The sequence below is a fragment of the Nomascus leucogenys genome, chromosome 9 (genome assembly GCF_006542625.1).
Source record: "Nomascus leucogenys isolate Asia chromosome 9, Asia_NLE_v1, whole genome shotgun sequence".
NCBI lineage: Eukaryota > Metazoa > Chordata > Mammalia > Primates > Hylobatidae > Nomascus > Nomascus leucogenys.
The window spans coordinates 108,657,102-108,945,459 of NC_044389.1; the positions used below are offsets into that span (position 1 = coordinate 108,657,102).

Sequence of the window (288,358 nt, forward strand, 5' to 3'; positions counted from 1 at the left end):
GAGAAAAAAAATATATATAAACTCACAAGTTTAAATTTGCTACAGCTAATTACTGAAAAAATCATTTTAATGCTAAATCAGATTTTTAAGGCAGAGATCATACAACGGATAAAAACTCCAAAAATTAGCAAAATCCCTGACACTTGTTAATAAGCCCATTGTCTTTGATAGTGTTGTAATGATGTTTCTATTACACGAAAAGCTTTGTACAAGTTGGAAAAATACTTAAGTGACATTATCAAATGTCTTTTTTTAACCTACATAAAATAGCAACTAAGAAAGCACATCAGAAACATAATAGCCTCAGTTAAAGAGTTGTTTTTGTCTGAAAATGGAAGAAAATCTAACATATTTACCATTTCCCCACAGTTGGCATGTCTCTATCAGTTAGAAAGGAGGACAAAAGTATACAGTGAAATGTGATTTCACTCAGTAGCTTGAAGCAGCCAGCAAAAGAATTTTGATGTTATAGTGTCTCCTTCAAAGGATGCTATGCGAGCAAGTGTTTTCTTCACAAAAAACAAAACCAGTCACTGTTCAAAACCAACATGGCTAGGCTGAAAATTTCAGCAACATCTGTGAATTTCTCTGCAAACTCATCAGCAGGAACAAGTGGTAATTTACCAACCAAATAAGCAAGGTAAATGACTCCGTAGAGAACTCCCTTGTATAGGACGGACTATGGGGGTTGCGGAAATCAGATTGCATTCTAGAGATCCACTACGTAGCACTGTGCCTGTAGTTAACGACACGAAACTGTGCACTTAGAAATTTGTTTTGAGGGTAGATCTCATATTAAACGACCTCCTAAAATATGCTGGAATGATGTCTCTCATCTTTTTTTCTGTTTAAAATTAGGTGTATTATTTACACTGTTTTATTAATTTTACTATTTTTGTCAGTTGTGTTAAGGAATAATTTACCTACAATATAATTCACACATTGTAATTGTACAAGTCAATGGTTTTTTCCAAACATGTATCACGTAACCACTACCCCAATCAAAACATAGAAAACCGGTGGTAGTGGGCTGGGGGGAGGGGTTGGGAGGGGGAGAGGGGCGGGGGAAGACAGGGAGATGTTGGTCAAAGGATACAAAATTTCAGATAGAGGGGAGGACTCCTTCAAGGGATCCATTGTACAACATTGTGACTCTAATTAATAACAATGTATTGTTATTACTTGAAATTGCTAAGAGAGTAGATTTTAAGTGTTCTCGTCACAAATCAACCATAAGTATGTGTGGTAATGCACGTTAGTTAGCTTGATTTAGCCATGCCACAGGGTGCACAAATGTCGAAATATGTTGTATACCATAAATATATACAATTATATTAAAATTAAATGTTAATTAACTTAAATAAATAAATAACTTTTTCAAAAAGATATAAAATATTTTCATCTTGCCAGAAATGTGTCTTATGTCCCTGTGTAGTCAACCTCTGTCCACCACCCTCTGACCCTGGAATCCACTAATCTAATTTTGACCACCACAGATAGGTCCTGCCTGCTCTAGTATTTGAGGCAATGGAATCACAGGGTCTGTGCTCTTCTTCTGAGACCAGCTCCTCTCACTCAGCATCGTGTGGAAGGGGGTCTTCCTCAGCCATTCATTTGCACAAGGTGTCTGCAGCGGCAGCACCAAAGCCACACCCCAGACGAGTAGGAGTTATCCATATGGCACAAGTACCATCTGTGTCAGTTCTTAAAATGTTTCTCCTCTGGCCAAGAGAGGGAGGCAACCACAGTGCTGCTCAGGACACTGAAGGGACCCCTTCCTCCCACCTTGCTGGAACCTCCCAGTAGGAGCCCAGGCCAGCCAGCACCCCGATATTCTGCCCTGTGAAACCTGAAGAAGTCAACTGAGTGAGCCTGGACTTCTGACCTACAGAACTGTGCAGCAATACATTTTGGTCCTGAGCTACTTAGTTTGTAGAGGTTTGTTACAGCACCTGTAGAAAACCAATACAGCTCCCTATCTGGAAGACCGACGACCAGTGAATAAAGAAAGATGACCATTGTGTTATGATTAATGTTCACGGAGGCAATTTGATTCCAACCGTCCGAAAGTGGATATTCCATTTGAGGTAAAGAATTTGCTCTTTGTTTATATTTCTAAATGAATTAAATACTTCTTAAGATGTGAAAGGACTAATTAAATCCATAGCTACCCAATTCTTCTGCATAAGTAAGTGAGTGATTTCATATATCTGTAAATGTATTGTGATTAGTTACATTTAATTCATGCATTCATTTAACAAACGTTGTTTGAACGCCTGCTATGTGCCAAGTACTCTCTAGTTGTTGGGATACAATAATAAGTGATATATGGGGAAAAATCCCTGCTTGCATAGAGTTTCTATTCCAGAAAGGTGAAGCCAACTGGGAAGAGGGATGGGGAGGGAGATAGAGAAGGGGAGCATAGGGTCTAGTGTGTATGTGTAGACAGGCGTTACAGAGGGGCTGAAATTTAAAACAGTGATCAGGGAAGTCATCCTGGAGAAACTGATGTTCAAGCCAAACCTGAAGACTTCTGCCCTGGGCTCCAGCCTGCCGGCATGCTAAGAAGCAAACAGTGGCTGATGCAGCTGGAGCTGGGTGGGGAAGATGAATTAGAGGGGGATCTGGGGCCTGGGGGCTGGGCAGGTCCTGTAGGGAGAAGGAAGCCCTGGGGGCTGGGGCAGAGTGGCAGGTATGACTCTGCTGTTAGGGAGTCTTTCTGGCTGCTTGTGCTGAGGGCAGGCTGCAGTGGAACAAGTATTGGAGGAGTCCTCCTACCCGTCGGGAGTCCTCCCCAGTGCTATCCTGTATTGATACAAATGCATGTTTCACCATGCACATCTGTGCTTGTGTATAAATATGTAAGATAAGATCTTGTCTGGCAGAAAAGAGCTTGATACAGAACAGCTCACTCCTGCTCTCCTGTTCTATGTATGCTGCGGTTCTTCCCTCTAAAACTGAACCTGCAAGTGAAAATGACTTGCATCTGTTTTTACTGATACACTGAAGAGCTCTATTCATATTCTTATTTGATTGTCATCAGTAAAGCAATTAGAAGAAAAAAATCTAAACTACTATGTGTGTATTACTCCGTTAACACAATTTTCTCTTGCAGGTTGAACAGCTGGTTTCTTGAACCAATGTATAACATTGATTGGAGTGATTTCCCACCCCCTCCTGCTAGGTACCCCGGCCATCTGGAAAGAGGACCTTCCCAAGTTCAAACAGCAGGAAAATAGAATTTACTTAAAACTTACTCTGTATCTCTAGTAGTTGTCGATGTTTACGATTTAGAAAATTCAAAGGAGTTTTTATTTTGTGTTTTGCATTTCTTTCTGATTAACCAATTAACTCAGATGTGTGGGCATGTCGTAAACTTAGTTGGTGCTCTCCAAATATTTATTGAAGAATTAGTTAAATTTAGGTATCAGGTAAATTCAACTGATCACAGCAAACTACAGAACCAGTAGCTGAAAATAACTGTGAAGGTAATTGCTACAGAGGAAGAGCTATTTGAACAAGCTTATTTGCTTCAAGGTGGGATCTGAAAAGGCATTCTTGGAGCTACTTGGGTATGAGGAGGACTGCCTGAAAAGACATTTTCTTTAGGGTTCCCAGAATTTGAATTGAAAGAGAAGAGAGAGTCTGCTTGAAGACACAGTGGAAGATTAAAAATATCCCTGGCACTAAAGCCTTCACAGTTCTTCAACCACGACTGCTCTGATTGCAACAACAGATGCCATTGGGCCCCATTTTCATCAACTTTTGAAAATTGCAACAATTAACAGTGTTCTTCTCAAGAGAAAAATCTTCTGACATGGGTTTTCATGTTTAAAGTAAAAAAGGAACACCCCACAAACATTCTTTCTGACCTACACCTTTTCTATTTTCTAGTGGAAATTGTAACCACAGGTTACCATGTTTTCCTTCCTGTGTTTGAAAACCACATGTGTTTTAGTGAAAACATTAAGGTGAGTAATGAAATGGAAGGTTTCAAAGTGCCAGCCACCTGTCACTAGAAATGGAAATATCTCACTTATTCTTTCTACTACAGCAATAAATTAGAGTGAGCAGAAGATGTAATTTTTAGTCAATCCATCTCAGCTGAATACAAATCATGTATCCTGCTGGAGTAAAAATATTATACAAATATTTGTCACTTTATGGATTTGTCAAATGGAAAGAAATGTTATCTCATCCATCACTTTGTTTTACAGCAGAGGAAACTGAGGCCCAGAGAGATGATGGGACTCCCCAAGTCCTCATGGCTTGTCAGTGGTGGAGCCCAGACCTGTCATGATCATGAATCTGGAGTTCTAGGACTCTGAAGTCCACCATCCACCATAGCACACCTGCCCTGCTCCCCTGCTCTCACAGCAGATAACAGCAGAAAAGGGGCAGGGAGGGGCAATACTGAGTGCTTCCTAGGAACTTCCACATTTTATTTCAACTCATTCTCACCTGTGAGTAGATAAATACAAGCAGAGGCATGTTGTACAAACTAGCCAGCACCTACTGTGTGAGCATGTTCTTCAAGTATCAATGGAAGATATTTGTTCTGAGGATTTGTTACCGTTACAGGTGAGGAAGAAGGTGATCATGTTTCTTTAAGGCTGAGAGTCAGAAGCCAAACAAGTTAATATCTACGCTTTTCTAAAAGCATAGCTTGACATGTTCCTCTATTTCTCTGACTTTCTCAGCAACACCAGAAATATCCTTAGGACCATAAGCTAATTGCCAGCCGGCTCACTGGAGGGGATGGTATCTCAGCAGCCACAGGTGTCTGCCAGTGAAAAGCTGAAGGTGCAGCTGGGTGAGGAGAGCAGTCAGGAGCCTGATGTCCATTCCCACCTGTCCATGTGTGGCTTCCTCTGCCTGCCTCACTCTGTCACCCTGTGCCCCTCTCTGCTCTGGGCACAGCTGGCTACTGAGGGATGAGCCCCTCAGGATGCCTCCTCCTTAAATGACTGCTATCCCAGCACTCGATCCTGGATTTAGCAGGTTTACAAACTCAGTTTTGTCTGGGTAATCAGTACATGATGCAAAAACATGCAAGAGACTCATCTGTTATCCGTCACAGAGGGTCTGCGTCAGATCACCAGTATTGTTCAATCAGCTGGGAGGCTAAACCACAGGTCAAAATGGTTCTCTGTGAGAAAAGACAAATATGGTGAAACAATAATCAAGAGGATATTTGTCTCAAACTATCAGAGGTGTATCCTCCAGCAGTTAAGGGATATTTTCAAACTCCTTAAGGAAAGAAGTACAATTAAGTACAATTGAACAATTCAGAAAACAAGATGACAAATTCTTATCATCCAACCCTCTTTTACTTTTCCATAAGTTTTTGGGGTACAGGTGGTATTTGGTTACAGGAGTAAGTTCTTTAATGGTGATTTGTGAGATTTTGGTACACCCATCACCCAAGCAGTATACATTGCACCATATTTCTAGTCTTTATCCCTTGCCCCCACCCACCTTTCCCCCCAAGTCCCCAAAGTCCATTGTATCATTCTTTTGCCTTTGCATCCTTATAGCTTAGCTCCCACATATCAGTGAGAACATACGATGTTTGGTTTTCCATTCCTGAATTACTTCACTTAGAATAATAGTCTCCAGTCTCATCCAGGTCACTGCAAATGCTGTTAATTCATTCCTTTTTATGGCTGAGTAGTCTTCCATCGTATAAATATACCACAGTTTCTTTACCCACCAACCCTCCTTTTAAATATTCTTTGTCAAGCCCCAAGACTTTTAGCCTGAAAATCTTGTCTCTTATTAACTCAAATTAAAATCTCCCAGATGATTATGTTCCCTGTACTTATACTTTATGTCAGTGACATGATGACACTTTCGTCTCACAGATGAGATGCACCACCTCTGAGGGACAGAGTGAGGAAATCCTCACCACTCCTGCTTGTTCTTTGTGCATTCTTGCTGTTGGATTCCATTTAGAAATTGGCACGGACTGCCTTCTGTCCAGGTTGAGAGAAATTCTACTTTTTAAGGGTTTGAGGCATTTAACCACTGACTACAATGTAAAATTCACACTTCACTGAACTTTTTCCTTTATCGAGAATTTTTTAAAGCATTATTATTTGCTCTACGCAAGACGTGGTGCCAGAAAACCAGAGGAGATACCGAAAGAGATATAAAACAAAGTCAACTCTGGGGGGACAGAGATGGGGGTGGAGAGGGAGGAAGCAGGAGAGAGGAAGAGAGAAAGGTGATTGTGAAATCGAGAGGTCAGAGGAAGCCTCACAGAGAAGGAGAGGGCTTGAATCATAGCAGTGAGGATGGGAAAGGACTGGAGACACCATTTTACCTAACACTTCACTCACCAATAAGAAAAAAGGATGCAGAAAGTATGCATGGCTTATTTAAGGTCACACTGTCACTAAGCCTAACTTGTTACCTTACAGAACAGCAGAGAGAGAGGGAGAGAGAATGAACACACTTGTCCCCTGCCCTCCAGTCACTAAGCTCCTGATGAACTCTCAGTCACCTGGGAAACCAACCCCGTTTCTGGCTACATAGAAAGGGCTTTGTAAATACAATAATATTATACTTGATTTTCAAATAATCTTTTTACCGGAGTTGACACACGCAGAAAAGAGTGCAAGTCACAAATGCACAGCTAGATGAACTTTTACAAAGTGGACCTACCTATTACCTACCCTCTACATCGAGTCATAAAAATAGCACCATGAGCCATCCTGGTGCTCCCTCCCTGACACTCCACCACCTGCCTCCCCAGATGCAGTAGCTACTCTCATGACTTTCCATTGCATGAATTCATTTTACCTGTTTTTGGACTTAATGTAAATACAATCATGCCGTATGTCTTTTTTTGGGACCTGGCTTCTTCCACTTGATGTTATGTTTTCAGCATGTGTTCAAGCTGTGGCATGTTTCTACTGATGAAAGTACCACAGCTTTATTGTGCAGTCCCCAGTTGGTGGACGCTTGAGATGTTTCCACTTTGAGATGATTATGAACTGGGCTGCAGTGAACATGTTGTACATGTCTTTTAGCGCATCTGTCTACATTTTTGTAGGTTACGTACCCATGACATGCCTGGGTCACTGGTTTTGCATATGCTCAGCTTTAGTAGGTACTGTTAAACCGTTTTCCAAAGCTGTATGAATTTACATAAGAATTCCACTTCCTCCACTCCCTCCTCGTAATGTACATAATGGACTCACTATGTCCAGGGAGTTACAAAGTAGAACATTGAATTTTTTGAATTTTCTTTCGTAGAAGGAAATAAAAGAAAGAATTTAAGTTGAGAACTACGGGAGAGGTCTTCATTCTATCCAAACGCAATCACAAGGAAAAGAGAAAGCGTGAGTCTGCAAAAGGTAAGTAAATGTAGAGAGGTTTGGGGAAATAGATACAGGTACAAGTGTTTTGTTTTCTAAAAATCTTCTTAGGGCTTTGACTTTATGGAGTGCGCAAAGACTATAACCTCAAGAACTCAGGTTTAAAGAATTTCAGTTCTTCTATTGTTCGGTTTCTTTAGCTCAGGTTTTTACTACGTTCCTAGGAAAGGTGGAAGCTTGGGAGTAAAGCTGTGGTAGCTAAAATGTGTTGCACCAAGCTGAGTTTTATCCAGAAGGCTTTTAAGTTCTTAAACGTTTATTTCTTTTCTAGTTCCCTTGGCAGGGCAAGGGACAGGACAGAAAGGTTCTGGGGAACAACCATCATGTTTTTTGCGCAAAGAAACTTCCACGCTGTGATTAAAATCCAGTCCACATTTCTGCAGCCCTCCCAAATTGATGTAACTCCTAAATTTATGTACCTAATCCAGCAGTTCTGTATCAGTTGCTTCAGACTTGACCTTTTCCTCTTGTTAAAAGTACATGATCCCAGTTATTAAACAAGGAGGTTGTGGTTTTCTTTCACTGTGCAGTGGAAATGCTTTTAGAAGTTGCTTTGGAAGAAAGAAAATTTGAAGTCATTCTTTGGAGTTATAAGGGCAGATTTAAACAGTATCATTACTCATTCTTTGAGGTTTTTTATGTGTGTAGGAATAATATTTGTCCTTCAGGAAAAAGCAAAGTAGCTAGTCCTATTCAGAGCAACCAGAACATTCCAATCAGCTGCCTAAAAATCACATCTGCAATTTTCTAAAAGATAAAACATCAGCAAATCAAGTAAAAACCAAAGAAACAATTTTAAAAACGATGTTGTGCCCTAAACTATAAACTGTATGGTATAGAAAGTTTGGGTTTCAGTCTCAAGATATGTGACCTCAGCCACAAGGAGGATAAAATTCCAGAGTACTGACAGGTATCTTTATATTTTGAGATTAGCAATGATTTCAAATTTCTTTTATAGGCAGTTTTATATTTTTCGAAATATTTATGGTGAATATTTATTACTTCATAATCAGGCAACCAGTAAAAGTTATTTTTAAAATAAAATAATTCAAAAAAATATAGATAAAAGAATATTTGAAAACACCAAAATGTTATCTCTCTTTGGGTGGTGACATTCTGGCTAATCTTTTTTCTTTTCTCTAATTTCTAGTTGTGTGTGTGTGTGTGTGTGTGTGTGTATGCATAACCTTTATCATAAGAAAAATAACAAACATTTCTCAAAACCTACGTGTGGAATATGACCCTGTCTTTTAGCCTTTGCAGCAGGTGGTCAGAATTCTCTAGACAGAGTTCAGCATGGCTCCTAATGAAGCCTGCCTGGATTCTGATCCTGGCTCTGCCACTCACTTGCTTTGTGGTCTTGTGTCAGTTATTTACTTTCTCTGAGCCTCAAGTTCTCATCTGTAATGTGTGCATAATCCCCATATCATAGGATTGCCGTAGGGTTAAATTAGATAGTATATGGAAAATACTGTGATACAAATGCTCTATAATGGGTAGTTATTAGTTCAAATTGCACCATTCTCTTCTTGAGGCTTATAGGGATCAAAGCACTTTAGAGGTTATAGCTAATCAATCTTGCCTATAAAAATGCCAGGATGTGATATGAATATACCCTCCTTTTAGTAATTTTAAAAATCAACACTTTGAGAAGAGTTTGTGAAATAATGCATGATATTTGTAATCTGTGTAGAAAAATAAACACATTTTCTGATTTCAAACACCATGTATCTTTGATCTTCAAACATCATATCTCCATCAAGTTCTCATAAGAGATGTAAAAAGATTAGTTCATTTTTAAAATTATTTTTAATATTAAACAAATATTAAAAACAGAAATGTAAGCTAATAGAAATACACATGTAAGCTATTAAGACTATTCCTTAAATATAAGATATTTTTCTTCAATCATCATAGTGCATTTTATGTAAGTACCAGGCAATCCAGGTGTGGTTTTGTTTGTTTTAATGAGTAAAATGGAGATAGAACATCTGCCTTCTGGGTGGTGTGCTGGACTCCACATGCATGGCTTTCCCTCTCTTATGTGCTGCCTCTACCTAGTGATAGGCAGACAAAAAGGAAAGAAAGAAGTGAAAGGAAAGGAAATGTCAGCTTGGCTCCACTCCCAGCAGATAAGCCAATCCAAGGTGAAAGAAATAACCCATCTCAAGGTTTGCCACTTGGGTCCCAAACAAACATTTTGAGGGTGAGATGCTTGAGTTGAGGGATAAACTGTGACCAAGAAACAAAGCACGTCTGAGTGACTCACACAACAGGCACACGTGGTCAGCCACATTAGGCCACTGTGCTAAGCCACCAAGAAAAAAAAAATCTTTACATTTTTGTTCCACAAAAGTTTTTCTTTAAAAGTGAATGGTCAAAATGATGATGTAACCAAAAAAGCTGGACACAACACAGAGAGTAATGATTTTCAGCGTTTTCCTGGTACCACCAGTATAGGCTTTTTTGAGGGTGTTTGAAATTTTTTTATGCCGGTGAGTATAGGAAATTAGCAGTGAGTACCACTAGAAGCAAATGGTAGTACATCCCCCATCGCTGACAATTAGTACTTTCTTTAATTTGATATTTAGTCTCAGAATTTTATAGCTGGAAGAAACCTGATAGAATATCCTGTGTAGCCCAGCATACTTTCTGTAAAATGAGAAATCCTCTTCCCAATTTGTGTGTGTGTGTGTGTGTGTGTGTGTGTGTGTGTGTGTGTGTGTTAATGGCAGAATAAAGCCAGGCTATGGACAAAGGAGAAGGGAGTGATGAGGGTCAGGTGTGGCATTTGCCTTTTCAAAAAAGAGATTGAGTGACTTACTCTAAAGAAAGTTCCCTTTCAAATCTAAAGCAATTGAATTACGTCAGACTATAAAATTGCAACAATCAAATTTATAAATATGATAGTTTTCATCTTGATTTCTTCCTCCTGGATTTACAGGTGAATTCTGAGATTTATTAATCCTTCCTAGGGACGACTTGCCATTAAAATGTATGGTCTTTTGCATTTTCAGGTTGCTGTTGCTTTTACCCTGGTGGAAGATAATCACTAAAACGTAGTCTCTGTGGATTATCTAATCAATATCTCTTTAATTTCAGACAAAATTTTATACCCACTTGGGCCATAATTATTGTGCTAATATCTCTAGGCTTCCCAAATCCAGGAGAACGGTGTCTGTGGATCTTTAGAAATACTTGGACTGACTAGTTTTATGCTGGTTCTACCCTCAGAATCCAGAAACACACCAGAAGCATATCCTGTTAACTTGTATCTATGTTAAGGCAACATTGAAAATGTAATTATGCACTAACTGATTTAGAAACCGATGTTACAATTAGAGTCTCTGTATTGGTAGTGATGACAACAATAATGACAACAAATTGTACCTATAGAATTTCCAAAGCCATAAATGTTATAATTTGAGTCTCTTTATTGGTAGTGATGACAACAATAATGACAACAAATTGCACCCATAGAATTTCCAAAGCCATAACTAAAACCAGATGGCAAATACTGTTTTTATAACTCCCACCTTTAAAAGAAAAACCAAAGGAACCGTTTCTTGTTTAAATTCATTCTTTTATAGTGTAATAGTAATTGATACCCAGGAAAAAACAATCTACTTTAAATATTCTACACAGTAAGGATTAAATTTCATTTTCCCATGGTTTTATTATTTAGTGGGCATTGTGATACATTCTAATCTACACATTGCCCCTCTATCCATGCCTTGTCTTTTGTCCTCAGAATATCTTATTAATCAGAACTTCCATAAACATACACAATTCTTTGACTGTTTCAAGAGTCAGACTATACTTTCAGCTCTTGTCTTGTTTCTGTGAATATGGTGGCAGAAATCATGGATTTGAGGATCAGTTGGACTGGTGTCAAGCAGTCCCCTACTGTTTATTGGCTGAATGAGCTTAGGAAATCATTTGTTTAACCTTTAAGGCTCAATTGTCTCATCTGTAAAATGAAGAGAATATTATCCATCTCAGGGGATTCATTGTTAGAATCAAATTAAATAATTGTGATAAAGTGTGTAACACTACACCTCGACACAGGTAGTAAATGTATGATAAATATTAACTAATATTCACACATTATCTTTTTCTTAAATGAAGGAATAATACATACTTCCCCTCCCTTGTGTAAGATTTTTTGAAGTAACTTAACATTACAAAGCATGTCTAATAAATATTTTAAATAATGGAACTTTCAAATATATATTATAAACATTTTTCAAACCTTAACCCAGGGTAAGATTTCCATTCACCTTTCACTGGTTTCGAAGAGTTGATATCAGCTTTACTATCAACAGTAATTGAGGTTTATCACTCCCCAAGAGGAGGGTCAGTTTTTGTTTTTGTTTTTTTTTTCAGGGTTTAGAGCTCTTTTCTGGCAATAACAGTTTCTAACTTCTAATTATCCTTTTTCCGGCTTGAAAATCTAAAGTTGGATTGAAGAAGAGAAAAGACAACATCTCCCTTTTTCTTATCCAATCTGTGAATTTAAAATACCTTTTGTTTTTGTTTGTTTGTTTGTGCCTATCAACTTTGACCCATAGCTCCCAGAATGATTTTGATATTTTCTGAATAAATTGACACTACACTTCACACGTCACTCATGTCTTTAGTTAGGGTAGGCCACTGGCCTCTAATTCCATGCTGATTCTTCTAGGGAATCTGGTAAGCCACTCGAAAAACAATTTCTGCCAAACCTTTGGGAAAGTATCAGTGGTTTGGTGGCCAAATTCCTCATCGAATAGTGCAAACTGGTTTCCTCCAAGCTGTGACTTCTGCAGAGACAGAAATGTCATTGTTAAGCAATACCGTCTTCAAATATTCTATGTGTATCATAGCCTACTTCTCCCCGAATACTACCTTTCTCCAAATCAAGACTCAAAATAAGATGTTTCCTTTTTAATTTCTATCCTAAATCCCACATAGAAGGAAGGATGCAAGAGGAGGTCTCCATGGGAGACAGAGTATAAGCACCAACTAGGTCCAAAAGAAAAGCAAAGTCATGTCCTGGGTTCCTTTTTCCAAGTTCCGAGTTGTGGGAAGATGGGTTGCGGCAGCTCCGGGAGCAGGCGCATGGGAGTTCCTCCTTCCTCAGCTCTCAGGAGGGCTGCTGCATCCAAGGCAGGGGTAAGGTGTTTCCGAGATGAAGTGAACTGAATAAGGCGGCTACCCGACAGGCAGTCCTCAGCATTATTCCAGGAAACGTCAGGGCAGAATCTGAAGGAGGAAAAGAAGTACACAGCTGAAAGTTGGGGTGTGTTTAACGTAACGAGTGGAACCTCACCGCCCACGTGTCATCCCCTCCAGGAAATGCCATTTCCTCTTCCAGGAAGCAAAGGTGTGGAGAACTTCTGAGAGCAGCCACATTTATAAAACTAAGAGACAGTGTCTGATAGAAAACAGGAACACCCCGTGGCCTGGGAAAGGAGATGGCATGTGTACAGGATGCTAGAGGTGTCCACTACACCTAATGGATACCCAGAACAGACGTGAATTTTTTGTTTTAGGTGAAATTTTACGATAAAAAAAACCAATTTTTTTAGATATATGATGGATGTTGTTTTAAAAGATCTGATCTTCAGGTTAATGGGTTTCCTATTGTAGGACTATACAATTATAGGACAATTGAGTAGCCAAGAGTCCTCAAAGATCAGTTGTCCAAAAGAGAAAGAAAGAGAAAACTGAGTGCACGATGTAAGAATGGAGAATCGGCTGGGCGCAGTGGCTTATGCCTGTAATCCCAGCACTTAGGGAGGCCGAGGCGGGTGGATCACCTAAGGTCAGGAGTTCGAGACCAGCCTGGCCAACATGGCGAAACCCTGTCTCTACTAAAAATACAAAAATTAACTGAGCATGGTGGCACATGCCTGTAATCCCAGCTACTCAGGAGGCTGAGGCAGGAAGAATCACTTGAACGCAGAAGGCAGAGGCGGAGGTTGCAGTGAGCTGAGATTTACCACTGCACTCCAGCCTGGGTGACAGAACAAGACTCCATCTCCAAAAAAAAAAAAAAAAAAAAAAGGAGAATTAATTATTCAGCAGCTCTTGAGATGGTGGCTCCAGCCTGATCTGGGTTTGAATCTTGGTTCTGGTACTTTATTAATTGTAGGATCTTGAGCGAGGTGCGTAACCTTTCTAAGCCTCGTTACTCTCTTCTGTTAAAGAGAGATGATGATGATGATACATATCACATAAGATTATGAATGTTATATGAGTAGTGCATCTAAAGTCATCACAGGCTGGGCATGGTGGTTCACCCCTATAATCCCAGCATTTTGGGAAGCTGAGGTAGGAGCATCACTTGAGCCCAGGAGTTTACAACCAGCCTGGGCAACATAGTGAGACCCCGTCTCTACAAAAAAATCTATTTAAATATTAGCTTGGGCATGGTGGTGTGTGCCTGTAGTCCCAGCTATTTGGGAGGCTGAGGTGAGAGGATTACTTGAGTCCTGCGGGATCAAGGCTGCAGTGAGCTATGATCATGGCACTGCACTCCAGCCTGGGCAACACAGCAAGATTGTCTCAAAAAGAAAAAAAAAAAAGTCCTTATCATACCTGGTGTATATATGAAACTTTTTCTAAAGCCGCTAACTACTGATTAAATTAACAGGACATATGAGCTTCCTTTCAGTGCCTAATTGTCAATGAGAAACCCAGATATGGAGCGTGAGGAACTTACCATCTTTTAGGCACAGCAGCTGTTTTCAGTTTGCCATTTCTTCTTTGCAGTGTAACAGGATCCACTGAAAAACAATTGGAGAAAGAGCCAGGTGGATGGCTCTCTGAACTAGGGAAGCTTCTGTTTTGTAGTTTGCAGAAAGAATCTGCGTGGGGATCACTGCTTAAGCTTTGCCTCCTTGTTTCCAGACATAGACGCACTTTCCTGCCTAATTTCCATAGCACATACCAAATGAGCGCCTACTACATGCCAGGTTCTGATGATGTCAGAGTGAGCCAGCAATTCCGAGGTACTGGCCACTCTCGAACCTCCTGGCTAGGAGCTTCGAAGAGCTACAGCCTCTGGCCTGAGGGTCACTCCAATGTTTTTAGATATTGACAAATGTGGGGCTAATTTTAATGGAATATAGTTTTATCCTTAAAAGGTGTGTGTGTGTGTGTGTGTGTGTGTGTGTGTGTGTGTGTGTGTGTTGGCTTTATTGGGTTCATATAGATTAGCGGCATCATCATAACTCGCTTCCCAGTGCAGACCTGAGTGATTTAATCAAGTCATGAAACACTTCGGGGCCTCAATTTTTCATCTGTCTTCCCAACCGCTGAGGTCCTTTTTAGTTGACATTCTATATTCCCATGATCAGAAGGCTGCTAATTCAACTTATGGCGTTTGTTAACCTTTTTTTTTTTTTTTTTTTTTTTTTGAGGCAGAGTTTTGCTGTCGCCCAGACTGGGGTGCAGTGGTGCGATCTCGGCTCACTGCAACCTCCTCCTCCCAGGTTCAAACGATTCTCATGCCTCAGCCTTCTGAGTAGCTGGGATTATAGGCACGTGCCACGACACGCAGCTAATTTTTGTACTTTTAGGAGAGACAGGATTTTGCCATGTTGGCCAGGCTGGTCTCAAACTCCCGGCCTCAAGCGATCCACCCACCTCAGCCTCCCAAAGTGCTGGCATTACAGGTGTGAGCTACCGCACCTGGCCTGTTTTGTTTTGTTTTAATCGTTTTTAATGTCTCTCTCAAAACAAGAAAAGAAAAAAGGACAAAAAATTACTGTTTTACTTCTCAGATTAATCTGATCTTAGTACACTACAGAAACAAAAGTCTTAAGCACATTTTAATTATTTGGTGTCATCATTGCAAGGAAACCATTCAGTAAGAGTATTAGTAACCAGACATATAATTTTCTAACCTGAATGAGAAATTAGTTACATGGAGTATAGAAAACACCCCATTTATCCTCATTGTGACCATCATTAGTATTACCCACAAGGCATAAAAAGTCCTAAAATGACACGCACGGTGGCAACATCACCTTTGCAGCTTCAAGCACAGTAAAATTGAAAGCAGTTCCACCTTGGCAATTGTGTACAAAAAGACAATGTGCAGATACAGGAAATCAAAGTCCCAGGTCCGAAGCCACCTAGGAACGATGACCCCAGGACAGAAGTGTGCCCAAACCTCCCGGGGTAGGTCATTTTAAAAGGAACGATGTTTACAAGCCCTTTCTAGCGTGAAAAACAGAGAAAACAGACACAGCTGTTTCCACCCAATCTGCTGGAGCGCCGTTTCGTTTTCAGTTTGGCGAGAGGGAGACATGTGGCCTCTCGCCCCTTTTCCTGACTCTGAGAATGTGGACGGAGCCGGGGCGCTCCTGCTCGGCCTCGCCGCCCTCCCGGAGCTGTCCTGGGCCCTCCGGCCGCCGCCTCCTGCTCCAGTTTGCAGCTGGGCGACAAGTGGCTGGTAAGGAGGCCGGGGGCGGGAGCCTGGGCGCGGGACCGGAGGCGCACGGCGGGGGACCGAGCGCGCGTCCCTGGCTAGAGGTGCCGGGTCCCGGGAGGCCGGGCTGCGGGGAGGCTGGCGAGCGCCCCCTGGCCGGCACCGCCTTCGGGGCGCACCCGCAGTGCGCCGGGCCCGCCAGCCCAGCCAGCCCCGCCAGCCCCACCAGTCCCCGTGCAGTCCCCGTGCAGTTCCCGCGCCACCGGGCAGCAGCGGCGCCGTGCTCGCTCCAGGTAGGGCCCCGCGCGCCGCGCCGCCGCCGGGAGGGAGCGGGCTGGAGGGGCCGAGACCCGTGGCGGGAAGGGCTACCCGGGCCCCTCGGAGAGCCTCGGGGAAGGGGTGAGGGCTGCCGGAGGAGCAGGCGGAGTAGGAAATGGAACCAAGCGGGCGCAAGAGCGCACCGGGAAGAATTTCCCCGCTGGGTGTCCGGGACGCGGGTCGCACGGGATGTGGGATGCTGGCGACCTTAGCCGGGTGGGGGCCGCAGGCCTGGGGGCTCTTCCTGCTTTCTTCTCCCTTTTCCTTCTCACCTGAACGAAAGGGGACCTGCGAGGAGGGAAGAAAGTGGAAAGTTTTTGTATTCTTGGTAAAAAAAAAAAAAAAAAAAAAAAAATGCGTGAGGAAAGGTGTTTTCTGGAGATGGTATGCTGTCCATAGGGGAGCATACCCCGTTTTCTGGGAATGTATGGGAGCACGGACCGGGGTGCCATCGCTCAGGCTTCTAAACAAGCCAAGTTTCTTGTCAAGGGCCTGGGGGAGGGGGAGGCAGGTCTTTGAAAGATACCAAAAAAAAAAAAAAAAAAAAGTCTGGGTGCTCATTCCTGTAGCCTCAAGTGAGGTTATTCCCCAGCTTTGAGGGCCAGGTTAACCAAGCAAAGTTTGTGCAATAAAGTATCTTTGTGGTATTGGATTTTCGAGAGCCACCGTTATCAATGGGAGAGTTGACTGTTGAATGCTACAGGCGTGGGCGCTCCCCAGTGGGCATGCAGAGAGGTCCACGGGCTGGCTGGGTTGGGATACTCCGGTCATTTCTGCAAGGAGAGCGCCACAGAACTGCCTTGTCCCCTGGGCTGTCCTGCCCCTGTGTGGGCTGGACGTGGTGCTAATAAAAGATGATTCAGGAGTGGCACAGGCTGAGGGGGACTAGGCTGGAGAAGGTGGAGGGAAGAGAGAGCACTCCGTGCCCTCTTCCTGTCCGTGGGGAAATGAACCATCTGTGCCTGGTGTCTAAGTCCTTGACGTTCCAGTTGCCCTTTGAGAGCACACCTCAAGCCTGTTGAATTCGTTTAAGAACCACCTACAAGATCGGAGAAGTCCGCCCATGCTTTCTGTCAACTCCGGCCTCTTTGTCCTGTTCTTTTGCCAAAGAAAATTCTAAACCATTGGGATTCGGGAGGCTCCGTGAGAGATGCAGGAAGCCTGAAGTGTCCACTCCGTTGTGCTTTTTCCTTGGTTTGCTCCCTAAAAGCCATGGTCCCCACTGGGCCCTTCCTGCCCGAGGCTGTGTGATAGACAAGCCCGATTCCTAAGGTCCTGGGTCCCCCACCCCACCCCACACCCCGACCTTGTGAATCATCATCTTCATTTTTTCCCTAACTTATCTTTAGTAACGCTTGTGAAATGGCAGGCTTACTGCGGATGCTTAATCTCCTTTAAAAGTGCTGTGTCTAGCGGGAAGAAGGGTGACATTTACTAATATGGTTGCAAATTACTTTTGAAGTTTATGCACAGCTGTTTAAAATCCCTCTGAGATCAGTGCCATTGTTTGATGCAGGTGCCTACCACAGAAGGCTCTTGTTAGTCCCTTCCTCCTGCTGATTGAACACACATATATTTAAAGACGTAGGGTAGGGAGAGCTTCTGAAACCTGCAAAGCCTCAGCTGCACAGCTCCTGCAAGTTAGCGATCCACTCTATCTATTGTTGTTTCTGTCTTCTTGTCTCTCATGAACTTCTGTTTCTGACTTCAAGAGTAACCTGCTGGGCACCATCAGCCTTTGTTTCAGTGACCTGCGATTTTCTTCTACTCTTTAAAAATGTCAGTATCCAGGCAAGACTCTTGTCACCCACCATCCGCATTATCATGTTCATTTCCGCTACCGTCTTGTGCTGTGGTGCCTCGGGATGGCAACTGTTACTTGAGCAAACTTCTACCTCTGTTCTCCTACAGAAATGTCCTCACTGCGTCTGCGCTTACCATACACGGTGCAACTCCTGGAACTTTGATTTGTTTTGCTGTCTCACTTCTCCTTCAGGCATCAAGGGGATGGTGTTTGATTATTCACACCTCAGCTCTTTCTATAATCTCAAAGATCCCTTTCAACAATAATACTCTGTCTCTTGTTAACGCCAGGCATCAGAGGCCCCTTTACATAGCTGGCTTCTCATTGGTCATTTCTATAAAGTATTCTCATTCTAACACATGCTGTCTCTTCTGTGGAAAAGACTAAATTCTTCTCTGCAATGAATTAGATGTTTTAACCAAAATTCCATGTGGACTGGGTCCAGAATTTTCTTTCCCGAGTATGGGCTTGTGGCACAAGTATGTAACTTCGGGGATTCAGAAGTAGACGTACACAGACAAATCGCCTTATAACGTGTTATTTAATTATGGTATATTTGCCTTTCTGGAAATTAGGAATTAGAGTTAGTACTTCCTGTTTTTAATGCATTTGATGTCTTAGAGTTGTTGATTATGTTGTTGCCCCTAAAAATGTTGCTAATGTGATGGTTTGTTACCAAGGTTATATTTGATTTCAGGTGATTTCCTTTTTATGGAGTTCAGTCTTTAATTTTTTTAATTTTTTTAATAATTTGCCTCAAATCATTTAAAATGATATAGTTATATAATGAAAATCCCAGCAATATAGATGTGATTCCGTGTGTGCGTGTGTAATCTGTAATTTAAAATAGGGAAATTAGTATTGTGACGGCATACATAGCATTAAACTCATGCTTGCGTTTCTATGGTTTTAACACTTTAAGCAGCTCATTTCTAAGCAGCTATGTGTTCAGCTCAGCTTTTTCACACCTATTCCAGTTGTTAAGGAAGAAATCATGAGAAACTATAGAAAAATGTGATGTTGAACCAGAGAGATGGATTAAAAGCTGTTTCCTTACAATGGTGAAAATCTTTCATTATTTTAACATGCCAAGCATTTATACATGTCAAATTCTGATTGCTCTGTCATCTAAACACATTCTTGGGGACAAAATGAATATCAGAGTTTTAGAAATTAGAAAAGCTCACTCAAGCCCAGAATCATAGATTTTTGCTCCTGGATTAAATTAGCAAATATTTGGCAGGACATCTTTCTGCAGGTTGCTTTAGGTTGATGTTAGCTTTTGAATTAAGCTAATAGTATTAATTATAATAATAATCAGCATTAACAAAACCAATGAAATATGGTTTTGAGTCATTATTATTTAGAATTTATGTGCTGTATATCATACTCAGAATTTTATTTATATGTTAAGAGGCATTACTACTTCATTTAACCTCCAAAAGCCTTTGTAAATTAGATATTATTATTCTAATTTTTCAGATGAGGAAACTGAGGCTCAAGGGGTAGACCCCTTGTCCAGGTCTTATAACCAGTAAGTGGTAGAGTCAGGTTAGTTGGACCATGCAGATTAGTCTAACCATCAAGCATTTGCTTTAAACCTCAGTCTCAGGTGACCTACCAATTAACTTTTTTATTGTGGTAAAATACACATAACTTAAAATTTAACTTCTTAACTATTTTCTAGTGCACAGTTCAGTGACATTAAGTATATTCACATTGTTGTGCGACCATTGCCATCGTCCGTCCACATAATTCTTCTCATCTCCTAAAACTGAAACTCTGTCTTCTTTGAACATCAGTTCCTCATCCCTCTTTCCCCTCAGCCCCTGGCAGCCACCCTTCCACTTCCTGTCTCTAAGATTTTGACTGCTTTAGGGACCTCACATGAGCAGAAGACCGTATTCATCCTTTTGTAACTGTCTTATTTCACTTAGCGTAGCGTTCTCAAGTTGTATCCATGTGACAGCATTGGACAGGACTTCCTTCCTTTTTAAGTCTGAATAATAGTCCATTTATGGATATACCACATTTTGCTTATCTTTGCATCTGTTGATGGTTGCTTCTATCTTTTGACTATTGTGAATAATGCTGCCATGAAGAGGAATGTGCAAATATCTGTTTGAGGTCCTGCTTTCAATTCTTTGGGGTATGTACCCAGAAGTACAATTGTGGGGTCATAGGGTAATTCTTTGTTTAATTTTTGGAGGAATTGCCATATTGTTTTCCACAGTGGCTGGACCATTTTACATTCCCACCAATGGTAGAAAGGGTCCCAATTATTTCACATTCTCAGCAACGCTGTCTTTTGTTGTTTGTTTTTTGAGATGGAGTCTCGCTCTGTCACCAGGCTGGAGTTCAGTGACACGATCTCAGCTCACTGCAACCTCCACCTCCCAGGTTCAAGCAATTCTCCTGCCTCAGCCTCCCGAGTAGCTGGGACTATAGGCATGTGCCACCACACCCAGCTAACTTTTGTATTTTTAGTAGAGATGGGGTTTCACCATGTTGGCCAGGCTGGTCTCGATCTCTTGACCTCATGATCCACCCACCTTGGCCTCCCAAAGTGCTGGGATTACAGGCATGAGCCTGGGCTTTTTTAAAAATCTTCTTTATAGCAGCCTTTCTAATAGGTGTAAGGTGCTGATCAGTGAAATTTTTGCCCAATCATTGAAGGCCCAATGGCAGGGATCTCTGGGCTGATGCTGCTCTTGAGTTCATTGTTTATTTCCTGTCCCAGCTTGAGCACATACACCTTTTTCTAGTGTAGAATTAATGGAGGAAATACAACTCACAGCACCTGAGGGACTAGGGAAGCCATGGAAAGGACAGTCCCTAAAACATAAACAGAATGTCCCTGTAGGTAGCGTTATCTCCACCTCCATGAGGAACCTTATGATTCAGAAATGAGTAGTTGTTGAGAATAAAGTGAACATGGCATCCGTGTTAATAACCCTGAATGTGTGGGACAGATCCTTTTTAGAAGGTTAGTTACAGATGTAATTATCTTTTGTATGTTATCAGAGCAGGACAAGTTCCCAGGACAGTGGAGAGGATGGAAAGGGAAACTGCTATTGATGAATTCACCAGGCCTTTTTTGCAAGCCTCAGATCACACGCCGTGTTGCAAAACCTGCAGAGAGATGTGGTCAGGCAAATAGGAAATTACAATGAATTGTGATGAATTCGTGAGATATTTGTACTATTATATATCAGTTTATAATATCATGCAACTCTGTTTTATATTTGCTAGTTTCCTTTCTGTCTCTTTTCCTCTAGCATGAAACTCCATGAGGGCTGGCATTGTGTCCCTACATGTGTCCCCAGCCACTCTAACAGGGCCTGACACATACCAAGTTCTGAATAAATATGTGCAATATGATTGTGTAAGTGTTTCAATAGGGGACACACGTGGTGTTATGTGCACAGCTAGATTTGGGGTGTCACAGAGCTAACAGTGACAGCTCAGCTGAGACCTGAAGGGGAAGTGGCAGTGAGCCAGACGGGGGGGTTCTGGGAGGTAGGAACAGTGTTTGTAGAATGGCCCTGCAGCATGTGAGCCTGGAATCCCAGTGCAGTTGAGTCTAAGCCTTGCAGGTGAGTGGAAATGAGCATGGTAAGCATCGCAGCTTCCATTTAAACCTCTGCTCCCCATCCTAATTTGCCATATGACCTTAACCAGTGAACTTCTTGGAGTGTCATTCTCTCCATTTGTAAAATGAAGAAAATTGTGATCTTTGATAGCAGTGATGCTGCGAGAAACGAGCATGTGCCAGTGTGAGCTATTGCTGGGTGGAGCTGAAGGGGTCAGCTGCGCCAGATCACATAGGGCCTGTAAGCAGGTGAACCATATACATTATCCTCCTGATGGGGACTGTTTATAGAGTGAAAGAGCACGTTATTAATCACTAAGCTTGGGTAACAGGTACAAACCCAGATTGTCCTGGGCAGAATGTCCTGTAGAGTTCTCCTGCCTTTAAGTCATACGAAGGAGTTTGATCCTTTTCTAAGAACAGGAGGAACCCTTTAAATGCTTTCTCTACCAATGTATACAAGCGCCATTCAGGTTCTCTCCAGCATTTCAGAGAGTTTTACCTGCCCATGAACTCACAGCACTTGGCTTGCACTGAAAACTCACCTATACCTTTGCAGCTGTCTCCTCACTGGGCACTTAATTCATGAACAACTAGGAGGGAAAGAGGACAAGACAGCCAGGGGTCTGCTCTTTGGCTCTTTGCATTTTTTTTTTTACGGGGTCTTGCTGTGTCGCCCAGGTTGGAGTGCAGTGGCATGATCTCAGCTCACGGCAGCCTCCGCCTCAGGCTCAAGGGTTCCTCTGGCCTCAGCCTCCTGAGTAGCTGGGACTACAGTTGCATGCCACCGTGCCCTGGCTAGTTTGTGCACTTTGTAGAGATGGTGTTTTGTCATGTTGCCCAGGCTGGTCTCTAACTCCTGGCTCAAGTGATCTGCCCGCCTTGGCCTCCCAGATTGCTGAGATTAAAGACATGAGCCACCACACCTGGCCTAGCTAGCTCTTTTCACCTTTAACCGGAGTGTTAGCTGATACCAAGAACACATCTTTTGGGTTTTTCTTTTTTTAACCTTGTAACACCTTAAAGGACTGGGTGCTAAGTGTTAAAAGAAAAAAATTTCAATCTGGTGGTTTAAATATCTGCAGAAGCAGAATCCTTGTCATCCTGAAATTTTTTCCCTGTTGGCAAGAATTCCTGATGAGTGTACAATCTATTGGAAAAATTGAAAAGTAAACAAACTATGGCAATATATTCTAACATGTATTGACTGGTCACTATCGGCCATTTGCTGTGCTAAGCACTATATGTAGATGATTTCTTGAGTGCTTTGAGAACATGCAGAAGGGAACCAAGTCCTGATTCGGAGGTTCAGGAAAGGCTCTCAGAGGACAAGGTATCACGAGTGGGGATGGAAGATGTATGGGAATTAGCCAAAAGGACAGGGGTTCAGAGGTGAGCCAAGTCTGTCCTGAAAGTAAGCAGAAATGTTGTTCTTCTTGTCATTTTGAGAGAAGTTCATCTCAGCTGTGTTCAGCATTTTTCGGGCATAAGCTTCAACATTTTCCATTCTGTTTTCACTGATCTGTTTTAGCTATACAAAAGCAGGCCTTCTACACAGTTTTTCAAACTCCAAGACACAGTCTACTAGTGGGCAATGACATTAATTTTGGGGGTGATAACAAGCATGAAACAGAATAAAACAGAAAATGTTAGGATGCATTTCATGTAGGAAGGGTAATTATTTCATGAAACTTTGTATCATTTGGTTTGGGACACATTAAATCTGTTTCGTACCTAAAAGAAGACATTCATGCGGCCAACAAACGTGGAAAAAAACCCTCAACATCACTGATCATTAGAGAAATGCAAATCAAAACTACTATCAGTTACTATCTCCTGCAAGTCAGAATGGTGATTATTAAAAAATCAAGAAACAACAGGTGCTGGCAAAGTTGCAGAGAAATAGGAACGCTTTTACACTGTTAATGGGAATGTAAATTGGTCCAACCATTGTGGAAGATGGTGTGGCAATTCCTCAAAGATCTAGAACCAAAATACCATTTGACTCAGCACTCCCATTACTGGGCATATATCCAAAGGAATATAAACCATTCTATTATAAAGATACGTGCACACGTATGTTCATTACAGCACTCTTCACAATAGCAAAGACATAGCATCAACCCAAATGCCCACCAATGATAGTCTGGATAAAGAAAATGTGGTACATACACACCATAGAATACTACGCAGCCATAAAAAGGAATGAGATCCTGTCCTTTGCAGGGACATGGATAGAGCTGGAAGCCATTATCCTCAGCAAACTAACACAGGAACAGAAAACTGGACACCTTATGTTCTCACTTATAAGTGGGAGCTGAATAATGAGAACACGTGGACACAGGGAGGGGAACAACACACACTGGGGCCTGTCCGGAGGTGGGATTGGAGGGAGGGAGAGCATTAGGACAAAGAGCTAATGCATGTGGTGCTTAATACCTAGGTGATGGGTTGATGGGTGCAGCAAACCACCATGGCACATGTTTACCTATGTAACAAACCTGCACATCCTGCACATGTACCCCAGAACTTAAAATAAAAATAAAAATTAAAAAAAGAAAATTACATACCTATGGCATTTAGTTTTCTATACCATTCCTTTAAGTCATAGAATGAGATGAGCTTAGAGGCTGGAAAGAAGAGGGAGCGATGGGAAGGCAGTCATTGGTCATGCCCTGTGCCTGGATCCCGGGAATCAGTCATTCAGAAAGCCCCATATGTTGGGTGGATCTCACAGCTTACAGAGAAGCCAGCTGAAGTGTGCAGGTTAAGAAACTTGATCAAGGGTCACACATTAAATTACTAGCGCTGACCCCTGATCTCTTGGCTTCTGATGTGGTATTCTTTCCATGCCTCCGAGGACTGTGTTCCCAAAGTTTGTTAGTTAGGTGGCTGTTTAGGGAACGACCACACCTGGTTCCTGTTTGTTTGTTTCTTGGTTTGTTTGTTTGTTTTTGAGACAGGGTCTTCTGCTGTTGCCCAGATTGGAGTGCTGTGACTCAATCTCGGCTCACTGCAACCTCCGCCTCCCAGGCTCAAGCAATTATTGGGGCTCAGCCTCGAGAGTAGCTAGGACTACAGGCATGCACCACCACACCTGGTTAATTTTTGTGTTTTTAGTAGAGACAGGGTTTCACCATGTTGGCCAGGCTAGACTTGAAATCCTGGCCTCAAGTGATCCGCCTGCCTTGGCCTCCCAAAGTGCTGGGATTACAGGTGTGAGCCACCCCGCCTATCAGGGGAAGGTATTTTCTTAAGCGGAGTATGTAATAACAACAATGTCCCTTGTTTGTTAGGAAGATTGTAAACTTTGAAATATATCCATCAGTTTCATAAAGAGCAAGACAGGTTAGGAAGAAATAGTGTTCATTATACAGACCAGAGATCTTTCAGCTTGACATTGACAAATATAAACTTGGCCACCATCCCTCCACTAAAGCGTTTCCCTTGCTGCTGGGGAAGGACCGCCTGGTGATGTGTGAGATGATGCACTTTCTTTGCCGCCTCTGCGGTTGCTGGGATCACAGCTAAATCCAACTGTCTGCTTTTTCCAGCATCTACACATAGGCTGATGAGTTCTCCTGGAAAACATGCCGCTCTGCAAATTCAGGATGCTGTAACTCTGTGACTTCCCACTTCGTCTAGGATCTCTGTCTTCCCCAGCTCCCAGACTTTTCCCTGGCCAATGATCTTGCTTCCCCCGGCAGCTTCTCCACAGCTGCTCCTGCCTCTGCCGTCCCCTCGTGCTTAGCTCAGCAGCTGTCTTGCCTCCTGCTTCCCTGAGAAAGTGCAAGTTTCCCGAATCAGAACTGCCCCCACCCGGGGATCACAGGGCTGCACACCTCACTTTATCGGAATCCACCCTCTCATCCTTCTTTTCTTTCACAACGAAAGAAACCCCTCAGTTCCAGCCAGGCACAGTGGCTCACATCTGTAATCCCAGCAGTTTGGGAGGCCAAGGTGGGTGAATCACTTAAGGCCAGGAGTTCTAGACCATCCTGGCCAACATGGTGAAACCCTGTCTCTACTAAAAATACAAAAATTAGCCAGGCGTGCTGGTGCATACCTGTAATCCCAGCTACTCAGTAGGCTGAGGCTGGAGAATCGCTTGAACCCAGGAGATGGAGGTTGCAGTGAGCCGAGATTGCCCCACTGCACTCCAGCCTGGGCGACAGAGCAAGAGTCTGTCTCAGAAAAAAAAAAAAGAAGCCCCTCAGTTCCTGTCTGAGGCTCACCTCCCCTGGGGCCCTGGAATCCGTTTCTTTCTTGTTCTTGGGAATCTCAATCTCTTATCTTCTCTGTCACCTGCGTTTTCCTTCTCTCCCTCATTTCTGGCCCCATTCTACCTGTATTAAGTGAGCTTAAATCCCTTCCTTCTGTGTAAAAAAAGAACATATATCCTTTTATACCCTCCTCCAGCTACTTCCTTGTCTCGCTCCTCTTCACAATCAAGCTCCTCAAATCGTTGTCTACACTTGCTGCCACTGCTTCCTCACCCCACATGTCTTGAACTACAGACGCCTGGCCTTGCCTCTTGCACCCCTCAGAAATGATCACCCGCACTCCCCTCCTGGCCGATTCCCATGGAGTTCTACCCCCCTCTTACCTGACTTCCTGCAGCCAGATGTGCTGTGAGCACACATGCATCCTGGGACATTGTCCTTCTGTGTCTCCCATGAGCCCCCTGCCCATGTTTCCTTCCTTTCTCTCTTCTCCTTTGCAAGCCCCTCTTCTTTTATCAACCTGGATATCTGATGTTCCTCAATTTTCCCGCCCTGTGAGCATCCTCATCCCTCATCAGCCTCCATACCTATCTCCTCACTGACCGTGACCCAGCCATGATTGCCCCAGATCCTTGTCGTTCTTCCCCAGATAGTTCCTGGGCACATCTAATGCCTCATGCCCCAAACTGGATACACCACCTTCCCCTTCCTCTTTCAACACATTTTCTCGTCCTGCTCTTTTCTGCAACTGGCATAGACATCACCTGCTGCACGGCCTGAAATCTGTGTGTCTTTCCTTGACTCTGTCTCCCCTATCTCCATAGCTTGCCCCAATCCGATTTATTCACTCACCCCGATTCCTCTGTGTTCCCTCCGGCCTGTCACACTCCCGCCACCTCTGCTGTAATTACAGCCACCACCGTTTCTCTTCTGGGTTGGTGTGGAACCTCCTCCCTAGCCGTGGTCACCATGGGCTGCCCTCTGGAACCCAGCGTGCCACTCCCTGCTCTAAGTTCTCCAAAGGCTACCCAGTGCCCCCGGGATAAAGCCCAGCCTCCCTGATGTGGATTCAAAGGTTCTACTCCTTTCCTCTCCAGCCATCACATCGGGTTCCTCCATGTCCGAGCCTCTTTAAGCTCCTCTGAGGTCCTGGCATCCGCTCGTCTCATGGACGGCTGCTCAATCTCTGAGCTACTTCCTGTACATCTTCAGCACCCAACTCTGGAAAGCTCTTCCTGATCCTCCACGTCAGGACTTGGCTTTCTTCCACATTATACACTCCCTGAGGACAGGATCCACACTCTCTCTTACTCTTTTTGTTGCACTTCTAGCATTTAGCATTGTATCTGACACATAGTAGGTGCTCAGTAAATATTAGTGGGATAAATAAATGAGTCATATATTTTAGAATCTGTAATGCCCAAGGTACTGTGTGCTAAGTGTTAAAGGAAAAGAATCCCAACCTAGTGACTTAAATGTCTGCACAACAGAATTACTATTGTCTTGGAAGGTTTTGCCTGTGGACCTCTGGAGTTATCTAGATAAATTCTACCAGAAATCAGAGCTGAAGGGGGTGGGAAATGTTTAGAATTCCAGGAGGTGACTTGCTGCGAGAAAAAGACTCCATCTCCCCTTGTCTATGGTGTGATTTTTCCCCTTATTATCCCCTAGGCATCCTGCTTTGTGGACCACTGTAATGTCAATAATTAAAAGAAAGATTACGCTGGCCGGGCGCGGTGGCTCACGCCTGTTATCTCAGCACTTTGGGAGGCCGAGGCAGGCGGATCACGAGGTCAGAAATCAAGACCATCCTGGCTAATGCGGTGAAACCCCGTCTCTACTAAAAATACAAAACAGTTAGCTGGGAGTGGTGGCGCATGCCTGTAGTCCCAGCTACTCGGGAGGCTGAGGCAGGAGAATGGCGTGAACCCGGGAGGTGGAGCTTGCAGTGAGCCGAGAATGCACCACTGCATCCAGCCTGGGGGACAGAGCAAGACTCCGTCTCAAGAAAAAAAAAAAAAAAAAGATTAAGAGTGATCAGGAAATAAAAGATAATATTAAAATATTCAAAAATATTCTATAAGCAAAAGAATGAGGCAACAGGTAAACATAAAATGTAGACACACCAAAAATTCATAAGAGATTTTAATAAAGAAAAAATAGTAAAGAATAAAAGATAAAATTTTGTTTAAATTAAATGAAAAAATATTTTAAGGATTCTTCAAAACAAAATCATACTTTATTTTGTTATTTTTGGAGGGATTTTTGTTTTTGTTTTGTTTTTTTTTTCTTTTTTGGAGACAGAGTCTCACTCTCACCCATGCTGGAATGCAGTGGTGTGATCACAGCTCACTGCAACCTCTGCCTCCTGGGTTCAAGCGATTCTCCTGCCTCACCTGAGTAGCTGAGACTATAGGCTCGCACCACCATGCCTGGCTAACTTTTGTATTTTTAGCAGAGACATGTTTTCATCATGTTGGCCAAGCTGGTCTCCAACTCCTGACCTCAAATGATCCCCCAACCCCCCACGCCACCACCAAAGTGCTGGGATCACAGGCATGAGCCACCACGGCTGGCCTACGATCACTTTTAAATGTACTAAAATAGATACGAGTAAGAAAGGTAAAAGACTAAATTCAAGAATTAGGATGATAGAGGTATGCCCAAAACAAAATAAATGAAAGCATTCACAAAAAGGAATGTTTATCTTAAAAGGAAAGAGTAGTAAACTATTTAAGGGACTCACTTAAAGCTAGAATAAACCAACATTATGAAACCAAAGAAAAACATAATCTTTTAAAGAAGATTAGAAATAAATCCCCGCAACAATAAAATAAAATGGGCCCTCACATGTATGGGTTTCTAACAACAGCCAAACCCCGGCTAAAACAATGTTACAGCCAGTACTGAGGTTTCCAGCTTGTACCCCACAAGGCCTTGGTGACCTCAGGGATGTCACAGAGAGAAAACACTGGGACATTTCCCTCCTGGGGAATGTAAGCACAGGGTCAGTTAAGGGTAGAGAAGAGAGCTACACTCATCTTTATCTGCAGAATTTGGGTGACGCATCTTACTGTGCAAGACTTGGCACCTTGTGCATTCTGGCCCCAAATTGCATCTCCATCCATGTGTTCTGCTATCCTTTCAGAAATGGGAAGATATGGTGGGCCCTTTAGGGCCAAGCGCATCCTTGTCTTTGTTCGTGGAGGCCTCTTCTCAAACAGAATCCCTGTATCCTGTTCATGAAACACTATTTGCCCCTACTATATAATTGGCGTTTTTTTAAGTGTCCTATTGTGTTAGACCTTTTCCAAGTCACCTGTGATGTGTGGACTTTCTTTCTGCTTCCTGTGTCTCTGGGGACTTGAGGCTTCTATCCTTCTTATTACTGGAGCTCCCTAATGACATTTTAATTCAATTATTGTCTCTTGAGTAAGCCTGAGAGCATGTGCCGAGTCTTCTCTTTCTCTTTCTCTCTTTCTCTCTTTAACTCTCAGCACAGAGCTCAGACGGAACCTTGGATTGAGGAGGTTCATGAGACCTCCAGTAGCCAGGGAATATATTTTATTTCCCTCCAGTTACCAATATGAAGGTTTCCAAACGTTCATGCCATATTTTAGGCCCTAATCATTAATATTGAGAGCCCTAAGCACTCCGATTTGGGTCCATATCTAAAGGTGAGTTTTAGGGAATCTGACTGAGCAGTGTTCTGGGCCAGCTCCCTAGAAACCCTTGGGCGCACTGACTTCTTCCTGGCCAGTTGTCGCCTGCTTGGTCATCAGTGCGTTCCTCCCCTCCTGAGTTCTCTCCGTCTTCCTGTTCTTCAGTTTTCTTGGAGTAATCGAGGACAGGTGGTCGCTGGCACACAAGGATATTAGGAACCCATGAGGTTATCCCTTGTAGGAGAAAAGACTGGAGAGAGGCCACTGAATCTCGTTGTGTCACTCACCCCACCTAGTCCTGCTCTGCCAGGGTCACGCTCAGCTTCCAGACCCACCCAACGGTGAAGTCGGACTGAAAAATCCCAGAAGCGGGAATTGGGAGACAAGGTTGAGTGGATTAGAGGGAGGTCTAGGATTCCCCCTGATTCGAATATTTTGTAGCTGTTTTGGGGGGCCTTTTGCCATCTACCCATTCCAGCCAGACCAGGATTTCACCTGGATAGCTGGGGTGGGAAAGAAGTGGATACATTTCAAGCTCCTAGGGCTGTAATTAATGTGTCTTCTCACAACCACTGCAGAACAGCCAGTGTAGGTCAGAGAATGGAACCATTGGTGGCACGTATAACCCTTCACCAATAAACTGAAGTGCAGTCCCACACACATGGGAGTCGTTCAGCTACAATTAGCTTTGCTATGGACAGGAGGAATTAAAACTTAATACCATAGCAATAGCAAAACATGATTCTTTCTACAGTGTTAGTGGGGATGGTAACACAAGGAAGGTTATGATAACCAAGTTTCTCTAAAAAGGTCAAATGGATTTCCTCAGTGGGCTGTGTTTCTGGAATATAAGATAATGGTGAATAAGAGAGGAAATCTCTCCTCTAAGAATGGGAACTCTTTAATTCACCTGCATTAGTCATTCAATAAAAATAAATTAGCATACATTTTACTGGGGACATATTTAGAGGGGTAATATGAACAGTAGCCATAAATAACTCTTGCATAGGAAGAATGTGCATTACTCTGCTTTGTAAATATTAGTTTGCAAAAGTAATTGTGGTTTTGCAATTACTTTTGATGAACGTAATTCAGTGGGAAGTAACTTGCATAATTCCAAGTTCTGAAGCAGAGGCAGCTGAAATATTTGCCGTTGCAATGAAAAGGACTTTCCTCCCGGGATTCTTTCCTAGTTCCTGGACAAGGAGATTTGTTAATGTTTATAGTACACTTGAGATCTGCGACTAAAAGTGCTTTAGGAGAGAATAGCATCGCAACAAGAGGAAAGGGCTTTTTGTTTCTTTTTAAAATAAAATAAATGCAATTTCTTTCGCCAAAAAAAAAGGCGAACATTGCTAAGCATAAATTAGCACTTACTTTTAGAAATTAATAAAGTAAAACTCAACCATTAGCAATTTCCCATAGCTAGAGCTGGCAGAGGGAAATGTTAACACATACATCATGTTTGAATTTTATTATTCTCATAGAGAAGAAAACCAGCAAGCAAACCCCTTCTCTTGAGAGAACAGCCTTAAAGTACCCAGAACAGACAGCATATGTATCTATTGAAATAAAATAAAATCAATTTTCTCCAGGAAAATACTATCGATTTTTCTCATGGAAAAAATAGACTAGACCTGTGGGTCTAAATATGTAAACATAAAGAGAGATCACACTATTTATTCAAGTACCGTGCTATCTCAAGACACCCAGCCACGCTGCTAAGAAGGCACATTATAAAGAAGCATCAAACATTCTGCAGTTTCAAAAAGTGAAACGTATATTTGCTTGAATATTCATCTAAACACTACTCATAGGAAAATTCAAACGAAATTCCAGGGAATTTTAATCCACATGCCACATTTTCTGAGTCTTTTGCAAGATAGAATCAGAGGATTACATTTTCTGAAAACCGCTTTTAAAAAGCTTAAGCCCTAATCAGTTAAATGTGACAAAGGCTTGAAATGGGATTTGGTAGCAAGTAATTAAGGATGAAGTACAAGTTGGTATATATTGACAGTGGACCCATGCTATTGTCCTGAAATTGTCAGCAGGGAGTTTATTCTTTATTTGACATTGTTTATTTGACCCAGAGCATTGCTTTGAAGATGTCAATTGCTATGGAACAAACTGCTCCCAGACTTAGTGGCTTAAAAAACAGCACCATTGTATTTGTTCTTGATTCTGTGGGCTAGGGATTTGGGTCAGCCTTGGCTTGGCAGTTTTGGTCTTCACAGCATCCCTAGGGCCCTCTCATAAGGTTGCAGTCAGATCTGAGACGAGATCACTCCCTTATATGGCCCCTGGGTGGATAGAGCTAGGAGGTTGAGATCCCCCACCCCCTGTTTTTCTCCATATGGGGCCCCAAACTAGGAAGTTCCTGCTGCTTTGGTCTTTGGGTGAAAAACAGGTCACAGGCCAGGCAAGATCAAGGAGGGGCAGCAGAGAGCACTCCTAGGCGAGCAGCACAGTGGCATCGCAGAAGGACAGGTGGGAGGGGAAGGGATAGGCTGCAGGAGCTGCCTTTGAAAACGCCATCGAGCAATAGTATTGCAGCCATTTATACCATAATATTTCCTACAGAGGACCTCGTTTAGTTTCCGAGATTGAGCCTCTAGTCTTGCTCTTCACACCGCTGGTACAGGATCTTGCCGAAACGAAAATGATTGCTGCACTCCCCTGCAAAGCTCTTTGGTTACCCCATATCACCTGCAAAATAGAATCCCGAATCTTTGCGGGGCCCACTGGTTCTTCCCAGCCTGTCCCCTGCCTGCCAGACTCAGGTCTCCCTTGGGTCCTTGAGCATCTCATAGCTCCCCAGAAGCCCCTTGCATTTTACAGCTCTGCACCTGATCCCAGGCCTGGGGTGCACTTCCTCATGCTTGAATCATTACTTTGCTAACCCCTGAGATGTCACCTCCCCTGCAAAGGCCCCCACAGGCTGTGTCAAGGTGTCCCTCCTCTGCATGCCCTGGCATGCTGTGCACATGGACAGCTCAGCAGCACTAACACCCCCTTCCTCCCTCCCCAACTGCACTGTGAGCTCCCAAGGGCAGGCTCTGCTTCTCTTTGTCTGTCTAGCCTCTAGCCCTTGGCTTGAGCAGAGTCCCACACATAGCGAGTGCTCAGTAAATTTTGATGGAATGTCAGCTCAGTATAGGTAAATGACAGAGTGGAGGAGTGTCGGAGGGAAAAGACCAGAAAACCGCATACAGGAAGAAGGCGGTGTGATCCCATGGAGAGCTGGAGCCTGGGGAGGCAGGAAGAGGAGGAACAAAGTGGTGGTCTTAGACTGCCAAGTGGAGGCTGAGAGCACTCTAGGTAGACAAGAGACACAAACAAGCATAGAAAGTAAAGCAGAAAATCTGATTCGATGTAAGAGAAATTGAGGCATGTGTCATGGTAAGGGGCTTATAGGAAAGAGGCAGTGACAAGGTAGGAGAGATGGCCCAACATCAGGATGGGCCATGGAGACCTGTCCCCATGGGGACATCCCTGACCTGGACTCAGAAGGCAGGGCACCCAGAATCCCACCCGTGCACCTCCGGACATGCAGTAGAGTTCAGCCGTAGTAGACATGCAGTAGACCTCCTTGTCACCGAGAAGAGGAGGAGAGACACTGGGCAAAGTGAGTTGCTGCTTCCGGGACTCTTGGAACTGTGAGACTCTCACTCTGAAATCCCAGCTGTCACTTACTTCACTTTCGACCGAATATCTTCACTCTTGAGCCAAAGTGATTGCATGCCTTTAAAGTGAAACTGTGTGCTCTGGGATCTAGTTGACAAGGGACAGGGGCTATTTTTTTGTTGGGAGAGGGGAGGTGGCAGCTGAGAGCCAACCAAGGAAGCCCACCTTGAAAGAACCCGTAGCCTTTTTTCAACAAAATAACCAAAAAGTAATCACTACAGAAAATATTTTAGTGCTAAATCTTGGAAGAAAACATGATGAGTGTTCTTTTGACTCTGAGTATGTAATAATTATAACTAACATAGACTGAGCTTTTTCTGTCTGCTAGTAACTTTGCATCCATTAACCCATTTAATCCTATTATGATCCTCGTTTTTCAGACAAGAAAACTGAGGTTAAATAGCTTGTTTAAAGCCACAGAGCTACCATACAGCAGAGCTGGAATTTGAACTCAAGCAGTTTGATGCCACTGTCTGTGTTCTTAATACTCCACGTAGCAAAGCCTGATTTGGGGAATATACCCTTATCTGCTGACTTATGTTTAAAAATACTACCTGACATTGGAGTTAATTCTGAGAAGTGGGCTTTGAGACTTCCTTCTCTCTTTATATCTCAATTACTGTGTGGGGCTATTTCCTTGTTTTGCTGTCCAATATATTACTTATTTTAGTAGTGGAGAGAACACTCACTCTGGTTGAGCATCATCATCAAGCTGGGAGCTCCGCTGAGACCCAGTTGGCCTTGCTGGGCTCTTCTCCAGGCATTCTCTGCTGGGCCCCGCAGCGTGCGTCTCTCTGCTCAAGCATCTGAACGTTCCTCCTGGTGTTTAGAGAGATTTGGAAAAGGCTGAAAAACCGCACAGAACTCCGGAAGTTGTTGTCTTTTCAGGGAAAACTTGTGAGGGAGACAGGAAATGGCCACAGGGGTTTTCTTTGGGGTCCAGCACTGACCGGGGCATTTATGAGGCTCCCCTGCAGGAGAACCACACAGATGAGTTCATAGATAAGGCTGAGTGGGCTTCTCCTTCGTCCTTCCTTACCCACGAGCGTCCACCTCAATCCCTCTCTCTTTCTTTTCCAGTATCTCCAGATGCCAGGTCTGTGGCTCAATGTATTTCCTTCCTACCAGCATTATTTCAAACCGACAATGTTGTAAATTTAAAACTATATTTTAAGTAAACCTTAAAAGCTTATTTTAGAATCCTAATCTGCTTTTTCAGACTTTTGTTCACCTCAGTTGTCCAGCTCCCTTTACTTTTTCCGTGAACTCTCCTCCCTTCTTCCTGCTTTCCTCAACTCTTTCATGCTATGTTTAATAACATGCTAAACACATTAAAAACGGCAAATTCTATCATATCAACATACATGCACACACCCGCACACATATGTACTGACGACCGTCACTTGCAAAGAGCTGTTAAGGAGAAAGTTGGTTTAATTAAAAACCAGCAAGAATGGTGGCCAGATTGACATTCTTGAGTCATAACTTGGAGGTTTGAACTTCAACTTTATGGAGCCGTTCTGAGAATTTGAAAAAGTAATCTTTTCTGTCATACTGTGAGATCTACATAAATTATTTTTTGTCATAGGCCTTTGTAACTTTTTAATTGGCTTTTGAGTCGGTGTGTTTCTGTGTATGTGAATCAATTGTAGGTTCATATCAAATTTCTGATTGTCTCGGATACGTATTGTTTAGTAATATTTGACAGGGTCCTGAAGCACAAGATTCCAAAGAGTTCAAAAAGATACCCTTATTCAAGGAAACATTTCTTTTTTTCTTTTTTCTTTTCTTTTTTTTTTTTTTGAGACAGGGTCTCACTCTGGTTGTCCAGGCTGGAGTGCAGCACAATCTCAGCTCACTGCAGGCTGCACCTCCCAGGCTCAGGCGATCCTCCCACCTCAGCCTCCTGAGTAGCTAGGATTACAGGTGCACACCACCACACCCAGCTAACTTTTTGTATTTTTAGTAGAGACACAGTTTTTCTATGTTGCCCAGGCTAGCCTCAAACCCTTGGACTCAAGCAATCTGCCCATCTTGGCCTCCCAGAGTGCTGGGATTACAGGTATGAGCACCCAGCCTCAAGGAATAATTTTTTAGTCAACAATTTGAAAAGTATAATTTTGTTTGTTTGTTTGTTTGTTTGTTTGTTTGTTTTGAAATGGAGTCTCACTCTGTTGCCCAGGCTGGAGTGCAGTGGTGCAATCTTGGCTCACTGCAAACTCCGCCTCCCAGGTTTATGCCATTCTCCTGCCTCAACCTCCCGAGTAGCTGGGACTACAGGTGCCCGCCACCACGCCCAGATAATTTTTTGTATTTTTAGTGGAGATGGGGTTTCAGTGTGTTAGCCAGGATGGTCTTGATGTCCCGACCTCATGATCTGCCCGCCTCAGCCTCCCAAAGTGCTGGGATTACAGACATGAGACACCGCACCTGGCCTCAAAAGAATAATTTTTAAAATTTCAAGAAACCTATACTTTGTTTTGACTTGGTTTCTAAAATAGAAAATAAAATGGATTATTTACATTTGACCAAATAGACACATTTTCAGAGGCTGAACAATTCACTGAGTATGTAAGCATTAGGCCTGAAAATGAATATGGAGAAAAATTAGAATAGCCACGAAGTGCAGCATAACCGTGAAACACTATCTCGGGGCGGAGACAAAGTCTCCACACTTTCTATGGGTTCATTTTGTCCTGATGGTTCCATGATGCGCTGCCTCTCAGCCACTGTTTGCAGAAGGTTTTTAGATTCAGTGATGGAGGGGAAGAAGAAGCTGTGAAAACCAAAAACAGCACAGAGGGGTTTCTTTATCCTTCGAGTCGGCTTCCCAACAAATCAAGGATGACTGCCTTTAGAATGCCGCTCCTCACCTAATCTCAAAATACTCCAGAAAGTTCTCCCTACACCTTATTCTATCCAGCACCTGAAATGCTGCCAGCTAGGATCTTAAGGGACACAGATCCTCTTAAAAATGCAAGCACTGCTGGTATTCCCTTCACCCATTAGAGTGGCTTAGGCAGTAACAAAGAGAAAATAGATATTTTCAAGGAGAAGGGGAAAGCTGGGTTTTATTCAGTCACTAAATGTTGATTGATCAAACACCTAACATGTCAGGTGTTTTTCTGGGTGTTTAAAATACAGGGGAGAAGAGAGGGAGAAGGTACTGACCCTCGTCAAGCCTATGCCTACTTTTTCTTGGAGTAGAAAGACAATAGCTAAGTAAATAACACACAAATAAGGTAAAGTCAGGCACCTCAAATGCAATGACTTGACCACTGCACATTCTGTGCACATAACAAAATGCCACATGTGCCCCATAAATATGCAAAATATGATATATCAATAAAAACAAACACAAAACTCAAAGAACAATAAATCAAAGATGATGAAGAAGTAAAGAGAATTTCTAGAACCTGGCCTGTTTTTAGATTATTAAATGTTTCCTTTTTTGATGGAGAGTGAAGAAAAATATCTGATATTGTACTTGCTGCCACAAAATCATGGTTAACAAAAAAAGATATAGTCCAGGCACGGTGGCTCACACCTGTAATCTCAGCACTTTGGGAGGCCGAGGCAGGCAGATCACCTGAGGTCAGGAGTTCGAGACCATCCTGGCCAACTTGGCGAAATTCCCATCTCTACTAAAAATATAAAAATTAGCCGGGTGTGGGTGTGGTGATGGATGCCCGCAGTCCCAGCTACTCAGGAGGCTGAGGCAGGAGAATCTCTTGAATCCAGGAGGCGGAAATTGCAGTGAGCCGAAACTGTGCCACTGCACTCCAGCCTGGGTGGCAGAACGAGACTGTCTCAAAAAAAAAAAAAAAAAAAATACAAAGGAGTCATTAGATGATACAGAAAAATGCATGTCCCTCCTTCCCTGGCCCAAACAATGCACAGCTCTTATCTGCCCCAGTCCTCAAGGGCTGGGACCAGGGCTCTTTTATTACCCAGAAGTTCCTTTGCCAGTTCTTTTCCCGGCACTTAGTTGGTGACTAATGAATATTTCTTCCTAGTGAGCGTAGTATAAGATATCTGACTGCGATCATTTATATTCATAATGAGGATACGTAACTTTTCTTTTTAAGCCTGAACTTTTTATTGCCTATTGCTGAAATGTTAGCAGATAGGCCAATGAGTAGAAAGAACCCCAAGAATTGCCTAGTTAATTCCCACTCATGCAGCCCAGGGCCAAGCTCTCACCTCCTGCCCTGCTTTTAACTGCAGCACACGTCACCACTGACGGGACGTGCCTCTCTGCATGTGACCATGCACTTGGGACTCTCTAAATGTCTCACCGGAGAATCAATAGCTCAAGTTCAGCTCTGAATGAAGTTTCTCATCGCCCCCTTCTCTTATACCCTAAGGATAAAGAATGTCTCTGAGAATTTTCCCCAAATCTTTCTAACATAGAGATAAAAATAGTAAAATAAGAAATTAGACCCCTCGACTTCAACTTCAACCCTTATTTCTCTTCCGGCATCACGGTGACCACGTCCTCACAAGTGCAAGAATAGATGACGATATTCCAGCATGCCGTGATTCTCCTAAAAACCTGCTGCTCCTAGGGACTCTGTGGAGTGAGTTTCCTGGACCAAAGTCACTTCTCAGATCTTCGTGTTACGCCCATGATGTTTGCTTGCGAAACCATCAGCTTAAGTTATTTATCCTGTATCTTTTATCTCAGTTTTCTGGTTGCATTTTATCTATGTCATCTTTACTTTAGTTGAGCTAACGCTGTGGTTTTGCAAATTAAATCAGCTGTGGGTTTCTGTATGCAACTCCTCTTTGTGTTTACTAAGCCTTTTTTTAAACAACAAAATAGTACTGTATGTCTGTTTACATCTTTAGTAGTGTGTAAGGGAAGATTGTTTTCCTTAGGTTTCCTTTAAACAATTTCAAGGCTATTCAGAAGAATACATTTTAAGAAACCAAAACATGTTTTTAAAATGCCTTGTTTAATATATATCTTTAGCCACAATTGAATCCCCTTAAAATTTTGAAGTTTGTCTGTGATAAAGAGGTTGTGTGGGTCATGAGTCTGGACTTTATAGTTCAGGCAAAGAGAATCTGCTTCATGTTTCAAAGCAAGGAAGAGATTTTTTTAAAAGACAGCTCGCGTGGCCCACATGGGGGAGGAAAAGGCAACGTGAAAGAGCAAGGGGATAAGTAATTAAACATCTATTGGAATTATGAAATTATTAAGAGAAAATGTCTGAAGTTCCGGAGCTAAAAGGCTGAGGAGCAGTGATGAAATGCAACAAAAATAACCAGAAAAATCCATGGGACTTGTTGCATAGATGGATGGAGGAGATGAAGATGAAGGAGAACTCACAGCTGGTTCCAATACTTCTAGCTTGGAAGACTCAGTAAGTGATAATTCCATTGATCAAGACAGGACAGAGAGGAGAGGCACAGACACTGGAAAAAGTAGAATTCATGTTTGTTTCAGTTGTGTTTGAGGGGCTGGTGGAACATCACCTGGAAAGGTCCAATATGGAGTTGAATATAGGGGACCGAAGCAAGTGAATGCGTAGTTCGAGAAAGATATTCTTTTTGAGGTTACTACTAGGTAGAGGATCATAGGAGTCATCAAAATGGATGAGATTGACCAGAAATGTTGGTTTAAAAAAAAGGGGGAGGAAAGTCAAAATGTATTCCAAAATAGTCAGGTAAAGAAGTGGAACCAACAGAAAAAGCTGAAGAGTGAGCCGAGAGGGAAGGAGAGCAGGAGAGAAGAAGGGCATCGACAGTGTCCTGTGCAGTGTCGAGGAGGAAGACGCAGAAATTGAATTAAAATACACTTGATAGTACAGAGTTATATTTGGTATGGAGGAAGGTCTCTGGAACAAAAGGAAGAAGGTCTGGTTGAGGAGGAAGACCATTTCCAGCTGCAGGATCTGGAAATGACCAAGTCATCAGCGCTCTTGCAGGGAGCAAGATAGATCTACAGAGTGCTGGCCAGAGGAATCCATATGGCGGAGGGCAGAGAAGCGAATGCAAGGGGAGGAAGCAAAGATGGTTCAGGAAGCTGGTTGGTGAAGGAAGGGAGGTAAGGCCATAGCTGCGGGAGAAGCCACGGCAGAAGGTGTTAGAGGATGGAAAACAGGAGGGTGTTTATAAGCGGGAGTGGGAGAGAGGCAGAAATCACAAGAATGGCAAGGGGTTAAAGAAAAGAACAATTCCAAGGGTGTGTACAGGGTTAGGATCATGTATGCATGAGGCATTCAGGGAAGAACAGATGGAGACTGGGGTAAGTTGAACCAGAGCGAAGGAAGTTGAGCCATTTATGTCTTGCAGCTTCCAGTTTTTCCTTAAAATTAACAAGCTCATCTGCCGAGGTAGAGAAGGCGGAGTCACAGTTTTGGAGACATAAGGGGAACAAGTGTGGGACAGCCCGTTTAGTAAATGGGAAAATAAACAGGCCAGGAATAAGATCAAAGATAAAGCCAAGATTGTTGGCAAATTCAGCAATAAATCAAATGCTTACATGCTTCATTGTTTTTTATTGTAGTAAAAATAAACATAACATAAAATTTACAATTTTAACCACTTTAAGTGTAAAGTGCAGTGGCATTAACTAGATTCATGACTGTTTCCAGAATGTTTTCATGACCCAAGCAGAAGCTCTGTACCCAGTAAGCAGTAACGCTCCATTTCCCTCTCCTTTCAGTCCCAGGCCACCCCCTTCTACTCTGTGTCTCTATGAATTTGCCTCTTCCAGGTATCTCATATGATGTGTTGCTTTTTTTTTTTTTTTTCCAAGATGGGGTCTTGCTTTGTTGCCCAGGCTGGAGTGCAGTGGTGCAATTACAGTTCACTGTAGCCTCTAACTCCTGGGCTCAAACATTCCTCACACCTTACCCTCTTGAGTAGCTAGGACTACAAGCATATGCCACTGCACCCAGCTAGTTTCTTTAATTTTTTTGTAGGGATGGGAGTTTTGCTATGTTGCCCAAGCTGGTCTCTAACCCCTGGCCTCAAGTGATCCTCCTATCTCAGCCTTCCAAAGTGCTGGGATTACAGGCATGAGCCCTCATGCCAGACTATTTGTTGCTTTTAAAGCATTAATCATAGGATAAGAAAAAGGAATAAGCTACTTTTCAACTGTATAACACTCTGTAAATGAAGAGGTCATTCCTAAACCATATCCTGGTTTTGTTGTTGTTGTTGTTGTTGTTGTTTTTTGTTTTTTTGAGACAGAGTCTCACTCTGTTACCCAGGCCTCAGTGCAGTGGCACAATCTCGGCTTACTGCAACCTCTGCCTCCTGGGTTCAAGCGATTCTCCTGCATCAGCCTCCCCAGTAGCTGGGATTACAGGCAACCACCACCATCCCAGCTAATTTTTGTTTTTTTAGTGGAGACGTGGTTTCACCATGTTAGTCAGGCTGGTCTTGAACTCCTGATCTCAAGTGATCTGCCCACCTTTGCCTCCCAAAGTTCTGGGATTACAGATGTGAGCTACCGTGCCCACCTGGCCCATACCCTGTTTTTTAAAACCCACCATGTGGTATCCATTTATAAAACCTTACTATTAATACAATGCTATGAAATTGATATAATGCTTTACCCTTAAAGTGATTCAAACCAGCTGAAGCTTTTGAACCTCTCTAAATTCTACTTTGAATTAAATATTTTCTTTATCATATGCATACATAGCAACGAATGTCTTTTTTTCCCCATCCAAATGATAGCACAGAATTGTGAATCTGTTTCTGTTTAGTGTTCTCTTCCAGAGGATTGCATTATTCACTGAATGTCTGTTGTCTGAAATAGAAGTTCCCACAGTAGTTTGTATATGCATCATTTAGGAAGATAAGTGGTTTTTCCTGTTAAGATATGTATACAAATAACCAGTCTGTGTTAATGTTTATTATGGGTGACATGAACAGATCCTTCTCGAGGAGGTTTACATGCGTCACTATAGCATTACATCTTTTTTTTTTTTTCGAACTTTTATTTTAGATACAGGGAGTATATTACATGATACTGAGGTTTGGGGTACGATTGATGCTGTCACCCAGGAACTGAGCATAGTACCCAATAGTTAGTTTTTCAACCCTAGTCCCCCTCCCTCCCACCTTTACTTGTCCCCAGTATCTATCGTTGCCATCTTTGTGTCCACGAGTACCCAATATTTAGCTCCCACTTCTAAGTGAGAACATGCATTATTTGATTTTCTGTTCCTGCATTCACCACTTAGGATCATGGCCTCTAGCTGCATCCACGTTGCTGCAAGGGACATGATTTCATTCTTTTTTGTGGCTGTATAGTATTCCATGGTGTCTATGTACTACATTTTCCTTATGAGCATCAAGGTTGACTCCATGTCTTTGCTGTTGTTAATGGTGTTGCCACGAACATACATATGGGTGTGTCTTTTTGGTAGGATGATTTATTTTCTTTTGAATATATACCCAGTGATGGAATTGCAGGTTCAAATGGTAGTTCGGTTTTAGATTCTTTGTAGATTTAGTAATTTTTAATGGAAATGAATTATCTTCCCAATGAAAGTAAATTCTAATAAAAGACTTATTGAAAGACATGTCTGATATTGGGATCATTTTCCTAACACAGTTTCCATTTTCATTTTCTGTAAAGCCCGCACAAGAGTTGACAGAACTCCTGCAGTGGGGATGAGTGAGCTGTGCCTCTTCCTATAGCAGATGTAGTGGATGTGGCTTACAGATGCCTTTTACATTTCCAGCTGTACATAGAAAATGCCAGAGACCACAGCATTTCCCCAGGCCCTGAAGCTAAGCTGACACCCTCTAAATATTGCCGAACCAAAGTAATAGAAAGGAAAACTATGCTCATATTGTCTCACTTCCCCAAACATGTCTCCCCTAATTCAATTCCAACCACGCTTTAATTCCCAGTTTGGACCCCCATTTTTCTCCTGAAACTACTGCTGGAGAGTTCCCTCTCTTCAGAATTGCAGTTTCTTCTGCAACGTGCATGGACTTTGGTACCAACTGGCCTTGGTTGCTTTGTATATGAGTCCTGTAACCCAAGGAGACTATAATCTTCCTGACAGTCATGGGTTTCAATTCCTAGACTCATGAAATAGTACCATTTTACAGATGAGAACATTAGACCCAGAGAGGTAAAGTAACTTGCCTAAGGTCACACAGCGGAATTCAGCCAACAGTTGGATTAGTCTTTCTTCCCTACTTGAACTACTACTTGAATGAGTGCTCCGAGACTTGATCTCCACGGCACTCTTTTTTTTTTTTTTTTTTTTTTTTTTTTTTTTTTTTTTTTTTTTTTACTGTTTCCACTGCACTTCTTTTGTACCAGAGACCTTTCTCCATACCAAATATAATTCTGTATTATCGATTGTATTTTAATGTATAAAATTATAGTCACATTTCAGGTCCTGCCTCCCACAGATAACCTTGACTAAAGTTTTAGGTGCTCAGAAATAATTTAGTGACACATTTACAGATTTTAAATTTTGGTAAGAAATTTGGCAATAACTACCAAAGTTGAAGATATGTGCATACCACAATTCTGTGGTTCTATTACTTTGCATGTATTCTATAGAAACCCTCAAATATGTTCCCAAGGAGGTATCTACGAGGATGTTCACAGCAGCATGAGCTATAAGAAAGTGGAGGAGAAGGAGGAAGAAGGAAGAAGAAGGAAAAAAAAAGAAAGATGAAACATCAATAGAAGAAAAGATGGATAGCATATTTCTTTCTTCTTCTTCTCTTCTTCTTCTTCTTCTTCTTCTTCTTCTTCTTCTTCTTCTTCTTCTTCTTCTTCTTCTTCTTCTTCTTCTTCTTCTCTTTTTTTGTTTTTTATTTGTTTTTTTGAGACAGGGTCTTGCTATGTCACCCAGGCTGGAGTCCAGTGGCACTATCTCGGCTCTCTGCAACCTCCACCTCCAGGGCTCAGGTGATCCTCCCACCTCAGCCTCCTGACTACCTGGGGCCACAGGAACACACTACCATGCCCAGCTAATTTTTGTATCTTTAGTAGAGGCAGGATTTTGCCATGTTGTCCAGGCTGGTCTGACAGTCCTGAGCTCAAGCAATCTGCCTGCCTCACATGTCTATTTCTGTGGAATCTGCAGCAGTGGTTCTCAAAGTGGGGTCCAGGAGATCATTAAAACCTTTTCAGGGAGTTTGCAAAGTCAAAACTGATTTCACAGTATTACTGTGGTCTATTTTTCCTTTTCACTCTCATTCTGTACCTTGAAGTTTTCCAGAGACTGCATGTTCTGATAGCCACAGGCTAAATGCAGAAACCGTCTTCTATTAAACCAGACATTAAAGAGATCACAAAAGTGTCAGACAGTGCCACTTTTTTCAATGTTTTTTGCTTTGAAAAACATGATTATTTATCATAAAATATGTTGTCTTTGCACATTACATGATAGGTTTTTATTTTTAATTAAAAAATAAATATTTTTTCTCCGTTTTATTTTCTGATGTGGTAAATATTGACAGATATAATTCCTATAAACCAAAGTTCTTTGTTTTTCTCATAATTTTTAAGAGAATAAAATAATTCTCAGACTAAAATGTTTGGTTGGGTGCAGTGACTCACACCTGTGATCCCAGCACTTTGGGAGGCCAAGGCAGGAGGATCACTTGAGGTCAGGAGTTTGAGACCAGCCTGGGCAACCTAGTGAGACCCTGTGTCTACAAAAAATAAAAAAGAAATTAGCTGGATGTAGTGGTGCATGCCTGTAGTCTGACTAGTTGGGAGGCTGAAGGGGAGAATCACTTGAACCCAAGAGGTGGAGGCTGCAGTGAGCTGTGATTACGCCACTGCACTCACTCTAGCCTAGGCAACAGAGCAAGACTCTGTCTAGAAAGAAAAAGAAAAAAAAGACTAACAGGTTTGAGCCCTGCTGTTGTGGACAGTGCAAATGAGTGAACGGAGACTGCACGCACTGAGCATGAAGCTTGGAGGCACAATCGCTGGAGTTGCAGGAGAATATAAACAGTGATTTATATTGTGTTTTAAAACTAGTAAAACATGCTGTATGCAGAATACACGTTTTTAGGACTATACAGGTATATAAAACATGTATAAAAACTTATTTTTAGATTTGTGTATATCTGAAACACTTTATAATACACTTGAAAAACTATAAATAGCTATATAAGCTCAACAACCACAAGAAAAACCATTAGAAAATGAGCAAAAGACTTGAGTAGACATTTCCTCAAAAAAGATATACAGATAGCCAACAAGCATATGAAAAAAAGTTCAATATCAGTGATCATTAGAGAAATGCAAATCAAAACCACAGTGAGATACAATCTCACACCAGTCCGAATGGCTATTACTAAAAAGTCAAAGAATAACAGATGCTGGCAAAGTTGTGGAGAAAATGGAATGCTGATACACTGTCGGTAGGAGTGTAAATCAGTTCAACCATTGTGGGAAGCAGTATGGTGATTCCTCAAAGAGCTAAAAACAGAGCTACCAATACCCAGCAATCCCATTACTGGGTACATACCCCAGGGAATAGAAATCACTATCATAAAGACACATGCCCGTCTGTGTTCACTGCAGCACTAACTGCAATAGCAACGACATGGAATCAACCTAAATGTCCATCAGTGGTAGATAGATAAAGAAAATGTGGGCTGGGCACGGTGGCTCACGCTGTAATCCCAGCACTTTGGGAGGCTGAGGCAGGTGGATCACAAGGTCAGGAGATCGAGACCATCCTGGCTAACACGGTGAAACCCCGTCTCTACTAAAAAATACAAAAAATTAGCCGGGCGTGGTGGCGGGCGCCTGTAGTCTCAGCTACTCGGGAGGCTGAGGCAGGAGAATGGCGTGAACCCGGGAGGCGGAGCTTGCAGTGAGCCAAGATTGCGTCACTGCACTCCAGCCTGGGTGACAGAGTGAGACTCCGTCTCCAAAAAAAAGAAAATTTGGTACATATGCACCATGGAATACTATGCAGACACAAAAGTGAATGAGACTAGGACTTTTGCAGAAACATGGATGGAGCTGGAGGCCATTATCCTTAGCAAACTAACACAGAAACAGAAAACCAAACATCACATGTTCTCACTTATAAGTGGGAGCTAAATGATGAGAACACATGGACACAAAGAGGGGAACAACACACACTGGGGCCTATCAGAGGGTGGAGGGTGACAGTAGAGAGAGGATCAGAAAAAAATAACTATTAGGTACTAGGCTTAGTACCTGGGTGATGAAATAATCTGTACAACAAACTCCCGTGACACAAGTTTATCTATATAACAAACCTGCACATGTACTCCTGAACCTAAAATAAACATTTAAAAAAAAGAGAAGATGCTCAACATTACTAACCTTTAGAAAATACAAATTATAATCCCATTAGAGAAGTGCAAATCAAAGGAGATAATGCCTCGAACCCGTTAGGATGGCTAGTGTCAAAAAACAGAAAATAACAAGTGTTGGTGAAGATAGGGAGAACTGGAGCCTTTTTGCACTGTTGCTGGGAATGTAACATGGTATAACTGCTATGGGAATCAGTACGGTGGTTCCTCAAAAACTTAGAATGACTGCATGATCCAGCAATTCTACCCTGAGTATATATCCAAAGGAATTGAAAGCAGGGTCTTAAAGAGATGTTTACACACCCACATTGATCAGCAGCAGGATTCTCAATAGCCAAGAGGTGGAGACGACCACATATCCATCGACAGATAAATGGATGAACAAAATATGCTATAAACATGCAATGGAGGCTGGGTGCAGTGGTTCATGCCCATAATCCCAGCACTTTGGGAGGCCAAGGCGGGCTGATCACTTGAGGCCAGGGGTTTGAGACCAGCCTGGCCAACATGGCAAACTCCCATCTCTACTAAAAATATAAAAACTAGCCGGGCATGGTGCATGTGCCTGTAATCCCAGCTACTTGGGTGGCTGAGGCATGAGAATAATTTGAACCTGGGAGGTGGAGGCTGCAGAGAGCCGAGGTCACACCGCTGCACTCCAGGCTGGGCGACAGAGTGAGACTCCATCTCGAAAAAAAAGTGCAATGGGATATTAGACTATTAGCCTTAAAAAGGAAAGAAATTCCTTCACATGCTCTAATGTGGATGAACTTTGAGGAAATTATGTTAGGTGAAATAAGCCAGCTACAAAAGAACAGATATTGCATGTTCTACCTATGAGAAGTATCTCAAGTAGTCAAATTCACAGAAATGGGAAGTAGAACGGAGATTGCAGGGCTTGTGGAAAGGGAGAATGGGGAGTTATTGTTTAATGGGTGCAGAATTTCAGACTTGCAAGATGTAAAAGTTCTGGAGATGAATGCCCGACGATGTGAATATACAGAACACTGCTGAACTATACATTGAAAATGATTAAGATGGTGAATTTCAGCCGGGCGCAGTGGCTCACGCCTGTAATCCCAGCACTTTGGGAGGCCGAGGTGGCCAGATTACCAGAGGTCAGGAGTTTGAGACCAGCCTGGCCAACATGGTGAGAACCCTGTCTCTACTAAAAATACAAAAATTAGCCAGGCATGGTGGCAAACACCTGTAATCTCAGCTACTCAGGAGGCTGAGGCAGGAGAATTGCTTGAGCCTGGGAGGTGGAGATTGCAGTGGGCTGAGATCATGCCACTGCACTCCAGCCTGGCCTGGCAGACAGAGTGAGACTCTGTCTCAAAACAAAAAACAAAAAACAAAAAAAGATGGTGAATTTTATGTTACGTGCTTTTTACCATGATAAGAAAAATGAATTTACCATTACTTTTAATGGCAAAATCCGCAAATACTTTTGCACCAACCTAGTAATTGCTGCTGTAACAAACCTTTATATGATGGGGGAATTTTCTGATTCCCTGCCCTCACTCCAGTTACCATAAAAATGAGTTGACTGTTTCTGAATTTCCCAAGTGAGTATCTTGCCCAGACTTCCTGCTTTAGTCCAGTCTTTGATGTTGGCTCATATGAAGCATTCTGCCCTTCCAGAATATCCTGTACTTCCTCCCTATCTATGTAAATTCTACCCAAGGGAACTCTAATGAATCCCATTGCAGGATGCCCAACTCCATACTGCTTTCTGCATGACACAGTCAGGAGCCAATCTAGGGCACTTGGATTCCTCTTGCCTTAAGGACCCAGGACACTTATTTTGTATACAACTAGGTGTCCATTACTCATATGGCCCCATGTACTGCTTCTTAAGTTTTCAGAGCTGTTCCATTGCTCCCATTAGAATGTAAGCCCTTGGAAAACAGAGGTCATAATAACACAACATGGCTTATATGTGCCTGCCTCAGATCTTTGGCATATGGCTGTCACACAATAAGGCTGGTGAATGAATGGATAAATGGATCATGCATGGATGAATGTGGTCTTTCACTGTAGCTGAGCTGGATGCATTAAGAATTAAGTATAACATCTTCTTTGAACTACTGTAGCTTCCACATGGCACCACGCTGAAATTTCCTTTCCTCTTAAACCTCATCTTGCTCTACCCCAAGGGGCACTTCTACTGTAAACCTGGATGGTGCGTGGAGTGAGGCAGTCCTGACTCCCCTACCCTGATCCCACTGGTACCCCATTGTACTGCCTTTTTAAGATGCTTACTATTAATTGATACACAAAAACAGGAGGTAGGTAACAAAAATAATAAACATCAGGGCCTGTACACCGTCATGAGTAACACCTAACATTTGCTGTTAGACATCTCTGAGCTCAGTTCCCCACCGTCCCACTTACTAGCTGTAGGTCCTTGGACAATTCACTTGAACTCTTTTTTTGTTGTTGTGCTAAAACATGCATAACACAAAATGTACCATGTGAACCTTTTTTTTTTTTTTTCCGAGACAGAGTTTTGCTCTGTCACCCAGGGTGGAGTGCAGTGGTGTGATCTCAGCTCACTGCAACCTCCGCCTCCCGGGTTCAAGTGATTCTCCCCACTCAGCCTCCTGAGTAGCTGGGACTATAGGCACATACCACCACACCTGGCTAATTTTTGTATTTTTAGAAGTTTCACCATGTTTGCCAGACTGGTCTCGAACTCCTGACCTTGTGATCCACCCACCTCGGCCTCCCAAAGTGCTGGGATTGCAGGCACGAGCCACCATGCCTGGCCTGAACCAATTTGAAGTGTACAGTTCAGGGACATGAGAACCTTCACAGTATCATAATACAACCATCACCACCACGCATCTCCAGAACCTTTTCATCATCCCAAGCTGAGGCTCTGTCCCCATCAAACATGAATTCCCCATTTCCCCCTCTTCCAAGTGCCCGGGAGCCACCATTCTACTCTCAGTGTCTGTGAATGTGACTCCTCTAGGGACCTCATTTCAGTGGAACTGTTTAACATTTGTCCCTTGGTGTCTGGCTTCTTTCACCGAGCGTAACATCCCCAAGGTTCCTCCATGTTGTAGCAGGTGTCACTACGTCCTTCCTTTTTCGGCCTCAAGAATATTCCAGTTTAACCTTTGAAAGCCTCCATTGCCTCTTCTGTAAAATCAGATCCGTAGGCCATTTTTCAAAGGTTGTTGCAAGGATTTAATAAAATCAGGTAAAGCAACGGACGGTGCCCAGCACAGTGCTTCAAGCCATGATAGAAATTAATTTCACCTCCTTCTCTTCCCTTTCTAAATTATAAGTTTCATGAGGTCCAGGTGCAAGAAAAATGCCTTTCTCATGTCCGTGGTTCCTGAAGTCACACATTTGTGCGTGCTCAGTAATATTATTTTTAACTGAATTGGATAATCTTCTTATTTAGCAAATTAGAGATTAACTCCCAGAGTCCCAGTATTGTAAAAATAATAATGTTTCATTCACATTTTCCCGCTATTTTTCCCCTATTGATTAAAAAAATAAACAGAAAGGAAATAATAGCAGACTTTATCACTCAGGAAAAGAAAAAGTTGACTTAAGACAGTATGGGGCCGGGCGTGGTGTTTCACTCCTGTAATCCCAGCACTTTGGAAGGCCGAGGCAGGCAGAGCACGAGGTCAGGAGTTCGAGACCAGCCTGGGCAATATGGTGAAACAATGTCTCTACTAAAAATATAAAAATTTAGCCAGGTGCGGTGGCACGTGCCTGTTGTCCCAGTTACTCAGGAGGCTGAGGCAGGAGAATCTCTTGAACCCAGGAGGTGGAGGTTGCAGTGAGCCTGGATCATGCCACTGCACTCCAGCCTATGTGATAGAAAGAGACTCCTCAAAAAAAAAAAAAAAAAAAAAAAAAAAAAAGAGTGTGGGGTGGGATCTCCAACTGCTTAGGCAAGAGAGGAGGTTAAACAGTCATCAGACAAATTCAGATTCTAAGGGCAGGTGAATGAATAGAACCAATAAGTGAAGACCCAGTTTCCAGTTATCTCCATTTATCAATGTCCTTGGCCTAAGTCAATTAGAGTTAATCACTGTGGAGTTAATTACAGTGTCTTTCGTTGCCGTTAACAATATATTCTGTGGTCATTGCATTATTAGAATGGGCAAATTGTTTCTTCAGTTGACAGTGTGACCAGGTCATTAAACAGACAAATCTCCCCGATGAAAAACCTTGAGTGATGTTGATTTTGGTGGAAACATAAAGCCATCCACAAACCATCCTTTCCAGGATGGATGTCAGGTGGCGGGAATTAAGCTCAAAACCATGACTCACAAACAGTTTAACTTCTTTTAGGTTGATTTTCCCCATTGGTAAAATTCCCATGAATATTCTACATAACCTTTGATTTTTCCAACATCGTTTTTCCCGAACATCTTTCCTGAGAGCTCTTCAAAAGATGGTAAAGGTACCGTAGTAAGATACATGATGTAATGAACTTGACTTCGCTAAGGGGAAAATGGCCATGGTAGCCTGCTTGGAAGAAATATGCAAACCATCTGAGAAAGAGACAGCTCTCTCAGTGTCGTGGGATTGGAGATCATATCTTTCCTTTTCACAACATGAAGGGCTGGCACCTTCTGCTCTTTCGGTCCTGACAACTGCCTGCTCAGAGCATCAGCCAAACAAGGCCTTGTCATCCCAGCCAGGAAGGATGCGCAGTGCATGGGAGTGGCAGGACATTTGTGGAAGGAGTACGGCCGACTCCCCAGTTTCCTCCAGTCCTTGTCCCCGGGCTGGGGTTCCTTCCAGCACCTGCAGTTCAGCCCTGCTCAGCGTGTTTCTCTGGAAAACAGACCCGTGGGCCTTGTCAGCAACCTGCTGTGTGAATTGGGGTGTGTGTTGGATCATCGAGGACAGTGTTTTAGCATCTGGAGGTGTGTGTTTGCTTTCCTTAGGTAACCACAAAATAGTGGTTAGCTTCTCTCTAATTGATAAGGTGACAGAAGTTGCTGCTGGCATTAGAATGATGCTTGAACTCTTCTTCTGACAATGAATGTGGTTAATTTAGTCATGACAGACACATTTCTGACTTTTTTCTCCCTCCTTTTGCCCCCAACGCCACCTTTCCCCATGGTGTTGTGTTTTTGTTTTTGTTTTTGTTTTCCTGTCTGGAGACTGAAAGAGGCCAGATTGGGCCCAGCTGAAAGCTAGGGGAAGCCTGTGCTGCTCCGCCAGGGCTGAGTATTTTGTTTTCAGCTCCCCGGACTCCACCTGTGTGACTTTTTCTTCCTTTCTTTTTAAAAGTAAACATGGCAGGATGTGTGCTCACCAATTACTGAGCGCACAGAAATACAGGAACTGCTGGGCTAACGAACACGACTTCAAAGGACAGTGGTGAGGAGCCCCTGCCTCTCTGCCAGGCTTGAAAGGGCTGAGCTCTCCGGGGAGGGCAGGGCCCACCGGCAGGGCTCCACCGAAATAGTGACTTCCCAGCCTGTGACTTTCTTAGAGCTCTGAGGAAGGACTCAACGCAGGGAAAGGACACGCTGGCAGTGGGGATTCCCTCTTGCTTTGAGCCCTTCTGAACACAAGCAGAAAAAGAAACCCTTTTATGTGACTTTTTAGTTGAATGTAATAACAGAAACAATGAAAAGAATGTGACCTTGATTTTGCAGCTCGATTTCTCAGGCATATTCCTAACAACACCTAAGAAAGCTAGGATGTAGGCAGCTTTTATCACCTTCGTTCTTTTTAGGTAATGAGTTAGAAGCACAAAGCAGGCAAGAGACCTTGTAACGTCAAATTTAATATTAAGCTGATCTTCTGATGGCCCAGGACATACCCCTGGGTGCTAGAATCTAACACGGAGACATGGATGGTGACGGGTACCTAGTGATCCAGCTGTTGAACTACACACAATTCTGCTGTTGTCCCCAAGGGAGAACTGTTCACTCTGAAGCTGTAGATGCTGTGTTACAGGGTGCGAAAGTCTCTACGGTTCTATCAATGCTGTTGCATTCATGCTTTATTGCTTCTGCCAAAATGCAAGTATTTCAAGGATGAAATTCATGTTCTCCCTCCAGCCCTTGTCTAAAATCCATGCTTAATGAGTATTTACTGTATGCAGGTTATTACTGAAGAGAGGACTTATATGTTCTTCCCATGACGTCAGAATGCTAGGGTATTTCTCCAAGAGAGCAGGCTTCTATCTGCAAATGCATTCACCTGAGCACAGTGGTGAGGCGGCCACTGAGCCTGGCAAGTCAGCACCACTCCAGGTTGTCGGGCCGAAAATAGACTAGAGAGAGTAATCTCTATGCCCTCATTTTATAGGCAAAGAAGCTGAAACCCAAAGAGGGTAAGCAGTTTCCCCATGTTTACTCTGTTCTTCGTTGAGCTTTGTATTGGCTTCGTTGCTCTTAGTGAAAACACGAGGACTGGCCACATTTAGAGCCGGGGTCCACATGTGCATCCCAGGCTCCTGCCTCTGACAGAGTTGAGAAACGTGTTGAGAAGGTGTGGCTGCTTTCCTTGACCTTAAACTTCAATAGCACAGAATTGCTTTGGGCTCAGCATTTTAATCACGTCACGTAAAAATCAGATGCTATCCACAGGGAAGAAAAAAAAATCATTTGAAATGTGCATATGAATATTTATTAGAGAGAGTAAAGAGTAGATATTACTTCATATGGAAACGAGGAGGCTTGGAGGTGGCTTTAATATGCAGCATCAGTAAGAATCAATGCAAAGAGAATGCTGTCTAGCAATTTTAAATGTTCACTCAAAGAGAAATGGGCTTGAATTATAGCAGGAGAATTTCTGTTTAGTTGTTAAGAAAAGATAAAAAGTAATCAGTAGGTCTCAACATGGACTTACTAAGTTCATGCCAGATTCACCTAGTTTCCATTTTTGTAGAGTCACCAGACTAATGAATTATTAGACCAGGAAGAGAACGTGATTTCAATGAGATATTTAACAAAATGGCTCATAACACTCCTGTTAGAAACATGAAAAGTACCTAGTGGGCATCTAGGGGGCAACGATTACTTCAGATCCAGGAAAAGGGGGTCTTTAGGGGCAGGTCATAGAATTTGGTACTGGATTCTGCCCTAGTCGTCAGCATTTCTAGAAATAAATGTCCTTAAGATTTAGAAGTTAGGCCAAATTTATAGCAGACCACACAAAACTCAAAGGGTCAGTAGAATGCAGAATCAAAATGATCACGTAAACTGAAAAGCTAGGCCAACACCAAATTCAGATCTGACTTTGGCAAAAGCCTTTATGCAGATTCAACAGCTTAACTGGTCCAGGGCCAGGTGGGGAAATCATGAGAACATTAGACTCCGGGGTTTTAGTTAATTGACATTTCTATCTGAGTTGGCAGTAGAATGTAGCGTCTGCAAAAGTCAGTTCATTCATGGTCTGCATTCATGGACCTTCAGTGCATCTAGAACTTTTATCTTCTGCTGATCAAATAGTATCTGGAAATACTGATTATTCTGGATATGCATTGTAACGGTATTGAGACTCATAAAAAGATGCTCAACACCCTTCCTCGTTAGGGAAATACAACACACATCAACAAGCTCTGCTTCACACCCATTAGGATGGCTATTAGCAAAAAAAGAGAAGGTGGTGTTGGTGAGGCTGCGGAGATGCGGGACCTTCTTGAATTGCTGGTGGACATGTGAAGTGGTACAGGCTCTGTGGAAAACAGTGCAGTGATTCCTCGAAAAGTTAAACAGAGTTACCACATGATCTAGCAATTCCATTCCTGGGTATTCTCAAAATAATCGAAAATGAGGGCTGAGATACCTGTACACTAAAGTCCATGGCAGCATTATTCACCATGGCCCAAAACTAGAAACAGCGCAAATGTTCATCAGCAGAGGAACAAACAAACAAAATGGGACATATTCATACAATGGAATATCACTCATCCTTAACAAGGCATGAAACTTTCTGACACCTGCTACAACACAGATGAACCTTAAAAACATGATGCTAAGTGAGATGATCCAGATGCAGAGGACAAATATGCTAAGACTGTACTTATATGAGGTTCCTAGAGTAGTCAAATTTATAGCCATAGAAAGTAGATGAGCAGTTATCAGGGGCTGGTGAGTGGGAGGAATGGGGCGTTAGTGTTGAATGGGGACACAGTTTGAGTTTGGGAAGATAAAATAGTTCTGGAGATGGATGGTGGTGATGGTTGCACAACAATGTGAATGTATGAATGTCACTGAACTATACACTTAAAAATGGCTAGCATAATACATTTTATATTGTATGTATTTTACCACAATAAAAAGGTTATTAAACGTAGACTAAGTATCCTGGCAGCAAGAACTAGTACAAAAAGCAAACTGACAAACTTTGTGTGTCTGGGCAGAGTATGATCAAGACCATAGGTCTAGAAACTCTGACAAAGAAAAGATAACTAAAGGAATTTAGTTATCATTTACTGTCAAGAAGAATGGGCAGAAGAGCATGCTGGCCACCCTTAATTAGCTGAAGGGATTTCCTGTGGCAGAGGCATTACATGAATTCCACTTATTCAGAGTAACCATAAGGCAGAATCAGGACCAATGGAAGAAATTATATCCAAGGGGGTAAATTTCAGTGCAGGAAAGGACTTTTAACCAATTAGAACTATATTTTGAAAAGAAGCAGGGGCATTGCTAAATGCACAACTGAGTGTTCACAGTGTACTCAAGAAAGACATTTTATGCAATTTGTGATGCAGAGTGCTGCGCTGATGAGTTCTCTAAAGCAGCGGTCCCCAGCCTTTTCGGCACCAGGGACCAGTTTTGTAGAAGCCTATTTTTCCACGGACTGGGGTGGGGAATGGTTTCAGGATTATTCAAGCACATTTCATTAATTGTCCACTCTATATTATTATTACATTGTAACATATAATGAAATAATTACAACTCACCATCATGTAGAATGAGTGGGAGCCCTGAGCTTGTTTTCCTGCAACTACATGGTCCCATCTGGGGGTGATGGGAGACAGTGACAGATCAGGCATTAGATTCTCATAAGGAGTGTGCAGCCTAGATCCCTCACTTGAGCAGTTCACGATAGGGTTTCTGCTCCTGTGAAACTCTAATGCTGCGGCTGATCTGACAGGAGGCGGGGCTCAGGCAGGAATGGTCACTCACCTGCCACTCACCGCCTGCTGTGCACCCCAGTTCTTAGCAAGCCACGGACCAGCACTGGTCCATGGCCTGGGGGTTGGGAGACCCCTGCTCTAAAGGGTCAACATAGGTAAATTTAGAAAAGTCAGCATCCTCCAAGTTCTCAGATACATTCTCCGATTCACTGATGAGTCCTAAAAATATAGTGAGGCAGAGTGTTAGGGCCAACAGAAAGGAATGTAGGGCTCTGGGGATTACAGTCACCAAGGTTTCTACCCTTGTGCAAGAGAACCATCACTTAATACTTAGTCATGTCATTTTAAATTATTAAAAATAAATTAATTCATCATGCCTGTAATCCCAGCACTTTGGAAGGCTGAGATGGGCAGATTGCCTGAGCTCAGGAGTTTAAGACCAGCCTGGGCAACACGGTGAAACCCCGTCTCTACTAAAATATAAAAAATTAGCTGGGCATGGTGGGGCACACCTGTAGTCCCAGCTACTCAGGAGGCTAAGACAGGAGAATTGCTTGAACCTGGGAGGCAGAGGTTGCAGTGAGCTGAGATTGCACCACTGCACTCCAGCCTGGGTGACAGAGCGAGACTCCATCTCCAAAATAAATAAATGAATAAATAAATTCAAAGTCCTTCATTTCTAGATAGTATGGAAATAGGTAAAAGTCAACAGCCTAAAATCTGAACTAGGAGAATCAGTCTTATTGCCACTCTGACTTTCCAGAGTCCATGACCAGCTGGCACTAGGATGACTCCGGCAGACTTGTGTCACTTTGGTGACATCAGTGTGACGTCAGAGCTGAGCAAGGAAAGGCCCCCGTTATCTTAGTGCCGACTGGATGTTCTGAAGGCAGAGAAGCCAGGGAGGGGGCATCTTGGTTTTAAAAAGCTTTCCCCATGTCCTTCAAACAGAGCCATGCCTATGATAGATTTGAAATGCAGCTTTTGTCGTGACACTTCCCAATGGAATAGCTTCTGTAAAACGTTTCCTGTCTCTCTGCTACGAGGTCATTCCTGTCTGGAATGCCTCCAGTCTGAAACCAGCCTGGCTTCTTTAGCTTCCCCGAGGCCCAGCAAGGAAAGACCTGGAATTGGTTATGAACAGGTTGATCCAGGCTGGCATACCCATCTCCTGACAATGCTGCCTCCAAGCTCGCCCACCTCCAGGCTCCAGTCCTGGCAGTGCTGGGAGTTGGACCACTGGAACTAGCACAGCGGGCCTCCCCTTAGAGCAGGTACTCCTGTTTCTGAGCCTACACAGTGAGGCACGATGAGGGCTGTTTCAGCAGGAACAGAAGGCACATCCTTGGGGAAGCCAGCAGGAGCCTTGGTCCCACTTTCCCTGCTCCTGAAGGCAGTAAGCAAATTCATCCCTGAGAGAGCAATTCCCCTCCCTTCTTCTTTTCCTTCCTGTTTTGCGGGAGGCCAGATGTTCTTTTCATGCCACTTGCCTTTCATTTCCAAAGCATCCCCAGTGAGGAAGCGCTAAGCTGCAGAGGCCTCGGAGGAGGAAGTGCAGGGAAGGGGGGCGCTGTGGAAGAGGAACCAGAAAAGGGAAAAGTTGGCTTGCCCTCCCTAGCTCTGAGTTTGCAAATATCAAAGTCAAAATGTGTGCCTTCTTTTCTTGGAGCAACTGAGATGAAAGTGTCTTTGAGAGCCCCAGAGAAGTGTCAGATGAGTAAGACCTGTCAATCGTCATATCTCTGCAGCAAGGACCAGCGAAGAGAGCTCAGTGGGAGCCAAAGGTCTGCTGACGAAGATCTCACCATAACCAACTCTGCCAGGTGCCATTAAAAATACTCACAGAACAGCACTTAGCTTACAGGAGCTAAAAGACCTGTGCATGCTTTCAGAATAGATCCCGAGAAAGGAAGGGGGCCTGGGCAGTGCAATGTCCTCAGGTTAGCTTCTATGGCACCTGAGTTCCTGTTCCCACAGGGCTGGGACAAGCTGTGCAGCCTTGGGCAAATGTCTTCACCTCTCTGAGCCACTTTCCACATCTGTAAAGTAAGGACAAGAGACCAACTTGGATATGTCACAAGCTGGTGGCATTAAAATGGAGAGATGGAACATGAAAGCACTTTGAATAAACATTGGATTTTGTTAGTCCTCCTCCTCATTTATTTCCTTAAGAGGTAAACTGAGGTATAGATTAACAAAATGGCTTCTTGGTTTTTGTCCTTTTAGAACAAGATGAAATTTTATTTTAGGAAACAAAGTGAGAAATAGAAGAATCTCCAACTCCCCTGCAAGCATTCAACAAATACCCATAGTATAAAACCAACAAGAGGAGTCAAACTGCCTCTTCTGCATCCCCCACCAGCCACACCCCGACACCCCCACTGCGTCCCATCTTTCTGTCCCTGATGCTTGTCAAATTGTTCCATCATCAGCCCCACCAGAGCTCACGCTACTCTGAGCCCCTGGCTTGGGAGAGCGAGAACTGGGATGGGGAAAGGTATTCTTCCGAAGGTACCGTAGGTATTGTTTTGTTTCTGGGAGGGTAGGTGGTGCCTCCAGCCTCTCCTTCCTCTTGCAGCTCGTAAGCAAACACAGATGGAGGAGATGCTCTGGTTGTTTTTAATGCTGCTTTCTCTCCCAGGGTTCTTACCCAGAAAACCTATTGGAATTTCAAATTTTCAAACCTCAGGAAAGTGTTGTGCCCGGAAGATGGTTGATGTTGTTTTGTGCTGTCAGCTGTGGGGCTGGGACAGGACACTGAAGCCCAGTGCCCCATTTGGATACCACTCTTCATCCTATTTTTGCCTGGGAGAAGAACAGGGAGAACTGGCTGGAGGAAGAGGAGAAGGGGAGGGGGAGAAGGAGAAGAGATTTTTAGAGCATAATAATAAAATTGTATTTTACTATTAGAATAATTTTTTATCTTCCAGAACATGTTTTCAGTTATAGCCTTGTCTGCTTCTTACTAAAGTCTTAGAGGTGTGCTATTCATTAGTCTACAATTGCTGCTGTCATGGGGCTCCCAAGTAACAGTGACCGAAAGAAGACAGTGGACGTTTGTCCCACATCAGAGCCCGGGCTCAGGCAGTCAAGGGCATAGCCAAGGTCATTGCCAAGGTCACTGCCAAGGTGATTTGACACCATCACATCCATGTTCCGGCCAGTGGCAAGTGGCTGGGCCCACCCTGGGGGTTATACCCCTCAGCAAAGGGACATTGAAGGAATCTGTGTCTGGGACCACCCAGGCTCAGTGCAGGTGGGGGGTTAGAGTCAAGGGCTGCCTGGACCTTCAAATGCCCTCACTGGTAATCATCAGTTTCACACATTCCTTTTCTTCTCCTCATCCTCCTCATTCCACACACACACACACAAACCTCCCCACTCACACCTGCTTCCCCAGGGCCCCCCTTACTTGCTACTGTCCCCAAGGGTGACCTAGAACTGGGGGCAGGGCCTGACTCCACTGCTCAGTAGGAAGGAAGAGGGCCTGTGATCCCCTGCCACGGCTGCCCTAGGGTGGTGCTCCTAGAACTCCATATGGGAGGCTGGGGGCATTTCCTCATAGATCTATGGCAAATCCACAGCAGTTGGTTTCGTCAGCTTAAAATGAGTGACAGACATACTGACTTTCCAAAGCATAGAACTTATTTGGGAAGAGCAGCGGACTGCAATCGGGATCCGTCTGCTTTGATGGATCGTGGTTGCGTCTAAAGAGGTGCGGCGAGGGGAGACTTCAAAAGACCCAGAGGGGAGGTGGACATGGGCTGTTTTGAAACAGCACTCAGTGCAGGAGGTGGCCTTGGCGCATGGCTGGAGACAGGCGTGTCAGGCCAGCAGCTTGTCTGGAATACTTTGGTTTTGGGGAATTCCTTGCCTACTTCCTTCGTAACCTCCCGGGTCTTTTTACTTGGGGTTTGACATAAGTGACTCCATTTTGATACTGGTAACTTTCACACTTTCATAGCATCATTTGGTACTGAAAAAAATGTATTAATACGTATGTGGATTTAACATCATGGGTAACATTTCTATGGAAACAATGTATATTCCCTGACCTAAACCAATGGAACTTATTAGTAAAGTTATAAATTTTTGCTGTTTCTTAAATTGGGAATCTCCCATTATGAGGATTGGAGGATTCTTGGGAACAGAAACTATGGCTTAGATACCCACAGTACTTTCCACATACGGAACTCCTGATAAGTTGGTATTAGGTGAAAGAGAGTCTTGTTAAATTACCTAATGTTATCAAAACTGGGCATCTGAATGGTGCCAGGTGATACCTGGGACCAGGAGAACAGAGGTCTTGTAGTGGAAAGAAACTCGTGTTAGAGTCAGCAGAAGTGGGCCAGGTTACTTACAAGCTCGGCAGCCTTGGAGAAAGTGTTCATTTCTGTACACATCCATTTTTCCCTTCTTTATAATGGGAACAATTAATCCTACTTCACAAAATTGTTAGGACTTCAAACCGAATAAATATGTGAAAAACATTTTCCCTTTTTGTTATACCGAATTATTTTTTTAAATTTGAATTGCAAATTCCAAAAAGAACTAGTTAAAATCACCTAATATCCAGTATACTAGGAGATAACATTTTGCTCCAAATTTTTTCCCACTGACATAGATTTTTATCTTTTTAATGAGTTTATATTATATATATATATATATACACATATATTTAGTATGTTTCTGTTTAACTTTTAAGTATATTCTGTAAATTTCTTTCTTTCAATAAATAATAAGCCACTGGTTATAAAATACTCCATTATAGTTACATGCCATTATATATTTAAACAATATCTTATTTTTGAATCTTCAGGCTGTTTCTAGTTTTATTATTATTAAACTATGGTGCAATGAACGGTCTTGTAAGTATATTTTCTTACAGTTTCCTTATCACTTTAAAGTCATTTTATACACACTCCTTCTATAAAGCTTGTAGAGGTCTCTTATCCAAATTGCTATGGCGAGATCTGCTTCATAATTCATATTTTATAAAAGTAATACAGTTATATGCTGTATATTACAAAATTTTCCCAAAAAATTTGTACTGGGGAAGGATATTAAGTGTCATGTTCAGTAGAATAAATAGACTATAAAAAACTTCATGTCAGACTTTGGATTTTGCTACAAAATCAGTTTACATCACAGAATAATTTTTTTTCTATTTTTAGAGCTTTTTGGCATTTGGAATCACAGAGAAGGGATTAAAGACCTGGATAATTTACCTGTCTTTTATTTCTAGTAAAATTGAACTTGTTTTATTGGCCCTCGATAACGTTTCTTTTGTAAATTGCCTGTTGTTAGCCTTTGCCCGTTTTTTGATTAGGGGATTTGCCCTTTTTAATTATATTTAAATAATTAAATATTTTGCCACGTATTTTGCAGTTATGTCTCCCAGCTTTACGTGTGTTAATAACACACATGTTTTATGTAAAACAGCTTGGAAATGTTTACCTTTATGGGGCTTGTCTGTACGATCACATCTAAGAAGTCACTCCTAATTCCGAAAGGGCATAATTATTGATCTGTATGACCTAGTACTTTTAGTGGTTTAGCAGTTTTATTTCTGGATGAATGTCTCCAATCTATCTGAATTTAGTATGATATTAGCTTTAACGTAGGTTTTAGCTGGTAGACACAGTCTCATTCATTAAGCAATCTTTCCCTTTCCCGTTGAGTTTAAATACCATCTTCTTTAAACACAAAACTTTTATATGTACTTGGATCCGTTTCTGGACATTCTATTTTGTTCTGGTAACCTGTCCATCTCTTTTGCTGCCTGAACCACATCATTCCCATTATAATATCTTTATTTTAATACCTATTAGGGCTGGGGGAAAGAAGGATGAAGAGACAGAGGGCATTTTTAGGGCAGTGAAACTTCTGTATGAGCCACTGTAATGGTGGATCCATCTCATCATCCATAGAATGTACAGTGTCAAGAGTGAACCCAGGCCAGGCACGGTGGCTCGTGCCTGTAATCCTAGCACTTTGGGAGGCTGAGACGGGTGGATCACCTGAGGTCAGGAGTTCAAGTTTAGCCTGGCCAACATGGTGAAACCCCGTCTCCACTAAAATACAAAAATTAGCCAGGCATGAAGGTGGGTGCCTGTAATCCCAGCTACTCGGGAGGCTGAGACAGGAGAATTGCTTGAACTCGGGAGATGGTGGTTGCAGTGAGCCGAGATTGCGTCACTGCACTCCGGCCTGGGTAGCTGAGTGAGACTCCGTCTCAAAAAAATTAAAAAAAGAGTGAACCTGAGGTTCACTTATGGACTTTGGGTGATAAGAACATGCAAATGTAGACTCCTCCCCAGCTCTGGTGGGGATGTTGATAATGGGAGGAGCTCTGCGTCTGCAGGCACAGGGGTGAAGTGGGAATTCTCTGTACCTTCTTATTTTACTGTGAACCTAAAACTGCTCTAAAAAATAAAACCTATTTTTTAAAAAACAAAAGCTAAACATTGCTTTTGAAGTCATAGAGCTTAGATTAAGGGGGAAATATGAAAAAAATAGAAAATTAGAACATATTGCAATTTAGCAAGTATTGCAGTAAAACAGGATCCACAGAATAGTGCTTCTTTAACTCTGTGGTAAAGGACCAATGAAGAAATAAATTACCATATCTCTTAGATTTAGCAGCCTCTTAGTTATTCTCATCTTTGAAAAGCTATTTATAAACTGTAAAGTGCTCTGTGCCTATTAATTATTTGCCACTAATCTATAATGGACTCCTTTTAAAAATGAAGATAGTTATTCACTCCGTCTACCTGCTACTCTGGAGAATAATGAAATTGCAGTTATAAAATGCTGTCATGTTCTCTGAAGAGATCGGTGTCTTGTAAGAACAGGCTGAAGTACGTTTCAGACAAGACTGGGTGCATTCGGGGTGGGATGACTGTAGACTGAAGCACATTTCAAGTAATGTCTCTCGTCACAAAATAATCTGAATGGCTCAGGACAAATTCACCAAATAAAGTAGAAGCTTGACATTTGCAAGCTATATATCCCATTAACCAAGTACTGTTTTTAAACCAGTTAAGAAGAGTTTTTAAACCAGTTAGGAAACTTCTTAAAGAAGCTAAGCTTTTAATCTCTTCATATTATATGCGTATGATGAATGCAGAAAAGCCCCTTTTAAAGTATGAAGAGTGAGTGGTTCACCCGGCCACTGGCTAATTGAATGCCAGCTACTGCACCGGATGCTGGTACACTGCTCAGAAATCAGTACAAGTCACAAGCATTAAGTCTGACAGGGTCCGACATCTGGCTGTTTAAACAATCCTTCAGCGTGTGTAATATTAACACTCTGTACAGGAGCAAATCCAATCACCTATTCAAATCAGATCCTCACTGAGTGATGCCCAGAGGAGTCAAACACTGGCCCCGCCGGAAGAGGACCGAGGGAGGCGCTGGGAGAACTGGCTCCTAATCCCTTCCTGCTGCTGATTAGGTAGATAGATTTGATCACTCGCCTTAATTTTCTAAGCCTCAGATCTCTCTTCTGTTACATGAAAGGGCAGACCACTGGATCAATAAGGGCACTTTCAGCTTTCAAAACGAAAAAAAAAAAAAGAAACAGATCCACTAACTGATTTATTTCCTACCTTATTATAATGGATTCATCCATTTACTTATTCAAAAGCCTCTTGTTATGAACATCTTACTTGGTCAATTCATGTGCCATGTGTGGTCCCTAAATGAGAAGGAAATATGGGAAAAAGAGAGAGACAGAGTCCCTCAGTCTACCTTCTTCCATCCTCTGGGTGGGGCCAGAATTCACTGAACATGAGGAAGTGATGAGAAGTGGTGAGGAATGGGTTGGGGAGATAGTCTTGGCATTGCCATTTATTTAGAACAGGATTTCTCAACCTCAGCACTATTGGTTTTGGGAGGGCTCTTGGGGGACTAGCCTGTCATCATAGGTTGTTGAGCTGTATCTCTGACCTCACCCTACTAGATGCCAGGAGCACACCCTCCCGCCATTTGTGACAACCAAAAATATCTGTCTCCAGACATTGCCAAACGTCCCCTAGGAGCAACATCACCCTCTGAGAACCACTGATTTAGAACCACCAGGCACTGTGCTGGAGTCTGAGCAAACAGAAACGAGAAAGCTGCAGGCCTGGCCTGGCAGAGCCGACCTCAGGGCAGCTTTGCCAGCTTCATTGTGCATCCGTTCCCTGGCGGCCTTGCTAAAGCTCCATCCTCACCCCAGAGTTTCTCACCCAGCAGCTCTGGGTGGGACTGCAGGATTTGCATTTTTACAGAGGTCTCGAGGATGCTGATGTTGCTGTTTCTCCAGGACCATCTCTGAGAACCATGCGGACTCCACTCTGCTGACAGGTGAGAGTACAGATGTCCTCTTCTCACATCATAAAACAACTTAATAGTTTTTTTAATTCAGAAATTAGGCCCCCAGTGGACACTCAGCCTACAGGAAATCTGAAATGTCACAGTGAGGAAGAAAAACAAATAGAGACTCCCGTAAGCTAGAACAATGCCACTAGGTGGTCAGTTTTATATATTCATTTTGGCTCCTTTCTGAATTAGCAGATGAACGGTCAGTGAAAGGGCTGGCCTAGGACCCTAAGTATTACCTAATTTTAGAGTTTCCACGGATTCTAAACCCCAAACAACTGCAACCAAGTTTTTACGACACTTGCATTTGCAAGCTGGCGGCATTTCTGACTGCAACTGGATGTGAGCAATTCACATTTCCCTAAACGCATACAGCCACCCAGATAGACCCAGCTCTTTCTTTCTGCTCTTTCTTACCCTTCCTCTGGTGCCCTTCCCTAGTCCATCCTGTCCCTTTATTTGCAGCAACCCTCCTGTGACTGTGATAGTCCCTCCTGTGACTTGGAGGGAACTGCACAGGCTTATGATATGCTGAGAAAATTACCCAGATAGGCACAGGTGCCCTGACATCCAGAAGAGAACTTAGGGCATTCCGAGAAACTCCATCTCTGTTGATATCACCCACTTCTTCATTCTTGAAACCATAGCCATGGAGTAGAAAGAAAGATCATTAAGCCCCAGGTACAGACAAAGAGAAACATCTTATTAGTGCTTAAGATAATTAAGCAAGTTGCCAGGAAAGCCTGTCCCTACAGTCATAACACGTCCTTTGCAAGTAGGGACAGGTGGGAGCAGACAGAAACAGTCTACAGCAGACCCGGCACATGGAGGATTCCGTAGAGTATTCTCTATAAAACTGTTAGCTCACTGCGGACTGAGCACTGCTACTTCCGCTTGCTGTATTGATACTACCAAATACTGTATTTTCTTTGAAAAGTGTCACATGCCCGCAGGAGGAAGTGGGGTGTTGTGTCACAGCAGCATAGGAGGACAGGAGTGTTTTTGCTACTGGTGTACCCAAGGGTGACAGCTCACTTTGCCATTTCTTGCTCTGTCTCTGACGCCAAGTTCATGGGAATCAGCCACGTCTCTATTCATGGGATCAGAGGTTAAGAAAGTGGAGCCCAGGATCTCGAAGCCTCCTTCTCTGACCATGCTCTAGGAAGGAGAGGTTTGCTGCATACCTACCCCATAATGTGTTGAGAACATGGACCCTGTCCCATATGCGTATCCAGTGCAGTGCTTTGCAATATAGTAGGCAGATATTCCAAATGCTTAGTGACTAATAGCAAAAAACAAATGTGCGGGTCACTTCATCCCCTTGGCAGTGGTTCAGAGGTGTTCTGGGCCATGTCTGATGACCCATGAAACAAGTTCCCATGGTATTTTCATGAGGGAGAATTTCTAAGGATGTTTTAGAAGAGTGCGCTGTGATCATCATAGCCATCTTTTCCACCAAACACTGTCATACGCATTTTCCACGGATCAATTCATTAAATCATCACAACACAGACATAGACCCAATCCTTCATAGACCCTGATGAAGTGGGTCCATGATACACCTTGTTTTGCAGATATGATAATGTAGTCACAGGGAGATTAAGTCACTTGTCCAAGACTGTACAGCTTGGAAACTGATAGAGCTGGCCTATACTCCATGACACCGACATTTACAAACTGCAAGCTCCTTCATGTGTAAACTCCTCCCTGGGTCTCTGTGCCTTTTTGAACTCTGCCATGCAAAGGTTCGAGAATGGCAGAGCCCCATGCCCAGGGGCTTCAGCTCCCCTTCTCAGTCTAGGCACCCTTTGACCAGAGCACCTGAGTCCCTGGCCCCAACTTGATGCCCCTGTTTTGGGCGGTGTGCTCTTCCTCACTGAGCACCTACATAACGGGAAGAAATGTCAGGAGGTCTGCAAGGGATCCAGCATCTCAGTTAGAGCTGCTGGGTCACAAGATGGTAGAGTCAGAGAGAAGGTTGTCCTTTCAGAGTAAATTTGGACACAAGGAGCAGAGTCCTACATTTCCATTTACTCCTATAGAAGGCAGCGTCTTTGTGTCTAGTGATTATCCTAACCATGGTTAGAAAATGATGCCAGGGAGGCTGAGTTCCTCCCAACTTTATCTGATGAAGTTAGCTTCTTTCTAGACTTTGTCCATAGAAATCCTCATTGATCCCAATCAGCCACTTCTAAAGGCATGAATGGCAGAAGCTTGGAGGGAATTGCACAGGCTTATGACATGCTGAGAAAATTACCCAGATAGGCACAGGCGCCCTGACATCCAGAAGAGAACTTAGGGTATTCCAAGAAACTCCATCTCTGTTTATATCACCCACTTCTTCATTCTTCAAACCATAGCCGTGGAGTAGAAAGAAAGACCATTAAGCCCCAGGTACAGACAAAAAGAAACATCCCATTAGTGCTTAAGATAATTAAGAAGTTGCCAGGAAAGCCTGTCCCTACAATCATAGCAGGTCCTTTGCAAGTAGGGACAGGTGGGAGCAAACAGAAACAGTCTACAGTGAAACCTCCATGCATTCATGTCCTCCCTGACCTAACCTTCAAAGACATTTGCTAACAAGAAATAACGTATTAGTTTGGGTGGAGACACTTAGCCACCAAAGCTGGGTTCAGGTGCTGTTGCTTACTCACTGTGAGTCCTCTGCACAGTTTTGTGGGTTGTGGGAGATCCAACACATAAGCCCTCTTGGCTATGCTTGTGCTTAGAACAAACGGAGTGGCGGATCAGGAGACATGGAGATGGAGAAGCATGTCCACCAGTTATAACAAAGGCCAGATCGATGGAGATGGCTAAAGCGTTCAGGCAAATAAGTTGGTCGTCTCTGTTCACAGCATCCCAGGCGATGCTGGACTGTGGCAGGGACCCTCTCACCCCTGCCAACTGAGGGGGATACGCCCCCCACCCCACCCCAGCCTATGACATGGCCAAGACTAGTGCAGAAATGGTTCTGCAGATCAGCAGATCCTGCAAAATGAGAAGAGGAGGGTGGAGATGGGTGGGAACAGTTTATTCATGTGGAACATGTTAACCAAACAATGAGTGACTGAGGCAAGTTTCTCTCTCAGTTGAGGTTTATTGAGCTAAAGTTTGAGGACACACCCGGGAAAAACACCAGCCCCAGAAGCACCTGTGACCTGTGCTTTCCAAAGAGGGTTTTAGGAACTCAGTGCTTAAGGAGAGGGGGCAAGCAGGAGGGAAGAGGGAGGAGGGAGGCAGGGAGGCTCTAATTAGCGCTTACCAAATCCATGTCTTACATAAGACGAGGTAAATGTGTGAGAACAGGGAGCAGAGGAGCAAATCCATTATGCACCTGCCTCAGAGTCAGGAGAAGAGTGACTGATCTCAGCTGGCCCTTCTTCTGTACCTGGGAAGATGAGCTTGAAATCAACATTGTCAGTTGAGTTTCTAAAACAGAACTCACTTTTAGAAGTTAAGCTTAGGTTGCAGTCCTAGGGTTGCAATCGGCATAGGCCTGTTTTGTAGGGGAATGTGGATCCTGAAGGATTTAGGGGCCAGAAAGGAATTTCCTTGTGAGCAGTGTGTGATGGTGGCCATCTGGGAGAAGCACAGGGCCTTTTGCCATTGTGGGAGCCTGGCTTACATAGAATGCTGTGACACAGGGTTGTGAAGTGACTGCTGTCTCCTGGGGAAAAAGAATGGCACGGTGGCAGGACTCAGCTTCCAGGCTTACCTCTCCCCTTGGCATAACGGGTTTGGGGGGCCTGAGATTTTATTTTCTTTTACAAACTTATCCATCAGATCAATCACTCTTCTTCCTGGGGTGCAGGGATGGGGAATGAGGATAGGTTAGAGGGAGAGGCCCAGACCTGGGCAAGCTTCTCTGTTTGAAAACACAAGGAGGGAAAATATGAGCTTTCTAATAATGACCCTGATTAGAACTGCTCGGTAAGTGATGGGTGCTGTTGTCCTCATAACCAACATCATCATCATTTCAGTTTTTATATCTTTTACTGCCTGCTGTTTTCTAGATATGGAAATTATGTGACCTAGACCTCAAATATCTAGTCCCATGATTCCCAATAAATACCCACTTGCGCAAGAAGTTTCAGCAACTGGCTGCTGAAAATACAACTTTTACATCCTTAGTTCATGTGTCTTAATTCTTGATTCGGAAAAGGTATCAACCGTATTCTCCATATCTCAAAGTTAACGTGTCCAAAACAAAATGTCTCATCTTCTCGCGCCATCTAGTTCTTCCCACAGTGCTCCTATCTTGTGAATGGGGATGGCCTCCTACCATGGGTTGGGGCCCCAAATCTTGAGGCCGCCCTGCTCCTCCTTTTCCCTCCCCTCATCTTCAGTCACTTGGTGCATACCATCAAGAGATCTCGGAATCCCTGCACGCTGCCAGGGTCCTTCTGCTGGTGCCCCCCGACCATCAACTGGAAGAGCGAAGTTGCCCCCAGTAGTCTTTCTTCTTCTGCACGTGCTGCTTACACTCCTCTCAACACAGGGACCAGGCTACCCCCATTCTAGGTGTAAATAAGTCTGCTCTGCACTCAAAGCTGAAGACAGCACGCAGACCCCTCGGGCGGTGTCCTACCTGAACTCCAAGTTCTCACCATGGCCTGTGGACAGCCCCATGGGCACGCCCACCTCGTCGGTCTTCTCTACCCCTTGCCCACTCCATGCAGCCCATCCCCCTTCCCAGAACATGCTTGGCAGCTCCGACCTCACACCCATGTTTCTGCCGGGAACGCTCACCGGCCGTCGTCTGTGTGGCTCACTCTTCCCCTCCTGCAGGTCTTTACTCAACATCATTTCACAGAGACCCTTCGGGACCAGCAAAGCCCTCCCTGCCGCCCCACCCAGCACTCCCCACCTCTCTCCTCTGCTTAGTTTGTTTCATGGAAGTCCCCTGGTGTATTTCATATTATGTTCTTCTGCTTTCTTGTCTGTCTCGTGCATCTGGACCCCTGCACAAAGGATGGGTTTTGTCTCTTTGGCTGCCTGCAGTGTCCTAAGACACTTAGTGCCTAGTAGCTCTAGTAACTGTTTGTTGAATGAATGAAATGAGTGAATGGATGCATAGTCACTATAATCAGAAATCGTGGATACTGTAATCATAGAACATTAGGTCATAAATACCAAGGATCCTGAGGAAGAAGGAGAAAGAATATCTATGATTTGGACAGCCATTTTCCCAATTGTGGAACATTGTTTAGCATTTCAAATAATGAAAATAAACACACATAGAAGGCTATGTGCTGGGTGTTGTTCTGTTTTATACATATTAACTCGTTTAATCTGTGCAATGCACGTAGGAGTTTATGGAGTTTCCTCATACCTTATCTCATTCAGTTCCCAAAATAATACCAGCAGATTGTGGGTGATTACAACATTTTCAAGGATTCTTCCCCAGGGCAGCTGCTTGTGGGAGAGCTGAGGTCTAGAAATGAGGAGTTAGGAGCAGGAAAGGAACCAAGCCTGACCCTACCCCCACCCCAGCATTTTGATTTATGGAGCCCTGGGAGAAGAGTTTCTCCAAAATGATAGTTCATGGCCTCCAGCAGATCCCCCTCGAAGAAACCAACCTGGGAATGATCCTCTGTGTGGAGATCGAGGAGGAAAGAGGCAAGTGAGCCTTTCTTTTCTCCTGCTCGTGGACTTAGAGTAAGAGTGTCTGGGACATCCAGGTATATACTATTTCCATTTTTCCTTTTGACATCTTCGATGATTAAGATACCTGCTAACGATTTGTTCAGAAATCAGAATTAGTTGTAAGGCAGTTGCCTGAACAACTGAAAGCGTAATGACCCCACAGAGAGCACTAAGGCAACATAAAGTATGGCAAGATGGGATTATTAGATTGGTGCCAAAGTAACTGTGGTTTTTGCCAATACTTTTAATGGCAAAGTTTTTAAAAAAAGTATTTTTAGTAGAGGCAGGGTTTAGCCATGTTGATCAGGCTGGTCTTGAACTCCTGACCTCAGGTGATCCGCCTGTCTCGGCCTCCCAGAGTTCTGGGATTACAGGCATGATCCACCACGCCCAGCCTTTTTTTTTTTTCTTTCCATTACTTTTAATGACAAAAACTGCGAATTACTTTCACACCAAATTAATAGAATATTTGATGAGTTTTAATACAATTATTGTTTTTACCGCAATTGACCTTCCCCTACTTTTACCCTCAAAAAAAAAAAAAACTTAATAAATCCATAGTCATTTCAAAAGTGACTTCAATAATTTTAAAGTCGTTAATTGTTGGGACTCTGAAAATGTAGGAATCCTGTTACGCATGACAGATTTCCACAGCAGGCAACTGTCACCTAGCACATGCTTGGTAGTTCAGCTGTAACGTGGGCTAAAAGCTGATGGAAAGCCTAACCCCCTTTTAAACACTATTTCTATGACTGGCTGAACTCCATGGTGGACGGCAAGGCTGTGTCCTCCATCAGTGAGAGCCTGCCTGCTGCAGCCAGGAGTCACCTCACAGGGACTAGAAGCACAGAGGGAGGTGGGCCAGCTGGGGCCCGAGGATCCAGACTTGGTGAGACTCACAGACTTGGCCCACTGTCCTCCTCCCTCCTCACCCACTTTTCTCCCTTCTTCTTCACATCAGTACTGGTGGCAGCACCCTGAGCTGAAGGGGAAAAGTTCATATTCAACATCAGAAGGCATTTTATTTGTATGTCGCTTTGGTGAGAGCTTTGTCCTGTAAGAGGGGACCCTTCCCATGTAGGAGAAAGTCTACCCGTAACTGTCCCCATCTGAGCTATTAATTCTATGGATTCTGGAAGGAGAAAAACAAAAGTGAAAAGTAGGTAAGAAGAAAGCATCAGACATGGGCTTGGAATACGGCTGAAGACGCTAGATCTGGCAGGTGGTAGGATGCTGTGGAAAGGGACTGAAATCTGAGCCCTGAGTTTGAATTCAGGCCCTCCAAGCACTTTGTAACCATAGACAAGTCACCTAACCTTGCTGAGCCCCAGCCATAAAATCTATACATTAATAAGATGGAGATAACTACCGTAGTTGTCCTGTGCACCTGACAGCTACTGGAAGGGTTTATGGAGACAATATAAGTCAAAGTGCCTATGAGAGTTCATTACAATAATTAATGTGATTATTATTTTATTATTAGGTGAGTAACTAGTAATACTCACTCTATCTCATAGGATTTTTTAAGGATCTCATGAAGCATGAGAAAGATTTTGAAAGATGGTAATTGTGCTTGGTTGGAGATGACAGACCTCAGAAACAGAAGGAATGGCATGAACAGAGCCATAGAGACAGATATTCAGGGAGCTTCAGCAAACCGAGAGGAGTCCAGGCAGGCTGGGACTCCACTGAGAGTCGTGCTGTGTGAAGGGGGCAACTTGAACCCAATACACAGAGGCTTTTAAATAACAGGTTAAGAATTAGTCCCAGAACTTCGGGAGGCCTAGGCGGGTGGATCACGAGGTCAGGAGATCGAGACCATCCTGGCTAACACGGTGAAACTCTGACTCTACTAAAAATACAAAAAATTAGCTGGGCGAGGTGGCGGGCGCCTGTAGTCCCAGCTACGCGGGAGGCTGAGGCAGGAGAATGACTTGAACCCCGGGGGGCGGAGCCTGCAGTGAGCCGAGAATGCGCCACTGCACTCCAGCCTGGGTGAAAGAGCGAGACTCCGTCTCAAAAAAAAAAAAAAAAAAAAAAAAGAATTAGGCTTTAACTGAACAAAGACTGGGACAGCTTTCTTAAGTAACAGTGTAACTTGACCAGGGCTATGCCTTAGTGGGACTATCTATTCATGTAACCTATTAAAATTGGTGTCAGAAGATTAATAATGTCATCCCAGGTGTTTTATTTTCTATATTTCAAGGTTTAACTTCAACACTATCGTTGGTTTTTTGGGGAAAGTGCAGAGTGTTGTGAATGTTGGCAGGCAGGAGGGCAGCACTTGGTCTGTCCACGAAGCCTCCTTCATCTCTAGTTCTGACTGAGGGTTGACTGTTAGGCTTGGGTTTCCTTTGTCACTGTATTGTAGGGGTTATTTTAAAATATTATCTTCAATTTATACTTTATTATTATTATCATTATTTTGAAAAGGGTCTTGCTTTGTCCCCCAGGCTGGAGTATAGTGGTGCAATCACAGCTCACTGCAGCCTCGACATCCTGGGCTCAAGTGATCCTTCCACCTCGGCCTCCCGAGTAGCTGGAACTATAGGTGTGTGCCACCATGCCCAGCTAATTAAAAAAAAAAAATTAGAGACAGGGTCTTGCTTTGTTCCTGAGGCTGGTCTCAAACTCCTAGGCTCAAGGGATCCTCCCACCTCAACCTCCCAAAGTGCTGGGATTACAGGCGTGAGCTACTGCGCCTGGCCCATACTTACTATTTTAATTCACTTTTGAGACCATTTTTGTTGGTGAAAGCTAATATTTAACCTCTTTATTATACTACTTAGTAGAAGTCTTAGCAACAAAGCAAAACGCTACCCAACTATGTGATTTTTTTTTACTAGTTATCGTCTTTCTTCTGTGTACATTGTGAAAAGGTCTTTTTTTATATGTTTCTTTTAACAGTAGTCACTTTTACCTAAGAAACCTTTCTATCTCATAAAGAAATGCAAAAGCTATCGGTGTAGTTTAATTTGCCAAAATTTTTCTGAATTGATGTTTACCAAATTTGGCTGAGCAGATGTAATTGGAAACCACTGAATGCTTTGTTTCTCATTCCCAAATTTACTATTGATTAATCTGTGTTCTGTCTTCCATATGTGAGAGGTTTTGATACAAGTGATGACTATTGTTATTTTAATTCTGTAAGAATCTCCCCCAACACTGAGCCATCTCCCACTGAATTATAGTAATACAAATGCTATCCAAACATTTTATTAAATGAAGAAATTTGCTATTTCTTATTTCATTTGCTACTGAGGAAGAGAATTCTTGATATTTTTTTCAATTGATGAGAGTATATTATACTTCCATTGCTTTCTATTTATATAGAATTTGTCCCTATCAGGTTCAGTTATGTGGACATCCTCAGCATCTCTGCAAAAGCATTCTGGGGGTTTGAATTGTGGAGGGTGAATCAGCCTAGCTAAATAGGTGAGTCAGTGTCCAGAGAATCAAAAGACCAGAATTCTCAGTTCAGTACATAATAGCGTGTGACCTAAAGCACTGAGCAATTATACTTGATCATGTACCTGCATCAAAGCTACACACAAAAGACAAATGAGATCACACTTAAAGCTGAAAATAGTGAGCCTGTAAGAGTAAAGATCCTTTGTAGTTTTAAAGTACATATGGGCTGGGCGCGATGGCTCACACCTGTAATCCCAGCACTTTGGGAGGCCAAGGCGGATGGATCACCTGAGATCAGGAGTTCAACACCAGCCTGGCCAGCATGGTGAAACCCAGTCTCTACTAAAAATACAAAACTTAGCCAGGCGTGGTGGCACGCACCTGTAATCCCGCTACTCGGGAGGTTGAGGCAGAAGAATCGCTTGAACCCAGGAGGCAAAGGTTGCAGTGAGCCGAGATCATGCCATTGCACTCCAGCCTGGGCAACAGGGCAAGACTCCGTCTCAAAAAAATAAATAAATAAATAACATCACATAACATCACATAACATAACGTAACATAGTATATATCATGATAGTGTTTTGCAGCTGGGGTAGCAAAACTTGGAAGATTGGATGGACATACCTGATATCCATCATGATAATGGCTGCATCCAGATGAGGACATCAGAGGGTAGTAAGTGCTCTGCAAGAGATAGATGGAGGGTTTTATGCGAGCTCCGTAGCAGAGCGCAGAGGAAGGTCACATAATTTAACCCAGTTATGCTCCTAAAAGACTATTTCTACTTTCCTCCTGCTCTTTTTGGTACACACCAATGAAGTCGAGAAGGCCATTAGAAAATATATCAGAGTTGTAATAATAATAACTAACATTTATTGAGTATTTACTTTGAGCCAGCCCCATTCTAAGCACCTTGTGTGTATTTGCCCATTTAATCCTCATGGCTCTTTGGGATGAGTAATAGTATTATCAGTGATTTCCAAATGAGAAAGCAGGCTTAGAGAGTTTAAATAACTCCAGCAGTTCAGTGTATGAGGGCATCGATCTTTTGCTTACAACAAGTGCTGGGCTGAATCCTTTGCTCTTGACTCCCTCTGTAATTGTCTGTCATTTAATTTGACCATTGTATACTCTTGCAAGTAAAACAAATGCATGAGATGAAGAGATTTGGTAAAATGTTGCTTTTGAAAATGAACTCCCTAAGCAAAAATGCACTGAGTCTCTAGCATATATCAGACAGGGGGATCAGCTCTGGAGGCACATAGATGATGAAGTCATGGCCCCTTCTCTCGGAATTGTTGAGGAAGACAGACGTGAACCCATAAATCCAACTGCACATTCTAGGGAAATATGGCAGCTTGGGCACCAGCACCTGTCTCTTCCCCTGTCCCACAAGCTGACCACATCTCCAAAGGAATGTGATCACAAAGGGAAATTGTTTATCTTCACTGGGGATGAGGGAAGTAAGGCACCCAAATGCACTCGTTCTGAGGAGTTTTTGCTAAATGTATTGCAGATGAGACCAGACAGACTTGTGTAGTTGGAGTCAAACCCCTCTTCTGAGTGTATGTAGCATCTCAAGAATTAAGTAGGCGACATCCTGGTGGGGCTCTACTAAGTCCCCACATTAGAGGGCTGAGAGCTGGGAGCCACAGGATCAACCCCACTCAGACTGTAGAAATGGCAGGTGTGACGCAAATCAATATGACAGGTGCTGTCTAGCAGTGGACTCAGAGAACTGCAGGAGCCGGGGCTGAGAACTTCCCATGGAGAGGTGTTGATGGGAGGGCCCTGGAGGAGGGGAACGAAGGCTTCCAAGAGGAGCTAGAGACTGAGCAGGAACTCGAAAGATGAGGAAGGGGGCGGGGAGGATGGAGTGAAACAGGGAGGCGTTCCAGGGAGGGGATGCAGCTCTCCTAGAAGGCTGAAGCTGTGAAACACATGGCACATTGGAGAAACAGCAGCAGTTTTGCAAGATCCTAAGATCATTCAGGCTGGAGCATGGCGATTTGATGGAGACTGAGAGGTGACCAAGGCTGGACAGAGGAGGCAGGATAAGAAGCTGCTGCGAGTCACAGGAGAGGTGATGCAGAATTGGTGGAGCAGGAGATGAAGCAAGTGGGTCGTGGGGCACAAGGGGAAGGGTAAAGTTGAAGCAGCGGGTGAGGGCTGGGCGTCACGGCACCCAGCACTGAGCTGGCAAAATGAAGGAAGAGGCAAGTTTGAAAGGGAAGGCAGGGAGTTCTGTATGGGACCTGGTGAGTTTGGGGTCCCCTTGGAGATTTCCAGGAGAGAGTTGAATGCATGACTTTATTGCTCAGACAAGGGGTCTATGGGGGGACCTAGCCCCTGCCTTGTTCGGAACAGCCTGGCCAGTCAGTCTTCTTGTGCATAGATTGTCGTCATAAAGTATGAGACTACCATGTGTTACACAGTAGACCACCAGGATGGCTGAACAGTAGAAAAGAACTTTATTGGCAACATCAGTCTGCACACCAGGAAGAGACAGTCTTCGGCATGTACGGAAGGTGCTCTCTCTTCAAGGAGGGAAAGTGCAGGCTGGTTTTATGCCTCCCAGGGTCCATATTACACAGTAGAGTCAGACATATTCAGAAAGCTTTGGGGAAAAATCTATACATATTTATGAGGGGAGTTCAGTGCAGGTGCCAGGGGCAAACATATATCCAACATACATCCCATGTTCACTTTGGTGAACAGTTTTAGCATTAAAATGAAGTGCTAAATTTGGCTCTTTATGTCAAAAGGCAAATTATAGGACACAATGACATTTTGTGTGCAGCACCTGTAAGCTGCTGAAACTGGCTGGGGGTCTGCATTTCCTTATCAGGAAAGAATGCCTGGAAGGCTGGTCCCCTGTCCAATCAGAGTTGCAGGGGTCTGGGTTGTAAATCAGAGTTAGGAAGAGTCTCATACTTCACCTGATTATTCTTATTATTAGGGAGACTAGCAAGGGTGTGGCTTTTCCTGTAGCTGTAGGAATTTAGGAGGTTGTGATGCCAGCCAAGCCCTGAATCCTCGACCCCTGGGTAACTTTTGTTTCTTTAATCTTAGAGTCCATCTTAGTTGATGAAGGGGCAACTCTCTTGGTCTCTCAGATCACACGTGAATGGAGAGTGAAGATGAGACCGACTGAAATTTAGAGTGCACAGAGGACAGATCACACAGCTTAGTCCGAGGCGTGCTATTCCAGCACATATATTTTTGTCTAAGAAACTCTCCTTTCTGCTTAACACCCAGGGAAATCCCCTTCCCCCTACTGTCTGCTCCGAACACCAAAAGGCAACCCACGAAAATCTTTTATGTTAATTTCTTTCTTGTGTATTCATTACACATCTTCTTGGTTCTTGGTTCTTAATATAGATGGATAGATACACATATTTTTACATCCACACATATACATACATATACACACACATATATACTTACATATACACACATGTGTATAGCTGTTAAATGTGGTAACTTACATACCCAGCAGCATTGTGTGAAAGTGTATGATTCATTTTTTCCTTACCAACATTAAGTAATAGCATTTCAAAAATATTTGATAATTGCATGGGCAAAAACATATTATTGTTTTTATTATATATTTTTCTTCTCTTTTTTTTAAGACAGAGTCTTGCTCTGTTGCCTAGGCTGGACTGCAATGGCATGATCTTGGCTCTCTGCAACCTCTGCAGGGAGCCAAGCGATTCCCCTGCCTCAGCCTCCAGAGTCGCTGGGATTACAGATGCCCCCCACCATGCCCGGCTAATTTCTGCATTTTTGTAGAGAGGGGGTTTCACCATGTTGGCCAGGATGGTCTCGAACTCCTGACCTCAAGTGATCCACTCACCTTGGCTTCCCAAAGTCCTGGGATTACAGGCTTGAGCCACCATGCCCAGACTATTTTATTATATATTTTAAATATTATAATTCTTTTTACGGCTTAAATTAGGACTTAAAATGTTAATTTATCCTCAAATAAAATGCATTACTAATTTCTAATGTTATTTTATTCTCAGCTGTGTTTGCCTAACTGCAAATATTCAAAAGAGCTTAAATACCACAGAACCAAAGCTATTTTAATTTTTTTAAAGATCTGATCATTTCCCTTTAGTAATTTGAGGCTACTTTTGATTACTTTAAGATTTTAATTTAATATGCAGCTTTTTCATCTATATTCTTTTTACTTTATCTCTATAATCTCTGTATTTATAACACATGCCTTAAAATACCAATTGAATATATCTCTTTTCTTTTGGTTTTTGAATTATCATACAGTAAAATTGACTTTTGACTTGGTGTAGTTCTGTGAATTTAAGTCTAGACTTCTGTGACCACTCGAACAATCAAGCCGGAGAACAGTTCTGTCTTTCCCCAAAATTTGCTCATGCTGCTCCTCCCTGCTGCAACTCCTGGCAACCACTGATGTTTTTCTTCATATAGTTTTGTCTTTTCAAGAATGGTACATGCAATTACATAGTATCTTATTCTGCATGTCTTAAATTGCTCATCGGCTGAACATTTTTCCACAATTAGTTGCAACTATGATTTTTGTATCCTGTATAGCTTGTGCCTTTGCAGTTTATTTTCTTGGGTCATAAACAGTGCTTTTCTTACAAATTTGTATACCCATATTATGTAAGAATGGCGTTAGACACGCCGAAGACTGTCTCTTCCTGGTGTGCAGACTGATATTGCCAATAAAGTTCTTTTCTACTGTTCAGCCATCCTGGTGGTCTATTGTGTAACACATGGGAGTTTCTTAGACAAAACACATGAGAGTTTCTTAGACAAAAATATATGTGCTGAAATAGCATGCCTCGGACTAAGCTACACTAACCAAAGCTATTTCCCTGGGTAGGTCTTTACTGTTAAGTTTGGTTATTTTCTTTTTTTTCTTTTTTTTTTTTTTTTGAGACGGAGTCTCGCTGTGTCACCCAGGCTGGAGCGCAGTGGCGCAATCTCGGCTCACTGCAAGCTCCGCCTCCCGAGTTCACACCATTCTCCTGCCTCAGCCTCCCGAGTAGCTGGGACTACAGGTGCCCACCACCACGTCCGGCTAATTTTTTGTATTTTTAGTAGAGACGGGGTTTCACTGTGTTAGCCAGGATGGTCTCGATCTCCTGACCTCATGATCCACCCGCCTCTGCCTCCCAAAGTGCTGGGATTACAGGCGTGAGCCACCGTGCCCGGCCTGCTTATTTTCTTTAAATGTGTAAGACCTTACCAATAGGAATAACACTTGATAAATAATATTGTAATACTCTGGTGATCCAGTCTGATGCAGTATTCCTAAATCTGGGAAAGGTTGTAAAAAGAAAAAAAAAAAGATGCTATCTTAAAGATGCATTTTTTTCTGGTGTGTAGAAGTTGGAAACAGACTAAATATGTAGCTACAGACTTTAGTAATGCAGATCGTAGAACTACTGTCAGTAGGATGCCATGCAAGAATGAAAAGGAAGCCTGAGAAAATGTCAGAGAAACTTGAATAAAATGTTATAGTAAAATGTTAACTTAAAAAGCCAAATATAATTCCACAGGATGATCATAGTACGTAAGAAAAAAAAACACAAAACTTGCTAATTTAAAAGGACTAGAGAAAATAGATCAAAATAGTAAGTGTTCTTGGTGGAAATCTGGAGAGACTTTATACTAACTTTGTGTGTCTTCTTTATTTTTCATCATGATCACCTAAAAAGCACTCTGAACTACACAGAGAAAAGCACTCTGTAGTTTAGGTGTAAAATGCTGCCATCTGCCTGAAAAACTCACACCTGAGCTTGCAGTTCTGTTGAATGATGTGTGAAGATTACCACACAAATACCTATTCTGTCTTCTAGATGTCAAGTGTATGTCAGGTCGTGTCTGACATACATTTCTAAAGGTCTGCGACCAGACCTTTAGAAAGAGGGATACTGACTTGGCTGTCAAACGGAACACACATGTATTGGACAAATCGTCAAAATGCTTAGAAGTAACAGAATAGTGCAAGTGAATCTGGTGAAATGGCCGTTTAATCTGCATTGCTTATTAAGTAAGAAATCATTGTCTAGGCAAGACCTTCAGGAGGAGAGAGGGTTTTGCCCCAACTCTCTTCCTTGCTGTAGTGGAAGCCCTGGTCACTCTGGAGGTTTCTATCTCTTCCTGAGACAGCATTTCCCAGACGCCTGCTGGGCTGCTGTTGCCTGATTAGAAACTCACCCTGGGAATAGCAGGGTGACGCCAGAAAAGGCCAGGTGCTTTAACTCAGGCTTTGTGAGTCAGTGATCCCTCTGGACTCAAACAGAATTAAGGAAATCTTCAAGAAGTCCCGACAGGGCAAAAACTCCTGTAACTGGAGATTATTCTCAGTGATTTTTCCTGATTTGTGGAGAAATGAAATTTTGTCTAAAAGACCCAAGTGGCCCAGGAAAGAAGGGATTCTCAAAGAAACTCTCTCTGGAGAACTCACAGCTGTTAGCCCCGCTCCTGCCTGGGAATTCTAAACTCACAGGGCAAAGGGGGCCCCGTAAAGACAAATTTGTAAGTCATCTACCTGCTAATTCAGCAACGTGACAGATACGGAACCCAGCAAATCGTGATGTTTACCCAACCGTCTCCTTTAGATAAACCTTCCAAACTCTGCAGGAAATTAGGACTTCATTAATATCTGTGAAATTAGCAATGTCTGTCAAAAGCTCCTAATTTGTCTCTTTTGTAGAGTCAAAGAACACTGGCATTTAGCATACTGGAGATCCCTTTTGGCTTAGCTAGATGAGGTATTACAGGCCCAAGATCTCCAGGTATGTTACTGATTCTCCTTCCAGGTCTTTATTATTTCAAATAGTTTTCTTTCTTTATACAAAGGCAGAAAAGACAACCAACGCTTTGTTTCTTATCTTTGGCTTACTTATGAAAGCTTAGAAAAAATTATAAGTATAAAATTGTCAAAAAGAGAGATGGAGCAAGGAAGTAACTTTTTCACTGAATATCAGATGATAGTTTCAGATTAATGGGACCTCAGAAAAGTAGGTAATAAAGAAGAGGTATCTAGTTCACATAAGTGGCCAGAACACTCGATAATGGAACAATAGATGAAGAATTAGACTAGATTCCTGGATTTGTAGCTAACGCTTTGATAACTATCATCTAAGCCTCTTGGAGAGCATAATTACTGATTTTTGGGCTTTTATGAAGTATTTTGTTCATCCTTATATGAGAAAGCCCTATTTTATAGTAGTCAATTAGTTTGGAGTTTTCTATGTGGTTTGTGATGTTCAAAGGCTTAGAGTGTATGTGTGTGTGTGTGTGTGTGTGTGTGTGTAACTGTGAAGAAAGCAGACCTTTCTGAAAATGTCCAAGGTAAATAAGGATCAGCTGCTGAATGCCTTGGGCCAATCCCATTACACACATAAATAGACCATGTAAGAATTTTGCGGTGTCATATTTAACTAGTGTGACTAAAATAGACTCGCTCTATATAAACTCATTTTCTGATTACTGTGTGCTGTTTCCTGGGCACCTACTTGAATAACAGAAGACATAAAATGTTGGAAAACTTTTGCCTCACTCTCCAACCATTGGGCCTAACTCCATTAGGTTGAGTGGAATTAACTCTCGAGTTACTTCTCACTAGCGAGGTTGAGTGAGTTCTGGAAAGTCTCTCCCCTCGGCAAGTCGGTGTGTGGTTTTGGGTGAGTCCAGCAGTGTCCTCTGCAGAAGGGGAAGTGAAAACATTTGTTCAGAGGGATAGTGGACCTATGTGAGGTTCTGGCTGTCCATGATAAAGCACTAGTTAAGTAGACATGGGGCACCAAACATAATATCTTTTATAGCCCCCAAAACAGTTTGTCTTCTGTCTTTTTCCAGGGCGCAACCATGTCGCCATTTCTTCGGATTGGCTTGTCCAACTTTGACTGCGGGTCCTGCCAGTCTTGTCAGGGCGAGGCTGTTAACCCTTACTGTGCTGTGCTCGTCAAAGAGTATGTCGAATCAGGTAAGCTTGAGTGGGTTTTCAAGGCGGGGGAGGAGGAGGAGAATCCTGCTATGAACTATCTATGAAGCAAGGTCTTCCAGGACATTTGACATCATCTGGTGGAACCAAATCCTACTATGTAGGACACTGATGCCCAGCAAAGCCAAGGACTTCCTCATGGACACACATTTCGTGATGGACTCTAAACCAGGACCCGATGGCCTACCGGTGGCTCTGCTGCACTGTATCATTTTTCCAACATATACAAAGGGAAAGAGAAAGCTGGGCTGAGGAAATTACGTAAGGAGTTAATAGGAAGGAACTCTAATGAGCTGAAGTAGAACATGGGCCTATGTGGTTAAGCCTGGTTACTTTAAATAAGTCTAGGTAGATTAAGACTGCATAATCTTCCAACCAACTCTAAAGATTGCTTACTGCTGCTTTGGCAAAGCTTCAGTGGATATTACAAAGCATCTATAATTAGCCATTAGAATCCAAATTTCAGAAAACGTACTTTTGCACTCACTAAGGTCTTGGCCAAATGAAAGAATAGTGACATTTCATCAAGTTTAAATATTTGCAGGCAGCTCAAGGTGAGGGGGAAAGTCGGACAGCCACCCAGCGTCCCGTTTGTGGGTTCAGAATGTTCCGTTCCAACAGTCTTATGTGTAGGGAATCTCTCTGTGGTCACGTCGGCTGGCTTCCACTCTCCGAGATCCTCACCTCTACATTGTAATTTTGCCATGGATTTCCAAAGGAAAAGTAGGAGGGAGTTTAGATCCCACAACTCTCCTGACTGCACACCTTTTCTTGTTTCCCTACGTGCATTTTGATTTTAGCGGACACTTTGTAGGGAATGATAATGACGATGGATGCAGGCTTGCAGTAACTATGGAAGCCATCACAGTTCACTTACACAAAAGTGTTTACGGAGAGACCACTGCAAGAGTGCTGGGGCCAGAGCATAGAGGGAAAAAAAGTCAACCAAATAAGCTGAAGGAACTCAGGAAGACTGCCTTCCCTTTAGAGCATCTATTCTTGCAGAAGAAAGTGGCAATAAACAAAAATACAAATGGCAGGTAATGAAGGAACAAAAAGCAGTGTAAAGAAGAGAGGAACTGGGGGCAGAGATGTGTGTTATTTTATATAGGGTTGTCCTGCAAAGGCCTGTGAGCAGGGACATTTGCAGATGCAAGAAGAAACTAACTCAGACTTTGAGAACCTCCTGCCAGATACTCAGAGTTCAGATTTTGGGGTTCCCAAACCTACTATTTTGCATTCCCCACCAAAAGCCTTTTTGCTTCACAGCTGACTTTGTCCTTCCAGCCACTCTGAACACATCAAAGCCAGAGAGACTGTCTGAATCATCTTGATTTCCTTTTTGCCCAGAGTTCTCTCCTGTTTAGTTAAAAGTGTGAATGCCACTTGCTCCCAACCTAAAACCTTTCAAATGTCACAGACATCTTTGAAGTGTAAAATGTCTGAGTTTTTCAAAGCTGCCTTTGACTTAATGGGTCTCCTGGATCCAGTTCTCTTTACCATCTCAGGTCTCCCTGACATTTGCCTCCTGAGAGTCTTTTTTTTTTTTTTTTTTTTTTTTTTTTTTGCTTTTGGCCTTGCCTTTGAACTTGGTCTAATCAGCCATGTGGATCGAGAGTTCTTGTCAGAAAAGAAGGAAACTGGTTTTCCTAAATATTAGCCTGTGGAGTTGGAGGGAGTTTAGAGATATTTGCTTTTGATTTTATTTTGGGTTTGTTCTGAAAAGAAATCACTCTGAATATTATCATTCAGTATTTACTTCTACAGAATTTAAACACATTTCAGTTCTTGGGGTGTAAGGCTGCGTTTTCCACAATGAGCCAACAGAACAAGGACAAACAGGCCACGGGGCTGTGGGGCTGTGAGTCATTAAAACGGTAACACTCTAGATAGATAGGGTCCTCTGTTTAGGTGAATACAAACGTGGTGAATGAAAATGTAAAAAGTGCCTTGCTTTGGGGATTTTTGCCCCTTCTCAGAGGATTTTTGGCCCTTTTCTCCAGGCACAGAGAATGGTTACCGTCAAAAGGAATTATCCAGAAGGGAAGCTTCAGGTCTGTGGAAGTAAAATGTTACCGTGATCATTAATATTACCATTGGTTTCTAAAAAGCCCAATCTCCAGTCCAATTTCTTTTTAACCAACCCACAAAACATGTCCCCTTTCTATTCCACCTTTAGTAGTCTCATGGTTTATATCTTTCCTAGCCAAGTTTATCTAACATTTGAGTTTCAAGCTTATTCAACTCCTTGTATACCCCCGAAATAAATATTAATTTAACAAATGCTAAATGCCTGCTCTGTTTAGCTTTGTGTGTTGGACAGAAGGGGCCCTCGAAAGTTAGAAAGGCTTTATTTCCTGGCTTTAAGCGGATTTTTCCCCTTTTGCTTAACTGACATCTCTGAATTGCTAAATCTGCCACTTAATGTGCTTATATCACAAGAAACAAACACTCAAATGCAGGTTTCTGCTTCTGAGATGATTAAAGAATAAATACCAGAGAAAATCCAATGTGCGTGAAAGACAAGGAAAAACTTCTTAATTAGTAAACTCTTTGCCAATCACAGAGCGGCTTTAGGGAGGTTTCCCCTAAACTGACCTTCCTATCTGCAGATTCGTTACTATTTCCAGGGCTCCTGCCTGCCTGCCTCTCCTCACTTGCAGGCTTGCAGTCGGCTTCAGCCTCGCTGGCTCCACGGGTAAAGATCAGCACCACCTCTCTGACTTGCTCATCAGCTTTTGCTGAGGGTGCGTGGTACATGTAAAATGTATCTTCACCCAAGAATTAGAGAAGGAAATAATGGCTCATTATGTTTTAAAGATCATTGTCTCTTACTGTATTTATGTCAAATGGAAAAAAATGTAAATATTTCTTAAAGGAGCATTCATTATATGCTGAAATTATGCCACTATGTCTTTCAGATGAACACACAGTAGTTTTGTATTGACTATGTTTAACCTGGGGCCAGTGAGGTTTATCACTGTTGAATAGGAAAATAACATTTTGAAACCAACCCAATAGTCCCATAGATGGTTGTTTTTGGCTAATTATAGAAATTGACCCTTCTGATCTTAAAGTTTGGAACTTACATTTGTTTTATCTGAGTTTCTTCCTCAAGAAAGGATCCCCACACCTCTCAAAAAAAATATTAAAGAACTGAAACTCACCAGATCATGGCATCCGGAGACTGAAGCGCCAGGCCACTGGTTCATCATGATTGCTTCCTTACCCCTCCCGAGTTCCTGTTTTCTCACACAAAGTTACATTTCTTCCCTGCTATATAAATCCCTAGTTTTAGTTGGTCACGGAGATGGACTTCAGACTGAGCTCTCACCTCCTCGGCTGCAGCACCCAACTAAAGCCTTCTTCTCTGGCAATTCTCGTCATCTCAGTCATTGGCTTTCTGTGTGGTGAGCAGCAGAACCTAGAACGCCTGGTGTTTCGGTAACAATTTCCACTCCAAGGCATTAGCAGATTGTTGTCTGAATTATCAACATTGGACTTATAAGGTTCAATGCATCACCTTGCATCTGGACCTGGGGACTGTCTCATTCTGTCCCGTATTGTCTCTGATTGTTTATGTGCTACTTTTGTCTTCACAACAGAATTCTATATCCCAGAGAACAGAGGGAGCAGGTGCTACTGTTGAGTTGAACTGAATTATTTTCCAGGCCTGGCTGAAGGAGTAATGAGACCTTACATTTCTGTTCCTAGAGAATGGGCAGATGTATATCCAGAAAAAGCCTACCATGTACCCACCCTGGGACAGCACTTTTGATGCCCATATCAACAAGGGAAGAGTCATGCAGATCATTGTGAAAGGCAAAAACGTGGACCTCATCTCTGAAACCACCGTGGAGCTCTACTCGCTGGCTGAGAGGTGCAGGAAGAACAACGGGAAGACAGAAATATGGGTAACGTTGTGTAAAGTGTATGCACCTAAGGGATAAGCGTGATGGTAGCAGATGACTGGCTCAGAACTCCCATGTCAATCTGAGGGTGTGATTACACTGGCCTCGGGTCACTAGGCTCCCCACCACTTCCTTACTGGTGATTTGATAATGGCAATGGTTATTCTTTATTGGCTGTAGAACACATTGACATCTTCAGATCTCTTTGATGCCTACATCAAATAGATGTAGAAAGTCTCTTAGACTATGATAAATTATTGTTTATTTAAAACTGTTAAAGCAGGCTTGGAATATCTCAAATTCCCCTTAAGTGGGGGAAGAGTTTTTGTCTATCAATCCAGTTGTCAGTTTCATTCACTTTTTCAGTTTTGGGAAGAGTATTTGTATATAAAACTTAATCAAGATTTATCAAACAACAACTCTAATACTTTTTAACTTAGAAATTACTTGTTTAACCCAATAGACTCAGAACACGTTGAGATATCAAAATCTTAATTTTATTAAACTTCATCAATACACTTTTAAAGTAAGTAAAAAGCTATCAGAATGTGAGAGGATAGAACACAGATCCATTTAATGTTTGGTCTTCTCTCTCCATACTTTGACAATTCCTACAATTTTTTTCGGCTGTAATGAACTTAGCTTACTTTGACTAAGATGTGCATCATACACAATTCATCTTAGCACACCAAGTTGTTAAAAACCTGGATTATGGTAGTAAGTATTTAGAAATGTTAAAAGGAAGAGTAAAATAATCAAAGCATTAAAAAAATTCCAATGAAAATTTCTGGGGCACAAAATAAAAGAAAACATATCCGTAAGAAACTGCTTTTACATGATCTGAAATCCAGAAAATGTTTTCAAATGTTTATATCATCTGTGCCAAAGGAGAGAATCCTGACTTTCTGCTTCTTACTTTCTATAACTCAGATTTTTAAAAATCCACCCAAAAGATTTTAAGCTCAGATTTTAAGAAATCCACCCAAAAGATTTTCAAGAACTCAGATTTTAAGAAGTCCACCCAAAAGATTTTCAAGAACTCAGATTTTAAGAAATCCTCCCAGAAGATTTGCAAGTCACAGGTTTCAAATGGGAATGATACAAGCCTAAAAACTAGGTTTTGTGTCAGTTTTGTATTTTTGACCTAAAAAAATTAATGCTTCTTAAGAAAGTATAAAAATATTTGCTTGTATCACTAAAGTAATCTTTAGAGACAAATATATGCCAAGATTTTTTTTAAAAGGTGCTCATGCCCGTGCTTAGATATGTCCAGGTAATTTAGTTGGGCAGTATCTACTCAGCACCTGTGTGTTGGCTTGGGAAGAGGGTTCCTGGGGCTGGGTGTGGTGGCTCACGCCTGTAATCCCAGCACTTTGGGAGGCCAAGGTGAGCAGTTCACCTGAGATCAGGAGTTCAAGACCAGCCTGGCCAACATGGTGATACCCTGTCTCTACTAAAAATATAAAAATTAGCCGGGCGTGGTGGCAGGTGCCTGTAATCCCAGCTACTTGGGAGGCTGAGGCAGGAGAATCACTTGAACCCTGGAAGCAGAGGTTGCAGTGAGCCTAATTATTTTATTAGGTAGAAGCAGGAATGGGAGAAACTGAGGAAGACCAGTTTATTTGGTCTACCTAATTTTTTTTTAAAGAGTCATCAATTCCCCAATTTTAAAAATACGATTCTATTCATGTTTCCTTCTCAATTAATGAAAGGATAAGTCAGGGGGTGAGTATCTTTTTGTTAAGTAGTCTTCACTGATATGCAGGTTTTGCTGTTCTATTTGTATCTCTTCAAGTTGCATATGATTTCTTGCCTAGGATTTTGCTGATTTCATTCTTAACAGACTTTTCTTTGCATTCTAGGATTATTTAGACATAAGCACATGGTGACATTCAGATGCTCATTTAATCAACTAGCACATTTTTTGCACTTTTAAGCTTTGGTGCGTTTTTTGTTTTGTTTTTTATTTTTTTGCCAAGGTTATTTCTTCATTTACTTTTATCTTAAGGGCCAACAGGTTGTTGGGACTTATATTTTCCCTTACTTCTGTTGGAATCTGCTTTTCCAACACTAATTTCTCTAAAGAAAATGATTCTCTCAAATTTGCCTTTCATGTTTCTCAACGCCATATTGAGAGACACCTTTTGTTTTTCCAAGGTTGTGACTATTTTCATGGCTGTCTCCCATTCACTCCCCAAAATGTGCTGGAATGTGGCTTTCTATGGGTGCTGTTTTTCCAGTAGCTAATTGGTTTAATTTCTTCCATCACTACTAAGTACTGAATATTGCCAACTTTGTGGTCACCTGGTGCCAATTTTCACTATGCCATTTGGAAATCGGCCCCTCACCATAGCTCTTCCATCTCCATTTTTGCCTCCCTCTTTACTCCTTATTCCACAAGCCAGAGAACAATGGTGCATACATGCCATGTGAAAAGCACTTTTCTTTTTCATTAATCTGTTGAAACTCATATGAAAATTTATAGTTGTCACAGCAATGCAAGCTTATTTTATCATAAACTTCTCATGGCAGTAATGCTGTGACATAGGCATTGCTATTATGTCTATTTTTCAGAGATTTCCCAAGACTTAGTGACTCACACAAGGTCACATAATCAGAAAATTATTTAGCCACGATTCAAATTCAATCCTGAGTTCCACAGGACATTACTTGCTATTTCTTAGTTATGCCAGCTCACCTGGATAACCCACGGACATAACGACCAATAATGACCTTCAGGTCATCTTCTTTCTTATTCTTTTTGGTCTGTTAATGGCATAGTGGGATGGTTTAATAGATTAACAACAGTGCTCAGCTTGTCTTGGACTTGGATTTGTCCTTTCTTCTCCTTATGTCACTTTATGGGAGATCCTACATCATCCCTTAAAATGACACTTTGTTCCGCCCTCTTCTGCATAATAATACAGTACTGAAGTATATATTTATATACATTTATAAATTCCTTCCCAGATCAGTGTAATTAGAATTTTCTTTAGTGGACCATCCAAGACTTTCCTAAAAATACAATCTCTCTTTGTAAAAGAGAAAAGCCATCCCCATTGAATGCCCTGATTAACCTAGACATGCATCCCAGGTAGAAAGGAAGACGGGGCCTGGAGGCAGCCTTAAAGAGGCAGGATTTATCTTTCCCTCCAAAAGAAGAGCTTTTTCCCCAAGGAAGCCAGTCCCAGTGCCTGTGATTCTTTTGTCATGATGAAGATCTGGATCTGCCCTGTGACAGTTCTTCAGATAAGCAGCATCACAGGGCAAGAAAACCAAATAGAATCTGTTTTAGGATTTTATTTCTTCCTTATGTAAGTTGTTATCTCCAAATAAAATTAATGAATTGCTGGGATGTTTTAAGAAAAGAAAGGCGACTGTCACGGTTGCTACAGTCGTCTGATGACAATGAGTGTGAGTACAGTGGAGAGTAACAATGATTGTATTCTGTGTTGGAAATCTCCTGCCATCGTCAGTAGCCAGTGATGTCATTGAACTCAGGGCTTGTTTCACATTCTGACTGATGTTTCTCTCCTTCTCTCAACCAGTTAGAGCTGAAACCTCAAGGCCGAATGCTAATGAATGCAAGATACTTTCTGGAAATGAGTGGCAAGTGACATTTCTGTTTCCTGTTTGGGGGTGAGGAGGGCATGGCCTTCTCCTCAAATGCAGCTTATTTTACCTTTGCAATTACTGTAGAAAAGAATCAGGAGAAAAGAGAAGCACAAAATTGTTTTAAAATTCTCAGAGGTGCTCAGGCATGACTTTAAAAGACACTATCTGGGCCAGAAAAATGTAGAAATATAAAACATTTACAGCACTTGTTTTTAAGTGATGTGAATCCATATGCCCAAAGCTTTATACTCTGTCTTTATTTTAGTTTGGGAATTCAGTCTAAATACAAAGGACTGTTGATATGTGGTTATGTGTGTACACATTGTCTATGTTTAAATGATGTGCTCTAACAAGCTACCATATTATCAGTAGAATACAAAATAAGAAGTCAATAAATATATTCCATAAAATTAGTAACAAAAAGCTGATACTTGAAATTAGTCACCTCAAGTCCTTTTAGGAACAAGAAAAGGTGAGAAAACGCATTGCTAAAGGGTTTTGGTTCCATGTTACATGTGGACTTTGGCCACAGAAGTGAAATTTGCCAGTACAATGTGCTGAGACAGGCTGTCAAGGCTGTGTATGTGAATCAAATCCCTCTACTTATAAAATGCTAAGCCACAGCATGGACGTGTAAACTTACCGATGGTAAACTCACTTCATTTTTTCCTAAATTAATTTTACTACCAAAAAGAAGCAAGTTTAACTTTATACACTTATGGTGCTTTCTGAGTTTTGGCTTACCATATATAATTCCTCAGGGTCTAAATTCAAACAAATACATCAGAGAAAACAATATTATGAAATAATCATAGAAAACTTGAACACTCACTAGATATTTGATGATATTGAGGCATGGTGATTCATCTTTTAGGTGTGATAATAATATTGCAGTTATGTTTCTTTAAAGGCATGCTAATCTTTTACATATATATGCTGAAATATTTTAGTTAATATGATACCATGGCTTTGCTTCAAAATAATCCAATGGCATGGGGTGTAGAATGGACAGGGTATATTGAAAGAGAGAGGCCATCAATTAATAATTGCTGAAACTGAATGATTGATACATGGAAATTGATTATAGTATTTGCTCAACTTTTATGTATATTTGAAATTTTCCATAATAAAATATTTTTAAAAGAAAGAATTACTGAGAAGGGAAAAATGTACTCTGAAATTTTATTTCTTTTTCCTCTTGGAAGGTGTAGATATATAGTACCCATAGTACAACTTTTGACTTGGCTGAGACAGAGTGATTGCAGGATATCTGAATAACCAGATTTGCATAAAATGTGAAAGTGCTGACCTAAATAATAGTATCAATGATGTTTAATTCCTTGAATAAGAGAAATACATTCCTCCCATTAGTCTAAAGCATGACCCAGTGTAAATTGAAAAGGTCCTGTCTGGGCATGGTGGCTCATGCCTGGAATCCCAGTACTTCGGGAGGCCGAGGCGGGCAGATCACTTGAGCTCAGGAGTTCCAGACCAGCCTGGGCAACATGGCAAAACCCATTCCCTACCAAAAATACAAAAATCAGCCAGAGTTGGTGGTGCGTGCCTGTAGTCCCAGCTACTTGTGAGGCTGAGGTGGGAGGATCGCTTAAGCCCAGGTTGTTGAGGTTGCAGTGAGCAGTGATTTCACCACTGCACTGCAGTGTGGATGATAGAGTGAAAGAAAGAAAGAAAAAGGAAAGGAAAGGGAAGGAAGGAAGAAAGAAAAGAAAAGAAAGAAAGAGAGGGAGAGGAAGGAAGGAAGGAAGGGGAAGGGAAAGGGAAAGAGAAAGAGAAAGAAAGAAAAAGAAAGAAAAAGAAAGAAAGAAAGAAAGGAAAGAAAGAAAGAAAAGGAAGGAAGAGGGAGGGAAGGAAGGAAGAAGAAAAAGCGTCCTTCAAAAGAAAGGAAGGAAGGAAGAAAAAGAGAAAGAAAGAAAAAGAAAGAAAGAAAGAGAAAGAAAGAAAGAGAGAGAGAAGGAAAGAAAAAGCGTCCTTCATCAGAATGCAAGTATTTTTGGTAAATGATTTTAAGATCCCTGCTTTGAAAAACAATTCCATGGATAGTCCTCCTATTCCTGTGGAACTTAAATATTTTATTAGAATGAGAGAGCAAATTCAGTTGGGCAAGAACAATGATATTCCATAAACAATAATGACATAAGCCTAGGAAATTTTTTTTTTTTTTTTTTTTTTTTTTTTTGAGAAGGAGTCTCGCTCTGTCACCCAGGCTGGAGCACAGTGGCGCGATCTCAGCTCACTGCAAGCTCCGCCTCCCGGGTTCACGCCATTCTCCTGCCTCAGCCTCTCCCAGTAGCTGGGACTACAGGCGCCCGCCACCACGCCCGGCTAATTTTTTTGTATTTTTAGTAGAGACGGGGTTTCACTGTGGTCAGAAATGTTTTAAGAATAAAGCTTTGGCCGGGCGCAGTGGCTCACACCTGTAATCCCAGCACTTTGGGAGGCCGAGGTGGGTGGATCCGAGGTCAGGAGACCGAGACCATCCTGGCTAACATGGTGGAACCCCATCTCTACTAAAAATACAAAAAATTAGCCAGGTGTGGTGGCGGGTGCCTGTAGTCTCAGCTACTCGGGAGGCTGAAGCAGGAGAATGGTGTGAACCCGGGAGGCAGAGCTTGCAGTGAGCTGAGATTGCACCACTGCACTCCAGCCTGGGAGACAGAGTGAGACTCCATCTCAAAAAAAAAAAAAAAGAATAAATCTTTGTAATATTTAAAACTTTTTATATCTAGATCCAAATTGACACTCCATCTCTAAATTTATATATGTCAGAAAAAATCTAATTTTAAAAACCAAAGTTATGGAATAACCTAACTAGAAAATTCCTTGTTGATGACAAGAAGGAGAGCGTTCTTTTAAGAACGCTCATTATTGGTATAAGAAATCGTCTTCTGAAGGATTCAGAAAAGCAAAACGTGTTCTTCTACTCAGGGAACATGTACCCAGATTGAAGAGGTGGTACAGATTAGACAATTAGATAAAATTATAACCTAAACCACACAAATACTGATTAACCAAGAGACCAGTGTGTGTTGCTTTCATTTCAGTAAGTTCCACAGTGTGGGCATTAAAGGTTAGCAAGAGTTGAGTTTTCTAAAGAAGAGGAATGGCCTTGCAAGGAGGAAAAAGTGAAGGCTTGAGCAAGAATATGCCATGGGTGAGGGCTGTGGGGAGAACAGCCTAGGTAGACCAGCAGGCTCCTGCTGAAACCAGAATGAAGAGTCAGAGACAGATGTTGGAGGGCAAGAGGAGTGCATAGTCTTGGGTCGTGCTTTGAACTAATGGGAAGAATATACTTACTCTTACTCAAGGAATTACACAGTATTGGTCTACAAAATTTCACTTATGTTATGGAGAGGTGATAAAAATCTGTTCTAGGGGTGTAGCTACGGGAATAAAATAAAAGGAACAGTCTAAAAGAAAATACTGTTGTAGAAAGATTTCATGGTAGAGTAGATGAATTATCTACAGAATGCCTGTTAAGTGTATATAGTTGAGATGCTTTATAATTCTTTAAAAATTAGGCTGGGAGCAATGGCTAATGCCTATAATCCCAGCACTTTGGGAGGCCAAGGCAAGAGGATCACTTGAATCCAGGAGTTTGAGACCAGCCTGGGCAATGTAGAGTGACCCCATCTCTACAAGAAAATTTAAAAATTGCCTGGGTATGGTGGCACATGCCTGTAGTCCCACCTAATTGGGAGGCTGAGGCAGGAGGATCACTTGAGCCCGTGACTTCAAAGATACAGCGAGCCAAGATAGTGCCACTGCACTCCAGCCTGGGCAACAGAACAAGACCCTGTCTCCAAATAATAATAATAATAAATAATCCTTAAAAATGTAAGTTGAATGAAGGGAAAAAATGTTGAGAATATCTCTTAAAATAGCTAGACTGGGAAAATGGTAGGAGTCGCAGAAGTGGGAGATATGGAAAGAGGAGGAAAATGATTGGGGGATAAGAAATTCAAATTTGGATAACACTTGAGATAATACCATGTCTTCCGTGTTTCTCTTCCATGGAAGCCTCACCTCCTCTACATCACCAGGAAGTAAATGGCTCAGCTCTCCATAACAGACTACTTTGTTCTTTCTCTTTGAAATCCGCTTGTTTGGGGTTTTTGAGCGGGAATCATTTTTTTCTCTTCTTCCTCTGTTCTCCTGTTATTACTCTTGTAACTTCAGAATTCCCCATGGTTGTCTCATGCCCCCCCACCCCTACCTTTCTATTTCACACCTTCCTGTGCTTCTCTATCCATTCAGTAACCAACCTTCAACCCACATATCATCACTCAGAATTCTCCACCTCCAGGGACTCACACTCAGAACTTGCTTTTCCAGAGCTCATCTTCCTCCCCCTGTCAATAATGCCCTTATTCTCAGACAATAAGTACTAGCCTTTAGTCCAGTTTCTCTTTTACCCCATTTATTAGCCCACTTTCTGCCATTAACTCTACGTAGCCTGGCTCACATGGTAAGTTTTTGTCAGCACTCTGCTCTCATTAGTTCCCTCTTTGCCATGGGTAGTCTGATCTCCAAACCTTGCATTCTCCCCTCTCATTCTCCCCGGCTTTGCTAGAAAAAGTCATACAGCTAAGTGTGTTACAAAGAGATGGTATTAGATGACATTCCTATGGTTCAGACTCTATGTTTGGCTTCTTAGCAGACCCTTCCAACCAGATTTCCTGTACTTATACATTTTAAAGGGTCAAATTAAACTAAGTATCCAAAATTACATTTACCACATTCACAAGTAACCTATTTCGTTTGTAACTTACTATCGTACTTAATTATATAATAACTCACTCCACAAAACCTGGAAGTAATTTTTATAGCCTCCTTTTCTTTCAACTTCCATATGAATGCATCAGTCAATCATTTGTGTTCAGGTTGTCTAGTCAATATTTTTTCCATTTCATTATCTAATTACATCCTTACTACCTCCTGCCATATCCCATCCATTCTTCTATGGTGGTCCTAGAAGTAACGATGCCAAGCTCCAATCTGACCATATCAAGCCTCTGCCCCTGCTGCAGTGTTCCAGCATCTGCAAATTGTCTGCAGGAAAGTGTTCAAACTGATCTCACACCTACACATCTTCTGGAAGTGACTGCTGATAGTTTCTGCCTTACCCTCTGCACTCTGGCAATGCCCAGCTAGTGCTGGACCCCCACCCACACCCTGAGGAACCTTAGCTCTGTAGCTTTGCTCATTCCCTTCCACCCAGAGAGAGCACCTTTGGCTTTTCCCCACCATACCTTCTCCCACACATTAGTAGGAGTTATCTGTCCTTCAGAATTCAGCAAAGAAACATTTCTGCCAGGACCTTTCTTTTCCAACTTCCCTTTTTCTCTCCTTTACCTACCTCCACCTGCCTTAGCTGATATAGTTTCCTCATTTCCATGGTCCCATAGCATCCTGTGAATACCTCTGTTCTGACACATCAATTTTCTTTCCCTCCGGACTCTTAACTCCTTGCAGGGCAGCCACCGTCAAAACACATCTCATTAATTCCTTTAACTTTGGTGCCAGGTTTCAGGTGAGGCATGCAGGAAGTACACAATGAATGCCTGTCGAACTGTTCAGCTGGACTCACCTTGGCACTTAGAAATCTCCTTCATTTCCTTTTGATTCCCACACAATGGCTATTCCTACCATTCCCATCCTCCTTGGTTTCTGGGGATGCCTCAATCTTCTGTGATTCTGGGAGGTTGACCTTGCCTCCAATATAATTGGTAGAGACCCCATCTTCTTTTTTTTAATTTTTTTTATTTTATGTTTTTTTTTCTTGAGACAGAGTTTTGCTCTTGTCACCCAGGTTGGAGTGCAATGGTGCTATGTTGGCTCCCCGCAACCTCCACCTCCCAAGTTCAAGCGATTCTCCTGCCTCAGCCTCCTGAGTATCTGGGATTACAAGCATGTGCCACCATGCCCAGCTAATTTTCTATTTTTTTTTTTAGTAGAGACGGGGTTTCACCATGTTGGTCAGGCTGGTCTTGAACTCCCAACCTCAGGTGATCTGCCTGCCTCAGCCTCCCAAAGTGCTGGGATTACAGGTATGAGCCACCATGCCCAGCCGAGACCCTGTCTTCTGTTTGTCTCTGCACTTTAGGATGTAGTTGCTTCCTCCTGCCTTCTCCTGCTCCTCTGCCTCAGAGATAGCTGCTCCCTTTCGTGGTTGCACACCTCTCATCCCAGCAGTCCTGCTGTATCAATAAACTTTACCTCTGACATCCTCAGCTCTTCCTTCTCTCTGCAGTTTCTTCCTCATTCCCAAGACATACTGCATTATCCATCTTCCCCAATCTTGAACACCATCTCTTCTTTTTTTTTCCACCTTTTTACCTCCATGAGTTTTTTTTTTTCTTTCCCTAACACATTCCTTTAAAAAGTAGTTTATATTTATCAGTTTCTTTTTCTTCCCTTCTACTTCTATTCTTAGACCCTAAGACTCTGGGTCTCCAAGATTATGAGTTCTCAAAAGCGGTTCCTGCTTCTAACCCTTCAATTTCCTTGATATCTCTCTATCATACAATGCTGAAAACTTTATTTCTTTTCAGCTTGCCTGATGTGATATTGTCCAAGTTTTCCTCTTAATTTTTCAGCTGCCTCTTCTTGGTCTCTTTTGCCATTTCTTTTCCTACCTCCTAAAAAATATGGTTACACATATCTCGGAGCCTGTTCCACACCATCATATATTGCCTCTTAAAGTTGGCTGTTCCGTGCCTGTGCCACGTCTCCCTGGCTCGACTGTTAGCCATGCAAGGGTGAGGAATAATATGTTTCTTCAGCACACTCAGCAAGGCAGTTTACTCACAGCTGCTCAGGAAACTTGTAATTTGATTGACTACAAACAAGTGATAGGTTAGACCACATAAATAGATTAGAATCCATTAGTATAAAAGAAAAAAAATTGCGAAAACCAATGAGCTCATTCAAACCAGTAAATAGAGAAATAAATATAGTCAATACAAAAAGAATTAAAGAATTCTATGTTTTTACATTTACTGTTTTATAATGATTGAAATAGAGGATAAAGAAAATCACAGAAAATAACAGGGTATAAATTCATTTCTAGAAATTCCTGATATTTTAAAAAATTATAATACTATAGTCTAATGTATAAATTATATATAACTATATATTTATAGTTTATAAAATATAAACTATATGTAGACATATGTATATAAACATATATGAATAGATATATGTATAAAATATGTTTAATATATATGATTTTTACAGTAAAAACCTGTAGAGCATCCCCAGAATAATTCACTTTCATTCCCTGCATTTAAAAGTATATTTATACTTATTTTGATTTTATTTTATTGCATCTGGACCGAAATAGAAACAAGTCACATGTTATAAACAAATTACTTACTGTACTAGTCACAAGTTGTAAATAGATTTGGACATTTAGACCAGAACTTGTGGAAGAAGGTGATTAACTCAGTGATCCTTAATTTAACCCCTCATTTACCAGGCCAAATCTATTATTTCCAGCCTAATTCCAGGTAAAAAGACCAAAATTACCTACTCTTAAAGTATTAGGCAAAGTATTATGTCCCATCTGTGGAACTGTTAGAGGGTTACTGGAAATGCTTTTTGTCTGGAAGTTGGGGTTGCCATAAAACAGATCTGTGGACACTACAGAAAAGACTTGAGTCCTACAATGTGTCCTGGGATGTGACTGGATTCCTGGGGGAGGTTTCTACCTACACAGCTCCTCCTTTGTCTACCTAGAGTGTTTCTAGTCTAGCCACTGTTAGGGATTGGACAATAAGGTACCTTGGAAGATAATTTGCCCCAAATGCATTATCAGGCTACTGCCACTGCTTAGCCAGAATAGAAGAAATTTAGTTTGAATATTATTAACTCATTATGAAATATGATGAACCTGCTATGTAGACTAAACTTCAGTGTTCTGTATTGGTAACAAAATAGAAGAAGTAATCCAAGAGTCTTCAAGCTATTACAAAATTATAACTGTAGGATTTAAATTCATTATCCTTATTTATTTATTCACATATATCTTTGTGTATCATTTTTGTTGCAGCAGTGGTTATTTTTATTTCTTTACTGTTCCCTGTGTTATTCTCTCTCACCTGCTGGTGTGTCCACTGTGCTGTTTAACCATGACTGTCTTCCAATTTGGTGTTTCATGAGGACCTGGGCTTCAGCAAGGGCATCATGAGCATTCTCATAATTTGATTATATTAGTTTTTCAACCCTTTGGAAAGATGTCATCCAGGTATAGGCCACTGTAAACAGTGACTGTCCAAAGCACTTTCACCAATATTCATGAGCCCAGGGTAAAATGAATAGATTGAATCTGATGGTGTGATGCTGATGACTAGGTCATGCACAGGATTACCTAGACACTAAAAAAATGCCGTGAGCTATTAATTTTCTGGCCTTTTTCACATTGGTAAATATGGTTGGTAGCTGGTGTGTCTGATCACTATGGACATCAGGAACCAGGACACAATGTCCCAAAGTTCCTTTCCCCTCACACAAAATCCTGGTCAGCTCCCCCCCAGTCTACTCCAGCATGTCTCCAACAACCTGCTGTAAAGCATCCTGGCACCTCTGAAATGCTGTTCCCAAGATGCTGTCAGTAACCATGTGATTCTCTAGAATTACAGACAGGAAAGCCTTTGCCACTTCCTGCCTTTTCTGACTGAGTCATCATTGACAGTGACAAAGACAGGTTGATAGATACCTTCAAAGTTCTAATCTCTGGTTTCGAAACTTGAAGAGGATATATCGCTCAGCCCAGCCAAAGAGGAGCGAAGGATTGAGCCAGCAATCCAACACTGTTTTCACCCTCTAACAATATGCCCTATGATGAATCTGTGTTGTAGAATTTGAGGAAAGATGCTTAGTCTGGTACGCACCATAATGAGTACCTGGAATGTTACAGCAGGTACTCAGTGCTCGTCCTCCTCCATCCCTTGCCCATCTCCCTCCCTTCCTGACCCAGCTTGGAATAGGAGTCGCCCTGTTGCAGAACTTCACTTTCTTCCCCTTTCTCTTCCTGTAGACACAAAGGACATGAGTGAATTTGAGACGGAAGGCTTCTTTGCTTTGCATCAGCGCCGGGGTGCCATCAAGCAGGCAAAGGTCCACCACGTCAAGTGCCACGAGTTCACCGCCACCTTCTTCCCACAGCCCACATTTTGCTCTGTCTGCCACGAGTTTGTCTGGTACAGTAACTTGGCATCTCCCTCCAAGCTTCGGGTTATGCATTTTGTTGCATCTTCTTAATCCCCTAAGCTGGCATGCTCCACCATGGGGGGTGTGCTGGAGTAAGTGCTACCTCAGCATTGTCAGGGACCTTGCCTGAACTGAGAAGTTTCAAATGGTGTGATCCAATAAAAGAGGTGCATGAGGAAGCCAGGTCTAGTCAGGAAAAATGCCCATGGGATTTTAGTTTCTGCCTCAATTTGGGGGCTATTGGGGGTAAGTGGGAAGGAACAGAAGTGAAAGGTATCTTTATTACAAGCAGTTTTCCAGTTTTATAGTCAAAATTTCCCCCACCTAATGGCCCAACCCTGCTGGTGCTACTTTTTGCAACAGGCAGCACTTTGCCATTGTAGCTAATGGTTTAAATGTTTATGAGGCTCTTGGGTGTCTTAACAGCCATCAAACAGATCAGTTTAAACCTCAGTAACCACATAGCAAAGGCTATGACAGAGTGGAGACTTGAAATGACTCCTGTTTCTGGCTCTCAGCATCCTAGCCTATTAAGGGATGCTCTTCCCTTTAGGCTACTGCAGAAACTGTTAAAGCACAGCTCCCGTGTAACCAGGGTATCCACATGCCAGATCAACTTGGCGGGTTTTCATCAACCTGCTTTCGTCTAAGCACAAAACCTCCTTTCTCTCTAATCATGGATGTCACTCAGGAATCGGTCCTGCATGTGAGACTTTGTTGGTTGCAAATATTCTCAGATGCTCAGAAAGAGGAAATAAAATGTTACAGATATCTTTGTTCGTCTGTAGTGAGCTCAGCAAGGCCATGAATTTTTAAATCTAGCACAGGGAAATGTGCTACAAAGAGTCTGTGATGCATGCATTTTCATTCATGCGTTTTAATCTCTATATGTTTGTTTGGAAAGTACAACGATGAAAAAGAAATCAGCCAGTTCTCATTTATTTAATTATCAAACTTTTTAAAAGGCAGCTTCAAATGAAAAACACTCTGTTAACACTCTTGGCAAATGATACAACAGGGCTGCTGATCAGAAACTGCTCTGTGATCTTAGGGGGTTATGAGATCTCATTCACCTCTTAAACGCTGTTGGTGCTGATGTTGATGCCAACATTGAAATAAATCAGTGTGTGCTTTATTACAGGGGCCTGAACAAACAGGGCTACCAGTGCCGACGTAAGTAAGAGGGTTTCGGTTGTATTACCATCATTCTTTTTATTTAGTTATTCCTTAGGCTATGAAAATCTTAAGCTGCAATTTTTTTTCTTTTCAGAATGCAATGCAGCAATTCACAAGAAGTGTATTGATAAAGTTATAGCAAAGTGCACAGGATCAGCTATCAATAGTCGAGAAACCATGGTGAGTATTTACACTCCTCTTTGACGTGCAGTGATTTTTTTTTTTTCTTTTTCGGAGTCTCGCTCTGTCGCCCAGGCTAGAGTGCAGTGGCGCGAGCTTGGCTCACTGACGTGCAGTGATTTTTATCAGAACGTTAAATGTTACAGCCCACGAATTCTTCAGAATAATGCCAGAACTTGAATCCTTCCATTTATCAGTGAACATCTATCTCCCCAAAACTCTTTCCTCTTCAATAATGATTCTTACCGAATTACCCAACAGAGGATGAATTAGAAATTAGCCAGGCCTGGTGGCATATGCCTGTAATCCCAGCTATTCAGGAGGTTGAGGCAGGAGAATCTCTTGAATTCGGGAGGCAGAGGTTGCAGTGAACCAGGACCATGCCACTGCACTCCAGTCTGGGCAACAGAGTGAGACTCCGTCTCAAAAAGAAAAGAAAAAAAAAAAAAGAAATCTGCACTTGTACCTCCTAAATATACACAAATTATATACAGGAAGAATTTTCATTGCTCTACTTTTCCAGAAAAATGGCATAGAAAGTGGCCAGAAAGCATAGTTTAATTATATGAGAACAATCCTTGTAGCTAGAAGTGACAGTAAAAGAGTAAATAAAGGCAAATGATGATAAGATACAGCAACATGGCATTTACAAGGTTAGAGATAATAACAGAGGCATAATTTTATGTTGAGAAGCAAATATTTCTTTTAGAATAAACTTTGAGGTATAATCTGAAGACAAATTATATTTTACCTAATGGAGGGGGGAACTGGGCTAGCATGTGGGCAGCCTATCATTATGAATTTTAAATTTTTTAAAATTTATATGTATTTAGGAGGTACAAGTGCAGATTTATTTTTTTTCAATTTTTTTTTTTTTTTTTTTTGGAGATGGAATCTTACTCTGTCACCTAGGCTGGAGTGCAGTGGTGTGATCTTGATTCACTGCAACCTCCGCCTTCCAGGATCAAGATATTCCCCTGCCTCAGCCTCCTAAGTAGCTGGGATTACAGGCATACGCCACCACGCCTGGCTAATTATTATATTTTTAGTAGAGATGGGGTTTCGCCATGTTGGCCAGGCTGTTCTCGAACTCCTGACCTCAGGTGATTCACCTGTCTCGGCCTTCCAAAGTGCTGGGATTATAGGCATGAGCCACCACACCCGGCCTACAAGTGCAGATTTCTTCTATGCCTAAGTTACCTAGTGGGGAAGTCTGGGCTTCTAGTGAACCCACCATCCGAAGAGTGAATATTACACCCAACAGGTAATTTTCAATCCTCTCTCCCTCCCATCCTGCCACCTGTGGTCTCCAATGTCTATTACTCCACTCTGTCAGTCATTATGAAATCTTTTGACTTCCTTCTCCCACCCTTTCCTTCTTCATTCCACACATCCTCACTGGGTATCCAATTCATGGAAGATACTGTGTTCTTCCAATGACAGCAAAACACAAAACGGACGTGGTCCTGCAAAGTTGGAGAAACAGATAATAAACAAACAGCTCTGTATGGCTTCGATTTATATTAAGTGCTACAAAGATCGTGAACAAGGTGCAAGGATGGAAAGTAAGCAGGTGGCCTACTGAGACTCTGTGGTCCGGGAATCTCCCCAACAGAGGGAACATTGAAACTGACAGCTGAAGAGTGACAGAGCTGGTTACGGGAAGAGCAGGAGGAAGGAAGCTCCTTACAGGCTGGAAGACCCTGCTGAGGGAGAGTCCAACGTGTTCCAGGAACTGAAATGGGACCGGTGTGGTGAGAGCTGCAAGGGCTGTGGAGACTGGAAGCCCACACTGGGGAATGCACCAAGGCCTGGGTCATGCAGGGTTTCTTTGGAGCCTGGAAAAATGATTGTATTTTGTGCAACTTGTAGTAGAAAGCCCACTTTCGGATGCTGTAGTAGAAATAGTGCGTTGACATGTGTAAGTAAAACCAGAGGAGACGGAAGGAATCCCCCAGGCGGGGAGGTTGGTGGTTTATACCAGTGAGACATCAGCAGAGATGGAGCAAAGGGGGCAGGTTCTCAGGTGATTTTGACGTTAGAAATGACTGGATTTGCCAAAAGATTAGATGAAAGAGGTGGATATGAGGATGATGCCCCAGGTTCTGGCTTCTGCCTGAGGCTGAGAAGTGTGGTAGATAACAGAGCCATGACGGAGTGAAGAAGACTGGAAGGAGAGATGAATTTTTCCAGTTTGGACACGTTGAGTTGGAGATGTGGACATCCAAGTTGAAGCATCAAATAGACAATTTCACATGAGCTTGGAATTCCTCTGGGACAAGGGCCCAACCCTATAAATTTGACAGTGACCATCATATAGGTAGATTTTAAAGTTGCTGAAGAGATTGCCTAGTGAGGAAATAGAGAAGGTTCAGGACTGACTACAAAGGAATCTAAAATGAGATGTTAGGGAGAAGATAAAGAATAGACATTGAGAACCTGGGCTCAGAGAGCACTGCACCTACACCCAGAGTCTATGAAGTTACGGAAACCAGAAGGAGAAGAGGTGGGTTGTGTTCTGTGCAGTTGAGGTGTTGAAACTGAGGCCCATGTGCAGATCTTCACAGGCTTTAATCAGAGAAATGTCAGGGGCATCTTGGAGGCGTTAGTCTGATCGACCTGCCTGAAGGGTGACTGAGGTGATGACATGAAAACAACCTGTGAGCTAATATTATGAAGAAGGTGAACCGTGAAGGAGATGATGGACAGAGAACAGTGGCTGGGAAATGAGACCCCAAGGATGGAAAGTGCTCCCGTGGCCAGGGAGAGATGGATAAAGCTGGAGAGACAGATAAACAAAACAGTCAAGTCTGTTGGCAGGAAGCAAAGAGGGCCCGAGCTCTGGTGGAGACTGGCCCCTGGCGCTTCCATAGTTTAACCGGAAGGGAGTAGGGCAAGACAGTTGCTGATGGGGATAGGTGTGCAGCTTTGGTGGTGGGCACACAAAGGCGCTACCCTTAGACTGCATGTGTCCCCCGTGGAGTTTGACGGCTGGAGGAAGGAAAAGAGAAAGCAACAAGTGCCTTCGAGGAAAAAGGAAGATCTGTGAGATAATTATCTTAGAGAAAGCAAAGTGACTCGTGAAAAGCAGTCAGACTGGAGCAGAGCTGAAAGTCCATTTGCATTTGACGGAGTCAGCCTGCACAGGACTGTGATTTTCTCCAACAAAGGGGCAGGTTCAGAGAAGGCGAAGTGGCTGGGTTTTTCCAGAGTAGAATTTCTTCTCACATTTAGAAGCAGACGGGGATAAACTTGTGCTAACTGGTGATTCTGCTAAGACTCAAAGAGGTTAAAGTAGTTTGTTCATGTTTGATCACCTGTAAGTGGCAGAGCTGGTACTAAAATTAAGATCCCAATCTCTCAGACCATGTTTTTGCTTGCTCAAATCAAATTTTCACCTCCCAGACTTCTTCCTTTACTTGATGCCTTCAGCTTTTCTAGAAAAAAATGCAAATCTCTGAATCACTGTTAACCTCCATGACTAATAAAGTCCCTGGTACAAAGTCTTGAGAAACTGTCAGCTACATAAATAAACGTCTGTGCTATTATCTTCTCCCAGGCTATTTTGATTTCTTGTTCACTCAAGGGGACATCATCTTTGGGATTCTTTTGTTCCTCTACCCCTGGAGCAGTATGGTCCGATAGAAATAAATAGAATGAGGGCTACGTGTGTGTGATTTGACATTTCCAAGTAGCCCACATTAAATAAAGGAAAAAGCAATCGGTGAAATTAATTTTAATAATACATTTTATTTAATCCAATCTGTTCAAATATCATTTCAACAAAATTCAACATTTGAAAATTCAGATATCTTAAGTAATTTTTTTATACAAAAGTCTTCAAACTCCAGGGTGTATTATTTTACATGTCCAGCACGTCTCAACTCTAACTCACCACCTTTCAAGTGTTCGCCAGCCCCATGTAGCTCACTGGTTTTCATACTGGAAAGCATGTACACAGCGTCTTAATCAGCCATAGTTTCTTGAGCCATTTGCCCCTGCGTTCAAGATTCGAAGTGGTCCTCTTCCAGCCTGGACCTTGACCTATTAATTGTCCACATTTAAACTGTGGAATATAAGTGAGTCCTGAAAATTATTTTTCTCTTGGTTGAAAATGGCTACAGTAAGTGCTGAGCAATTTTTAATCAATTCTACACAGCCATTCTAAAGAACCAATGCTGACCAGTACCCCTGGCGGGAAGGTTAGATCTATTGCTGTGCTGATGAATAAGGCATCTTTGCTATGCACCTTCCCAAAGGAACTGTTGAACTGGAAACTTCTGCAGAGATTATAAACCTTTAGAAAATAAAGCATTTTATCCTGCACAAGAATATTGACATTCTCACCAGGAATCCAACTATCCGTGTGTTTTGTTGTTGTTCATGCAATAAGTTTGATTTAAACTCTGGAAAAGTGTTTTTTAAAAAAATTCTGTGTCGATCACTAGCATCCCTCTCCCACTCCCCTCTCCCCATCCTGCTAAGCCTTCACATTTATTTTGAGACAGAAAAGAGAATGGCTGGGCTCTGATTCTGACTGCCAAGCTTATAGATATCCCAGCTCTAGAGCTGCGTGTCCTGGGCAAGTTTCTTACCTTCTCTGTGCTTCATCTCCTCATCTGTCAAAGAAGGATAGTAATAGAATGGGGTATTCTGAGGATTACGTAAGATACCACCTGTGTAATAGATGATGCATGTGACGTATTTGTTAACCACACCTGGCAGGAACTGCTCCCTCCTCTTGCCACCTCGGTTCATGAATAATAGGTGTGAAAATGCTTCTCACATTAGGCAGTAATACTGATAAACCCATAGAAATGTTTCCTTTAAAGAAGGCATTTTTTTTTTTTTTTTTTTTTTTACATCTTCCAAAGGTTAAAAGCGCTAGTTCTGGACTGAAAGAGAAAAGGAAATATTTATACTAAAATAGGAAGGGAAGCTTCATCTATTTAAATGGGAGCAGTGTTTCCTTAACGCTTTTTTAAATAACCCTCATGCAGTCTTCCTGAGCTTTTAGCCTGTCTGTGTGAATGCCTCAGATTTCAGCTGTCTGCAAGGTGCTTGCTACATGTGGAAGGCAAGCATGGCCCCTCACTTACAGTTGCTGAGGGCTGCCTGCCTTCTTCAGGCATGACTGTAGGGCTTGACAAGTGACAATGATGGTTTAAAATGCACACAATGCTAGTGTTTTCATTATGATCTCTGTTAGTTATGCTAAGGTATCTGCAAAAACATCCAAAGTCGGGGCCCCAGGGACACACACATGATTTCACCTTCTGCCTTTCTTTCAGTTCCACAAGGAGAGATTCAAAATTGACATGCCGCACAGATTTAAAGTCTACAATTACAAGAGCCCGACCTTCTGTGAACACTGTGGGACCCTGCTGTGGGGACTGGCACGGCAAGGGCTCAAGTGTGATGGTGAGTCCAGTAGGGGATGAGCATGGCCCGACGTGGACCCCCTAGGGGATGGAACGAGGCTTTCTGAGGAACTGGAGGGAGGATGTAGGGGGTACAACTTCCACACCCAGCCCAGACAAGTCATGATCATAAGTGTGGTCTTCTGGGGCAATAAGCCACTACATTCCTTTCCTTGAACCCTGCAGCACCCACATCCCCACATCCCAGAAAAGAGCACAGCAGTTCAGGTTCAAGGTCAAACTCCTAGCTCCATCACCTTCTGCCGTACCATAGCTCTGGGGGAAGTGAAGACAGTGTTTCTCCTCTCACTGGTCTTTCTACTACTAGTTTCCTCAGTGGGCTGTGGGCTGCCCCTTCCTAATCCCAACAGGTCTAGCTGTGTGGTACCCTAACCCTTCTCCTTTGCACCAGCCAGTAAGATTCTTTCTGTCATCTCATCAAGGAGCAAGCCCAGCACATTCATTCGGCTGACACATGGTCCTGAACAGAACTTCTGTAACATTAGCTTGAGCATCCATCCCTAAACCGTTGCTGTGAACTCCAAGTGCCCAGTAAGAGGCCGGCCCGGTTCTGACCGCCATTGCCTGTTTTCTGGTCTTTCCTCCAAGGCTGGGATCGCAGCAGAGCCTAACCTGCCATTCATTATTGATGGAGTTTCTCAGGCCTACCATCAAAAAAGAAAACGAGGCAGGGCTTTGTTGCTGTACAACTCCCAGTTGCTAAGGCGATAACGTTTAGAAGCTGAGATGCTGTTACACTAGGATTAAGGACTAGAGAAGAAAAAAAAAAAAACCCACAAGAACTGACAAGGCACTCTGCTTTCTGGTTGGAGAGAGACGCCGGCAGAGCCCAGAGAACAGAGCCACAAAAAGAGAACCACCTGTTGCATACAGACAGTTTCTTATTTTTTTCTTCTTATTTTACTTTTTTTCTGAGACAGGGTCTCACTTTGTTGCCCAGACTGGAGACTGGACTGCAGCGGCTCGATCGCAGCTCACTGCAGCCTTGACTTCATGGACTCAAGCAATCCTCCCACCTCAGCCTCTCAAGTAGCTGGTACCACGGGCATGTGCTACCATGCCTATTTTTTTTTTTTAAGAGATAGGGTCTCGCTATGTTGCCCAAGCGGTCTCAAACTCCTGGGTTCAAGCGATCTTGTCTCCTCAGCCTCCAAAAGTGCTGGGATTACAGGAGTGAGTCACCATGCCCGGTGAGCACAGACCTTTTCTTATGATGAAGTATTAAATATATAAGCCATTTTATTTTTTCTTGGCAGCCCTATTTTGATCAGTGCTACTGACTCATGTATGTCCTCTCTTTTGAGTAATGAGGTACGTGATGGAAGGCGGCACAGCATCTTCCGCATTCTCCCCTTCTTCATCCCAGTCGTGTTCACGTGTCTGGTGGAACCCAGAGCGACCTCTCAGTGGAGGCAGGAGGGGTTAGGTTTTCAAATCATTACCTAAAGCAGACATCACAGGAGGCCAACATTAGCCTCCAGAATCCGCTCCTGGTCCCCAAAGGATACTGATGTGCTTTTCTCTACATACCTGTTCAAGAAGACATGGATAGGCAGGGTATTCCTAAGAGTTCATCAGGAGTTCAGAGGCAAACATAGTGTCCCGGCATCCTGTATCCTGACCGTATCCACAGAAACAGGAATAAAGAAATTCTCGCCTCTTGGTTCTCCTGTGATGGTCTCAGGTCGGGTTCTCTGTCCTGGGAGCCCGAGAATCCACTCACAAGAATAGCTGGTCCCAGCAGCGCCGCAGCACAGCTTAGAACTTCCCGCGGGCTCCTGGGCGTCATTTCGCGGCTGTTGTGCCTGCTTTGTTTCATTTCTTTCCTCGAATATTCTTTCCTTTCCGCTCCATTCTGCTCCCCAATCTCTCCTACCACCTTCATTTCAAGTGCTCCCCTCCCCCTTTTCTTTTGTCCCCTCTCTTCTCCCTCCCCTGCCCTGGTTTGTTTTCCATTCTTGCTTCCGACACCCCCGGGTCCCTGCCCCTCCACTGTGCTCAACCTGCGTGCTCTGCGCGCCCCGCCTGCCCCGCTCGCCCGCATGCCCGCGTCCTCCTCTCTCTCGACTCTTCTCGCCCTCTTCTCCGGCTGTCTTCCCTCCCTCTCTGCCTGCCTTTCATCCTGCCTCCTTACAAGCCATCTTCTTAAGTAGGGCCTCCTTTAGCCTTTTACCCTGCCTTCTTTCTCTCCCCACAATAATTCCCAAGAAAACAGTCATCCAAAGGGACTCTTTGCCCTCCAAGAAACTGAGTTACGGCCTGATAGGTTAGTAACAAAGACTCAGGACCTTGTGGTGGAGATGGTGGTGGCCTTTCTTCACGGTCATGCAAGTCACAGAGAAGCCTAGATGTGGCTACAGTTTTAAGGAGCAAAGTAAAACTCCATCCCCCTATGTTCAATCCTAGCTGACAGCCTCACTTGGTGTTACGGTGATGCCTAAGAAAAGGGAGCTGGGGCTACCCAACTTAAAACCTAATACCTTCTAAAGAGGGCGAATGTGAGTTATGCAAGTTATGCCGACAATGTGGAATTTGGAGCACAATCATGAAAAAAAAATCCTTTCTATAGTAAAGATTTTAGGCCGGGCATGGTAACAGACCTGTAATCCCAGCACTTTGGGAGGCCAGTGTGGAAGGATGGCTTGAGCCCAGGAGTTTGAGACCAGCCTGGGCAACAAAGTGAGAACCCCATCTCTACGAAAAATCAAAAAATTAGTTGGGTGTAGTGGTGTGCACACCTGTGGTCTCAGCTACACAAGAGGCTGAGGCAGGAGGATGGCTTGAACCCAGGGGGTTGAGGCTGCAGCGAGCTACGATCGCACCACTGCACTCCAGCCTGGGCAACAGAGCAAGACCCTGTCTCAACAACAACAACAAAACAACAACAAACATTTTAAATACGCAGAAAAGATTTTGCTTCAGGTGAATTTTTCTGGCTCTTATCTATGCCTATATACTAGGTCTAGTAATGGTTAATAGTCGACCGGGCGAGGTGGCTCACACCTGTAATCTCAGCACTTTGGGAGACCGAGGTGGGCAGATCACTTGAGGTCAGAAGTTGGAGACCAGCCTGGCCAACATGGCAAAGCCGTGTCTCTACTAAAAATACAAAAATTAGCGGGGCGTGATGGTGGGCACTTGTAATCCCAGCTACTCGGGAGGCTGAGGCAGGAGAATCACTTGAATCCAGGAGGCCGAGGTGGCAGTGAGCCAAAATCGTGCCACTGCACTCCAGCCTGGGTGACAGAGCGAGACTCCATGTCAAGAAAAAAAAAAGTAATAGTTATTTACATAGAAAATTCTGCTTTATTTTATTTTATTATTGAACTATTTGAAGAAGAGTGGACCAGTGAAAACTACAGGTGAGGGTTGCCCAAATTTCACCTAAATAGTTTAATATCTGCATCTATGCAATAAATGATGAAGATGAAAAGGAACTTGTATTTGTTAAGCACCTACTCGATGCCAGTCATTGTGCTAAGCTTCTTTGCATACATGTGTGCAAATCAGCAGATAAGATTAAGGCTGCATGATTTCATAGCACCTAGTGCCTGCTTCTATTACAACACCCTCTACTCACAGACTCTGTCAGCTGGAGTTCGGAAATCTTGATGTCTGATTTTTCTGTATTTTAATGGTGATGTTTCTTTTTTGTTGTTGTTGTTGAGACAGAGTCTCGCTCTGTCTCCCAGGCTGGAGTACAGTGGCACGATCTCAGCACACTGCAACCTCCGCCTCCCAAGTTGAAGTGATTCTTCTGCCTCAGCCTCCCGAGTAGCTAGGATTACAGATGTGCACCACCACACCCGCCTAATTTTTTTTATTATTATTTTTAGTAGAGATGAGGTTTCATCATGTTGGCCAGGCTGGTCTCAAACTCCTGACCTCAGGTGATCTGCCCGCCTCGGCCTCCCAAAGGGCTGGGATTACAGGTGTGAGCCACTGCACCTGGCCTTTAATGGTGATGTTTCATAAGCAAAACTTGAATTTCTAAAACTAATAATTGTCTTTACACAGTCACATGGGCACATGCTCTCCAGTCCAAGAGGGATCTATTGGTCACTGGCAGCGGAAGTTAGATTTTATGCTACTGTTTTCAGGATTAATGAATCAGAATACTCACCCTGAATCGTAGGATCCCCAAGCTAGAATCCTGTATAGATCATGAGTTCTGTGCTGGGGATCCTTAATTGGGAGCCCCCAGAGCGTGCATGACTTGCCCAAGGTCACACAGTGTCCATGCTGTGCAAGCTGCCACCAGCACCCCATTTTCCACCCACCTGACAGGTGCTCAAGTATTTCCCTCTCCTCTTTTTCTTTAACATCTCATGTGGCTTATAAAGATGAAAGAAAAGTTTGGTTCTTTTTCTTTGAGTTACCTTTTATAACTAGGTTGTAGATGTGAATTTAAGCCATCAATTCATGCGTGCAAGAAATATCACTTTCTTTATGACTTTGAGATCCACTTAATTAAGATTCTCATCTAGTAATTCTTGGGGCCCTCTACCCTTCCCATAATCACAAGAGGTTTTGAGGAGGCATGGGTACAGGGGCCTGGAGACTGGGGAATGTGCTCTAACACCTGGTTGCTGTTGGCGTCCTCATCTAAGCCCACACTGGTGAAGCCTGTGGCTTTCTGTTTCCACACCATGTGTAGAGTTTTGTGATTTTTTTTTCAAAGCTGAGGCCCTCATGCCTGGTCCAGTCTTGCTAGGTGTGTTCTGCCGTGACCTCTCCTGGCATTGCTAGCCTCCTCCTACTCCATCCCTTCCCACATATACGCTCCAGCTTCACCATCTGATATCCATCTGCAGGCTGAGGCTGCCTCCTGGGCTTCAACCTAAAGGCTGGGGGAAGCTCTTCATGGCCCAGGTGGGAAAGGGGATGTTTTGGACCCAGACTGGAGTGGGCAGGAACATTCTTCTGATGCAGGGCAGGTGAGCCCCAAAGTGGGGCTTAGCCCAGGAGAGTTCTTGGCTTCACCCAGGAAGAATTCAAGGGCCGGCTGTTGGTAAAAGAAAACAGCTTCATTGGCCAATGGTATTACGGTTCTGTTGGTGTTACAGCTCCATGACTGCTCCTGCAGAGCAGGGCTACCCCAGAGGCAGAGAGTAGCAGCTCAGGGCAGTGCTGCAATCCTATTTATACCCACTTTTAACTACATGCAAATTAAGTTCCTAGAAAAAGGGTGGTAACGTCTGAGTGTTGCCATGGCAACAGTAAACTGACATGGCACGCAGGTGGGCATCTTCTGGAAAGCTCCTTCTGCCCTGTCCCTGTTTTAGCTAGTCTTCAATTTGGTCTGGTGTCTGAACCCCACCTCCAGAGTTGAGTCCCACCTCCTACCTCACTTCCCTTCCAGCACGAGGGATCACTACTAGGGAGAGCCAGGGTCAACTTCCTCCCAGCCATGGCACCTTAGGCTTTCCTCCGTATCCACAAGGCTCTGTCTTACCTCCAGAGAGATTTGCTTAGCACCAGGGAGTTCTTCCACTCTTGCTCACTATCTGCCTTCTTCCTTCCAGCATGTGGCATGAATGTGCATCACAGATGCCAGACAAAGGTGGCCAACCTTTGTGGCATAAACCAGAAGCTAATGGCTGAAGCGCTGGCCATGATTGAGAGCACTCAACAGGTAGGAGCATGTGCCGTGGACACGTTCCCGCCATGGCTGCTCAGCAAGGATGTCCATGCCTTCCTGCTGCTTCACCTGTGGCAGCCCTATGGGAAATGCTAGGATGTATTTCTGAGCACCGGCCTTGCCCTTGGCTTTCATATCCATGCCCATACCCCCCATCTTTGAGATATTTATTTAATGCATTTGTGTTATGCAGATCTTTATAAAATCTTAAATTCTTCATGGCATGAGCATTGTAGAAACAAATACATTCATTAAAGTTATTGAAGATTGATTGACAGCTTTATGTGAATATATTTGGGTTATAGAATAGCCTGGGGGAAAACACTTCTGTATGAGCATCATCCCAAGAGTCCTCATGGAACACCAAGTCCAGGGCAACTTTTGCCCTGCTGTTTACTGCCTTGGCATTAGCTGAATTCCTAGATCCAAGGATAAACCCTCTTTAAGACTTGGCATTGCCTGTATCAGCTGTTTTCCCATCCATTAACCACCTGTCCTTATTTGTGATGGAATGACGTAGACAGCATGAGAGAATCCTGTCAGCCCCAGAAAAGTGTGAAGAAGGCAAACGTGTTCTGCTAATGCATAAAATACAGTAGACAGACTCTCCCAGAATATGGGGTTCCAAAAGAACGTTGAGGAAAAGGAGAGCTTTCGTGACCCTATGCATTTAAAAATTTTAAATGGCCTTTGTCCCCATGGTTAGCAGGCTGAGCTGTTCCATCAATGGTGGGTAGGTAGGTGGTCTGACTCTTTGTTTGTCATCTAGGCTCGCTGCTTAAGAGATACTGAACAGATCTTCAGAGAAGGTCCAGTTGAAATTGGTCTCCCATGCTCCATCAAAAATGAAGCAAGGCCGCCATGTTTACCGACACCGGGAAAAAGAGGTAGCTGTCCTGGTCAGCAGTCTAATCAATGTCAGTCATTAATCTCAATTAACCCTAACCTGATGCCCTTGGATTTAAGTTATCAGCTTACTTGGTCTGATAGGTGATCCACCTCCAGCTACCAGTTAAGAGGCTCCCACTTCTTAGAAAAGAAACCAAAACCTTTTACCTTTGTAAAAGGCAGGAGGTGGGGGTTAGAAAATGGGGTAGGTCTGGAGGGAACAACCACAAGAGTTTTTCTTAGAGTTTCAGCGTGTTACATTCTATCAGTGTCAAATGGTTTTACAGAAATAAATCTGTCTTAAAATTTGATGCAGGGAAGGCCACAGAAGACATTCTTACTCTGCATCTTTGAGACTTAAATTTAAGGGTAGGAAAGAGAAGGACTCAAAGCCACTTTCGTGACACTATGGCAGTTTTTCCAGCCTACTGTTTGAAAGCAGTTCATGAGTGGATATGACCCCATGTTTCTGAGACCTGAGTCGTTTCAGCATACGTTCTAAAAGACTTAATGTCCTTGGAAGAGTATGAAAGATAAACCTAGGGATTTAAAAATATAGAGATTATTGTAGGCAGGGAAAATTCCTAAAAAGTTCTCTTATGTTTTCTCTGACTTCAAATCAACTTAAAAATGTAAAAGAAAGGTTTGGGTTACATTTAGGAAGGGTTGCCAGGCAGTCAAGGAGACCACGTCTTAGCAATGACCAACAGAGGCAGCATCTTTTTTTTTTTTTTTTTCTTTTTTGAAGACAGAGTCTTGCTCTGTGGCCCAGGCTGGAGTGCAGTGGCACAATCTCAGCTCACTGCAACCTCCGCCTCCTGGGTTCAAGGGATTGTCCTGCCTCAGCTTCCCTAGTACCTGGGACTACAGGCTCACGCAACCACACCCAGCTAATTCTTTGTATTTTAGTAGAGATGGGGTTTCACCATGTCGCCCAGGCTGGCCTCAAATGCCTGAGCTCAGGCAATCTGCCCACCTCGGCCTCCCGAGGTTGTCAGATTACATGTGTGAGCCACCACACCCGGCCAACATAGGTAGCATCTTGACTTGAATTCTGGGATGAATAACGCAGTTCAGATCTTTAAAAATCTGCTAGATTTCATTTCCTCTCTCTCTCATGCTGTAAATTGTAGAAATTGATGCCACTGTGTTTGTGAGCCATGCAAACAATTGAAAATCATTTTTTTCCTAAAATTTGGTTAAAATCCCTAGATGTCCTTGATGTGGCATTATTAACAGTGCTTGTGTATTTTGCATATATGGTCTTTTACTGATTGGAATGTGTTTCTTAAATTGAACTATTTCCCAATCTATTGAAGAAAGAGATATAGTCCACACTCCAAAATCCAAATGCCAGACTCACAGACAGGGGGTGCTGCCCTCACAGACAGATGGAGAGGTATTAAAGCTGCCTGAACTGCAGGAAACCCTCTAAACACCCCCAATTACTATGATGGAGCCTCAGCATGGGAAGTAGAAGAGAAAGCATGTGCTCTCAGTAACTAGAATGACTTCCATTACTCTATGTTCATTTTTAACCACCAGCTTGCCATTTTCAGAGCCTCAGGGCATTTCCTGGGAGACACCATTGGATGAGGTGGATAAAATGTGTCATCTTCCAGAACCTGAACTGAACATAGAAAGACCATCTCTGCAGATGAAACTAAAAATCGAGGATTTTATCTTGCACAAAATGTTGGGGAAAGGAAGTTTTGGCAAGGTAAGCTACTGCACGGGAGAATGCTATGGCCCAACTCCAGGAACTGATGAGCCAAGTTCCTGGTCAAAGAAACTAAACTTGCAGTCACAGGACTGCATGTGAGTGTCAGAGCTTTCCTGAGGAGGCTCTGAATAAATAGGGACCCCGAAGACTCTAGGCCCATAGTGGCCTCAGCTTTCTGGAAACCTGTGTCTCCAAAGCTACTTTGCTTGGAGAGTGTAATTCTCACACACCTATGAGTTTGATGTCTTTGGGCACCAAAGAAATAAGAAGGTGCCTCAGCCACTTCCTGTTTCACAAGGTGTTTGCATTTGTTTCATTTTGTTTTTTCTTCTTTTGCTTCATTCTCAAGCCTGGAGTATTGTTTTAGTTTGTATGTGATTTTTTTCTCTCTCTATTAAATATCTTCTGGCTTGTATAAGCTTCCTTGGGGTGTGATAGGGCTCAGCTCTGTGTCCCCACCCAAATCTCACCTTGAATTATAATAATCCTCAGGTGTCATGGGAGGGACCCGGTGGAAGGTGATCAAATCGTGGGGATGGGTTTTCCCGTGCTGTTCCCATGATAGTAAGTCTCATGAGATCTGATGATTTTATAAAGGAGAGTTTCCCTGCACATGCCCTCTTGCCTGCCACCATGTAAGACATCCCTTTGCTCTTCCTTTGTCTTCCACCATCATTGTGAGGCCTCCACAGCCGTGTGGAACCGAGTCCATTAAACCTCTTTCCTGTATAAATTATCCAGTCTCGGGCATGTCTTTATTAGCAGCGTGATAACAGACTAATACAGGCTGCTATAACAAAGTCTCGCATACTGGCTGGCCTAAACAGCAGAAATTCATGTTCTCACAGGTCTGGAGGATGGAAGTTCACCATCAAGGTGTTGTCTGGGTTGTTTCTTCCCAGGCTGCTCTCCTTGCTCTTAATGGTCGCCCTCTCTCCGTGCCTTCATATCATCTTCCTGCTGTGCATGTCTGCATCTAAGTGTTCTCCTTTTTTGAGATGGAGTCTCACTATGTTGCCCAGGCTGGTCTTGACCTCCCGAACTCAAGTGATCCTCCTGTCTCAGCTCCCTAGTAGCTGGGATTACAGTTGTGCCACCACACTCTGCTTAAATTTTCTCTTCTTATGAAAACACCAGTCATATTGGATTAGGACCTGCCTTAATAATCTCATTTAACCTTAATTACCTCTTTGAAGGTCCTGTCTCCAAATACAGTCACATTCCGAGGTCCTGAGGACTGGGACTTCAGCATTGACACAATTCAGCCCATAAGAAAACTGTAGCTTGAGAGTCCTGGAAAAAAAATTGTGGAGAAAGTCCCTCCTCTAAATTCTTCCTGCCATACATGCAGGTTGGGCGTTGTCTCCATCACTCATAGATGACAAGGAGAGGAAAGAGGGAAAGGAGGACAAGCAAAAAAAGGGGGTAGGTGAGAAGAAGGAAGAAGAGATAATTTAAGAAATTATAACCAACTATCAGTAACTGCGGAAAATTTTCAAGCTAGTGATTTAAGGAGGGATGATATGGCATATAGGCTTTTAGGTAATTTTTGATGTTAAGGATATCTCATGTATTAATGGGGCTACTATTTGTTTAACATTCTTGGATGGGACTCCCAGGAAAATTTTAATCAGAGATGACTGTTCCATGAATCTGTGCAGCCAAAGGCAGCATTATACACCACACCTGCTCACCAGACTTTGGTAGGATGTCTTACCCAGTTTATTTAATATTAAACAAACTAAATGCAACTGAGCGGTTGCCACAGCTGAATAATATTGTGCTCCATTTGGGGTTTGGATTTAAATACTGATGCCTTGCCTTTCAGCAAAATCTACTCTGTACAGCTCATGGTAGCTGATATTCATGAATTCTTTTTGTTCATTTCCACAATAATATGAACCACAGTAGGCTCATTTGGTGCTAATCTAAGCGTAATAGACAATTTTACAGCCAGTCTTCATTAGAATTTAGCAGCAATTAATGTGCAATTATAACCTGTTACCAAAAATTGAAAGCACATCATATAGATGGAAATCATCTTTTCAGCTTCTTAGTTTATGTCCGGTTTTAGGATGTTTTACTGAAAGAAGCAATTACTAAAAGAGTACTTTTAATTGTTAATGAAATGTTTATCTTTCTTTGTTCCCATGTGGATTTCCACATTTGAATAAGGTTAATAAGACAGACGATAAGTTAAACCTACAAGCCTTAGTTAGTATCCCAAGGCACAGCTGGGAGCCCCAGGTTTCCCCCACTCTATGTCCAAAACTGTCTACTTCTTTTCATCAGGACCCTGGGTCCCTACACACGGAGACGAGAGGAGAGGGAGATAGTAAAGCAAGATAGGATGGGTATGTTTGTCTTTCTCACAACACTGAGAATACTCCAAAACTTGTCTTTTCTCTGTCTTCTGGCTTTATATGGAAAGTATGTTTCCTCACCAAGACCTCTATACCCTTGTTCTCAAACAACTTTTAAGCCTAAGAAAACAAATTGCGTGTTCTCTGGGGATGTGAGCATCATTCATTTGCCTGAATTCCCATCTAAGTTTCATCCATTCCCTTCTATCAAGTCAGCCACCATCAAGCCACGAACCTGCACCATCGCGTTTTAAACTTAGACACTCGCATGTTCAGGGCTGTTGTCACATCATTGACTTCAGCCTTTCCCAAAAGTCAATAACAGAAACAAATGACTGAATTTTAATAACTGTGATTCAGAGATCGTTTTAGAGTCTACTTCCCCAGGTGTCGTCTTACCTGACTGTCACTACAGTCCTGTAAGTCAGAGAATGCAGTAATTGGAAACTGAAGTCCAGAGGGGCTAATTCATCTGCCCACATTTCCACAGCTAGTAAATGTGTGAAATAAAACTAGAGCTAGAATTTTCTGTATCCAAATGCCATGCCCTTACCATTGCCAACAGTGTGTCGCTGCATCATTTGCAAAAACTAAAATTGTTGAAACCCTCCATCATATGCCACCTGGTGTCCTTTGATATAAGAGCCACAAAATCAAGTGGGAAAAGTAAATTTTGGAGTTAAATCTTCCCTCATAGCTCCAAGAATCTGAGCAAGTTATTCTTTGAACTCAGTGTTTGTTGTTGGTGTTGTTAACTTCTGTCTTGCAGAGTGTGATGAGCTAAGAATTAAATTAGATAATACAATTAGGTCATAAGTGTAAAGTAGGTAGCAGGGTGTATGACACACAGTAGGTGCTAAAATGTTTCATTCGCATTTTCGTGTCCTTTGATATGAGAGCCACGAAATCAAGTGGGAAAGTAAACTTCGGAGTTAAATCTTTCCCTAGTGGCTTGAAGAATCTGAGCAAGTTATTCTTTGAGCCCAGTGTCAGTCACATTTTAGGACCTACTATGTGCCATACATTCTGCTACGAATAATTCATTGCTGTGTTGTCAGAGAAAATGGTGTTTACTTATTTATTTTTTTTTTCTTTTGAGACAGAGTCTCACTCTGTCACCCAGGCTGGAGTGCAGTGGTGTGATCTCGGCTCACCACAACCTCCGCCTCCCAGGTTCAAGCGATTCCCTCACCTCAGCCTACTGAGTAGCTGGGACTACAGGCACCCACCACCGTGCCCAGCTAATTTTTCTACTTGTTTTTTTTTTTTTTTTTTTTTTTTTTAGTCGAGACGTTTCACCATGTTGGCCAGACTGGTCTCAAACTCCTCACCTCAGATGATCTGCCCGCCTCGGCCTCCCAAATTGCTGGGATTACAGGCGTGAGCCACTGTGCCTGGATGGTGTTTATTTTTTAAGTACACAAGGAGAACTATATCCCTCCATTCTTCTTTTGGCCTGGAAAAACTGGGTAAAACATAAAGCTAGGATTTATGTGCACTTGCGGTGATGTTTCAAGTACAATTTCTCCTCTCCACACTCTTCTTTCTTCACTGTGCACTTATCTCTGGATTTTTATTATACCCTCACTCAGATCCCTGAGCAGGCAGGGCACACTTTTCAAAACCCATTCAATTGCTTAATAATTTTGTGAAACCCTTGGAAAGAGTACGAAGATAGTATGAAACAGTGATGTCATGTCCGAAACCAGTGAAGTGCTCCATTTTGTCTCAGGAATGGCCTATGCAGGATGGATGGGGGTTGGAGAAGGAACCCCTTTTCCCACCCAACACAGGTTTCTCTCAGGACTCTGTCTCTTTTTTAAGAAGTGGAAATCCAAATTCTAAAATAAAGTTACTTCTTCCATTTCCTTCTAGGTCTTCCTGGCAGAATTCAAGAAAACCAATCAATTTTTCGCAATAAAGGCCTTAAAGAAAGATGTGGTCTTGATGGACGATGATGTTGAGTGCACGATGGTAGAGAAGAGAGTTCTTTCCTTGGCCTGGGAGCATCCGTTTCTGACGCACATGTTTTGTACGTTCCAGACCAAGGTATGGCTTCTGCTCCAACAACCCTACCTCCCCTCTGACCTGTCTCAGCGTGGTACCTCCAATGGCGCCCTCGTTAGGAGATGCGGGTCATTGCCTCCATATTTATCTTACGTTTCGGTGTGCCTGCCATCCATCCAAACACGTTTCATCCCTTCTACACACCATGGAAGTATTACTTACAATGTTTTAATGTCATCAGTTGGGAAAGATCTTTACTTCTAGATTTGTTTGTCTGTTTTCCTGTTTTTTAGAATTTGGTTTCATTTAGCATAACAACCAGGCTTCTCAGCAGTCCGTGACTTGGGGGAAAACGTGACAAGTGTTTGTTCATCTACCCTGCATGTATTTGAAGAGATAAAAGTTGGAAAATAGATCGAAACGCACATACACTATTATTTTTCTCTTCAAGGCTGGCAGAAAAAGCAGCCTTAGAATGGGCTCATCAGTGAGCAAGCCGCTGAGCTGGGAGGCGGAGGTTGGATGCCTCTGAATTCCCGCTCGGCATTGGGACTCTTTCCTGATGCTGAATTTGCCAGAAGGCTGTGCTGTTCTGGGAGGACTTGCATCCTGGTCTCCTTTTTCCTTAAAAAAAAAATTGTCCTTTTCTTTCCTGACTCAAAATTATTCGGGATCATTGTAGAAAATTTTTATAAACTCAAAGAAGAAAATCACTTATAATCCCACCACTTAGATATACTTACCATTAATACTTTGAAGTTTCTCCTTCTATAGATTCTCTCTGCCGTGGACTTTTAAAAACAAAAATAGCAACCCACTGTAAATACCTACTGCTCTGTACTCTCCGTTTGTTACACTCTATTTTGTACATTTTCTTACATCTTTGGATATTCTACAACGTGATTTAACTAGAACATCTCTAATTTTTTGTTCTGATTTAAATAACACTAAAATGAACATCTTCAAAGATTAGTTTTCACGCACATGCATTATGATTCTTCTCACCTGGTTTGTCTCCTCTCTGCCACCCCATCCCGGCTGTCCACCACCTGCACTAATTAGCAGCCCCAAGTGGGACCATATGACTAAGGGCCAAAGAACACAAGGGGTGGAGGCTTTCCCATTTTCTGTTTTCTTTTTTTTTCTTTGTTTGTTTGTTTGTTTGTTTGAGATGGAGTCTCACTCTGTCACCAGGCTGGAGTGCAATGGTGCGATAGCTCACTGCAACCTCCGCCTCCCGGGTTCAAGCGATTCTCCTGCCTCAGCCTCCTGAGTAGCTGGGGTTACAGGTGTGCACCACCACCCTCAGCTAATTTTTGTATTTTTAGTAGAGACAGGGCTTCACCATGTTGGCCAGGCTGGTCTCAAACTCCTGACCTCAGGTGATCCACCCCCCTTGGCTTCCCAAAGTGCTAGGCTTACAGGCGTGAGCCAACACACCCAGCCCTTTTTCCATTTTCTATCTCAAGCCGTGACAACTGGAGAGTGAATGAGGGAAAATTTCTAAGGTGACTTGAGCCATGGGAAGAATTAATGAGGGAACCAGGGAATGAATGAGGAAAGTGGATGGCAACTGGGGCATCCATCACCACCTCTGCAGTTCCCAGTAGATTCTCAGCATATGTGCAATAACCAAATCAATGAATAAATGCACTTACCTAAGATAAAGAGAAGCCAGACCATGGCAAAGCACTTACTGAGCATATGCTGTGCTCAAAGCACTGTGGAGGATACAGAAGTATATAATACAGCTCCCGACCTTGAGAACTTCACACTCTAATAAGAGTCAAGGCTGCATTTCTAACAGTATGAGTAATATTAGAACAGAAGGCAGATGCAAAGTACCAGAGCTGAGAGAAAGTAGAAATGGGAATTTGAATGGGCAGAAAGGGCCTTGGGCATGAAAGGTGTGGCTGCAGGAGAGGAAGTAGAAAGGAGTGAGGTGTCCTGGTCAGTTGTTTAGGAGAATGCAGGCCGACTGCCTACTGCAAGAGCAGGCTGGAACTTCCCATGATGAAGGCTAGAGAGATTTTGTACTAGAAACTCCCTCCTGGAGATGATAAATACCCATTGGCCTGGGAGGGTGAAGGTATGTCACCTGCAGGCAAAGGAACAAACTCTGCCACCCTCTGCATGCTGTTGTCTAGATTTTCTGCACACCCTGGGGCTCCCTGTAATCTTTTCCCTTTGCAGTATTTTGGGGCTTGTAGCAAACTGCTAAACACACTTTTTCTTTTTTGCCATAAATAAAGGTTTTTATTGTAAAGCTTTCATAATAGTGAAAAATTGGAAACAACACAAATACCCAATGATAGATTTATTGAATAAATTATGGTCAGAGAAAATAATACTATATAACCATTTTAAATGATGATATAAATGCTTAAATATTAATACAGAATGATGTTTATGAAATCATAAGTGAGAATATACAATATTTCCTTTTAAGCAAGAACATATGCATGTATAAGCATGAAAAATAATGAAAAACTGACAGTTGTTAATTGTGAGGCAGGATTATAAATGATTTTATTTTTATTATATTTTTCTGTGTATGTTACTATAAACACACTTTAGACTGGGCTTCTGGGCACTTAGCAGTTGTGCTTTTCTTGGTGCCTTTTCCCCATTTTTTTTTATTTTGCACGTATGACAGTTTTCATGTCTTATGGGGAAGGCTATTGGGAATCTCACTTTGTAGAAGATAGGTATGCTCCCCTCTCTTGCCTGTCCATCACAGCTTCAGGCAGCATTTGTTTCTGTTCCACTTATGAGAGATCTCCTTAACCCATTTATGCCTGAGGTTGCAACTTTTTGAATTTTGAAATCAGAACTTGGCGATGACCTTGAGCAGTAGGATATAAATAACTCCCACATGCTTAGCGTTCCATTATTGGAACGCTAGGCATAAATGAGTTCCATGCAGCTGGGATGCTTTACCAAGACCTCAGCAACAAGTGCATCGACAGCGTTGGTGCTGGGAGAGAAAAAAACTTCAGCAGAGAATGTGCACATGAAATCTAAATCTGACTGGCTCAAGACTCAGATCTCCAGGGAATGAGTCCCTTTAGAAAGAGAGGAAAGAAAGAAAGGAAGAAGCTTGAATCACCTTTTCCAACACCCCGAGGTTTTTTTGTTTTTTTTTTTTTTTTTTTGTTTGTTTTGAGACAGAGTCTCACTCTGTCGCCCAGGCTGGAGTGCAGTGGCGCGATCTCAGCTCACTGCAAGCTCCGCCTCCCGGGTTCACGCCATTCTCCCGCCTCAGCCTCCCGAGTAGCTGGGACTACAGGCGCCCACCACCACGCCCGGCTAATTTTTTGTATTTTTAGTAGAAACGGGGTTTCACCGGGTTAGCCAGGATGGTCTCGATCTCCTGACCTTGTGATCCACCCGCCTCGGCCTCCCAAAGTGCTGGGATTACAGGCGTGAGCCACCGTGCCCAGCCGAGTTGTTGTTTTTGAGACGTCTTAATTTATTATTCAAACCTTGCTTGTCAAAGTAACTGATTAAATACCACAAGTGAATGCAAAAGGCAACAATTGATATGTGATATGGATAATGCTTTGTTCTGGGAACATGTTGGGAATGACCTTTCTTGAGAGGACAATTATCTGTGTGTACTAGTGAAGACATCAGATGACATAAATTAACTATGTACTTCTCCAGGGCATTGTTATTTTTTAAAGGAAGTTATTCATCTGCTCTCTGCCTCCAAAGAGCGCACCTGTTGAATACCAGATTATTCAGGAGATTCTGAGAACAGGTATTCACTTGTTATTAATCAGGGGCATTTGGATTATATTGTTAAAAGTTTTTAAAGTTTATAGATGGGGATATATCACCTATGTAAGGGTGAAAATATGATAAAGCCATTTAGGAAGCTACAAAATGTGAAAATTCCTGTGGACTTGGATTCTGAAGTTCAAGCCCAGCTCTGCCATTTATCAATAGGGCTCTGAGGCACCCACTTTACCCCTGCCCAGAACAGAGAGTAAGAGTTACAGGCAGAGGGGCTGGGAGCTGTAAACCCAGGGGCCCTAATGAGATGGCACTGTCTGGGGACATAGACATGCAGAATAATCCATGGAATCTGAACCTGAATCTGAATGAGGCTCAAATCAAAAGAATCTTCAAAATTAATTTTCTGTGTGCTAGATCAAGATGACTTTGTGCGTCATCCAGGCTCTGGCATAAATTACTGGCTCAGGGTCTAACGTAGATCAGCATTCTGAGAGCCTGCTGTCTTGGCAAGAGGGAAGAAGGGCTAGCTCTTCTTTCTTTTACTTTTTTTCTAACATTTCTTTGTTATTAATATTTACATTTTCTGTCTTACATGAAAGTCTGCAGGGCTTGAAATTGCACGATCCCTTCTCAGTACCCCCTTCAGTGTGGATGCCAGCCAACTTTTGCACTACTAGATTTCCAACTTAGATTTTTAATAGTTTCCATTACTTACATTTTAAAAAGTAAAAAAAATAGGAAAATCCACAATAAAATTTGTCTACAAGAAGAGTTGTCATGTCTTTTAACTATATCCACCTACAAGTAGATTTAAAACAATTAGAAAAAATAACAGTAAAACTTTAAAACACTCACAGAGAAAAAATAAACACTGAAAAAAACAATTCCCCTCTTTTTAATTATGCTGCAGTAAAAGAAAGATTAATAACTCAAGTATCCAAAGTTTCTGTGTTCTATCTCTGATAAAACTGTGGAAAAATAAGAGGATTTATTTCCAAAGTTTGTTTGGAAAGGAAAGATGCATCTAACACAATAAGGATGCTAATTCTTTTTAATTTCAAGGAAATAACTTTCCCTTAAAAATTAAAAGTGAACTAAGGTCTACCTTCCTCTGTGTCTCCTTTGAATTCTGAAAGGCTGATCTGTATTCTGACATTTAAGAAGCGTTACTATTTCACACCTAAGTAGCTCTAGATCCTATAGGAACATCTCTGTCTCTGGGTCGTTCCCTCAGGTTGGATTTGAGGGCAGGCCGCTGTGGTTTTGCAGGCCTCTGAAGAGTGGCCTCCCAGGGTGATGCCAGGAGGCAGAACGCTAGTGTTCCTGGATTCACATCACTGCCCGTGACTCCCACACTCCCAATATGCACCAGTTAAACATTCTTGGTCAATATCACTTTGAAATTTTTCTTTTATGAAAAAGAAAACTGAGTTTCACTTTCTATTCATAGAACACAGAAAGCTCTACTTCCGGTTATGGCTGCAGAGCGTGAGTGTGTGAGTTACTTTGAACAAGTCACCTAACATTTCTTTGTGACACTGCTTCTCCTTTCTTGCTTCCCAAAGGATAATGTAAAAAAGAATAATAATAGCAATAATAGCACTTGCAGAGAAGTTTGGATCTTTTTTGGAGAAAGTACCATACTAAATACAAGATATTATTATCATTTAAAATTAAAAAGAAAAACTCCTTCAACTTGACAGTTTTTAAAAAGTATGTCATCCTGGTATTTCCATAGTTTTAAGGCAAAATCCATCTAAGAAAGTTTTTAATTTCAAGCATTTTATTCAGAAACTGCTTCATCTGAAGCTCTCAAAGATGCTTCAATCCAGGAACCCTTCAGTTGAGCTAGGAGCCCTGGAAATTATCACAATTGTAGCAAAGAAAAGAAAACCCACGGAAACCACATCCTCCAAAAGACGTGTCCCTGCACTAAGACAAGAATTAACTTTTCATGCTGCCCCCATCTGTAGCGACAGAGAAGCCTCTTTTCTTTAACGTCCTCTGGCGGCGTTCTGATCCTGAGAACGCTTACACGTTGTTATTTCAGAAACTGGGGGTCATTTAGACATTCTGCAGGTTCCCCTGCTATGTAACCAAACTGTGATTTGGCAAATGATAGATTTTACAGCAAATTTACCAAAATGAGTCGATATACAGCTGTCAACCTGAAATAATCAGAAAGGCCAGAATCTAATTTAAAGAGCGTTTATTCAAAGTTTGAGGATGGCGCACCTGGAAACACCCCAAAAGAATGGAGTCAGAGTTGTAAAGGAGGGAACCTTAGGGTTTCCATAGGTAAGAGACGGAGGCATTTTTAGCAGGATTACATTTTTCATACAAGGCTGGTGCATGGTTCCAGGAGCTTGGTTACAGGCAGTGTTTCTTTTTGGGAAAGGGACATTTAACATCTTTTACAGAGTGTGCTATAGTCATGGGTTTTCTGTCATCTGGTCTAAGGAAAATAGGACAAAAAAAGGAGAAGGTAATCTTTAACAAGTTTCATTAATTAAGAAGGCAGGAGGCGGCCAGGCACGGTGGCTCAGGCCTGTAATCCCAGCACTTTGGAGGCTGAAGCGGGTGGATCACCTGGAGTCAGGAGTTTGAGACCAGCCTGGCCAACATGGCGAAACCCTGTCTCCACTAAAAATACAAAAATTAGCCAGGCGGGGTGGTGGGCACCTATAATCCCAGCTACTCACGAGGCTGAGGCAGGATAATCACTTGAACCCAGGGGGTGGAGGTTGCAGTGAGCTGAGATCATGCCACTGCACTCCAACATGGGTGAAAGAGTGAAACTCCGTCTCAAAAAAAAAGAGAAAAAAAGAAGTCAGGAAGTGTTTGCCCCTAACGTTGTTTAATTCTCTCTAGTCATTGCACAGAACAAGAGAAAAAAGAAAGCAAGTTAATCTATAATCTGAGAAACAGAAGTTGTAACCATATGTGACTCAGATCACAGTCACGTCTCTCTCAAGGCGTAAAACGCATTTTAGGAATTCCAACAGCTTTTAAATGTTATTTATTTTCACACAGTAATTTATGGGAAATTAATGTTGCATTCTCAATGTTTCTTTAAGGTTTTCTCATCCAAATACACGGGAAATAATGGGCAATGAGTGAACACATATTCAGGAATTCTTGGACTAAAAGAACAAGACACTCAGTGCATCTGAAATGCTGCATCTTTCCTACATGCCTGCTTTTTTTTTTTTTTTTTTTGAGATGGAGTCTCGCTCTGTCACCCAGGCTGGAGTGCAGTAGCACGATCTCAGCTCACTGCAAGCTCTGCCTCCCGGGTTCACGCCATTCTCCTGCCTCAGCTTCCCAAGTAGCTGGGACTACAGGCGCCCGCCACTATGCCTGGCTAATTTTTTGTATATTTAGTAGAGACGGGGTTTCACCGTGTTAGCCAGGATGGTCTCGATCTCCTGACCTTGTGATCCACCCGCCTCGGCCTCTCAAAGTGCTGGGATTACAGGCGTGAGCCATTGTGCCCGGCCCCTACATGCCCGCTTTTTAAGCTCACAGATCTGTTCTCATCTTGATGTGACTCTGTAATATTCTTCCAGGCTCATGGCCCATATTATCTGCCCATTCCTTTGTCAGCCATTCTCACATAGTCTCAAAAGTATTGTCACCAGCTTCCCAGAAGACATGAGCATTTGACATCTCCTTCAAGAGAGTGCTGCAGGAAAGTGCGTGTCCTCTGTGAAGTTACTAACCCTCCTTTGTTTTTTGTTGTTGTTGTTTCATTGCTGTTTTTGTTTGTTTTGAGAAGGAGTCTCACTCTGTCGCCCAGACCAGAGTACAGTGGAACGATCTCTGCTCACTGCAACCTCCATCTCCTGGGTTCAAGTGATCCTCCTGCCTCAGCCTCCCAAGTAGCTGGAATTACAAGCATGCGCCACCACGCCCAGCTAATATTTTTTTCTTGGTATTTTAGTAGAGATGGGGTTTCACCATGTTGGCCAGGCTGGTCTCAAACTCCTGACCTCAAGTGATCCGCCCACCTCAGCCTCCCAAAGTGCTGGGATCATGGGCATGAGCCACCACGCCCAGCCTACTCTCCCTCCTTTGAAACCTTGCTGAAAAACTACCTACTCTATAAATCACTCTCAGATACACTAAATCCTACTTGTCATTCAGACGCTCAGGCTTCTCGGCTTATGTGACCCAGAAAGATGATTTTGCTCCTGTACTGCTGGGTGTCTTCTGTGACTTCTGTCATATGTTCTGTTTAAATAATACTCTCTCTATGTAAATAATACATTCCTTGATACCAAGATGCATGTTTCGCTCTTTTCTTTTGTTTCATTTGCCCCTAGAATGCTAGATAACATTCAGGGGCTTGGCACAGGGGGAATGGAAGAGAAAAAGAAAGATAAATGGTCTGACCGTAGATTACACTGGCTGACTCAGGTGCCAGGAAGGCTGGTCCCGAATAGAACTGCAGAGGAGAAGTCTTCTTTGACAAAGCCTCTTCCCATCCCTCTCTGACCTCCTGTTTCATTATTTTCCACTTCATCCCAGAGTTCACATGATCTTGTAACCTCTATAACTATCAGGTCTCTGCCTTGATTTTTTTCATTTTATTTTATTATTATTATACTTTAAGTTTTAGGGTACATGTGCACAATGTGCAGGTTTGTTACATACGTATACATGTGCCATGTTGGTGTGCTGCACCCATTAACTCGTCATTTAGCATTAAGTATATCTCCTAATGCTATCCCTCCCCCTTCTCCCCACCCCACAACAGTCCCCAGAGTGTGATGTTCCCCTTCCTGTGTCCATGTGTTCTCGTTGTTCAATTCCCACCTATGAGTGAGAATATGCGGTGTTTGGTTTTTTGTCCTTGCGATACTTTGCTGAGAATGATGATTTCCAGTTTCATCCATGTCCCTACAAAGGACATGAACTCATCATTTTTTATGGCTTCATAGTATTCCATAGTGTATACGTGCCACATTTTCTTAATCCAGTCCATCGTTGTTGGACATTTGGGTTGGTTCCAACTCTTTGCTATTGTGAATAGTGCCGCAATAAACATACGTGTGCATGTGTCTTTATAGCAGCATGATTTATACTCCTTTGGGTATATACCCAGTAATGGGATGGCTGGGTCAAATGGTATTTCTAGTTCTAGATCCCTGAGGAATCCCCACACTGACTTCCACAATGGTTGAACTAGTTTACAGTCCCACCAACAGTGTAAAAATGTTCCTATTTCTCCACATCCTCTTCAGCACCTGTTGTTTCCTGACTTTTTAATGATGGCCATTCTAACTGGTGTGAGATGGTATCTCACTGTGGTTTTGATTTGCATTTCTCTGATGGCTAGTGATGATGAGCATTTCTTCATGTGTTTTCTGGCTGCATAAATGTCTTCTTTTGAGAAGTGTCTGTTCATATCCTTCGCCGACTTTCTGATGGGGTTGTTTGTTTTTTTCTTGTAAATTTGTTTGAGTTCATTGTAGATTCTGGATATTAGCCCTTTGTCAGATGAGTAGGTTGGAAAATTTTCTCCCATTTTGTAGGTTGCCTCTTCACTCTGATGGTAGTTTCTTTTGCTGTGCAGAAGCTCTTTGGTTTAATTAGATCCTATTTGTCAATTTTGGCTTTTGTTGCCATTGCTTTTGGTGTTTTAGACATGAAGTCCTTGCCCATGCCTATGTCCTGAATGGTATTGCCTAGGTTTTCTTCTAGGGATTTTATGGTTTTAGGTCTAACATGTAAGTCTTTAATCCATCTTGAATTAATTTTTGTATAAGGTGTAAGGAAGGGATCCAGTTTCAGCTTTCTATATATGGCTAGCCAGTTTTCCCAGCACCATTTATTAAATAGGGAATCCTTTCCCCATTGCTTGTTTTTGTCAGGTTTGTCAAAGATCAGATAGTTGTAGATATGCAGCATTATTTCTGAGGGCTCTGTTCTATTTCATTGATCTATATCTCTGTTTTGGTACCAGTACCATGCTGTTTTGGTTACTGTAGCCTTGTAGTATAGTTTGAAGTCAGGTAGCATGATGCCTCCAGCTTTGTTCTTTTGGCTTAGGATTGACTTGGCGATGCGGGCCCTTTTGTGGTTCCATATGAACTTCAAAGTAGTTTTTTCCAATTCTGTGAAGAAAGTCATTGGTAGCTTGATGGGGATGGCATTGAATCTATAAATTACCTTGGGCAGTATGGCCATTTTCATGATATTGATTCTTCCAACCCATGAGCATGGAATGTTCTTCCATTTGTTTGTATCCTCTTTTATTTCATTGAGCAGTGGTTTGTAGTTCTCCTTGAAAAGGTCCTTCACATCCCTTGTAAGTTGGATTCCTAGGTATTTTATTCTCTTTGAAGCAGTTGTGAATGGGAGTTCACTCATGATTTGGCCCTCTGTTTGTCTGTTATTGGTGTATAAGAATGCTTGTGATTTTTGTACATTGTACATTTTACATTGATGTTGTATCCTGAGACTTTGCTGAAGTTGCTTATCAGCTTAAGGAGATTTTGGGCTGAGACAATGGGGTTTTCTAGATATACAATCATGTCATCTGCAAACAGGGACAATTTGACTTCCTCTTTTCCTAATTGAATACTCTTCATTTCCTTCTCCTGCCTAATTGCCCTGGCCAGATCTTCCAGCACTATGTTGAATAGGAGTGGTGAGAGAGGGAATCCCTGTCTTGTGCCCGTTTTCAAAGGGAATGCCTCCAGTTTTTACCCATTCAGTATGATATTGGCTGTGGGTTTGTCATGGATAGCTCTTATTATTTTGAGATACGTCCCATCAATACCTAATTTATTGAGAGTTTTTAGCATGAAGGGTTGTTGAATTTTGCCTTTTCTGCATCTATTGAGATAATCGTGTGGTTTTTGTCTTTGGTTCTGTTTATATGCTGGATTACATTTATTGATTTGCGTATGTTGAACCGGCCTTGCATCCCAGGGATGAAGCCCACTTGATCATGGTAGATAAGCTTTTTGATCTGCTGCTGGATTCGGTTTGCCAGTATTTTATTGAGGATTTTTGCATCAATGTTCATCAAGGATATTGGTCTAAAATTCTCTTTTTTGGTTGTGTCTCTGCCAGGCTTTGGTATCAGGATGAGGCTGGCCTCATAAAACGAGTGAGGGAGGACTCCCTCTTTTTCTATTGATTGGAATAGTTTCAGAAGGAATGGTACCAGCTCCTCCTTGTACCTCTAGTCGAATTCGGCTGTGAATCCATCAGGTCCTGGACTCTTTTTGGTTGGTAAGCTATTGATTATTGTCACCATTTCAGAGCCTGTTATTGGTCTATTCAGAGATTCAACTTCTTCCTGGTTTAGTCTTGGGAGGGTGTATGTGTCGAGGAATTTATCCATTTCTTCTAGATTTTCTAGTTTATTTGCGTAGAGGTGTTTGTAGTATTCTCTGATGGTAGTTTGTATTTCTGTGGGATCGGTGGTGATATCCCCTTTAGCATTGTTTATTGCGTCTATTTGATTCTTCTCTCTTTTCTTCTTTATTAGTCTTGCTAGCAGTCTATCAATTTTGTTGATCTTTTCAAAAAACCAGCTCCTAGATTCATTAATTTTTTGAAGGGTTTTTTGTGTCTCTATTTCCTTCAGTTCTTGCCTTCTGCTAGCTTTTGAATGTGTTTGCTCTTGCTTTTCTAGTTCTTTTAATTGTGATGTTAGGGTGTCAATTTTGGATCTTTCCTGCTTTCTCTTGTGGGCATTTACTGCTATAAATTTCCGTCTACACACTGCTTTGAATGTGTTCCAGAGATTCTGGTATGTTGTGTCTTTGTTCTCGTTGGTTTCAAAGAACATCTTTATTTCTGCCTTCATTTCATTATGTACCCAAGTAGTCATTCAGGAGCAGGTTGTTCAGTTTCCATGTAGTTGAGCAGTTTTGAGTGAGTTTCTTAATCCTGAGTTCTAGTTTGATTGCACTGTGGTCTGAGAGACAGTTTGTTATAATTTCTGTTCTTTTACATTTGCTGAGGAGTGCTTTACTTCCAACTATGTGGTCAATTTTGGAATAGGTGTGGTGTGGTGCTGAAAAAACTGTATATTGTATTGATTTGGGGTGGAGAGTTCTGTAGATGTCTATTAGGTCTGCTTGGTGCAGAGCTGAGTTCAATTCCTGAGTATCCTTGTTAACTTTCTGTCTCATTGATCTGTCTAATGTTGACAGTGGGGTGTTAAAGTCTCCCATTATTATTGTGTGGGAATCTAAGTCTCTTCGTAGGTCACTCAGGACTTGATTTATGAATCTGGGTGCTCCTGTGTTGGGTGCATATATATTTAGGATAGTTAGCTCTTCTCGTTGAATTGATACCTTCACCATTATGTAATGGCCTTCTTTGTCTCTTTTGATCTTTGTTGATTTAAAGTCTGTTTTATCAGAGATTAGGATTGCAACCCCTGCCTTTGTTTTCCATTTGCTTGGTAGATCTTCCTCCATCCCTTTATTTTGAGCCTATGTGTGTCTCTGCACATGAGATGGGTTTCCTGAATACAGCACACTGATGGGTCTTGACTCTTTATCCAATTTGCCAGTCTGTGTCTTTTAATTGGAGCATTTAGCCCATTTACATTTAAAGTTAATATTGTTATGTGTGAATTTGATCCTGTCATTATGATGTTAGATGGTTATTTTGCTCATTAGTTGATGCAATTTCTTCCTAGCCTCGATGGTCTTTACAATTTGGCATGTTTTTGCAGTGGCTGGTACCAGTTGTTCCTTTCCATGTTTAGTGTTTCCTTCAGGAGCTCTTTTAGGGCAGGCCTGGTGGTGACAAAATCTCTCAGCGTTTGCTTGTCTGTAAAGTATTTTATTTCTCCTTCACTTATGAAGCTTAGTTTGGCTGGATATGAAATTCTGGGTTGAACATTCTTTTCTGATTTTTAGAGTTTCCAGTTTTTCTGCTCTGTTTTTTTCCCATCTTTGTGGTTTTATCTACCTTTGGTCTTTGATGATGGTGACGTACAGATGCTTTTTTGGTGTGGATGTCCTTTCTGTTTGTTAGTTTTCCTTCTAACAGACAGGACCCTCAGCTGCAGGTCTGTTGGAGTTTGCTAGAGGTCCACTCCAGACCCTGTTTGCCTGGGTATCAGCAGCGGTGGCTGCAGAACAGCGGTGGCTGTAGAATAGCGGTGGCTGTAGAACAGCGGATTTTTCATGAACCGCAAATGCTGCTGCCTGATCGTTCCTCTGGAAGTTTTGTCTCAGAGGAGTACCCAGCTGTGTGAGGTGTCAGTCTGCCCCTACTGGGGGTTGCCTCCCAGTTAGGCTGCTCAGGGGTCAGGGACCCACTTGAGCAGGCAGTCTGCCCATTCTCAGATCTCCAGCTGCGTGCTGGGAGAACCACTACTCTCTTCAAAGCTGTCAGACAGGGACATTTAAGTCTGCAGAGGTTACTGCTGTCTTTTTGTTTGTCTGTGCCCTGCCCCCAGAGGTTGAGCCTACAGTGGTGGGCAGGCCTCCCTGAGCTGTGGTGGGCTCCACCCAGTTCCAGCTTCCTGGCTGCTTTGTTTACCTAAGCAAGCCCGGGCAATGGCAGGCACCCCTCCCCCAGCCTCGCTGCCACCTTGCAGTTTGATTTCAGACTGCTGTGCTAGCAGTCAGTGAGACTCCGTGGGCATAGGACCCTCTGAGCCAGGTGCGGGATATAATCTCCTGGTGTGCCATTTTTTAAGCCCGTTGGAAAAGCGCAGTATAAGGGTGGGAGTGACCCGATTTTCCAGGTGCCATCTGTCACCCCTTTCTTTGACTAGGAAAGGGAATTCCCTGACCCCTTGCACTTCCCAAGTGAGGCAATGCCTCGCCCTCCTTCGACTCAGGCACGATGTGCTTCACCCACTGTCCTGCACCCACTGTCTGGCACTCCCTAGTGAGATGAACCAGGTACCTCAGATGGAAATGCAGAAATCACCCATCTTCTGCGTCGCTCACGCTGGGAGCTGTAGACCGGAGCTGTTTCTATTGGGCCGTCTTGGCTCCACCCCCCGATTATTATTATTTTTTTTTGAGACAGTCTAGCTCTGTTGCCCAGGTGGCTGAATGCAACTTCCACCTCCTGAGTTCAAGTGATTCTCCTGTCTCAGCCTTCCAAGTAGCTGGGGTTACAGGTGTGTGCCACCATGCCTGGCTAATTTTTGTATTTTTAGTAGAGATGGGATTTCACCATATTGGCCAGGCTGGTCTTGAACTCCTGACCTCTAGTGATCCACCCACCTCAGCCTCCCAAAATGCTGGGATTATAGGTGTGAGCCACCATGCTTGGCCTCTGCCTTGATCCTTGATCATAAAATCATTCTTGTCCATCTCCTTGTCTCTCCGCCTTAAAACTTCTGTCACTTCAGGATCCTCTTCTCCAGCACCAGTCTTAGAGAAAATATCTGATAAATAGCATAGAGCAGTTTAATATGTGCTGTTCCTAGCAACGATTTCTTCATAAAGTGGGGCAGAGTGGAGGTTCCTTATTAGACCCAACATTATGTTGTATTTGAGGTGATTACAGTTCCCATCCTGAGGAGGTGACACTCGTGGGACTCTTCAGGGGAAACTGTGGGAATATATGAGCGTCAGAATCAACCTACTGCAGAGATTCGAGTGCCAAACCACAGAAAAGCTCTCTATTGCAAAGCAGGAGGAAGAGCAGGGGGGAAAGGTGATAGGGAGGATCCCTCGGGGTGGTAAGAAGAGGAACAGAGGCGTTAGGAGTATCGGAAGACAGGAGAGGAAAGTATTTCAAGTGAGAAAGGATCATATATTTAATGTGGTGAAGAGTTGACAATCAAAAACTGAGTGTGGAATGTGTTATGGAGGAGGAACAGACAATAAAGTGTGAAGGAGTGAGTGGTGGATGGGCAGATTCAGTGGTGATACAGAAATCTTCCCAAAAGAGTTTTCAGAAGATGGAAGCTCATTATGACTGCAGAGTGTAAGGGATGAGAATCATGGGAAATGCTTGAGCCAGAGATGGAGAAACCAGACAAGAGGGAGGCTATTCAGATTGTAGCCTTTTCAGATAGGCTTCTTTCACTTAAGAATATGCATGAGAACTCATTTTTCATTGCTCAGTAATATTCCATTGTATGGATGTACCACCATTTATCCATTCACCTGTTGAGATGCATCTTGGTTGCTCAGAATAACTAACAACTAATGATTTGTTACGTTCTTTTGTTTTCCTTATAATGACAGACTCTGTGGATCAAGAATTTTAGAGCAGGGAGGGGTGGTAGAGGTTATCAGGTCAGATCCCCTCATTTTGCAGCAAAGGGAATGGAGCTCCAGAGAAGATAAGCCTAGCTGGTCACAGGAGAGTGCTCTTTTCTGTGGTCAACCCAAAATTATTAGTAAAGTTGAGACTTCAAGATACCTCAACACAAATCCAACTCCCACCTTATTTAATTGGAAAATTATTCATTCCATGTCCTAAACCTTAGACCCAAGCAAGAGGGGTTCTGCGCAGCCTTTCATTTAGAATCCTCCCTTTGGCCTTTCTCATACCACACTCCTTCCTGTGAAGCCAAGAGGTCATCTCTGTTCCTAAACCACTCCCCAGGACCTCAGAATTCCATAACTAAACAGCCTCAAGCCTGTGTAGACATCTCCCTAGGTTCTGTCCTTGAAAAGGGCAGGAGGGGACTTTCCCAATATGGCCAATTAACTGGTGCAGAATTTCGAGGGATCCTGAATTTGTCACTGGCCTTCTTGGTCATTATGCAGTTATATTTCCCAAGAGACAGAGAACATATAGGAATGTAGAGCATATTTAATTGAATTGTTGGTGAGCTTGAATAATAACACTTAAACCTGGGGACCCACGGTGTGGGGCCTCCCTCTGCACACTTGCTCCAAATCTTGCAAAGGTTGGGGCTGTCCTTGTTCTGATTATAATGCAACTTGATGCTTTTCTTCCCTGTGTGATAAAATAATAACAATGTATGTGATAAAGTTAATACATAAGGAGTTCTTACTATATGCCAGGCACAGGGCTGAATACTTTATATGAATTCTTTCATTTAATTTTAAATATGAACGATAGCTCCCCTTTCTTCTTCAGAGCAGAATTCCCGACTCTTTCCATTGGCTGTCATAGGAGATGTCCCAAAGTAAAGTTGAATTCTATCTCTGGTTTCCATCTTGTTATACTATAGTCTTCACTGTTATAACATTTGTTACATGTGCTTAACATATGATACTTTGAAAGGTGTGATGGTAAATTTAGATGTTTTGTCATAAATATTTTGATCTTAATTTTATTTATTTTGCAGAGATTGCAAATATTCTCTTGTGTAAAATTTATTATGTTGGTTTACTAGCCTTCGAAGAAAAAAGATACCTCAGAAAAATGACTATAATTATTCTTTTCCTTCTTTTCCCATCTTATTTTTCTGGAGAGGGAGTCTATAAATCTGACCTTATTTGCATGATATTTGCCAAGTTCTCAGGGCATTTACAAAATTAACTGTTATTAGTTTGATAAAAATCATTAATTTCTTTAATGCTATAAACCTGTAATTCATCCTATAATATATGCACATTTGCCAGCCGTTTCCTTGTTTACTCAATATTTGACTAGCTGCATTGAATAGTCTTCACAACTAAACACTTTTCCATTCTCTTTATTCTTGTTCTCTCATTTGAAAAATATAATCACTGTAAGAAGAAAGCAGTGTAGAAGCTAGGTTGTATTAAATAACTTTTGAGGCCACTTTTACAATTCACCCTTTACTAATTCTAGAATATTCACAAAATGTCCTATTCCTCCCTTTAAAGAACTATCTTGTGTTTTAAATAGTGATATATTTTGACAGCTCTAGGACCCTTAACTCCTCCAAATGATATTCGTGTATGCAAACACAGTCCTATGAGAATTATACAACTGATTTTGTTAAATCTATCACTTCGGTCTTGTATTTAATCATCATTTTTTTTAAGACAGGGTCTCACTCTGTTACCCAGGCTGGCTTTGGACTCTTAGGCTCAAGTGGTCCTCCTGCCTCACCTTCATGAATAGCTGAGATTGCAGGCATGCACCTCTGCACCCAACTTAAATACCATTTCTTTAAAACATCAATAACACAAACATAAAAGAGTCATACAGCTTTGACTACCCACCTATCTACAGAACGTCAACATTGTTTATTGCCTTCAGTTGTCTGGAAATCACAACAAAGCTGTAGGTAATGGTGACTCTCTCATTTTCATGGACAGGGTTCATTTTTCAGAGGAGGAAACCAAGGACCTGTGATGGTGGCATGTACCTGATCACACAGCTGATTAGCGACAGTCTCATTTCTCACAGACTAGAATTTCCATTCGACAGATGCTTTGCCAGGAGTTGTTGACAGTCGGCAAGACTGGGATGCGTTTGACATGTCCCATCCCCCAATGGCATCACAGCTTCAGTTCTCACCCACCAGAAAGATCATTTGCCTCGGTTAATGTATTACCCACCATAAAGACGTGAGGTCTAGACTAGTAAGTGCCATTTACAATTAACCCAACACAGGCCACATTCTCTCCCTCCCTCCCCACCATCTCTCTCTCTCTCTCTCTCCTCTCTCTCTCTCTCTCTCTGTCAGCCTGCTTTGTATCGTCTCTCAGCAGGTGGCCAGAACCTAAAGGGCAGCCCAGGAGGGAATCTAATTCTGTTTTCTTCTTTCTTTCGAGAGCCATCAGCCAGAGAACTATTCATTTGCTTCCTTTGGGAAGTATTTGCTGGTTTTTGGATTGGTTTTGGTTTTCTTTCCTGGCTTTTAAATTGTTTCCTAGAAGGACAGCTGCCATCAGTTATCAATTTCCCACTGAGGGTCAGTGCAGAGCTTCATTTCCACACACACTAATTTGTTTAATACCCACAGCAACCCTAGGAGGCAGGAATATTATTACCCCATTTCACAAATAAAATGAAGCTCAGGAGAGGTTAAGTCAAGTCTCCAGAGTTACAAATAGAGGGGCTTTGAACCCAGAGCTGAGTAAGGATGAAGCCCACCTTCTTCGCAATTACTCTGAGTCTCATTCTTCTTTGTCTGTTCCTGTCTACGCCAGCCCAGAGTCTTTCCAGCAGCAGACACTTCTTTTTGCTTGCAGCTCTGCAGAGGTTCTAGTCAGCTGTGGGTTGCCTTCAACTCTGGGCACTCCTTCCCCAGCTGTTTATGAAAGTTTGAGCCTATCATATTTGTATTTACCTTTTATGATGGGATTTTGGATTCAGCTTTTAAAAGGCTTATCTATCCCTCAAAATGTGATCCTCAAAATCCAAACCTCAGGACCGTGTAGTTTGTATGTGCATGCATTTGTGCTAATTTTATCACAGAGCCATCTCTGCGGCCCAAAGTGGGCCCAGGATATCACGGATGACTCGATTCCCAGGCTTTCCAAACAGAGGAGCATCCTCTAGAGAGACAGCAGGTCCTCCAGGCCGGATCACACAAGCTGGACTTCCAGGCATGGACTGTCCCTGCTCCCCTTCAAGAAGCCCACGTTTGACCAGGCATTCATCCAAGCCAGAGGGTTGAACTGATGCAAAATGCCATCACAAAGGACAAAAAACAGTCACTGCAATTTTCCCATGCTGTGGCTTAATATAAAGATGAGAACCAGAACAGATATTTGACAGATTTATTGTGGAGCCTGCAGTTCTCTTGGGAGGGTTAAATGTGGGGCATCCAACATACTGTAAACCTCCATTGCTGTTAATTAATAATCACTAGCAACGTAGTCTTCTTCTCACCCTCATGGTAGTAAACACTGACTGTGCCCTGTGATCTCCTTAGACTTTAGTGGCCAATTCAACCCCCCCAGTGCTCACCACTAGTGTGGCGTCTCATTCAGACCTGAGAACAGGTGAGAAGGTGTGTGGAATGCATGGGGTTGGGGCTGAACTGTTGCCTCCAGTCCCCTCCCACCACTTTCTCCACATCTAACTAAATTGACTGCTAAATTCTGAAATATCAGCCTTTCTAGGAATCTGTAAGCATCCAAACACTTAGAAGAAACCATTCACTCAAGCACTGTTGGAAATGGTTTCGCTTTACACTTTCATACGCTTTGCTCTCATGAGTACTTAAAAGAAGATTCCACCTTTGTGGCGTGTATAGGGCCATTACAGTTTGAGTGAAAAGGTGAGGTTAGAACAGAAGCTTTCTATGGTGCTGAAAAGAGCAAGAGGTAGCGTGAGAAAGCAGGTGTGTGCAGGCAAAGCCAATGACGACTCTCAAATTGGGTTTGAAATCTGTGTTAAGTCATGATTTATGTCAGCTGAAAATTTGGGCCTGTCCAGAAAAGGGTGGGCTTCACTTAAAGATATATGGAATTAGTAAATCAGATTGGAAACTAACATTGAAAAAAGATGGATGCTTACCTTGACCTGGATTATTGAGATAATTGCCACAATACTTGGTTTCCCCATTCTGTGTTGCCCAGGTGAGCAGTCTCACTGTCAGACCAGAACAATGTTCTACCATTACCTCCTATGCTCCATGGCCTCTGTTGGGTTCACATCAAAATGTAAAGGTTAATTGTTAAGAAACCACCCAGGTGAGACTTTCAGATGCAAATTCATGCCCAGATGCACCAAAGTTCCCCACACTTTATGGATTACTGATTCTGTGATGCATTACAACCCTTCAAAAATCAGGTTTCTCAAAAAAAACATTGTCTCACATCATTGAGGAGCTGAGGCTGGTTACAATCCTGGCCGCCTCTGATATGCCCACCACAGCCTGAAGACCACCCAGCCCTGCTTCTGACTGTGGCCACTCAAGGGCTCCAGCTCTACTGACATACATCGTGTCCTCTGCCAGAAGAACTCTGTCATAAACTGTGGCTTGCCTCTGCCATGAGTTAAGTCAGGACTGGAGAAAAATAAGGTTAAACTTGATTGCAAGCTTCAAGGAGGAATGACTGACATGCCCTGCCCACTCCCCACCATGCCGTGCCCATAGAATATGCTCAGTAGCTAATTACTGAGTGTTGAATGAACGAATGTTTTCAAGCTCCACCCTTGGAGTCAGAGACCAAAACACATTCTCCTTATCACCCTGCACCCTGTCACTTTCGATAAGTATATGATCAGCACAGGCTAAGTGGCCCTAAGTGCCTGGCACCATCCCATTGTCTGGCCAGCAGGTCAACTGGACTCTCCCTTGTGCCCCAGCTCATCTGCTGGGTTGTAACACGCAAGCATCTAGATGTCACACGGCATCCCACCTAGATTCCCCAGGCTTCCTGGGGCTCAAAAACATAGATTGTTTAAATGATTTTGACAGTCTTCTGATAAGTGATTTCACAACAGAATTGGTTCCCCTGAAATGATCTAATCCATTTAAAAAGTAGTCCTCCTTGTTGTATTTTCTCTAAAGAGCTAAAAATTGGAACTGTGACTCAGAATGGTGGCTCACACCTGTAATCCCAGCACTTTGGGAGGCCAAGGTGGGCGGATCACCTGAGGTCAAGAGTTGGAGACCAGCCTGGCTAACATGGCGAAACCCTGTCTCTGTTAAAAATACAAAAATTAGCTGGGCATGGTGGTGCATGCCTGTAGTCCCAGCTACCAGGGAGGCTGAAGGGGGAGAATCACTTGAAGCCAGGAGACGGAGGTTGCAGTGAGCCGAGATCGCGCCACTGCACTCCAGCCTGGGAGACAGAGTGAGACCCTGTCTCGGACAAAATAAATAAATAAAAATGAAATGAAATAAAAGTTGGAATTGTTTTGTTTTTCCACAGGAAAACCTCTTTTTTGTGATGGAGTACCTCAACGGAGGAGACTTAATGTACCACATCCAAAGCTGCCACAAGTTTGACCTTTCCAGAGCGACGTAAGAGGCTTTAAAGGGTTTGGGGGTTTTCCACTGTTCTTGTTAGTTCTCGCTTGGTTTTTTTTTCTTTTTTCCCACCTGGCATGCCTGAATCCCAGGGCCAGGTAAACCCTCGGGAATACATCAAGCAGGGCAACAGTTTTCCCAGGTTGTGAAACTGACATTTGTGTCAGTTTGGTTTCATTTCTCTGTGATTTAAAACTAACTACTTGGTTTTAAGGAACCATCCCGATTCATCAGGCTTCTAACTAACCTGAGCACAGAAGCAAATATGTGCCCTTTGGAAAGGAAGCAGTGAAATGGACTGCGGACCTCAAGGGTGGTCCCCAGGGATGGAGCTTGTAGCTGAGGCCTCTCATGGAAAGCCTGATGTGGAGGCATAAAGCTTTAGGAAGCAGGAAGAGGAACTTAGTCCATCTGAGAACAAAGCTTCACCTTCCTAGTGCCAGGCAGCCTGAGACACATGGAGATGGGCAGGCTGTGGGTACCTGGTGGGACCGCCCCTCCTGCCCATGCTGTTCCCCTTGAGTCCTACTTCCTGCTCCCCGTGACATGCAAGTAAAAGGAAGTTCTGCCACTGGGCACCTTGGAAGATGATGAGTACATGCTAGCTTCCTTTGCTCGCGTTCAATAATCCCTCCCTCCCATCTGCACGAACACGTTGAGTGGTTTAGGTTGAAGTGGGTTGAGAAATGGATTTGGTCCGCCAGCTCCTATAAAAACCCTGGCTGGAATGGCTGTTTATCACATCTAGTGGGTAGCACTCTGCTGAGCTCATTGCCTCTGGGAAACCTCAGCAATGCACCCAAAGGTAATTTTACTGGATTTCTGCAGCAGAGAAATCATCGGGCATTTTTCATGCTAGAAAGGATTCACTTAATCCACTGTCGTCTCCAGCCAGCCCGGACCCACGCTATCCATCCTGTCCTAAATGCCTTCCAGGAAGGAGAATTTTGCATTCTTCCACAAGATCCAGCAAACTTCCCTTCCAGGAAGCTGTCTCATATCCGACCTTAATCCCACCAGTGATGGGGTAAACTCATTTCCTTTAACCTTGTCACCATTGAAGATGAAGTGTAACTTATCTTGCATCTGCTAATATCCTCTTTTCCACCTCATGGGCTGTAAGTGTTGCCCAGGCTAAAGGCTCTCAGTTCGAAAATAAACCAGCCAGTTCTATTCAGAATGGTGCATACAGGTCTATGGGTGCCAACCAGAGTTTAGAACAAAGGGAGAAATTATTTGCCTATTATCTATACCATTACTTTTTTTTTTTTTTTTTTTTTTTGAGTCAGAGTCTTGCTCTGTCGCCCAGGCTGGAGTGCAGTGGTGTGATCTCAGCTCACTGCAACCTCTGCCTCCCAGGTTCAAGTGATTATCAAGCCTCAGCTTCCTGGGTAGATGGGGCTACAGGCGCCCAACACCACGCCCTGCTGATTTTTGTGTTTTTACTAGAGACGGTGTTTCACCATGTTGCCCACGCTGGTCTGGAACTCCTCATCTCAAGTGATCCACCTGCTTGGGCCTCCCAAAGTGCTAGGATTACAGGCGTGAGCCACCGTACCTGGCCTATACTATTACTTTTAATGTCTGTGTATGTTTTATTAGCAATAGCAAAAACAAAAAAATGACAATGTGAGCATTATTGTTTAAAATATAAGAACAAGTACTAGATACAGGCAGGACTCACTTAAGATGCCAGCTCTGTTTTATGCTGTTAGGACTGAGGCTGGAGGTGTCTGAGCCTCCACTTTCTTATGTGTAGAATGAATGGACAACATCTTCCTTGTTAGGATTCAACAGAGTTATGTGTGTATGCCATTTAGCCCTACACAGCATGTCAGAAAAAGGTCAGTCTGGGTTTGGGATTTTATTTTGTTCCGTGACTACATTCATGTTGAACCTTGGTTCTCTTTCCCCCAGGTTTTATGCCGCTGAAATCATTCTTGGTCTGCAATTCCTTCATTCCAAAGGAATAGTCTACAGGTAAATTTTGCTTTGTGGAAACAAATGCTAAGATATCGGCTTTCCTGGCTCAGTTAATTTAATCATTGCATCGAGTGCTGCGAGACAGCCCATGTGATTTCGTGGGAGGAAGCTCCACACATAGGTCTCCTGCCCACAGTGATTACACGGATGATGACTTACAACCAAGGAAGACATTCCAGTCTCAAAAGCAGGAAAGTGCTGAGCCCATTCTGTCCTTTACGCTGGTTCTCACTTGAATTCCTTCTTTCACCTTCCTTCTCCCATTTTCACTGCCCTATTTTCTCTTTCTTAGCTTATCTTATGGTTTCTTTCTCTTTTGTCCCCTTCATACCTCTTATTTTTGCTTGTCTTTGCTTTGAGCCACCTAGAAATGCTTATGGAATTTTCTCCTTCTCTGCTGTATGACATCATTTCACATTCTTCTGTCCAAGCTCTTAGATTGATGCAATTGTACCTCAATCTCCTCACTTCCTTTCTCAAAATGTAGTTGACATTTATTTAACATACAAATCTTTACAAACTTACTATCAGGTTTCCAACTCACTGCAGATTAGGAGGAAGAATAGAAAGGAAGAAAAAGAAAGGATCTAGTGAGGAGGATGGCTGAGCTGCTGGAGACCAGATAATTAGTATTGAAGCTTTGGTGCTTACCGAGTGCAGAATTCACTTAACGGGGAAGGACCTCTCCATTTTCTGAGGGTGCAGTCAAGTGAGGGTTGCCCTATTTGGAGCCACAGAACTAAAGGCTTAGGGGAGGATTGAGAAGTAAGTATTCTTAAGCAGCCTCTTTGAATGTAATTTTTTTGGTCTATCTACAAAATCATAGATTAAGAAGCTGTTTTATACTTTTTTAATATTCAGAAAATTGAGAAGTACTCACCAGAATATTATTTAAAAACCCTTATCAGAATTTTTTTAATTTTTCTTTATATGTGTAAGGCCTGCAATATATCTAAAATATTTCTGTGCCTAGGCACGGACTAAACTGTGTGGGGTGGATGGATAGACGGATGGATGGATAATGGATGGGTGCAGATGGTTGGGTGAATGGATGATGAATGGATGAACAGATATTTGGATGGATGGATGGGTGTGGCTGGTTGAATGGATGGACAAACGATGGATGAATGATGAATGGATGAACAGATGGATGGATGGATGAATGGATGGATGGATGGATAAATGATGGATGAATGATGAATGGATGAACAGATGGATGGATGGATGAATGGATGTATGTGGATGGATGGACGATGGATAAATGATGGATGGATGAGGAATGGATGAACAGATGGATGGATGGATGATGGATGGATGTTGGATGGGTGTGGATGGATGGATGGACAATGGATAGATGAACAGATGGATGGATGGATGGATGGGTGTGGATGGATGGATGGATAAATGATGGATGACGAATGGATGAACAGATGGATGGATGGATGGATAAATGATGGATGACGAATGGATGAACAGATGGATGGATGGATGGATGATGGATGGATGAACAGATGGTTGGATGGATGGATGGGTATGAATGGATGGGTGATGGGTAAATTGAACAGACTAATGGATGAACAGATGGAGCGATGGATGATGGATGAACAGATGGTTGGATGGATAGATGGATGGTGATGGATGGGGAGATAAATAAAGGGGGTGGGCACAGTGGCTCACACCTGTAAATCCCAGCACTTTGGGAGGCCAAGTCAGACGGATCACCTGGGGTTAGGAGTTGGAAACCAGCCTGGCCAACATGACAAAATCCCGTCTCTACTAAAAATACAAAAATTAGCTGGGTGTAGTGGCCCGTGCCTGTAATCCCAGCTACTCTGGAGGCTGAGGCACAAGAATCGTTTGAACCTGTTAGGCGGAGGTTGCAGTGAGCCGAGATCACGCCACTGCACTCCAGCCTGGGCAACAGTGCGACAGTCCATCTCAAAAAATTTAAAAAGTAAAAAAAAAAAAAAATAAATGTGAGGTAAGAATAAAAATTAGGAAGGCTGGGGAAAGAGAGAGAGACAGAGATCTTAGACTGGAAGGGACCCCATGAAACCTAAGCCCACATGCCTTGGTGCATTTTATTTCCCTATGTCACAAAGCTTCTTTCTATCATGTCACCATGTAAATTATTAACACTCAGAACAAAAAAAGCAATAGATGTCCATAAGTGGCTTTACTATCACAACAAGTTGTACCCATTTTCGAGTCTTACCCTGCCCATGCATGGAAGTTATGTTCTTTAAGCCTTCTTAGGCACCAACAGGAAAAAAAAACTGAGTTGATTTTTTGTGCTTATTAGGTTGCAGGAGACCCTTGAAAGTCATCACCAAATAGTTGTAACTGAGGATAGGTCACCAGACAAGTGTGTTGGCTTTAAGACTGGCCTGCTGCATAATAAGAAATAAGTTGCCTTATAATAAGTTGAATAGTAAGAAATTATTCAACTGTCTGTGTGTAATTTGACTTATCTAAACTTTTAATTTGGCAACTGAATTAAAAGGATTCAATTCATTTCTTTCTTTTGACCTCATAGGATAATAACTTTCTGAATTTGTTCACAAAACTGATACATTAGTTTTGAAAAGCTGCCATAAGAAATTACCCCAAATTTGGTGGCTTATTCTAGAAGCTAGACATTTGGAAGCAAGATGTGGTCAGGGCCATGCCCCCACCAAGCCCTCGCTTTGCCAGCCTCTGGTGGCTGCAGGCATTCCTTGGCTTGTGGCTGCATCACCCAGTCTCTGCCTCTGTCTTCCCACGGCCTTCTCTTGGCCTCATCTGTCTTTTCTAAGAACACTTGATGGATTTAGGGCCCACCTCCATAATCAAGGATAATCTCACCTTGGTATCTTTAACTTAATTACATCTGCAAAGACCCTTTTTCCAAATAAGGTCACATCCACAAGGTTCTGGGTGTTAGGACATGAACATACCTAGACATATCTTCTGGGGGCCACCATTCCACCCACACAGCTGGTATCACAGACCATATGTGCTCTGGATGTGCAGGTCTTTGTCAAGCATGGCAGTGGGTACTAAACATAGAGAAGTCCCAAACCCCAGAAACCTGATAAGCCACTTTCTGGGGTTTCTTCAGAGGCAGAATGGATGGATGATGAATGGATGAACAGATGAAAAGACACAAGCTGTACATTCTAAAAATGTCCAAGTGAATGTGATTCCAATTAAAAGTGCAAGTGCTGAAAGGAAAAATATATATCACCAGACTTAAGTAGGGGAGATGGCAAACAAAAATTCTTCTGTGAAGGTAGACTTTTTAGAGGGGAAGAGGCTTTGCAGATGGAAGAAGTGACTCCAGGAAAGGCACAGCAATAGGAAAATAGAGGAATATTCAACAGGTGCATCCAGCTTCAGGGGCAAGGCTGCTGTTAGTCGATGAAAAGCATGAGATGTGGAGAAGCAGGTGTGGTGGCGTCACTCACCATCTGCCAGAGGAACCATAAAATCAACGGCATCTTCAAAGATGTCGTAAGCCCTGGTTTGGGTCAAATGTGAAAACACAGAGCCGGAAAGTATGCAGATGTGGAAAGAAGAATCTAGAACTTCCAATCTTAGAGTATTAGAACTAAGAGGAACCTTAAGATTGTATATTATTGACGATAAAACTGTGCCAAACCCATGTGTTTGAAGCCACTTTCTATGCTTTCACTTGATTATCTCACTGGACGTCACAGGACCCCATGAGACAAGCGAGGCAAGCATCACGGTCCCTGTTCCTTGGATGAGTCTTGGAGGCTCCCAGAGGGGAAATGGTGAGGTGGAGCCAGCCGGCCGTAATGCTGGGATTGGGAAGCCAACTGTGATGCCCGCTCCACCTCTTCCAAATAGAAAAGCTTTGCCTCCGTTGACCTCATGATGGAATGAAAGGGTGCCCCTGGATGTTCTCTTCTGCTTGATGCCGTGATGGCCTGCTTCTCCTCTGACAGATGAAAGCTTGCAGAGACATGAGCGGGCTGTGGACTCTGAAGTTCTCCCCTGGGTCCTCACGCCCCATGGGGTGTAAGCGTGACATGCCTCAGAACACCCTGGGCCTCTGTGTTCTCTGCCCTCTCCAGCTGGCTCCAGGGGTCCTCGCTGATCTTCCTTGGCACTCCTTCCTCACCCCCATGGAGGGCTGGCTTCACATGGCAGCCTTTCAGAACCTTTCCCATATTGACCTAGATCCCTCAGAGCTGGCCAGGCGCAGTGGCTCACGCCTATACTCCCAGCATTTTGATAGTCTGAGGCAGAAGGATTGCTTAATGTCAGGAGTTCATGACCAGCCTTGGCAACATAGTGAGACCTTGTCTCTACAAAAAATTTAAAAAATTAGCCAGGCATGGCGATGGCACACATGTGGTCAAGAGTCTGAGGTGGGAGGATTGCTTGACCTCAAGAGGTTGAGGCTGCAGTGAACTGACATCATGTCACTGCACTCCAGCCTGGATGACGGGGAAAGACCTCATCTCACAGAAAAAAAAAAAAAAAAAAAAAACAAAACTGATATCAAGAGAAGCACCTGAATTATCTTTAAAAAATCAATTTCACAACTACAGAATGAGAAGAAACGGGGATAATGGCACTTCGTATAGGAAATAAAAAAAAAACACCTGAAGGTTTTAGTTTACAATAAACTCAATATTGGGCATTATTGTGATGAAACTATGAAAAATATGGTGCGGGATCTTAGTCCACTGTGGCAAAAGGCAAGAGGATGGTAATGGAGCTCTGGGTGCCACTGTAACCTACACCAATCAGATTGTCTCTCTGGAAGATTCTGGCTTCATTCTTGGCACCATGTTTCAAGAAGAAAACTGACAAATTCAAGACATTTGGAAGGTAGAGGCCAGAATGTTTGCCCTTCATCCGGTTTCTCCCAGCGGCCACATCTTACGCAGCTGTGGTACATGGTCAAAAGGGTGTGAAAACCACGTCATAAGGAGCGAAGTCCCTGATCTTGGTGAGAGAAGAGAAAACTTGATGTCATTTTTTTCAAATATTTGGGGTGTCACACATGATAACAGTAGAAAGCCCCCTTGGACCAATAGGTGACATCACAGGGAAGCAAAGTTCGGTTAATTGTTTTTTAAAAAATTTTATCAGTTACATTTCCCCAAGAATGGAATGGGTTATTTTAAGAGGATACTAGTTCTCCAAGGAAACAGAAATTTGTTGGCATGACATACTGGTGTTGGATGGATTCTGGTTCTCAAGGGATTCAGTATTAGTTAGGAACAAGCTTCATCAACTGGACTTGGAATTAGGTGCAGTACAATTCATTCACAAATGTGTAGAAAATGGCATATAGTAAGTATATTTTTTAGGTTTTCCTCCATCATTACCCTCAGGAAAGTCCTGGGATCAAGGGTCCCCAATGGTTATGGGTGCTCTGTCCTCCTTATACTGAGCTGCACCCTTTGGTAAATCAGAGAAAGAATCCACAGCAGCCAGAGTGCCCTTGCAGAATCTGCTTTGTCTACACCCTACTTGGTGTGCAAATGGATAGATACGTAAGCGCCTCTCGTGAGCCCCTCTCAGGCTGCAATAAGATAAACTCCCTCGCCTCCTATGGAATTTTATGTTAACCAAATTATATTTATTAATGTGAGATTTGCTTCGCTTTTGTTTTTCAGGGACCTGAAGCTAGATAACATCCTGTTAGACAAAGATGGACATATCAAGATCGCAGATTTTGGAATGTGCAAGGAGAACATGCTAGGAGATGCCAAGACGAATACCTTCTGTGGGACACCCGACTACATCGCCCCGGAGGTAGGAATGCAATGACAGGCTGCTCCCACCTCAGCATGCCCTGGCCGCATGCCATTGCTTCTTTCGCCCCTGAAAATCAAAGTTTTGTTTTGTTTATTATTATACTTTAAGTTTTAGGGTACATGTGCACAATGTGCAGGTTTGTTACATATGTATACATGTGCCATGTTGGTGTGCTGCACCCATTAACTCATCATTTAGCTTTAGGTATATCTCCTAATGCTGTCCCTCCCCCACCCCACAACAGTCCCCGGAGTGTGATGTTCCCCTTCCTGTGTCCATGTGTTCTCATTGCTCAATTCCCGCCTATGAGTGAGAACATGTGGTGTTTGGTTTTTTGTCCTTGCAATAGTTTCCTGAGAATGATGATTTCCAGTTTCATCCATGTCCCTACAAAGGACATGAACTCATCATTTTTTATGGCTGCATAGTATTCCATGGTGTATATATGCCACATGTTCTTAATCCAGTCTATTGTTGTTGGACATTTGGGTTGGTTCCAAGTCTTTACTATTGTGAATAGTGCCGCAATAAACATACGTGTGCATGTGTCTTTATAGCAGCATGATTTATACTCCTTTGGGTATATACCCAGTAATGGGATGGCTGGGTCAAATGGTACTTCTAGTTCTAGATCCCTGAGGAATCCCCACACTGACTTTCACAATGGTTGAACTCGTTTACAGTCCCACCAACAGTGTAAAAGTGTTCCTATTTCTCCACATCCTCTCCAGCACCTGTTGTTTCCTGACTTTTTAATGATGGCCATTCTAACTGGTGTGAGATGGTATCTCACTGTGGTTTTGATTTGCATTTCTCTGATGGCCAGTGATGATGAGCATTTTTTCATGTGTTTTTTGGCTGCATAAATGCCTTCTTTTGAGAAGTGTCTGTGCATGTCCTTTGCCCACTTTTTGATGGGGTTGTTTTTTTCTTGTAAATTTGTTTGAGTTCATTGTAGATTCTGGATATTAGCCCTTTGTCAGATGAGTAGGTTCCGAAAATTTTCTCCCATTTTGTGGGTTGCCTGTTCACTCTGATGGTAATTTCTTTTGCTGTGCAGAAGCTCTTTAGTTTAATTAGATCCTGTTTGTCAATTTTGGCTTTTGTTGCCATTGCTTTTGGTGTTTTAGACATGAAGTCCTTGCCCATGCCTATGTCCTCAATGGTAATGCCTAGGTTTTCTTCTAGGGTTTTTATGGTTTTAGGTCTAACATGTAGGTCTTTAATCCATCTTGAATTGATTTTTGTATAAGGTGTAAGGAAGGGATCCAGTTTCAGCTTTCTACATATGGATAGCCAGTTTTCCCAGCACCATTTATTAAATAGGGAATCCTTTCCCCATTTCTTGTTTTTGTCAGGTTTGTCAAAGATCAGATAGTTGTAGATATGCAGCATTATTTCTGAGGGCTCTGTTCTGTTCCATTGGTCTATATCTCTGTTTTGGTACCAGTACCATGCTGTTTTGGTTACTGTAGCCTTGTAGTATAGTTTGAAGTCAGGTAGCATGATGCCTGCAGCTTTGTTCTTTTGGCTTAGGATTGACTTGGCGATGCGGGCTCTTTTTTGGTTCCATATGAACTTTAAAGTAGTTTTTTCCAATTCTGTGAAGAAAGTCATTGGTAGCTTGATGGGGATGGCATTGAATCTATAAATTACCTTGGGCAGTATGGCCATTTTCACGATATTGATTCTTCAACCCATGAGCATGGAATGTTTGTCCATTTGCTTGTATCCTCTTTTATTTCATTGAGCAGTGGTTTGTAGTTCTCCTTGAAGAGGTCCTTCACATCCCTTGTAAGTTGGATTCCTAGGTATTTTATTCTCTTTGAAGCAATTGTGAATGGGAGTTCACTCATGATTTGGCTCTCTGTTTGTCTGTTATTGGTATATAAGAATGCTTGTGATTTTTGTACATTGATTTTGTATCCTGAGACTTTGCTGAAGTTGCTTATCAGCTTAAGGAGATTTTGGGCTGAGACAATGGGGTTTTCTAGATATACAATCATGTCATCTGCAAACAGGGACAATTTGACTTCCTCTTTTCCTAATTGAATACCCTTTATTTCCTTCTCCTGCCTAATTGCCCTGGCCAGAACTTCCAACACTATGTTGAATAGGAGTGGTGAGAGAGGGCATCCCTGTCTTGTGCCAGTTTTCAGAGGGAATGCTTCCAGTTTTTGCCCATTCAGTATGATATTGGCTGTGGGTTTGCCATAGATAGCTCTTATTATTTTGAGATACGTCCCATCAGTACCTAATTTATTGAGAGAGAGTTTTTAGCATGAAGGGTTGTTGAATTTTGTCAAAGGCCTTTTCTGCATCTATTGAGATAATCATGTGGTTTTTGTCTTTGGTTCTGTTTATATGCTGGATTACATTTGTTGATTTGCGTATGTTGAACCAGCCTTGCATCCCAGGGATGAAGCCCACTTGATCATGGTGGATAGGCTTTTTGATGTGCTGCTGGATTCGGTTTGCCAGTATTTTATTGAGGATTTTTGCATCAATGTTCATCAAGGATATTGGTCTGAAATTCTCTTTTTTGGTTATGTCTCTGCCAGGCTTTGGTATCAGGACGATGCTGGCCTCATAAAATGTGTTAGGGAGGATTCCTTCATTTTCTATAGATTGGAATAGTTTCAGAAGGAATGGTACCAGTTCCTCCTTGTACCTCTGGTAGAATTCGGCTGTGAATCCATCAGGTCCTGGACTCTTTTTGGTTGGTAAGCTATTGATTATTGCCACAATTTCAGAGCCTGTTATTGGTCTATTCAGAGATTCAACTTCTTCCTGGTTTAGTCTTGGGAGGGTGTATATGTTGAGGAATTTATCCATTTCTTCTAGATTTTCTAGTTTATTTGCGTAGAGGTGTTTGTAGTATTCTCTGATGGTAGATTGTATTTCTGTGGGATCCGTGGTGATATCCCCTTTTTCATTTTTTATTGCATCTATTTGATTCTTCTCTCTTTTCTTCTTTGTTAGTCTTGCTAGTAGTCTATCAATTTTGTTGATCTTTTCAAAAAACCAGCTCCTGGATTCATTAATTTTTTGAAGGGTTTTTTGTGTCTCTGTTTCCTTCAGTTTTGCTCTGATTTTAGTTATTTCTAGACTTCTGCTAGCTTTTGAATGTGTTTGCTCTTGCTTTTCTAGTTCTTTTAATTGTGATGTTAGGGTGTCAATTTTGGATCTTTCCTGCTTTCTCTTGTGGGCATTTACTGCTATAAATTTCCCTCTACACACTGCTTTGAATGTGTCCCAGAGATTCTGGTATGTTGTGTCTTTGTTCTCGTTGGTTTCAAAGAACATCTTTATTTCTGCCTTCATTTCTTTATGTACCCAGTAGTCATTCAGGAGCAGGTTGTTCAGTTTCCATGTAGTTGAGCGGTTTTGAGTGAGTTTCTTAATCCTGAGTTCTAGTTTGATTGCACTGTGGTCTGAGAGACAGTTTGTTATAATTTCTGTTCTTTTACATTTGCTGAGGAGAGCTTTACTTCCAACTATGTGGTCAATTTTGGAATAGGTGTGGTGTGGTGCTGAAAAAAATATATATTCTGTTGATTTGGGGTGGAGAGTTCTGTAGATGTCTATTAGGTCTGCTTGGTGCAGAGCTGAGTTCAATTCCTGGGTATCCTTGTTACCTTTCTGTCTCATTGATCTGTCTAATGTTGACAGTGGGCTGTTAAAATCTCCCATTATTATTGTGTGGGAGTCTAAGTCTCTTTGTAGGTCACTCAGGACTTGTTTTATGAATCTGGGTGCTCCTGTATTGGGTGCATATATATTTAGGATAGTTAGCTCTTCTTGTTGAATTGATCCCTTTACCATTATGTAATGGCCTTCTTTGTCTCTTTTGATCTTGGTTGGTTTAAAGTCTGTTTTATCAGAGACTAGGATTGCAACCCCTGCCTTTTTTTGTTTTCCATTAGCTTGGGAGATCTTCCTCCATCCCTTTATTTGGAGCCTATTTGTGTCTCTGCACGTGAGATGGGTTTCCTGAATACAGCACACAGATGGGTCTTGACTCTTTATCCAATTTGCCAGTCTGTGTCTTTTAATTGGAGCATTTAGTCCATTTACATTTAAAGTTAATATTGTTATGTGGGAATTTGATCCTGTCATTATGGTTATTTTGCTCGTTATTTAGCTGGTTATTTTGCTCGTTAGTTGATGCAGTTTCTTCCTAGCCTCGATGGTCTTTACAATTTGGAATTATTTTGCCATGGCTGGTACCAGTTGTTCCTTTCCATGTTTAGTATTTCCTTCAGGAGCTCTTTTAGGGCAGGCCTGGTGGTGACAAAATCTCTCAGCATTTGCTGATCTGTAAAGTATTTTATTTCTCCTTCACTTATGAAGCTTAGTTTGGCTGGATATGAAATTCTTGGTTGAAAATTTCTTTAAGAATGTTGAATATTGGCCCCCACTCTCTTCTGGCTTGTAGAGTTTCTGCCGAGAGATCAGCTGTTAGTCTGATGGGCTTCCCTTTGTGGGTAACCCGACCTTTCCCTCTGGCTGCTCTTAACATTTTTTCCTTCATTTCAACTTTGGTGAATCTGACAATTATGTGTCTTGGAGTTGCTCTTCTCGAGGAGTATCTTTGTGGTGTTCTCTGTATTTCCTGAATCTGAATGTTGGCCTGCCTTGCTAGATTGGGGAAGTTCTCCTGGACAATATCCTGCAGAGTGTTTTCCAACTTGGTTCCATTCTCCCTGTCACTTTCAGGTACACCAATCAGACGTAGATTTGGTCTTTTCACATAGTCCCATATTTCTTGGAGGCTTTGTTTGTTTGCCTTTATTCTTTTTTCTCTAGACTTCCCTTCTCGCTTCATTACATTCATTTTATCTTCCATCACTGATACCCTTTCTTCCAGTTGATCACATCGGCTCCTGAGGCTTCTGCAGTCTTCACCTAGTTCTCGAGCCTTGGCTTTCAGCTCCATCAGCTCCTTTAAGCCCTTCTCTGTATTGGTTATTCTAGTTATATATTCATCTAATTCTTTTTCAAAGTTTTTAACTTCTTTGCCTTTGGCTTGAATTTCCTCTTGTAGCTTGGAGTAGTTTGATCGCATGAAGCCTTCTTCTCTGAACTCGTCAAAGTCATTCTCCATCCAGCTTTGTTCCATTGCTGGTGAGGAACTGTGTTCCTTTGGAGGAGGAGAGGTGCTGTGCTTTTTAGAGTTTCCAGTTTTTCTGCTCTGTTTTTTCCTCATCTTTGTGGTTTTATTTATTTTTGGTCTTTGATGATGGTGATGTACAGATGGGTTTTTGGTGTAGCTGTCCTTTCTGTTTGTTAGTTTTCCTTCTAACAGACAGGACCCTCAGTTCAGGTCTGTTGGAGTTTGCTAGAGGTCCACTCCAGACCGTGTTTGCCTGGGTATCAGCAGTGGTGGCTGCAGAACAGCGGATTTTCGTGAACCGCGAATGCTGCTGTCTGATCGTTCCTCTGGAAGTTTTGTCTCAGAGGAGTACCCGGCCATGTCAGGTGTCAGTCTGCCCCTACAGGGGGGTGCCTCCCAGTTAGGCTGCTTAGGGGTCAGGGACCCACTTGAGCAGGCAGTCTGCCCATTCTCAGATCTCCAGCTGCATGCTGGGAGAACCACTACTCTCTTCAAAGCTGTCAGACTGGGACACTTAAGTCTGCAGAGGTTACTGCTGTCTTTTTGTTTGTCTGTGCCCTGCCCCTAGAGGTGGAGCCTACAGAGGCAGGCAGGCCTCCTTGAGCTGTGGTGGGCTCCACCCAGTTTGAGCTTCCTGGCTGCTTTGTTTACCTAATCAAGCCTGGGCAATGGCGGGCGCCTCTCCCCCAGCCTCGCTGCCGCCTCGCAGTTTGATCTCAGACTGCTGTGCTAGCAATCAGCGAGACTCTGTGGGTGAGACTCCAAGCCAGATGCGGGATATAATCTCCTGGTGTGCCGTTTTTTAAGCCCATCGGAAAAGTGCAGTATTAGGGTGGGAGTGGCCCGCTTTCCCAGGTGCTATCTGTCACCCCTTTCTTTGACTAGGAAAGGGAACTCCCTGACCCCTTGTGCTTCCCAAGTGAAGCAATGCCTCGCGGCTTCTTCGGCTCGCACACCGTGCACTGCACCCACCGTCCTGTACCCACTGTCTGGCACTCCCTGGTGAGATGAACCCAGTACCTCAGATGGAAATGCAGAAATCACCCGTCTTCTGGGTCGCTCACACTGGGAGCTGTGGACCGGAGCTGTTCCTATTCGGCCATCTTGGCGCCACAGACAAATCATCTTGACTTTGCTATTTTTCATTGGATCTCACAAGAAGCTTGTAAAAAGCGGGCCAGATATGATTCCCGTTTTTCACAAACAAGAAGGGTTAAAGGGTCCTCCCAAATAAAGGATTAAGCCAGAAGTAGAGTCTGTGATGTTTTATATGGCCAGCAAAACTGTCGTGCTGCTGTTGATGTTGTTCTTCTGTTTGTTTAGTAAGTCTGCCTTAGAGACACTTCACAGCACCCCTGGGCCTCAGTTAGTACTGATCTGTCTCCCAGGAATGGACCCCAGGGTAGCAGAGGGTCAGGGATGGGGTTGCCGTGCACATCAATCTGCTCCATCTAAAAAACCTCACCAACATCAAAACATGTGGCTTTCCTAGAAAATACTGGAATGTCTGGAATTTTTTTTTTTTTTTTTTTTTGAGACAGAGTCTTGCTCTATCACCTAGGCTGGAGTGCAGAGGCATGATCTTGGCTCACTACAGCCTCCACCTCCTGGGTTCAAGCGATTCTCCTGCCTCCACCTCCCGAGTAGCTGGGATTACAGGCATGCGCCACCACACCCAGCTAATTTCTGTGTTTTTAGTAGAGACGGGGTTTCACCATGTTGGCCAGGCTGGTCTCAAACTCCTGACCTCAGGTGATCCACCGGCCTCAGTGGGTGCTCCCAAAGTGCTGGGAGAATGGCTGGAATAGTGGTGTCATTTTCAAGGCCATCAGTGCTGCAATTCTGCCACTCATTCCAAAGGCCCATTAAAGAAGGAAGAGAAAAATTCCATTTCATGTGAGTGGCGCCAACAACAAAATATCTTCTGCGTGTGTGTGTGTGTGTGTGTGTATTTATGTGTGTCTGTTCACAGTTGCACCCAGCTAAGCCCAAACACATTACAAGGTAGAACAGATGTTCATCCCCAAGAGAGTCCAACTGTCTTGCTTTAGAGAGTCCGACTGTCTTGCTTTTAAGTTTAGTGCCTCAATCCTATTATTCCTTCTCCATTTTGTTTTGGCTAATAAAGCAACTTGCCCGCAACTCATCCTTGGAGCAGCAGTCATGAATTGACAAAGATTTTTTTCCCTCTTTTCCATTAAAAAAATTTTGTGTGCCACTATGTCCTAGGGTTTTGTTTTCAGTTGTGGGAAAATACACATAACATGAAATTTACCATCTGAACTATTTTTGTGTACAGTTCAGTAATGTTAAAAATAGTGCCAGGTACGGTTAATCCCAGCACTTTGGAGGCCAAGGCGAGTGGATCACTTGAGGTCAGGAGATCGAGACCAGCCTGATCAACATGGTGAAACCCCGTCTCTACCAAAAATACAAAAATTATCTGGGCATGGTGGTATGCACCTGTAATCCCAGCTACTCAGGAGGCTGAGGCAGGAGAATCGCTTGAACCCAGGAGGCAGAGGTTGCAATGAGCCGAGATTGTGCCACTGCACTCCAGCCTGGGTGACAGAGCGAGACTCCATCTCAAAAATAAATAAAATTAAGTGTATTGTATAGTTGTGCAATCAATCTCCAGAAGGTTTTCATCTTGAAAAACCAAAACTCTGTCCCCATTAAATACTAGCTCCCTATTCCCCCTCCCTACAGCTCCTGGCAGCCACCATTCCACTTCCTGTCTCTAGAATTTAACTATTAGGTTGGTGCAGAAGTAATTACGGTTTTTGTCCCTGAAAGTTAAGGGCAAAAATCTCTGTTAATACTTAAGGTACCTTATGTAAGTGGAGTCATTCAGTATTCGTCTTTCCTTGCCTGGCTTATTTCACTTAGAATAGTGTTATCAAGGTTCACTCATCTAGCATGTGACAGGTTTCCCTTCACCTTTAAGGCTGAATAATATTCCACTTTGTGGATGTATCACATTTTCTTCAACGCCTTCCCTATCCCTCCTCCCTACCCTCTGCCCAGACCCTGGCAACTGCCACTCTCAGCTTCTATGAGTTCACCGTGTTTACGTTTCACATATAAATGAGATCTTGCAGTATTTGTTTTTCTGTGCCTGGCTTGCTTCACTCAATATAATGTTTTCCAGTTTCATCCATGTTGTTGCCAAAGGAGATTTTCTCCTTTTTCAGGGCTGATACTCCCCTGTGTATATATAGCACAGTTTCTGTATCCATTTATCCATTGATGGACACTTAGAGTCCATATCTTGGCTATTGTGAATGACGCTGCAATGAGCAAGCAAGTGCAGCTGTCTCCTCTACATACTGGTTTTATTTCTATTGGTAATTTACCCACCAGCACATTTTCCTTATTTCTTTCATCCATGGGTGGGTCCTACCATGCACCATCTCAGAGAAGCTTAGGCACAGTTTGTTGGGATGTCAGACGCTGAGCAGAATGGCACGTGCCCTCTACCTTCCAATGTCCAAAAAGGAATTCATTGAAAGTCAACATACAAAGGCTTTTTTTGCCAGAAGAGTGGGTTGGTGAAAGGATAGGAATCTTTCAAAATGTTAGGTAGGCTTCCAGACTTTAAATCCTCCTCCCTAACAGATAGACTCGGACCCTGCTATCGAGCTAGCTGTAGGTAGCTCTTAGAGATCTTTCATTTCTAGATGTGAGTGCTTTGGGTTTTTTGTTTTTGAGATGGAGTTTCTTTCTTGTTGCCCAGGCTGGAGTGCATTGGCATGATCTTGGCTCACTACAACTTCTGCCTCCCAGGTTCAAGCAATTCTCCTGCCTCAGCTTCCCGAGTAGCTGGGATTACAAGCACCCACCACCATGCCTGGTTAATTTTTGTATTTTTAGTAGAGATGGGGTTTCACCATGTTGGCCAGGCTGGTCTCAAAGTCCTGACCTCTGGTGATCCACCTGCCTCGGCCTCCCAAAGTGCTGGGATTACAGGGGTGAGCCACTGCACCCGGCATAGATTTGAGCACTTTGCTATCCTAGGTTCTCTTTCCTGGCACAGGACACAATTTGATTCTGCATATCGGTGATTAGAGTTGTGCCCCCTGAACTGAACAGCCATAGATAGCGAGGCTTTAAGGAAGAGAATTGTCCAGATGGCCTCTTTGAATGCCTGATTACTACAGAGAGTTTCTGCAAAGACTCAGGACAGTACAAGTCAGCAAAGCATGTAAGCTTGGTTTCCAGGCTCACACCAGAGCCGCTGAAGAACTTAGACACATACCAGCTCTCTTAGGTCCAATATCTGCCACCTAAGTTCTCATGTCACTGATGGGAAAATAAAAACTAATGGCATAGTTTCATTGTTTCTTTAAAAGCAGAGGAAAAGTACAAATTGAAACTGAAAAGTGTTTACTCAGAATCAAACTCAAAAATTTCAGCATTGTTTAGACACTGCCATCCAGTCATTGGCTTCTCAAGAGATACGTTTCAGGGTGATCTTTGTTGCAACTGCACACCATCCTCGACCATTTACGGAGTGGCCTTGAGACGCTCAGGAAGAGCTGTCACTCCTCAGCCTCATTCCTGTTCATTTTGTGTCTGCCTTTTGGTTGTGCAGATCTTGTTGGGTCAGAAATACAACCACTCTGTGGACTGGTGGTCCTTCGGGGTTCTCCTTTATGAGATGCTGATTGGTCAGTCGCCTTTCCACGGGCAGGACGAGGACGAGCTCTTCCACTCCATCCGCATGGACAATCCCTTTTACCCACGGTGGCTGGAGAAGGAGGCAAAGGACATTCTGGTGAAGGTAAGAAGTAAAGCCAAGAGTGTCTTCCTAAGACGAGCATTAGGTCTTCTGGTCAGTTTTCTGTTCCTCTTAGTTTCCAACTTGCATGTGGCGAACAATGATTATATTGAATTGGGTTTAAATGGGATGTGCACCATCTGTGTTTTAATAGAGGCACCAATATTAGGAGCATTAAATGTCAAAATGAGTGTAAGATAAACCCTCACGTGCATCAGTTATAAAATAAGGGCCCAGGAACCAGTTCCATGACCTTGAATACCCTCACCTGGAGATGTAGTTGGTTCATTAAACAAGCACAGTGTGTGGCTTAAAACTCAATCTTCTAGCTACTTGGGAGGTTGAGGCAGGAGGATTGAAGTTGGAACAATGTATTGAGACCCCTGTCTCCAAAACAATAAAGGAAAAACAAAAGAAAAGAAAGAAAATGGGCATTTAGGCTGGGCACAGTAGCTCACACCTGTAATCCCAGCACTTTGGGAGGCCAAGGTGAGTGGATCACCTGAGGTCGGGAGTTCGAGACCAGCCTGACCAACATGGAGAAACACTGTCTCTACTAAAAATACAAAATTAGCCAGGCATAGTGGCACATGCCTGTGATCCCAGCTACCCAGGAGGCTGAGGCAGGAGAAAATGGGCATTTATGTTATATAGAGGTTTTTTTTTTTAATTCAGTCTTTTATTTCCCACAGTTTTTTTATCAGAAATATTCAGTCCAGTTCATCTTGCCCTGCCTGTGGTTGAAAACTTGGACAGGATGTATGACTTTCTGGCCTGCTCTTAGATAAAAGACAACCTATTGTCACTCATGTTATGAAACATTGTCTCGGTGGGGAAATTAAAACCATCCAGTCCAAGATATTATTCATCACATAATTTTTTTTTTGAGATGGAATCTCACTCCCTCACCCAGGCTGGATGGAGTGCAGTGGCATGATCTCGGCTCACTGCAACCTCCACCTCCCAGGTTAAAGCAATTCTCCTGCCTCAGCCTCCTGAGTAGCTGGGATTACAGGTGCACGACCACACTCAGCTACATTTTTGTATTTTTAGTAGAGACAGGGTTTCCCCGTGTTGGCCAGGCTGGTCTGGAACTTCTGACCTCAAGGGATCTGCCTGCCTCGGCCTCCCAAAGTGCTGGGACTACAGACGTGAGCCACCATGCCCAGCCTCATCGCATAAATTTTAATTTTAAAGCTGGGACTCCTGCTTCCTTTCCTCTGCTCAGAGTTCGTGATCGGCAGCTGCTCACTACTGGAGGAGAGAGTGTTGTCACGCTCTTGTTGACTGTGTTCTTGTTCTCTTCCACTCTAACTCCTGAGTTTCTGCTTCAGACCTTACCAGGTAGAAGCCGAGAGAGGAAGGAGGATGAGCAGAAAGAACAGTTCTTATTCGGCTGACAGCCTCCTACCCCTGAACTGGAGGATGGCTAAAGCTGAGACTTCAATGAGGCACTCTACTAGGTTCTGCAGAAATACTTATCCTTGCAGATGTGTTTGGCTGAAACCCTTGAGATACAGGCATTCAATCCAGTCCCTAGCCTACATACTGTACCAACGCTGATTCTGCAAGACTCTCTCACTGTTGGTTTCCTGCCCAGCAGATTGTCTTGGGCAGTGTACTAGTCTGTTCTCGTGCTGCTGTAAGGACATACCTAATACTGGGTAATTTATAAAGGAAAGAGGTTTAACTGACTCACAGTTCTGCATGGCTGGGGAGGCCTCAGGAAACTTACAATCATGGCAGAAGTAAGTCACCTCTTCACAGGGCAGCAGGAGAGAGAATGAGAGCCAAGTGGGAAAGGGGAAGCCCCTTATGAAACTATACCTCACTATCATGAGAAGAGCATGGGGGGAAACCGCCCCCATGATTCAATCACCTCCCATCGGGTCCCTCCCATGACACACGGGGATTATAGGATTATAATTCAAGATGAGATTCTGGGTGGGGACACAAAGCCAAACCATATCAGCCAGTACAGTTGACCTTTCAACAGCTCAGCAGTTAGAGAAGCCAACCTCCTATGCAATGACAAATATGCATATAGCTTTTGAGTCCCCCAAAACTTAACCACCAATAGCCTACAGTTGACCAGAAGCCTTACCAATAACATAAAGTCAATTAACACAGGTGTTATATGTTATATGTATGATATACTGTATTCTTACAATCTAAGAAGCTAGAGAAAAGAAAATTATATTAAGAAAATTATAAGAAAAATGTGCTTACTATTCATTAAGTGGAAGTGGATCATCATAAAGATCTTCATCCTCGCTGTCTTCATGTTGAGAGGGCTGAGGAAGAGGGGGAGTTGGTCTTGCTGTCTTAGGAGTGGCAGAGGCAAAAGAGGTGGAGGAGGTGGAAGGGAGGCAGGAGAGGCAGGCACACTTGGTGTAAATTTGATTGAAAAAAAATCTACATATTAGTGGACTGGTGCAGTTCAAATCCAGGTTCATCAAGGGTCAATTGTACTTAAAATGCCTACAGACCAGCTCTCCCCAACCTGCCCTATCCACTGTCCACTGGAAATATTGTTGACTTCTTCACTCTAACAAACTCTGAGAGTGCAGGCTATTACCATCTTAGCAGCAATCTCCAGAATTCACCATCAAAACAGAATTCAGCGCCCCATCCGTGGTAGCCCAGGATCCATCGAGAATACAGGCACAGTACCACCAGTGGAAACTGGGCTCTGAGAATCAAAATGCGTGAGCCAGGAGCTCCCAAGGCAAACCCATGTGGAGACACAGGAACACCTGAGAGCCATCATGGAAGATCTGGACTCCAGACAGACTCAGAGGTGGCCTTTTGAGAGGATGCAAAATACTCTCCACGGTGTATGGGCGTAGCAAGATGTAGAATGAAATTAGTCATGTCAATACAACATGCTAAATACATAGAAGAATAATAAAGACCTACATATACTGAGCTACCTCAGCAAATATTTGGGTCAAAGAGACCCATCACTGTAATCAAGAGCCTAGCACATCTCGGCTGGGTGTGGTGGCTCACGCCTGGAACCCTAGCACTTTGAAAGGCTAAGGTGGGAGGATTGCTTGAGCAATCTGAAATTCGAGACCAGCCTGGGCAACATGGCGAGACCCCATCTCTACAAAAAATCTAAAAATTAGCCAGGTGGGGTGGCTGGCACCTATGGTCTCAGCTACTCAGGAGACTGAGATGGGAGGATCACCTGAGCCCACAAGGTGGAGGTTGCAATGAGCCATGATCACACCACTGCACTCCAGCCTAGGTGACAGACCAAGACCCTGTCCCCCCTCAAAAAAAAAAAAAAAAAGAGTCTAGCAAATCTAAAAGAAGTGGACCAAGAATGCAGGTGTTTTGGAAGAAACAAACATTGTTTTGATTTCTGGCATTTCATATGTCAGCTGGTTAAAAACTAATCATCATTTAGAGAAATAATCTTTAGCCTTGTTCCTGCTATATTGAAAATGGGAATAGGATTGGAAGCTATCCATGGGTTCTAAATTAAAAACTAGAAAAATATTAGCAGGCTTATCTTTTTTCACTAATCTACTTTTTTGCTTTTGAAGAAGTACTTAGAATTAAATGTAAAGGGAATACACTTCCACCTCTCTAATAAAATTGACAACCTGTCTTGGGCATTAGAAACTTGGAGGCAACTCCAGGGCTCTCCCTGGAAAATCAAGATCTTGAATCTGAGAAATGCTGACAAAGCCCTCACAGGATCCCCAACCCAAGGGTAAAGGAACAAGGTGTTTAAAAATTTGAGCCACTTCCATTCAGCTTTCACTTTCTGACTGTGATCCAAACAAGCAATAGCTTAGAAAACTCCCTCAACAACCAATTCAAGGCACTTTTAATGACCAAACACAGATAAAATGAAAGCTAATCTCAAAATTAACCAATTTTTTTTAAAAAGGCTGACAACAGTAAAAATAAGTTAGTGGGGGCTGGGCAGGGTGGCTCACGCCTGTAATCCCAGCACTTTGGGAGGCCGAGATGGGCGGATCAGGAGGTCAGGAGATCAGACCATCCTGGCTTACACGGTGAAATCCCGTCTCTACTAAAAATACAAAAAAAATAGCCAGGCATTGTGGCAGGCGTCTGTGGTCCCAGCTACTCCGGAGGCTGAGGCAGGAGAATGGCGTGAACCCGGGAGGCGGAGCTTGTAGTGAGCCGAGGTGGCGCCACTGCACTCCAGCCTGGGCAACAGAGCGAGACTCCATCTCAAAAACAAAACAAAACAAAATTTAAAAAAAAAAATTAGTGGGATCTGGATATTAAGTTTTTTACTTTATATAAAGGCAGGTTCGAACACTGTTACAATTGCTACATTTGTAGCAATAAATGTAGCAATCGTTATAATGAACTCAGTGTGAAATGTGTCAGCTTGGGCTCCGCAACAAGATATTACAGACCGAGTGGGTTAAACAACAGACATTTCTTTCTCACAGTTTTAGAGGCTGGAAGTCCAAGATTAAGGTCCAGCAGTGTCAGTTCCTGATGAGGACTCTCTTCCTGGCTGGTAGACAGCTGCCTTCTTGTTGTGTCCTTATAGAAGAGAGAGAGAGAGAGAAACTCTGGTCTGTCTTTCATATGAGACTTCTAGCCCTGTTGGATCAGGACCTTACCCCATGACCTCATTTAACCTGAATTATCTCCATAAAGGCCTTACCTACAGTTACATCGTGGGTTGGGGTATCAACATGTGTATTTTGAGGGGACGCCATTCAGTCCAAAGCATGAGGCTGCACTGCAAAGCCTGAGCCAGCAAAACCCACTGGAAAAAAGTGAACACAAGGCTTAGTCTGTACAACCTGAGGCGTGAGGGCACCTCCAGACTCAGGGGCTGTCTCCAAGAGAGTCCCAAGGTGGAGGCCCTGGAGGGAGAGTCACAATCCCCCAACACCCCTCATGGCCCATAAATGCCAGCTTCCCCCTGTGCTTCACAAACCCAGCCTGCCCTGAGGATCTGCAATACTTCAGGCCAGGATGGAGAGTGAAGGAGAGGCAGAGGTAACCAGAAGTAATTCCGTGGAGAGAAGCTGGAAGTGATGATTTCCAAGGAGAGAAAGATTGGATGGGAGGAAAGGGTTCCTTCCGGTTGGAGGAGAAAAGGTGAAGAGCCGTGTGCTGGAATCCTACTCAGCAATGAAAAGGAACAAACTATTGATCTATAAAACAAGTCAAGGCATTATGCTGAGTGCAAAAAGCCAGTCTCAAGAGATCACATACTCTCTGAGTCCATTGAAATGGCAACACCATAGAAATGGAAGTCAGATTAGTGGTTGCCTGGGGTTGGGGTGCTGGGGACAGGAGGGTGGGCGTGACTCTCAGGATGCAGCACAGACAGATCTTTGCAGTGATGGAACAGTTCGTATCTTGCTTGGTGTGGAGGTTGCCCATATCTGCACATGTGATAAAATGGCGTAAGTAGTATATACACACATGGTACCAGCGCCAGCTCCTAATCTTATGCTATCATTACGTGAGATGGAACCATTGGAAGAAATAGGGTGAAGGGCACCCAGGACATCTCTGTACTGTCTTAGCAACATCCTGTGAATCTATAATTATTTAAAAACAAAACTAAGGCTAAATGCCTTGCAAACACCAAAATAAAAAGTCATCTGCAGAGTTTCAGTGGCAAGAGAAAGAGTTGCCACAAGAGAAGAAGATAAATGTTGTTGAATAGAGCAGAAACTAGATAATAAAGTTTGAAAAAGAAAACAAGAGGACTGGTGGATGAAAGAGGTTCTTTACTTTTTTAAGACAGAGTCTCGCTCTGTCACCCAGGCTGAAGTGCAATGGCACAATCTCGGCTCACTGCAGCCTATGCTTCCCAGGCTCAAGCGATTCTCCAGCCCTAGCCTTCCATGACGCTGGGACTACAGGTGCGTGCCACCAACACCCAGCTGATTTTTGTATTTTTTGTAGAGACGGGTTTTGCCATGTTCCCCAGGCAGGTCTCAAACTCTGGAGCTCAAAGCAATCCGCCCACCTCAGCCTCCCAAGGTGCTGGGATTACAGGCATGAGCCACCATTCTCAGTCAAAAGAAGTTCTAAATGAAGCTTGCCCAACCCGTGCCCTGCATACAGCCCAGGATGGCTTTGAATGCAGTCCAACACAAATTCCTAAACTTTACGACATTATGACATTTTTTGTGATTTTTTTTTTTTAGCTCATCAGCTATTGTTAGTGCTAGCGTATTTTATGTGTGGCCCAAGACAATTCTTCTTCCAGTGTGGCCCAGGGAAGCCAAAAGATTGGACACTCCTATTCAAAGTTGACATAGAAGAGTTTGGACTTGTTATTTCCCATGTGAGTTAGTAAAACTTCCATGAACTTTCTCTTACACATATTCTTGCAGTTGGGCTGATAAAATTAATTTCCATTATGCAATCTGCTGCCCATAAACTGGCTTGAGCTTTATCTCTATTCCTTCTTTGCTTTGATCCAACAGCCCCCACATTCTTGAGCCCCATTTGTTACAAAAATAAAAGGTAATGCCATTTCTCAGAAATGTCCTCCATGGAATTTGACAAAATGTTATGAAACCCAGAAGTCATAGGTCCTCTGGAAAAGCTGAGGACAGCAGCATTTCGTGGCATCCGTGACAGCAGCAGTGCCAGACTTGTCGCCGTCAGCCCTCCTAGGGCATGGATGCATATCGTGCACTGAACAATTGTGCACTGGGAGAGGCTGTGCTCTGGCGAGAATTCCAGTGGGAACGCTGCTGTCCAGTTGATGATTGCCAAAGGAACACCCTTTACTCCCCGTCTCTACTAAAAGTACAAAAAAATTAGTCTGGAGTGGTGGCGGGTGCCTGTAGTCCCAGCTACTTGGGAGGCTGAGGCAGGAGAATGGCATGAACCCAGGAGACAGAGCTTGCAGTGAGCCGAGATCGTGCCACTGCACTCCAGCCTGGGTGACAGAGCGAGACTCCATCTCAAAAAAAAAAAAAAAGAAACACCCTTTACTTCCTCATTTAGCCACCCAGGATGTTCTGTCCATTTGTTTGAAAATGATGGGAAACTAATGATCTAGAACATAAACATCCCCTCCTTTCATAGAAAGACATATCTGAGGAGGGACTGAAGAGGGAAGGCAGGTTCCAGCACAATCCGTCAGCGCTACTGCTGGCTGTCCTCCACAGCCTGGAGCAGCTTTCTTGCACAGACTGTGCAATAAACTTAAACGACCTTCAACTACATCCTGGCTATTTTTTCCCATCAATGTAAACCTCTGTCCTGACAGCTTTTACGGACAAAATCAAGTCTTCAGGTATTTTATTTCCTCAGTGCAGCTTTCCAGGGGCAGAGCTTCCAGCCTGGCCCCCCTCCCGTGAGGTCACCTGTTATCCTCAGGACCTCAGTGGGTCGAGTGGCTGCAGGGCAGAACATACACTAATTTACCATTCTGTGCAAAACTGGAAAGAATATTGAAGCTCAGAGCTGGAGACCATATGCTCTTCTCACTACACATTTTATTTTTTTAAATATATTTTTAAATTTTGCAGGTACACATCCAAGCTAAGAAGGCCCATTGACATGATCCTCTTGGTACAAATGCCACATGTTCACTGGAAGAAATAGAATAGAAAACCTAGCCTGCAGCCCACACGGCCCAGGGCAGTTACTTCCAGCCTACTTTGCTGAAGCATCCCATTAGAACAACATGAGTGAGGTTTTGGCCACTTCCTGAGACACTTAACACCGTCTATCTAATCTCGTTTCATCCAAATGACCTTAAGAAGCGGAGACCAATCATTTATCATTTAGTATCATTGTTTCAGGAGAAGGGATATTGGGCAAGTCACTTATTCCTTTTGCTTCCTTGTTTTTTTTTTAAGGAGTCTTGCTCTGTTGCCCAGGCTGCAGTGATGGTGCAGTCTCAGCTCACTGCAACCTCTGCCTCCCAGGTTCAAATGATTCTCCTGCCTCAACCTCCCGCATAGCTGGGGTTACAGGCATCCACCACCACACTCGGCTAATTTTTGTATTTTTAGTAGAGATGGGGTTTCACTATGTTGGCCAGGCTGGTCTCGAACTCCTGACCTGAGGTGATCCGCCCACCTCAGCCTCCCAAAGTGCTGGGATTACAGGCATGAGCCACTGTGCCCAGCCCCTCTTTGCTTCTAAAACATCAATCAGCTTCTCCATGTGATGACTCCTACTGTTTTATGGTTTGTATAAATGTATGGGGTGCAGGTGTCGTTTCATTACCTACACGGATTGCACAGTGGTGACGCAGAGCTTTTAGTACCCACTCCATTTTCTGAGTCTACAAAAAAGTATATCTTACCGTGAACTTGGTGCTTCTTTTCTATGCTGAAAACAGGCGACCAGGATAAAATGATAGAAGATGCGTGATCTGCAGACAAACAAAGTGGAAAGACAGCTTACTCACTCACTCAGCAGGCATCTCCTGAGCATCTGTGTTGTGCACTGCACTATGCTAGCTTCTGTAAGGATTAGACATGCCAGTGGTGCCCGGCCTCCAGCGCTTACAGTCTAGTAGGAAAGAAGACAACCTTGGAAAAAAGATACAATGTGCTAATTCTCCAGTGGAGGGAAGATGTTGTGTGGTGCACAGATGAGAGATTATCCATCAGGATGAGGGGAAGGAGGCCACTTGTCATCAAAGTGCATAGCTCCTCTGAGGCTCGGCTTCCTCAGCTGACAACTGGGATGATGAATTTGTTTCTTAGAATTTGTTTTAAAATCACTGAGGCATCTAGCACAGTGCCTGCCTCTCAAAGAACATTGGTTGGAGTGGACGATGTATCAATCGTAAGAATCAGGAATGATGTATGATAGGGTGATCAATCCTGAATATGACTTCAACAGAAGAGAGAGAGCTCCCTGTCAGTGGAGGTAATCAAAGAAAGTTTCACAAGGAAAAGGGGGTGAAAGCTGAGCCCTGAAAGATAAGGCAGAATTTAAAGATGAGGAGAGGGAAGCGGGAGTCGACTAGGGGAGGGTATCTCATGGCAAGGTGGAAATGTCATTAGTGAGGGACAGGATGGCAGGTGGTGTTTTCGGTGAGCAGAGATGTCTGGACGGGAGAGGGTCCTAATGGGAATGGAAGGTCCTGTGAGTCAGCGTCAGACTCCAGGGAGCCTCGAATGCCAGCCGAGGGCCCGAGGACGTCAGAACTCACCAGGCCTTTGAGATCACCTTGTCTAGCCTTTCCTTTACACACGAGGAAACAGACTCAGAAAACTTACCTGAGACCACGTGGGTAGTCAGTCTCTCAGATGGCTGTCCTGTTATTTCCACCATGCAGTGGCTTTCTAATTGGGTACTTCGGAACCCCAAGTTTCCCTAGAGAGTCCTCAGTGGCTGCCATATGGAAAGGGGGAGAGAGGAAGTTGAGACTGCCAAGAATTTGCCAATCAGATACACCGGGTGATTGATTGCACAAACATTTCACCCGGAACTTTAAAAGAAATTATCCTGCTTTTTTAAAAAAGAGAAAAAACTCCACTTTACAATAGCACGTTGTTTGGTCTTTATATTTTTTTGGTAGAACGGAGACTTTGAAGATTTTCAAGTACTCAGATAGCATAAGTGAAGCACTATTTCAGAACATGCAGGCTGGCTATGTTTATGAGCAGTAAAAACAAGAGACCCTTGCAATTTAGGTGTGAATGGAGGTCAAGGCCCTGTGAAAGCCTCCTGGAAAATCACGGCATTCCACCATGTTTTCTGTTTTAAAGAACCTTAGGCTCCTTAAAATGCCCTACAACTCGTGGTTACTTCATAAATAAACATCTAGCTGATGTAAGAATAACCGGTAACTACTCCAGACACCCAGGGGACCTGTTACTTTTCTAAGTTAATGTTTAGACTCTCCTGTTTCTTAATGCCCTTGACAGGTTTTATTTAAGTTTGAAAAATATCCAGGTTTCTTTCCTGTCTTGCCAGTGTTCATTTTAACCTCTTAGGGGGAAAGAACAGGAGAAGGAACAGTGCAGAGAGGAATGTACATATGTGCCAGCTCGGAAATTATTAGATGGACCTTGAATTAAATATTACTCCTCAGCAGGTTTGCAGGAGCTGAGGGTAATTCTCTTCACTCAGATGCCTTGTAGAGTCCAAAGCTGACTGTCTGGGACTAGTTTCTCTTATACCTGAGTCCCCACAATGCTGGAATCATTCTAAGAACGCAGCTTTGTAAGAAATCAGACTTGATTGATGGATAATTGATCAAATGACAAATTATCACTGACTCTATGCTGTTGGGTGTAACAGACCAGGAATTATACTGCACAAATGCGTGCATGTGTTCATGTACGTGTGTATATGCGTGTGTATGCCTGTCCGTGTGCATGTGCTCACACATTTATGTGTGTGTCAGTGTGTGTGCACGTGTGTATGTGTTCATTTCTGTGTGTATGCGTTTATATACACCCGTGTGCATGTGTATGTATGTGTTCATGTGTATGTATGTGTGTCTGTGTGCACGTGCTCGCATTTATGTGCATGTGTGCCAGTGTGTATTTGTTTATGTCCATGTGTGTATGCCGTCACATATGCCTGTCTGTGTGCATGTGTGCGCCTGTCTATGTGCGTGTGTGTTGCTGTCTCATAAATCGTCACATCAGCCCTGTTAGGAGGGCACATGGCTCACTTTACAGGTGAGGAAACTGACTCAGGTCTGTCAGTTGCCTGAGGTCCAGTCAATAACACAGGGCAAAGCCGGTTTCAAATCAGGTCTATGCACCTCAGAAGATAACGCGTCAGACTCCAGCAAATTTAGAAAGGCTCCTTGAAGGGAGAGTGTCAGGACAGGTTGACTTTAGTCAGTCCTGATGAAGGTGAGTAGAAAAATGAGGTTAGAAAAGAAGGGGCTGGTGCACCAGGAAGCACCACGCCCTCCTGATGCAAAAGGGTCATCCCTGGAGACCTCAGGGCTCCTCCTCTGCTCCCTTTCAGCTCTTCGTGCGAGAACCTGAGAAGAGGCTGGGTGTGAGGGGAGACATCCGCCAGCACCCTTTGTTTCGGGAGATCAACTGGGAGGAACTTGAACGGAAGGAGATTGACCCACCGTTCCGGCCAAAAGTGGTAAGGACTTGCTCATGGGCCGCTTGGTGTCAGCCACTCTCCCTCCGCTCAGGGCCGTCTGCCTGTCCAAGTCACCGCAGCTGCTCACCCCTGCAGGAGCCCCAACTCCCCACCAGCCCCACTCTCCAGGACGAATGCACTTCTCTAACACGTTACTGGCCTGGTGGGGCAGGGAAGGGAGGTCACTCTTGTTTGCAAAATTTAACCTCTGTCGTCAAGACACACCTGCATGAAGAATGGATTGCTATGTGTCCATGCCTTAGGTTGAATATGAATTTATGAGGGTGACTATTAAGCAAGATGGGGGGTTGTGCACATGACACATATATACTTAATGGTCCAGTCTGGGTAACCCAAACTTGGACATAAACCCTGCATCCTACATCAGGAATTTTAGAGCTATTTTTTCCATGATGTTAAAGTATCTGTAAAGTGCTCATATTTCCTAACGGTAATTGTTAGGTGTTCTTTGGTTTAAGGGAGAAACTAACTAAATCAGTGCTTTAAAAAAGATAGGTCTGTGCATTTCCAGACCTGGCAAAAGTCATTAACCTACATCAGCAAAGGCAGAATGATCTGGCTCACCTGCAAGATGGGCCACCATAAAGTGAAGTCAAAAATAAAGCAAGGTTGGGCTGGGCATGGTGGCTCATGCCTGTAATCCCAGCACTTTGGGAGGCCGAGGCGGGTGGATCACCTGAGGTCAGGAGTTCGAGACCAGCCTGGCCAACATGGTGAAACCTTGTCTCTACTAAAAATATACAAAAATTAGCTGGGCATGGTTGCAGGCACCTATAATCCCGGCTACTAGGGAGGCTGAGGTAGGAGGATTGCCTGAGCCCAGAAGTTTGAGACTAGCCTAGGAAACATAGTGAAACCCCATCTCTACAAAAAACACAAAATTAAGTGGGCTTGGTGGTGCATGCCTGTAGTTCAAACTACTCAGTATGCCAAGACAGGAGGATTACTTTAGTCCAAGAGGATGCAGTGAGCTGGGATCACATCACTGCACTCCAGCCTGGTGACAGAGTGAGACACTGTCTCCAAAAATAAAACTTTTTAGAAAAACAACATAATGTCCAGAATCTACAATGAACTCAAACAAATTTACAAGAAAAAAACAACAACCCCATCAAAAAGTGGGCAAAGGACATGAACAGACACTTCTCAAAAGAAGACATTTATGCAGCCAAAAAACACATGAAAAAATGCTCATCATCACTGGCCATCAGAGAAACGCAAATCAAAACCACAATGAGATACCATCTCACACCAGTTAGAATGGCCATCATTAAAAAGTCAGGAAACAACAGGTGCTGGAGAGGATGTGGAGAAATAGGAACACTTTTACACTGTTGGTGGGACTGTAAACGAGTTCAACCATTGTGGAAGTCAGTGTGGCAATTCCTCAGGGATCTAGAACTAGAAATACCATTTGACCCAGCCATCCCATTACTGGGTATATACCCAAAGGACTATAAATCATGCTGCTATAAAGACACATGCACACGTATGTTTATTGCGGCACTATTCACAATAGCAAAGACTTGGAACCAACCCAAATGTCCAACAACAATAGACTGGATTAAGAAAATGTGGCACATATATACCATGGAATACTATGCAGCCATAAAAAATGATGAGTTCATGTCCTTTGTAGGGACATGGATGAAACTGGAAATCATCATTCTCAGTAAACTATCCCAAGGACAAAAAACCAAACACCACATGTTCTCACTCATAGTTGGGAATTGAACAATGAGAACTCATGGACACAGGAAGGGGAACATCACATTCTGGGGACTGTTGTGGGGTGGGGGGAGGGGGGAGGGATAGCATTAGGAGATATACCTAATGCTAAATGACGAGTTAATGGGTGCAGCAAACCAACAGGGCACATGTATACTTACGTAACAAACCTGCACATTGTGCACATGTACCCTAAAACCTAAAGTATAATAAAAATAAATAAAAAATAATGAGACACATATCAAGTAAAAAAAAAAAAGAAAAACAACAAAAAAGTCATTAAGAAAGTAAATTTTAAGTTAGTTATGTATATCACAATTTCTAAAAATAATGATTTTTAAAAGAGTAGAGCAAAGTGGTGGATTTGCCAGCCTTAACCATTCCCTGTGATTGCTGGGAATACCGGAGTGATTGCCTGGGTAGACATGGGCCATATCCGCACTGAAGGGGGCCAGGCTCATGGACTTCCCAACAGATTCCACCCCAGAGAACGCACAGGCTATTAGTCATGATAGCGAATGGCCAGAAGAAGCAGGTGCATCTCGTTCCCAGGGCAAGAATAATTGTTCTCAACATCTGTCCCAAGCTCCAGGGACGTACCAAGGACCCAACAGGCCGGCCTCAAGCACTCTAATTACCTGTGACAGTACCACATCTAATACATGGTTTAGTCATTTGTGATAAAATAAAAATTTTACCTTGTTTTTAGCTATCAGAACTATTAAGCCATGTCTCACCTTCCACTGCAGATTAAAATTGACTTAATATTTTGCACATAAAAATCAAAACTTTGATCTAAGCTTACCCTAAAGGACATTCCCAGTTCTGCCAGTAGGAAACTTTCCCTGACCTGTGGTCTGAGCTGCCATTGACCTCACAGCCCCAGGGCCCCTTGGAGGGTGGGAGGGGCCTGGCTCTTCGTTTTGCTTCTCTGTGCTCACAGGACTTTCTGTTGATAATGGTTGTTTTCAACCTTGGGACACTGAATTGAATACCATACTGAACAGCATGTATGAAATAGATGTTTGCTTTCCCTGTCTCTGTTGTTTTGCTTGGTTTTGGTTTTTTTGCCATGAAAACCAACGGACCAAGTGGTCTGAAAGGAGTCTGTCCCAGGCTGTGTTGTCTAAAAAAGCCCAAAATGTTTACTAATAAAATTAACAAGGGCAGGGGACTGACAACAGCCAAGAATGTTGATAAAAGAACAGGAATATGTAATCGTGAAATTCCTTCTCTCTTCCCATCCCTCTGTTCACACCCCCACACTCGCTCTCCCCACCACCCTCCCTTATCCCCACCTTTCATGTGTTCCATGAAAACTAAAAAGACAGAGGTCAAATTCAGGCGGATCACTTTTTCAAAGGTTGCCAACCCTGCTTCATGTAAACCATTAATTAGAAACATTAGATCCCGTTTGAATGTCTACAGTGGTAGTCTTTCTGTGAATTTATGAATTTATATTATTATTAAGCTGAGGACACAGGATCGCAGCCATGTTCAATGAGAGCTGTGCATGGTCATCTACAGGCATTGCCTCCATTTAGTGTCTCTGCAAACACCAACTTTGCCATACACAGATCACAGCCTAGATAACAAAAGTGAAGATCATGAACTTAATGGCTGATTTTTCTTCTCTTTCTTTCTTCCCTTACACTCTGACCAAGAAATCACCATATGACTGCAGCAATTTCGACAAAGAATTCTTAAACGAGAAGCCCCGGCTGTCATTTGCAGACAGAGCGCTGATCAACAGCATGGACCAGAATATGTTCAGGAACTTTTCCTTCATGAACCCCGGGATGGAGCGGCTGATATCCTGAATCTGGCCCCTCCAGAGACAGGAAAGCATTTGCCTTCTCCCTGGGAACTGGTTCAAGAGGCACTGCTTGGGTTCCTTTTTCAACTTGGAAAAGGAAAGAAACACTCAACCACTCAACAATAAAGACTGAGACCCGTTCGCCCCCCACGTGACTTTTATCTGTAGCAGAAACCAAATCTACTTCACTAATGACGATGCCGTGTGTCTCGTCTCCTGACATGTCTCACAGACGCTCCTGAAGTTCGGTCGTCACTAACCATAGTTATTTACTTGAAAGATGGATCTCCACACTTGGAAAGGTTTCAGAACTTGATACTGCAATAAATTATGGCTCTTCACCTGGGTGCCAACTGATGATCAATGAAATGCTTGTTGAATCGGGGGCAAACGGAGTACAGACGTCTCAAGACTGAAACGGCTCCATTGCCTGATCTAGTAGCGGATCTCACTCAGCCGCAGAGAAGTAATCACTAACCCGTTTTATTCTATTCCTATCTGTGGATGTGTAAATGGCTGGGGCGCCAGCCCTGGATAGGTTTTTATGGGAATTCTTTACAGTAAACATAGCTTGTAACTTGAGATCTACAAATCCATTCATCCTGATTAGCCATGAAATCCACGATCAAGAGGACAAGTGGAAAGTGAGAGGGAAGGTTTGCTAGACACCTTCGCTGGTTATCTTGTCAAGATAGAAAAGATAGTATCATTTCACCCTTGCCAATAAAACCTTTCCATCCACCCATTCTCAGCAGACTCCAGTATTGGCACAGTCATTCACTGCCATCCTCACATTATAACAAGACAAGAAACGAAGTGCATAAGTCCCCTGGGAAAAGAACCTCAACTCCTCGTGCCATGACTGGTGATTTCATGACTCATAAGCCCCTCCGTAGGCATCATTCAAGATCAATGGCCCATGCATGCTGTTTGCAGCAGTCAACTGAGTTTAATTAGAGTTCCAACCATACATTTTAAAGGTATTTGTGCTCTGTGTATATTTTGATAAAGTGTTGTGACTTAATGAGAAACAGGTGGATGTGTAAAAATGGAATTAAAAAAGAGTCCTCTTAATCATTTACTTCCCCGCTTGTCCCCCACAAGAACTCGCTTCTGCTGTGTCAATCCTCAAAATGTAGCTAGCATTGAGATGATGTTTTACAGTTGGGGGATTGGCTGGGTACGATGGCTCACGCCTGTAATCCCAGCACTTTGGGAGGCCAATGTGGGCGGATCACCTGAGGTCAGGAGTTCGAGACCAGCCTGGCCAACATGGTGAAACCCTGTCTCTACTAAAAATACAAAAATTAGCCAGGCGTGGTGGCGGGTGCCTGTAATCCCCGCTACCTGGGAGGCTGAGGCAGGAGTAGAGTAAGACAAAGGGTGAGGAAGTCAGATGACCTTAAGGCAATTGTAAGAAAAGTCTGCATAATATTCGGAGTCACTAGCCTACCTCATCACACGGCTGGAAATAACTTTAGATATTATATTTAAAATAGAATAATATAAGCAGACTGTTGACAGTCTGCAGGTGTGCTGGGACATTTTCCTGACTATATGGAGCTCTTGTGATTTTGTTTTAAATAGACACTCCCCTAAAATGAACATGAGGAGCCTCATTTAAGGAGGTGGAGATGGGCATCTGTCTTCAGATCTGTCCATTCAGGTGTCCGGGCCCTTTGTTCTGAAAATAGCACCATGACTACAAACCTCTAGTTATGTGAGAAGGCGACACTTGTCCTCCCCTTGCTCCAAATGAAAATGCTCACACGTTTACGAAATTCGCCTGCTTGAAGGAGGGAGAGGGTCCTTCAAGGCCCTGGATGGGCCAGTGGAGGGCAGGGAGCCCCCCGTTCTGTTCTGATCTCTGCTCTGCTTTGCATTTGCTGTAAAGCCCTGAACAAGTCATTTCATCTTTTGGGGCCTCCAAGTAATGGGGTTGGTGAAGATGCTGTCTAAAGTCCCGTCTCACTAGAGCGATGGGGTCGATGAAGATGCTGTCTAAAGTCTTTTCTCACTAGAGTGCTTTCTGGTTCTAATCTGAATCAAAATCCTGCGAAGTTGAAAGGTCAGTGAGCAACACTTTCCAAAACACAGACACTCATGGATTCCACTCACTGCAGGCCTGGGGGCAGCTCTACCCCATTTTCCTTCCAGTCGTCCTCTCCTCACTCTGGGCTCCCACATACCCCTGCCCCAGCACTCAGCATCCTCCTGACACCCAGAGACCCCAACAGGACCCCCACCAGGAGACAAATAAGTGAAGACTGTTGGCTCTTAGAAACAGGAACCAACGCAACTTTTACCCCTCCACTAGACCAAAATAAGGTCTATTCATCATTTGGTTTTGTTTTCTGAATTAGAGACAGAGTCTCCCTATGTTTCCTAGGCTGGTCTTGAACTCCTCGACTCAAATGATCCTCCTGCCTCAGTCTATCAAAGTGCTGGGATTACAGGCCTCATCATTTGTTTTTAATAAATGTCACGTGTATGAATATGTCAGATGACTAACAAGGTTACTATTTGCTTCGTATTTCTGAGTGTGCAAAGTACTTGTTACTTCCTTCTGTTCTTTCAGGAGTCCTCTGAAATTGCTTATTAATATCCCTATTTAATAGGTGAGAGACTGGCTGGGTGCGGTGGCTCACGCCTGTAATCCCAGCACTTTGGAAGACCCAGGCAGGCAGATCACGAGGTCATGAGTTTGAGACCAGCCTGACCAACATGGTGAAACCCCATCTCTACTAAAAATACAAAAAATTAGCTGAGCATGGTGGCACGCACCTGTAATCCCAGCTACGCAGGAAGCTGAGGCAGGAGAATCGCTTGAACTTGGGAGGCGGAGGTTGCAGTGAGCTGAGATCGTGCTACTACACTCCAGCCTGGGCTACAGAGCAAAACTCCGTTTCAAAAAAAAAAAAAAATAGAGGAGAGACCTGAGGCCCAGGGAGACCATAAAGGTTACACTAGAAGGTTGACCAGTGGAGACTTGAACCCAGAACTCTTAGCATCAGATCTTGCTTCATTCCAGAGTGCAGGGTTCCAGCGACATCCGCCAATCAGCGTCTGATGATTGTTGTTCACTAGAGTTTTAAGTGGACTTCCTAATTCAGGGCCACACCTGGCTTACCTGTCCTGCTTCTAGAGAAGCAGCACGGGGGTCAGTCTCTTCGATGCTGGTCCTCCCATCACCACTCCCAGTTCCCCTCCACGTTGCACTTTAGCCTAGACTCAACCTTGCCAATAGAAATGAGAACTTTACCTCGGGGTATAGTTAAAGGTTTTGGAAAAAGAGAGATCAGTGCTTCTTTTTGGAAGATACAGACTGAGAGTTTGAGAGCTCCCTGTGCACGAGAGGCTGGCCACAGAGAGAGAGGGCTCCCTGTGCACGAGAGGCTGGCCACAGAGAGAACGTTGACCAAGGTTTTCTCAGATCCCGTCCAGCAAGACCATGCTTAGGAGAGAGGAAGAAGTCGCAAACCAGCCAGAAGAAGAAGAAATGCCTTTGTTACATCATAAAACTGCAGGCAGGGGTCTGAGCTCTCAGAGCCTGTGTCTCCGATGGACCCATCAAGGATGGCCAACAGAGGAAGTGTCAGCCTTAAACACCCACTGACCCGGAACATCCCAGAACACACAACAATGCAAACCAAGGAAGACTTCTCCTGCCACCTCTCTCCTCTTTCTCTGTCTTTTCCCAACTTCGGGGAAGAGGGAGCAGAAACCATGGTCATCGGACTGTGGAAGGAGAGGACTGAGCATGGGCGGGTGAGAAATATGAAGACGCTGACCATGTGCCTTTCCCACCACAAGCCACCAGGTGCTGGTGGTGGCCTTCTTGAACTAGATGAGAGGACAAGGTCACCTTTAAGTCAGTTTTCGATTATTCATGGCACTGCACACGTAAGTTGCAGAAATGAATCTTGAGGGAGCAACTGAAGGACATGTCTAATGTCACCAGAAAGGTCATGGGACCTCTGAGATTTCAGCCAAAGTTTGGAAGAATGAGCCCCACAGAGCAGGTCTGAATGGATGGTGGGTGCAAATAATAAAAGTGTTCGTTTGGTTTGGTTTTGCCCTGAGAATTTTGCTTGTTTACACACAGACAAGCCCTAGAGCAACAGTGATGCTCTTGGTGCCACAGCTACACAGGAGATTTCTTGCACGTAGGGACCATGCTCTTTACCGCCGAGCCTACCATCCTGGCAGACACTCCGCCATCATGTGCATTTGTCGAGTGAGTGGGTGAATAGGATGTGGGTGAGCACCTCTCTACAATCCTCTGTCTGTGTGGGGCCTGGCACACGAGAATGCCTGGTGGAAATTGCTTCATCCTACGGGCACTACAGAATTAACCGGACTTGGGTATCAGGTCCTCTCTCCTGAAGAATTTTAGACGGAGGCAAAAACCAGTTGGCCAAGAGAAAAGGCATTTGGTAAAGACCACAAGGCAGCCAAAGGGATGGGCAGCAGAAGCCAGGAGGTAGGGGCGGTCACAGTAGCAGAGACACAGGGTCGTCCTGCCACCGCAGTGTGGGTGACTCAAGGAGGGCTAAGACTAGCAACTTCCAGTAAGTTGCTCTCACTTCCCAGAGTTCCTGAGGGGTCCCCAAGGTGCTGGGAGTCTTGCAGGCAGCCCTCCAGTCAGTCCTGTGTTATTCCTCTCTCTGACTCAGGGAACCATCCTGATGGGAAGCAGCCCCCAGCGGACGGCAGGCTGGGGAATGAAGCCACTGGCTGCTCTCCTTCCCTCAATGCCATCTGCTCAGTCTCCTGGAGGGTCAGTGATGAGGGGAGGAGCCCCGACTTCCTTGTTTCTCCCTGTGTCCTAAGTAAGACCTGAACCCAAAGAGACTGAGTGTGTCCCTGGGGCATGCGTGTGCCTGTGTGTGTATATCAGAGCAAGACACCACACCGCCGTGAGAACCAGGCTGGCTGACTCATTGTTCCCTGCGTGCCTGATGTCTGCTCCTGCTCTAGGACTTTTACTCACTCTCTCCTACCAGCCTGAAAGGGCCAGCACATCTCATAAACAACCCCAAAGCCAACCCACCCCAGGCCTGGCTGCAGCACCAGTCTCCTGCACGAGGCCTTTGCTGACCACGCCAGCTGATGCTGCCCAGAGATGCCTCCCGCCTCTATTTGTCCTCTGAAATAAGCATAGTGAACAGCTGGGCCGAACTCCCAGAGCCCAGAGATATTTGGAGATGGAGTAGGTGCCACCCAAGGTTGTTTCTGTACAGCACCCAACTCACTGTCCAAGACGGACCCTCAGAGGTTGGCAGCAACTCCCACCAGGGGGTCATCTGAGAGGCGCAGTGACCACAGTGATCAATGATGTCCCACCATGAGGACAGGAAGGAAATGCCCAGCCAGGGAACCTGTTTTCTGCCCCCGGCTTCTGCCTTCCATGTCGTTTCTTCACTCTACTGCGGATGAAACTTTGACTATAAAATATGCTGTTGGAATGCACCAACTGCCCTACTCCCAGATGGCAGAAGGAGAGCTCTGTTTTCCTTCTGGAAAATTCTTGGCAATTACCAGGTACCGGGTGAAGTGCTTTGTGTATATTACCTCATTTAACCCCCGACAACAATCTCTGAGGACGGCATCATTGTCTCCATTTTATCAACAAGGACACTGAGGTTTGGAAAGGTTACACATCTTGCCCAGAATCGTAGAAGAGCTGGAACTAGATCCCAAGCCCGTTTGATGACAAAGCTTGTCCCTTTATCACCATAAGGGGAGGGAGAGCAAGTGGGTTATGGAGTCAGGCTGCCCAGGTCACACCCAGCTTCACCCCTGATGTGGTGTATAACCTTGGACAAGTCCCTTAAACACTCAGCCTCAGTCTCCTCCTTTCTAAAATGAGGACCAAAAAATAAAGACAAAAAATAAAATAAAAATAAAATAAAATAAGGACAGTAACAGTGCTGGCCTCACAGGCCATATGAGAAGTGAATAATATTATCTATGCAAAGCACTTGGAAGAGTGCCTAATGTGGAATAGGCACCCGCTAACATAGTATTATTATTTTACTGCTGCATCCCAACATAAATGATTTAGAGACCTCTTTCGTAGGAAAAATAATTCTATCTGATTGATCACAAAGACAGGGGTGTATCAAAACTAAATATGAAGAAGTAAAAAATATAAAGTTCTACTTTATTTTTCTTATACAGCTATAAAAGCAAGATACAATTTGTAAAAGTTAATACGAAGAAAACTATAAAAGTAATAACACTGACAGCAACAAGATTGATTTTATGGTGATGATGATATTATGAGGCTAAAACTAAACGACTACCCTCCATGTCAATGGGTCTTAACTACCATGGTGCGGTTTCTTCTGAGTTCAGCATGGTTAGATGAGCTCACATGGGGCAGTGACTCGATCTATGCACCACTTTTCTCTACTGGAACTATCAAGGAAGAGCCAACTGTGCAGTATGTCTTGATGCCATTCAACCTGCATTTGTGAAAAATGCTTAAGTGCATCTAGGCTGTTTCTTATAGCACATGACAAATTAATACCATTGGTGGAAATGAAGTCATGAACAAAATGCACCACAAACTCTGAATTCTGTCACCATCTAACAGAACTTGCTGCTGTGATGGAAATGTACCACATTTGCACTGCACAGTATGGTAGCCACTAGCCACATGGAGCTATTGTTGGCTTGAAATGTAGCTGAGATGAAGAAACTGAATTTTTCTTTCCTTGAGATAGGTCTCACTGTGTCACCCAGGATGGAGTGTATTGGCACAAATACAGCTCACTGCAGTCTCCACCTCCTGGGCTCAGGTGATCCTCCCATCTCAGCCTCCCAAGTAGCTGGGACCACAGATGCACACCACCATGCTTGATTAATTTTTTGAGTTTTTGTAGAGACAGGGTCTCACTTTGTTACCCAGGCTGGTCTCAAATTCTTGGGCTCAAGAGATCCTTCCCAGCCTCCCAAAGTGCTGGGATTACAGGCATGAGCTACCATGCCCAGGCTACAAGAATTATTATCTTCAGAAACACTAAGGATGTATTACATTCACATTCCATCCATGAACTAGACCAGGGGCTATAAAAATTCAGAATGTTAAAGAAACTTCCCAAAAAATAGATAAAAACTGTTGGGAAAATAAATAAACAAATTAAAGTTTCAGTTCCAAGGTCCAATGTCTAAATAATGATAATCAGAGAGAAAAAAGAGATCAGAGGGGAGGAAGCCATGAAAGACATAGCACAAGAAAACTTCCCAGAACTGAAATACATAGGTTTTCAGTGTGAACAGACTATTTTGGTGTCCAATAAAACAAATGAAAAAAAGATCTACACCAAAGAATATAGTTCAAAAAAATGTCAGAACACTAGTGATGAGAGAGAGAGAAGTTGTTCTGAAAGCCTCCCATAAAAAGCAAAAGAGGCCCCACACAGTGGATCAGGAAAATGGTATTGGACTGCTCATAGTAACAAAGAAAGTTACAAGACACTGGAACGATGTCTTCAAAATTCCAAGACAAAATAAATTTGAACATACAATTCTATAACTAGCCAATCTGTGATTCAAATATTAGAATAGAGACATTTTCAGACAACCAATTTCTCAAAAAAATTATCCTCTGCATACCTGCTATTGATAGGATATTTTTTACCCAAAAAAGGTGGGAATGAGGAAATAGGTCATCTCAGGGGAGGGAACTGAAGCAAGAGAGATAAAGACACAGGAACCTGGAAACCAAGGATCCCATGGAAGACTGACTGAAACAAGGGAAGTTCATGCAGTGATTATGAAAAGAAGTCAACGCCAGCAGATGTGCCATAGTGGTAAAGTCTAGAGAACAACCAGTCAGACAGCAAGGGAGTGGAGCGTCCACACAAAGCTCCCTCAGGGAAGAAGCCCAACACACAGATTCGAAGGCGTGATGTGTTTAAGTGTATTAAAAGGAGATTTCGAGGCCTAGGCGGGTGGATCACGAGGTCAGGAGTTTAAGACCAGCTTGACCAATATGGTGAAACCCCGTCTCTACTAAAAATACAAAAATTAGCCAGGCATGGTAGTGCGCACCTATAATCCCAGCTACTCGGGAGGCTGGGGCAGGAGAATCACTTGAACCCAGGAAACAGAGATTGCAGCGAGCTGAGATCGCACCACTGCACTCCTGCCTGGGCGACAGAGTGAGACTCTGTCTCAAAAAAAAAAAAAAAAAAAAAAAAAAAAAAAAAAAAAAAAAAAAAAGGAGATTTTGGCCGGGCACGGTGACTCACACCTATAATCCTAGCACTTTGGGAGGCCAAGGAGGGCAGGTCATCTGAGGTCAGGAGTTAAAGACCAGCCCGGCCAACATGGCGAAACCCCTTCTCTACTAAAAATACAAAAATTAGCTAGACATGGTGGCACGCACCTGTAATCCCAGCCACTTAGGAGGCTGACAGAGGAGAGTCACTTGAACCCAGGAGGCGGAGGTTGCAATGAGCCAAGTTGGTGCCACTGCACTCTAACCTGGGTGACAGAACAAAACTCTGTCTCAAAAAAAAAAACAAAGGAGATTTCGGCGGTTCTATCAGAGATTTGAGAGTGGGTGATACACAGAAACCCAAGCATATTAATAACTATTTTATTAATTCCAAATAAAAGAATACTTTGTCCAAAAATGCAAAGATAATTATAATACATTAAATGGATCCACTGTGAGTAATGATGATGTAAATGTCAAATTAATCAAACTGAGAGTTATAACCTGACTGAGAGAATGGGGGAGCATGGAGGGTATGTGTATGGGGAATTGATTAAATAAACTGTCATCTTCCTCAACAGGAAGTCCAAACATCATCTCAAAATTTAAACATTAGGGTAGAGCAAAACACAAATCTACTTAAGATATAGTAAGGACAAACAGCTAAAGGGTTTTTAAATTATGTGTATTTATTACTTTGAATACACAAACACTTAATGTATATGTACACACATGTATACACATATGTACACACACATATAGATTTGATGATAAATATAGAGATAGAGATAGATAGATAGATAGATAGATAGATAGATAGATAGATAGATAGATAATGGATAAGATAGATATAGAAAGGAGATAAATGGACGAATAGGTGGATGATAGATGGGTAGAAAAATAATACAGAGGTAGATGATTGACAGAATAGATAGATGATACATAGATAGAGATAGATGGATGATAGATTGATAGATAGATGATAGATACATAGACAGATAGCAAGATAGATAGATAGATGTTAGGTAAGATAGATATAGAGATGAGATAAATGAATGGACAGATGGATGGATGGATGGATGAGTGATAGATAAGTAATATGGAGACAGATGATTGACAGAATAGATAGATGATATATAGGTAAATAGATGGATCATAGATTGATAGGTAGGTAGGTAGGTAGGTAGGTAGGTAGGTAGGTAGGTAGGTAAGTAGACAGATGATTGATAAATAGACAGACAGGCTCTCTCCCTGGAAGGTTGACAGTTCCTTGAGCTGGGACTGAAAAAGCACAGGAAATATAACTTTATCAGACACATTTAGAGGGTTTTTGAGCTGAGGTTTCAGTTATGATGGATCAGTCGCCAGGCCTCCCTCTGACTCTATGGTCCTGTAATTAGCCACAGGAGTTTGGGTGGAGAGGAGCACGGAGGGCTCCTGAGCTGAACGCCAGATGTCAGGTGAGGATTGGGAGAGTCTCTTAAGGAGTGGTGGGCAGGTTTTCCTTCCTCTTTTCTGTAGTAACACATGAGAGGGGAGAACGCAGGGGAGGAAAGGATGGAAACAAAGAAGGAACCAGACTTTGCTTTGCTTTCCGCCTCCTGGGGACGTCAGAGCCAGCCCAGACTGACCTCTGCCATGAAGGAGCACGGATTCTTACCAGTGTCCTAAGCCCTCCCTGTCAGCTCTTTGTCGTTCATCAGCGTCCTCTGGCAAGAGACGAATGTCAAGAAAGTTTAGTGATCTAAGAATTTTTTTCCAAGCCTCAGAGGTTTTAGAGATGCATCTTTTCCTTTCTTTTTAATACATCCAAAAGTTTTGTGACTTCACAGGTGATATTTTAAAATACAAAGAGCAACATGTAATGAATTTTAAAACAAGGATGTTGTTATTTGGAAAAAGTCAGTTAGAACTCTTGCTGTCAAATACGCTTTCAGAAGAAACAAGTTTTGGAGGAGCCTGAGGAGGCTCATAAGAAAAGAAGACGGGCATCTGGGAGAGGGTGGAAAAAGGCACACTTCTGGGAGATGGGGGAAGGAGACCCGTGTCTGGGAGATGGGGGAAGGAGACGTGCCTCTGGGAGATGGTGAAAGAAGGCATGCCTCTGGGAGATGGTGGAAGTGAAGGGACTTTTGCTGGGATCAAGCATTGTTGAGAAGCTGGAGACGTAGGAATGACATTAAAAAGTTACTTCAGCCACTAGAGAGCCAAGGGACACAGAGTGAGAGGAAGGACTCCAACAGAACTCACTGCTTCCCTTCTCCCAGCACGTCCTGGCTGCTCACCTGGCTGGATACTCTCACCTGGCTGTGCACCTGGATTCTCGACTGAATGTTCACGTGGCCACTGTATCGTCCAGCTAAGGCAACATTGGAAGCTCAGGGTCTAAGGCAGCCACGATCAGGGAAGATGCCAGGACAAGCATGGATGGATCGACAGATTCTGAGCATCACACTAGCATCGTTTTAGATTGCATGCATTCTGAACATCAGAACAGTTACGTCGATTCGAATTTGGGGTTTGACCAAAATTGAACTTGAATGTGGATTATCAAAGTAAAATCTAAAGAAGAAAAGAATTTCTCTGCAGGTGCATGAAGTAATCACCACACGGTTATTGTTTTTTGTTTGGTTTTTTTCCAGTGCTGCAGGCTTTAAGAAGCTCTGGGTGTCCAACCAAAGATACAAATCTGAAAAACAAGTGGAAAATCTAACTCCAGCAAAGCCTACTCAAATTTCAGTCAGTATTTCAAAATGACAACTGATGACATCCACCCAACAGAAACTGGAAACTACCCACTTTTAACTGCCCCTGTTTTCCTCCTCAACCCTCTCCTCCTCCCACTTAAGGACAACACACCTATTTCATGTTGCCATGGAAATTGTGCTTTTAAGGTTTTCCTGAGATAACATTGGTTATATGGTGAGGTGGAGACCTCTAGCGTCCCAAACTTGTATTTCCTTTAAGAATACATTACAGGAGTGGTGTCTAGGATGGTGAATTTATCAAGAGGAAAGTTGAACCTGCTGACCAGGTCTGGCTATAAAATGACCAAGTCCCAGAGTGAAATAAGGAGAAGAACCGTATCACCTTACTGCTGCAAGAATGATCATAATTTAAAAGTCAAAAAAGAATAGATGTTGGCATGGATGTGGTGAAAAGACAACACTTTTACACTGCTGGTGGGAATGTAAACTAGTACAGCCACTATGGAAAACAGTGTGGAGATTCCTTGAAGAACCAAAAGTAGAACTACAATTCAATCCAGCAATCCCACTACTGGATGTGTACCCAAAGGGAAAAAAAGTCCTTCTATGAAAAAGACATTTGCACATGTATGCTTATAGCAGCACAATTCACAATTGCAAAGATATGAAACCAACCTAAGTGCCCATCAACCAATGAGTGGATAAAGAAAATGTGGTCTATATACACCATAGCATACTACTCAGCCATAAAAAGGAATGAAATAATGTCTTCTGCAGCAACTTGGATGGAGCTGGAGGCCATTATTATAAGTGAAGTAACTCAGGAATGGAAAACCAAACATCATCTATTCTCATTTATAAGTAGGAGCTAAGCTATGAGGATGCAGAGGCATAAGAATGAAATAATGGACTTTAGGGACTCGAGGGGAAGGGTGGAGGGGGCTGAGGGACAAAGGCCTACACAGTAGGTACAGTACACACTGCTCAGGTAATGGGTGCACCAAATCTCAGAAATCACCACTAAAGAACGTATCCATGTAACCAAAAACCACCTGTACCCCCCAAAAAAACTATTGAAATTAAAAATTCAATTAAATTGTAAAAAAAGAAGAATCTTTGTATTTGGCACTCATTGTATGTCTGCTCAATCATATCAAGAATCCAAATGGCTATATCCTAATAAATATTTGATTCCTACAGGCTTAATTTGCCAAGTATTCTATAAAGTGGTCCATTCCTTTTTCAAAAGAGGAAAACAGGCCAGGCATGGTGGCTCATGCCTGTAATCCCAGCACTTTGAGGGGTCGAGTCGGGCAGATCATCTGAGGTCAGGAATTCAAGACTAGCCTGGCCAATATAGTGAAACCCCATCTGTACTAAAAATACAAAAAATTAGCCGAGCATGTTGGAGGGCACCTGTAATCCCAGCTACTCAGGAGACTGAGGCAGGAGAATCTCTTGAACCCAGGAGGTGGAGGTTGCAGTGAGCCAAGATCACACCACTACACTCCAGCCTGGGCAACACAGCGAGAGACTCTGTCTCAAAAAAAAGACAGAGAGAGAGAGAGACATTAGCAGCAATTGTCAACAATGGGGCTTCATTTATAACTTGACCCCAACAATCCCAGAATAGTACAAACATACGGTTCTGAGGATCTCAGCACAGAGGGAATTCTACAATGGCAGTGACCAGACTTTAACCACTGGTGTGCACTATGACTTGTTCCCTCCACCTTACCGCAAGCTTGTTCTCACACCTTCACCTCCTTAAGCTAAATTAGGAAGTTCTTAACCTGAAGTTCATGAATGAGCTGAAATTTCCTGTAAATTTTGAGTGTGTGTGTATGTGTATATATATATATATATATATATGTATTTTCTTGGGATTAAGATTTTCTCTTTATCACTAGGTTTAAGAAATTTGATTGCAATATGTGTTGGTGTCGTTTTCTTCATGTTTCTTGTGCTTGGGGTTCATTGAGCTTATTGGGTGTGTGGATTTAAAGTCTTCATCAGGCCGGGCGCAGTAGCTCACACCTGTAATTCTAGCACTTTGGGAGGCCGAGGCGGGTGGATCACTGGAGCTCAGGAGTTGAAGACCAACCTGGCCAACATGGCAAAACTCCATCTCTACTAAAAATACAAAAATTAGCTGGGCATAGTGGCTCACAACTGTAGTCCCAGCTACTCGGGAGGCTGAAGCTGGAGAATTGCTTGAACTCAGGAGACAGAGGTTGCAGTGAGTGGAGATTGCACCACCGCAGTCCAGCCTGGGTGACAGAGCAAGATTCTGTCTCAAAAAAAAATTAAATTAAAATTAAAAAATAAAGTTTTCATCATACTTGGAAAGTTGGAGGCCATTATTTCTTTAAATATATTTTCTGTCTCCTCCTCCTTTGGGTCTCCAATTGCATATATATTTGGCCACTTGAAGTAATCCCATAGTTCACTGATGTTATGGGGGTTTTCTTTCTCTTTCTTTTTTTTTTCTTTATCACTTTTATTTCAGTGTCTTGGATAATTTCTATTGCTATGTTTTCAGATGTACAAATCTTTACATGCATACAAATATTTTCTTCTGTAATATCTAATCTCCCATTAATCCTGATCAGTGTATTGATTATCTGACATTATAGTTTTCACCTCTAGAACTTCAATTTTTAAGAGATATTTTATGTCTAGACTTAATGTGTTCAATACTTCTAGCTTTTTGAATGTATGGAATGCAGTTATAATAATACATTGAATGTCCTTGTCTATTAATTTTATTATCTGTGTCATTTTGGGGTCAATTTGATTTGTTGATTTGTCCCCTCCTCATTTATTTTTCTGTTTCTTTGTGTGCCTGGTAATTCGTTATTAATGTTGAATGTCGTTACTTTTTCTTTGGGGAGAATTGGACATTTCTGTATGCTTAAAAACAGTTTTGAGCTTTGTTTTGTGATGTGGTAAAGTTACTTGGAAATCGGTCCTTTCAGATCTTGCTTTAAATTTTACTGGAAAAAATCAACAAAACGTTTGATCTAAGGGTAGTTTTTCCCACTGCTTAAGATCCCCTGCAGACCTCAGGATTTCCCTTTCTCCAGTCACTGCCCTGTGAGCCCCAGCTGCCTGGGACCCTCTGGACTCTCTGTTCTACCTACACGACTCAGGGAAACTTCCGGAGTCAGCTCGAGTTCCCCACACATTTGCCATGCCCTTGAAACCTCCTCCAGGTAGGAAAGTGCTACAATCTTGGGGATCACCTTATTTGCTCCCCATCTTTCAGGGACCACTGAGATTCTTTCTGACCTGATGTCCAATGTCGTCAGGGCTGTTATGTCATTTATTTTGTTAGATTTTGGTTGTTTCGGGTGGGAAGGCAAATCCAGTCCCTGTTACTTCACCTTGGCCAGCAGTGGAAAGCTCAAATATTTTTCTTTTAGCTATTTAATCCAGTGCTTCTTAGTGTGTGTTTGTGTGTGCACGCGCGTGTGCACACAAGTGGCATTTAATCCAGTGTTTCCTAGTGTGTGTGTGCACAAGTGGCATTTAATCCAGTGCTTCCTAGTGTGTGTGTGTATGTGACATAACTTTTTATCCTCCCATGTCTACATCTACCTAAGGATTAAAAATATTCATGTTGAAGAATAGATTGTTGCAGAACAGCCCAAGGAATGTAGGGAGGTACTGTTTTTATTGGTGACATTGATGAGAAGTTTTAATATTTATATTTCATTTGGTTTTGCTGTTTAAAGTAAGCCTAACCTTTTTAGAGTGGTTGAAAACATAGAAAATTGTGATGTTTAAGGCCGGGTGGAGTGGCTCACGCCTGTAATCCCAGCGCTTTGGGAGGCCCAGGCGGGCTGATCACAAGGTCAGGAGATCGAAACCATCCTGGCTAACATGGCGAAACCCCGTCTCTATTAAACATACAAAAAATTAGCCGGGCATGGTGGCAGGCGCCTGTAGTCCCAGCTACTCGGGAGGCTGAGGCAGGAGAATGGCATGAACCCAGGAGGCGGAGCTTGCAGTGAGCCGAGATCGAGCCACTGCACTCCAGCCTGGGCAAGAGTGAGACTCTGTCTCAAAAAAAAAAAAAAAAAAAATTGTAATGTTTGTACAGAAAACTAGAGTGCACGAACAATTGTTCTCATAAGTGATTGTGGAAGACAGCAACCAGCCTAGGAGTACTGACAATACCAGGCTGTACCTAGTGGCCCATTGAGGGATCAATAACTCAAGTCACTTGTAACCCACTTATGCTATACCGTGTGCACATTGGTCCGGAAGTTCTGATCTAATCAATCATGAATTTATTTAATATGTGATGTGAGATAGGCATCTAACCTTATTGATTTTCCAAATGGATAACCAAGTGACTCAATGCTGTTTTCTGAATGGATCTGTCCTTCCCCCACTGACTTAAAATTCTATCTTTGTTGTGAATTATTTTACCATACATATCTTTGCATATCTTTGAATATCACCTATTATGATCTATTGAGCTGTTTGTTCTTCCATCGAGAACCAAGTGTTTTGGTTGTTATCACTTTATAGCATGCTTTGATATCTTAGCAAGGCAATTATTTTAAATGTTTTTCTTCTATATTCTTACACATGTGCTATTACAAATGAACTTTAAAGTTAGCTTCAATTTCACTTTTTAAAACTCCCTTTTGATATTTTTATTGGAATTGCATTGAATCTCTAAACTGATTTGAGGATGATAAATTTCTTTTATATCTTGAAGCAAATTCCAAGATAACACTCCTTTGCCCAAATACGACTTTAGAGTCTTCTTACCATAAATCCATCACATTTAAAAGTCACTCCTCTTTTACCAAGCATGATGGCATATGCCTGTAGTCCTAGCTACTGAGAGGCTGAGGTGGGAGAATCTCTTGAGTCGAGGAGTTTGAGCTATGATGGCGCCATTACCCTCCAACTTGGGCAGCAGAGGAAGACATCATCTCTTAAAAAAAAAAAAGTTTCTCCTCAACTTCCAGCTATTGTCTGGGTTCATAGGCTAATTTTGCCAGTGACTAAATAAACTTGAGGGGGTACTGAGATGCTGGGCATTTTTGTGTTTGTTAAAAAGACTTAGTATCTATAAAGTACTTAGAAGCGTGTGTAACCATAGTAAACAAATAAGTGTTATCTATCATCATCATTGTACAGTATTACTATCCCTGTAAAACACTTCATCCTAAACCCTTTGTGTTTATCTCTCTGAGCTTTGATAAGATGTGGCCCTCAGGTGACAGTGATGAGTAGCCAACTCATAACATAAACTATGTACCAGGGTCGGCAAATGTTTCTGTAAAGGACAACTTAGCCAATATTTTAGGTTTTGACAGCCATACAGTCTGTGTTGCAACTACTCAACTCTGCTGTGCAAAAATAGTCACAGCCAATACGGAAACAAATGGGTGTCCCAGTGAGACTTTACTTACAGAACAGGGTTCGGTCTAAAGGCTAAATTTGCCAATCTCTAGACAAAATCAGGAAGTCAGTTTTATTTGTTTTTGATGTCCTTCTATTGTGTTATTATGATCCCTTTTTTCAATCACTTACCACCATAGGAATTTGTCTCCTCCTAGGGAAAATATCACCGGAACTTTTGGAGATTTCCGAAGCTAGAGTGATGTTTCTGGAATAACTGTCAAGCAATGCCAAGTTTTCCCAAGGGGCATGAGGAAAAAAATAATCATAGATAATATTTTCTGGTGCCTACTATGTGCCAGGGAACTTTCTAAGTGCTTTGAATACATCAACTCCTTTAATCTCCATAATGACTATAAAAGGTAGGGGCTATGATTGTCCTCACTGACTGATAAAGAGCTTAAAGAACAGAAAGCCTAAGTACTATCAGATAATTGAGTTGCTCTATGAACTATGTAGACTCCCCTCTCATTATAAGCTAGAGGCTACAAAATATGCCGATGACCTAAGAACAACTGATTTTTCCATAAAACTCAAAGATCAACGTGCTAGCTTTAATCGTCCCCCATGTTTCTCAACAGGGATGACTGGCATCTTGTAGAGGACTTTTTTTTTTTTTGAAAGGGAATCTCAGGATGACACTGGCCTCATAAAATGAGTTAGGGAGGATTCCCTCTTTTTCTATTGATGGGAATAGTTTCAGTAGGAATGGTACCAGCTCCTCCTTCTACCTCTGGTAGAATTCAGCTGTGAATCCATCTGGTCCTGGACTCTTTTTGGTTGGCAAGCTATTGATTATTGCCACCATTTCAGAGCCTGTTATTGGTCTATTCAGAGATTCAACTTCTTCCTGGTTTAGTCTTGGGAGGGTGTATGTGTCGAGGAATTTATCCACTTCTTCTAGATTTTCTAGTTTATTTGCATAGAGGTGTTTGTAGTATTCTCTGATGGTAGTTTGTATTTCTGTGGGTTCGGTGGTGATATCTCCTTTAGCATTTTTTATTGCATCTATTTGATTCTTCTCTCTTTTCTATTAGTCTTGCTAGCGGTCTATCAATTTTGTTGATCTTTTCAAAAAACCAGCTCCTGGATTCATTAATTTTTTGAAGGGTTTTTTGTGTCTCTATTTCCTTCAGTTCTGCTCTGATTTTAGTTATTTCTTGCCTTCTGCTAGCTTTTGAATGTGTTTGCTCTTGCTTTTCTAGTTCTTTTAATTGTGATGTTAGGGTGTCAATTTTGGATCTTTCCTGCTTTCTCTTGTGGGCATTTAGTGCTATAAATTTCCCTCGACACACTGCTTTGAATGTGTCCCAGAGATTCTGGTATGTTGTGTCTTTGTTCTCATTGGTTTCAAAGAACATCTTTACTTCCATCTTCATTTCATTATGTACCCAGCAGTCATTCAGGAGCAGGTTGTTCAGTTGCCATGTAGTTGAGCGGTTTTGAGTGAGTTTCTTAATCCTGAGTTCTAGTTTGATTGCACTGTGGTCTGAGAGACAGTTTGTTATAATTTCTGTTCTTTTACATTTGCTGAGGAGAGCTTTACTTCCAACTATGTGGTCAATTTTGGAATAGGTGTGGTGTGGTGCTGAAAAAAATGTATATTCTGTTGATTTGGGGTGGAGAGTTCTATAGATGTCTATTAGGTCTGCTTGGTGCAGAGCTGAGTTCAATTCCTGGGTATCCTTGTTAACTTTCTGTCTCATTGATCTGTCTAATGTTGACAGTGGGGTGTTAAAGTGTCCCATTATTATTGTGTACCAAAGCTGGGCAGAGACACAACCAAAAAAGAGTATTTTAGACCAATATCCTTGATGAACATTGATGCAAAAATCCTCAATAAAATACTGGCAAACCGAATCCAGCAGCACATCAAAAAGCTTATCCATAATGATCAAGTGGGTTTCATCCCTGGGATGCAAGGCTGGTTCAACATACGCAAATCAACAAATGTAATCCAGCATATAAACAGAACCAAAGACAAAAACCACATGATTATCTCAATAGATGCAGAAAAGGCCTTTGACAAAATTCAACAACCCTCCATGCTAAAAACTCTCAATAAATTAGGTATTGATGGGACGTATCTCAAAATAATAAGAGCTATCTATGGCAAACCCACAGCCAATATCATACTGAATGGGCAAAAACTGGAAGCATTCCCTTTGAAAACGGGCACAAGACAGGGATGCCCTCTCTCACCACTCCTATTCAACATAGTGTTGGAAGTTCTGGCCAGGGCAATTAGGCAGGAGAAGGAAATAAAGGGTATTCAGTTAGGAAAAGAGGAAGTCAAATTGTCCCTGTTTGCAGATGACATGATTGTATATCTAGAAAACCCCATTGTCTCAGCCCAAAATCTCCTTAAGCTGATAAGCAACTTCAGCAAAGTCTCAGGATACAAAATCAATGTACAAAAATCACAACCATTCTTATATACCAATAACAGACAAACAGAGAGCCAAATAATGAGTGAACTCCCATTCACAATTGCTTCAAAGAGAATAAAATACCTAGGAATCCAACTTACAAGGACGTGAAGGACCTCTTCAAGGAAAACTACAAACCACTGCTCAGTGAAATAAAAGAGGATACAAACAAATGGAAGAACATTCCATGCTCATGGGTTGGAAGAATTAATATCGTGAAAATGGCCATACTGCCCAAGGTAATTTATAGATTCAATGCCATCCCCATCAAGCTACCAATGACTTTCTTCACAGAATTGGAAAAAACTACTTTGAAGTTCATATGGAACCAAAAAAGAGCCCGCATCGCCAAGTCAATCCTAACCCAAAAGAAAAAAGCTGGAGGCATCACACTACCTGACTTCAAACTATACTACAAGGCTACAGTAACCAAAACAGCATGGTACTGGTACCAAAACAGAGATATAGATCAATGGAACAGAACAGAGCCCTCAGAAATAACGCTGCATATCTACAACTATCTGATCTTTGACAAACCTGACAAAAACAAGCAATGGGGAAAGGATTCCCTATTTAATAAATGGTGCTGGGAAAACTGGCTAGCCATATGTAGAAAGCTGAAACTGGATCCCTTCCTTACACCTTATACAAAAATTAATTCAAGATGGATTAAAGACTTACATGTTAGACCTAAAACCATAAAAACCCTAAAAGAAAACCTAGGCATTACCATTCAGGACATAGGCATGGGCAAGGACTTCATGTCTAAAACACCAAAAGCAATGGCAACAAAAGCCAAAATTGACAAATGGGATCTAATTAAACTAAAGAGCTTCTGCACAGCAAAAGAAACTACCATCAGAGTGAATAGGCAACCCACAAATTGGGAGAAAATTTTCGGAACCTACTCATCTGACAAAGGGCTAATATCCAGAATCTACAATGAACTCAAACAAATTTACAAGAAAAAAACAACCCCATCAAAAAGTGGGCAAAGGACATCAACAGACACTTCTCAAAAGAAGACATTTATGCAGCCAAAAAACACATGAAAAAATGCTCATCATCACTGGCCATCAGAGAAATGCAAATCAAAACCACAATGAGATACCATCTCACACCAGTTAGAATGGCCATCATTAAAAAGTCAGGAAACAACAGGTGCTGGAGAGGATGTGGAGAAATAGGAACACTTTTACACTGTTGATGGGACTGTAAACAAGTTCAACCATTGTGGAAGTCAGTGTGGCGATTCCTCAGGGATCTAGAACTAGAAATACCATTTGACCCAGCCATCCCATTACTGGGTATATACCCAAAGGACTATAAATCATACTGCTATAAAGACACATGCACACGTATGTTTATTGCGGCACTATTCACAATAGCAAAGACTTGGAACCAACCCAAATGTCCAACAGCGATAGACTGGATTAAGAAAATGTGGCACATATACACCATGGAACATTATGCAGCCATAAAAAATGATGAGTTCATGTCCTTTGTAGGGACATGGATGAAACTGGAAAACATCATTCTCAGTAAACTATCGCAAGGACAAAAAACCAAACACCGCATATTCTCACTCATGGGTGGGAATTGAACAATGAGAACTCATGGACACAGGAAGGGGAACATCACACTCCGGGGACTGTTGTGGGGTGGGGGGAGGGGGGAGGGACAGCATTAGGAGATATACCTAATGCTAAATGAGAGTTAATGGGTGCAGCACACCAACATGGCACATGTATATATATGTAACAAACCTGCACATTGTGCACATGTACCCTAAAACTTAAAGTACAATAATAAAAAAGAAAGAAAGAAAGGGAATCTCACTCTGTTGCCCGGGCTGGAGTGCAGTGGCATGATCTGGGCTCACTAAAACCTTCACCTCCCGGGTTCAAGCGATTCTCGTGCCTCAGCCTCCCCTGGGATTACAGGCACCCACCACCACGCCCGGCTAGTTTTTGTATTTTTAGTAGAGACAAGGTTTCACCATGTTGGCCAGGCTGGTCTCGAACTCCTAACCTCAGGTAATCCACCCGCCTTGGCCTCCGAAATTACTGGGAATACAGGCGTGAACCACTGCACCCTGCCAGACAAGACTATTCTTTGCTGGGTGGAATTGCTCAACTCATTGTAAGACATTTTGCCTACCTGGCTCCCAGGCACTAAATGCCAATCATGCCCACCACCAACACCCCCAGGCTATTCTGAAAACCCAGATGCCCCTATGCATTTCCAAACACCACTGCTACTTAGAGCCCTGGGTGATGTCATTGTTTTGAGTTAACCTCAGCAGCTGCTGACCTAGAAACAAAGCCCCACCCTCTGCCCTACATTTCCTCCCAAGAAGGCAGCAGCTTCACTCAGCTGGTGTGATGGAGTATTCCAAACAGAAAACCAGCTGTGATCTCTGGCACTTCCAATTCCAATTAAGGAGCTTTGTTCATTTAACTTAAGGATTTACAGCACTTTAAAAACACATATCTTGTCAAGTAAGTAACACTTGAAATGACCCCATAAATGTCCCTTAAGAAGAACAAATTGCAAATCATCTCAAAAAGAAACAACAGATCAGCAGACCAAAGCAGGAAATAAGAAGGGCCTGAGAACTGCTGGGTAACAGCATTTCAGCTCATCCAAGGAAGCCTAGGATTTCTTGTCAGTGGTAAGTAATGGCTATTGAATGCAACAGGAAGATCGTGGAGACATTCATTGAGCAGTGAGTAGCCCAAAGGGTAACAGGGCTGACTTGCACTCCTTCCCTCTCATAGTTTATGAGCTTCTGCCAATCTTCTTCCAATGGAGAAGCTGAGCAGGGCTCTTAAACTTTCTGTTTGTCATGGCAACAAACAGCTTCTTAGCACATTTCACCAAGGCATAATGAACTAACCTTTCTACATTATAAGACTTGTAATTTTGCCATTGGAGTAACTGCATGAACAGAGAGACTTTATCTTAGTTTGCTATCTTAATTCTAGCTATTTTCCCCATTCCATGAAAATGATAGCTTTTCAATATATCAATATTTATGATACATTATCTCCTCCAAGCTATAAAAAAAAAAAACCTTCTGTAGAGTTACCCACATTTAATCTAAATGGAAGAAAATACATTATCAAAACTGTGTCATTTGAAAGTTCTTTCAGGAATAGCTGAAATGAAATTCCAATTGGAAATTCCAGAAAGTGTATGTAAAATGAAAAAGAGGCCAGGCGCAGTGGCTCACACCTGTAATCCCAGCATTTTGGGAGGCCGAGGCGGGCGGAGCACTTAAGGTCAGGAGTTCAAGACCAGCCTGGCCAACTTGGTGAAACCCCATCTCTACTAAATACAAAAGTTAGCCGGGCACAGTGGCGCATGTCTGTAATCCCAGCTACTCAGGAGGCTGAGGCAGAAGAATCGCTTGAACCTGGGAGGCAGAGGCTGCAGTGAGCCGAGATTGTGCCATTACACTCCAGCCTGGATGACGGAGCAAGACTCTGTCTTAAAAATAAATAAATAAAATAAAATAGAAAAAGAAATAGATACTTCAACTTCTGGCTGTGGGGAACACCCACATTAATGCCTGTTCTATAAGGTCACAAGCAACATACATCCAGATTTCATTCTTTCTTCCACTGTCCTCTTTGGGCCAGTTAGTAGTGGATGGTGACAAACATCCTTGGTCACTTAAAACCTTTACAGTAATTTCCTTTCCCCTCTCTCTCACTGTGAAAATGAAAAACCAGTATATATCCATAAGACAGGCAAAACTGGAAAAGTGAGACCAGGAAGCAAACTGCACAAAATTCACTTCATGAATCCCCTGCTGATGAAAGTGTAAACTGCAACAGTCACTTTGGAAAACAATTTGGCATTGACTAGTAAAACCGAACCTGAACATGCTCTACGACCACCGTTCCACTTCTGTGTAAATTCATATTCAAGCTATTACCAGGAGGCAGTGTAAGAATATGGAGAGCAGCATTGTTCGTAACAGCAAAAACCTGTCAACAACCTAAATCCCATAAACGTTTGAGTGGATAAATAGCATCACCTAATGAGTTAATAAACAGCTACTAACATCTCCAAAAGAAAGACAACTGGATCTCAGGAAATGTTTATCACATGAAAAACAGAATACCCTCTCTAAAGTAGTCTTGCCAAGGCTGGGCGCGGTGGCTCATGCCCGTAATCTCAGCACTTTGGGAGGCTGAGGCAAGCGGATCACCTGAGGTCAGGAGTTCAAGACCAACCTGCCCAACATGGTGAAACCCCATCTCTACTAAAAATACAAAAATTAGCTGGGTGTGGTGGCAGGTGCCTATAATCCCAGCTACTTGGGAGGCTGAGGCGGGAGAATTGCTTGAAGCCAGGAGGCGGAGGTTGCAGTTAGCTGAGATCTAGCCAGTGCATTCCAGCCTGGGTGACAAGAGCGAGACTCCATCTCAAAAAAAAAAAAACAAGTGGTCTTGCCAAAAAACTAAATCCATCAATCAAACCTGAGTTTGGTCAAATGTCCATGTCCAAGTACTAATTTATAAGAAACACAGAACACAGAATAATATGTCAAAGTAAACCCTGGAGATGTAATCAGCGAAATCTAAACTGAGCAATTCCATAAGATAAGTGTCAATAAATAAATTGCAAGGAAAAGTAGGAAAGATAAAACTATAGGTCCAAGACCACTTAAAAGACATCAGTGAATCACAGTGTATGGACCTTATCTGAATCCTGATTCCAAAAAATGTAAAACTGACACAAGACCGCTGGAAATTTGAACAACTGACTAAAGACTTGATACTATTAAACATTAATGTTAATTTTCTTGGTGTGATAATGGTATTGTGGCTTTGTTTTAAAAAGAACGTTTTTAGAGAAGTTTCAAGATAGATATATCATTTTATACTTATTTATAAATACATGCAAGGTTTTTACAGATAAAATGATATGATATATGGGATTTGCTTGAACACAATACCAGGGAGAATGAGTTAGATGGAGATATGGATGGAAAAAAATTGGCCATGAATTGAATCTAGATAATGGGTCCATGGAGATTCATTACACTGTTCTGTCTGTTACATGAACACGCACACCATATATGTACATGTCACATGCACATACCACACACACGCATTCACACGCAACCCATACACACATCATATATGCAAACACCACACGTGCAATACACACACCACACGCGTAATCACACATGAACACACCATACACACATGCCATACACACACCATACACACCAACATACACACACATAACACACCATACACACATGCCATACACACACCATACACACCAACATACACACACATGAACACACCATACACACATGCCATACACACACCATACACACCAACATACACACACATTCACACACCATACACACATGCCATACACACACCATACACACCAACATACACACACATGCACACACCATACACATGACACAAACACCATACATACACACCATACACACACACACACAGAACATGTACACCACATATGCATGCATGCGCACTCATGTAGCTTTCCAAGCACACCACATGCTTACTTCTGGGTCCGACACAAGCTGCTGCCTGGAAGGCATTCCCCCTCCCTTGAACGCCTCCTCCTGATTTCTGCTCCAATATCGCCCCCTCCAGATGCCTCTTATGCCCCCGCTCATCCCCTCATACCCCCCACACCCTGGCACATGCACGCCCACTGCATTCGGGACTGGGTGCTCGCTTACCTGCAAGCTCAGCCAGCGTGGGATTGCCTCTTCTCTGTCTCATGTCTCCAGCCCGTAACAGAGCTGAACATCTGCAGAGTGAAAGTTGGATAGATGAATTACCAAATTCTTTAGAGTGATCTGTTAGAACCCACAGCTTTTTTTGGGTTTGTGAAATTAGAAAAATGATGCCTGTGGTTATTAAACTTCACTCATTGATCTTTTCAAAAGGCTTTTACCCCCGAGGAAATACAAAGGACAGTATATTTTGCATATTCAAAGTGCATTAGTTCATTTCAACTTTATTAGCTGCGCTTAAATCATCACACTGAAAATGCATGTTTCTGTACTCATATGAGACATGCTAATTAATCTTACACTAGATCAACCAAACATTTGCATCTTGAAGCCGAAAAGTATCATTTAAAAGCGGCTGAAACTCTACTTCCTTGTCCGTTTTGACAGTGGTGAGTGAGTACTCACTGTAATGACAGTGAGCCATTCCCTCAGTGCCTCAGGTGGCACATCTTATTTCACAATGAACATATTATCATAAGATCTGCACAAAGACATATTCGTTTCATGGTATTATTCAGAACTGTTTTGTGACTATAAAAATTATAAAAGCCTTCTGGTTAAACATAACACATTGACTAGAAAGTGACTCTCTTTTTTCTTTTTCAAAAAAAACTTTATTGAAACATTAAAATAAACTGGGAAAGTAATTTTAAAATTGTAATTAAAAATTACTCAGTACCATACAACAAATTCTGCATTGGTATAACCTGCAATCACAATTGTAGCCACTGGGGAGCGACTTCAGCGAACATTATTTTACAGCCGAATTCTGGAACCACAGGTTAGAGCTCAAAAGAACACGGGCCCCTTTTAGTCATAAAAAAAAAAAAAGGTAGCTTGGTTATTTGGTGTTAGAAACTGTCTGGAACACAGTTCCAAATTTTAAAAAGAACAATTTTAGGATGATATAGGCACTCTAAGGCATCTCCAGTTTCTAACATAAGTTAATTCTAACCCAAGGATTTTTCTAAAATGTTGTATATTTTAAATCCACACAATGCTTTAGATTTCACTCCTTACAGTCTAATCTCAATTCCAAAGGGCATTATTATCATAATGCTCTTTCTCCATGTTGGTAAAATATGAAAAGTGTTAGTTGCAACAAAGGCCCAAAACAAACGGCCCAAATGTCCTCCATGATGGGCCCTCTGAATGTGCGAGCTCTTGGTAGCAACATGCCTGACTTGAGGTTATACCAAGAAGACATCATCATTCCCACTGAGGGTCTCCCAGCTGCCTGGAAATGGGACAACATTGGTAACGGGTGCCAACCTGTGAGATTTTGGAGCTATCATTGTTCCCCATGGGCACATGGGTGCACCAGTCATACAGTCCCATAAAGTAGCCAGCACTCCTGCACTTGTCCTTCAAAGCCTGACCCTTCCAGTAGCAGCAATTAGCTTCCTCTAGACCTAGAATCATGTGACAGTCCATTTGGAAAGAGCAAGATAAAGAACTTGAGCCATCTAGTGGGCTCTTGGGCATAGTTGGGAAGACGCAAGGCAAATTCCGTCTTCCAAAATATCCACCTTCCCACTCCACCACACTTAACACTTGTCTATTAAAAACCTTATTCTTGAGGTCAGAAAGACTTGCGGGGCTCTGGAGTTCCCCAATGAAAATGCCAATAGCACTGGGTAATAAACACGTAAGTTATTGTCATGTGTGATTTGCAAACCTGCCAGCAAGTCAGTGAGCAGTTCCCTGGGTGGAGTCCAGGACGCAAAAGGCGAGAGCTCACGAAAGTCAAGATGAGTGGATGGCAAAAGGGGAGCTGCCCAGTGCACAGATCTGCCTGAAGGAACACTGCTTCCCAAGGAAACACATCTGTTTGTTGTGAAGCTCTCACTATGAAAAACAGAATTTGACCAGGTGCGGTGGCTCACGCCTGTAATCCCAACACTTTGGGAGGCTGAGGTGGGCAGATTGCTTTAGCTCAGGAGCTTGAGACCAGCCTGGCCAACATGGTGAAACCCTGTCTCTACCAAAAATACAAAAAATTAGCAGGGTGTGGTGGCGTGCACCTGTGGACCCAGCTATTTGGGAGGCTGAGGTTGGAAGATCACTTGTGGGAGGCAGAGATTGCAGTGAGCTAAGATTGTGCCACTGCACTTCAGCCTAGACAGCAGAGTGAGACCCCATGTCAGAAAGAAAGAAAGAGAGAGAGAGAGAGAGAGAGACAAAAAGAAAGAAAGAAAGAAAGAAAGAAAGAAAGAAAGAAAGAAAGAAAGAAAGAAAGAAAGAAAGAGAAAGAGTGAGCACGTGAGTGAAGGAGGGAAGGAAGGAAGCAAGGAAGCAAGGAAGGAAGGAAGGAAGGAAGGAGAGAGAGAGAAAGAAAGAAAGAAAGAAAGAGCATGAGTGAAGGAAGGAAGGAAGGAAGGAAGGAGAAGGGAAGGAAGGAAGGAGAGAGAGAGAAAGAAAGAAAGAGAAAGGAAGGAAGGAGGAAAGAAAGGAAGGAAGGAAGGAAGGAAGGAAGGAAGGAAGGAAGGAAGGAAGAAAGAAAGAAAGAAAGAAAGAAAGAAAGAAAGAAAGAAAGAAAGAAAGAAGAATTCGTTGTCAGAGTCTGGCATGGAAGAGGGTTTTTTATCTGAACATTGCAAGTATTTGAGTTAGTCCTCTGGCCATGCAATCTCTCTCTCTCTCTCTCCCTCTCTCTCTCTCTCTCTAGTTTTTTCTTTTCTCTCTGTTTCTCTTTAATGCCATTAAAGGATTTTTGCCCTTATCTAACCTTGGCAAGGAAAGGGTAGAATTCTGAATTTTTTTTATTCTTGCTACTGAGACTGTGACCATAATCCTGAAAATTGTCTCTCAGTTATTAGAATCTGTATCTGTGGGCACTTTTTCTCCATTTCCTGTCCCCCTTTTTTTGGCCTTTGTAGCCTGCTATCTATCTTTTCCTCATATGCACCCTAATGTCTTATCTGTCACCATAGAGATTGTAAAATCATGAAGACCTGTTGGCCTAGCATCTGTTCTTAGGAGGAAATAAATGAGTGTGTGTGTGACTTTGGGAACAAAGTATTGCTGAGGCTAATGATTACTCATTCATTTTTTTCATCCATTTATCCCTGAAACAAAGAATTATTGAGCACCAACCATGTCTTAGGCACTGGGAATACAAAATTCAGTTAGCATCATGCAGACCCTTTAGCTGTCTCCATTTCAATAGGTGAGATAAACGCTGGATTGCAATACATTGTGCTCAGACAGAATAATAAGAGGTGGCTAGATTAAAATGGTCTGACACAGCATTTGAAACATCCATGTAACACCTTTCCAAAGTTTCCTCAGGCCAGGAGCATGGGGAGAAGCTTTGTTTCTGTGGTTACCAAAGGTCTCATCTGAGATCCACCAAAGTCGGCAGAAACCTGAGAGTGAGCCGGGAACTCACGGTTCAGGGACACTGGATATGCCCCAGGGATAGCAGAGGGGAATGAAGACATGAGTGCCGAGCTGGGCTCTGCAGGTGTTGGATGGTCAAACCAAGCTGCTTGGATCCTTATATAAAAATAACATCAGAAGCGCTTTTCTCTATTCCAAATAGAAGGGACCCTACTCCATAGCCTTGCCCTGCTCTAAGACACTGGCAGCGAACTCCTTAGTGTTTGTCACACTATGGTGTCCTTGAGAAGTCTGACTCCTGCCCCACCCCACCTCTGAGTGTTCACCATCTGCACATTGCTGGAAACTAGGTGTTTTAGCACAGAGCTTCAGGCATGAGAGCGACCAGCAGGGCCGGCCAGTGCCCGGTGCTATGCCTGGCTTCCTTGCCCTGCATGTTGACTGGCAGAGGAGATAAAACACAAAAAGAGCACCAGTGAAGGGATAGGAGAGTAGAGCAAGGGAGAGAGGAAGGGAGGATAGGAAGCAGGGAGGAAAAGCAGCAGCCAGGTGGTCAGGAGATAGTGTACAGACACTGAGTTAAAAGTGGTCCTAATTCCCTTCATGGAACTCTTTTCGTTTCGATTTGGTTTTGAGACAGAGTCTCGTTCTGTTGCCCAGGCTAGAGTACAGTGACACAATCTCAGCTCACTGCAACCTCTGCCTCCTGGATTCAAGTAATTCTCCTGTCTCAGCCTCCCAACTAGCTGGGACTACAGGTGCCCACCACCACACTTGGCTAATTTTTGTACTTTTAGTAGAAACGGGGTTTTGCCATGTTAGCCAGGCTGGTCTCAAACTCCTGACCTCAAGTGATCCGCCCACTTCAGCCTCCCAAAGTGCTGGGATTTACGGACATGAGCCACCGTGCCCGGCCCTTAATGGAACTCTTAAAGGCCACACAGTGCTTCACTTTATACAAGAAAGCTCAGAACAGAAAAAGTAGTTACTGCCACTCTTCTTTGAAATTGTGAAGTCCCTTTTGTTTCTTTGGGTACAAGGAGAAGTTGCCAAGGCAACCCGAGCAGGGCGATGCAGAGTCAGGCTTTTCTCTCTGTGTCCTTCATGTTCAGTACAGTGCTTCACACATGGTAGGCGTGAGGGAGGAAAGAGCGGAAGGGATAGATGAAGCTCAGCCTTTTTTTTTTTTTTTTTTTTTTTGGCATTGAAATTGCACTCTTTTGGGTTTTTTTTTTAATTATACTTTAAGTTCTAGGGTAGATGTGCAGCACATGCAGGTTCGTTACATAGGTATACACGTGCCATGGTGGTTTGCTGCACCCATCAACGTTAGGTATTTCTCCTCATGTTATCCCTCCCCTAGTCCCCAATCCCCCGACAGGCCCCAGTGTGTGATGTTCCCCTCCCTGCATCCATGTGTTCTCATTGTTCAACTCCCACTTATGAGTGAGAACATGCGGTGTTCGGTTTTCTGTTCTTGTGTTGGTTTGCTGAGAATGATGGTTTCCAGCTTTGCAGCGTCTGTGTTCTTCCAATAGCTCCCAGCCGCACTATTTTGGACTTGAGTCAATAGAGGGAGGCAGAGGAACATGAAAAAGCTGCAGTTTCCGTCCCTGCTGGGCAGGGCTGCCTCAGACCTGAGCTGAGGCCTCAGGAACTTTGTTGACCGGGCTGGATTAGAGATCGGAAGAATTCCAGGCTTCAGCCTTCCCCTTAATTCAAGATGTGTATCCTGCCTTTAATCAGAGTGTAACCTATGTATTTGTAGGAAATAATAAGAAAAAAGCTGCTTATTGCAGAGGCATGTAGAATTACCGGGTGGAAGTCAGAGAAAGAGACGGCGGGTCGACAGCTCCCAGCAGACAGTGTGACTCAGCAGGAAAGCCCGTGGGAATCAGAGCTTTGGGACCAGAGCGCCCTGGCTCGGCAATCCTCACCAAGGGGCTGCCACTCAGAACCCCAGGCGTCGCAATCAGTAAAAGGGTGGCGGTAATCACTTCTACCTCATTGGGTTACTATACAAAGCATGAAAAGGGATCAATATTTTTAAAAAACCTCTCCTAAAACAGCGGAGAACCATATGGATGTCAATCGAATTATTACTATTAACCATGTGTTCAAGTCATGAGGTCGTCTACTGAATTATGTCCTTCAAGTTTGTTGACCTTAAATAAGGTGATACAGAAAACATGATGAAGTATGGGGCTTATTTGAGTACAGAGCTTGAGAACGGTCACCCAGAAAACACAGACCCCAAAGGGACATGCTCTAAAGTGGGGAAGCTAAGGCTGTGCTTCCATAGGCAGAGATGGTTTCAGCAGGTTGCAAGGTTTTCCACGCAAGGCTAGGTACATGTCACAGCAATTTGATTAGGGTGGCTTGCTCCATTCCATGGAAGATGGCTGTAACATTCTGTGAGGAAAAGAGCAATGTTCTGAGGGGTCACCGCTCAGAGGGTCTTATTTCTGGTGCTACTCGGTCATTCCTAATCATTTACAGGAAAAAGCAGAAGTTGCAACGGCATGCTATGTGACTCAGTCCGTTTCTCTCAAGGCTCAGAATAAAGTTCCAACAGTTTTAAATTTGAATTATTTAATTTTGCAAGTTCTCCAGAAGACAGTAAGCTCTAAAAGGGAACGAACTATGGTCGTTGCTCCTAGCATCTAACATGGTACCTAGTCAATATTTTTTTTTCTTTCTTCTGCTTTTTGTAGAAGTGGGGTCTTTCTATGTTGCCCAGGCTGGATTTGAACTCCTGGGCTCAAGCATCGCCCCACCTCAGCCTGCCAAGCACCTAGGACTGTAGGTGCATGCCAGCTGGCAGATTTTTTTTTTTCAGTTTCTTAAATGAATGAGTAAAAACACATGTAGCAAAACCATATAATTTACTAGCTAAAATGAGCCTTTTTTCTTTTTTTTTTCTGAAAGGAAGCACTGTTAGCAATTACTCCAGGAAACAGGTTAAAAGCAGAACTGTCCTGGGCCTGCCGAGACACGGGACATGGGATTGCTCGACGGATCCAGCTCTCGCTGTGTGCTGAAATATAGTTCATGGCACGCTGCTCAGGGCTGGGACTGCCCTGAGTATATGACAGTATTAAGTCATTTCACCGGCATAACAACGCAGCGAGGTTGGTACTGTGACTACTCGTATTCAACAAATGTGTATTGACCACCTGCTGTCTTCCAAGTCTTCCAGAATCTTGGAATGCATCAAAACACAACAAGCAAGATGTCTGTCCTTTCAGAGCAGGAGATGAGGAAGACAGACAGTAAATCACAGACATAGCAAACAAGTGAATTACAAGTTTGCTAAAAGGTACTGGGGCTACAGATGACAGAAGGGCAGAGCCGGGGGATTCAGTGTTGAATGAGGAAACTCAGGGAGAGAACATCGAGTCAGCAGCCGACATCTCCAGCTGGCTAGTAACAGAGCCCCATTCTAACCTGGGCAATCTGGCCACGTTCCTGCTTTTCACCTGGACTCTGCCTTCTCTTTCAGTTCTGACGTGCATTAAACCGTGCAGCATATTCAAATTCATTTTCTCCGTCAGTGGCACAGAAGAACACACAAAACCTTTTAATACATCCTTGAACTAAACTCAGTGTCTCCCCCGCCCCGCCCCAACCCCTGATTGATGCCAGACATTTGCCACCCTGGGGACTTGATCTGGGTGACCCTGGGTTCACAGGAGATGCTGGGCCCCTGGAACTGATTGTCTACCCTGTAGGAATGGAGGCCACATCTCTGTTCTGCCTGGAGAACTTTTTGATCATGAATTTGTGGAATCGGCCAGCCAAGCCCACCAGACAGGACTAAACAAATGACTCTAGGGGGAAAGGCCAGGCTTCCTGAAAGTCTAAATTGCTTGAACTAATGCTGGCATTTCAGCATTTTGAGCCATTCAAATCATATGATGTCAAACTTCCTCTCCCCCACCCCCATCTCCTCAACCTGCTCTCTTCTGCCTCTTGACCTTCCTCATCTTGTGACTCTGGCAAAACTCCAGGGTGGCTATTCAACCTGTCTCAAGACGCCCTGTGCCAAAAAAAATAAAAAGAAGGAAAAAAAAAAGGAGGCAATGTCTGTCTCCAGGGCAAGGGCTGCTGGGCTTAGCCAGGTGGATGTTGCCAAGAGTGCAGCAATAGCTCCAGGCTAGGCAGAGAGCACAAAGGAATCTTTAAATTCAAAACTCACTGCAGAAAGGAATTGAGCACATTCTCAACATTCTGAGTCTGTGTGTTTATGTTTAAATATTCCGGCCACTAGCTTACACACCATCTAGTAAGTAAATCGTAGTGAATATTTATTGATGACCTACTATATGCAAGGCACTCTGCTCACCATTATTTACTTGTGTGGATACTATGGCTTTCACCCAAAGCTGTCATTCTCTAGGCTGCCTTTTCATATCTACAAAGCAAGGGAGTTTACATTGACAGTCTCTAGAAATTCAGTTTTAATGGCTGGGTGCAGTGGCTCAGCCATTGTATCATTGTATCCTTGTATCATTGTATTGATATGCCTGTAATCTCAGCAGTTTGGGAGGCTGAGGCAGGCAGATTGCTTGAGTTCAGAAGTTCGAGACCAGCCTGGGCAACATGGTGAAATCCTACAGAAAACTCTATAAAAAAATTTTTTTAATTAGTTGGGTGTGGTGACTTGCACCTGTGGTCCTAGCTACTCGGGAAGCTAAGGTGGGAGGATGGCTTGAGCCCAGGAGGTAGAGGTTGCAGTGAGCTGTAATCGCGCCACTGCACTCCAGCCTGGGTGACAGAGCCAGACTGTGTCTCGAAAAAGAAAAGAGAAAAGAAAAAAAAAAGAAAAATTCAGCTCTAAAATTGTGACTCGTTCCTTGCTCTACTGTGAGCATCCTGAAAGCAATTATGTCTCCTTTCTCTCTTTCTCCCAGCGTCTAGCACAGGCCATGACATGGAGGAAATGATGGGTAAACATCCATTGAGCAAATCAAACTTCTGAAATAAGGCTCTTCAAGAAGGTTTCACCAACCAACCAAAGGCTGACTCACATGCCCACTCCAAATGAATGAGAAAACATATTATAGAATTTTCCTGTTGTTGAACAGCTGGGCACAGAAAGCTTCTGCCTTCCCTGAAAGAATATTGACTAACTTATGCAAGCCTCTCAAAATCTGAAAGTATTTTCCAACACACAGCCAAATTATATGACAAACAGGCCTTTATTTTAAAATAAGCATAATCTTTTGAAGAACTAAGTTGGAAGACTTACACTTCTTAATTTCAAAACTTACTACACAGTGACAGAAATCAAGACATTGTGGTACTGGCATAAGACTAGACATGAAAATCAATGGAATAGAATACAGAGTTCATACATAAATAAGCCTATAAATTTATGGTCATCGACTTTCAACAAAGGTGCCAAGGGAATGCAAAGGAGAAAAAATAGGCTTTTCAACAAATGATGCTAAGAACAACTGAATATCTACATTCAAAAGAATGAGCTTGAACCCCAATCTCACACCATGCACAAAAAGCAGCTCAAAATGGATCATAGACTTAAATGTAAGAAGTAACACTTATGAGATTCTTAAAATAAAACATAGGGATAAATCTTCTTGACTTTGGGTTAGGCAACGATTTCTTTTTTTTTTTAGACGGAGTCTCGTGCTTGTTGCCCACGCTGGAGTGCAATGGCACGATCTCAGCTCACTACAATCTCCATTTCCCAGGTTCAAGTGATTCTCCTGCCTCAGCCTGCTGAGTAGCTGGGATTACAGGTACCCACTGCCGTGCTCGCATAATTTTTTGTACTTTTAGTAGAGATGGGGGTTCACCACATTGGCCAGGCTGGTCTCGAACTCTGACCTCAGGTGATCTGCCCACCTTGGCCTCCCAAACTGCTGGGATTACAGGCATGAGCCACTGCACCCAGCCAGCAAGGGTATCTTAGATACAATATCACAAATATGGAAGCTAGAGGTAAAAGTTGATAAATTGGACTTTCATCAAAATAAACAATGTCTGCGCTTCAAACAACACTATCAAGGAAGTGAAGAGACAGCCAAGAGACTATGAGAAAATATTTGCAAATAATATATCTGATAATGCAATAGTATACAAAATATATAAATATTACAACTCTACAATATGATGACAAAAACTCAATTAAAAAATAGGCAAAGGGGTTGGACATGGCGGCTTGTGCCTGTAATCTCACCACTTTGAGGGGCCAAGAGGGTGGATTGCCTGATGCCAGGAGTTCAAGACCAGCTTGGCCAACAGGTGAAACCCCGTCTCTACTACAAATACAAAATTAGATGGGCAAGTTGGCGCATGCCTGTAATCCCAGCTACTCGGGAGGCTGAGGCAAGAGAATCACTTGAACCCGGGAGGCAGAAATTGCAGTGGGCTGAGATCGTGCCACTGCACTCCAGCCTGGGCAACAAAGTCAGACTCAAAAAAAAAAAAATAGGCAAAGAATTTGAATAGACATTTTTCTGAAGAACATGTGCAGATGGCCATTAAGCACACATAAAGATGGTCAACGTCGTTAGTCATTAGAGAAATGCAAATAAAACCACAATGAGTTGGCACTTCGCTCCCTAGGATGCCTACAGTAAAAAAGATGGGCAATCGCATGTGTTGACAAGGATGTGGGGAAATTAACCAACATACAGTGCTGCTGGGAATGTAAAATGTTGCAATGAGTTTGAAAAATAGTTTGGCAGTTAAATTTTCAACACATCGTTACCATATGACCTAGCAATTCCTCTCCTAGTTATATATCCAAGAGAAGTGAAAACATATGTCCTAGTCAAAGATATGTGCACCAAGCTTCACTGTAACATGATTCATAATAGCCAAAAAGTATGAACAACCCAAATGTGCATCAACTGATGAATGGATAGACAAATGTGATGCCATACTTACACAACAGAATGCTATTCAGCAATAAAAAGGAATCAGGTGCTCTTACATGGTACAATATAAGTCAGCCTCAAGAACATTAAGCTAACTGGAAGAAGCAAGTCACAAAAGACGATGTAGTATATGATTCCACTCATGTGAAATATCTAATGGAAGCAAATCTATTGAGACAGAAAGTAAATTAGTGTTTGCCTAGGGCTTGACATGGGGAGACTGGGGAGTGACCTCTATGGGTATGGAGGCTTTTTGCGGAGTAATGAAAATGTCCTGAAATATGACTGTGATGGCAGTTACACAACTCTGTAACTATATGAGAAGCATTGAATTGTATACTTTAAAAGGGTAAATGTTATGCTGTGTGAATTGTATTGTATCGCAATAAAACTTGTTTTAGTAAAAACATCAACCCTTGAGGGCAAAAAAAAGGCATAGTTTTAGCCAAGTTTCTAACATCTAGCAAATGCCAAGGGGAATTAAATGCTGGAGTCTAGTACTTAGGGGTGACTTTTTACATTTATTATCTATTTAACTATGATAATAGTAGCATCTAAGTTCCCAGGACAGAGATGATATCATTATCAATCGCCATTTGCTATTGGGAAGTTTTAATATCTACTGTTTTTCAGTCCCTAGAGCTAGGAGGTCTCACTGCTTGAGGAGTCCGTTAAGTCTGCCTGCATCTTACTGATGGGGAAAATTGAGGGAACACTACAATGGTGTATTCAGACCCGTCATGAGAGCTCAATAGAGTGGGAGCAGAGAGGGAAAAGCTGGCCTCTGAAAAATATACCCAGTACAGGGCACTGATGGTCAGGACCTCGGCGATGTTGGTAATGAAACCGCCATTGCAAAATAATGACTGAGACAGTGAAAGAGATCTGACCTGACTCCGCCTTGCTTCTAACCTCCAAGCTGTCCTTGTTTATTCCTGGGCTGAGCTAACTTTGGGAGGGACTTAGTTTATAGTTTAAAACAAAGACGATAATAGCCCTTTCCCAAAACAAACCTCCTTCTTACCTGGGGACTAGACTGCCTTTGTAGAAGTAAGAAATTAGCCACAAGATTAGAAATTATGGTTTAGGAGTCACGCAGTTGGAGGCTACAGGATTCTGACCCTCCCTAAGCTGCTCCTAAGATCAGGGCTTGAGATATTTGGCAGACCCTGCACTTGATGGATCAGCTGGTATCTCCTCATGAGCCTTCCCCCCATTTACCAAATTATTCTTAAAAACTCTGATCCCTGAATGCTCAGGGAGACTGGTTTGAGTAATAATAAAACTCCAGCCGGCTGGGCGCGGTGGCTCACGCCTGTAATCCCAGCACTTTGGGAGGCCAAGGCAGGCGGATCACGAGGTCAGGAGATCGAGACCATCCTGGCTAACATGGTGAAACCCCCGTCTCTACTAAAAATACAAAAAATTAGCCGGGCACAGTGGCAGGCACCTATAGTCCCAGCTACTCGGGAGGCTGAGGCAGGAGAATGGCGTGAATCCAGGAGACGGAGTTTGCAGTGAGCCGAGATTGCGGCCACTGCACTCCAGCCTGGGCGACAGCAAGACTCCGTCTCAAAAACAAAACAAAACAAAACAAAAAAACAAACAAATGAAACAAACAAACAAACAAAAAAAAAAACTCCAGCCTCCTGCACAGCTGGCTCTGTGTAAATTATTTGTTCTCTATTGCAATTCCCCCATCTTGAAAAATTGGCTCTGTCTAGGCAGCGGGCAAGGTGAACCCATTGGGTGGTTACAATAACAACAAAGGTCTCACTGTTCTGGCACAAGGAAGACCTTCAGGAAAGAGTCATGAAGAGAAGGAGTGAATGATGGAGTCTGGAAAAAAAATAGGAAGCTATTCCTCTCAACCATTCTCATTTGACACAATCACTATTTGTTTTTGAGAAAATAGATTATAAAATTGCCCTGCTTCTTGGGAGCAGCATGGATTTTCTTTCTCCTCCTGGGTTTTCAACTGTCACTTGTTCTTTTCTCAGTCAGTTGCGGGGCTGAATTCATCAATTCAACAGCTGGCCCAGCGTGGACTGCAGGTCTGATGATTTGGCGTATGTATTTACAACACGTATCTGAGAAAGCCGGTGCCCCTGGCACCTAACACTACCCATTCCGAAATGGTGCTTAAGGTCAGAGAAAGGAGTGGTGCTGCTCAGTGAAGCTGACAGTCAGAAAGCTGTTTTTTGTTTGTGTTTATGTTTTGTTTTTTGGTCTCTCTTGCATTTTTAGATGATTGTGTTCTAATTATTCCCCCTTCTACTCCAGGAGACAAGTGGCAGATTGGAAAAATGACTGACCTAGTTCAAGAACCCAACCATCGGTGGAGTGCTGTGTGCCCTGTGAATGCACATGCAGACCGCAGGGGCGCCAGGTGTCCTGTCTCTGGAGATCAGGCCACTACACTTACGACAACAAAGGCAGATGGGGGAGGACCCAGCGTGTGTCAAAGTCATAATCACAAGGCCAGTGCTACACCCTGCTTATCACCAAAGATAAGGAATGAACGAAATGACACCTTCACATATAAACTAATCAGAATTTAACATCATACATAAATGGCAATAGCAGCTTCCTTTTCACATGTATTCTAAGAAATCATTTCTTCCTACCTCTTCATGTATTAATTTAGCATGCATTGGTTATCTACCCCATGACAGACAGTGTGCTAAGAAAGTTACAAGGATAAGGAAAGCTCAGACCCTACCATAGACCTAAGTATTTACAATCCAAGAGCAGGGCAGACCTGAACACAAGTATGCATGGTAAGATGCAATGTGTGATACAATTAAAAATACACTGTGATTGGCCTGGCGCAGTGGCTCACACCTGTAATCCCAGCACTTCGGGAGGCCGAGGAGGGTGGATCACGAGGTCAGGAGTTCAAGACCAGCCTGGCCAAGATGGTGAAATCCTGTCTTTACTGAAAAAAATACAAAAAAATTAACCAGGTGTTGTGGGGGGCATCTGTAATCCCAGCTACACGGGAGGCTGACGCAGGAGAATCGCTTGAACCCAGGAGACAGAGGTTGCAGTGAGCCGAGATGGAGCCACTGCACTCAAGCCTGGGTGACAGAGCAAGACTCAGTCTCAAAAAAAAAAATAAAAAACAAAACACTGTGACCAAACTGTGGGACAATAAGTCACTCCCCCGCAAAAGAGCTTTCAGACCCCAGATTCTGTGAAATGTCTCTGAAACAATTGACTAAAAACACACACTTCCTCCTGCATTTTCAGATTAATGGATTGATCTTCTATGAAGGACCTCCTATGTCAGGAGTCTGCAAACTATAGCCCATGTACACCAGTCCAGCCTACTGCCTGTTTTCATAAATAAAGTTTTATTGGAACACAGCCACAGTCACGCACTTAGGTATTGTCTACGGCTGCTTTTACCATAGTGGCAGAGTTGGGTTGTTTAAAAGAGATCACATGTGAAAATATCTACTCTCAGGCTCTTCACAAAAGTGAAGGTGAAAAATATTCACTCTCAGACCCTTCACAAAAAAAGCCAAACACTTTACTAAGAAAAACACATCCAACATATTTAACAGCAAAGAGTTCACATAAAGAAAACTATAAAATCAAATCAAAGCACCAAAAACAGGTTTGAAGTAAATGGAAGCATGTACTATGATGAAAAGACAATAATATATATATAGATACACATATATATAAAAAAACTCTCCCAAAAATTACATACAAATTTAATGTCTTTCCAACTAGCGATATAGGAGTTAAGAAGAAATCACTAAGGCAGATAGTAAGGGCATGGGAGTCCTCGATAAAGTTTTCCTCTTTAAGGAACAGCAGCCTTAAAGTCGAGCTGCAAACACAGACAAGCAAGCTGCGAGCTTGCTCAGGTGAACGCTGGGCAGGACCTAGGGAGTAGACATGTTCAAGATGGCGGCTCAATCTTTCCTTCTCTTTGTCAGCCACATGTACAGTGAAGAGCAGGCAAGATGGCCCTGATCAACTGGAAAGTCCATTTGCATAATAAGACTGGTGGGGCAACCAGCCTTCCCTGTAGGCTATGTAAAAGTCGTACCTAATCTAACCAATCTGTGAGGCCTACATAAATCAGACACCACCTCCTCAAACCAGGCCATAAAATCCGTTGCATTCGCTGCCACCCAGTCTTTTCCACTTGGAGACTCCTATCTCTAAGCCGTTTCTCTTTCTCTTCTCGTCTGCCTATTAAACCTCAGCTCCTAAACTCCTTTTGTGTGTCTGCGTCCTAAATTTTCCTGGCGCGATGACGAACCCCAGGGTATATACCTCAGACAATGTAGCCATTTCACTAGTATCTCAATAAGGTTTAGGGGGTTTTTGTTGTTGATTTTTTTTTGTTTTGATTGCTTGCTTTATGCTTAACATTAAATCATATTATCAACATTTATATTATGTGAAATACATGCCCAAGTATAATCCAAAATTTTCTGGAAAAAAGAGAAAAGGGGAACTTGCTTTAGAAGTTAAGAAAAACACCTTTAAGGCACTGTAATAAAATTAACACAGTGTTAACGAGGTAATTAACGTAATATTGACAAGGTACGGAATCCAAAGGTGATATTTTAATTTCATGGGGAAAGGATGGATTATTGAATACTATTAGAAAACCTTTAGGTAAAGATGGTGGATTTAACATGTGCATCTATTTTCACTTCTTCCTCAAAAACAAAATGCACTAAAACAGTAGCAAAATAACTTTTTTTTAGCATAAACCCTCAAAGATAGGGGAGCTGGAAGGATCTACAACTGTAACAACATTTTAAGGAGAGAAACCAGCTAAGGAGTAGAAAAAAGAGCAAGCAGGAAGTAGAGAGAAATCCTAGGACCAAACTGAGGCAGGCTTTCCCAGAAGCTCAGAAATTCTGTACATCTAGATAATAGTGGGAATCAAAGAAGGGCTAAAATAAAGAGAGTGTGTTGAAAGTTTGCTTAAGAAACAGGGCCACGTGTCCTCTTCCCCCTTTCAGCAACTAAGCTCCTAGTTCTTCCTACTTTTGCAAAAGACAGTAGGTTTATCGTCAGAGGAGGGTACAACAGAGAGCGTCTCTGGTCTGAGGGACACTAAAGGGATGAAGGAAAGGGATTAAATGTATATATGCTGAGATGCCCTCCCCCAGCATGCAGAGTCAGGCTTTCAACCCAGGTGAGCGCTCAGTTGAGTTTTCCGTGGGACGTGATCAGGCTGAGAGGACAAGAGAGCAGCCCAGCCAAGGAAATTCTCAAGCTCAACGGTGTAGCCAATTAGCCCTTCTCTAAAGTATACAGTCAACACACTCCACTTACATGCACACAGCTCTATCTGCTTCATAGTCCTGTAACCACCCACTGGGGGTCCCCTTGCCCACTGCCTAGATGGAGCTAATTTACCAAGACAGGGGAATTGCAATAGAGAAAGAGTAGTTCACACAGAGCCAGCTGTGCAGGAGACTGGAGTTTTATTATTACTCAAACTAGCCTGCCTGAGCATTTGGGGGTCAGAGTTTTTAAGGATAATTTGGTGGGTGAGGGAAGGCTAGTGAGTCAAGAGTGCTGATTGGTTGGGTCAGAGATGAAATCATAGGGAGTTGAAGCTGTCCTCTTGCACTGGGTCAGTTCCTGGGTAGGGGCCACAAGATCAGATGAGCCAGTTTATTGATGTGGGTGGTGCCAGCTGATCCATCAAGTGCAGGGTCTGCAAAATATCTCAAGCACTGATCTTATGAGCAGTTTAGGGAGGGTCAGAATCTTATAATCTCCAGCTGCATGACTCCTAAACCGTAATTTCTAATCTTGTCGCTAATTTCTTAGTTCTACAAAGGCAGTCTAGATCCTAGACAAGAAGGAGGTTTGTTTTGGGAAAAGGCTGTTATTATCTTTGTTTTTAACTATAAACTAAGTTCCTCCCAAACTTAGTTCAGCCCATGCCCAAGAATGAATGAGGATAGTTTGGAGGTTAGAAGCAAGATGGAGTCAGTTAGGTCAGATCTCTTTCACTGTCTCAGTCATAATTTTGCAATGGCAGTTTCAGTTCCCTATTCTAAAATATTAGGAAACAATCATGAATTACAAGATAACTGAAGAAAATCTCTAACAAGAAAGATAAAAGCTAATGCAAATAAATAAGGGGGCAGGCAATTTAGAGAAAACAAGCCTATGTATGAAGGGGAAAAAAAGACTTTCTAAAGAGAAGCTATCACTAACAGCTTTAGAGAGACACAAGAAGAAACAAGAAAAGGTACTATGTAAACATAACTCAAAGAAAAAAATTCTTAAAAATTAAAAATATGATTTCAGACATAAAAAGCAATGGAAGGATTAGAACATAAAATTGAGGAAATATTCTATAAAGTAGAATAAATAAAATAAACAGAGGAAATAATAGGAAAGAAAAGACTGGAAAATTACAGAACCTGTCCAGTGGGTTGAATACCTGTGTAATAAGAGTACAGAAAGCAACAACCGAGAAAATAGATGAGAGAGAACCATCAGTGAAATAAGCCCAAGAAATGCATCAGAATTAAAGGGCATGAATTTAAAGATTGAAAAGTATCACCAATTATTTAATAAAAGAAAACATAGTGTCAGGCCAATTAATATCTCAAAATGTCAGAACACCATGAACATAGACAAGATCCTACAGGCTGCCAAATGGGATAGGAAAAATGTTATTTTCAAAGGTCAGGAATAAGAATGACACCAGATCTGTCAATAATAGCCCTGGAAGCTAAAAGGGAATGGAGCAATGTCTTCAAATTCCTGATGGAAAAGCATTCTCACCCTACACAAGTATATCCAGATAAAACATCAAGGAAGTATCAGGATAAAGACATTTTTAACACGTAAAGACACAAAAAGAAAAAAATGTACTGTCCATGCACCATTCTTAAGAAATGAGAGGAAACTCCACCAAAATGAGAGAATAACTGAGAAAGAGGAAAACAGGAAGAGTAAGAAACAGAAGAATGAGGGACCCCAAGATGGCAAAAAGGAGAAATCCCAAGATGACAGCTGTGCAGAGGGCATGGAGTTTAGCTGGCCCAGACGGAACAGGTCAGAAGGCTCCAGGGGAGACCTCTTCAGGGAGATGAAATTGCTGGAACACCTGAAGTCCCTACATGTCTTAAGAAGAGATTTAGATGAAAGAATTGGGAGTTTTATTAGCAACAGGTATATAGAAAACAAAGAAAATGAAATATCAAGCTTGGTTTCACTCCAAATAAAACACAAAGCTGTGTCACAAAGGAAAAGTATGCACAATTTAACAGTAAGAGAAGGGCATATGTGGACTCTCTGTGCTATTTAGCCACTTTGTCATGTGTCTAAAACCATTTCAAAAGAAAAAGCAATCATAGTGTATGTGGTAGACAGTCTCTAAAATGGTCTCCAATAACCCCCACCTCCTGAAATTCACACTTTTGCATTGCTCCTCCCCTTGAGAACATGTGGAAACTGTGACACGCTTCTAATCAATGGAATATGACAAAGATGATGAACACATGTGATTCCATTACATAAAGGTTGCTGAGGCTCTCTCTCCTCTGCTGGCTTTGAAGAAGCAAGCTGCCACCTTGGGAGAGCCCCCCATGACAGTCAACTGTCCAGAGCCAAGAGACCCTCCAGAGCCAAGAGAGGCCTCCATCAGGGAGCTAGGAAAAAACCAAAGTGCTCAGTCACACAACCACAGGGAGCCGCATTCTGCCAGCAATGTGCATGAGCTTGGACATGGACTCTTCCCCAGACAAGCCTCAGATGAGAATGCAGCCGTGGCCAACACCTTCGCTGCAGCTTTGCGAGACCCTGAACAGAAGGCACAGCTCAGCAATGGCCCGACTCAACAACCCACAGAAACCATGAAATAATCAATGTGTGTTGTTTTAAGCTGCTAAGTTTTTGGTAATATTGTTATGCTCAGTAGATAACAAATGCAAATCTTCTAGGCTTAAGTGTGGGTTGGACCTAATGAGTCGTGTCTAGTGAATAGAATACAGTAAAGGTGATGGAGTCTCACTTCTGAGATTAGGTGGCAAAAAGACCTGCTTCCATCTTGTTCTCTTCTTGTTTTTCTTCTAGCTCTGAGGGGAGCCAGCTGCCACACTGTGGGCTACTGATGGAAAGACCCGAGCAGCCAGGAGTTGGTGGTATCTCTGGCCAACAGCCAGCAAGGACTCATGACCTGCAAACCCTACATGAGTTAGCTTGGAAAGGGAGCCTCCCACTGCTGATCCTGGGGACATGGCAGCCCTGGCCAGCAGCCTTCACAGTAGCCTCGCAACAGACACTGAGCCAGAGATCCCGGCTAAGCCACACCTAGTCTCCTGGCCAGGACCTTGAGATAATAAATGCTTATTGCCTTAAGCGGCTAAATTATGGGGTAATTTGCTACACAGAAATCAATAACTAACACAGTAGACTACATGACTCAGCTTTGAATGACCTTCCTATAGTCCTCCCAAAGTAAATGCTAAAAATTAATCTGACTGAAACTTGGGGGAATAAGAGATGGGAAAATTGTAAGTGCGTGGTGGGAAGGTAGTGGGGGAAAAGGGAAGCCTTCATTTCCATGGAGGGAAGTCAAAGAAGGGTGTCAAAGACTAAAAATAAAATGGAGAGGTAGCAATAAAAGTGAGAACAGTAAAGGTGGTTACCCTTCGAGGAGGGTAGGAGAAGTGGGGAGGGGGAGGAAACACTGTTTTCTATCCTGACCCTTGTAAAGCTAGGCGACTCTTTACATGTGGACATGTATACCTTTGATAAAAATTTAAACTTAGAAGAGACTTCCACACCCAGTCCAGACGTGATTCTTTCACGCATCTCAGATGTGATTCTTTTGTCCAATCTAAATTGCTTTTTCAAAAAAAATAAATAAATAAAAAATAAATTGCTTTTTCATTTCTTTCAAAGATAAAAGACCTGAGTTGTTTTTCTTTTTTCTTTTTTTTTTTTTTGAGACGGAGTCTGGCTCTATCACCCAGGCTGGAGTGCAGTGGTGTGATCTCAGCTCACTGCAACCTCTGCCTCTCAGGTTCAAGTGATTCTCCTTTCTCAGCCTCCCGAGTAGCTGGGATTACAGGTGCACATCACCATGCCCAGCTAATTTTTGTAATTTTAGTAGAGACAGGGTTTCACCATGTTGTCCAGGCTGAACTCAAACTCCTGACCTTTGGTGATCTGCCTGCCTTGGCTTCCCAAAGTACTGGGATTACAGGCTTGAGCTGCCACACCCAGCCAAACATTTTCACTCTGTATCAAAGCTTCTGCTTCCCTAAATCCCTAATTCTTTAATCTCTTTTGTCTTTCCCTTGTGTGTGTATATGTCTGTCTGTGTATGTGTCTGTGTGTGTAGGTGTGTGTATATGTGTGCATGTGTGTGTCTACATATTTTTTTGCATATGAGTTTGTATGTGTGTGTGTGTATCTGTGTGTATGTGTCTGTGTATGTGTGGCTGTGTGTGTCTATATGTGTGTGCATATATGTGTGCATGTGTGTATGTGTGTTTGTGTGTATATGTGTCTGTGTGTCTGCATGTGTATGTGTGTGTATGTGTATATGTGTGTATGTGTGTATGTGTATGCTTGTATCTGTGGATAGTACGCATGTGTATGTGTCTGTGTATGTGTGTGTCTATATGTGTACGTGTAACTGTGTGTATGTGTGTGTTTGTGTGTGCATATGTATCTGTGTGTATATGTGCATCTGTATGTCTATATGTGTGTCTGTGTATGTGTGTGTCTGTATGTGTATGTGTGTGTAACTGTGTATGTGCCTGTATGTGGGTGTATATATATGTGTCTGTGTGTATATATGTGTCTGTGTGTGTGTATCTGTATGTGCGTGCACACGTGGCCCTGCCACACTGCCGGGTCTTGTCCACATTTTCCTTAGCAGACAGGGAGCCCCACAGTGGACTCTGAAGTATCCGCATCCAGCAGTGGCTGGCACATGGCAGGCACTCTGTTTAGGCAGCCTGAGCCTCCTTGCCATGCACACCTCCCACCCCAGGCCCGGGCAGCGCAGCAGCAAAGGAGGCTGGGTGAGGAGGGGGAAGGCCCAGGGCTAGGACCCCACTTCAGCCCTCAGGAGGGACCATGGCTGTCTGGCTCAGCACTGAGCCCTGTGAGACCAGCACCAGGCTGACACTGATGAGCACGGAGAACCTGGGGCCAAGGGCCATGGCAGCCACGGGGCTCTGAGCTGACCAGCTCCCTTGGCCTTCGCTTCCTCTTTGTGTCATCCTTCCCTGTTCAACCTGCCGATGCTTGACCTTTTCCAGTTTGTCTTTTCTGTTTTGTCTCCTAGTTCTGGGATCACTTCTCGTTCACCAGCCACGAAACTCCCCAAAATGACCTCCAGGTCACATCTTCCCTACAACATCTCGATTAGTTCTTCAGAGAGTGCAAGCTGTCCCTTGACTTGCTACCATGCCCCTGAGAAATAGAACAGATGGAATTCTCACCTGCGTTTACACCGTCTTCTGCACAACAGCACACCTTAGCCATCGCTTAGTGAACAACTTTACTGATCCCTGTCCAAAGGCCTAAATGATGCCTGGGAACGGAGGCTGAGCTATATACAGGACGACAGCCAGGAGGGAACCTATGTGGGAGTCCTAAGTAACCCAGGACAAACATTGCCAGCCAGATAGCCAGTCCACAGGAGCTGAAAACTCACCTTCTTCATCCTGCTGGAACTTCTACTGACCACACCATACCCAGCTGGCCCTGCCCACCAACAGACTCTAACTTAAGGACATCGGGCCAGCTGCTCTTGCTCCTGAAAGGGCCATGAATCCAAGGATTGCTCATCAGTAAGCTGGTCAGCTACCCATGAACTGACCTTACACAACACAAAATATTTGCCCAGCAACTGCAATCTTCATTGGATATGACAATTCACTGGGCCCCTTATGAGGCTTGGCATTAAAAATATGGAAATAAATTGGCGAAGTGAGAAGAAAAGGAGGCCAAAGCAAACACATATAAACAGATACTTCCATGATAAGGAAAACCAAGATATTTACCTCTCCTATGACTGCGTCAAAAGAAACCAGTGAAGCATGTGCATAGCTTTCTATGTGCAGCTTTACAACCAGCCCCTAATGACCTGGCCTCCCTTGAGAACAAAGCTTGAGGCAAATCTTCTCCGGCTCCTGCTTTGTGAGGAGATGGGTGCAATCCCGGGGCAGCAAGAGTGAGGGCAGGAAGCAAAGCGGGAGTGGGGAAAGCAGATGCAAGGGACGTGCTGCCGGTTGCTCATGGCCTCAGAAGACACAGCTGGCTGTCCAGGCATATGGGACGTTCAGGGGCAGGCCAAAGGCATCACCATACCTGGAGCAGTCTGAGCGTGGGTGGGAGCTGGAGGGAGGTGGGCAGGGAAGGGAGACAAATTCACAATCGCCTCCACCTCCTGTCTCAATGGTCAAACCTCCTTGCGTGGGGCATGAAGCCCCCTCCTGCCCACACCTCCTTCAGGCTGTCTTCACCCTGTACAGGTACGTGAACTCACCTGCACTTCCAGGTCAAGGCCCCAGGCCCTGCACTTTGCAGCTTTGAGCTCAGATCCACACTTCACCTGAGTCAGGATGTGGTGGGAGCAGCCAAAACCACGTGAGACCACAAGGCCAGGACTCGGGAGTGGGTGCCAGGCTGCTGTGGTTCTCAGCCCTGAGCCAGATACAGGGCACCTGGGGGCAGGCAGGTGGGGCCGGGTGAATGAATGTGGGAGGCGTATGCAGACATTTGGCCCAATATAACCCGTCTTAGTAAAGTGACCTGAGGTTTACATTCTTACAGTTCAAGAGCCTACCTCTTGAAAATTCACACTGAATTATTCTCACCCTCATCATGCCTCATCTCCCAGTGCCAGCTACAATCACTTCCAAAATCAGCTCTATTTGAAACATCACTTCACACATTCAGACTCAAGTTATCCTATTACGGCAACCTCACCACCACCATAGCCTTCATACATCTGTAGGTCAACATTTCCCTATCCAAAAACTGTGTGCTCCATTCAGAGGCAAAGCATTCTCAGACTGTGTGCCCCAAGAATTTTATCTGGAAAATATGATTGCAATGGTCACAGCACTATGGTATGCCAAGGCAGGTGGTTCCTGGTCTGTTCCCAAAGCCTTTACATTCTTGTGGGGAGAGGTTCACAAAGACTTTATAATGCTTTTTGCTTTGAAATACCTCAGCATGCACAGGCTGGGCAATGCTGTGTAAAGTTTGATATGTTTCATTGCCTAAAGTTACATGGGGATTTGGACATTAGGGAGACTGTGGGTACTTGGGGGAAAGGTAGACCAGAAGTCAGGATTGTTGGCTCCTCCTAGTCCCTGCTCAGACACTAACCTCACGTGACGTGGGGCATACAGATGTCAACTGTGGCAAAAAAAAAAAAAAAAGAGAGAGGGAAAAAGCCTAGGAATGAGTGGCAGTCTGCAAGTCCATAAAGCCTTAATGCTGCCGGACCGCTGGCTGTTATTCTTCTGACATCACAGCATAGAAGTGCCGCAGTCCCCCATCATTTCCCACAGGCCTCAAAACCTTCTGGGGAGCTGCAAAAATACAGATGCCTGGACCTTCCACACAGAAATCTCTTCATGGAGAAGGCAGCCAGATTCGAGTGTGATTCGAGGGACTGCAAATCCAAAGGTTCAACCGGTCCCAAACATCTTCCTAGGCCAGGGTCATCATTCCTGATGTGCCAGCCACTTTTGTCACTGCACAAGTAGCCATGCTCTCTTTTGAGTTAAGACATTATGTTTCGTTTTTGTTTTGTTTTGTTTTTGAGGCAGGGTCTCACTCTGTCACCCAGGCTGGAGTGCAGTGGTGCAAACACAGCTCACTGTAGCCTCAACCCCCTTAAGCCTCCCACCTCAGCCTCCCAAGTAGCTGGGACCACAGGCAGGCACCACCACACCTGACTAATTTTTATATTTTTTGTAGAGACAATGGCTTGCTATGTTACCTAGGATAGTCTTAAACTCCTGGGCTCAAGCAACCCTCCCCCATCAGCCTCCCAAGGTGCCAGGATTACAGGCATGAGCCACCGTGGTAGGCCTATTATGTTATTTTTTCGAAGGTGCTCTATTCAGTTAGCCAACACCACAGCAAGGATCCATCTAACTGTTTAATTAAGGACAACCCAGAGCAGGGCCTGAGGCCACAGGATAGAGAAGTCAAGTTTTGACGGGGAAAGCCATTTGGGCCATCTTCCCGATAGGGCTGTCTGTGGTGCCATAGATACGGCAGGATGGCATCGGGCATCTGGAAGGGAGTCGGGAGGCTCTGGAAGCTGGCCTCGAGGGGCACAAGAACAAACTTTGTGAACTTTCCCAACTGTGCCCAGGCAGTCTCAGTCCCATGGTTACATTTTGACTCCCACAACGAATGTGAAGCCTTGGAGAATGAATGGGTTTTATTTGGATTTTCTGAGAAGCATCTTAATTCAAGACCTTTTGCCTGAGTGAGTCAGAGGCAGGAAAGCCTCCAGTCCCACACCAGCTGGTACTTTTCCATTGCCTCCTCCTGGATTATATAACACAGCACATTTTTAGAAACTTAGTTCTAGTTGTAGACTTCTGAGCTAAAATTTCAGCTTCCCAGTCCTCACACTGTCACTTTTTCAAGAGAGGAGGTATTAGTGTTTCTGAGCAATGGAGAGACGTTGGAGAATAATATACTCATTATATGGAAAAGGACTACAGAGTTCCATGCAATCATCTCAAAATATTTCCCTCCCACACCTGTGTTTATATAGGGATATGATAAGAGACCCCAAAACTGACTGTTTCATCTTGCTGCACCTGGGAGACTGCCTCTGCTGGGATACTTTGAGTGTAGAGTCACATGTGGAGGTAGCATATTAGCTAAATTCATACTAACAGGTAATTCATTGATATAGCACCCAGAGAAGCATTCTGTGGCAAGGAAGTTTCATGGGGCCATCTTGAGAAAACCGAGCCCCTGAAATAAGCAGAGGCTGGAGCAAGAGGAGGGAAATGTGTCGACAGAGATGGAGGGAAGGGCCTTGTGGTAAAAAGGAAACTGAGGTGTAGACCATTTCCACGACAGTCAAGTCCATGTTGCAAGATGACCAATTACAAGGACCAGATTCCAGGTCTCTCGCTTCTCACTTCCCTTCTTAAAATGCCCAGCCTCACCTTCTGTAAACCGTTTGTCCAAAACAGCTCCTTGTCCTAGGGACCAAGTTTGAACAAATCCTCTCCTATTTAAGTAGAAGCAGAAAAGCACCAGCCCGATGCCAACCTGTCTTCTTCAGTGGCACTTCAGGCTAAGCCATCTGCACCGTGAGAGGCGTTTCTTGTTTCGAAGTCTACTTAGCTCCCAAAGACACAAAACCTTAGTCACAGCCCGAAACATGGGACCAAAGCCAAACAGGAATCGAAAGAATCAAAGACAAGGCAAGAGCACGCCAGCTGCAAGCTGTTAAGTCTTCTCCACCAGCCCCATGTCTGGTTTCCTTCCCTTTCATGCCCACAAACACTGACATTTGTGTACATGCCATTCCCAAGGGCCTTCAGATTTAAAACACACACACCCATCATTTTTAGCTGCACTTCGGAGAAGTGTCTCATAAACTATACAGAGAGCTACAGCTTAATTCTGGCCTAATATGTTTCTAGACACCGGATTCTTTTGCTGCACATGGCCACTGTATTGCCTTGCATAGCCTTTCTCCAGGTGAACGGGACATCCCTGTCCCACAATTTCTGTTGGAGTTGCATTTTAGATGAATGTCAACAGTAGACCCAGAGAAGTAAACTAGTGGAGGAGTGGAAGGGTCTTGATATAGAAGTCCTGAGATCCCTGCCCCTGTTTCCACAATGAAGGCAGCTATGTATTTAACACAGGTCCAGCATCTAATTGGGTAATGTGGCTTTCCTTGGGGTGCCCTCTCTGCTTTATGATTTATAAGACAATCACAGTTATCCACCTCCAAAGAATTGTCCATCAAATCAGTCCATGGAGAGACATGGTGATATGGTTTGGCTGTGTCCCCACCCAAATCTCATCTTCAATTCCCACCTGTTGTGGGAGGGACCTGGTGGGAGGTAACTGAGTTATGGGGGCGGGTCTTTCCCGTGCTGTTCTTGTGATGGTGAATTAGTCTCATGAGATCTGATGGTTTTATAAAGAGGCATGTTCCTGCACAAGCTCTCTCTCTTTGCCTGCCACCATCCATGTAAGATGCGACTTGCTCCTCCTTGCCTTCTGCCACGATTGTGAGGCCTCTCCAGCCATGTGGAACTATAAGTCCATTAAACCTCTTTTTTTTCCCCAGTCTCAGATATGGCTTTATCAGTAGCATGAAAACAGACTAATACAGTAAATTGGTACCAGTAGAGTGGGGCACTGCTGAAAAGATACACAAAAATGTGGAACTGGGTAACAGGCAGAGGTTGGAACAGTTTGGAGGACTCAAAGGAAGACAGGAAAATGTGGGATAGTTTGGAACTTCCTAGAGACTTGATGAATGGCTTTGACCAAAATGCTGATAATGATATGGACAATGAAATCCAGGCTGAGGTGGTCTCAGATGGAGATGAGGAACTTGTTGGGAATTGGAACAAAAATAACTCTTGTTATGTTTTAGTAAAGAGACTGGCAGCATTTTGCCCCACCCCTAGAGATTTGTGGAACTTTGAACTTGAGAGAGATGATTTAGGGTATCTGGTGGAAGATTTCTATTTCTAGGCAGCAAAGCATTTAAGATGTGACTTGGATGCTGTTAAATGCATTCAGTTATAAAAGGGAAACAGATCATAAAAGTTTGTAAAATTTGCAGCCTGACAACGTGATAGAAAAGAAAATCCCATTCTCTGAGGAGAAATTAAAGCTGGCTGCAGAAATGTGCATAAGTAATGAAGATCTGAATGTTAATCACGAAGACAATGGGGAAAATGTCTCCAGGGCGTGTCAGAGACCTTTGCGGCAGTCCCTCCCATCACAGGCCTGGAGGTTTAGGAGGAAAAAATGGCTTCGTGGGCCAGGCCCAGGGTCCCTCTGCTGTGCGCAGTCCAGGAACTTGGTGCCCTGTGTCCCAGCCACTCCACCCATAACTAAAAGGGGCCAAGGTACAGCTCAGGCTGTTGTTTCAGAGGGTGGAAGCCCCAAGCCTTGCCAGCTTCCACGTGGTGTTCAGCCTGCAGGTGCACAGAAGTCAAGAATTGAGGCTTGACTTTACCTAGATTTCCGAGGATGTATGGAAATGCCTGGATGCCCAAGCAGAAGTTTGCTGCAGGGGTGGGGCCCTCATTGAAAACCTCTGCTAGGGCAGTGCAGAAGGGAAATGTAGGGTCAGAGTCCCCACACAGAGTCCCTACTGGGGCACTGCCTAGTGGAGCTGTGAGAAGAAGGCCACTGTCCTCCAGACCCCAGAATGGTAGATCCACCAACAGCTTGCACCATGTGCCTTGAAAAGCCATAGACACTCAACACCAGCCCATGAAAGCAGCCAGGAGGGAGGCTGTACTCTGCAAAGCTACAGAGGTGGAGCTGCCCAGGACCATGGAAGCCCACCTTTTGCATCAACATGACCTGGATGTGAGACATGGAGTCAAAGGAGATCATTCTGGAGTTTTAAGAATTGACTGCCCCGCTGGGTTTCAGAATTGCACTGGGCCTGTAGCCCCTTTGTTTAGGCCAATGTCTCCCATTTTGAATGGCTGTATTTACCCAATGCCTGTACCCCCATTGTATCTAGGAAGTTACTAACTTGCTTTTGATTTTACAGGCTCATATGCAGGAGGACCTGCCTTGTCTCAGATGAAATTTTCAACTGTGGACTTTTGAGTTAATGTTGACATGAATTAAGGCTTTGGGGGACTGTTGGGAAGGCATGATTGGTTTTGAAATGTGAGGACATGAAATTTGTGGGGGGCTAGGGGCAGAATGATATGGTTTGGCTGTGTCCCCACCAAAATCTCATCTTGAATTCTCACATGTTGTGAGAGGGGCCTGGTGGGAGATAATTGAGTCATGGGGGCAGATCTTTCTTGTGCTGTTCTCATGACGGTGAATAAGTCTCATGAGATCTGATAGTTTTATAAGGAGGAGTTTCCCTGCACAAGCTTTCTCTCTGTGCCTGCTGCCATTCATGTAAGATATGACTTGCTCCTCCTTGCCTTCTGCCATGATTCTGAGGACTCCCCAGCCATGTGGAACTATAAGTCCATTGAACATTTTTCTTCCCAGTCACAGGTATGTCTTTATAAGCAGCATGAAAATGGACTAATACACATGGTAACCACCCACTCATTCAAATAATAAATACCTGGGGAAGAAATATACATTGAGTATTTGCTATATGCCAGACACTGGAACATGCACTAGTCAACAAAGATGAATAAGACAGGCCCACTGTCTCTCTCTCCTAAATGCTTGTAGTCTATGTGAACATTGAACCACAGTGAAGCCAGGTCTATAAAGTCCAGTGATGTGCTAGAGCCAGCTTGTACCAACTCTTTTTTTTTTCCCCAGGATGGAATGCAGTGGTGCAATCATGGCTTACTCTCAGGCTCAAGTGATTCTCCCACCTCAGCCTCCCAAGTAGCTGGAACTACAGGTGTGTACCACCACGCCTGGCTTGTATCAACTCTTGAGAACTGACATTACATATCTCTTCCCAGCTGCAAGTTCAGAAATCTCAAGTTGGTAGCTTGAAAGCAGGCATGGTGGGAGTATTTATACTACAGAAATTGGCAAACACCACAAATCAGGATTTTGGTGGTGTTGGTTTGGGTTGGGTTTTGTTGGCTTTTTCTTTGTTTCTTTTTTGAGATGGTGGTTTTTTACCAGCACACATCTGTCTGCAACATTAGAGTGATTCAATTGCTGTAGCAGAGAGCATATTTTTCTGCTTTTAGGTGGTGGGATAAGGTTTTACATAAGAGATGGCATCTTGGTGGCACATTTCAAGTTGAGTAGCCTTCCACCAGGCAGCAAAAGAGGAACAAAATAATCCAGGAAGAATAACATAAGTAAAGCCATAGAAGTTTCAAAATTAAAAAAGCAAACAAACAACAACAACAAAAAACCTCTATGGATTCAGAGGAGGAAAGCACTACAGTCGCCATGCTGCCTGGGGAAGGCCAGTTGGTATGTAAAGACTAGCAAGATGATATGGTTTGGCTCTTTGTTCCACCCAAATCTTATCTCGAATTTTAATCCCCTGGTATTGAGGGAGAGACATGGTAGGAGGTGATTGGATCATGGGGATGGTCTCCCCCATGCTGTTCTCGTAATAGTAAGTGAGTTTTCACAAGAGCTGATAGTTTAAAAGTGTTTGGCAGTTCCCCCTTCACTCTCTGACTCTCCTGCTGCCATGTAAGACATGCCTTGCTTCCCCTTCACCTTCTGCCATGATTGTAAGTTTCCTGAGGCCTCCCTAGCTATATAGAACTGTGAGTCAATTAAACCTCTTTTGTTTATAAATTACCAAGTCTCAGGTAGTATCTTTATGGCAGTGTGAGAATGGACTAATACGCAAGATCTTCAGTAGATGGATGGGGGCAGCAGTGGGAGAGGAGCTGCGAGAGGGGGAGCAAGCATGGCTATCAGCATGAACTAGCCTGCTTAACTCAGTGGGGTAGAGAAGACTGGCAGCATTCTTTCTCTGACCCCTTTGATAGCTCTCCCATCAACTTCCACATGAAGGGAAAACTCCTTAGCCTGGCCTGCAAAGCCCTGCAGTTTCCACACACATCTCCCACCAGCCCCAGCACGTGGCCTACCCTCCTGGGCCATTCATTGTCCTCCTGACCCAGGCTTTTACTTTCTTACTCAGGTTTTCTCTGCCTACTGTAATTCCCTTCTTCCATCCTCCACCTTCTCCTGGAGAACTCCTACACAGCCTCTAAACCTCTTCTAAAATGACTCTTCTAATACTGCATGTTTTCATTCATAAGTGGGAGCTATAAAGGGGATCTCATGAAGATACAAAGTAGATTGGTGGTTACCCAGCTAAGGAAGGGTAGGGGAAAAAGGGGGTGAAGAAAAGATGATTAATGGGTACAAATATACAGTTTGTTAAGAGAAACGAGACCTAGTGATAGATAGGTTGGTAGGGTGATTACAGTTTACAATAATCTGTTGTGTGTTTCAGAATAGAAGAGAATAATTCAAATGTTTCTAACATGAAAGACAAATATCTAAGGTGATGGATATCTCAAGTACACTGATTTGATCTTTACAAATTATATGAATGTATTAAATTGTCACATGTACCCCAAAACTACATACATCTATTATGCATCAATTAAAAATGTTTTTTAAAAATTTGGCCAGGTGCAGTGACTCATACCTCTAATGCCAGTACTTTGGGAGCCCAAGGCAGGAGGATCACTTGAGCCCAGAAGGGCAGCTGGGCAACATAGCAAGACCCCAGCTCTACAGAACATTTAAAAATTAGCTGGGTGTGGTGGCACATGCTTGTAGGCCCAGCTACTCAGGAGGCAGAAGTGGGAAGATTGCTTGAGCCCAGGAAGTCGAGGCTGCAGTGAGCTATCATCACACCACTGCATTCCAGCCTGTGCACAGGGCAAGACCCTGTCTCTAAATATATATATATATAAATTAAGAACTTTCAGAACGCCCATTCCCTGATCCTGTCCATCATCGAATTCCCCAAAAGTCATGTGGGTTTTGTTGCAATAATAAACACTTAATGAACTGATGGGGGCTTATGTATGTCACTTGTCTCCCTACTGAAGTGTAATGTTCTATAGAGAAAGACTGCTGGGCTGTCTTCTCTCTGCACCTACAGTATCCCATACAGTGCTTTCTGCTGAATAAGGGATCAGTAACTATTTACTGAACTGACTTGAAGAAGTGGGGTAGGGTTGGGGAATGGAGCACCTGAAATTGGTAAAGACCATAAGACTCACTGTTAAAAGTTTGCCAATGTCAGGTGTACACACACCACATTTAAGATGGTTCAGGGGATACACTTAGTGTTTGCCCAGGTTTTATTTTCCACCTGACAGTTACATTTTATCCACGTAAATTGCCAACATTGATTTTGCCATTGCTTTTTGGCAGCGTCTTCGTAAAATCAATGGAAATCAAAGTTGCTCCACTGTGGGGCCTCAGCTTATACCATCTCCTTTTGCTTCTCTCCAGATGTTTTCAGGATTTGGAGCATTTTTCTAGAGCAGAGGGAAGAGGTGGAAGGAGTCTGGTTTAACAGCTCTGTAGGTGCCTGCTGCGTCCCTGGGAGCTTGTTGGAAATGCAGGTTCTCAAGCCTCACCCCAGACCTACTGAATCAGAACCTACATTTTAACAGGATCACGGGATGATTCTTTGCACATTAACACCAGAGAAACGCTATTCTAGAGTCCTGCAGAAGAAAGATGTTTTCCATTAGGAAATTGTCATCAAGAACTGTGGCTGGTTAAAAATGGCCATGCAGTGTTACCACTTCTTCCACTCGGAGATAGGGTCTGTCTCCTATCCCCTTAAATCTGGGTTGGCCTGTGACTTCTTTTGATCAGTAGACTATGGCAGCCATTAATGCTGTGTCACCCACAGGGCTGGGCTTTAAGAGATCGGAGGCTTCTGCCTGTTAGAACACTCCCTGGAGGGACCCAGTGAATACACTGTGAGAAGCCCCCAGAGATGCACTGTGGATGAGAACTAAGACATTTGGCACAACGGTGAGGTTCTCGGCTGACAGCCACAGTGCAGCCATGTGAGTGAGCCTTCCTGGATGTTCCAGTGCAGGTGAGCCCACGAGGAGCAGAAGACTATCCCAGCTGAACACAGCCAGCTATAGACTTGCGTTAGGTAATAAAGAGTTGTTTTAAGCCACTAAGCTTTGGGATGATTTATTATACAGCAATAGATAACTGAGACAGTATAATAACGAGAGAATCTATCTCCTGAAGAAGTCTCTTTTAGCAAAATGATTTGCTGAATTATAAAATTGTAAGCATCACAACTTTCATGAACTTTCCCTGAAACTCTCACAGGTAGATAGTTGTAGTTAATTTGCAAGATGAAGAAGCCTGTGAGTTGAGAACTGCATGAAGGAAAGCCGTGAATTTGCGATTGAGAATAGAGCAACTTTCCCATCATTCACTGCCCAGGATGGCTGAGCACAGCCAGAAAAGAGTGCTCTTCCTTTGGCCAGGGGCACCTACCCTACAGCCAACAATTTCTTCTAGAGCATAAATTGTTCACTTGAAAATATTGTAAAGTGTTAGTACTTTTAGCAAGGAAAAAAGCTTATATTCTAGAAAAATAAATTCAGAAAAGACACTACTCATAATTTTGGAATTACCGATAATTATATTCAAGTCAATCAATTTTTATGGAGTGAAGTCCAGGTAGTTAAAGGCATACCAAGTTAAATAAACTATTCCTGGCCCTGAACAGGTTTAAAAAACTCCAGGAGGCATGCAGGACATAGTAAAGTATAGTGGAAAAAAACGCAAGCTGGGAGCCAGGAGACCTAGCAGCTAGTCCTGGCTCTGTCATGTCCCAATCAGCATCTGCTCGTAGCAAGAAATAGATGCCAAAATTGTTTTTCACTTAAGAAGCGGGGTGGCTGGGTGCAAATGGGCTTTTGCTGGAACTGGAGCTGGAACCAGAGCTGCCCCAGGAACCATGGAAGTGTTACAGGAAAAAGGGTCCTGATCCAGACCCCAAGAGAGGGTTCTTGATCTCACACAAGAAAGAATTCAGCGTGAGTCTGTAAAGTGAAAGCAAGTTTATTAAGAAAGTAAAGTGGTGAAAGAATAGCTCATCCATAGGCAGAGTACGGTGTTCCTGAAAGCAAGAAGAAGGATGTGTTCACCCTAGATACAATATTTGTTTATATATAGGATAAAAAAATAGATTATGGGGAGATGTGTTCTGCTACAAGGATTTGTGATAAAGCATTAATTTTCTTAATTATTGTATTTTGCAAGAATCGATATTATTTTCTTTAAGGCAAAATTAGGAATGCTTCTGTTCTCAAGATATCAGGATACAAGGACACTCCTAAGTCTAGGTCTGTTTAGTAAATGTTATCCATCTGTTCCCTTAACCATAAACATCTAGAGGCCAGGAATACCTAACTTTCTGGGAGTGCAGCCCAGCAAGTCTCAGCCCCATTTTCCCAGCTCTCACTCAAGATGAAGTTGCTCTGGTTCGAACGCCTCTGAAGAAACCCAGGCTAATTCCTCTCTCACATGGGCCACGTGGTGGCTCCTTCGAGGACTTTTGCTTGCTGAATGTGCCCTGTTCCCTTTACTCTCTCCTTTACAATTCAGGCTCCCTCCCATTCTCAACTGCATGCTTCACCATAGCCATGCAAATGCCCTCCATATTATGACATTAGCAATTTCAGCTTCCATTTCCTGGTTCACATTTCTAAGGGGGGAAATCTGATTGGCCAAGGTCATGTGTCAAAGGTTGTGAACAAATCAAATGATCAACTGTACATGGGTCAGATGACCATGCTGGTTCAATGGACTGTCACAGGGAATTGGGGTCACGAGTTTCCCAAGATAGCTACCTGCAGATAAGCCAGTTTCCTTAGAAGAAGGTGTTAGTAAGACAGGCAATAATTCTCATCCTTCCACAGCCATTAACTGGTTGGGGTATTTGGGACAAATCACTTAACCCCCCAGCTTAACCTTTTTCAACTGTAAAGGGAAGCGTTCAACATCTCTAACGCTTCTTTCTTCTAGTGCTAATGCCTGGTCATATATACTACACAATACAGAATACAATGGCAAAATACAAAGAAACCAGCTATACCTACTGGGGATACAGGGGTTGCTATGTACCCAAGACTTGAAAACAGCAAAGGTCTAGACCGATGAGTATTTTCAGGACCACCTGAAAAAAATCTGGGCTTCAATGGCAGGACTGTCTCAGGGTCTTTGAATTGCTTGGACTATATACCTCTTGGACAAGATGGCTTTTATTCAACAGGGTTGGTGATTACCATAGCTAAGAAAATGATGACGACAATTTAGGAGCCACAGCTGCTCAATCCTGCACCCTTCTCTTCTCCCTTATTGCCCACCTTCTCTTACAGGACCCCTGTACCATCCCTGCATACAGTAAGAGCTCAGTGGCCAGTGTGCCACTTCTAACAAGTTACTTCTTTTCATCTTTGAGTGTCCTAACACCTCATTCTCCCATTTTTAGTTACTGATTGAGTTTAGATGTTGTCCCCCACCAAATCTCATGTCAAAATGTAATCCCCAATGGTGAAGGTGGGGCCTGGTGGGAGGTGATTGGATCATGGGGGTGGATTTCTCACGAATGGTCTAGCACCATCCTTTGGGTGCTGTTCTCATGATAGTGAGTTCTCGAACGATCTGGTTGTTAAAAGTGTGTGGCACCTTCCCCCTCGCTCTTGCTCCTGCTTTCTCCATGTGATGTGTCTGCTTCCCTTTGCCTTCTGCTGTGATTGTAGCTTCCTGAGGCCTCCCCAGAAGCCGAGCAGATGCTGGTGCTGGCGCAGGCTGTACAGGAAGCATAGCCTGCAGAACCGTAAGCCAATTAAATTCCTTTTTTTATAAATTACCTGGTCCCAGGTATTTCTTTATAGCAATGTGAGAATGCACTAACACACTGATCAAAACTAAAATCTGAAACAAATCATTTATATTTTAGGGTGAATTTAAATCAGTATGTAACCCCTCCTAAGGCATTTGCATTTAGCCCATGTATGAAAAGGGAAGTGTTCATTTTAGACAAGTTATAGAGGGGTATTAAAGAATTATTTATCTCTCTTAACTTTTATTTTTCTATGAGATGGGTCTTTTTTGGTGCATCGCTGCAGAGACTGATAAGTAACCCCTCACTCTGTGCTATATACATATAAGAAGCACATAATGCATTGGTAGAGATAGCACTCAAGAAAGAAGGAATTAAATCAGCCTTGTGCACTCCACATTGCACCTTATGCACTCCACATTGCACCTTATGCAGAGGGAGAAGGGCACCAGAAATGCCATGGAAAATTAGGCCTCATTGACATGATAAAAGAAAAACCTCAGCAGAATTAAATTTAAAGGAGTTCAATTGAGGAATGAATGATTCGCGAATTGGGCAGCCCCCAGAATCATAGCAGATTCGCAGAGACTCCAGGGGTGCCTCATGGTCAAAACAAATTTATAGACAAAAGAAGTAAAGTGATGTACAGGAATCAGAAGCGAGGTACAGAAACAGTGAGATTGGTTACAGCTCGGCGTTTGCCTTATTTGAACACAGTTTGAACATTCAGCAGTCTATAAGTGGTTGAAGCATAGCCACTAGGAGTGGCCAACACTCAGCCATTATTACAGGTGCATACTATTAAGCTAGGTTTTCCATTTTTTCTGACTGTTAAGCTAGGTTGCAGTTCATCCATGAGGACTCAAATATAGAAGTATGGAGTCCTTCTCTGGCCATATTTAGTTTGCTTTAGCAGGCATATGGATTGTTTTGAGCTAAAACAACCATATTGATTGCAGGACAAGGCCTTTACCTCTTCCCTTACTCCCTAAAACTGGAGTGTATAAATTTCCCCTCCTGTAAAGGAAATTTACTTTTATAATGGAAATCTCCACTTGCAAAGATGTCCCCATACCAGGAAGAGAGCTACTCTCCAAGATGACAACTGTCATCACCTGACTTACCTGCATAACAAGGCAAACTTATTTACCCTACGTCTCCTCCCCGCCCCTTCTCATAACTTGCCTCCCCACTCAGAATCCCAAGACCCCTTTTTACTCTGTTTAGTCTAAGATGATACATAAGCCTCAATCAACTGGCCGCCTCCTTGAGCCATGTTTTTCCTTGTAAGCTTTTGTACATACATAAGTAATTTAAATTGTTTTTTTTTCCTGTTAATCTGCCTTTTATCAGTTTGATTCTTGGGCCCAAGTCATTGAACCTAGGAGGGTGGAATGGGAAATAGTTGTTCTCCCCTGCCAGGGCTGCAATGCCTTCATGTTAGGAATGTGTCAACAGAAGAGAGATAATAGAGATAGAATCAGAAAAATAAACATCCAAAGCTGTTCAGGATAGAACAGCATGGGATCTCGGGGAGAAATTTTTACCAATCACTGAAGGAGGGCATTGGCTGGGCTCCCACTGTGGCCTAAAAAGAGCACCCCTGGAGAACGCCACTTTGGCTTTGTTCTGGTTCCACGGTCAGCCAAATAATGACCAGCTGACCAATAAGTGTGAAATAAATGACTACCGTTAAAAACCTCTGAGATTTCAGTCATTTGTTGTATAACATCAATATAGCCAAAACCTAACCCAACTTTTAAAATTAGACTTTCCTCCAAAACTTCACAGTATCTTCAGGATGTCAAGCACACACACGAGATGCAATGCAAAGTCATCCCTCATCAGGAAAACACTGACTGCAAGCTATTTGTGGATCATGCACACACTGAGGGCATCGGAAGTATCTCAGCAGAAACTGTCAAGTGGCCTCCACTTCACAGACTCACAGATTAATGACAGCTCTCCATGGCCTCTGTAAAATAGACTCAGTCGTGTCCAGAGCATACTGGCAGTTCACTGCCAGGAAGCTTATCTTCAGAGGCACACACTGGGCCGCTTTCTCTACCAGAGTCAATGACAGTGGTTCTCAAACCTATGCAGGCTATTTTAGCAAAACCTTCCACGATGAATGAAATATGAACACAAAAGAGAGTTGCTTCCGTAAAAACTAAGCTTTGAAACGACCCAGTTAGGCAAAGTGATATACATATATATGTGTGTGTATATATACACATATATACGTATATACATATATGTATATACGTATATGTGTGTATATATATATACGTATATATGTGTATATATACACGTATATATGTGTGTATATATATACGTATACATGTGCATATATATATGTGTGTGTGTATATATATATATATTCAGAAAACAATTGGCAGCTTTTTTTTTGAATGATGGTAAAATACATATAACATAAAATTTACCATCTGTTACAGACTGAATGTTTGTGTCTTTCCAAAATCCCTATGTAGAAGCCTAACCCCCAGGGTGGCTGTATTTGAAGCTGCAACCTCTAAGGAAGTAATTAAGGTTCAATGAGGTCCTAAGGGTGGGGCCCTGATCCAATAGGATTAGTGTCCTTATGAGAAGTGACATCTGAGAGTGCTCCCCGACTCCACCCTGCCATGTGAGAACAGAGAAAATGTACTACCTGCAAGCCAAAAAGAGAGGCCTCACCTGAAATTGACTTGACCAGCAACTTGATGTGTCACTTCTAGCCTCCAGAACTGTGAGAAAATAAATGTCTGTTGTTTAGGCCACCCAGTCTGTGCTATTTTGTTATGGCAGTCAGAGCTGACTAAGACACCATCTTAACCATGTTTAAGTATGCAGTTCAGGGTATTAAGTACATTACCATTGGTGTGCAAAATTGACTTTTTAATGCTGTTTAACTAGAGGTAAATAAGACCATTGTAAAAGATGGGGGATGAAATCATAAAAGCCTAAACCTCTGCATTTGGATTGCTTTTCAAGCACCTTTAAATTCTCACTCCTTTATGAGGAACCCAAACTGGAAAAGGAAATAAACATTCTGACAGTACTCTATGAAGAAAGTCTGAAGAACTTCAATCAGAGAAACCCCACTCAAAAAGTCTTCCACCAAAGGGTCAATAAATGAATGTTCTTATGTTTTAAGTGAGAATGTTTTACTCTGTTGGTTTTATTTATTTTTTTATTTCCTTCTTTAACTGACTGACTGACTCTTTTGATTAATCAGCTGATTGCTGGTGTCTACCATGTTAGATAAGGGAGCTTGTGCAAGTTCCATTCCACCTGGCTGGGTCTTAAAGGATGAATGGACTTCCACCAGGCAAGGAGAATGAGAACAATAATCTGGGTGGAGGAAACAGGTTGAACAAAGTCACAGAAGCATGAATGTACATGACATAGGAAGGAATTGGTGCAATATCAAGTGTGACCAGGACATAAGGTCATCAGGGCCTCCCAGGAGGAAAAGTCAGCAAAGTACATTGGTCTCGGATTGCTCAATGCCTTGAAAATCATGCTAAGACACTTAACGCTTGATCCTCTGGGCAACCATTGAAGGTATTCCTTGGGGCTGTGATCTGACACAAGCTATGGTTAAGCACAGCACATGAATTAAAGGAAGGGATAGCTAACTTCAGATGTTTTCTGCAAGAGTCCATGTAAGAGATGACAGAGGTTTGAAATACATAGTGGCAGCAAAAAATGGATCTGTGGGCACAGACACGATAGGCATTTTGCAAGTAAAACTGACGTCAAGAATAAAAAGATGGATGTTTTTGAGGATAGTGTGGAGATTTCTGGTTTCAGCAATGGATAAGATTGAACTGGCAGGAAATTAGCCTGTAGCTTTCTTCCAAGCAAATATGCTTTTAACACGGATAAATTAATTTTAACTGGCTGCTACATATTCCCCTGATATTATCACTTTGAACAAAAAGCGAGAACAGTGCTTGAAGTGAAAAGGTTTAAGACTCTTCTAGAGTTCAGAGTGACCTGAAACAGTAAGCAGAACAGCTGCCAAGGGTCTGAAATCTCCTGGAATCCGCTGCATAGCCCAACAAGAGTTGAGGTGCTACCTCTGTTGTTGTTCCTCTGGCATGATTTCTTAAGAATACCAACTGTGTACCAAAAGTAGTCCTTTAAAATTCTCTTCCAATACAGCTGGAGAGTATATTTTTATACTGTCTTTTTTGAAATATAATAGGATTGTTAAATTGAAATCAGTTGATTTTCATTGGTCAGTTGCCACAAAATAACCCTATCCACTTCAATTCCTTTTCTACAGGAATCATTTCAGACATTTTCATGAGAGTTTGAGCCTTAAGCCCTTTTTTTTTAAGCCACTCAGAGTCCTCAGTAGTAGTTACCAGACCATGAACATTAACGAGTATACCTGTTGGCTATATAGTTTGTGTGTGTTAATAATTGGTAGCATGGATGTCCACTTGAATTTAAATTAACACTGTAATTATGTTTATCTTACCTGTGAGGTGCTTAGAACCTGACAGAGAGAAATTGATATAAAAAATTATAATACAAGTAAAAAGTTAAAAGTATCATAGGGAGGGAAGAGGTATAATGTTTTACTATGAGGACCTGAAATGTTATCATCTTAAGCTTATAAAAATATTAACCTAGTACTCTGTGTCCTCTTCCTTCATTTCTAATTTGTCTGATTCAATTCTTTGCCATCCAAATGCTTATTTCCAACAATGGCCTCTATGTCTTATATAAAGTTCTTCCATTCTCTCTTATTCCTCTCACTACAGCCTGAGACAGGCAGTCTCTGAAGTCCTGGGATGGATGTGCACACTTGAACTTATTTAGTCCATTAATGGAGATAAAGCCTTAGTCAAGTAATGTTCTAGCCTGGATTTTCTTAGAGTCAGCCTATTTTCTCTTGAGTGTAAAGTTCCTAAAGTTAGTACTCTGTGGGAAAAATCCAAGAAAGTGTAGATATTGTAAAAATACTAATGTCCCTCTGGTTTGTACTCCCAGACTCTAGTCCTAGAGTAGGATATTGATCTGTTTACCCTGAAGGCAATTAAGCCTGATTTCCTCTGGAACATCAATGCTGTGTTCCTTGTTATGTATTTCCTGAAAGTTTCCATTAGAAATATATCTGTTAAGAAGACAGGGACAGAGTAAGATGGTGGAAGAAAACTCTCCAGTGATTATCTCTCTGCAGAAACATCAATTTGAACAACTATTCACACACAAAAATAATTTTACAAGAGCCGAGGAAACCAGATGAGAGATTGCAACACCTGGCATAGCACAATAATAAGAGAAAAATACACTAAAGGGGGTAGGAGGGATAGTTTTACATTTCCTACATCATTCCTTCCCCAAACCCAGGCAGCACGGTATGAAGAGAGATGTCATTCATTTGGTGAAAAGAGAGAAAAGTGAGTACAGGACTTTGCCTTGGTCTCCAACACTGGCCCTGCCACAATAAAACTCTGTATTGGACAGGCCCACTTAGCCCCAGATCCCAGACTGGTACCTGCAGACTGAGCCTTTATACCCACTCAGGCACCAGGCAGGACACAGGGCAAGCCAACTTCAGTGGCCCTGTGATCCAGACTGCCCTCAGTGGCAGGCAAGCCTTAGTGACCCCAGGTTTCTGGCCTGTTCCAGTGATGCACCAGCCCCAGTATCCCCAAGCTTTTGAACCATGCCAGATAGCCTGTCCAGAATCTTTGGACGAACTGATTGTTGAAAGGCTTTCCCAGACGAAGTGTCTGGGCAAAGAATGAAATAAGTACCTACTTCAAATTTGCAGACATCAATGCACAATCACTGGGATCAAGCACAATCAGGAAAACATGACATCACCAAAGAGATAAAATAAAGTGCCACTGACTGGCCCTAAGGAAATGGAAATGTATGAACTGCTTGAGAAAGAATTGAAAATAGCTCTTTTAAGGAAGCTCAGTGTATTCCAGAAAATACAGATAAACAATTCAGTAAAATAAGGAAAATAATGTTATCAGAACAAGAAGTCTACAGAGAGAGTGAAGTGATTTTTTAAAGAAACAGAAATCCTGGAGCTGAAAAAATACAGTAAGTGAAATGTAAAATGCAATAGAGAGTATCAACAATAGAATTTATCAAGCAGAAGAAAAGGATCTATGAGCCCAAAGACAAGTTATTTGAAAATATTGTCAGAGGAGAAAAAAGAATGAAAAATAAGAAAAGCTTCTGGTACTTATGGGACAACATCAGAAGACCAAAATTCATGTCATAAGAATTTAAGAGAAGAAAAAGATAAAGAGGTAGAAAGCTCATTTTAAAAAATAATCACAGGACACTTTCCAAACCTGAAGAAAGATGTAAATATGCAAGTGTAGAAAAGTCAAAGATCTCCAATCAGATTTAATCCAAACAAGACTACCCCAAGACATAATCAAACTTTTGAAAACCAAATCAAAGAGAGGATTCTAAAAACATCAAGGTAAAAGAAGCAAATAATATATAAGGAAGTTCCAATACAGCTATCAACAGATATCTCAGCAGAAGGCTTACAGGCCAAGAAAGACCAGAATCATATAGTGATATATTCAAAGTGCTGAAGGGGGGAAAAACAAACAAACAAAACACCTGTTGACCAAGAACACTGTACCTAGCAAAGCTGTCCTTCAGAAATGAAGTAGATGGAGATAAAGATTTTTCCAAACAAAAGGTTAAAAGTTCATCCCCACTAGACCTGTCATACAAGAAATGCTAAAGGGAGTTATTCAAGCTGAAAGAAAATGATGCTAATGAGTAATACAAAAACAATAAAAATCACTGGTAAAACTAAGTACACAGTCAAATTCTGAATACTCTAATACTGTAATGACTGTGTGTAAAACATTTATATCATTAGTATGAAGGTTTAGAGGCAAAACTATTAACACTGATAATAGCTACAATAATTTGTTGAGAGACATGCCATATAAAGATTATGCCATCAAAAATTCAAATTAAATTTAAATTTAAATTAATTACATCAAAAATTCAAAATGTTGGGCAAGAGTTGGACTAAAAGTGTACAGTTTTATTTTCTATTTTGTTTTTTTTTTGCAGTCAAAGTTAAGTTATCTGCTTAAAATAACCTTTTATACTTCAAGATGTTTTTTGTAAGTTTCATGGTAACCACAAAAAAGCAAGAAATCAAAACATACCACTAGAAAAAAAATACAAAGGAATATAGCAAAAAAAAGAACAAAGGATTTACAAAACAACTAGAAAACAATTAACAAAATGCAATTAGTAAGTTCTTACCTATCAATACTTACCTTGAATATAAATTGATTAAATTCTCCAACAAAAACCATAGAGTAGTTGAATAATTTTTTAAAACAAACCAATTATGTGCTGTCTACAAGAGACTCACTTCACCTGTAAGGACACATGCATGCAAAGTGATTTCATGGAAAAAGATATCCCATGCAAATTAAACCCAAAAGAGAGAAGGAATAGCTATATTTATATCAGATAAAATAGAATTTAAGTCAAAATTGTACAAAGAAATCAAGAAGGTCGTTATGTAATGATAAAAGAGTCAATTCAGCCACAGGACATAACAAATATATATATATACATATAGACACACCCAGTCCCAATGTTGGAGAACCTAAACATATAAAGCAAGTATTAACAGATCTTAAGGGAGGTAAATTTCAATACAGTAATAGTAGACGAAAATACCCCACTGACAGCAATGGAAAGAAAGAAAATAAATGAAGAAACATTGAATTTAAAGTACACTCTAGATCAAATGGACCTAACAGACATATAGAAAACATTCCATTCAACAGCTACATAATACACATTCTTCTCAACTGCACATGGAACATTCTCCGGGATAGATTATATGTTAGGCCACAAAACAAGTCTTAACAAATTTAAGAAGAGGGATATGAACAGACACTTCTCAAAAGAAGACATTTATGCAGCCAAAAAACACATGAAAAAATGCTCATCATCACTGGCCATCAGAGAAATGCAAATCAAAACCACAATGAGATACCATCTCACACCAGTTAGAATGGCCATCATTAAAAAGTCAGGAAACAACAGGTGCTGGAGAGGATGTGGAGAAATAGGAACACTTTTACACTGTTGGTGGGACTGTAAACTAGTTCAACCATTGTGGAAGTCAGTGTGGCGATTCCTCAGGGATCTAGAACTAGAAATACCATTTGACCCAGCCATCCCATTACTGGGTATATACCCAAAGGATTATAAAACATGCTGCTATAAAGACACATGCACACGTATGTTTATTGCGGCACTATTCACAATAGCAAAGACTTGGAACCAACCCAAATGTCCAACAACGATAGACTGGATTAAGAAAATGTGGCACATATACACCACAGAATACTATGCAGCCATAAAGAATGATGAGTTCATGTCCTTTGTAGGGACATGGATGAAACTGGAAATCATCATTCTCAGCAAACTATCCCAAGGACAAAAAACCAAACACCACATATTCTTACTCATAGGTGGGAATTGAACAATGAGAACACATGGACACAGGAAGGGGAACATCACACTCTGGGGACTGTTTTGGGGTTGGGGTGGGGGGAGGGATAGCATTAGGAGATATACCTAATGGTAAATGACGAGTTAATGGATGCAGCACACCAACATGGCACACGTATACATATGTAACAAACCTGCACATTGTGCACATGTACCCTAAAACTTAAAGTATAATAATAAAATAAAATAAAGAAAAAAAAAAAGAAATTCAAATTGTAGCAGTCTCTCCAGTCGGTTTTTATGTATATTCGCAAGTGAGAATCAGTGAATTAGATTAATTGCAATTCAAAATAATATATGTTTACAATACTCTTGAATTTCAAACAGATTTATATGTGAGAAAAATAAAAACACTGTGAGAGTTATTTCCCTTATGGCTTGCTATGGTCATCACGGTTCTCAGAATTTTAGTATTGTTTCCAAGGCCAGTTTGTGTTAACAATCAATCTGGTACTATTTCATTCCATAAAGTGTTGTGCAGTTTTATACTGAATTTGCAAAGCTGTCTCAGCAGTTTTAACCACTCTAGAAAGCAATTATAGATTTCTCTGTTTGCAGAGTGCCCTTTGAAAACTAAAGCATTTCACTATAGTCAGAGGTTTCTGTTACAAGTACCTTTCTAAATACACTCAATTCCCTTGTAAGTCTGGCCTTTAGGTTTTTCTGATGTTGTCAGCATGTGTAACAGGCACTATGTTTTACTTATCCTTAACAAGAGCAATAAATATTTCATTCATTTAAAAAAAAAAAAAGCAGATTGAAATCATATCAACTATCTTTTATGACCACAATGGTATAAAACTAGAAATCAGTAACAGGAGAAGCTTTGGAAAATTCACAAATACATGGAAATTAAACAACATGCTCCTGAAGAACAAATGGATCAATGAAAAAAATTTTTTTAATTTTTTAATTTTTTGAGAAAACTGAAAATTGAAATACAATATACCAAAACTTATATAATACAACAGAAGCAATCCTAAGAGGGAAGTTTATAGCAATAAATGTCTATGTGAAAACAGAATAGTGATCTCAAATAAACAACTCACCTCAGCGAACTAAAAAAACAAAAACAGAAACAGGAATAAGGCCAGTGAAACTATGGGTTGGCTTTTTCAAAAGAGAAACACAAATCAACAAACCTTTAGTTAGGCTAAGAAAAAAAGAGAAAAAACAAAATCAGAAAAAAAGGAAGACATTACAACAGAAATACAAAAGATCACAAGAGACTATTATGAACAATTATACACTAACAAATTGGATAACTTAGAAAAAAAAGCCCAGGAACTACTGGCTTCACTGCAGAATACTACCAAATCTTTAAAAATATTAATTCTTCTCAAACTCTTCCAAAAATTGAAGAGGAGGGAATACTTCCAAACTCATTTTACAAGAGCAACATTATCCCAGTACCAGAGCCAGACAAAGACACTACAAAAAATTAAAAACTACACGCCAATGTATCTGAACATACATACAAAAATTCTCAACAAAATCAAATTCAACAGCAAATTAAAATCATTCACTATGATCAAGTGAGATTCATTCCATACGTGTAAGGATGGTTCAACATAAGCTAATGAATCAATGAAATTAATCATTTCAATAGATGCATAAAAAATTGACAAAATTCATTCTTTAATGATAAAAAATGTTCAACAAATTAGTTATAGAAGGAATGTACACAATGAAGTTCATATATGGAAAAACCCACAGCTAACATCATCCCCGATGGGGGAAAGTTGAAAGCTTTTCCTCTAAGATTTGGAACAAGTCAAGTACAAGCCCTGTTCTGCTCAGCATAGTACTGGAAGTCCTAGCCAGAGCAAGTACGCAAGGGAAAGAAATAACAGTCATCCAAAATGGAAAAGAAGTTAAATTGTACCTAGTTTCAGATCAGCATGATCTTACGTATAGACAACTCTAAAGACTTCACCTAAAAACTATTAGAACCAATTAATAAATGATTTCAATAAAGTTGCAGGACACAAAACCAACATGAAGCTATGGGGGAAGAAATTTCTAGAAACAAAAACTAAAATATTTTAAAGCAAAGTGAATAATCTGAAAAGAGAATTAACAAATTGGAGAGTTTCTCTGAAGAAATTTTGCAGAAGATAATCCAGAGAGTTAAAGAGGATGAAAATGTGAAAAAAGAGAACAAGTGTCACGTAAAATAAGGAAAGTAAAGCATTAATCTAATCATAGTTCTAAAAGAAAAGAGAATTGAATAGTCAACAGGAGAAAAAGAGAGAAAATATCACAGAGGTATTTAAAAAGACTGCCTCTGAATTTTTTGTCATGATGATAGACGTCAATCTACAGATTCAGTATGTCTGACAAATCCTAAGAATTACAAAAGGAAATATAATCTGGTATACCAGAGGACAAAGATATTAACAGAATTTGATATATTCAGTATGAGTATTATAATTTCTAGTGTAAGCAGTAAGTGAATAGAAATATATGACTTTCTAACTACTGGAGGGGAAAAAAGTAGAATAAAAAAACTAATTAATTCTTCCCCTTAAACATAACAAAAAGGACAAATTTCAGGACAATTAAAGAGCATAAAATTAGATGGTAGAAGTAAATATTAGTACATTAAATATAAATGAATTAAATATCTATTACCTGCTCACTCTGCCTCCATCCTGTGCTACTCCTGATACTACAACGCATCCAGGAACAGAAAAAGTCTAGCTTTTCTCTTTTACCTCCCCCCTTCCTTTAGGACTAGGATTTCACCTGCATCTAATCTTCTGCCTTCGCAACTGCACTGCATGGGGCAGTCTTAATGGCAAATAAGGTTCAGACTGAGGAATCAGCTTACCTATAAAAACACTCAGTCAAAAGAGCTGTCGAAGATATTATATTCCACCATACATAGTAAATGTTCAGAAAACATTATCTGTTGTCTCTTTATTATTATTTCCTAACAGGCCCCTAGCCCTCAAGTGCACAGCTTGGAGTTGTTGCTATTGCTGTTTCTGTGGCATTTTCCATGTTTAATCATCACATTTTCCCAATGATGTTATAAGCCCTCAAAGGCAAAGACAACAATGGCACCAATAATAATAACAATAACACTGCTGAGCAGTTTTGTAATACGTATGCATACATACCTTCACACCTGGGTCTTCCTTGCCCTTTTGTCCACCTGACACATATCCTTAAAGAGTCAGCTTGTGCTTCACCTGCTCTTAAAACTCTTTTCTAGGCTGACTAGGGGAGGACTTGTCACACTTTATTGTGTTTGCTTTTTTACAGATGTCATTTTCCACTATAAACTCCTCAAAGATAGAAACCGTGTCTCATACAGGTATAGGTCTACTCTGCTCAGAATATCATCTCAAATAAATGAGTGAATTGACTGCATACTTACAATGCTCACAGCAACCAGCAAAGTAATTCATTCTTTCTTAGTTCAGTTTTGCTGAGTTACAAGGCTTAGAAAGTAAATGACTTGCCCAAGGTCACACTCACACTCTATTACCTGCTCACTCTGCCTCCATCCTGTGCTACTCCTGATACTATAATGTATCCAGGAACAGAAAAAGTCTAGCTTTTCTCTTTCACCTCCCCCCTTCCTTTAGGACTAGGATTTCACCTGCATCTAATCTTCTGCCTTCCCAACTGCACTGCATGGGGCAGTCTTAATGGCAAATAAGGTTCAGACTGAGGAATCAGCTTACCTATAAAAACACTCAGTCAAAAGAGCTGTTGAAGATATTATATTCCACCATACATAGTAAATGTTCAGAAAACATTATCTGTTGTCTCTTTATTTTGTTTCTTTGTTTATTTGGTTATTACCAAATTCTCACTCTTCCCACTCTGCCACATTACCTCCTCAAACTGCCCGTGTCTTTACAAAGTTCCCTGAGACTTTGCTGATTTTTGTTTATTGTGCATCAAATGAAGTCGTTTGACATGTCCTGCATTCTGTAGGTGATGACTTGACTACCCAGAGAAGTGTCACATTCACCTGAGGTCCCAGAGCTGGCCCCTGGCAAACGGGAAATTTACATCCCAGTCCCAGTTCCCAAGCATTCACTTCACATCACCACGCTTGTAGGAACCAGTGTATGTACAGGCCCTGGGCTGCGTACAGTTATAGAGCTCAGCTCCCGTGATGACTATGAGCAACTACTGTCAATTCCAGCACTGGATCTTCCAGCAGTGACTCTTCCTAGCTTTCAAGTGGTTTGAGTTTAGCAGGAAAAAAAAAAAAAAAAAAAAAAAAAAAAAAAAAAAAAAAAAAAACACTTAAAATGTGTGCTATGTAGCATTTTTCCCCTGCCTTTGGCATTTAAAATTTTCCATGTATTTAAGCGTAATTCAATATGTGCATAAACACAAATTATCTCATCAAAATGAAGGCAGTAAGATCAGCTGTTTATTTCCAAGACTTTTTGCCAAAACCTCTCTTTACTCTCTCCAGAGAGCCAGAACTAGGCTGCCTGTTGAATATTTAGCATTCGGGTGACACTTTTCAAACCTAGCATTCATTTTTAATGAATTATTGCACCTATAAGTCTAAACTGAGAGGTTGTGGAACACAGCTCTATTCTAAAAATAAAAGACAGGTAATAGAAACATAATACATCCAAGTAGTAGGAATCTGTGTTAGTTTGGGAGATATTTTATACGTTATTAGTTTTATAATAATTTTAAAACCTCAGTTAAATAAAAGATTTCTGTAAAATAAAGTTTATCGTTAATATGCCAACTGATCTCAATCCATTCATTCAAAATTACCAGGTTCTTTGCACATCCAACAATTAAAGGTGAGAAGAACTACATATCTCTTCACCCATTACTGCAATACTAAGAGATGTGTGATTTAGACAGCTAGACAGCAAACCCCAGACCAAATTCTGCCACGCAAAGAAATATTTATTAGCAAACAGGCACAAAGCCATTTCTATGAGTTTAATACAGTACCAGGGTTCAGACATTTGCATGAAATATTAACTCTAAACAAACATAACAGCATTCTAGCAGTAGTCTTCAGCTAACGTGCTAATGGGATTAAGTTGCTAGAACCCTCTGTTAGTATGTGGACACAAGACAGATTGGCATACCTGGTTTAGGCATCACTCCAAACAAAGTTTCTAATCCAGGATTACTAGATTCCTAAACCGTATTTATGCCAGGACAGGGGTGTCTTTAAATAGCTCTAGCCAAATCATATATCTCCAACACTCCTTAATTTTCCAGTGCAAAATAACTTCTCTTATTTATTAGGCTAATTAGGGAACCTTCTAGAACTCTCTAGAGATAAAGATCATTAAGGCCTTATAGTAGTCCTTCAAACACTACCAACCACTCCTAAAAGATGTGTGTCCAGTTAAAGTATTTTAAATTTTAGCTACAACCTTATAGAGGATTAAGAATACACACACACACACATGCACACACACACACACACACCTGTCTATATTAGAATATTTAAAAGTAAGTTATAGACAATATAATAGCTAGATAAAACAAAAGAATAAGGTATATGGGTTTTATAAAGACACACAGTATAATGATGGTGTCTCTGGACTCTTCCATAAAACAAAGGCATATTTTTTAAACTTTAGTTTGGTTCTTAATTACACAGAAAATCACAGCTTAGTCCATAATTAAATCCAAAGAAAGTGAGGCCCAGATAAATGGCATGGCTTGCTGTAGGTTGTCCTGATAATTAACGGCAGCGTCAAAGCTGACACAAATCTTTAATCTTTTCCACGCTGCTGTGGGGCCCACAGGGAATAGATGTCTACAAATAAAAAAAGGTTTTCTAAATATAAAAATCATCCATAATTCTTTGTAGAAACTCTGAAAAAGAAAATATAAATGTAAATAATAAAATGTTAGTAATAATTCTAGCAGCACTCAGATACAGCCACTATTGGTGTATTTTTCTAGATACTGAGGTGACCTTGTAATTTTGGTTTACAAAATTTACATACTTCATGCGTGGTTTTGTGAACTGCTTTTATTTCATTTCGTTTTATATTGGAATCAATTCACCATGACATTTAATAGCCTTCAAAACAGGATTTTTGTAATGGCTGCATGTTAGTCCATCATATTAACATTTATTTATACAGTCCTCTATTTTGGATGTAACAGTTACTATTTCTGAAGATTTGTTTTTTATAATCTCTCTAAGATGAATATTTTTCTCCTAGAATGTAAACACTATAAAGGCAGAGAGTTTGTCTTACTGATCACAATACCCTCAATCCCCCAAAAGTGTCTGACACATAGTTGGCACTCAACAGGGATGGACGGATGGATGGATGGAGGGATGGATGGATGGATGGATGGATGGAGGGATGGATGGACGATGGATGGATGGATGGATGGATGGAGGGATGGATGGACGGACGGACGGATGGATGGATGGACGGACGGACGGACGGACGGATGGACGGACGGACGGACGGAGGACGGATGGATGGATGGACGGAGGGATGGATGGATGGATGGACGGATGGACGGATGGATGGATGGAGGATGGATGGACGGATGGACGGATGGATGGAGGATGGAGGATGGACGGATGGACGGATGGAGACGGATGGACGGATGGAGGATGGATGGATGGATGGACGGAGGATGGATGGATGGACGGATGGATGGAGACGGAGGATGGAGGAGGATGGATGGATGGATGGAGGAGGAGGGATGGAGGAGGATGGATGGAGGACGGATGGATGGATGGATGGACGGATGGATGGAGGGATGGATGGATGGATGGATGGATGGAAATGTATATTTGTATTTACCTCTGATAATTTCTCAAAAGTCTTCTTAGTTTGAGCACTAGCATTGATTCCCTAGTTATGCTTGCTACACAGAATACAGGGCATCTATTTATCTGAAAATATTCATTATCCCATATCGTGCTAGAGCCATATTCATTCTTTATCTGACACATCTGAAATTAGTTGTTATTTATCTGAAATTCAAATTTAATTTGATGTACCACATTTTAATTTGATAAATCAGACAAACCTAGTTCTTAACATACTACCTTCACAAGACAGCCTGGCTAGAACGCTCCACTGGTCTCTGAGCAAAGCTTAATCCCCTTAAAGAGTCTAAACCCATTAACCTACAGCAGCCAAACTGAGTGCTGTAAACAACTTCTATCTTTTGAGCTCCTGATCTTCTCCATTAGTCAAGACAAATTCGAAAAACAATCAGAAAGAGAACAACCCATCATGACAATGGAAGAACCAGGCCATGATCTTTCCAAGCACAAACTGCAGCATTTTAGCATCTTCCCAGCACTGCTTCCCTGTCTATCCCTACCTGTCCTCCCCTGCCTCTGACATTAGTCATCATGATGCCTTCCTGCTTCTCCAAGGGACTCATGATCTGATCCTTGCCTCCCTATCCAACCACCTGCCTGCCCGTCTCCCTCTCTGCACTCCAGCCAGCTTGCATGTCTTTTCGTTCCTCCCCTGCACCAGGATCCTTCTTGCCATAGGATCTTTGCACATGCTCTGGCTTCTGCCTGGAAAGCCTTCTCTTGTTCCTCCTCCCTCCTCCTATTCCTTGGTTAACTCTTAGTCATCCATCATCGCAGCTCCAAAGTCACTTCCCTAGGGAAGCTGTCCCTTTTTGCAAGCTGGTCAGCTTCCTCGGATCTAAGCTGTTAAAAGTTCTGTGTATTTTCCCTTCTTTACACTTATCATAGTTGACATTTTATTTTTGCTCTGGGATTATTTGACTAATGTGCTAGAATCAAAACTCCACAAGGGCCAGAACACCGTGGCTCTTTTTGTTATCACTATGTTCCCAGCACCCAGCAAAAGAAAAATAAAAAACTGGACCCTCATTGCCACCAAATGGTGATACTCTAATTCTCTCATTCCTTCCAAATGTATCAGCTGAATTTTTCAATAAAGAAGACATTTCCCTTATCAGCTCTTTAGTAACTGTGAGGTACAGTTTATGCAAGAAAAACAGAATAAATGCTTGAATTTTCCCCTTTTATTTACCAGTTTTCAGAATAATCAGAGGTGACAGACTCCTCCAAAGATAACAAACGAGTTTGGTTTTACCGTTTTGAGTATTATGAATTCATGGATGTATACATGTTGATGTGTTTCAGTCCACTAAAGTCATTATTCTTTGGGATGCTCAAATTGTCTCATTGTTGGCCAGTAGAAGCCTGGTCCCTTTTGCCATGACCCCAGTTGTCTTTAATAGCTGTCCGGCTTGTATGACAAGATATTCTTGGATCCCCTTGTACAGCTCCTGACACCAATCTGGATCAGCTATATCTTCAAGAAGGCCTGGTTCCTTATACATTCTTATTCACCTGTGGTTTCAATTCCCCAGCCTCTAAAAGAAACACTACAAATAGAAATTCTGTTCTGATTTTTCTCCTGTACAGCGGACCTGTATACCTAACAGATGACTGGGCATTGCCATCTCTGCCCACAACACACAGTCTGAATTTGACTTGTTTGCACATGAAGTCATCATCCATTCCCAAGATGGGCTCTCTATTATGCCTTCCTTGGGGATCAGTACTTGGAGTCGGGTCAGGGCAAGATACTGTTAGTAACATGTGGAATTCAGCCACACCATCATGAGAAGGTCCTCTCTGTGTGTTCTGGCTAAACCAGCCTTCTACCAGGTTAGCACAATTCTGGGCTTTGCAACATTCATGACCTGTTTGAGGACACTGAAGCAGATGCTCAGCCACATCCCTTAATTTGCATGAGCCTGTGGGAAAAATATTTTTAAGAAGTCTGGCTGTCTGAGTAGGCCAAAGGAGAAGATGGAAGAGAAGGTGGTTTCCTGAAAGCATGAAACTGTGACTGTTCATATTTTGACACCGTCCCAGGAAGAAGAGGCTGAGATAGGAAAGTACAGTCAGCTCTGGGAGTTTCCTCTGGAGAAGCTGGCTATGAAACGTGGAAGAAGCTCCCCAGCTGCAGTAGAAGGCAGGAGAAGGTTTCAGGCTTTCCAGGTGGGCATAGAATGGGCAGCAGCACAGGCATAACCTGGAGTGGCAGAGGTGCCAGGGAAGAGGGCAGACGCCATGCATGACATAGCAGGGGGATCACACCGCATCGATTGTTCATGAGACCACCTTTCACCACCCAGGCGACTCAAGGAGATAACCGGATGGGTGGTTCCAGGAAAAGAATGGACATCCTGCTAGGCCATCATATGTTGTCTCAGAGCACTGAGGTTTGATAAATGTGGTGAATTTGGAGGCACTCACAGCTGAGTCCCGGGACAGAGTGGGCACAAAAGCAACACCATTTTCGCATTGCCCAAGCCAGCCCCTGCCCACAGCACCTCCACTTCCCAGAGCCACACCCAATCAGTGGCCAACTTATGATTCTAATCTTGAATATCTATAGAGGTCTTTTCCTTCTCCATCACTAAGCTCTCTCCTTTAAGTAAAAATTTTTCTCCTGGAGGAATGCCTCTCGGCTGATGCTTCTGCAAATCACCTCGCTTCTCTTCAAGCCCTCCTCTGTTACAGACTACTCCAAATTATTTTTTTGTTTTTTTGTTTTTAACTTTTGCCTACCTTGTCGGCTCACGCCTGTAATCCCAGCACTTTGGGAAGCCGAGGTGGATGGATCACCTGAGATCAGGGGCTCTAGACCAGCCTGGCCAACATGGTGAAACCCTAGCTTTACTAAAAATTCAAAAATTGGCCGGGTGTGGTGGTGGGTGCCTGTAATCCCAGCTACTCAGGAGGCTGAGGCAGGAGAATCGCTTGAACCCAGGAGGCGGAGGTTGCAGTGAGCCAAGATCGAGCCACCACACTCCAGCCTGGGTGACAGAGTGAAACTCCATCTTAAAAAAAAAAATGCCTACCTAAATATAAAGTAAAACTTTGAGCTCACTCTGAAATATATTCATATTTACTTACAAGTGGAAAATGCCCTACTGAACCAAAAATTATGTGTATTTTAGAAGATACACAAAAGAAAAGTTAAAAGAAAATGAGAAAAATAAATAGATGTGATAATACTTTATTTCATTACTCCAATTAATAGTCTTACCAATCTCACCTGAAGACTGCCTGCAAAGTTCTTGAAGGAGCTTGGGATCGTAGGTGCTTTTGATGTTTTATTCAGACTGGACTAGATGATTTAACCCTGAAAGTGCATCTTATGTATCTAAAAAAGACTTTCCTTAGGGCTAAACATAACAGAAAAGTGATGAATGAAGGAATCTGTCCAACATGTCATCTTTGATTGAAGATAAATACATTCATCTTACGGTTCTAGCTCTATTAAATTGAGTCTGTTTAATATACCCTGTCTGCAGCTAAACTAATTATTTCAGGCTGGATTTTCCATTTCTTACCTAGCCCTAGGATAAAACACAGAGTTGAATGGTCACATAATCACCAGCTGCTGCTCAAGTGGTGATTTGTCAACTCAAATATGGATCTCAAAGAAGAGAAGCAAATAACAACAGAGCTACTTCTTGCGCTGGGGCCCTGGTTGCAGGACGGCGTCCCACCAGGCTACAGCTCTTAAACGGCAGAGCTGCTGCTGACACCTCTGTCGTTCTTGCAAGATCAAATACCAGCTGCGTTGACTTCAAATCTGGCTTAAACATAGGCCTAGCAGGCATAGTCGTCTCATCAAAACAAATTAGCCTAAAAAATAGCATTCTGAGAGACCAAGGGTTAGGAAAATTGTCCTGTGAGTGTTTTGAATTCTTTGTCACCCCTCATAACTGGTGCCGTTCATGAGGGAGCTTATTGGCTTGGGGGATGGCAACTTAAACAGCAAAACAGGATGTGTCACCACCAGGCCCCCTGCTCTGCTGCAATCTACGAGAATTAATCAGTCTTGGGTTTTTTTGTTGATGGTGACGGTGGTTTTTTTCCTTTCTTTCTTCCTTTTTTATGTCAGCGTCTCAGATGGGCAGACACTGAAACAGCTTCTTATTTGCATGCGGCGTGGCCTGGCGAGGGTGAACTGAGGACACGCAGAGCTCCCTCTGACTTGGCACCGGCAGGAAGTCGGCGGCAAGAAGCTACCACTTTTCAAGCCTGGGTGGCTTTTTCTTTTTTCTCTCTCTGTCATTCATTTTGGAAGAAAACATAAGTTTGATTTCAAACAGAACACAAAAACTTGGAAGGAGGGCCAAACACAGGCAGGCAGATGATTCTTTTCCCCACTTTTACTTTTTTTAAATTTAATTAGAGAGGCTGCAGAGGTGGCAGAAAGGGGCCGGAGGATGGTAGGTGCAGACTCGCTGCGGTGACAGTGCCCCAGGCACCCCCTTTCTGCACAGCGGGGCGCGGCATCCAGGGGCAGCCTCCTCTCCAGACACCTGGGCAAATCCAAATCTGTGTTTCTTTGTCATTCACCTGAGGAGAAATCCCTTATTCCAATGACCACTGCCGTGTGAGCGGTGACAGGTTTGAGCAGAATGAGTCAATGCTGAAGTGATGGCTGTGCCATTTCACAGGAATTTGCTTCTTCCTTGCTGATTTTCAGATGCAGTTCGAGGCTCCCGTTTTTTCTCTGGATTTGAATCCCGTCCACAGATCACTGCTGCCTTGCAGCTGAGTATGTAATTTGCAGCCCTGCTGTCTGGGGCCCGAGACTCCATACAAGATGTGCCAGAGAAGCAAATGAGCAACTCTGCTCTGATATGGGCAGCAAAAAGGCAAGCAGGTACCAACAGAAGGACACTGAGTTTCTGGGGGTGGCATCTGGCCAAGGTTCCTGTCATCTCTCTCAGAAAAAAACACCAAATTCTTCCCCAACAGAAGCAGCAAAAACATATAATATAGGCCAGCACAGCAGCTCACACCAGTAACTTATGCCTTGGGAGGCTGAGGGGGGAGGATCACTTGAGGCCAGGAGTTGGAAACAATCCTGGGCAATATAGCAATATCTTGTCTCTACAAAAAAAATTTAAAAATTAGCTGGGCATGGTGGTGCATGCCTGTAGTCCCAGCTACTTGGAACGCTGAGGTGGGAGGATCACTTGAGCCCAGGAGGTCAAGACTGCAGTGAGCCATGATTGCACTACTGCATTCCAGCCTGGGTGACAGCGAGACCCTGTCTCAAAACAAAACAAACAAAAAAACCATAATATAGAGTATTTATAAGTTGCCTTATTCCAAGGAAGAAAAACTGATGGGAAATTATGACAGTATAATATGGTATGTGGTAATATTTAGCTATGTCTAAAATGTCACCTTGATGAGCAAGTTTTATCATTTTTATACTCATCCTAAATTATTTTTTTCCAAATCAGAGTGCAATGGCCTTTGGGAACTGGGAAAGAATGTCTTCCCAGACCCGGAGGAACCTCCAAATGACTGGATCCTAGTGATTCTACAGGTTCCTGGCTTTTCCCAGCAGTCCCTGCCCACTGAGTCACCCTTCCTATAAATATCCCCATCCCACAAGATAATGATCTTTTCAAATTTCATTAAGTTTTTGTCTCTTACCAAATTGCTATCTATACTTTTAACAACGTTTCCTTTACAGGGTTTGCTAACCCCCTTGCCTCCTCACTAGCTAAATATCTCATCTCAGATATCCCTTGAACTTGTACCTCTGCAAAATTAAAATGACTACGTACTATGGAACGTCAGGGTTGGGTTGAAGGTCAACACCAAAATACCACATCCTTTGAAGGGCCAAGAGTATACACTAACCTATGTCATAGGACAAATTTATAACCTAGGGATCCAGAAAAGGACCGTCATCTAAGACAGGGGCTAACCTGGCTTTCCCCTGTGTGGTTATAATACCTGGAAAAGACATGATTTGAAAGGTGAATATATTTGAATTGCTACAATAAGCCACAGTCTAACAAGGGTCCATTTCTATTGGCCATGGAGCTTCCATTTCATTAGGATTTGCCACTCTGATGATGTCCTCTTACCCAACTGACCCAAAGACTTTTAACATCGCACCTTTTTTTTCTGGGCTTTTAAAGCAAGTTTTTGAGGCCAGAGTAAATCATGATAGGCTGTACGCAAAGTCTTTACCTGGAAGGCCATCAAATGTATATTTTTATAAGATCTGTTTTATGTCTGTGCCATCAGTATGTGCTGGCTGGAATGAATTCTCGATTTGCTTGTCATGTGGAAGTATAACCCATGACAAGCCAGCCTAGCAAAGTGGTTCAGTGTGTCAGGTTCTTTGGAACCACACAGACACTTCCAAACCTTATCCTGCATTTAGCTCTTTGACCTTAGGCAAATTACTTTATTATCTTCAGCCTCATTTCTTAATTTGTGGAATGGAGATAACAAGGCTGATAGGGTTGTTGTGAAGATTCTGTATTTAAATTGTGTAGCTGCAGTGCCTGAAACAATCAATAAATAGACGATAGAGAGAGAGAAGACAGATGGATGGATGGGCAGATGGACAAATGGATGGATGGATGGATGGATGGATGGATGGATGGATGGATGCATGGATGGATGCATGGATGGATGGATGGATGGATGGATGGATGGATGGATGGATGCATGGATGGATGGATGAATGAATGGATGGATGGATGAATGGATGGATGAACAGATGGATGGATAAGTAGATAGATGAATGGATGGATGGATGGATGGATGGATGGATGGATGGATGGATGGACAGATGGATGGATAAGTAGATAGATGGATGGAGAGATAGACAAATAGATGGATAGGCATCAGCAAAAGAAGAGTCGCTACTTCTGGGATCTGATACTGAATGACTTGAGACAAATCTTGTGATCTGCCAATATCACAGGGTCATATGGAGCAACTTTGCGCAGATATTGGCAACAAAAGGCCAGCAGGCACAAACAGAAGGACACTGACTTTCTGTGGGTGAGAAAAGGGGAAAAGAGAAAAGAAAAAAGGGGAGTGGGGCTAAACAAATTAAATGATATTTAAGGTCATTTTCAATCCCCTGATTCTGAGAAAACAGGACTCTGAAGTGTTTGAGCACACTGAAGAAGGGCGTTTTGTTAACTGCTGTTTATTTTTGACTGTTTAACTTCCACCACAATACACTCTTTCATCTAGATTCCTCTTTGCCTTTTTTCTCAGTCTAATTCCCTGAATAAGAGTCCTATGTGAAGACCTAGGCTTGACTAAGAAAGCTTGTCTTGCAAGCAGGCTAGTCTGTATTGCCTAGTCTCCTGAATTATCTAGAAATGGCTTTTGTCTGCTATAAGCAGCGACCCAAAGTAAGCATGGCTTCATCACATTATGGGATGACTTTGTTTCACATGGCATGGTCTGAGGAGAGATGACCAGGGAGCATAGGAGGGCTCCACATTGTCAGCAGGAACCAGGTACCCTATATCATTCTGCTCCACCACCTTCGGCTGTGGGATTTTGTTCTTCAGAAGTCACCTCATAGGCACAAGATGGCTGCTGGAGCTCCAGTCATCCCACTTATTTGCAGATACAAAAAAGAACAAGACAGAAGTACAAAAGGTCACTTTTTCCAGCTGGGTCAGCCCCCTTCACAAAGCCTTCCCAGAATCCCATCCAGTGACTTCCACTTACATCTCCTTGGCCACGATTCCAGCAAGGAACACTGAAATATAGGCTTTTAGCTGGGCATGTGTTCACCTTCCTGTGATAGCAACAGAAGGGAAGAATGGATATTGAGGAGGCAAGTAACAGCCTCTGATACAGTTCCTTCCCTGAAAAGCCCTGGTAAAAGGCCGGGTACCCTGCGACAGGTTCTCCACCTTGCTCCATGGGCAGCCTGCATCCCTGCCTACTCCTTCCCACTTTCTTTCCTTCTCCCTGGTCCTTATAAGCAATCCTAGCTCCTCAGAGGCGGCTCTCTAGTGAGGCTCCATCTATGGAGCTTGACTTCAGATTTGGCCAAGCTCTGCTTCACCTAAATAAAGGCATCATCTCAATACTCTCTAAACTCATCCTCCCACTCCCAATGGGAACAAGCACATGTAAACAAACGCAAGGGGAGGGAGAAGGCGGTCTCTATCCTTGCTCCCGGGATGGCATTTCTACCAATGTCATCACAGTCAAACATGGGTGGCAGTTTCCTTTTCTTAGACCTCCCTCAATGTGTGACACGCCCCATGGCCCTTTCATAACTAGGAGGAAAAGTCCACATCTTGCCAGTGAAAAGGAGGCCACAGCCTCTGCCAGGGGTTCCCTTTCCCCTACCCAGGAGGTCACGATGAGATTGGGGATGGCAAAGCCGATGCTGCTCTTGCCCACAACCCGTCAGAGTCCTCTCTTGCAGGCTTTGCTTTGGCATAGGGAGGGTGCCTGCTTATTAAGCATCCAGATGAGCAAACTCTGCCACTGCAGTTCTCCTCCACCCAGCAGCCGGGAGCCTGACAGCAACCAGATGGAACCAGGCTGGGCAGGAATAGGGAGGGGCAATTCCCTACAAGGCTGGCCCAGAAGACGTGGCTGCAGAAGACCGCTGGCATGTCCATAGTTGAAAAAGATCCCATGTCATACTTTGCCGCAGAGTGCTCTCTGCAGAGTCCCCGAATCACATTGTAATAAAGCCAGATGGGTATTGACAGTTCACCTGGCTCAGCAGCCCGCCTCCAGATGTGGCTACATGCAGTAGGAAGGCCAGACATAGGGATATTATTGGAAGCAACACACACATGTGCATGCACACACACAAAATGCACATGCACATACACAAATATGCATGCAGATGTGTGCACGTATGTGAACAAATGTGCACACTCAGGCATGCACACATATGCATATATACATGTCCTCACCCTGCTTTGAGCCTGCCTACATCCTGGCCTCAGATGCAGGGCTGGGCAGGAAGCAGAGCAGAATCCTCTGCCACAGAAGGCCTGGCGCCAGCATCAGGACCATCAGCCTCCCCACCCTGTGTGTCTGCCCAAGGAGGCAGGAGGCTCTCAGGATGCCGCACCTCTGGGTCTACCATGCCCCTCCTACACCTGGCGCTCCATCTCAAAACTCTAGGTGCCCTGAACCTGGTTCCAGAGACATGCATAGCCCCTGTCCACCCCTCCAACTCCACCTGGCCTCCTCTTCCTACTTCATTCTTTTGGATTTAGGTCCGAAGTCCTTCTCCTTTGCCCTCCAGGCCATGATGATGCCAAGCTTCAAAACCCAGCCTAAATTCCTAGGCCTGGAAACTTGCCCACAGTCCACAACATCTCAAGGCTCGCTGGTACCTGCAGCTGAGCTCTTTCCCCACCGATTTTTCTGACAGCCCCCAGCAGACATCCACTTCTCACTTGTGCCAGCATAGATTATGATAACCCCATCCTAATCTAAGTGTGTGGCTGGTAAACTCTCCCCAGCTGAAGTACAAAATTTTAGTAGTGTTTACTCTCGGGAAGTTCTTTTTTTTTTTTTTTTTTTTTTGAGAGTCTTGCTTGGTCGCCCAGGCTGGAGTACAGTAGCACGATCTCGGCTCACTGCAACCTCTGCCTCCCAGGTTCAAGCAATTCTCCTGCCTCAGCCTCCCAGGTAGCTGAGACTATAGGTGTCTGTCACCACACCCGGCTAAGTTTTGTATTTTTAGTAAAGTTGGGGTTTCACTATGTTGGCCAGGCTGGTCTCCAACTCCTGACCTTCAGTGATCCGCCCGCCTCGGCCTCCCAAAGTGTTGGGATTACAGGCATGAGCCGCCATGCCCAGGCTAGGGAAGTTCTTACATATTGAGGAAAATCTCCATTATTCTACAACTAGCTCCTCTCTGCTACCCACTTTGGGGCCAGCTGGAGCGTGTCCAGAAAACGCAAACTAATACTAATTCTAAGCTCCAATAGGAGTCTCCTGCAATTAAAAAAGAGAGACTAGGGCAGAGCAAGAAGGAATTTCTCCTTCAACATACATACATGGTACAGTAACTGACATTTTATGACCATTATAATAGGAGACTGGCATTGCTTCTTGCCTGAAGATGAGAACACTTGCTGTGTGGGCATTTCTTCACTCTCTTGCCTGCGATCAGCAAAGCCTCTGTCAGACTAATTGAAGGAAAAGGAGGATTGCTATGCAAACAAAATAGACAGCATACAGACACAGAGCCTTCATATTTCAGGTAGACTGCGGACCTTGCTGCTCTATACCTCCTCTCCCTCCTAGTCATCACTGTTTTTCCTTTATGTCTCGCTGTCTGTCATGCTGGGCCTCTCCAAGCAGAGAGGGTTTGATAGAGTTGGTTTAGTAAGATCTGATACTCAATGCCTACCTAGGTTCCAACCTGACCCTGTCTCCTGCCACCAAGGGAGCCAGTCATCTGCATTTTGCAGCTTGGAGAACCAGAGGTCTGTGGGACCAGCAGGCCTGTCCTGTGTACTTCGTTTCCATGCATTGTTATATTATTTTTAATTGACAGATCATAACTGCATTACATTTATGGCATGTAATGAGATATTTTGATATATGTACACATTGTGGGGGTGATTAAATCAAGCTAATGAACAAATCTCTCACCTCACTTGCTTGACATTTTCTGTGATGATACATTTAGTTATTTTGTTATATATAACTTAGTTATTTTGAAATATGCATCATTGACTGTAGTTACTCTGCTGTGCAATAGATCTCAAAACCTATTTTTCCTGTCTAGCTGAAACATGTATTCTTTGACCAATAACTCCCCATTCCTCCCTCTCCCGGAGCCTCTGGTAGCCATCATTCTACCCTCTACTTCTATGAATTCAAATCGTTTTAAATGGTGAAGCCCCATCTCTACTAAAAATAAAAAATAAAAAATAAATTAGCCGGGCATGCTGATGGGCTCCTGTAATCTCAGCTACTTGGGAGGCTGAGGCAGGAGAATTTTGAATCTGGGAGACGGAGGTTGCAGTGAGCCGAGGTTGCACCACTGCACTCCAGCCTGGGCAACAGAGCAAGACTCCGTCTCAAAAAAAATGAAAACGAAAAATTGTTTTAAATTCCACATGAAAGTGAGATCATGCATTGTTTGTCTCTCTGTGCCCAGTTTATTTCACTTCGCATTTTTAAATATCTAGCGACTGGCAACTCTCATCCAAGCGCTCACGTCTCTGGTTAAAGAGAAAAGGCTAATTTGCTGCGATTCAAGGCTGACCAGTCAGGCCTGGTATAGGCTTGTCGCACCTCCTGGCCTGCATTTTTCCTACTGCCCTTCACCCTCCGCCTGAGCAGTCCCCTCTCTCCCTGTGGTTTCCATGACATTTCCATCCTATCATCTCCCATTTCCTTCCTGGTGCGTCCTGCTGAGCTCCAGACCTGTGTGTCCAGCCCCCTATTTAATGCCTGCCCTTGGGTCTTTCACAGTCATCTCAAAGGTGGTGTGTGTCCAACCTGAACACTTGAACTCCCACCATCCCACCTCCATGCACCACCAAGTGTGTCCCTCCCCCAGCGATTGCTGCCACACTCAGTGGTGTTTTTATTTTCTCATTGCTGGTGCCAGAACAGGGAGCAGCTATCCCTGGCACCTGGCTCTCCACCTGTCTCACCACATCCTCCCATCTGGTTCATCACCCAGCCCAGCACAGCTCACCTCACCTGTGAGCAGAGAACCCACCCACTCCCTTCATCTCTGCTGCTCCTGCCCCAGCCATCCTGGGCTCCTCCTGGGGCTACTGCAAGAGCCAGGAGGCTGGTCCCCCCAACACTGGTTTCCCTTCCCACCCTCATCCCCCACCCCCAGCTCCCCATAAAGTGCCCATAACAAGCTTTGTTTTAATGTGTTAAAATATACATAACAGAAAACTTACCACTTTAACCATATATATAGATATAGATAGAGTTGGTTTTTTTTTTTTTTTTTTGAGACGGAGTCTTGCTCTGTCACCCAGGCTGGAGTGCAGTGGCGCAGTCTCAGCTCACTGCAACCTTCGCCTCCTGGGTTCAGCTGATTCTTCTGTCTCAACCTCCTGAGTAGCTGGGATTACAGGCATGCATCACCATGTCTGGCTAATTTTTTTTTTTAGTAGAGACAGGGTTTCGCCATGTTGGTCAGGCTGGTCCCAAACTCCTGACCTCAAGTGATCTGCCCACCTCGGCCTCCCAAAATGCTGGGATTATGGGCATGAGTCACCGCACCTGGCCCACTTTAACCATATTTAAGTGTGCAGTTCAGTGGCATTAAGTACATTCAAATTGTTATGCAAACATTCCCACCATCCACCCCCAGAACTTTTACTTCTTCCCAGACTGAAACTCTGTCCCCAGGAAACATAACTCCCCATTCTCCCATCTCCCCCAGCCCCTGGCAACCACCTTTCTACTCTCTGTCTCCTTGAATTGGACTATTCTAGGGACCTCATGGGAGTGGTATCACACAGTATTTGTCCTTTTACGTCTGGCTTATTTCACTCAGCGTGTTGTCTTCAAGGTTCATCCACGCTGTAGCATGAGCCGGAATTTCCTTCCTTTTTAAAGGCTGAATAATATTCCATTGTGTGGACAGACCATCCCTTACCTATCCATTCTCCATCAATAGACACCGGGGTTACTTCACTTCCACCTTTTGGCTATTGTGAATAACACTGTTATGAACGCTAGGGTATAAATATGTTTGAGTCCCTACTTTTCATTCTTTTTGGTATATACCCAGAAGTAGAACTGCTGGATCACATGGTAATTCCATGTTTAATATGTTGAGGAAGCATTAAAAACTTTTGAAAACATTAGTAAGATGATATCTTTCCCCTTCATAAAGCCCTCCAATGACCTCCCATGGCATATGGTCAGCAGGTGCACAGCCACTGGGTTCTGCCTGGCCCGCCATGGCCGTTCCAGCCTTCTCCCCCATCACTCTGCCCCTTTCTTGCCTTATTCCAGCCTCATGGGCCTTCCTCCTGAGAGGTGACAGCGTGCTGGCAGTCCTCACAGCCCTCCCTGGCTCTCGGCACCTCCTCTGCATGGGCTCCCACTTTGGCGGCACTTGAGGAGCCCTTCAGCCCACCGCTGCACTGTGGGAGCCCGTTTCTGGGCTGGCCAAGGCGGGAGCCGGCTCCCTCAGCTTGCAGGGAGTGTGGAGGGAGAGGCGCCAGCCGGAACCGGGGCTGTGCGTGGCGCTTGCAGACGGGCTGGCGTTCGGGGTGGGCGTGGGCTTGGCGGGTCCTGCACTCGGAGCAGCCGGCCGGCCCTGCCGGCCCGGGGCAATGAGGGACTTAGCACCCGGGCCAGCGGCTGCGGAGGGTGTACTGGGTCCCCCAGCAGTGCCGACCCACCAGCGCTGCGCTCGATTTCTCACCGGACCTTAGCTGCCTTCCCTCGGGGCAGGGCTTGGGACCTGCAGCCCGCCATGCCTGAGCCTCCTACCCCCTCCATGGGCTCCTGTGCGGCCCCAGCCTCCCCGACGAGCGCCACCCCCTGCTCCACGGCGCCCAGTCCCATCGACCACCCAAGGGCTGAGGAGTGCAAGCACACGGCACGGGACTGGCAGGCAGCTCCACCTGCAGCCCCGGTGCGGGATCTACTGGGTGAAGCCAGCTGGGCTCCTGAGTCTGGTGGAAATGTGGAAAATCTTTATGTCTAGCTCAGGGATTGTAAATACACCAATCAGCACCCTGTGCCTAGCTCGAGGTTTGTGAATGCACCAATTGACACTCTGTATCTAGCTGCTCTGGTGGGGCCTTGGAGAACCTTTATGTCTGGCTCAGGGATTGTAAATACACCAATCGGCACTCTGTATCTAGCTCAAGTTTTGTAAACACACCAATCAGCACCCTGTGTCTAGCTGGAGGTTTGTGGATGCACCAATCCACACTCTGTATCTAGTTGCTCTGGTGGGGCCTTGGAGAACCTTTGTGTCCATACTCTGTATCTAACTGATCTGATGGGGACGTGGAGAAACTTTATGTCTAGCTCTGGGATTGTAAACGCACCAATCAGCGCCCTGTCAAAACAGACCACTCGGCTCTACCAATCAGCAGGACGTGGGCGGGGCCAGATAAGAGAATAAAAGCAGGCTGCCCAAGCCAGCAGTAGCAACCTGCTGGGGTCCCCTTCCACACTGTGGAAGCTTTGTTCTTTTGCTCTTTGCAATAAATCTTGCTACTGCTCACTCTTTGGGTCCACACTGCTTTTATGAGCTGTAACACTCACTGCAAAGGTCTGCAGCTTCACTCCTGAGCCAGTGAGACCACGAACCCACCAGAAGGAAGAAACTCCGAACACATCCGAACATCAAAAGGAAGGAACAACTCCAGACGTGCCATCTTAAGAGCTGTAACACTCACCGCGAGGGTCCACGGCTTCATTCTTGAAGTCAGTGAGACCAAGAACCCACCAATTCCAGACACACTCCCACAGCTCAAGGATCAAAGCTCTTCCCCAAATCACCACTTTCACATATTCTACTCTCCTTCTGGTCTCCATCTGAATATTACATTCTCAGGGGAGTCTGGCGTCCTGCCCCAGCCTAAACCTGCTGCCTTGATGGAGCTTCATCTCTGGGTTGGTGGGCGTAGGTTCATGCGGGTGGTGCTCACACTCCCGTCTCACTACTCCCCTCAGCATCCAGCACATGGAGGGATGAATGGAGAGCTCTGCTATGTTACGGGTTGTTGTTACTGCCGTTGCTGTAGTTTTGGGGCAAGACTAAAGCTTATTATATGCCAGCAAGGCAGGACTTGTCTTCATTAAATGATGGTGGAGCTTCTCCCATTGGTGCTAGTGCCCTCGTCGTGGGCCACACTGGGCACCCCAGATTCAGCATATTACATTTGACTGGTGTAGCCTGAGCATGTTATTTAGGCTGCTGTTTGTCTCCTAATATAATTCATTGCTCAAACACCTGTTTGTATCACCGGACTTAAAGCTAGTTGTGAGTAGGAAGAACATGTGATTTTTTTTTTTAACCTCACTTGTCATTGACACATCTGGAACCATGCCATCAGTAGGTGCGTCTTTGAAAGGCGACTGAAATGATTTGGTGGCTTGGTTTGAATACGACTCTCGAAATTTTACCATGTATGAACATATTCTATTTCTAAAAACAGCCTCAAATCAACTTGGCTTCTCAAATGTTAAATAATTGTTGAATCTTTTAAATTGCTGTCTAGCCATATTGCAATTAGAGCAAACATATGATGCATCAGCTATGCCAACTCATGAGTGGTTTCTATGATCGCATTTCTCCTTAAATTTGTGGATGTTGTATCAGCATTCAGACTGTGTACGTAAGTCATTTAAATGCCTCTATGTGCGTGTATATGAATGTTCATAAGAACTACCGTTTACTGAGCTCCTACATCTCTTAAACCTGCAGTCTTAGGCTCTTGCACTATGCCACGGGATTCATATACATATATATATATATATAATTCTATATTCCTCCATGTATATTCATATATATAAACTATATATATAAACTATATATATGAATATATAGGAATATATACATATATAGGGCTTCATATATATGAATACATGAATATACATGTATATACATATATATGAAGATATATATATATATATATAGCCCTTAGCAGAGTATAACAGACCAACATTATGGGTTTATATATGGCATATACATATATATTAATATGTATTCATATATATAAGTTATATATATAAATATATACATCTTGTAAATCCATATGTTGGTCTGTCATACTCTGCTAAGGGCTATACATATATGTATATATCTTCATATATAAAATTTAATCAGTATGCAATGAAATGCTGTAATATAAGTCTTTTTATCCCAGGTTTATAGAACAAAAACTTGATTTTTGGAAAGATTGAATAATTCCCTTAAGGCTACACAGCACATAAGTAGTAGCTCTGATTTAAACTCAGGACTATCTGACTTCAAATCCTGTGCTCTGTGTATTTTTCATGGATAATGAGTTGGCTTTATCTTCACTAAAATTCTTGCAAAGCCCATTTCCTTCTTCCCTGCACCCTCAGTGAGAAAGAAAACAACCACATCCTCTTAATGAATCTTATTTCTCAAGGCGGGGACGCATCCCTGAGGGCTGAGATTGCAGTGCAGGGAAAACATCCGTTGCTGTAAGAGTCAGGACAGGCTGGGCCACACCACAGTAAGAAACAACCTCAAAATCACAATGACCCACAACAATAAAGCGTTGATTTCTAGTTCACTTTGGTGTCCATGGAAGGCCAGCTCAGCTTCTGCTCCACACCCGGAACTGAGTGGCAGCCTCTATCAGAAGCATTGCTGATCTTGAGACAGAAAGGAAACAGGAGATGGAGAAAACCCATCAAAAAATGGCTCCGTTGGCCAAAGTAAGTCACAACTCACTATAGTCCATTATAGAATTCTCTTTCCCTGTGGAGGAAGCAAATGATTCTAACCCAGCAGGAACACTCTTGCTCCTTATCTCACAAACCCACAGCACTGTGCTATTCCCAACAGAACACCATGAAAATTACTTTTTTTTTTTATTAAAAAGCCATTTAATCTAAGAATTTAGAACTCAGAACTCATATACCTTTCTTTGTTAAGGTATATGAAATGGAGCCCTTTTTAATAAACACAACCATATAAATAGAATAAAATTTTTCAAAATTTTCCAAAATTCAAATACAGAATTTTCTATGTATACACTGTATTTCCTGAGTAACAGGCATTAACTCAAAGATTAGAAACATTTTCAGGTCGGGTCCAGTGACTCCTGACTGTAATCCCAACACTTTGGGAGGCCAAGGCAAGGGATTGCTTGAGCCAAGGGAGTTTGAGACCAGCCTGGCCAACATAAAGAGACCTTGTCTCTACAAAAAAATTAGCCAGGCATGGTGGCGCGCATCTATAGTCCTGGCAACTTGTTAGGCCGGGTGTGGTGGCTCACGCCTATAATCCTAACACTTTGTGAGTCCAAGGCAGACGGATCTCTTGAGTCCAGGAGTTCAAGACCAGCCTGGGCAACATGACAAAACTCCATCTTTACAAAAAATACAAAAAAAAAATAGCCTGGCGTGGTGCTGTGCACCTGTGGTCTCACCTCCTTAGGAGGCTGAAGTGAGAGGATTGCTTGAGCCCAGGAGGTAGAGACTGCAGTGAGCTGTGATTGCACCACTGCACTCCAGCCTGGGTGACAGAGTAAACCCATGAGAGAGGGAGAGGAGAGGAGAGGAGAGGGGATGGGAGGGAGGGGAGGGGAGGGGGAGGGGAGGAGGAAGGAAGGAAGGAAGGAAGGAAGGAAGGAAGGAAGGAAGAAGGAAGGAAAGAAAGAAAGAAGGAAGGAAAGAAAGAAAGAAAGAAGAGAAAGAAAGAAAAAGAAGAAAGAGAGAGACAGAAAGAAAGGAAGAAAGGAAAGAAAGAAAAAGGAAGGAAGGAAGGAAGGAAGGAAGGAAGGAAGGAAGGGAGGGAGGGAGGGAAAAAGGGAGGGAGTGGTATTTTCTCCACTGGGTCTTGACCCTGAATCCTCACTCCAGCTCTCTGCCAGCGTGTGGAGTGCTTTTCTGGCATGGCAGCTTGTTGTTCGGTCTCACTCTTTGGAGTGATTGGTTCAGCAGGGCTGCCTCTGCCTGGCTCCTTAGCTGTTTGGTGATCACCCCGTCTCCTCTACTCATCAGTACTGTCCCTACAATGAGCTCCTGTTTGTCTGGGAGCTTCATTCCATTTTCCTCTAATCTACTCTACTCTGCTTATTCAAATCTCCCATAATTTTCTCGTGTGGACTGAGCTTAATTTAAACAGCTTCAGAAACATTGAGTTTGCCAGCAACACTTTATTTTAGAGGCAAATTTTCCATATTTTATACCCTATTATGCACAATATGAGCAAGATCTGCAGAAATCCCCTAAGTAATTACTATTGCTACCATGACAGTGACAAGCCAGGCCATATCTGGACCGTGTGCAAACTTTGCAAGTGCCATGGCAGTGGCAATTGCCAATTTCTGACAGGGGGCATGAGTTTCCATTGAGCGTCCAATGCTCCTAGACCCGTCCATCATGCATGGGGGTGATTGCAATATCCCTCCCATCCAGGGCTCAGGTGGAATGGGGTTCCTTGGGATGTAGGATACCTGTTCACCATGTTTGGTCACCAGTAGCTGGATATGAATCCCATCTCTGCCAGAGACTGGCTTGGGGAAATTATTTAACCACACCCTTTTTCAGTTTCAGCATCTATGAAAAAAAGGAACTAAAACTTATGGGCTAGGCGCAATGGTTCACACCTGTAATCTCAGCACTTTGGGAGGCTGAGGTGGGCAGATCATGAGGTCAGGAGTTCGACACCAGCCTGGCCAATATGGTGAAACTCTGTCACTATTGAAAATACAAAAAAATTAGCCAGGCATGGTGGCGGGTGCCTATAATCCCAGCTACTTGGGAGGCTGAGGCAGTAGAATCACTTGAAACCAGAAGGCAGAGGTTGAAGTGAGCCAAGATCATGCCACTGCACTCCAGCCTGGGCGAAAGAGTGAAACTCTGTCAAAAAAAAAAAAAAAAAATTAAAGAAAAGAAAAGAAAACCAACACTTACTTCATAAGGTTGCTGTAAATATCAACATTTAAACAAGATTCCGGATAACTCCATTGGTAGACCACGTGACTTGTAACTGACCAGTAAATGCAAATGACATGGGAGCAGAGTCTCTGTTTTGTTCACTGCTAGGTCCTAGGAGAAGGGCAATACCTGGTCAGTATTTGTTGAGTGAAGATGTGAACAAGCTTGTGACCTAGGACCCACGTGTTTAGCTGGTTGCTCGCTTTTCTTCCTGGTCAAATGGTTCCAGGGCAGGGGCTGTGTCTATGTGGCTTACCTCTGTATTCCCAGCACCTATTCCACTGCCTGGCACAGATAATGCTCTCAATAAATATTTGTCCAATAAATGAATTAACAAAGACAACATGCATAGCACATTTCCTTTTAGTAACAAGTACATGATGAATGTCAGCTGTATATCTGATGGGAGCTCCTGAGACCAAATGAGCCTACTTGAGACCTGATATTCCATAGATGTGAATATTACGGGTTTCTTCATGTGCTGTGTCCTGTATCCTGCAGCAGCTGTAAGTGTCTTATTGGATACTACTCCAGACTGATGCTCAGAGAGCATCTACAGTGGAACTGCCCAATATGGTAGCCACTGGTGATATGCGGCTATTTCAATTTACATTAACTAAAATGTTTAAACAACATTTTAAAATTCTGTTCCTCAGTTGCACTGGTCCCATTTCAAGTGCCAATAACCACATGTGGTTAGCGACTATCATTTCAGACAGTGCAAATATAGATAGAAAATTCGCTACTACATAGAAATTCATTTTTATGGAAAAAGGCATACTACCATGGCATCCTCTGATACTTCTTGAGCCTGTAAGCACCTATCCAAGGTGCTTCACAAACATCTCAAAATACATCTGGGAAGAAGAGGGGGAAGGTTAACCTTATGTGTCAACTTGATTGGACCACAGATGCTCAGATATTTGGTCAAACATTAGCCTGCATGTCTCTGTGGGGGTGTTTCTGGGTGAGATTAACATTTGACTTGGTGGATTGAGTAAAACATCTAATCAATGTGGGTGGGCCGCATCTAATCAGTTGAGGGTCTGAAGGGAACAAAAAGGCTGAGTAAAGGAGAATCTGTTGTCCCTCACCTGTCTTCAAGCTGGGACACTTGTCTTCTTCTACCTTAGGACGTGGACTCAGACTGAACTTATACCATCTGCTCTCCTGAGTCTCCAGCTCACTGATTGCAGATTTTGGGGTTTCTCAGCCTCCATGATCACAGGAGCCAATTCCTTATAATAAGCCTCTCTCTATATATATCATTTCACACAATACAAATACAGATGAAAAATTCTTTCTCTCTCTTTCTCTTTCTGTCTCTATATATGTATTATATGGTTTGGCTGTGTCCCCACCCAAATCTCATCTTGAATTGTAGCTCCCACAATTCTCACATGTTGTGGGATGGACCCAGTGGGAGGAAATTGAATCATGGAGGCAAATCTTTCCCGTGTGATTATCGTGATAGGGTCATGAGACCTGATGGTTTTATAAAGGGGAGTTTCCCTGCACAAGCTCTTTTCACTTGTCTGCCACCATGTGAGATGTGCCTTCCACCTTCCGCCATGATTGTGAGGCCCCCCCAGCCATGTGGAACTGTGAGTCCATTAGGCCTCTTTCTTTTGTAAGTTCCCCAGTCTTGGGTATATCTTTATCAGCAGCATGAAAATGGACTAATACAATGTAGAACCTCTTACTGGTTCTCTTTTTCTGGAAAACTCTGACTTACACAAAGAGACCAGAAAATCTTCCTTCTGTACAGATGGCAAATCTCTGACTGAAAGAAATAAGCCTTTTCTTGGGTCTGACCACAAGCAGAGTTTCTGGATTCCAGACTGGAATTCCCAGCTCGCCCAGAGCCCACAGCAGTGCAGAGGGACTGCCATGCTCCATGAAGTTGCCAGCGTCCCCCTCCACCCCAGCCCAGGGCGGCGTGGAGCAGTTGGGCTTTGTTGCCTGTGGTTGCTTCCCTTAACCAGGCTCCAGGGATCTAACAGGGGTCTGACCTTGCCACGTGAAGTTCAAGGAAGGGAGCATCTGCCTTCCAAGGAGCTGCTGCGTTCATGAGGCATTGTGCTCTCAAGTGGTCTGGCTCCTGGTAGGGGATTTTCAAGGACAAGCTCAGAGATTAATCTCCATTGGCTTTGTCTGCACCAGCCAAAATAGTCTTGACCATAATAACAACAAAAATGAAAAGAGCCAAATAACACAGGCAAGGAACAAACTTTCCATGCCTTAAGCCCAAAACCTGTTCAAGACCAAGGAATCAAACAAGGTCAAGAAAATTATTTTGTTCAGCTGAGGTGGCTCCACATGACTTTCTGCTTCACTTCTAAGCAGAGATGCACAGTAAATTGCTTGCCCACTCTTACCACACTGGTTCCACATGATGCTAGCCTGCAGTTAAACAGGCTCAGCATGATACACCTGGCTTTGTCACTTACAATCTAGAATGACTAACTCATCATCTTTGACCCTCGGGATCCTGATTTGTAAAAGAACTGTAAAAATATCTAACTCGTGCAATAACTGCAAAAATTGCAAACATTTCCACGAGATCTTGTGTATGAGAGTTTCTCAACCTCAACATTATTGACATTTAGATGGGATAATAGTTTGTTGTCAGAGGCTGTCCTGTGCATTGTCGGATGTTTAGCAGCCTCCCCAGCCTCTACCCACTGGATGCCAGTAACACTCTCCCCAGCTGGGACAACCAAAAATGTCTCCCAACATTGCCAAATGTCCCCTGGGGGAGGTAGTTGCCCCTGGTTGAGAACCAGTACTTATATAAAAAGACATTTTGTAAAATCAAAAAGCATTACCCAAATGTTCATAATTATTAACATGCAATAATTTTAAAGCAATCTCAGAGATCTTTCCAAATATTGATTGGTTATATCATATCATTTGCAAGAGAACAGTGGCACTGAAAATGTAAAAGCCATTAGGATTCTCTATAGAAATGTTTAGTGATTGTTGCATTGCAGGATTGAAGCCCCGATCATTTGTGTTTTTTGGTTTTGTTTTGTTTCGAGATGTAGTCTCGCTCTGTCACCCAGGCTGGAGTGCAGTGGCTTGATCTCGGCTCACTGCAACCAGTGCCTCCTGGGCTCAAGCGATTCTCCTAACTCAGCCTCCTCAATAGCTGGGGTTACAGGTGCACACCACCACACCTGGCTAATTTTTGTATTTTTAGTAGAGATGGGGTTTCACCATGTTGGCCAGGCTGGTCTCGAACTCCTGATCTCAAGTGATCCACCCGCCTCGGCCTTCCAAAGTGCTGGGATTACAGGCAAGAGCCACTGCATCCAGCCACTCATTCCTGTTTCTAACAAAGTGAAAGCAAACATCAACCATTGATAGAGAAGGCAGTCAAGTGGTCCAGGCATCTGAGCAGCAGGGGAGAGCCAGCAACCATGTGTATCCATCTCTCTTTCCTCTTTGATTCTGTAAAGCCACTGGGATGTGTTCCCATGAAGTACTGGGACATTTCTTCACCTTTATACTCTTAGCATCTGTCTTAATCAATGTAGGCTGCTATAACAAAATTATATTACATGGGGTGGCTTAAACAAGAAACACTTATTTCTTACAGTTGCGAGGCTGGGAAGCCCAAGATCAAGGTGCTGGCAGATCCCACACTTGGTGAGGACTCTTCCCCATTTGCAGAAGGCCACCTTCTTGCTGTCCTCATATGGCAGAGAGGAGACGGAAAGAGACCATCTCTCTTGTGTCTCTTCTTGTAAGGACTCTCATCCTGTCATGAGGATCCATCCTCACGACCTCAGACCTGCCCAAGTCCCCACTTCCCAATACCATCACACTGAGGGTGTGACTTCAACATATAAATTTTGGGGGACATAAACATTCAGTCCATAACAGCATCTGACACTGTGCCTGACACATGGGAGGGGCTTCATATGTTAAGTTTGTGTTGAACAATAGTTCTTAACCGTGCTGGCGTACTGTAGCTACCTGTTTAAAAATTATCACCTTATATGATCACACCACCGCACTCCACCCTGGGTGACAGAGACTCTCTCTCTCTCTCTCTCTCTCTGTATATATATAGCAGCCTCCCTGGCCTCTACCCACTTGATGCCCACTGTGGTCGTTCCCATTAACCAGGCTCCAGGAGTCCAACAGGGGCCTGACCTGTTCACACGAAGTTCCGGAAACAGAAGATCTTATATATATATATAATTATCAGCTTAAAAAAAGTCCTAATCCATGGACCCTATCCCGAGGGATTCTGCCCTGGGGCACAGTCTGGACATTTTAAGCCCCTCTAACGATTCTAACATGCGGTCAAGGTTGAGAACCACTGGCATAGAAAGAACACCTTGGCCGGGCGCGGTGGCTCACGCCTGTAATCGCAGCCCTTTGGGAGGCTGAGGCGGGCGGGTCACGAGTTCAGGAGATCGAGACCATTCTGGCTAACACGGTGAAACCCTGTCTCTACTTAAAAAAAAAAATTAGCCGGGCGTGGTGGCGGGTGCCTGTAGTCCCAGCTACTCGGGAGGCTGAGGCAGGAGACTGGCGTGAACCCAGGAGGCGGAGCTTGCAGTGAGCCGAGATCGCGCCACTGCACTCCAGCCTGGGCGACAGAGCGAGACTCCATCTCAAAAAAAGAAAGAATACCTCAAAGCCTCCTACTCTCCAGTGCACAGAGGGTCACGTTCCACAGGGCTCCCGCCTGAGCAGCTGCTCCCTCCACCGGTGCTCCCGCCGCCCATGCTGCCCTCCAGCGCATCTCACCCGTCCCAGCGGGGTACGCGCAGCCTCCACACACACGTTCCTCCAGTCTGTTTTCAATTCTCCCCAGTGCATTTCTGCATCATTAACTTTCTCCCAAGAGTCAAAGGCCATTCACCCTCAAATCAAATGTAGGTTCCAGAACCTGGAGAAGTTCTGGAGCCTTTCTATAAAAAGTTAGGTGATTCAACCTGAGCAACATGATGAAACCCCATCTCTACAAAAAATTACAAAAATTAGCTGGGCGTGGTGGGCTCGCCTGTAGTCCCAGCTACTGGGAAGGCTGAACGGGGGAGGAGCCCTTGAGCCCAGGGGGTCGAGGCTGCCGTGAACAGTGATTGCACACCATTGCACTACAGCCTGGGTGACAGAGCGAGACCTTGTCTCAAAAAAAAAAAAAAAAAGATTAAGTGATGGGAAGGAAAAAGGAAGATTGAGGTGCTGGAAATGAGAGTGATAAAGGAGTCTCAACTCAAAGGTTTAGAAAAAGGCAAAATTGCTGGGCGCGGTGGCTCACGCTTGTAATCCCAGCACTTTGGGAGGCCGAGGTGGGCGGATCACGAGGTCAGGAAATCGAGACCACGGTGAAACCCCGTCTCTACTAAAAATACAAAAAATTAGCCGGGCGTGGTGGCGGGCGCCTGTAGTCCCAGCTACTCGGAGAGGCTGAGGCAGGAGAATGGCGTGAACCCAGGAGGCGGAGCTTGCAGTGAGCCGAGATTGCGCCACTGCACTCCAGCCTGGGTGACAGAGCGAGACTCCGTCTCAAAAAAAAAAAGAAAAAGGCAAAATTATCCAATTAACTCACAAGGGTTTCAATAGTTGTGCTGGGCTCAGCCTGTTAATCCCAGCACTTTGGGAAAGCTGAGGAGGGTGGACCGCTTGAGCCCAAAAGTTTGAGACCAACCTGCCAACATGGCAAAATCCCGTCTCTAAAAGAAATGTTTTTAAAAAATAGTTGTTAACAATGCCATGTGCGACTCTGAAGAACACAGCTTTGGGAAAACGTCAGTGACATCACTGAAAGGGAATGCTGGGCTTCAATAGCTTCTCACATTCTGGAAGCACACCAGTGGTCAGCTTTCTTCTCCACCGGGTGGTAGAGCTGTCTCTGACTTTCTGGAGGTCGGGGAGGGAGGAATCCCTTGCATTGAGCTGGTGAGCAAGGCCATGCTCGAGCTGAAGGCTCTGGAGTCTCCAGACCTCACCAAAGTCATGGTTTATGGCTACTATCTGTACAAGCTCCAGACCAAGTGGATGCTCCAGTCCATGGCCGAGTGGCACCGCCAGCGCCAGGAGCGAGGGATGCTCAGACTTGCAGAAGCATGAATCCCCACGAAGTAGGCCCTTGGATGAAGCGAACCAGCTTCCAGCCAATGCGATGAAGGCCAGGATGTAGAGATTACATTGTGCTCAGAGCCTCCAGCTTGGTTTAAACTCTGCTCCAGCCTGATAAGTTAAGGGAAAACCATCTGTTTAGGGGTCTCTGACCTTGTTCTGAGTCTTGTTGTAAATATCTTTTTCATGGTTGCCAATAAAGTTAAAAAAAAAAAAGAAAGAAAGAAAATTGCAGAAGAGAAAGCAGAAGAACCCAGAGAGTTGAGCTCCTGAGTTTTGATGCCGTTGTGAGTCAATGTGCAGGAACCTGAGGAGCTGGGATGCTGCTAATCTTAGACCTGGCTCAGTCCTACCCCATGGGCAGCAGCTGTGGCAGGAGCGTGGACACATGCTGGCACCGGCGTGTTTGGGTGCTGATTTGGGGCATATTTCCTTTCTCGTTGATTAGTCGTGGCATTAGGGAGCCCAGATAAGGACAACTATCAACTCTAGGCCCTTAAAGTTGGAAGTGAAACTGAGCTCTTCCTGGTTTCTTATTTGCTACTCTGGAGAAAAGAGGCGATTAATACTTATGCTATTGGGTCTTTGAATGCTCTCAGCACCTATAGGTTATTAACTGAGACTCTCAAACTTCAGATTATTTCACAATCAGTGGCTAATAACCTGAGAAGATGCATTCATTTATAATTTTTACATATGTACATGCAAGGCTTGCAACTATGAGTGCCCTCCAACAATGGAACAGATGCAAAATAGAAATCATGTTATCAGATGACGCCACAGTTGTCTCGCAATTGCTTTGCGGAAGGATTTTTCATGGGAATTTTTCCATCTCTTTATACTTTTCACACATAGGTTGTTGGCTTTAGCCAAGTGCGACGGAGAAGGACAGGCATGTGTGAAGAGGCCTGCCCAAATGTTACCCGGTGCAGAGGTCTTTGTTTAGCCCATTGGCAAGAGAAACACCAGCACCACATTCTTGGTGAAAAGCCTCTTTCACAGAGAGAGTGCATTCAAGGAGAAAATCAGGCTTGAATTGCCATTTCTGAGGCAGAGCTTGAAAGACAGATGGAAGGAGTAGGTTCCATGGGAAAGGAAAGGAGGAAAGAAAGGGGATGGCCTCGCTTGCCAAAGTAAAGCTGGCTGTGGCTGAGAGCTCTTTCAAAACTGCCAGGAACCTTGGGAGCAATACACTTCTCTCTCCCGGGAGGAGACCCAGGGCCAAGTGACACTTCAGTAACTGGAAATCCTTTCTCCAAGGCCAGAGCCCTGTGCAGAAAGCATGGGAAGACTTCAACAAAGCCCTCTCTTCTTCAGCGAAGTAACTGTGGAATCAGGAAAAGACAGAAAATTCCTAAGTAGAGGGGTTCTTAGACTCCATAGGCTATTCTAGAGGATCATGAATAAGCTCTAGGACGTCTGTGCACACCCTGAATTTATGCAGAAGCTGAGTTTGGGTCGAGTTCAGAACAAGGGTTCTATGCCCAATCAGTCATGTTTAGAGGACATTTTCATTTCCCAACTATTGTCCTGCCTACATTTTCTATTCTTGACCAATGTAGATGCAGTTGGCCTCATCATGTTCCTTTTTGAGATAACGTAATTTTTCTTGATGTTCTGAAGCACTGGTTGGTATATATTAAAAGTAGATGCTGTAAAGGGACACATTTTCCAAATATCTTTTTGTTAAAATCCACATAAAACATTGTCTTTGGGCAATGGAATGGCCAAACCACCTTTTTGGACAGGACACGTTGTATTTGTGTCCTGGTCTAGGGAAGAGCAGAAAGGAGCAAATGCCCGTGGGCTCCCTAGGGTGAGGCTGGATTAACCAGTGTCTCGCAGGGCTGCGTTCTGTCTCACTGTGCTGTGCGTGTAGTGTATATGATCAGCAAACAGGTCCTAATTTTATAGCACCTACTCTTTCTAGATGTTAAAGAGGTTGCCAGTGTTTGACCAAAGTCCAGTTAGTATGCAATTTTGTAAGTTTGGTGTTAAAATTCATAGGAAAGACTGTCTTCTAAAAATGACTTGTGGATATCGTGAACATCACCTCTAAGCATTGCACATGTGTAGATTTGCCCACGGGGTTGATAGATGTGAGAAGGGGAAGGGTTCTAGGCCAGCATGTTCCTATGTAGAAGATGCTTTCAGGACACAGCCTTTGTTGCATGTGTGCAGTTAATGTGGATGAACTTCTTCCATCATCTCTGAATCATGTGGCGTAAATATTTAGAAGTGCACATATGTGTTAAAAGTAGATAATGTAAAATAATACACTTTCAATTTTTCTGCTAACTTACAGGTATGATTATCTTTTTAGAGTGGTGTTAAATTTGATCTCTTGGAGGAGAGGGGTGCAGAGGGAAGTTCAGACAATTTCAGCCTGTCTGACCATGGTTCGATCTGTGTATTTTCATTAATTTTGGTGTCTAGTAAGGAATAAACAAGTCCTAAGTGGCCAAAGTATGTTAAAAGCAGAGGTAGCAAAACAATCCCTTTATAAATGTGGGTTGTTTTATAGAAAGGTTGTTTTACTACTTCTGCTTTTAACACACTTTGGGCATTTTTGTTTTGTCAGTTTATAGGAAGGACTGTCTTCTGGGAGCCACCTCTGTTAACCCACCTCTTGGATGGAGCCAGACACATTTTCACACTTAGAATTAATCTCATTAGGCTTAAATATCACTGGGTTTGGGAATTTTCTCCTGACGTCTCTAAGATGAGAGAGTCCTGCCAACATGGAAACCAATTTTTTTTTGCTTTTCTGTGGGTTTTTTGTTTGCTTGTTTGAGAGAGAGAGAGTCTCGCTCTGTCACCAAAGCTGGAGTACAGTGGTGCAAACTCTTATCATTGAAACCTCTGCCTCCCAAGTTCCAGCGGTTCTCATGCCTCAGCCTCCTAAAGTGATGGGATTACAGGTGTGAGCCACCGCACCTGGCCAGAAACCAATGTCATTCCATGAAGTAACTCAGGAAACTTTATCAACGCTTCCACTTTATTACAATTAAAGACTGCCTTTGAACACTAAAGATCCCAGTGCAGGTAACATATTGTTGAAATCAGTGACCATGTCTAACTTAATTGAATCATCCTTTAAGTCAACAAAGAATTGTTGTTTCAGAGTGCTGGTTGTCAGTTGCTTCATGTAGATATAAAATGCATGGTACTGCCCTCAAGCAGTTTACAGGAGAGACCGCCGAACCCATAGTAACCATACAATATGGAAAGTGCTGTGATCAAGGTAAGCTCCAGAACCATAGAAGTTCCCAAGTCGGCCTGCAATGGGGATAGGGGAACTGATGTTTGAGCCAAATCTTTTTTTCTTTTTTTTTGAGACAGAGTCTCACTCTGTCACCCAGGCTGGAGTGCAGTGGCGCAATCTCAGGAGCCAAATCTTAATGATATGAGTTGTAATGGTTCACTTCATGTGTCATTTGACTGGGCTAAGGGGTGCCCAGATAGCTGACAAAACATTATCTCTGGATGTGTCTATGAGGGTATTTCTGGAAGAGATTAGCACTTGAATCAGTAGACTGTCCTGGTGAAGATCATTCTTCCCAGTGAAGACAGCCATCACCCAATCCATTGAGGGCCTGGATAGAACAAAAAGGCAGAGGAAAGGAGAACTTGTTCTCTTTTCCTGAGCTGAGACATCCGTCTCTTTCTGCCTATGGACATTGAAACTCTTCCTTCTCGAGGCTTCAGCCCCAGATGGGAGTTACAACATCAGCTTTCCTGGTCCTCAGGCCTTCGTACTTGAACTGAATGTCACCACTGGCTTTTCTGATTCTCCAGTTTGCAGACAGCAGATCTTTAGACTTCTCGGCCTCCATAATTGCATAAGCCAATTCCCATAGTAAATCTCTGATATAGCTATGGATACCGATACAGATATATTCAATGGGTTCTGCTTCTCTGGAGAACTCTAATACCTGAGCTAAGTGACGAAGGGACAGGAAGGCCAAGGGCATATCCTGTGCGAGGCTTCGAAGGCCTCTGAGATCATGACGAATGATCCACAGAGGGATTCACATTCACTATCTGTTTCACTCAACAGGCACCTGTTAAGTACCGACTATGTAACAGATGGTCTTAGGTCCTGGGGACGCAACAGTGAACCTGACTCACCAGGGTCTGTCCCCATGGAACTTACATTCTAATGGCAAAGACTGACAATAAACAAGTAAATAAAATAACTAGGATTATGAGAAGTTGCATTCAAAGGGAAAAAAGAGTCACGACAGAGAATAATGAGTCAGACACACATTAGAGGAGGTGGACAGCAAGGCATCTTTCAGACGACACTCAAGCTGAGTTTCAAGAGGTGAGAAATTTCTGCTATGAGAAAAGACCAAGGAAGACTAATCCAGGTGAAAGGAAAGTTCATTAAAGACCTTGAGGTTCAAAGAGTTCAACATGTTCTAAGAAATGAAAAGGACGAGTTTAGTTTTGTTTTCCTTCTTGGATAGAAGTAGCGGCCGGGCGCGGTGGCTCACACTTGTAATCCCAGCACTTTGGGCGGCCGAGGCGGGCGGATCACGAGAAGAACCGGGAATGGAGGTTTTCTGAAGACAAACGTTTTCCTAAAAATGGAAGAGGCAGAAAAAGACCCATTGTACCATCAGTGCAGGCGGTGTGTTGCTTGTTTTGGATAGTTGGGAGCAGTATCTCTCACCTTAAGGAACTGTGGGTAGATGGTTTGCAGGACCACATACACACACAAAATGGCCAACTAAAGAAAGCGGTGGAGATCGAGATCAGTAAGTTTGATCTGGGAACAAAACCCTGGAGACTGTATAGGATTCAGGAGGGTGGAGCCAAGATGGCCGAATAGGAACAGCTCCGGTCTCCAGCTCCCAGCCCCAGCGACACAGAAGACGGGTGATTTCTGCATTTCTGCTTGAGGTACTGGTTTCATCTCACTAGGGAGTGCCTAACAGTGGGTGCAGGACAGTCGGTGAAGCGCACTGTGCGCGAGCCGAAGCAGGGCGAGGCATTGACTCACTCGGGAAGCGCAAGGGGTCAGGGAGTTCCCTTTCCTAGTCAAAGAAAGGGGAAGCAGACGGCACCTGGAATATCGGGTCAGTCCCACCCTAACTGCACTTTTCCAATGGGCCTGGAAAACGGCACACTAGGAGATTGTGTCCCGCACCTGGCTCGGAGGGTCCTATGCCCACGGAGTCTCGCTAATTGCTAGCACAGCAGTCTGAGATCAAGCTGCGAGGCGGCAGCGAGGCTGGGGGAGGGGCGCCCGCCATTGCCCAGGCTTGCTTAGGTAAACAAAGCAGCCAGGAAGCTCGAACTGGGTGAGCCCACCACAGCTCAAGGAGGCCTGCCTGCCTCTGTAGGCTCCACCTCTGGGGGCAGGGCACAGACAAACAAAAACTCTGCAAGAACTTCCACAGACTTAAATGTCCCTGTCTGACTGACAGCTTTGAAGAGAGTAGTGGTTCTCCCGCACGCAGCTGGAGATCTGAGAACGGTCAGACTGCCTCCTAAAGTGGGTCCCTCACCCCTGAGCAGCCTAAGTGGGAGGCACCACCCCAGTAGGGACAGACTGACACCTCATTCAACCCGGTACTTCTCTGAGACAAAACTTTCAGAGGAACTATCAGACAGCTGAATTTGTGGTCTCACGAAAATCCGCTGTTCTGCAGCCACCGCTGCTGACACCAGCCAAACAGGGTCTGGAGTGCACCTCTAGTAAACTCCAACAGACCTGCAGCTGAGGGTCCTGTCTGGTAGAAGGAAAACTAACAAACAGAAAGGACATCCACACCAAAAACCCATCTGTACATCACCATCATCAAAGACAAAAAGTAGATAAAACCACAAAGATGGGGAAAAAACAGACCAAAAAAACTGGAAACTCTAAAAAACAGAGCACCTCTCCTCCTCCAAAGGAACGCAGTTCCTCACCAGCAACGGAACAAAGCTGGATGGAGGATGACTTTGATGAGTTGAGAGAAGAAGGCTTCAGACGATCAAACTACTCTGAGCTACGAGAGGAAATTCAAAACAACAGCAAAGAAGTTAAAAACTTTGAAAAAAATTAGAAGAATGGATAACTAGAATAACCAATGGAGAGAAGGGCTTCAAGGAGCGATGGAACTGAAAGCCAAGTTTCGAGAACTACGCGAAGATTGCAGAAGCCTCAGTAGCAGATGCGATCAACTGGAAGAAAGGGTATCGCTGATGGAAGATGAAATGAATGAAATGAAAAGAGAAGGGAAGTTTAGAGAAAAAAGCATAAAAAGAAATGAACAAAGCCTCCAAGAAATTTGGGACTATGTGAAAAGACCAAACCTACGTCTGATTGGTGTACCTGAAAATGATGGGGAGAATGGAACCAAGTTGGAAAACACTCTGCAAGATATTATCCAGGAGAACTTCCCCAATCTAGCAAGGCAGGCCAGCATTCAGATTCAGGAAATACAGAGAACGCCACAAAGATACTCCTCGAGAAGGGCAACTCCAAGACACATTATTGTCAGATTCACCAAAGTTGAAATGAAAGAAAAAATGTTAAGGGCAGCCAGAGAGAAAGGTCGGGTTACCCACAAAGGGAAGCCCATCAGACTAACAGCTGATCTCTCAGCAGAAACTCTACAAGCCAGAAGAGAGTGGGGGCCGATATTCAACATTCTTAAAGAAAAGAATTTTCAACCCAGAATCTCCTATCCCGCCAAACTAAGCTTCATAAGTGAAGGAGAAATAAAACACTTTACAGACAAGCAAACGCTGAGTGATTTTGTCACCACCAGGCCTGCCCTAAAAGAGCTCCTGAAGGAAGCACTAAACATGGAAAGGAACAACCGGTACCAGCCACTGCAAAAACATGCCAAATTGTAAAGACCATCGAGACTAGGAAGAAACTATAGCAACTAACGAGCAAAATAACCAACTAACATCATAATGACAGGATCAGATTCACACATAACAATATTAACGTTAAATGTAAATGGGCTAAATGCTCCAATCAAAAGACACAGACTGGCAAACTGGATAAGGAGTCAGGACCCATCAGTGTGCTGTATTCAGGAAACCCATCTCACGTGCAGAGACACACATAGACTCAAAATAAAGGGATGGAGGAAGATCTATCAAGCAACTGGAAAACAAAAAAAGGCAGGGGTTGCAATCCTAGTCTCTGATAAAATAGACTTTAAACCAACAAAGATCAAAAGAGACAAAGAAGGCCATTACATAATGGTAAAGGGATCAATTCATCAAGAAGAGCTAACTATCCTAAATATATATGCACCCAACACAGGAGCACCCAGATTCATAAAGCAAGTCCTGAGTGACCTACAAAGGGACTTAAACTCCCACACAATAATAATGGGAGATTTTAACACCCCACTGTCACATTAGACAGATCAACGAGACAGAAAGTTAACAAGGATATCCAGGAATTGAACTCAGCTCTACATAAAGTGGACCTAATAGACATCTACAGAACTCTCCACCCCAAGTCAACAGAATATACATTTTTTTCAGCACCACACCACACCTATTCCAAAATTGACCACATAGTTGGAAGTAAAGCTCTCCTCAGCAAATGTAAAAGAACAGAAATTATAACAAACTGTCTCTCAGACCACAGTGCAATCAAACTAGAACTCAGGATTAAGAAACTCACTCAAAACCGCTCACTACATGGAAACTGAACAACCTGCTCCTGAATGACTATTGGGTACATAATGAAATGAAGGCAGAAATAAAGATTTCTTTGAAACCAACGAGAACAAAGACACAACATACCAGAATCTCTGGGACACATTCAAAGCAGTGTGTAGAGGGAAATTTATAGCACTAAATGCCCACAAGAGAAAGCAGGAAAGATCCAAAATTGACTCCCTAACATCACAATTAAAAGAACTAGAAAAGCAAGAGCAAACACATTCAAAAGCTAGCAGAAGGCTAGAAATAACAAAATCAGAGCAGAACTGAAGGAAATAGAACACAAAAAACCCTTCAAAAAATTAATGAATCCAGGAGCTGGTTTTTTGAAAAGATCAACAAAATTGATGGACCACTAGCAAGACTAATAAAGAAGAAAAGAGAGAAGAATCAAATAGATGCAATAAAAAACGAAAAAGGGGATATCACCACCGATCCCACAGAAATACAATCTACCATCAGAGAATACTACAAACACCTCTATGCAAATAAACTAGAAAATCTAGAAGAAATGGATAAATTCCTCGACAAATACACCCTCCCAAGACTAAACCAGGAAGAAGTTGAATCTCTGAATAGACCAATAACAGGTTCTGAAATTGTGGCAATAATCAATAGCTTACCAACCAAAAAGAGTCCAGGACCTGATGGATTCACAGCCGAATTCTACCAGAGGTACAAGGAGGAACTGGTACCATTCCTTCTGAAACTATTCCAATCGATAGAAAAAGAGGGAATCCTCCCTAACACATTTTATGAAGCCAGCATCGTCCTGATACCAAAACCTGGCAGAGACATAACCAAAAAAGAGAATTTCAGACCAATATCCTTGATGAACATTGATGCAAAAATCCTCAATAAAATACTGGCAAACCGAATCCAGCAGCACATCAAAAAGCTTATCCACATGATCAAGTGGGCTTCATCCCTGGGATGCAAGGCTGGTTCAACATACGCAAATCAATAAATGAATCCAACATATAAACAGAACCAAAGACAAAAACCACATGATTATCTCAATAGATGCAGAAAAGGCCTTTGACAAAATTCAACAACCCTTCATGCTAAAAACTCTCAATAAATTAGGTATTGATGGGACGTATCTCAAAATAATAAGAGCTATCTACGACAAACCCACAGCCAATATCATACTGAATGGGCAAAAACTGGAAGCATTCCCTCTGAAAACTGGCACAAGACAGGGATGCCCTCTCTCACCGCTCCTGTTCAACATAGTGCTGGAAGTTCTGGCCAGAGCAATCAGGCAGGAGAAGGAAATAAAAGGTATTCAATTAGGAAAAGAGGAAGTCAAATTGTCCCTGTTTGCAGATGACATGATTGTATATCTAGAAAACCCCATTGTCTCAGCCCAAAATCTCCTTAAGCTGATTAGCAACTTCAGCGAAGTCTCAGGATACAAAATTAATGTACAAAAATCACAAGCATTCTTGTACACCAATAACAGACAAACAGAGAGCCAAATCATGAGTGAACTCCCATTCACAATTGCTTCAAAGAGAATAAAATACCTAGGAATCCAACTTACAAGGGATGTGAAGGACCTCTTCAAGGAGAACTACAAACCACTGCTCAATGAAATAAAAGAGGATACAAACAAATGGAAGAACATTCCATGCTCATGGGTTGGAAGAATCAATATCATGAAAATGGCCATACTGCCCAAGGTAATTTATAGATTCAATGCCATCCCCATCAAGCTACCAATGACTTTCTTCACAGAATTGGAAAAAACTACTTTAAAGTTCATATGGAACCAAAAAAGAGCCCGCATCGCCAAGTCAATCCTAAGCCAAAAGAACAAAGCTGGAGGCATCACGCTACCTGACTTTAAACTATACTACAAGGCTACAGTAACCAAAACAGCATGGTACTGGTACCACAACAGAGACATAGATCAATGGAACAGAACAGAGCCCTCAGAAATGATGCCGCATAGCTACAACTATCTGATCTTTGACAAACCTGACAAAAACAAGAAATGGGGAAAGGATTCCCTATTTAATAAATGGTGCTGGGAAAACTGGCTAGCCATATGTAGAAAGCTGCAACTGGATCCCTCCCTTACACCTTATACAAAAATTAATTCAAGATGGATTAAAGACTTATATGTTAGACCTAAAACCATTAAAATCCTACAAGAAAACCTAGGCAATACCATTCAGGACATAGGCGTGGGCAAGGACTTCATGTCTGAAACACCAAAAGCAATGGCAACAAAAGCCAAAATCGACAAATGGGATCTCATTAAACTAAAGAGCTTCTGCACAGCAAAAGAAACTATCATCAGAATGAACAGGCAACCTACAGAATGGGAGAAAATTTTTGCAACCTACTCATCTGACAAAGGGCTAATATCCAGAATCTATAATGAACTCAAACAAATTTACAAGAAAAAAACAAACAACCCCATCAAAAAGTGGGCAGAGGACATGAACAGACACTTCTCAAAAGAAGACATTTATGCAGCCAGAAAACACATGAAGAAATGCTCATCATCACTGGCCATCAGAGAAATGCAAATCAAAACCACAGTGAGATACCATCTCACACCAGTTAGAATGCCATCATTAAAAAATCAGGAAACAACAGGTGCTGGAGAGGATGTGGAGAAATAGGAACACTTTTACACTGTTGGTGGGACTGTAAACTAGTTCAACCATTGTGGAAGTCAGTGTGGCGATTCCTCAGGGATCTCGAACTAGAAATACCATTTGACCCAGCCATCCCATTACTGGGTATATACCCAAAGGACTATAAATCATGCTGCTATAAAGACACATGCACACGTATGTTTATTGCGGCACTATTCACAATAGCAAAGAGTTGGAACCAACCCAAATGTCCAACAACGATAGACTGGATTAAGAAAATGTGGCACATATACACCATGGAATACTATGCAGCCATAAAAAATGATGAGTTGGTGTCCTTTGTAGGGACATGGATGAAACTGGAAAACATCATTCTCAGTAAACTATCGCAAGGACAAAAAACCAAACACCGCATGTTCTCACTCATAGGTGGGAATTGAACAATGAGAACTCATGGACACAGGAAGGGGAACATCACACTCCGGGGACTGTTGTGGGGTGGGGGGAGGGGGGAGGGACAGCATTAGGAGATACACCTAATGCTAAATGACGAGTTAATGGGTGCAGGAAATCAACATGGCACATGGATACATATGTAACAAACCTGCACATTGTGCACATGTACCCTAAAACCCTAAAGTATAATAAAAAAAAAAAAAAAAAAAAAAAAAAAGAAAAGGACATCAGCGTTACTGGAACATCCCGAGCAAGGGAGGATGGGAGCCAGTGTGGCTTGAGAGGGAGGTAAGGGAAGATTGCACTGGAACTTGGGGCATGGTGGGAAGCCATTGACAAGTTTTAAGCAAGGAAGTGAGATAATGTGATTGACATTTTTCAAAGATCATTCAGGCTGCTGGGTGAAGAGTGGACTACAGTGGTCAAGAGTGGCCGCAGGGAAGCCATTTAGGACTGTATTATCATTAGCCAGGTGAGATGATGATGGACTGTCCTGGGGATGGTGACAGAGGTGAAAAGTGGTAGATGGACTTGAGATATGGCTCTTTTGAAGGTGGAATCCATGGAGCTCGCCGAATGCTGAATGTGTGAAGGAAAAAGACTGGTGAGGAAAATGGAGACATTCAGGGTCTGGGGCTGTAGTGAGGGAGTAGACGGTGACAGGGTCAATCTACAGAAACGGAGAACACTGGAAGTGAAATATTAGATGAAGCAGAAAGGGAGATTTGAAATTCACGTGGGATCTGTTCCATTGAGTCGCCTGTGAGTCAGCAACTGAATATGTCAACAGACAACTCACCAGACTAGCACCCAGGGGAAAGCACTGGATTAAAGAGAGATATTTAGAAGTCACAATTACATGGATGGTGTTTCAAAGTTATGGAAATGAATAGAGGTGGAAAGAGCAGAATGAATGGGAGAGAAGAGAAGAGAAGAGGGCTTGAGCGGAAGCCCTGGGAATGTCTGTCTAGAAGCCAGGAAGTGGAGGCGGAATCGGCAAAGGAGAAGGAGCAGCCAGTAATGAGGCCATCTTGGATGCTGGGATGCCTACAGGGAGGCACTGCAGAATTTCTACATAGAGTTGAGCCCTCAGTCAGGTTTGCAATTCATTGTGAAGCCAGTTAGTGTGAGTTTCTCAAACAATATTCAGCAGTTCAGTTCAATCACAAAGAAAGTAGATCATTGGGTTCAACCAGGGTTGGGTGAGTGAGTGATTTTTGCTGCATGAGTACAAAGGAGAGCAGGAAGTTAGCAAGAAGGAGAGAAGGTAGTAGCCAGGACATAGGGCATTTAAAATCAAGATTCCAAAAGAGATGCAGTTTCTGCTGATGACAGACACAGAATAAGACGATGAGAGTCAGTGGCTGGGGTTTAGGGCAGGAGAGGATCACTTTGGAGAAGGGAAGTTTAAAAAGTAAACAAAGGAAAAAACTGAGAAGCAGAATGTTGGGTCACATTTTTTTTTTGTTTGATTGTTTACTGAATTAAAAGAGAATGAAATTAGAAGAAAGGATACAAAGAAAAACTGAGTACTTAAAAAAACAACAGAGAGTGGGCATGACAAGGAACTTACTAGGTGACGAAGACATGGCTGAGGGAGGAATAAAGGCATCAGTTTCAAAGGAGCATGGGGTTTTGCAAAACAAAAAGGTTTGGAATCAGCAGTTGGGAGGAGAGAGGACACACACCCTACTTCTACTTCCTGGGAAATGGGAAGAAGGAAAGCATTTGTCCCACAGAGACCACCAGACCCAGAGGAAAGGCTTTGAGAAGATGGATAAAGGTCAACTTTAGATTTAAATTGTACAGAATGACTTCTGTTCTATCCCTCCCTTATGAGTTGGGGAACTGATGTCCACTGCAGGGTAAAAAGGCATTCTATTTCCGTGGACAGTGGTTGGTTCAGAAATGGACACAGAATCCAATGCTCACCATTTAGAACTGGGCAGAAATTTACTGGAGGCCTCCAGCAAGGTGATTTCCCACTCTGAAGGCCGTGGAAAGCCAGCCTCTCTCCCGTTAGGCACAAATGAGGGAACATGTGGCTCTGAGAGCTACTAGCAGCTGTTCCAGAACTGTGATGAGAGCCAGTTTTAGGTTAAAATCAACACTGCAACAGGCAGGGTGAAGAACACAGACAGAAGCTGCTGCTTTTGGCCAGGCGTGGTGGCTCATGCCTGTAATCGCAGCACTTTGGGCGACTGAGGCAGGAGGATCCCTTAAGCCCAGGAGTTCAAGACCAGCCTGGACAACATAGGGAGACCTCGTCTCTACTGAAAAAATGTAAAAATTAGCCAGGCATGATGGTATGCACCTGTGGTCTAAGCTCAATTGATCCCAGGAGGCTGAGCAGTGAGTCGTGAACATGCCACTGCCCTTTCACCTGGGTAACAGAGATCCTGTCTCAAAAAAAAAAAAAAAAAAAAAAAAAAGAAAGAAGAAAGAAGAAGAAGAGGAAGAGGAAGAAGAAGAAGCTGTTTCTTCATGACATCCGTGAGCCGCTGCTGCTACTTTGAAGTTCAGCCCAACCTCTGGATTTTCTCTTCTATAAGCTCATACATTTCTTCATTTTTTCATTTTTTTAAAACCAGGTTGAGCCAAAAGCATCCAAGGAATGACTTTGAGCTTCCTGAGAACTACAGCTTCATATTCCTCATTTATCCACTGTGTCTCTTAGAAGATGCATTCTTCAGTAATTTTATTTTGTTTTATTTTCTTTTATTTTATTTTGAGACAGGGTCTCACTCTGTCACCCAGGCTGGAGTGCAGTGACATGATCACAGCTCACTGCAGCCTCAACCTCTTGGGCTCAAGCAATTCTCCCACCTCAGTCTCCCAAGTAGCTGAGACCACAGATGCATGCCACCACCCCAGCTAATTTTTTGTATTTTTTCGGTGGAGACAGGGTTTTACCATGTTGCCCAGGCTGGTCTCCAACTCTTGGGCTCAAGTGATCCTCCTGCCTCAGCCTCCCAAAGTGCTAGGATTACAGGCATGTGCCACTGCGCCTGGCCAGGTTCACTTATGTTTATTGACCTGAGCAAGAATGGTCCCTTTAACAAGATGTTTTGTTGTTTATTTCTTGAAGGGAAATAAAAGCAAATTAATTGGTAGAAATAAAGAAAGATAATAGAATGTATCAGAGAGAAAGAGAATGTATCAAGGGAGGTAACTTTTTAGGAGCCATTAGAACAAGAATTTTTGTCCATTTTTTAATTTTTATAGATTTAGGGGATTTTTTTACAATTTGACAATTTTTTGCAATTTTAAAAATAATTTTTACAATTATTTTTATAGTTTTTTTTACATGTTACATGGATATTTGGCATAGTGGTGAAGTCTGGGCTGTTAGGGTACCCATCACCCAAATGGTGAATATTGCACCCAATGATAATTTCTCATCCCTCACCCTCCTCCCACCTTTCCAAGTCTCCAACGTCTATTATTTTACTCTCTATGTCCACGTGAGCACATTATTTAGCTCCCACTTATAAATAAGAATGTGTGGTATCTGACTTTCTGTTTCTGAGTTAGTGCACTTCAGTTGATGTCCTCCAGCTCCATCCATGTTGCTGCAAAAGACATGATTCTTTTTCATGGCTGAGTACTATTCCATTGTGTATATGTATCAAATTTTCTTTAACCAGTCATCCACTGATGGACACGTAGGTTAATTTCTTATCTTTGCTATTGTGAATAGTGCCACAGTGAACATAAGAGTGCAGGTATCTCTTTTATAGAGTGGTTTCTTTTCTTTTGGATGGATACTCCATAGCAGGCGTGGTGATCAAATGGTAGTTCTATTTTTAGTTCATTTTTTTTACTGCTGAATCCCTAGCATCTAGAACAGATAAGGCACTTTTAGAATATTTATCAAAGTCTTCCTCCCAAGAATGTTGATCAAGGGTCCACAAAGTATCAGACACTGTGCTAGCCTCCCTGTTAGGGTATGGGAAAATGTGAGTCTCAAATGGGAAAACAGCAGGCTTCGGACCAGACACCAGGGTGACCGTGGGACCCATGGAAGCAGCCTGGAAATTCTGACTTGGCCTCCAGACCTTCGCAAGTCCCACTCATGTTTCAACATGACACATCCTCATTTCGTCGCAGAGATGGAGCTAGTCCCGTGGCCAGAGTTCACTGCCCTGAGGACTGATTGCCTCCTGGGAATATTTTTCCCTTTACACAAAGTGTCAGAGGCCTCCCACGTGATTCCCTTTAGGCACTTGATCTGTGAGTCTCCTGGGATTTTTCCACAGTGGAGCAAATAACATCAGTCACGAGAAGGCCACAGCAGACAAATCTTCGTGGTCAGGCAAAAGCGCAAAATGAGCGTCTCTGTTGCAAGTCAAAACAGGGCAGTGGATATTGGCAGAGGTGGGGCCAGCCTCGGGCGTGCAGGCAGAGGCTGGAGCACAGCTCCGGGAATGGGCAGGATCCCCTCTACCACCTGGAGAAGAAGGAGAGCTCCCCTCTCAACTTTCCATCCGTATCTGAGTTTCCAAGGGATAAAACCATCAGCCAATCCGGTTGTCCTTAGAACGCAAGGCCATCATGGGGCTCCTAACAACAGAAGGAAGCTGGTGGTGTACGCTGCAAGCTCCCCACTCCGATGGTTGTCCTCACCACGGAGGAGCCAGTTAGGGTGATCCAAGATGCATCTGCTCCCAGGGGCAGCTTGAGAAGGAGCAGGTGGCCCTATGGGTGCATGGATGGGCAAGTGGTCCTCCCCACAGGAGGAGCCCTGCAGCCGTGCCTTCCCAGAAAGAAGAGTGCACTGCAAATCCAAAAGACACATCCCTGCTAACAGTAGCTATTTCCCGGGAACTGAATTTAGGGTGGAGGGGGCATGGCGTCATGAAAAGGAACTTTTGCTTTTCAGGTTATGTATGTATAGTTTTCTGAACTGGTGTCACAACCACATGCTGCTTCTGTAACACTGATTTGGTCAAAAAGCCCTGTTCATCCTAAGAATTACCAAGTTGCTTCCCAAAGATGCTATATCCATCACACCAAACTTAAATCACTGGCTATTGAGAATACGCAGTCTTTGCACACAATTGCCTCTTCTGTCTGCCCCTCCCACGGGTCACAGACACAATTTCTTCATGGCTTCTTCAGCCTTTCCACCCTCAGCCTCTGCCTCCAAATTGTAATCCATTTTACATGACCACGCAGGGACACATCATCATTCTTTATGGAAGAAGGTGAGATAGAAACAGATAATGAGGTGTTGATTGATTGAATTTCCTGAATTCTAGATCTTAGGATCTTGAAATGCCCCTTTTCCTGCTACGATAGCCCATCCAGTGCCTTCCGCTCCACCAGCAAATCTGAGAGCTCAAACTCATGAACAACTTTCTACAAATGCATACCCTTTCTTCAAGAACATGATGATTTTCTGGAATTCCTGCTCCCTCCTTTGCCCTGATTGAGTTGGACAATCTAGGAAGAAACCTGAAAATTGCCTACACCCTTTTCAGTCATCATTTAGCCTAAGATGCCAGCTTTTCTCTATTCCAATGTCAGCTCTCCCACTTCTCAGGTACCCAAAGGTCCCAGGAGAATTTATCTTCTCCTTATGAAGGTTCATTACCAAATTCAATGAGGAAGGATAACGAGAGAGAATGCCTGCCACCCAGTGAGATGCATCACTGCACTGCCTCTCATGGTTGTCCTGCCCAGATCGCAACCATTGCCCCTTGCTAGAGTTATAACTCTTGACATTATCAACAGCACGTCCCCCACGGGAGTATGAAGTGCAGGTGGAGAGTCGAATCCCAGGGCTCTTCAGGTGGGGTCCATGGGCTTCAAGGCATCCATGAATACCTTGAACTTGTATTCAGGATTTGGGGCTTCCACGCCTGGTTGGTTTTTTCTGGGCAAATGAGCCAGAATTTTAGTTAGATTCTCCATACAGTCTGTGTGCCAGTTGAGTTCTTCCTGGAGAAGACTGCAGCAATGTTTGGAGTATAAAAAGTGGACTGGGGAGTCATACTTGCAAAACGCAATTGGGCAGGGGGAGGGTCACACCATGATGCAGACCTGGCCAAAAGTCTTCCAGCCTAGCAGGGAGCTCCAGAGCGAAGGTGGCCTGTACCTCATATGCAGAAGGCTGGAGAGGATGCCACTCCCACTCTACAGTAAGAAAAAGCTTGGCCAGGTACAGTGGCTCATGCCTGTAATCCCAGCACTTTGGGAGGCCAAGGCAGGCAGATCACTTGAGGTCAGTAGTTCAAGACCAGCCTGGCCAACATGGCGAAACTCTGACTCTACTGAAAATACAAAAACTAGCTAGGTGTGGTGGTGCATGCCTGTAATCCCAGCTACTTGGGAGGTTGAGGCACAGGATCCCTTGAACCTGGGAGGCAGAGGTTGCAGTGAGCCAAGATCATGCCACTGCACTCCAGCCTGGATGACAAAGCAAGACTCTGGAAAAAAAAAAAAAAGAAAAAAAGAAAAGAAAAAGCTTGAATGCATATTTAAATTATAACTTTTCCTGAATCCAGGATGTCCTGTGTCGGGCAGAAACAGAAAAGCTCTTGCGCCATTGCCTTTTGAAGTCATTGATCACTGGTGGCCACCCTGGTGAAGGCATGCCCTCGGCTACCTCCACGTGGCTCTGACATTGGTCAAGGTGCCCCTGAGAAGAGTGTGTCCTTAGCTCAACAGCCCAGGCAGAGCCGGAAGGAGCTCATAGAGGTTTTCAGCCAACCACACTCTTCAGAGCTGGGCAGTGATTCCTTTCCTGAAGGGGGATCCAAGGTGGGTGTCTGTGTCTATCACAGTCCACCTCATGAACCTCACAGATCCACGTCTCCATACACATACACCACCTTACAGAAGGAATACTCAGTTTTAATCTCTTCCTTTTTCTGTATTCCACTATAAGCCATGCTATTATGCCCACATTTTCAGGAAAAGTCTCTTATATATAAAAGGATTTGTAGTGATGGTTCTTTTTGGAATGAAAGAGAAAGAAACTATTCTGGATTCCATTCTTAAAGGATCAAATGTATCAAATATACCATCATCAACAGTAAAACAGCTTGACATTATGAGCCACCTGGTATAATACAATATGTATTATATAGTATCACCTATTGTCCCAAGAGCCTTTCATCTGAATCTAATCAGAATGTACTAGGGACAGGGCCAGGCGCGGTGGTTCACGCCTATAATCCCAACACTTTGGGAGCCCAAGGCAGGAGGATCACCTGAGGTCAGGAGTTCGAGACCAGCCTGATCAGCATGGTGAAACTCCATCTCTACTTAAAATACAGAAAAATTAGCCAGGCATGGTGGTGCATGTCTATAATCTCAGCTACTCAGGAGGCTGAGGCAGAAGAATTGCTTGAACCCAGGAGGTGGAGGTTGCAGTGAGCCTAGATCGCACCATTGCACTCCAGCCTGGACAACAGAGACTCCATCTCAAAAAAAAAGAAAAAAAGAAAATACCCAGGGACAGAGGAACAAATTAAGTGACACCTCCAAGAATAATCATGCAGCTCTAGAATGTGGGACATTCTATAAGGCAACTGGCCTTTATGTTCTTAATAAACTTGCTTTCGCTTTACAGACTCGCCCTGAATTCTTTCTTGCACAAGATCCAAGAACCCTCTCTTGGGGTCTGGATCTGGACCTTTTTCTGTAACAGTTTCATGCACACTCTGGGATGGCATTCACCGCTGGGCAGCCCCTCTCCCTCCCCTGTTTGTTTAAGGAGCCTGACTGGATTCAGGCAGTTCATGCCAAGTCCCTAGAAATGAGCCAGGGTTAAAGTCAACCAGTCAGGGCAGTTTCATTCGTTTTCACTGCTGTTTGGTCTAGGGGTGGGCAGGTGGGCTGGGTCTGGTGAATGCCACTTAGAGTAACCTCTGGTAACCTCTAGGGAGGCTTTTCCTCCTTAACCCCAGAGCGGGCAATGTGAGGGAGAGTCCCTGCAGGGCTTCTGGCCATGCTTCCTGCCTGGACTCTGCTATTCAAGGCCATGCCCCTTTGAGCTGTGGCATCAGTCATTTCCTGGGATGAATAAAAATGCAGAGTGGAGAGAAGAGACTTCCTGGGGTAGGACCCTGCCCAGGAGATCCCTAGTTCCACATCAGCTTCTCATTATGGGATCGTCACAAACTCCGCTGAGCCCTTCCCGTCGGGCTGTCTGGAAGGGGCAGCTCGTTAGTTCCTACCCTTCAACCCGGCCATTCCCCTTCCAGACACTTATCTTGAGGAAACAGTTCAGCATTTGCTCAGTGAATGATTCATGACTGTAAACAGCACAGGTACGGTTCTTAACAGCCAAAGCCAGTTTAAAACCAACTTAAATATCCAATAACAGAGTGGGGGTTGAAGAAGTCATCATATAATGGCACAGGGCAATATTAGCTGCTAAATGTAATACTGTAAAGAGCACATAGGACTATGGAAAGATGCCATGTTATGTTGTTATTAGGAGAAAATGACATCACAAAATAGAATGTGTATTATGGTTCCTTTTGATAGATCACACACACACGCACAGACACAGACAAAGAAAAGATCTCTACCTAAATCCTAATGGCAGTTACCTGTGGGTGATGGGATTATGGGCATTTTGAAAAAATTTCTTTCTGCTTATTTCCATTTTCTGATTTTTTTGCAACGAACATGTGCCCCTTTCCTGGTTTTTTCCATAGACCCTAGAGTGGTGCTAGACCACAGTAGGTATTCAATTAAACCAAAGTTAATGGAATGGGTAAAAAGAGGAAATCGTTTTGGTCTTTTTGCTTCTAGATTATTCCCACATACGGAATGGTTTGGGGAGTGGGAATACTCTCTTCATAGGCAATGTAAATTCATCCTAAGCTTTACTTCTCAGGAAACAGTGACTGCCCTTGCTTGGATGTCAAGGGACGCTGCACAGTTTCTAGAAGTCTGGATTTCGAGTCCCATTCCTCTGTATCCTCACCCATACCTGTCCCCTGCCTGCCTCCTCTGCCCACCGCCTTGGCGCTAGGGTGAGTGTTGAGGTGTGCAAGGCAGCGGCGGGGGGAGCACCTGCGGAGAGGGTGTTAGCCGCTGAGCTGACGAAACAGAAAAAGCTTAGCGTAAAGAACAGTCTCCAAGCCAAGCCTCATTTAATAGCTATTGAGAGCCACATCGTTCTTCTTTCGTTCCAAGAGTGATGATTTAGCACCCACTATGTGCCAGGGATTAGGCTGGGAACTGGAGACACTGAGATGAATGAGCTGTGATCTCTGCTCTCCATTAGCTCATCATCTAGAGGCAGAAAGAGACCAACAAATAAATCATGAAACCGCAGCACAGCCAATGCAAGGATAAACTAATGCGCAAAGGCAAGAAGGGAAATTAAAACCGATCATTTAGGCGAGATGGAATCGGAAGAGTCTCGTTGAGGAGGGGCTGTGTGAACTGAGTCTCAAAGTGGGAGCAGGAACTAACAAGGGGAAAAGCATCGTGCTTGAAGGAACAGCAGCTCGGCAGCAGACAGCCGGCCACACTGAGCAACCAGCACCCAGCGTGTTCGGCACCTGGGGCAGGTCGTTTTTAACACCATCTCCCTCCATAAACTACTTATAGTGATAATTATGAAATTAAATGAATGATCATAATAGCCAGAGTAAAACTGCCGATCGTGGCATTTTCCTTTTATCAAACTTTGTGTGTCTAGTGTCAAATCAGACAGTTACAAAAATTACCAGTAAATGGCAATAAAATCAAAACATTTGCAAAAGGTAAAAGGTAGGCAGCTATGAAATCATGTCACGGACATTTAATTTCTTAATCTGTCCTTTTGTTTTCAAACAAGCAATAATTAAAAAGCAGTTTCATGTTAAAGCTATCATCACATTTAGTAAGAGATTTCACATGCAAGCTAAAACTTGCTCTTGCCAAACAAAAGTATTCTACCTCCCAGTTCATACAGTTTCACCGGTTTAAATTTTAAACACTGATTTAGAAATTCCAAGTGGTCACATAGGATGACAAAGCGAAATAACTCAAGTTCTGTTTCTTGGTCTTTTCCAGTCACTGGTAATCATTGTTCATTTGATTCCACTGCTTAAACAGAGGAATATGCAGCTCTCACTATGTCCAAAGTCAGCTAGAAGGATTCTGAACTATTAATGGCTTGTTCTTGAAACCAGGGCATGTAGCTAAGTTGACATGTGTTGGAAGCTGACTGGGAGCAGGTAGCAGGTCTCCAAATTTACTTCCATGTAGAAAACAATATTTACAAACAAATGACTAATAAAAATCTGCTAATGTGAAACCTT

At 43.1% G+C, this 288,358-nt stretch overlaps 1 protein-coding gene, 3 long non-coding RNA genes and 1 pseudogene across 5 annotated transcripts; 1 reads left to right on the top strand and 4 right to left on the bottom strand.

The window, feature by feature from the left end:
* Positions 1-10,939: 10,939 nt before the first annotated feature.
* LOC101177576 lies at positions 10,940-15,901 on the bottom strand. Of its 2 annotated transcripts, XR_004031772.1 has the most exons (3): positions 15,398-15,901; positions 14,089-14,152; positions 10,940-12,626 (listed from the first exon to the last, which is right to left on the bottom strand). It is a non-coding gene; the product is annotated as an uncharacterized LOC101177576 (long non-coding RNA). The 2 variants fall into 2 exon arrangements; XR_001113954.2 differs by lacking the exon at positions 14,089-14,152 and having other exon boundaries at positions 12,004-12,626.
* A 119-nt stretch (positions 15,902-16,020) lies between these two features.
* Positions 16,021-169,970, top strand: PRKCQ (protein kinase C theta). Its single transcript, XM_003257616.3, has 18 exons — positions 16,021-16,094; positions 79,748-79,874; positions 83,607-83,806; positions 87,352-87,412; positions 96,477-96,639; positions 97,791-97,822; positions 97,920-98,005; positions 103,297-103,426; positions 108,972-109,081; positions 109,857-109,974; positions 111,535-111,695; positions 115,937-116,110; positions 136,534-136,625; positions 138,549-138,611; positions 144,251-144,389; positions 154,103-154,291; positions 165,215-165,343; positions 168,757-169,970. Exons 2-18 carry the CDS (start codon positions 79,757-79,759, stop codon positions 168,910-168,912), a joined length of 2,121 nt encoding a protein of 706 aa, XP_003257664.1. The 5' UTR covers positions 16,021-16,094; positions 79,748-79,756; the 3' UTR covers positions 168,913-169,970.
* On the bottom strand, positions 153,878-157,267 carry LOC115836736. Its single transcript, XR_004031773.1, has 2 exons — positions 156,518-157,267; positions 153,878-154,258 (listed from the first exon to the last, which is right to left on the bottom strand). It is a non-coding gene; the product is annotated as an uncharacterized LOC115836736 (long non-coding RNA).
* LOC115836738 lies at positions 163,061-218,042 on the bottom strand. Its single transcript, XR_004031774.1, has 3 exons — positions 217,912-218,042; positions 193,437-193,507; positions 163,061-163,618 (listed from the first exon to the last, which is right to left on the bottom strand). It is a non-coding gene; the product is annotated as an uncharacterized LOC115836738 (long non-coding RNA).
* Positions 218,043-244,107: 26,065 nt separating this feature from the next.
* LOC100605607 lies at positions 244,108-245,328 on the bottom strand (annotated as a pseudogene).
* Between the last annotated feature and the right edge of the window lie 43,030 nt (positions 245,329-288,358).

What these genes read in the sequence shown, in the direction of transcription:
- PRKCQ (XM_003257616.3), top strand. Translation starts at nt 79,757, where the DNA reads ATGTCGCCATTTCTTCGGATTGGCTTGTCCAACTTTGACTGCGGGTCC. An exon ending in TTTGACCTTTCCAGAGCGAC is followed by an intron (nt 136,626 to 138,548) that starts GTAAGAGGCTTT and finishes TCTTTCCCCCAG; the next exon opens with GTTTTATGCCGCTGAAATCA. An exon ending in TCCAAAGGAATAGTCTACAG is followed by an intron (nt 138,612 to 144,250) that starts GTAAATTTTGCT and finishes TTTGTTTTTCAG; the next exon opens with GGACCTGAAGCTAGATAACA.